General features: G+C 46.1%; 3 protein-coding genes across 10 annotated transcripts; 2 read left to right on the plus strand and 1 right to left on the minus strand.

Annotated features, from left to right (window-relative positions):
* The first annotated feature begins 23,431 nt into the window (after positions 1-23,431).
* Spats2l (spermatogenesis associated serine rich 2 like) lies at positions 23,432-190,552 on the plus strand. 5 transcript variants are annotated; one of them, XM_038315408.1, is made up of 13 exons: positions 23,432-23,544; positions 49,132-49,181; positions 102,044-102,104; positions 124,188-124,296; positions 127,847-127,896; positions 131,129-131,375; positions 147,516-147,722; positions 148,969-149,104; positions 169,916-169,974; positions 182,322-182,431; positions 185,216-185,318; positions 187,797-188,017; positions 189,730-190,552. In XM_038315408.1, exons 1-13 carry the CDS (start codon positions 23,455-23,457, stop codon positions 190,120-190,122), a joined length of 1,836 nt encoding a protein of 611 aa, XP_038171336.1. In that variant the 5' UTR covers positions 23,432-23,454; the 3' UTR covers positions 190,123-190,552. The 5 variants fall into 5 exon arrangements, with proteins under 5 accessions (XP_038171336.1, XP_038171340.1, XP_038171337.1 ...); XM_038315409.1 differs by lacking the exon at positions 23,432-23,544 and adding an exon at positions 23,747-23,801; XM_038315410.1 differs by lacking the exon at positions 23,432-23,544 and adding an exon at positions 24,062-24,122.
* Positions 190,553-198,990: 8,438 nt separating this feature from the next.
* Kctd18 (potassium channel tetramerization domain containing 18) lies at positions 198,991-211,212 on the minus strand. Of its 4 annotated transcripts, none has more exons than XM_038315544.1 (7): positions 211,086-211,212; positions 208,232-208,494; positions 207,517-207,728; positions 205,459-205,652; positions 204,383-204,477; positions 200,940-201,042; positions 198,991-200,433 (listed from the first exon to the last, which is right to left on the minus strand). In XM_038315544.1, exons 2-7 carry the CDS (start codon positions 208,386-208,388, stop codon positions 199,941-199,943), a joined length of 1,254 nt encoding a protein of 417 aa, XP_038171472.1. In that variant the 5' UTR covers positions 208,389-208,494; positions 211,086-211,212; the 3' UTR covers positions 198,991-199,940. The 4 variants fall into 4 exon arrangements, with proteins under 4 accessions (XP_038171472.1, XP_038171476.1, XP_038171473.1 ...); XM_038315548.1 differs by having other exon boundaries at positions 208,232-208,439; positions 211,086-211,105; XM_038315545.1 differs by lacking the exon at positions 211,086-211,212 and adding an exon at positions 211,029-211,058.
* An 11,366-nt stretch (positions 211,213-222,578) lies between these two features.
* Positions 222,579-240,959, plus strand: Sgo2 (shugoshin 2). Its single transcript, XM_038315252.1, has 8 exons — positions 222,579-222,710; positions 225,892-226,026; positions 227,876-228,051; positions 228,937-229,014; positions 232,173-232,258; positions 234,859-235,097; positions 236,652-239,213; positions 240,748-240,959. The coding sequence occupies exons 2-8, from the start codon at positions 225,894-225,896 to the stop codon at positions 240,957-240,959; spliced, it is 3,486 nt and encodes a 1,161-aa protein (XP_038171180.1). The 5' UTR covers positions 222,579-222,710; positions 225,892-225,893.
* The last annotated feature ends 10,355 nt before the right edge of the window (positions 240,960-251,314 follow it).

The raw sequence follows: 251,314 nt of genomic DNA on the forward strand, positions 1-251,314 counted from the left end.
TCCTGTCATCATAAGCAGAACCTAATGAGAAGACAATGGTAACATAGGGAAACTGAGGCCTCCATAGGAGTGTGGAGACGCTGTGGAAGGCACAGTGAGGTTTTCCATGCTCTAAGTTCAGGTTGATAACCGGAGTTTATTTGAACTCTCTTAAGACACCTCCCCCGCTGTGTAATTAACAGGGAGCATCCAGCACTCACCTTAAGAGCTCAAAAGGTCTTCAGCGTCTTAACCCTTCCCTTTCCTCTGCTCTGCCACGCTAGGATAACAGTAAAATTACATTTTACTTAGGCTGTCTCTGTTCAGCTGGTTTTCTAGGAAATCTGAGGAGGGATGTCACTGAGGTGTGACGTGTTTTTCACTGTGTGTTGTAGAAATGGATTGCGTCTATATTTAATAGACTTTGCCGGTATAAAGTAAGACATTTTTAGGTTACTTCTAATTGAAGTTTTGAATTGTTAATGAATCTATAGGAAAAAAAAGTAGCAATTTAGAAAAATAATAGTACTTTTTAAAAGACCCATTTATTCCTCTAAAATGTGCTGAATTGTCCACGCATATTAACCACTGGAGAGTCAAAGATCTTTTATCCTGCTTGACGATGAGTGATCAATAAGATAAAAGATATTTCTTCAATCTATGCAAAAAGAAGGGAGGAATGGTAGGGAGAAGGAAGGCGGGCAGGAAGGAGCAGAGGTTCACACATTTTCTCAGATCCATGTGCAGAAATCACCAAATAAAAGACAATAAATACAGCTATTATAAATAAAAAGCCTTGAACGAAAGCATCTTGAGACATTGCACGCGTTGCTTTAGTCTCCTGAAGTGAAATGTTAATGAATGGGACGCTAGCATTTAAAGGAGTTGTATTAATAATTATTATTAACACGTGGGCGTGAAGAAGCGTTGCCTCCGATTCTTGCTTGGCTCACACAATACACACAATAGCCCTGTGAATTCTCCACCCACACCGACCCCTCTTCCAGGTGCTACTCCTGCTGCAGGTGGGCCAGACTAGGTGTGCCCATTTGTGGACGGTTTAGACCCATTAACTGCAGCCATTCACAGTGACTTGCTTTGTTACAGCTCACACACATTCAACTTCTGGTAATCTAACCAAATTTAAGAGGTTGTATAGACACTAGGCTTAGGTTTCCAAAACTTGAACCTCTCTGAAGATTCACACACAGTTGTTTCTAAACCGCAGACCCCCCAAGCTGAACTCCAAAAATCCTGACTCTGTGTCTTGGGTATACCCTAGAATTCACATTTGAACAAAATTTGAGGAAACGTTTATGCTGCCAATCCCTAGCCTGCTCTTTGAGCCAGAGTTGTGGGTTTCTGGTTTTATTTAATGTTGAGCCTAGCCAAATCATTGATGGCTAGGTCCGCCAGGAAATGGCCAGTAAGTCAGTAATAATGACCTCTTGCAGGGCTGCTTGGCGTGGCTTTGCAGAGCAGCTCTGTCGAGAACTGCTCACGTGGACTTTTCCAACTGAATGTGTAAGCTGTGACGTTGTCAACTTCCCCAGGCCCACGAATCTTTTCATAGCTTGTCTAGAAAGGCAGACATGAGGTCAGAAAATTTACGGAAGGAGAAAAACAAAATCAGAGGTTAGCTTTAGAATCCAGAGATTTTGGGGCACTTGCCTTTCAGTTAGTCTAGTTGACTTTTTAGGACTGGAACTCAAGGGGCCAAGGCCATCCTAAAGTTGGGGAAACAATTCCACTTACCTCTGTGCAAAACTCTCATTGACTTTGATGGCACAGCCCTTTGACAGCATCAAAAGATGCTGTCAGTGGGAGCAGGAGCCTCAGAGGCTGTAAGAAAGCCTCTGTCACCGTTAGGGTTTTCCATCACTGTGAAGAGACATCATAACCACGGCAGCTCTTAAAAGAAACGATTGCATTGGGTTGCCTCGTTCACAGTGTCAGAGTTTAGTCCATTATCATCATGGCGAGGAGCATGAAGTTATGCAGGCTGACTTGCTGCCAGAGTAGCTGAGAGGCCTGCATCTTGCAGCCAACAGGAAGTCAACTGAGATACTGGGCCGTATCCTGCGCATAGGAAACCTCAAAATCCCACCTTCACAGTGATGCACTTTTTCCAACAAGGCCACACCTCCTAATAGCACCATTCCAATTGAGATTATGGGGACCAATTACATTCAAATTACCACACCCTCTAAGCCACTGAACAATAGCCTCCCCTGCAGAGGCAGAGTTGGGCCCAATGCACCATGGGACACCAACTATAGAGCCCCGGTCTCATAGACTCCAGTACAATCTGTGAGCAATACAGGTAAAGAACACAAATAAACCTTGTTAAATATTCTTGACAATGTAACCCTTCTCATGGTTACAGGCTGGTGACTCCTGAAGACACCCAAGCGAAAGAAAGAAAAGACACCAGCCAGCATAAGAATACAGATTGCGAGTATTCATTTGTGTGGTGGGAATAGCCTTGTTCTCCTAACAGCCGCACGCTGTAAGAAACATACTTTCTTGATAGATTCCCACTGCTCACAGGCAGCCACTTTCAGTCCCACTTCCTTTGGTCCTCAGGTCACGACACCTGACACCAGCCCAGCGCTCCAGTGTGTGTGGCCGCATTGAATGAGCAGGTTTAGTAAGTTCAGATCCCTGGAGCGGCAGCGAACATTCCCTCCTCCTCCTACCATCCCTTCCGTGGCTGACAGAGTAGGAAAACCCACCCCGATTGAAAGCCGCAGGAAGAGGACATATATCTATCTTCGTCTACGCTGTAGAAGGGGGCGGCACTTTCAGACAGTTGATTTGGGAAAGGGAACTGGACCGTTTTCACTTACCTCTTCTTTGTTGCTGATGAAGTTAGTCCTGGAGTGGAGATTGCCTTGCTTCTCCACCTTCTAGGACTTTGTCTCCCACAGAAGAAAATCCCATCGTCAAAGTTTGGCTAAATGGCTAACTTATCCATAACCACTTGGGGCTATTTCCAGCCATTCTCTCTCTTCAGCTTTCAATGAGAAACAGACAACATTCAAGTGGGACAGTTTAAAGACCTTGTATTTACAAAGGGATTGTTTACAATGATGGGGTCATAATACAGGGAAGGGCAGCACCAGGACAGAGCTGACTGACAAGCCAGGGTAGTAAGAGAATACCAGAGACAGCAAGAATTAATCATGAGGTGAGGTTTCCCGGAGTGGACCTGTATCTCCAGACTGAAGCACAGCCTGAGACAATCACGGGAAGAAAGCTAAGCCGTGACCCCCATGCCATTTTTCTCTGCTGTCCCTGTCCCTTCTCCTACTGTATCTCCCTATTAACTGAATGCATCAGAAGCATGGCAGACTGTGGGGGGACCCTCCCCCCAACACCACCTTAGCACTTTCCCAATGATCTCTTAGCGGAATGGAAGCACCTGAAACTCTGCATTCTAGGTTGCTAAAGTTGGTGGAATCTACACAATTCCCAGGCAGACAGCTGAGAGTACTAAGCAGGAAGATCTGAGAGGTGATAGGAGTTGAAGGATAATTCCCCTGCCCCTTCAGGGATAGTTGCCAGGTGGGTTCTGTGCTGTCTCCCAGAGTTTGTCTGTAGGACTGCACCCCAACTGTCCACAGTGGCGATGCTGGAAGCTGTGCCCTTGATTAAGTCTTCTTCCTGTCCTGTCTCATGTCCCACTGTCCTACCTGTCCACCCAAGGGTCCCCTCCTAAATAAGCTCCCCACTGCCCTACCTGTCCACCTAAGGGTCCCCTCCTAAATAAGCTCCCCACTGCCCTACCTGTCCACCTAAGGGTCCCCTCCTAAATAAGCTAGTTTGCTAATTTCTTTGACTAGAGTTCTGGTCTCAGGATACCCGAATGGTGACAGTAGTAAAATAATCAATAGGTGGTAATAATCAATAACCTGTAACAGTCTTTGCCCGTGATTGAGCAACATGGAAGACAATGACAGAAGCTTTGAAACAAAGGGACTACCTCCAAGGAAGGGATTCGGAATAGAGCTGGAGAAACAGATGGGCAGAGAACAATAGCCATTCATTAAGACTCTGTAAGACTCTTTGATTATTTTCTATGCATGTATTTCTTTAAAGAAAATAAAAAGTGATATTAAAATATGTTTTGACTTGCAGAACAGGAGCAGCAGGGAAGCCGGGGGAAGACGACACAGGACGATTAAGCTGGAGAAAGACATTTTGTTGGGAGAAATGTAATCTTTGAAGTCAAGCTAGAATGATTAGGAGATATTGGAAATCACACTTAATCTACCCAGTAAGAGACGAGGCACTGAGTCTAACTGATTATAAGAATGAGAATATAACACAGAAAAATGGACCGAAAGATGTTAAAGAGACCCAAGATCTTGGGAAACAAACTGAAGTGACACTCCTTGAGATAATTCACAAATAAAAGGTACTGAGTAGCTTCATCTGAAAGCCAAATAGGATGCCCACAAAGCCATGACCTGGGAAGTACACAGACAACAAGATGGCCCCAGTAGACACTGGCAGAAAACTCAGGCAGGCTAAACAAATTTTTTCAAACAATAGATATAAGAAATACATTTCTAGGTAGGTGAATCTCACGGTATTATTGTAGCAGGAATCCAGGTCCCGTGAAAGAATACACTGAGAATTTGTGGCTCCCTCACTGCTGCTCCTAGAGACGGATGAACAAACGCCTGTCAGACCACCGAGAAAAGCGATCAACTCCAGGAGAAAGATAATAACTCAACAACGCGAAGGCATACACAGAGAAGAAACGAGAACGAATCTGAGAAGTCGAGATGGCATGGGGGGAGCGTCTCTCTTTTAAACGCCATTTACTCTTGCTGCAGTTGGCACCGTGCCCAGCAGCTGCTGCACCGACAACAGAAAGCCCACAGTTATTCTTCCCCAACAGACTAGAAGGCACAGCATGGGAAATCCAGATGCCAGAAGACGAGAGGCTGACCCCACAAAGCCCGTGGAGAGCTAGAACTCTGACACCTGACGGTGTCCACCTGCACCCTGAAGTGGAAAGCTGGAGAACTGAGCCAAAATCTGAATTTGAATCAAAACAGTTTGAGGTTTGAATCTAAGCAAGTTAATTGACTGGTCAAAACCAAACAAGGACAAATCAGCAGCCTGTAAAGGAATTACACTCAGTCTTGATAATATAAACTGGTATCTACGATACGCATCAAAATACCTTGCATATTAAAGTCAAAACATGGTTACTAATTATAAAAAGAAACAGCAATGTATAGACCAATCTTAAAAATGATCCAGATATCAGAATTAGCAGGCGTGAATTTTAAAACAGCTATTAAAATCTGGAGAATGGAATGGAGAAAAATATGTTCAAGATGAATGAATAAACAGGCAGTTGGGAGAAGGAATGCATAGAAGTACTAATGGGGTCTTTAGAACTGAAAAGAAAGTGTTTGAAATTAACAAAAAAATAACTGGGTAGAGCATAAAGGAAATGACAGGGAAAATAAAAGTATCTTTAGACAGACCAAAAGACGTTATCCAGCCTAAAGAACAGACTTCTGAAATAAAGAGAAAGAGAGAAATGAAGTACAGAAAGGAGGGGAGCAGCGAGACCATGCCATCAAAACTTCTGACATGAATACTTGGGGTCCCGGAAAAGGAGCGGGGAGAGCGGGAACGCCTGGATGTAGCTCAGCAGGTTGAGCGCCAGTCTAATAGGCCGGAAGTACGGGGTTCCATCTCCAGCATCTTACCAGCCAAGCACGGTGGCACAGTCTTAGCACTCGGGAGATGAAAGCAGCGGGGTCAGGAACTCGGGTCAGCCAGAAGACATTACAAAGACATCCTTAAAGTGCAAAGTATCTACACCTGCATATTACATCGAGAGAAAATATCCTTCAAGCCTGAAGAGGAAATAAAGATATTGGAAATCAGATTGGAAGTAAACAAGCCTAGTTACAAGGATCCGTTATCAGAAGTCATACTGCAAGAAATACAAAGAACATTCTTCATTCTGGAGGGGACTGGATGCTGGATAAAACCTGTGACCCTGGAAAAAGAACAAAAAGGCTGGAGATGGTAGAGAGGAAGCAACTTTAAACTCATGCTTTCTTCAGCCTTTAGAAACGCAGGTTAGACTTACGCAGGGCTTCAGGGAGCTTGACAAGCTTTGGATAAGGAAGGGGACTAAATGAAATTTGATCTCAGCGTTTCTGCATATACATAGCTGGTCAATAATAATCCCCAAAGGGAAAGGGTAGATAATAAGCTTCCTAGAGCAATTTAAAAAATGTTTAATCAGTAGATAGACCAAATGAAAATTTGAGATATATTCATAAAGAAACAAACAGAGAAACATACCAACATTGAAATGCTATAGTTACAGCCAACTGTATCAATTAAGACGTGAAGAATAAGTGGTCGGCCCTAAATAAGACATTTAGAAAACAAGACATTAGAACCACAACTCAGAGAGAAAGACTGCAAACTGTCATCCTCTAGAAACGGTGTGACCATTGCAACCATGAATTCACAGTAGCCATGGTTACTTGTACTCAGCCTACATGAGACTGGCCACATAGGTATTTCTGGGTGAGAGCGGTGCTCCTGGGACCTTACCCTTCACTCAGGAGTGAGGTGTGGGTTGTCGGCTGTTGATGGAGTCTTGGGTGGATGGGGGTGTATTATTGTCATCAGCTATACACCTACGGCTGAGCCCACGGGCTCCAGCGCACAGCTCCAAACCTAGGGGCACATAGACAGCCCGGGTTAAACTCAGAGGGCTGCACAACACACAGGAATGTAGCAAGGAGGGCTGAAGGGAAGAGAGCAGGTTGGCGGGAGTGGGAGGAGGTTAAGAGACAGAGGGTGATGACTGCACTTGGTGTGTGTTAGATACACGTATGAAATTAACAAAGAACAAATTCAATCGCTACAAGAATAAAAGCAATTCAAAAGCGAAACGAGTCTTTTCAAGAGAGGACATTTGAATAGTACGCAGTCATCCAAATCAAGGAGACCTTTGTACCTTTGCTCATACAGTAGATAACAATTAATTTGCCCAAGGCTGACTTAAATATATGGGCTGGAATCATGTTTTTAAAATGGGAACCTAGAAGAATAGCTTCATGGCTATGGATAGACAGCATTTTTGTCTTAGATCTGACATAAAAAGCAATATTTGATTTGGAGACAATAATGAATACAAGAATAAGTCTATTTCTAAGGGTGTGGTAAATCCACAGAGGCACTGAAAGAGATTAAGACCAAAGCTGGTAACTGCAGAGGGTAGGAAGAATCAGAACCCAGAAGGAGAAAATCCAGAGGGTCTGTGGCCAGCAGAATGCAGAGCAATGGCCTTTAGTTAGGGGACACAGCCAACCTAAGGCCACCCTGTAAGAAGGGAGCCAGGACAGCAAATAGACTAACATCTCCTCATTTCTCACTAGGTAGGTAGCCTTCTTGATTGAACCCAACGTGAAGCCAGAGGCAAGATCCAGTTATAATAGCTGGATGAGCCCCTGTAGGGCCCTGTGTCCATCATGTGGCATTTATAGTCCCACTATGTGTTTGTCAAAAATTATCTTTTATTATTTTGTTTGTTTGTTTGTTTTGTTTTGTTTTGTTTTGTTTGAGACAGGGTTTCTCTGTATAGCTTTGGTGCCTGTCCTGGAACTAGCTCTGGTAGACCAGGCTGGCCTCGAACTCACAGAGATCCTTCTGCTTCTGCCTCCCTAGTGCTGGGATTAAAGGCATGCTATCTTTTATTATTTTTATTTCGTAAATGCACAGGAACTTCCGACAGGGCCATTCTACCCTATAAATGCATAGTCAGGTTCTCACCAATGTTTATTAGCCTCCTGGCCCCTTCAGCTTCCTCATCATACTGCCTGTTATGAGCCTAAGGATTCCAGAAACCAGAACCCACCCCGTCTCCACACGCACCCTCCCCTATGCACCAGAAGGCTCCTGAGTAGCTAAGGCCAGCTGCTGAGACCACGTTGGTTTCCAACAATTGATTTTCTCCTGGAGAGAGGGAGGGCGGGCCAGGCAGGGATTTATATGTCGTTGATGCTTGAGAGAGATCGTGAGGAACAAATGCTTGCCTTGGAATTGAAACGAACTGGCTGAACCACACTTCGAACGCGAGAGAACGAGTGGGCGGCAACCGGGTAATGGATCGCCCTCGCAATAGGAAAGGGTTGAATTGACAACACAACACTAACGCGCGGTTAGGTGATAAACATCAGCTGTTTATCCATCTCTTTCTTTCATGCTTTCCTTCCTTTTGTTTTCTTTTAATCTTGCGGAAATGTCCTGATAGAGCCTAATCCGGGGACGCCGGAACAGGACGTGCGCGTTGCGACCTTGAGTGCGTCATCACAGCCTCCCGCTAAGTCAGAAGGACGAAAGGAGGAGTCAGCCCATCGCCTCACTTATGGGATGATCTTGAAGTGGTTAGCTGAAGTTTGACTCAGCCGGTTAACAAGCAACCAAGGACTTGCCTCAGTGTCTACTGCTTTCTCTACCTTCGGTCTCGGGGGCCAGGGACATTGAGGGAGCAAATGGGTTAGTGTTCTGAACCTGAAGGCAGATGTTAGGTGAGCTTTTATTGAACTGTGTAAGTTCCCGAAGATATTGGAGACCATGGAGAACGGCACAGCAGCAAGTGGATGCTCAGAAGTATTCAGGTATCCATATCTGTGTAGTGCATGGATGGATGCTCGGAAGTATGCAGGTATCCATATCCGTGCAGTGCATGGATGTATGCTCGGAAGTATGCAGGTATCCATATCCGTGCAGTGCATGGATGGATGCTCGGAAGTATGCAGGTATCCGTATCTGTGCAGTGCATGGATGGATGCTCGGAAGTATGCAGGTATCCGTATCCGTGCAGTGCATGGATGTATGCTCGGAAGTATGCAGGTATCCGTATCCGTGCAGTGCATGGATGTATGCTCGGAAGTATGCAGGTATCCGTATCCGTGCAGTGCATGGATGTATGCTCGGAAGTATGCAGGTATCCATATCCGTGCAGTGCATGGATGGATGCTCGGAAGTATGCAGGTATCCGTATCTGTGCAGTGCATGGATGGATGCTCGGAAGTATGCAGGTATCCATATCTGTGCAGTGCATGGATGGATGCTCGGAAGTATGCAGGTATCCGTATCCGTGCAGTGCATGGATGGATGCTCGGAAGTATGCAGGTATCCGTATCTCTTCCATCACAACCCTTCAAGCACTGGTTTATACAGTTCTGACACTCCAGTGCTAGAAAGTTCTCTGGTTAAACCTCCATCTTCCGCTGATGACCCTGTTAACAAAATACATACAGTAACGATCACCATTTTTAGAGAAGCTGAGATTTAAGACAGAGAGGAAGCAAAACCGAAAGGCGGAGACTGCAGGCTGGCACAGTGGGCAGAACACTCCTCCAGTTCTGGGTACGTGGGAGGCTAGGGCAGGAGGGTCGTTTAGGAGTGTGAGACCAGTCCAGGCAACATAGTAAGACCCTGTTGCTGAGTAAAGTCATAAAAAAACCACGAAGACAAATAAGATGTCTCTGCATTGATTCCCTTGCCATCTCTAGCCTCACGGTGGCCTGACGGCTTTACAAGTCACTCCAGAAATTGGAGACGTTTTCTGCTACGCTGTGATGGGCCCTGCAAAAGAAGCAAGCCAGGTTTCCCACAGCAGTTCGGTCTTTAAATTGAAACAATGTCTTCGGTCCATCATCCTCTTCCTGTTTCCAGTGTTGCTGTGCTGAGAAAGCTATTCTGACCTAGATGGAGTGAGAATCTACGCAGAAAAGACACTGCACACCGTCTCTGGAAGTTCCTTAAAACGCCAATACAGAGACCGAGCTTAATGAGGTGTCCAAACACATAATCCCTCATCCACACCCACCCTGCTTCTGGTTACTCCTTTCCCACCTGGTAAGGCCCAGGAGGGATGCAGATCAAAGCAAGCTTACAGAATTTCAGAATCTGATAAACCAATCACCCAATGGCTCAAGAGACAAAGCAATGTTCATTTTTCCTCTACTATAAAAACAAGAAAACTAATGAGAGACTTGAAAAATAGGATAAATAAAGGATATATTCTTCAAAAATAGGCAAGTTATTAGATTGGGTTATGGGCATGTTAATCTTAAATGCAAAATTTTGAAGTGAAGACTTCTGCTGATTCATAAGAAGAGGTGTTTCTCATAATTTGCACAAACCAACATGTTTCAGCAAATTAAATTTCCATATGTAAAACAACAACCTTCAACTTAGACCATCCACATGAACTAAGGATAAATTGGAAAAAATGAATCAAAGAGCCTGGTAAAAATTCCCAAAAAAAAAGCTCTCTGGAAGGGGGCATGAGGGTGAAGACAGGTGATCTTCTGTCAGGCGGGGCTCTTAGGTTCGAGCCCTCGAGCCCAATCCATAGAAGAACAAACGGAACTTCAGCAAAGCTCACAACTTCCGCTCGTCAAGCAACATAGACAAAGGGATGAGCAGACAAGCTGCAGACTGGGGAAAACATTTCCCAGTCTTGCATACGATAAAGGAAAGTTAGGTTTTTGTGTTCTACATCCAATGTGTACAGAGAGCTGTCAGTAGTCAGAACTAGAAAACAAACACACTTTAAACCAGGAGGAGAAACGATTATAGGTGGCAGATGAGTGCAGAAAAAAAAATGTTCTGCGTCAGTCATCAGGAAAATGAAATCAAAACCTCAGCAAGGGGTTGGTGATATGGCTCAGCAGGTAAGAGTGCTTGCAGCATAACCATGAAGACCAGAGTTCAAATCCCAGCACCGACATTACAAGCTGGGCCTTCTGTGAACACCTGGACCTCCAGCTTCTTTCCGGCCTCCAGACACACACAAGCATGTGTGCCTGTATACACGTATGTTCCTACTCTCTTACACGCACGCACGCGTACACACACACACACACAGAGAGAGAGAGAGAGAGAGAGAGAGAGAGAGAGAGAGAGAGAGAGAGAGAGCTTCTCAAACCCTCCTAGCTCTATCTGGCTTCCTGCACACCTCGGGGAAAGTGTGAGCCACCCCCACTTTGAAGTCTCTTTTCTCACCTGGAGGCATCCGTGGATCTGAGTCCTGATTGGATGAGAGCATCTGGCCACGGATGGAGAGGGTAGCCTGCGATCTGCACACCAGGCTGGCTGGCAGGCAAGCAAACATGGGTTGGTTTTCCCAGACGGGAAGTGCACTGAGCTGTCTCCAAACTCAGGCAATTAATTTTCAGCACAGTGACCTGCCCGACCCCTTCCCTGACAGGGGGCCCTCTCTATAGCAGGCACTGGCTTACTATCTGCAAGTCATCTGTCACCCTGCCTGGCGCTCACTGGCAAAAAGGGAGACTCCTGAATGGAGAGTCTAGGAGCTGGGTTTAAGCTGTTCTCTCTTCTGAGGAACTCGGCTTCCAGCAGTATTGCAGTATTGCGAGTGTGACCTTCATCTTATGTTCTATATTGTGCCCTTCTTTCCTGTGGCCTCTGCTTCTGTTTGTTGGTGTCTGACCTGCCAGCTGTCGCTGTGTCCTTACCGCAATTTCAACCAGCGGACAAGAAGCAAGTTAGAAAATATCAGTGCCTTAAATAAAGTGTTTCCTCGTGTGTGTGTGTCTGTTTATGTGTGTGTATGTGTGTGCGTGTATGTGTGTGTGTATATGTATGTGTGTGTATGTGTATGTATGTGTGTATGTGTGTGTTTGTGTGTGTATGTGTATGTGTGTGTATGTGTATGTATGTGTGTATGTGTGTGTTTGTGTGTATGTATGTGTATATGTGTGTGTATGTGTGTATATATGTGTGTGTATATGTGTATGTATGTGTGTATGTGTATGTGTGTGTATGTGTATGTATGTGTGTGATGGAGGCGGGTCTTCTATCAATCTGTTGATTTCATTGGTTAATTAATAAAGAAAACTGCTTGGCCTAATAGGTTAGAAAATAGGTGGGTGGAGTAGACAGAACAGGAAGAAGGAAGTGAGGTAGATGGCTCAGACAATTGCCCCACCTCTCCTCTATGAGCCAGATGCCATGAAGCCAGCCACCAGGTCAGACATGCTGAATCTTTCCCGGTAAGACACCGCTCATGGTGTTACACAGATTATTAGATATGGGTTAGTCAAGATGTGAGTAAGAGGTTGAAAATAATGGGCCAGGTAGTGTTTAAAAGAATACAATTTGTGTGTTGTTATTTCTGGGGCTAAGCTAGCCGGTGGCTGGGAGCAGGGCGGCAGGAATGCAGCCCACAGCCCTCACTACAGAATGGGTGACGGGACGCAGCCCACCATTCTGTCTACATGTGTGTATGTGTATATTTGTGTTTGTGTGTATGTATGTGTGTATGTGTGTTTGTGTGTATGTATGTGTGTATGTATGTGTATGTGTATGTATGTGTGTATGTGTGTGTATGTCTGTGTGTATGTATATGTGTGTATGTGTGTATGTGTATGTGTGTATTTATGTATGTGTATGTGTGTGTATGTGTATGTATGTGTATATGTGTGTGTACGGTGTATGTATGTATGTATGTATGGTGTGTGTGTATATGTGTGTATGTGTTTATGTGTGTGTATGTGTGTGTGTGTGGACAGTGTGGACACACAATGACAACTCCACAGTGCTCAGGGACTGTGGTGGTTTGAACAAGAACGGCCTGCGGAGGCCATAGATTTGAGTGCTTGGTCACCAGGGAGTGGCATTATTTGAAGGGATCAGGAGGTATGGCTGTATGGGAGGACCTGTGTCACTGGGGTTGGCTTCAAAGTTTCAGAAGCCCAAGCCAGTCCCAGGGTCTCTCTCTTCCTGGCGTCTGTGGAACCAGATGTAGAACTCTCAGCTGCTTTTCCAGTATCATGTCTACTGTGTGCCACCATGCTCCCTGCCTTTATCAACAATGGATAAAACCTCTGAAATGATAAATAAGCCCCAAGTAAATGTTTTCCTTCGCAGGAATTGCCGTGGTCACGATGTCTCTTCAGAGCAATAGAACACTAAGACAGGGACCGATCCCCAACTGCTTTCTCTTTTCAAATTTGCCTCACGGTCCAAATTGTCTGTTCAAACCCCAACCATCAATGTCATCTTCCAGGAGAAGGCTGGGGAGTAAGAACACGGAGAGATTAAATATGATAAACCATCTTCTTATCATTTTCTCTGGGGAACTATCTAGAAAGCCTCCCTTGTTAAGTTTCTCCATTATTTTGTTGGCTATAAATTTGCCAAATGACAAACCTCACTACACTGGCAAAATGGAAGTAGGGCTCTCAGGAAGGAGACAGAATAATCCAGGGTGGGAAGCAAGCATCCACCAACATCATTGCTCCTAACCCCCTTCCTTTCTGCCCTTGGGTACCACCTTACCCCTTGGCCCTTATATCTGCTAGTGGATTTCTGCTCATCTGTCTTCCTGTTGACTGCCCTCCTAGGTCTCCCCAAACTGTCTACTTCTGGAATATGCAGTTATACTCTCCCTGTGTGTTTAAACTGTTTGCTTACTCCTTATTGGCCTTCCCAGGCCATGAGTACCAGGTTAGAACTACTTGTCTATGACGACCTGGTAAGCAGGACCTTCCAAGGAGCCATGTGTAATCTCCTTGGGGCACATTGCAAGAGAAGCAAATGGAAGAAAGGGGCAGTGACGGGCATCACAGGCAGAAGTACAGCTAGTCTGGGGCAGGCTAGCCTCTACTCTGCTTACCTGACGATGCCGTTACAGCTCCTTCCCTTCTCATCAGCGGTTCCAGGATCCTTCCCTGTGTATACGAGACTTTCTTTCTTATCAGGGCTGCGTCCAGAAACATCTCGTCTTTATGGCCTCCTTGGAGCCCTGTCATTTTCAGCCACGAGTCTTCCGCTTCGATTTAATCTTGGAAATTATCTTTCCTTGACTTCCCCCTAGCTGGCCTGTCACACTTGCGTTCTCATTAACAGCCACCCCTGAGCGGATTCTGAGACTATTGACAGTTTCCAGAGTTGCTGGCGAGGGAGAGGGGGTGGTGGGAGAGAACGGCTAAGAATAAAAAATAATTCAAAAATATAATTTGTCGAGCTGTTGGTGTTTAAAATTGGCTACGGGAGGGTTATTGACAACATGGAAATCAACCAACAAGCTTTACTAATCAGGGCTTTCTGTTTCCCTGAACGGTAGCTCGTCAGCACACCATCTCTTGCTAATTGCCCTCGGAATGGGCACACACAGAGGCCATTCCTCACCCCAGAGTTCAGCTTCTCAGTCCATTTTGCCATCCTCCGCTCCGCCCCTTGACTTAGAATGTTGGCTTCTGTATTCAAGCATCCCCTTGTAACGTTTGACAATGGAGTATGTATTTTGAAAATACATTCTGGGTCCTAAAAGGACCTTTCGAGAATTGCCGACAGCTGCTAATGCAGTCCGTCCGTCTGTCTTTGGAACCCGTAAAATTCAGAAGGAGGTCTCATTTTGTAGGGGAAAACCTGCCCATGTAACAGTGATGCCATAGTAGGGGTGAATCCACCAATCAGACCAGAGATGACTCATTGTAGCATATTAACTTCTGAAATGTTACTATCGGGAGGGAAAGGGCCAATTAACTCTTATAGGTATTTCAGAGAGGCTCGGAGCAAGCTCCGCAATGATAAAACTGCACAAGCCAACGACAACACCGAGTGGCTGTACCCTCGGCAGGAGTTACAGCAAGTCAGATCAGGCTGTTACCTCATATTGATCTGGAGCTGGGTGACCCATGTCTCTGATTAATAACAATAAAAATTAAATTTGTCGCTTATCATCAAAGCATTTAATATACAAAACTATTCAAACATGGAAGGAATCACAGTTTTTAAAAGGATGGGCAATGATAATGTGGGAAAAGCAGACTTTTTAAGGGAGTGATAATTTTTTTTTTAAGTGAATACCACTTTGAGCAGGCATCGAGAGGGGTGGTGTATCAAGGGTGGATGGGCAGCATGTGCCATGGAAGCTGCTGGGCTCATATCAGAGCTTTGCAGACACTAGCTCGTGACTTGGGGCAAGTTGCTTAAGCCCTCTGGTCCTTAATGTTTTTCATCTACAATGATGGAAATAAAACACCTTCTTCACACGATGCCTGGGGCACCCCAATGTGATGCTACACCCTTCAGCTTTAGGACGGGGCCTTATGTATAGTAAAAAGGTCTTCAGACTGGCAAGCATCCATTCATATTCCTCTCTCTCTCTCTCTCTCTCTGTATGTGCATGCCGTGTGTGTGCATGTCTGTATGTGTGTGCATGCATGTGTGCGTGTATATGTATGTGCGTGTTTTTATGTGTTCGTGCTTGTGTGTACTCATGTGTGCATGTGTGTGCATGAATGTATGTGCGTGTATGTGCATGCGTGTGTGTATGTGAGTGTGTGTATGTGTGTCTGTGCATGCATGTGTGTATGTGCGAGTGTGTGTGTGAGTGTGTGTGTAGGTTCACATGCAGAGAACAACCTTAACTGTCATTCCTCAGAGCTATCCACCATGTTCTTGTTGTTGTGGTGGTGGTGGTGGTGGTGGTGGTAGTTTTTTGGATTTTTTGTTTGTTTGTTTGTTTATTTTTTGTTTTTTTAGGCATGGTCTTTGCCTGAATCTGGAGCACACAGGCTGGCCAATGAGCTGCTGGATCCTCTTGTCTCCGCCCTCCGTTGTGTAGTGTTGGGGTTGTGGATGCGTATCACCGTGCCCAGATTTCGTATGAGCCCTAGAGATTGAACTCGGGTCCCCAGGCTCTCACAGCCAGCCCTTCATCACTGAGCTGTCTCTGCAGCCAGCCCCTCACAGCGCTCACTGTACAGTGTTTCTCCAGCACTCACGCCCCGCCAGATGCTTCATGCTGTACCACGTGTTTCCCGCTCATTCTCCCGCAAGGATCTCAGGCAGCCAGCGACAGCAGGCCATTTTGTCAGGAAGGACACAGATCTTCAGTGAGTGGCATCGCTCCTCCATGTTCTTACGAGTAGCGGGAGAAAAGGTTGGCTCAGGTTTCATTTAAATGACAGAAAGACGTAAACTCACAGCTGGCACTAAAATCCACGCCATCCTAACATTTAGTATTCTGCTGGGAGGTCTTCCTTCATGGTCAACTGAACCCTCTCGTGCTGGGGCATAAATTCTTCCTGTTCTGTCTTAGAAGGGACGGCAAAGCTTATCAGCGCCTCCAGGTTTCAAGGAAGACGCAGAGGAAGTTGCGTCTCTGACTTATCTTTCCGAGGTTTTAAAAACCCAGTAAACTTTACCCACAAATCTTTCTATTAACCAAAGAATAATCTCTGTAGAAGCACTTACCCTTCCTCTCCCAATAACTTTTCAATTAGACTTTAAACCTAATGCTCATTATTAGTGGAAGCAGGGCACAGCATCCTTTGGCTGAACGTGCTTCCTTTAAGGAAGAAACAGTACAGGATCCTTTCCCCTTGGTTTGGATTTCCTTACCCCACGTTTTCCTATCTAAAATCTGCTTTCCACATTACAATGCATTTTAAAAAGGGGGTCTTAAAATTTTCAGTTTTGGGCGATGCTTTCTTTTATAAGCCTGAGCTTAGATTCCTTCAGGCTGCATTGAATAAGTAGGGAGACAAATGACGATGTAGCTCCGTAGATGAGGATGTAGCAATGTTAATCATTCATTCATTCAATCAATCAATCCTTCATTCAGTCATTCACTCACACAGTCTGGGTTGGGCATGGTGCCAGGCACCAAGAACAAATGCTTGAGGAAAATACACGCACCTCATAGTGTGTACAGTTACCTAGGAGAGCAGGGTACAGGAATCAACAGGACCGTAGGGGAGGGGCAGTAAAGATACGGAGGCGGTGGGATCTGAGCAGGAGCCCTGAGTAACCAGTCATGAACCTAGAGACACATAGAGATAGTGGGAAGACAATGAGAAGGGACACAAGGAGAAGCTGGTCATCTCCAATGAAGGAGAAAGACCTAGAGCAGATCCTCTACAGTCCTTGACAGGAACCATCTTCTGGCACCTGGATTTAGGACTCCCATCCTCCAGCTCAGAGAGACAGCACATTTCATTTGCTTATTCTATCATATAAGGTCCTGTGTGATGACCCACGGCAAGCTAATGCTCTACCATGGTCTTAGAAACACACATCACATCCCAGAATCCACTCTAGAAAAGGCAAGTCCCACACAAGAAGAAATTTGAGTTCAAGCACTTAGAGCACAACCAGAGACACGCCCACAACTGCCTCAGGCTCCCTTCTTGGGCCAAGACGTTGAGGAATCAGAAGAGTTCTCCTCTCGTAGACTCTTGAGTCTCCAGGGCCACTGGCACCAACCCCCAAGAACAGCATCAAGCAGGACTGTTAATAAGATAAAGACTAGGCAACACCGAAGAGACTGTTAGAGTGTCGTGGACTTAATGACACTTTGTGTTAAAGGACCACAGAGACATCTTGCTTAAGTTGTGAGCAGACATAGTAGGTGTTGTCTCCCTGTTTATCAGGTTTGTGACAAAGGCACAATCGGTGGATGGAAGCTACACACCCATCAGAGAACGAATGTGTGTGTCTTAAGTGGTTGGCAGGCTATTCACATATTATCTTGATACCTCTTGCCCTCAGTCTTCCTACGAACACAGCTAAGGTAGGGTGGACCTAGACGGGTCCTTTCGGAATGTCTAGTGACGTGCCTTTTAAAACAAAGCCCAGCCTTATCACGGGCGTGTGCTCACTACAGGAGCCGCTTCCGAGATCGTTAAACGGGTGTGTCTTGTGTTTGCTGTTGTTTATTTCCGAGCTCATGGGCTTTAGAAGTTTTTTCTTTCTGCCCTAGTCTTCATCTCTTCTGGAGCACTTCTGAGCAGAAGCCGGTTTCCAGGTAGTAGTTTGATCTGCTCTAGCTGAACGTCAGGGGAATGACTCACCAGTGTTTGCTTCTCTGCATGCCTGCCTCTCAGCCCCGACTTGGCCAAGCTTCACTATGGGCTCCTCTTTCAGAGTTGCTTGATGTCCGTCCTTTCATGTCTAAAATAATATTGTGATGTACAAATGATATTTGACGGGGAAAACCAGGAGGGCACAGAGATGAGCGTGAAAGAGTCCTCTACATTTCAGCCTCGCACGGAGGGAGTCACAATGTAGGCGCCTTCAGTTTCTACCGTCCCTTCTTCCTAGAGCTCACATTGTTCTTGAATGCCCTGAGCTCTTGTGACTTAAAAACATACTAGAGTCTTCCATGCCAGCACATACATGTCTCCCTTTCTCAAGAACGGATTGCCATTGATGTATCTGTGCCTGTCTGTATTTGTGAAGGCAGTTGAGTGCTCAGGGTGGCCGGAGGTATCAGACCTTCTGGCATTTGTAAGCTGGACTCTGGGCTCCTACGAGAGCTCCTAACCACAGAGTCCTTTCTCTAACCCCTCCCCCTCCTTTTAAAGGGCTTATTATTCCACCGTGTAGACAGACCCAGCTTCTGTAGCCGTTCTCCTCTATGTGGATGCTGATGTGTGGTCCAAATGCTCCGTCTCTTACGCTGACCCTACAATGGACATTCGTGTAAATGTGTTTTGTGCACAGCATCTCCGTAGAAGAGACAGCTTACACTGACCAAGGGCGGCAGATGCTGTGTGCAGTTTTAGTGTTTGTAAGTACTGTGAATTACTTTATGAGCATGCTCATAGTTCATATTCCAGACAGTCAAATACATGAAAGATCTGATATATGTGTGTGTATACATACATACATATATATAGTGTATGTATATATGTTTGTGTATATGTATACATATATATATACATTTTTTGCTGTAATAAGTAAAAACTACATTGTCAATGTGCTGATTTCCATTCTGACCATCGGTGAGTTTGAATATGTTTGATTGGCATTAGAATATCTTCCTCTTTTTGAGGACTGCTCTGCATATCCCATGTCCGTTTAAAACATTTTGCTGCCTCTCTTTTTTATATGAGTTTCTGTGATCTGTTTGTGAGTGTGATCTTAGCCCTCTTCTGCTGCTGTGAGTAGAAATATTAATTTTCAGCATGCTTGTTCATTTTTTAGCCATATTTCTAACTAATAGTGTAAAGATAACCAATAATGTGAGCAGTTTTTTCTTATTTTCTTTAGGACTTTTAGAGTTTAAAAGAATGTTTTCATTATTAATCTCTCTGAAATTTCTTCTGGAATATGGGGCAAGATAGTTACATTTAACGCATCAGGAGGATATTTTATTCATATATTGATGTGGGATTCCCCTCTGTATGCTTTGAATGCTATTAGTTAATAAAGAATCTGCCTTGGGTCTATTGCAGTGTGGAATGGGGTGAGGTTGCAATTCCAAGCAGATACAGGAGGAGAGAGCAGGTGGAGTCAGGGAGAAGCCATGTAGCTGTGTAAGGTGACAGATGCCAGAACTTTACCCAGTAAGCCACAGCCATGTGGCGATATACAGATTAATAAAAATGATTTAATTTAATAATTAATTAAATTGGTTAATTTAAAATATAAGTGTTACCCAGGAATGTGCCTAAATGATTGGCCAAGCAGTGTTTTAATTAATACAGTTTCTGTGTGGTTATTTCTGGTCTGGGCAACCGGGGACAATCAAGCATTCTCCACCAACAATATATCAATTTATTATGGGCTTATAGCAAGCAGACGTCTTAGTTAGCGTCACTCAGAGACCAATGTTTTAACCTTTAGATAAAGGGGCACACAACAGAGCACATCCCAGCCTGCATTTGTTTGGTTTTCTTGACATACATGTTTCTAACATACAACCATGCCATTTGTTTGCCGTGCCCGTGGCTATTTCGTAGTGCACCAGGCAGAGAAACTGGGTGCTTATGGTACTGACCCTAGAAAGGACAAGGCTGACTACGGTGTTTGCTCCTGCATGTGGTCTTGGGGCCCTCAGTTTCCACAGGGAAAAAAATCATAGAGGAGATTCTTCCTGAGTACAACCTAGAAGTTTAGAGAAGCCTTTCCACATTCAGTCTGGTGTTTAGAGTGCAGTTCATGGCCTCACCCAATAACCAAAAAAACTAAGCAATGTGAGCCAGCCATGAGGAGCAAGCCAGTAAGCAGCACCCCTCCCTCCACGGCCTCTGCGTCAACTCCTGCCTCCAGGTTCCTGCCCTGCTTGAGTTCCTGTCCTGAATTTCTTCACTGATGAAGAACCCCATTCCTCCCCAGCTTGCTTTTGGTCATGGTGTTTTGTCATAGTGATAGAAACCCTAATTAGGGCAGGGTCAAATGGCAGCCCTTAACAGGGCAGGGTTGGCAGTCAATCCTTAACACGCCGATTAAGGAGGTAAGTGGCAATGGCCTGGTGGTCCAGGCATGTAATCCCAGACCTGGGGAGAAGAGGCAGAATCATGAATTCAAGGTCATCCTTGACCACATAGAAATCTCCAGGCCACCCTAGGCTAGAGAGAGAAAGAAAGAGGGAGAGGGAGAGAGAGAGAGAGAGAGAGAGAGAGAGAGGGAGGGAGAGGGGAGGGGGGAGGGAGGGAGGGAGGAGGGAGGGAGGGAGAAATGGGGGGGGGAGAGAGAGAATATTAATCAGAGAAAGGATGTAATGTGCTAAACTGGGAAGAGGGACAGAAGTCGGAAGACACCCTCCGCAGAGTGCCAACTCGGAGTTCAAGTTTCAGTTGAGATCAAGAGGGTCAGAGGCGTTTCTCACTAAGCAGTCCCGATCGAGATGTGGCCTTGCCTATCACTGACCCATCCTTGTCTTGATTCCATTGCCTCCAGAAACGTGGAACAACAAGATGTCAGACTATCCCAAAATCTCTTCCTGCGAGACAAGTTCCCCTTCCGTTTTTTTTTGCACAGGTGCCTCCGACTTTTCTTCCTGAGACTCCACGGGAAATTCCGATTTCTTGGGGACTATTGTTTCAGTAATCTGATCCCCTATGGGAAGAACACTGTGGTTCCCTTTAGAACATCTTCACTACTACCAGGATGGTTGCATTACCTCCATATTTTCTTTTTAAACCAAAGTGCACTAGACTGTCATGCAGAAGCAGACAGCCCCAGCCCCAGTGGCTCAGAACAAGTTTTATCCCTCACTCAGGGACACAGATACGGCTGTGCTCAGTGAAACCCTTGACTCCCCTCTGAAGGGGTTGTCCCCTCTATTCACCTCACTGTTTGTCTCACTGAGGGGAAAAGACGATATGGTCACCATGGTCACCGGTGTACTCGCCTGGAGGTGATCGCCAACATTCTCATCTGCATCCCTGGCTGGAGCAAGTCCCTGGGCCGTGCTCCCGTCCCACAAAGAGGTGAAATCTCACTGTGGTTTTGAAGAGCTGGAACATCTTCCAACAGGCACAGTTTATAATCACCTCCCTGGAGGAGATAACCTGATTCTACCCAGTGATAGCACAAAGCCCAGGGTCTCTCTGAGGTGGCCGCTCACCTCAGGACATCAGGACAAATGCAGCCCTGGAGCCTAGCAGCCACCTCAGTCCCTGTCCACACCACGCACTCAGACATTCAAATGGATACGTGGATTCAAATGGATAAGTGGATTCAAATGGATACGTGGATTCAAATGGATACAGAATTGCCTGAAGCAGGCCTTCCTGAAGGTGTTGCCTTGCTCTGAACGACCCACACCCTGAAGATTCCGGAGTCCAGCCCAACCGAGACTGAAAAGCTGGGGATGTGACATTTTGCCGAAATCAATACTGTGACAGTCAGCTTTACTGACCTGGACATTGGGTAAAGACTGAGGAGACCATGTGGAAGAAAGAAGTGACCGCCAATTAAAATATCTGCACAGGGACGTTAGGAAATAGAAACCAACATACTTTGCCCGCATGAAGACATTTTCTGCTGTGGTCCTAAAGAAGATCTTTATTTTTTTTTGAAATTTAGTTAAAAGCACACATACATTAAAATAAGATTCATGGATTATAATCTTACAAAATAATCCTGAACAGAGTGTCATATTGACATAGCCTTCTGGTTATGATTTTCAAACAAAGCACTTTTTTCAATTTTCCAACATGGACTCAGAAACACGGACTTATCCCTTTCTTTCACTTCCTGTTTCTTTGGGATTTTACATCTCCACGTAGCGGTAGGTGGGGATCTATTTTATATGCTTTTGTAATCTTTTATGTTTGACTCATCAAAATTCAGCCTTGTTAGTTAGCTGACATGGAAGAAGTTTTTATCTACATGTCAGTGAGTGTCTTAAACCTTTGGTTCAGGAAACATACCATCTATTTTTCCAGGGTAAATTAACTCCAGCAACCAACAGTCTAAGTTTGATTTGAAACTATAAAACATTCAGAAGTCTGATTTCTCTTGCTGGGCCAGTCTAACTCCTGAAAGATCCTATTGTTTCTGTAAGGTTATCACATCCTTGTCCTTGCATGGGCTGGGCCTCCACCCCGCTGATGCCCAGTTTGTCTTACTGTAACCTTTGCTGTGTGTGTGTGTGTGTGTTTTTTTTTTTTTTCCAGCAGTTCCACACTTCGACTTCTCTGCGCTTGGCCCACACAGCGGTTTTTATTATAGGTATGACTTACTGGAAAGCCACCCTCAAATATGAAAAGGCCAGGTCTGGCTTCTGAGAACCCCTTTCATCCCTCTGGTCTTGAAAGCGTTTTTCTGTCAGACTTCAGTAAGCAAGTTGGATTTGGAGTTCCCGGGAAGGTTATGAAGCCATAGAAGAAAGCAATGAAGACCAAGTTCAGTGTTATTTCTCAAGCCCTTCCTTAGGGAAGGAATATTACTCCTTTTCAAATTCTAGTCTCGGGGAACCCTCGCTCAAAACTTATACTTTGCAAGATCTGAAAGGTTCGCCACACTCCAAGTTGAATTGTTCCAAGTTACCTATTCTCTTCTAAATTCAATAAGCAATAGAATGGCATTTGTCCTTGACATGCAGAGAAGAAGCTAGCTTTGCCCTACATGCAACAAGGCGGGGCCACACTAGGTACAAATTCTCTGCTGTTTACTAGCAGAAAACTTGGGCGAGTTAATTAACCTTTTTGTCTCCTTTCTTTATTTGCAAAAAGGCGGACAAACCCCACACCCGCCCGATGAGATTATCTGAAGGATGAAATCAGATACCAAAGCACTCACTCGAGTTAATTTTTAGACTCAGCAATCCAGCCTTATGAGGTAGACGAACACTCCCAGTCAGGTAACAAAATGCGTTCCTTCCCTTTAACTCTTCCTTGTAACCAGAGTGGGCATTGTCAGCTGGGATATGATGTATTGTGGGTCTCAATGTTACCTGCAAGTGTAATTCATTTCAAATAACGGCTTCCTTAAATGGAATATACGAGCTCGAGAGATGTAACTGACTAGAGAGATCTTTGTAAAAAAAAAAAAGGCTTCAAGATCCGTGAAGCCTCCGGAGAAACAGTTACAGCTGGGAGAAAACGCAGCTAGGAAGTTACCCTTCAAAAATAAACCTGAGAGCAGCCTGCATTTCCCTTGGCTGCCTCTGGAAGAGGTGTGCAAATCTGAAGTGCATCCATCATGAATAATGATCGCTTTAACTCTCCTGACTACTGCGCTCTCAGGCAGAAACACCACCGGCCGATGCCACGGGCGTCTCAGGGCAACTCGGTGGGTGATCACGCAAGCTTAGAACCCCTCGCGTGAGACCCGCAGCGAAGGCGAGGGGCCAGAACCCTTGGGTTTAGTCGGGTTTCAGAGGTCGGGCTGAGCTACATCTCTGCTAAGGGGCCCGCGGCATTTCCGAATAAGCTATCTTTGTTTACATTTTGAGCTTGGCTCAGCCCCAGAAAGCATTACTACCTTCTACTGGAAGAAGCATCTCGCCTTTGCAGAGGGTGCTGGGGCAGCAAAGTTCATTTTCCTGGGTAGGGAAAAAAAAGAAAGAAAGAAAAAAAAAACGATTCTCTTGCTCCTCGAGCGGGTAGTGACTCCTGTGTCGGATCACAGTGGGCAGTTTCAGGGGAGGTGGAGGTTTGGAGGGAAAGGGGTGGCCGTTGGTGCGGGGCAAGGAAGCTGGATAGGGGATTCTTCTAGAAAGTAGGGTGGGAAAGGAGCTAGGGAGGGCGGGTGGAGGGACGGGATCTGTGTCAGAACGTGCGTGTGAGCGGATACAAAACCCAGGGAGGCGTGATCGGCAGCGTGTGTGCAAGCCCGAGCGAGGGGCGCTGGCGGGGTGTGTGCTCCTGGTGAGTGACACGGAGGGGCGGGCGGGCGGCCGCCAGGCGGGGGCGGCTGCGCGGGCGGGAGTGTCCCTGCGTGGGGGCTGGCGGCGCGGAGTTGAGGCAGTGAAGGAATCCAGCGAGCCGGCCCCGCTGAGCGGCCCTGCCGCGGCTCTCGCTCCGCTCGCCCTCCGCGCCGCAGGGGCCACCAGCGCCGCGCCCCGGCCCGGGACAGAGCATCCGAGGTAAGCCGGGGTCCCCGGGACGCGGGACGCGGCGGGGCCTGCGCGACCGGGGTGGAGGTGGTCGATCGGCCGTGCACTCCGCAGCCCGGGCTCCCGGAGGCCGCCTCCCGGGGCACTGGGTGTGGCCCGCGATCAGCGGACCGGACGCTGAGGTCGCCGTCCTTGCCTTTCCCGGGCGGGCGGGCGGGCGGGCGGGCGGGCGAGTGGCCGGCAGCTGAATGTGGGCTCGGCTGGCCCTGCTCCGCGCGGGCGCCCCCCTGCGCTCCAGCTCCGTGCTGCCGAGCTGCCCGGCCGGAACGGGGCCCGCAGGTCCCCGGCACCCCGCACCCCACGGTGCCGGCGGGATCGGGTCCTCAGCGTCCGCGTGCGCGCGGCGAGGGCGCGCGGGGCAGGCGGGAGCGGGCGCCGGGGCCGCGGGAAGAAGCGGTGTCAACGCCGCGGCTGGGCGGATAAACCCGGGAGCCCGCAGGCAGCCGAGACCGAGGGTCGTTTCCGAGAGGCGGAAACAACTTGACTTTTGCGTGTCTGGAAGATCAGCCGAGCTTCTCGCTTAAGGCGGGGAGGTCCGCGTTTACTGCGGACCCTGGGGCGAAGGACCGAGCCTTTACCTGGACCGGGATGCGACGGAAGCCACCCATCCTTTCCTTTCCTCCCCATCCTGGCGAGTGGAGGCTTCCAGTGCGCAGCGGGGTTGGTGTTTATGAACTTGATGAGGTTTCAGCTCCCAGCAGTCCTGGTTTTAAGCAGGTGCCAAGGTTGTGGAGACCCGACACTTTCATTAAAGACCCTTTCTGTACAGCGTTTTGCTTTGAGCGCACTGCAGTCTCTCAGTAGCTTGAGGCTGGTGAGAACCCTTGAACTTCCAGCACAGAGCCTTGCTTTCCTTTCATAAACCATGATGTGTATTATTTCACTTGCTTATTCAAGACACTCAAGTATGAGCCGCCCTTGCCACCCCGCAGATTTTAAGGGGGTGGGGAGGGAGAAAAAAAAAAAAGAAACACGGAAATCTTAGACTCTGCAGAGAAAGAGTAAGGTCGTGTGGTCTTTATGTCATTCGGTTTTGTTTTAGAGGAACGTTTCATTGCCACTCAGACTCTGTTTTCCAGAGAGTACACAGATGTGCAATATGGCAGGGAAAAGAAAGGGCAGGAAGTCAGAAATAGAAAAGACTATTCAAGTAGTAAAACCAATTATTTTGAAAGAACTTCTTTTTTAAAAAAAAAAGTTGCTTTCTGGGTAAAATATTTTATGAGCCTTCTGAAATTGTGTTACTTAACCAGAAAGCAATGTGCTGTGTAGATGGGGACTATCTTATCAAAGTAACTGGAGTGCTTTAAAAAAATCTAAATCTGGTGTTTGCTGTTTCTTTTTTATTATTATTATTTTAACCAAGAAAAAAATCAACTTTAAGAATGACTTTTTATTTGGACAAGGCAAATACTACTTCAGTCTCTAATTAGAGTTTTGAAATAAACTCAAGCTGGGTTAAACCCTTTTTGTGTGGAGCAACAGAACACAAAACATGTCAGATTCCGTATGGCTTTGCACACACACACACACACACACACACACACACACACACGACTAGCTCCAAAAATAATTTGCATAAAAATACAATTACTTGAATGCAGAGATTATTTAAGAGATTAAGGGAAAAAACACTGAACATCTGAGAAAGGGGAGTGTTAATTGGCAAATTTTGTTCTTTCATCTCTGAAATAGTAAATCATTTCTCAGGAATCGGTTTAGTTAATGGGCTGGTTTAGGCAGGCAAAATGAGCAGGATTTCTTTTGTGTTCATTTTGTTGTGGGGAGCACCCCACAGAAGTCTTCAGTTGCTCACGCATATCCAGGGGCCTTGTGGAAAGAGGATTCTCCTGGGCCCAGAAGGTACCTCACCATGTCAGCAGTGAACAGAGATACAAATACTTAAGCCACATCATGGCGGTCTGTGAAGTAACACTGCCGGGTAGGTGGCCTCCACCTGGAAATGGCAGTTAAGCCTTAGAAATTCCTCAGGTTTAGTCCTTTAAAAGAAAAAGGAAATCAGGCTGAGCGGTGGTGGCTTTAATCCCAGCACTCGGGAGGCAGAGGCAGGTGGATCTCTGAGTTCTGAGGCCAGCCTGGTCTACAGAGCGAGTTCCAGGACAGCCAGAACTGTTCCACAGAGAAATCCTGTCTTGAAACCAGAAGTCAATCAGTTTCTTAGTCTGCAGAGGATGGCGCCATTGTTAACAGTGGGCGTTTGTTCGTGGTTGTTGTTTCAGAAGGGCAAAGGCAGTCCTGAGGACTTTTACACAGCTACAATCAGTATCTTAAGACGTAAGTTAGGATAAGAAGCTTTCACTCCAGCTTTGATAAAAGACAAAATGTAGAGATTGCTTATGGCGCCATTCAGGCTGCTACCGCCCCGTCTTACCATATCGCGAGAGTCCATCTTACGTCTCTGGTGACATCTGTGGTGCCGTCACCATCCTTGACGATGACAATCTAATCTGCGGTGTTTCTAAGGTGTGTGCACAGGAGAGTAGCTCCCATAAGCATGGCGCGGGGTGTAAGAACACATACCGTGCAGACTTAAGCGATTGCTTGTCGATCTCTGGAATGGTTGAACATGATTCACCTCATCCGTTAATTCTACCGCTGCTGTGTGTCCTTCAAGTGGAATCGCTCATTAAAATGGTGTTTTCTTTATACAGTTAAAGAAACGGTAAACTCTGTAGGAGAAAAGCAAACCTTGTTTCCCCGTTTCCTCTTTTGAAGTGGGCTGTTATGAAGGTGTTATTTCCTTGATACATCAAAATGGCTAATTTGCAGTTATAAAGACTGATAGATAAAGAGGCCATATGTGTCGATTTTTCTGCTGAGGTTTGTTTATCCGTTGTGTAGTCGTAATGGTTGGGACTCCCCCAGTACCGCAGCAGAGGGAACACAGTCTGGGAAGGTGTGTGTCTATAGCACCTAGCATTTCCATGATATTGGATTACTGGATATCTTCTATGTTCATTTTCATTTTCTAATAAAGACTTCTACAGTAGCCCCTAGCCTTCTAGCATAACAGATCTTTAGCTGTAGTCGGGATGGATCCTTTCTGGTTTATCTGCTTGCTTAAAAGACGTTTTATGGTGGTTGTCCTATCCTCAGGAATAGAGTACCAGATGACCTTTCCTTACAGCTGCTACTGAACTTGTACCTTAGGTGATAAAAGTTCCTTCCGTGTTTTTTTTTTTTTTTCCTTTTAATACTTTGTGGTTTTTCCAGATCGCCTGAGCTAGGAATCCTTCCGCCTGTTTTTCTAACTAGGGAACTGCATCAGATAGTGTTAACTTTTTCTGGTGACGATTTCTCCCAGAGACTGCCCTAGATGGCCTTAGCTTTCTTCTGTCTCCCTTGGAGCCCTCCATGCCTTCACCTCTTTGCCGTACCCCATCCTGTCTGCCACACCAGCTTCTTGCAAACATGCATCTCCTGAGAGCGCCTCTCCAAGTATTTCCCACAGAAAGCCTGGCACCTGTGAGCTCAGGCTTCCTCGATCAGGAGCCACTGCCAATCTCAATGCAACGTGGTCCCCAGATGAGGAAGGTCTGACTTAAGATTTTGCAGCCTTATGCGGTGAAAATGTGACGTACATTCAGCAGAAACCATACTTTGAATTTTCATCCTTGCCTCAGGGTAGGGATGGACAATGTGATATTCTCTTACCATGCTGAGTCATGGCCATGAGCTACCGTTCGCTATGACGTCAGGAGGAGAAAACAAGGAATGCTCTAACAGGTGTCTAACCTGTGACCAGTAGAACACGTGTGGCACTGTGGAGCCACTATTGGAGGCCAACACAGAATTGTAACTTCCTTAAAACATTATGAGATTTCTTGGTTTGCAATTTTTTTTCTTGTAACTTGCTTGCACGGTTCTGTAGCATGAACACTGTAGGTGGCCGCATTCTCTTGCAAAGTCAAAAGATCGCCGCCTCTTCCTATGTTGCTAGTGGTTTTAGATGTGGGTACCCAATACACTGTGTAAATTAAACACTTGATTATAAAATAGTGCCCCTGTCAGATGCTCTTTGTCCACCAATGAGCTAATAGTAGTGTCCTGTGTGTGTTTAAGGTGAACTAGGGTGGGCTCTGATGCTCAGCAGGTTAGGGGATATAGTTTTAGCTCTCTGTGGATTTACTGGGAACCAAAGTAAGCCAAGGAAGACCTAGAGTTCAGATACTTTCCAGTCTTCCTGCTCTTGGTTGGCATCAGGTCCAACCTCCCATTGTGTTTTTCATGTGTTTTTATACTCTTGCCCAAATTTAACCCATCAGTTTGATTTCCTGCTTCTTCCAAACATGACCTCTTTCTTTCGCTTGGCTCCTTCTGCCATGCATTTTCATTTCCATCCCCTTTCTCCGTGCCCTGCTCTTTCGAACGTGTTGCCCTGCTCTTCTCCGACCCAACCCATCTTCAAAGCCAAACCCTGGTCATGCTGCCTTTGTTGATTGCTTCTTTTGCCCCTCTGTCTGCATCCTCCTTTAGTTTAGATCCTTGCTTAGATTTCTCCTACGCTGTTGCTTCTTGCTTTCCCAGGTGCTTTGTGAGCTTCTTGAAGGCATCAGTACACTTCAGTGTGCAACAGCTGCAAACTGGTAGTCCTATCTATTGTTTGATAAATGCACCTGCAGAAATACTAAGCTAGAAGGGTCTGTTCTTCAATGATGGGCTTTGAGATCATCTCGGCCTTGCTCGCTGGTTTATGTTGAGGGTCTGACTCACAGCCTGGCTTTTAGTCATAACCTCAATAAACGTTCGTTAACACAGAAATTAGTGTTGATGTTGGATGAACGGGACAGACGTTGGACGGAGGCATCTGTCAAAGAGCCTTTCTCAGCGTTCTTGGGTGGCTCTAATCCGTCTCTCCCTTCATCAGCTGTGGGGATTCTGAGGCGGGGGCATTCTCCTGAGTTGAGATAACGACCAAGTCTGGCAGTGGTGACTTGGAATTGAAGAGGCTGCAGTTATTTTAAGATGGGATGATGAGTCTCAGAGTAAGCAAGAATGAAAAGCATCAGGCTCGATGCCAGTATGTTATATGTAAAATAATCAGGCTGAAGTTATCAGTTAGGTAAAGAGTCTGTTAACTGGCATTAAGACTCCAGACTATATGGGAAGGGATGTCCAGCCTTTTCATTTAAAAGCAACTCTGTAAACTGGAAAAAAAAAATCATCTGGGGATTCATCAGAGAGTGAAAGCCGAGGCAGGGAAGAGCTTTTCCCATCTGCTAAAGCAGTGGTTCTCAGCCTCCTGATGCTGTAACCCTTTAAATCCAGTCCCCATGTTGTCGTGACCTCAACAATAAGTTTATTTTTGGTGCAGTTCCATAACTGTGATTTGGGTTTTGTTATGAGTCATAATGTAAATATCTGTGTTTTCCTATGGTTTTAGGCAGCCCTTGTGTAAAGGCCAATTGTGGAGAGGGTTGTGACCCACAGGTCAAAAATGTGTATTGTGTGGGAGGCCAGCTCCTTACACTTGTTTTTAAGACTTATTTCATAGAAGGCATCTTTTCTCTGAAGAGATTGTTCTAGCAGGAGATGGAGTCTAAGGGAGCTCAGAAGGGGAACATTTACGTCTGCTTGGTCGGGGACTTTGTGGAACTACAGTTGTTTGGGCTGATTATTAAAGCAATTTGTTACGATTTCAGTCGCCAGTGTCGGGAGCGTAATGGGGAGGGAAAGTGTTCGCGTGGAATGGAAGCTTGGTTTCCAGGAATTTTTTTTAACATTTATTTATTTATTAAGTATACAGTATTCTGTCTGCTTGCATGCCTGCAGGCACCAGACCTCATTACAAATGGTTGTGAGCCACCGTGTGTTTGCTGGGAATTGAACTCAGGACCTTTGGAAGAGCAGGCAGTGCTCTTAACCTTTGAGCCTTCTCTCCAGCCCCCACCCCTTTTTCTTAAAAGTCTTCTCACACCACTGTGCCGTCAGTTAGGCCAGACACTGGCTAGTCCGGAAGACTGCTGGCTACAGTGAACGCCCTGCGACTGTGGTTCTCAGATGATCAGCAGGTTCTGAAGCCGTGGCTGTGTGGGACACTACTTGCCCACAGTGTCTACGGGTGTGTGAAGGATTCGCAGTGTCTTAAACCCACAGCATCAGTGTGCCACAGAAGAAAACAAAATCCATTGAATTCTTCCTGTCTTCCATCTGTTTTATGTATGATATGCAGAGAAAAGATATATATGTCTTTCTATGTAAATCTGCTATGACCCCTCTCCTCTCCTCAAGCCTCATTACCATGGGGTGTGATGACCCCTCTCCTCTCCTCAAGGCTCAGCATGCCTGGGGTGCGGCCTCTGCTTATGTTTTGCATTTGGTCTGAGGTGGCTCCTGTGTTTTGCTTCTGCCTGCCCTCTGTGTGCCTTGAACCTGTGTGTCCAGCCGGAGGTACCTTTTCTAGTGTTACCTCGGGTGCTGTCAACTAAATGAGCCTGCATCGGGATCCAGCTCTAAACCCGCGTAGGCCTCTGTGCTCTCTGCCTTAATTAGCAAAACCACTTCAGCAAGTGGAGGAACCCTCTCTTCCCCAACTCCTATGTTTTCATGACCACTAAAACCTGGTGGAAGCCAGGTGGTCATCTTTTCAAGCTTGCCCGCCAGAGTCTGCCCTCCCTTGTCTCCACAGTGACCTTCGTGGCTGCATTGGGTCAGGCCCTCAGTCTTTCTCTTAAGGTTTATTCGAGTCTCTCTACCTTCTGTCTGGCTCAATTCCAATCTCTTCCTCACGACATGGCTTCTGTAAGAGGCCCATTGAAATGCAACTCTTCACTTAAAATGAAGTGAAGCACAGCGACTGTAGCCCAGGATCAAGTCTAAACTTCCTTAGCAGAGCACCAAAGGGCCTTGGTGGGTCAGGCCTTCCTTTCAGGTGTGCATCCATTGGCCTGTAATGATCCCGGGCCCTGCTGTCTGCTTCTGTCCACAGCATCCTCCCTGAAGGAAATGTGATGTTATTAGAAAGGTCCGATGGGAGGGATGGGGACAGGAGAGATATTACAGCACCATGGGTCCGGTACCGTCACACCACGACTGCTTGTGGCCAGTGAGCACCTGAAATCTGGTTAGTTCCAAGTCTGATGGGCTGGGAATGTAGCAGAAGATTTTATGGGACAGTAGGATGGTTTTAAGATATCTCATTAACATAAGTGTGTGTGCATGCTCGTACAGGTGTGAAAGTGGAGTCTAGAAATTGACCTTAGATAACTTCCTCAAATATTCTCCCTGGTTTTTGAGGCGGATCTCTCGCTGAACCTGCAGCATGCTGGCCGAGCTGCCCTGGGTGGGTGACCCTTCAGTCTCTGTGTCCCCAGCTCTGGGGTTACTTTTCCGTGCCTTACTTTTCCACATGGATGTGAGGGTTGGTTTCAGTGTCTCATGCTTGTGCAGCAAGCACTTTACTGAATGAGCCATCTCCTGAACCCCTCATTAGCATAATTTTGGTTTGCATATCATCAGCTAAATAAAATAGATTATTAAAACTAGCTCCACATTGTTTTAGCCTAGCTGCTAGAAAATTTGAAATTGCCTGTGTGGGCTGCATTGTAATTTTATCATAAGACAGCCTCACTACGGAACAGCTCTGCCTCCTAGGAAGGGTGCCTGGTACAAGTTAAACACCATGAGCCTTTGGGATGATTTAGTCAGCCTCATAGTACAGAAAAGCAACAGTTGTTCGGTTTCTCAATCCAGAGGTATAAAGTGCTTTCCATGAGATTCAGAATCCGAGATGGATTCTGCACACGGGGCCAGAGTCTCACACACAGCGTGCACAGCATGGAGGTACAGCGTATCTCGCCCCTAGGCCTTCTCACTTACTGCGAGAGGAGCAGCAGCCCTGTGGTGTCTGGTGGTGTGTGGGGCAGGGGGGACAGCTAGAGATGATGCTAAAGGAACTTGAAAGCACACTCCGAGAAGCCCCCGGCTTGAAGTACCAAGAAAGATGCCGAGGGCCAGGTCTGTGCCACCTGTTATCTACAGTTAGTGCTTCTTGATGGGTTAAGTCATAGTTTTCCCGCTCTTTAGCTCTTAGATCCCAAGCTAGTTCCCGAATCAAGGGGTTCCAAGTCAATAGTGTGCATCCAGCCAAACTGTGCGCAACAATACTAAGTGCTTTGGAGACTCCTGCCAGGCACTCTGGGAAGCCTTCTGTGCATCAATTAGCCCCAAAGACTTTGGGAGAAGGTTATGCGGGTTATCAGGAAGGCCCAGCAAACACTGTGCTGTGTTCCAAGAGATGCACCAAGCTTCTTGTCTTCAGAGTGCAAAAGTGATTCGAATCCCTGCCAGGTTGGTGCAAGAGGAAGGAACGTCCTCCAGGAGGACGCGATGGGAGAAACCAAGGTGTTGAAGAGAAAATTTCCCAAGGACTGATTCCTGGGAGAGTCTGAGATAGGCAGTGTGACTAGGGGCCTCCTAGAGAGGGGATTTGCGTGCTGTATTCTGCTGAGCCCTACAGGTCTGAAAAGAACCCCTTCCTGTCTTGTTTTCTCTGTGAGCATCTGTTTTGATCTCCTTTACATGGTGAAAGTCTGTATAAGATCTCGTTAAGAAGACATGTTCCTGTGCTAAGAATAAAACTTTGAACGACACATATCTCCGGAAAAGGAGCAGAGAGGAGTTGCGGGCACCCCAGTGAGGTTATTTCTTGCATGGTTGCAGGCCCTGGGACCAGCGTGGGACTTCCATAGAGGGAATGCACGCTAGCATCCGTACATCCAGTGGATGGTGCGTTTGGTCAGGAAGTCCTGACTCAGCCTTGTTCTTGAGTGGTCAAGTTTACGCTCTGTGCGCCAAGTTCTGCTTTGCCTCCTACGTGTGCAAGTCCTGCTTTGAGTTTTTATGAGAGAATCCCGGGTCGTCTGGACAGAAGGTCCTGTTGTCTGTTGTCTGTCCTCACACCCTGGGACAGCAGATTCTAGAGCTGAGACTCTGCTACTTCCCCAGGTCCTTCTGGTACCGACATCCACATGCCATGGCCAAAACATTTAATGCGTGATTTGTAGAATCAAATATCTTCCTTGCTTGCTGGCTGCATTAGTTTTTTTTTTTTTTTTTTTTTTTTTTTTTTTTTTTTTTTTTTTCTGGAGGCACACTGAAGGTTTATTCAGCTCACAGCTTTGGAAGCTGAAAGTTCAAACAACACAACCCCTGCTTTGGCGGGGATCCAGGAGAAGGTGGCTTAAGTACCTGTGCGTATAAGGAAGGGAATATATCTTGAAACGGGAAGCCAGAGGAGACAAAAGCCCTGTCTACATTCCTAGTGACCTCAGGACCTCCCAAAAGGCCTCAGTTCCCAACATCGCCACACTCTGGACCAAACTCCCAACACACGAACCTTTGGGAGACAAAAATATGTGGACACGGTATCCCACTGACTCTCTCCTCGCTCCAGATGCCCGACAAGAGATGACCTTGCAGGTGGCCCCTCCACAGATGTCTAGGTAGTTTTTACCATATGTGCATCTGGTGTAGGAGGGTCCTTCTTTCTATGTGTTGCTTTCATTGGTTGACTAGAGAAAACTGCCTTGGCCTTTGATAGGGCAGCCCTTCGATGGGCGGAGAATACAGAACTGAATGCTGGGAGAAAGAAAGCAGAGTTAGGCAGACGCCATGGCTCTCCTCTCCAAGACGGACGCTGATTAGACTCATGCCGGTAAGCCACAGTCAAGTGGCGATACAGATTATTAGAAATGGGTTGAATCAATATGTGAGAGTTAGCCAATAAGAGGCTGGAACTAATGAGCCAGGCAGTGTTTAAATAAATACTGTTTCCGTGTAATTATTTCGGGTAAAGCTAGCCAGGGGCGGGGCGGTGGGAACACAGCCCGTTGCACTTTTATTTATTTATTTATTTTTGGGTTTTCGAGACAGGGTTTCCCTGTAGTTTCTAGGGTCTGTCCTGGAGCTAGCTCTTGTAGACCAGGCTGGCCTCGAACTCACAGAGATCCGCCTGCCTCTGCCTCCCGAGTGCTGGGATTAAAGGCGCGCGCCACCACCGCCCGGCAGCCCATTGCACTTTTTACAACATGCGTCTAGGTAGTTTTTTACCGTATGTACGTCCAACCGAAAAGCAAAGGGGGAGGTTGAGGATAGCGTTTGTTTTTCACAGATCACACATTTCTCTGTTTGTCTCCAGACGGACGTCTGGGTGGAGAAGAGAGGTGGCTGCCTTTATTGTGTGACTTCAGAATCCACACTCCTAAAAGGGCATTTCAGATTTCAGTAGTCTCCTTTTGTTAACACATGGAGAATCTACACTACAAAACTCTAGCCTCCTTCCTAAAGCCCAGTGTGTTTTAAAGGCAAAAGAAGCCCCAGGTGGGCATTTGGAAGTCCCGGTTTGTTGCCCGATATGGAGTGGCTGTATGAGTTGGACCAAGGTGTTTAATCTTCCTGAACTTAGGTTCTGTCGTGTGAGAAGCAAAATTAGCCATGTTATGTCATGATGTGATTATGACTAAATAAGACCATATAAAGTTCCCCAAACCCATGCCGTGGTAGTGGTAACTTAAGCTTACTAGACACGCACTCCTTGGCCTGAACAATTTCTCAGCCTTTCTCTGAGGCTGATGGTAAAAGAGAATAAAAATCTAGACCAAGGATCTCAATCTCTGCCCGTTCAGCGGCGAAGAAAGGACCGGAAGGAAGCTGCCTTCGTGTTTTCGTGACGTCCGATCCCGTATAATAGTTTGCGTTTGTGGAAATTCTCCTCTGGAATTGTGGGTGCAGCAGGAAGCCATGGGGAGGGGAGGTCTGTTTACATCCTCTGCCAGGATAGCCTGACAGTAAGTAATCCAAGCAGGCTTCAGAGTCCAGGAATCGTCAGGTGCACTGCCATCAAAATAAACTCGTGCTTTGGTTTTTCTTTTTTTTCTTTGCTGATAAATTACAAACAAAGGAAGTCACAGAAATACCCTGAAAAGGAAACTTCGAGTCCAAATTAGATACCGGAGAGGGTTCTTTAGATTCATTTGGTGGGAGCCACTCTTTGCTTAACTGTGGGTGTTGGGGAAGTTCTTTTGTTGCAGGCTTTGTTGCTCACAGGGAGAGAAACACTTTAGAACACCAAAGGAAACGGGATTTTGATTAGAGACACTGTTGCTCCCTTAAGGGCTGACTTAGGCACATTCTGCTGGTTGCTAGCCCCTGACCAAGGGAGCCCTCTCTCTCACTGACGTTCTGGAAAGAAGAGGAAGGCTGAGCAGATGCCGCGTGTTACAGGCAGCTGTGAGTATGGCCAGCCTTGTACTCATCAAAGGGAAACTGGGGGAGGGGGGTATTACACCGACCACTGTCCTATTCCAAGTGTTTGTCCTTCTATATCTCTGATGAGATCCGTGTGGGGACTTGTTGCAGGGGGCAGCTTGATGGTTCCTGGCCACCTGGCCAGCTTAGCCCTGAAATAATCACACAGAAACTGTATTAATTAAATCACTGTTTGGCCCATTAGCTCTAGCTTCTTATTAGCTAATCTCTTACATATTAATTTAACCCATTTCTATTAATCTGTGTATCGCCACGGGGCTGTGGCTTACCAGCTAAAGTTCCCAGTGTCTATCTCCGGCAGCTCCTTGGCTTCTCCTGACTCCATCTTCTTTCTCCCAGCATTCAGCTTAGCTTTCCCCACCTAGTTCTGTTCTTCCTTGCCATAGACTCAAAGCAGTTCTTTATTCATTAACCAATAAAAGCAACATACAGTCAGAAGGACCTCCCACACCAGGGACTGGATTCCGTAACATGTAACATGTAACATGTCCTCTGCAGTTGTATTTTTTTCTTACTCTCTACCATTTGGGGGGGGGGCTGCCACCCAGTTCCCAAATAAATACATGGGGGGTTATTCTTTCTTATGCATACCCGTTCTTAGCTTGGTTTTTCTAGTCAGGTTTTCTTAACTTAAATTACCCTACCTTTTGCCTCTGAGCTTTTCCATTTTTCTATTTCTGTATATCTTTTCTTTTTTTCTCATTTCATATCTGGCTGGGTTGCTGCCCCCCCCCCCAGCAACCTCCTCTCCTCCTTTCCCCGCTCCTCTTTCTTCTATTTTTTTCCTTCTATTTATTCTCCCTGCTTACCAGCCCTGCCTATCCTTTCTCCTCCCTAGCTATTGGCCGTTTAGATCTTTATTAAGCCAATCAGGTGTTTTAGGCAGGCAAAGTAACACAGCTTCACAGAGTTAAACAAACGCAACATAGAAGAATGTAACACATCTTTGCACCATTAAACAAATATCTTGCAGGCATAAAAGAATGCGATACATCTTTAACTAATATTCCACAATAGGCTTCCACACTCCTGATGCAGTTGGTTGCTTTCCTGTAATAACAGAACATTTTATAGACAAGGGTCTCATTCTGTATCCATGGCTGGCCTGAAACTTGCTAGGAAGACCAGAGTAGCCTCGAACTCACAGAGATCAGCCTGACTCTGCCTCCTTGCTGGGACTAAAGTCATGCATCATCTTGCTTGGCTGCAACCTTTTAAAAAATATTATTTAATGCTCATCTGTGGCATTGAATATCTTGTGAACTGCTTCAGACGTGGTGGGTGACATCAACTCAGCTTTCCACACTAACACTAATTCATCATTTCCAGACGCTGATCGAGTTTCACCTTCTGGACTCTTCTGGATTGCATTTCAAGCTGTTTATTTTGTTGTTTTGTTTTGTTTTTGTTTTCTCATTGATTAAGGCGGGGCATGTTTAGTTAATGCTACGTAAAATGTACTTGTAGCACAGGAAAGTTTCTAAGGAGAAATTGGAAGGAGATGGGTACTGTGGCCCAGTGTGCTCCCCCGCAATGCAGGAATCCCTTCCTCAGTAGCCCCCACCTATTTGAACCCAGCCAGGAAGGGGGACTTCACACACTTGTGATGCCAGGGAGCATTTACAACAGCAGTTTGCACTGTTCCTGGGTCTGAAGCATGTCTAGTGTCGGGCCTTGTGTTACTGCAAGCACACTGATATTCACTAGTGAGCACACACAAGAGAAAGCATCTCTGAAAGCCCCTCTGCCCGGTGAATCGCAGCCTCCCTCCTGCACCTTCCTGTCAGGCTTTGCCATGTCGCCAAAGAGAGTGGCGTTTCTGGAGAGCTCTCAGGTTTGCTGCTTAGACTCTTCTCCTTTCAGGGTGCTGGTTCCAATTGTCACACAGTATTTCTCATCCTGCTAAGTCTCCACCATGCTGTCTGTTTCTTCTAAGAGGAGACCTCTCCAGTTCATCACTCTTGGACCGAGATTCTGAGGAGCAGAAAATACAGAACCACTCCCTCGACCATGGGCGATCTTTATTAATCTGGTCAAGTATCACCATGGCCTCCTTTATAAGCCGAGGCCAGTGTATCCTAGTTCATATTCAAAGGCGAATAAACCTTCCAGATCTTTTTCTTAACATGGCTGGGGTCCCTCCTCTGCTCAAGCAAACAATTCTGCATTCGGAGGATTTATTCAGAGGAGTCCCTATATATCTTAGTTTTTGTTGTTGTTTGGTTTTTGATTTTGTCAAGCTACTTTTCCCCCTCCTTGTCCAGACAGTTTTGAAATCCAGTTTGGAATTTAGGGGTTTTTTTTAGTGATACTTTCATTAACTTAGCGAGCACGTGCTTGAGTTTGTGGTTTAGTTTGCTTTGGGCTTTTTGCAGTTCTGTGGATGGAACCAGGGCTTCTCATAGACCTGTTGAGCACTCTGTCCGTGAGTCAGCCCCCAGCCCACTCTAGACAACTGAGTCTCTTGTCTCTTTATTTCTTTTCTCTTCTCTTCTCTTCTCTTCTCTTCTCTTCTCTTCTCTTCTCTTCTCTTCTCTTCTTTTCCTTTCCTTTCCTTTTTTTTTCTTCCAAGACAAGGTTTCTCTGTAGCTTTTGGAGCCTGTCCTGGAACTAGCTCTTGTAGACCAGGCTGGCCTCGAACTCACAGACATCCACCTGCCTCTGCCTCCTGAGTGCTGGGATTAAAAGTGTGCACAACCACTGCCCAGCTGAGTCTCTTTATTTCTACAGGAGACTTCAGCATGAGAATTTTGTTAAATTTTTAAACTAAAAACTAAGGTGATGGCCTTCAACTTCCCTTTGTTGTTGCAGAGGGTGTGGCGGGGCCAAGTTTCAGACCAATACGCTAACTCTTGGTCTGTTTATTATGCAGCATAGAATCCCTTTTGTGGCTGAAACGAGATTAATTTAGAATGAGCTTTAGGTTCCCTGACTTTTTTTCTTGTGAAAAAGTTACTGAGTTTAGCACCTCATTCAGCTCCTCTGTGTGGAGTCGTGTTCGTAAACCGTGGAAGTGACAGGAAGTCACTTCTCAGATGTCACTCCAGCACGCCATTCCATCCACACCTCCTAGGAGGGAGAGTGTCAGGCGGAGGCATGTCCAGACAGTGAGCAGGCACCTACAGACGCGCAGACACGCTCCCTGACAACAGCACAAGTACAGCTGTGTTGCTGGCGCGGTGTCAATTATGGATGTGTTTTCTCCAAGCAGAATAGTCTGTTTTATTTGCGAAGTTTTGGGGGTGGTTTTTTTTTGTTTTTTGTTGTTTTGTTTTTTGTTTTTTTTTTTTTTGGTTGCTTTTGCAAAGATACTTGGACTTTTTAGATTCATGTCAAATATCTTTCCAGTACCACACAGTGCTTTCGTAACTATTTTGTAGCATTTATGCACAAAATACTTTTTATAAACTTTCTTTTTTTTTTGCTTTAAACTAAATGGAAAAAGTAAAAGGGTCACTTAGTCATAAGAAACTCAAACCCATATAGCTAAAGCATGAATTGCTGCCCCGTTAATAAGAGCAGTGTTTGTGTTATGGTCAATATTTTTTGAAGTATTCTCACACATTTTATCTTTGAAAAAAATGTGGAAATAAACATATTTATTAACTTTAGACTACACGGAAGTGGACGTCACTAAAATTTTACCCCCTGGAGGTTGTCACTACTGATGTTTGATGTGCGCTCCTCCCAGGTACACATTTTGGGGTTCATGGGGTGTGTGTGTTCTAAACAAGCCCCACCATGGACACAGAAAGTTAGTGCTGAAGAACCAGGGTAGAACAGTGGTTAACGGTACTTTGGATCCTTAGGGTGCAACTCGGGGGTCACTGGGCTCAATCCTTAGTAACCCAACCTCTCAAGGGTTTCAGTTCAAACACCAGGAGATCCTAGTTCTTGCTCTGCCGACTGTTATTGTGTAGTGAGCGTGATTCCCAAACTCTCTAAATCTCCACTTACTCTTCTATGAAATGGGCTGGTCATCATGCGTATTTATTGCTAGAATTAGGAAGAGTGGCGTTTGGATCGTAACCTGTGCTGTGCACATTTGAGCTATTATTATTAGGTGAGTTCTTTCCCTCGCTTTATTCTCCTAAATCCTAGGGTCAAAAGTTCCCTGTCAGAAAACATTTGAAAAACACTGAGAGAGACCACGTAAATTTCAATATATCAATTTACTTGGGTGTTATCCTTTCCTTGTAGTTAGCTCGTTTCTAATTCTTTGCCACCCCCCCCAAGAAAATTAAAAAAAACCACCACGGCTAATATCCTATCTATTATTTTATGTGCATAGACAACAGATCCAAAGATTTATTTTTCCATAAAAACTAATTGTGTTTTTATGGAAAGATAAAAGATTTAAGAATTCTTTAATGTGTACTAACGTGCCAGATTATAGGCTACGTGTTCTTTATGATGGAGTTTTCCGTGCACCATGACGCAGCCCCTTTGAGGTTAGGGCTGTCAACTCCCATTTTCAGAGGAGGACATTCTGAGGGCAGATAAGTTGCAGCCCAAGGTCACCGATAGGGGAGGTGGAGGTCAAGGCAGCCGTCTGGCACGCACTCCCGCCTGTCACTCTGAGGCCGCAGAATGAATAGTCACTATTGTGCTTTCTACAAAATGTCACTGGGTGCCACGTAAAAGATAGGACTCTTGGCTGGAACTCTCAGCTGGCTCCGGAGAGTTCCTCTTCTGTACGGATGTTCTTCTGTGTCTTGGAATCGAGCCTCGTTAAAGTAAGGCACTAAGTCCAGGGAAAGCAGCGTCGGTGTGATTGTTTGAGGGAGGCCGAGCACACGAAGAAGACGTCTGTTTAGTCACTACGAGAAGCCCTTCTTTGTTCAGTTGTAGGGACTGGGCCAGCACCACTTATCTCCCCAGGAACCAGAGTGGCTCCGAGAAATCAGCTTAGGAATTTAAGCCGCGCCAACACTCAAAATGATACCGTCAAAAGAAAGCGTACATTTCTCCACTTGCCGGTTTGGTATTGAAAGAAAAAAATCGTTAGCCTTAGCCACAAGATGGTGGCACCCAGAAGGAGAAGCAGTAACCACTGTGGGCAAAGGTCCACATACAGGGCGACCTTGATGGGTATCGAAACACCCTCCCCCCCACCCCAAGACCAAAGACCTGGTTGGTGAGCTGTCAGGTTGTCTTTAAAAAGTCGGCTTTTGGAACATTTATCTTGGCAGCTCTCAGGTATGACTCATGGTATGCAGGGTGGCAGCCAATCTTGTAGGAAAAGTGTATAATTAACATGATGAAGAAGGCAGGGGTGTTGCCAGTCAGTACCTCACCCGGGTCCTCGCAACAAAGGAGCCATTGAAGCCACCTTGTCATGGGTGATCCTGGTTTGTCATTCCGTAGATTCCAATGCCTCATAAAACAAACTATGAAGAAAGAAACCCTGGGCGCAAAGCTTCTGCAGAGGAACGAGGACGATTTGCTGCAGGGCTTATAGCCAGTTACTGTCCAGTCGGGGCAGCTGGCTTTGGGCTTTAGAGTCTCCAGGCCTTGCATCTCTTGAGCTTGCCTGTTTTTTTTTTTTTTTTTTGTCTTCGAAAATTATCCGGCTTCCTCTGGTCACTTTCAGTTCCTGAAGCATTGTCTCCAGAGTCCCACGGGTCAGGAAAGTTTTGGATCTCTGCAGAACTTCTCCACCAGCTGGAGCTACTGATTGTGCTGCCCTGCACGGGCCATGGTGGTGCTGTAGGTGGGAAGGGCCCCACCAGCTACTCTTTAGTTCTTTTCTAAAGACTGGGCCTGTTGCTTAGTCTACTGGACAGGGTTCTGTCCTCACATGTGACCCACCCAGGCCCTTGACTCTCCAGCAGAGACAACGGGGATGAAAGTCATAGATTGTTTGGAAGATCAAATATATGGGACAAACCATCTGGCTAACTCGTGAGTTCTTTTCTGCTTTGTTTCCTTGGTTATTAGCTAATGGTCATAGGTCATCCCCCTAGAGGAGAAGCCAGTTTAAAATATCTTCAGATGAACAGTGGATATTTTCATAAAGATGTGAGCAAAGGTTGCTTTCCTAGGCCTGATCCTGCAGGCCCTTCTGACTCTTTGCTACCTTATTCGTTGATAATGGTGCAGGCCTTTACTTGGCTCCAAAACTCCCGATTGCCTAGCTTAGCATCTCTCAAAACCCAAATGCCCATTCCCGAGGCAAGTTTTTCTGAGGAATAAGGGGGCCCAGTGACCTGAAAGGGTAGTTTTGGGAACACATTAAAGTCCTTCATAAAAGTGGACATTTAAACTGGCGTGTTGACACACACCCAGAATTCCAGGACTCGGGAGGCAGAGGGAATAAGATCACTCATGCATTGGAGGCTGGTCAGGGCTACCTAGGAAGTACCAGGGCATCCAGGACTATATAGGAAGTTCCAGAACAGCCGGGGGTCATAGGAAGTTCCAAGATACCCAGAGGTCATAGGAAGTTCCAGGACAGCCAGGGCTATAATAGTCAAGACCTCCAATTTAAAATGTAGACATTGAGTCTAATAGGCTGTCCTGAAACACAAGAGAAGCTGACATATTTGCTCTCCATTTTAGCTTTGCATAAAAAGACTCAAAGGAAACAACCAAAAAAAGTAGAAAAATATTCTGATAAAATGGCCTTGTAGAAAACTCTAAGAGATTTTGGTTGTTGAGATAATCTTGCTGCTGGAGAACAGGAAAGAGACTGAGAAGGAAGGAACTTTGACACCAGGAAAGACAGGCCTGTGTGGATCTGTCTTGCTCCTTCCCCTCTTCCTACTTCCCCACTTCCCTCTCTTCCTGCCTTCCAGATTGTTGGGACTAGGAGGATGGGATTCGCTCATTGGCCACCCTTAGATAGATTGGGCTCTGTGGGAGGATGTTTACGAAGATGTCTGAGGGTAATTAGCGGTTGAAATGCATCTGAGGCGTCCCTCAGGAGTGAGAGCCACGTACTAGATATCTTAAACGAACCTCTTCGACCCAGGTTAACTGAGCCAAGGCCCACTGGGCCCAGGATAACCTGAACATGCTCGGTGGTGCCCAAACCTGCATGCTGTTCTCATTTGGAATCAGTTTGTGGGTTTCATTTTTCTTTCCATACTGGAAACTCTCATGAAACTCCCTCTTGCTTGGGTGCCAAAGCTTCATCCCATTCATTTCTTTAGCAGCCATTTCCTGGCGAAAGTACCGCGAGAAAGCACACAGAAAGAAGCATGCTTACTCTTGCAGCGGATGGATTGTACCTCCGAGTCGAGAAAGGGGGCGGGTCAATGTTGCGCCTTCTTTTGCCCTGCTGAATTTTTCTACAGTAATGTGGGCTATGCCAGTATTCATTAATGTAGCTAATCCAATTACGACGAAAATCTTTCTTCTTTCTGACCGCGATCCAGGAAGCATCCACAGTTCACAATCCCGATGCAGCAGCAGACTTTGGGAAGCCCTTTGGGGTGCGACAAGATGGGATTTGACCTGTGTATCTGACTCTTCATGGTTTTGAGAGTTTTCATTTCCACATGTCAACAAATACCTGGCTGGATATTAAAGCCAGTTAAATCAGTTCTTGCTGTAATCAACACCAGCATACATCCAAGGGGTGGCATAGCACAACCACCGTATTTTGTTGAGTATATATATTTTCTCATAAACCTGGCTGACTGACCTGTCTTCTCATGGCTAGGATGCTAATAGCCACGTATTGTTAAAAAGAATAGCAATGAACTATATCCTTGTTTCTTAACTCCCATTTAAGCCATCTCCTGATTCATTTGGCTCACGTTCATTGTAAGAAAATACAAGGTGAAGGCTTGGATTACAGTAGCCGTGGTTTCTTTCTCTGCCCTTCCCCAACTCCTATCCCAGTCTGAGGACTTCAGTGTTCTTCTTGGTTTAACTTTTAAAACTGAATTCTTTCACAATTTCATACATCTTTATAATGTACTTCGATTATATTCCCCTCGCCATTACTTTTTCTCCCCTCCCTCTCCAAAGCATTTCTTGCTAATGAACTCCTTCCAACGTCCATGTGTGATTGGGTGTGCCCCACTGAATTTAATTAAGGTTGCTTGTGGGTTTGGGTTTTTTTGTTTTCAGTTAAGTAAGGGTGACTAACCAAAGGTGGTACAACTAAGGAATAGGGCCCCCAGTTTCCAGCAACCATTAACTGCCTATATCTCCTTAAGAAAGAGAAGGGTTTCATGAGCCGCCCCCCCATCCATGATGAATGTTGATGGCCCAGACTTTTGTGAAGGTCTTACACAGGTAGCCAATGCTACCGAGGGTTCATGGCTATGGAGCCATATTGCGTCCGGAAGATGAGGTGTCCAAGCGTTCCTTCCTGTCTTCCAACACGTAACCTTCTTTATGCTTCTGCTTCCACCATGTTCTCCGAGCCTTGGAGGGGGTGCTAAAGTTGTTGGTTATTCTCAGCACTTTGACTGGTTCCAGGTCTCTGCATTCACTGCCACCCAGTGCAAACAGAAGCTTCTCCCAGTAAGAGATCTTTTGCTTTGCTTTTTGAGACAGGGTTTCTCTGTAGCTTTCGAGCCTGTCCTGGAACTAGCTCTTGCAGACCAGGCTGGCCTCGAACTCACAAAGATCCTCCTGCCTCTGCCTCCCGAGTGCTGGGATTAAAGGCGTGCGCCACCACCACCCGGCTCCCAGTAAGAGGTCTTGGAGCTGATTCAGGGAACCACAGAGAAATCTCGTTACTGTAACGGGAAGGAGTAAAGGGAACCGAGGAGGTGAAGCCCTACTTTCTCTTCTTTGGGGTTTTTAACTGTTAGAGGGTTTCTGAAAATCACCTGGTCTAACTCACAGCTGTTCTATAAGCAGCTAGTCCAAGGTATCAGTTTATTAACGCCAAACTATTGATTCCTTGTTTGTTACCAGGAAAGCACTAAGCATCCTCCATGCATCCTCCACCCTGCCAGGGATGAACACCATTCTCATTGCACAGATCTGTGCAAAGTGTGAGCTGCTGATGTCTGTTTACAGGGCATCAAGGTCAGAAGGGTCCAAGCTGGGCTTCGGACCCAAGTGTGTTTGATTCTCAAGCCTTTTCCACTCTTCCGTGCTTGAGCTTGTTTTTAATACTATACAAGACTGAAGTTTTTTTTCCAATTGTTAAAATAATAAGCACTCATTATAGAAAGTCCAGAAAGCAAAATAAAGAAAAAAAAACAATTACCTGCACCCTGGGAATAACCACTACCAAATTTCACCTTTTTTTTCTTTCCAGCCTTAAGGGAGCCATCACTTCTATGTCTCAGTGAGCACTGCAGTGCACGGTTGTCTTTGAGGCTGACACATGAAATCAACCATATTGCTGTTGCATCAGATAAAGTCCGTTTCGGAGTCTGCTAGGAGTTAAAGTCTCTGTGATTCCCAGGCGTGGGGAAAGACACTACAAAGGCAGCATGTCCATTCCTCATCGTCTAGCAAAACACTCCATGACATGTGCAGGCATTCTGTGCCTCCCGAACGTCTGTGCTGTAGCTGTTTACCACCCCATAAGGAATACCAGCTTGTCATGTTGAAGAACCGTAAATATCTTGTGCCAAGTTCAGCTGTAGTAGAGGATTGGATTTACCAAAATTGCTGCTCCTCGTGTCAAATAGTGATGGATATTATTTTGGGGGGGGGGGTTATGTTTAAAGGCCTTTATTAAAAATTAAATCCATAAATGTTTAATATCTTATTTGACAACTCATTTATTACATTGTCAACACAACGCTGTTTGCCTTCGGTGGAACATAAAGAAAATCAGAAAATTGCTTTTGTCAAAACTTTGAAAAGCATATTTTGAGATCAATTCCTATTTAATGGAAGGTATTACACTCGCTAAATTATTCCCCTCTGAGGGACTTTTGTGAGAGCAAATGGGCCTAACTGTGATGAACTGGTCTGTAAATAAAGTTGGTAGCATATCTCTCTCTCTCTCTCTCTCTCTCTCTCTCTCTCTCTCTCTCTCTCTCTCTCTCTCTCTCTCTGTCTGTCTCTCTCTCTTCCTCCCTCCCTCCCTCCCTCCCTCCCTCTCCAGTCCCTCTCCCTCTCCCTCCTCCTCTTTCTACACACATACACACACACACACACACACACACACACACACACCCCTACCAAAATGGCCACTGGTATGAAGTCAGGAGAGCCCGTGAGCTCTATACCATGGCGTTCTCGCCTGACCGACAAACCGAGCATCTCATTAGTTGGCCGATTTCTCTTTTACTTGTTAGTGGTCCTTCTTGTCTACCCATCAGCCTCCTCACCTTATGCACCAACTGCTGAACACACTGGGTTTCAGATTAGTCTATAGAATTCTTCAGGGCCCCTCCCAGGTTTCAGAATGCAAGCCAAGTAGGCTTGCGTGCCTGTCCTCGGGGCTGCATTCCTACCCATGTCTTCTGGTTGCCAATATTTCCCGTGCTGAGAATCGATGCTGCTCACAGAGCTAATTATGAAATGTAGGTTATGTTTTATGTTAATGGCCTTGGCTCTATCCTGACGTTGTTTGTGGCACGGGAGCAGTATATTCTCTCTCAGAAACTGGATGGCTGAGGCAAATGTTGAAGAAAAGAGTTGGCGACTAGGAACTCAGGATGTCCATCCAGGTCAGTCTTCTCGTTTAAATATGACCCCCAAAGATGTTAGTACAGATGGATCAGGACCTAGAGAAGTGGTATCAGAGCCAGGCATGGTATCTTATCTCTTTTTAAAAAAGATGTTTTATTAATAATATATTGTTCTTCGGGAGCTGGAGAGATGGCTTAGCGGTTAAAAGCACTGTCTGCTCTTCCAGAGGATCCATGTTAAATTCCCAGCACCCACCTGGCACCTCAACACTGTCTGTAACTCCAAGACCTGACACCTTCACACAGATATGCAGCAAAGCACCAAAGCACATAAAACAAATTAATGAGCAAATAATTCATTCATTAATCTTTAGATACTGTTTTTCATCCAGTTTATTCTGATTATCTTTTCTTTTCTTTCGACTCCTCCCGGATCCTTCCCACTTCCCAACCCACCCAAACCCACCCCCTTCTTTCTCTTTCTCATTAAAACACAACTAGGGATTTAAAATAATAATAATAATAATAATAACAATAATAGTAATATGATGATGATGATGATGACGATGATGAAAAGAACAAACCAGAATAGGACAAAACAAACAGGAAAAAAAAAAGCCAAAGGAAAAAGCACAAGAAACCTACCAATGCTGAGATCCACATTTACATACACAGAAAATCCATTAAAAACAAATTTGGAAACCATACTATATAAGCAAAAGATCTGTAAAATTTAAAAACAAAGTTGTCACAAGTATTATGAGACAAAAAGCCCCTGGAGATACCGTTGAGTTTGTTCTACGTGGGGCACCTATTGCTGAGCATGAGGCCTGCCCTGAAGTGTTCTTTGTATGCCCACGGGGACTCTGTTGGAGAAAACTCACTTTTCCTTTGTAAGTGGTTGTCAACTGGAGATGGATTCTGAAGGATTCTGGGCTAGAGATGAGGGCATGCGTCTGCTCCCTCTCTCAGCGCTGGGACCCCATCGGGTTTAGAACCGGGTGGCAACTACATGCTGCCTTAGTCTCTGAGTTCACATGTGCGCCTGTCCTCTGGTGTGTAAAGGGTCTCGTTTTTCTCGGTGTCTTCTGCCTCCACCGGCTCGTATGCTCTTTCTGCCTCCTCTTCCACATAGGTCCCTGAGACCTATGGAATCCCGCAGGGAGGGATTCGGTGGCAGTATCACATTTAGGATTGGGTGTTCTGAGGTCTCTTGTTCTCTGCATGTTGTCCAGGTGTGGGTCTCTGTGTTTGTTCCCACCTGCTGAAGGAAGAAGCTTCTCCGACGATGGCTGAGAAAGATACTGAACTATACATCGGGCAGAATGTCATTAGTAATCATTTTAATGCTACACCCCTTTAGCAAAACAGCTGTATTTGCTTTTACCCTAGGTTCATGACCTATCTAGTCTCAGGCTTTTGGCCACCTGAGCAGCATCGGGCGTGGGTTCCATGTCATGGAGTGAACCTTAATTCTAGTCAGATAGTGGGTAGTTACTCCCACAACCATGGTGCTACTATTATACCAGCGTATTTTACAGGCAGGTCACCTTCGCAGATTGCAGGGGTTGTAGCTGGGTTGGTGTTTACTTTTCTCCTTTGGTGGCAGGCAGGGTACCTTCTGGTACCATGAACACCAGTCAGTAGAAGCGAAGCCTCTATGTAAGCACCAACTTGGCTTCTCCGTGTTCAATGAGTCATGTAGGTGTTATCTTCAGCCGTGAGTCCTTACTGTTAGCTTGTGGAAAGCAATCAATAACCTTGGCATTAGCCTGGGTTGTTTTGGGGTTTCATGGGCCTCTCTGGCCAACCGCTCGACCAGATGTAACCCATTCCTGGCACTGGAGGTTTCATTTGGTATTAAGAGATGTCTAGTTGGGGCTTTGTTTCACACATTATTTGATGATTCTATTTAGGTTCCTTTCATGTATGAGTACATTTTAAGAATCTTCTACTGTATCAGGGTTGCCAATGGCTCTTCATTTTAGCTGTCCCTCTCCTATTCCCTGCTTGGCCTCCCCCAACCCCCCTCTTGTTTTATCTTTTCGAGCACCCTTATTTCCTCTTGTTCCCCAATGGTCTCATGAAAGTTGACCTTAGGTCTCTGCACCATCTCTGACCTGAGCTTTGAACCCCCACAGGGTGCTCCACAGATCACTTAAGATGCCGGGATGATTAAGAAGCACAGGGATGTTTGGAGTGGTGTGTGAGTTAGGACTGATTGACTTACAGCTCGGGCGCTCATCTTCTGTGTCTTAATAGTAACTGGCTCAGTGGTGAGTTCTGTAGAGTTATACCTCATAGGTTAGGCCTGGTTAAAAAGATAATATTATACAGCAAAAGCAACAGCGGACATTTATTTTTTAATTAGTTGGGCAAATACCATGCGAACACGATCTGGGCCCTGTTTGTCACCATAGGCTCCCAGCATAGCACATCCTAGTAAAATTTTACTAGTCAGGCCACTTGCTCTTTCTGTGCCTTATTTATTGATCAAATTTCAACGATACTGGTGCCTCCCATAGAATACTGAAAGGGGCTTGTATGTGGGAACAGCGCTCTGGAACAATGCTTGGCACGCTCCGAATTCATAATAAACGCTAGCTATTGTTGTTAAATATCACCGCCGTGGGCTAGGTGTGTTGGATGCGCGGCGTGCTTCGCTTACCATCCAGTCAAACACTTGGTGAGGAAGCTATTTTCATCCCCAGTTTACTGCCGAGTAAACGCACACAACTGAGAGATTACTCTGCCTACCCAAGGTTAAATTAAGTCACGTGTGAGGACCAACTCATTATCTGCCAGACTCAAGATTCTGTGTTTGCAAGGGGAGGGGGTGGTGATGTTCCTAAGGGGTGGTGGCGTTGCTAGTGGGAGACCAGCCAGTCTGACCCTCCAAATTCATTTTCTTTCTAGAATACTCCAAATCCTAAGCTGCTTTCCGGATCATCTCTGTGGATTCCCAGGTAAGAAGAGATGGTCCCTTCTTTCTCCATGGCATCCTTCACTCGCCGCTAAATCCCGGAGACCAGTCACAGCTGTGGGAGTCTTAGCTGCCTCTTAAGGTTTCAGACCAGAGTTGCCATTGAAGTACAAGGACCGAGGCAGTCCAGTGGGGGCCGTGTGGCCGAGCGATCTGAGCCACTTCTGTTCCGCCCACATTTCCGTTCCCATCTATGTCAACCTTCCCACCCACATCCCCCTCCAAGCTACATGGTTTCCATGGTTATTGTTAGAATAGCATCATGTAAAATACTTAGGAGTACCGCAAAAAGAAAAACGAAAACAAGGTCATTTATAGACGTCCCTGTGATTTAGAAGGGAGTTAAGAGTGCTGGACTCCAGACTGCCTGGCTGTTCCACCCTTGCTGTGACAGCCCTTGTCACTGCTTTGGAAGACTGTCCCCAATGAGTCTGGAAACTGGACTCTTGGTTGTCCTTAGTCAGCATGGACTGAGACCTCACAAAAGACCCGGGCCTCCAAGTCAAAACAGCCTGGCGTTGCCACCAGTTTCTGCTGCCTAATCATGGTCTTAATTCTCATTTACCTACCTTTCTGAGCCTCCTCTAATAAATGGAGAGCCTACATTCACGCCACCCTGAACATGCCTGATCTCATCTGAGCTAAGATCATCCTGGTCAGCTTCCGAAGCCTTGGCTCACTCAAGTTCGTTTTTGTAAAGGAAACTGACCTCCAAGAAAATGTGTATTGTTGCCAGGTGTGGTGGGACATGCCCATAATTTCTGTGCCTCAGAGGCAGGGGGATGGATCTCTTTTGAGTTCAAGGCCAGCTAGGGCTAAGGTGTGAGACCCTGCCTCAAACAAACAAACAAACAAACAAACACAAGAAAAACATAACTGTTTCTGTCGTTATCCGCCGTGTGTGAACGGTTAGGTTAGAAGCCCTTGTGGACAGAAAGCGTGTTGTTTCGGGCTCATCTTATGTTGTCCGAAATTCCCCAACAGTCTGATTTCTATGTGAAAAGTTTTCTGGTCTTGAAATTCAAAATAAAACCCACCAATTCCAAACTGACACAGTCCCGATGAACCAAGCCGTGGTGCCGCTTGGGTTTCCCATTAATGCTTAAACTTGATTCTTTTTCCATAAACACGAAACTTCAGTAAGAAGACTCTTAACTCTGAAAAGGGCCGTTGATGCAGGTAGGAGTCAGTCCTAATGCTTGCAGGGATGGGATTTTTGACTTCCTTATGCTTGAGTCCCCTTAGAAGTCTTTTATATTTACTGAAAAAGAATTCTTATAGTACAACCAGGATGAACTATCTCAGCGTCCATACGTGTGCACATTGTGTGTGAACGTGGTATCCATACGTGTGCACGTTGTGTGTGAGCATGGGACCTCCTTCCCTCCCCTTCTCCCTCCTTCCCTCCCCTTCTCCCTCCTTCCCTCCCCTTCTCCCCGCTTTCTGTTTAGTTACCTTTCGCTTAGGCAACCAAAGAGCTATAACGTGAATTCTGTCAGCCTCCTCCCCATCAGACAAGCAAGGACACAGTCAATTCCTGTTTCCTTGGAACGTGCACCCAATAGTCAGAAGCGCTGATTATCCCGCCGGAAGGCAGCGGCCTCGTGGAAAGACGTACCAGATGAAAACAATTCTGATCATATTTCCGTCAGGAGGCTGGGACGCCTCCAGCTGTCTGCCACTAATCACATTAGAGGTGGTTCGGGAAAGTGCTTCAGCCTGAAGAGATGGCTCCCATCTCGTGTTGGAGCACTGTTTCTCCTGACAGTTTGCCCCAGAACGGTACCATGAGACGTCCCTTCTGGAACCAGTCTTGCCAGTTGGTGGCTGTCTAAAACATATGGCACATGAACACACTTAAGGAATTTTCTAATTACAGCTCGAACGCTCTGCTTTTATCTTTTTATGCTTGCACTGCAGACGTCGCTGATTGAAATGATTTCTCCCTTAGCATAATCCTATTGCCAGCAGTTACAAAATGACTGGGACAGTAGTAAATGAGATGCATATTAACTGAAGAGATGTCCGAATTCAATTAGGAAGAGGTCTTTCCCATGTGGACACATAAGCCATCTAAATCCATTTTAATTGTGAGCCGTGGTACTTATCTGACCACGTTTATTTTGGAAACAAACACCAACGCTGGATTTAGACCCATGCTCCAGATCTTTGGGTCCTAATGACTAATTTGGGTACCCGTTGGATCCCTTAATTCATTTCTTAATTAGTTCTCCCAGAATCAGAGGGTTGCCTAGTTACAGTCATTGTCACAGCTTTCTCATAAACCAGAACAAATGTCTGCAGGCTTCCCTCCCGTGGTTCCCATACCATTCCCGGACCTTGAAAACCTGTTGTCATCAAAACAACAATAGCAATGCCATCAACAATGACACTAACATTTTTGTAAGGTAGTCATGCATAGCAGTACTGTCTAAGGTTCAAAGCAGTATGGCTTTTAAAAATATTTATTTATTTATATGTATAGGAGCGCTTTACCTGCATGCATGTATGTGTACCATGTGTGCATTTCCCGGGGAGGGCAGAAGGAGGTGTTGGTTCCCTCAGAGTTATAGACCGTTCTGAGCCGCCATGTGGGTGGGTGCTGGGGACTGAATCTGAGATAGCACCCAGCCTGAGGCATGGCTTTTGAGTCACAGATGTGGGAACTTAAGTTACTTTCTCATTTCTTATAAGATGGGAGGCAATGACAATATCGACTTCAGCAAATCCCAGTGTCATACTAATGTATCAAAGGAAACATATGTGAACAGTATGTGGGAAGTCCCCGGTACAGGAAGGGACGTGGGCTGCTATGTTTGTTACCAAGGAGCCAGTCACAACTGGCAGACACATGTTGGTGCCACACTATTGTCGATTGGGTCCCGTTCCTATACTCGAATTACAGAATATCCTCCACAGTAATGAAAACATCGAAGGCTTGGAAGCTGTATTTAATCCTTTTAAAATTAGTCTTTATTATTTGTACTTGCGTTCTTTAATTCGCCTACGGAATCAAAACCTCTTACTGTACAGCCATGTTCAGTGCTAACATGGAACACTTTGGATGCAGAATTGCTTTAAACTTTGAGGAAACATTTTCTTCTCTCGGTATATGCAACATTGGCTCCATCAAAAAGAAAAATACTCAGGTAAAAAAAAATAGGGAGGGGCGAGAGATTGATTTAGGGGGAAGCAGCTTCAATAAATCTGCTGGAAAAATCACAGATTGAGAGAACAAGTTAAGATGTATCGAATGCCATAGCTTATATTTGGTGAATGTGCAGGAATTAAAGTCTGCAGAAAGATAAATCTAGAAATTCAATGACCTTTCTTCAAAGCCATATAAGAACTAGTTAACACCAACATTGATTGGCAAGAGACACATTGGAATTAATTTCCTTTCAATTCCACTTAAGATCTTTTAAACGACCCGCCCTCACGTGTGTGTTCTGGAGAAGTGTATGTTCAAGTGCATCCAGAGACATGTGTTAACAGTGTGATCCTGTGTTGAAATACTGGGTTGCAATGGAAGAACCAACAATAGCTATAAAATGAGCTACCTACAGACATGATGTCGAAAGAAGATACTAAAGCGTGTTGCTGCGTAGAACATTACTACGTTTATGTGAAATATGAAGACAGATAAGGCCAAACTGTTACCCAAGTATGCATGCGTCAGTGCAAAAACTCTGAGGAGAAACCCAAATCAAAACCACCAGACGTGTGGTACATGCTTGTTAATCTAGCAGAGACTGGCACACCCTGGAGCTGGCTGTTTAGCAAGTCTATCTGGGGAGCTCCAGGTCAATGAGAGACCATCTTTACAAAAATGATGGCATGTGTGTTCTCTAAGGCGTCACTGTTATTGTAATTAAGCACCATGACTTTTGGGCCCTGGGGTGCAAGGTTCCCTAGCTTGAAGCCTCTCAAAAGGGAATTTAATTGATTCAGCTCAGGTTGATTGGCTCCCATTTAACCTGCCAGCCTCCGCTGTGGGACATCATCCCACAGTGTGAATGTGAGATTTGTTTGGAGTTCTCTCCTGGCACATCTTGACCATCTTAGAAAAATCCAGGATGCCTGTGATCTTAGTCCTGCGTCCTACAGCCGGTACTGATGCTACTGGCGTTTCAACGGTTCCTAATGACTCAACTTTCTTTAGAGAAATTTAGTAAATAGTAAAGAAATAAGCACAGATACGATGACGATACGTCAATGTGTCACGTAACTGAGTCTGGGCGTCTCATTTTCCTTTCTAAGTGAGCACTGGGCTTAATGTCGCTCACACAAGTTTCCAGAGGGGCCTTTGGATGTGTCATGGAGCTTCCTGAGCTCAGAATGTGTTTGTAAAGTTTGTTTTTACTTCCACATCAAACTTTTCATTGACCTCTTATGAAAAAGGAGGCATTGACCCAAATTCAACATTCCTAGTGGTGGCATTTCCTTCACCAATAGCCTGATTTACCCTAAAACTTCTGCCAAAGGCAAAGAAGATAAAATAGGTCACAGAGTCTTCTTATGACAGGTGAGTCAGCACACCATGGCCTTGAACTGCTTTCTCTGGTGGACTGCTAAAGTATATTTTAGTAACTCGACCCTCCTCAACAGAGGTCTGTAGCTAATAGCCATTCCAGGACATAGCACCTGCTGTACCAGGACTCAAGCGTTTCCTTGTGCTAACCATAGCAAGAACGGAAGTGCTGAACCTGTGCAGTCTGGAAAATCAGTAATCAGTAAGTTTTCCCAAACAAGTCAAATGTTGTTTTCAAATATTTTCCTTAACAGTGTCTTAAACCAACCTTCGGGGGGGGGGGGGTTGGGAGGGGTTGGGATTCATTATAAGCATTAAAGAGCACAAAAATCATTGTCAAGTTTGTGTACATTTGAAATCGTCGAATTTTGTATTGTTCTTGTATAAACAGAAAATGTCTCTTCTAGGAAACAAATCATTTTAGTCACTTTCCACTTTCCAAAGTGTTGGGGAGCTCTGACCTCATCCGTAGTCCGTACTTGGTAACCAGCTCTCTCAATACATGATCAACCCAGAGCCTCACACTGGTTCCAAGAACGGTTTGCTTGGCGGTTTTAAGCCCTGAGCCTTGAAGGGCAGAACGTCTTATCGGCAGCAGTCCGCCAGAGGCTTGCAGGTGTTCCGACTGAGAGACCGGTGTTGGCAAACAGATTGTAATTTTTCAGGTCTGTGATGAGAGGGTCCTGCACCCTGGGTCCTGTAATCCCTGGCATTTGGAGGTTACTTCCGAGGGAAACAAAGCGTTCTCGGAGGCTGACCCCCGAGCTCTAGGTCAGCTGTGGTCAGTACTGAAGGCATCTTGGGGGCTTTTCTTCTACCACTAAGCTTTCATGGCAGAGGAAATCTGTGAGCAGACAGAGTGCCAAGTAAAGACCTAACTGCATTCCTTGTTGCTAAGAGCAAATAAATAAATAAATAAATAAAAACCTCAAAGTAATGCCTCTTTTCTTTCAAAGAAGTACCTCCAAATGAACGTTTGGGGCCATAACAAAATAGTTTACGAGGCTTGCAAATTTTTCTGAAAAATGAAAGCTCGAAAAAAGCTCTGGGCATTTGTGGCTTACCCAGGACAATCACAGGAGGAGGAGATGCATAGCTCTGCCCTGTAACAGCTTGCTCTGCCGACCAGTGGATGGCATGCCTCCTTCTCTGTGGTCTCACAGCTTGCTCTGACGACTAATGGCTGGTCTCCCTCCTTCTCTGTGATCTCACAGCTTGCTCTGCCGACCAATGGGTGGTCTGCCTCCTTCTCTGTGGTCTCTTCAAAGATAAAGCTCTATGGTAGCCCATGACATATTCAGCTGTCCCCGAGACAGACCAGCGAGTGACATTGCTTTCATTTTATGCTGTTTTCCCAGTGCTCTCGTGCCCACAGACTGGTCCACAAGAATACTCCATTGATATGTTCATCGGTACAAATGAAGGTATTCAGGTTCACCCGTGGCATTCTGTGTGTTGGAGATCGGTTTCTATTAACCCGAGTGGATTGAGATCATCCAACACATGGGGCCAGATGATAAAGAAACAGGCAGCCGAGGGAGTAACACGGTAGTCATAGCTAGAGGGGCTGTGGAAGACCCACAGGGGGTTTGGGCTGATTAGAAAGCTCAAGGGGTACCTATCTGCTTCCCTTCCCTTCCAGAGACAGGCGTCTTCCAAATGTGCACCACTAGCCATGCAGAAAACCAGTGGCCAAATGGGGGTAGATCAGCACGCATTTATCCTAAAAGCCTGAAGACCCTCAAGGGCGTGCCCTGCTGACTGTGGGTAAGAGGGTTATTTTTGTATCTCAAGGACAGAAGGTTTAATAAAGATTCGAGTCTGTGATACACTTCACCCCCTCAGCATGCTGAACCGTGTCAACCAGGGAACTGTCCTGTATGGCTTACAATTTCCTCCTTTTCCTAAATTAAAAAGTGCTGTTGTGAACGGTTGACTCTCCACAAGGCGCGTTATTATCGTATAGAGAGCAAAGAGTAAATAAGACAGTAGCTTAATGAAATAACAGTTCATTTTCACTTAATGGAAGTCATTTTTTTTCTCCCGGTGCTTCGCTATGGAAATAGGCCACCGTCATATTTTTATTTTGCCGTTCCTCATAACCTTGTAGCCTGCTTCCTGTTCCGGCTTTTAAGGGCTGTTTTTTAAAGACCCTTAAGGGACCTTCTTTAGTACTTCCCTTGGTAGCATAATCATTCATCTATATCATACCCCTTAGAATGTTTGCAGGTTTGGAGATTCAGAAACTTCCTAATGAGATATGGTTAATGGTCTGTACAGGATGCCACAGTGTTTACACCTGGCTTAGCTGGCATAAATTATATTTAATTAGTCACCTCACAGAAGTAGATATTTGAGAATAGATTTAGTACCTAAAACACAGTTTGCCTTTTATGTAAAGTAGTCATAAATAAGAGTCTTTGAGAATTTTGTTTATCTTTATGCATGTGGGCATTTTGCCTGCTTGTGTCTGTGCACCGTATAGGTGCGGTGTGCCCTGCAGTGTGTCGGACCCCCCGGGACTGGGATGACAGTTGGTGGCCAGAACCCTTGACCACTAAGCCATAGCTCCAGCCCTGCAAGTAAGTTTCCGAGTTGTATCTGTAGACTTTAAAACCTTGTCTGGGAGCTGGAGAGATAGGTAGTGAGGTAGTACTTGCCTTGTAAACATGAAGACTTAAATTGAATCCCCCAAACCCAAATAGAAGCGACCAGATGTGTGCTATATACTTGTTATCCTGGCAGAGACAGGGAAACACTGGGGCTGACTGGTCAGCAGGCCTAGCCTATTTGGTGAGCTCCGGTCTAATTAGAGACTCTGCCTTTGGAAAACAAGATGGCTGGGGCTCAAGTAATGACACCCAAGGTCGGCCTCTTGTGTGCACACACACAGGCACACGCGCACACGTCTCCTCCACCCCCTCAGATATTCCCCCCATCCGCATACACAAAAGCTTGCTTATACTGACAAAGACCATTCTTGGGGACTTAAGTCATAGGCTGTGGGTGTGATTCTGCAGCACAGAGTTTGCCTGGCATGAGTAAGGCCCCAGCTCTGTCCCCAGCGCCCCCTGCGCACAAGCCAGAAGGAAAGAAGAGATAAATCACAGGAAGAGTGTTGTCCTGTCCAGATGCTCCGTGTGAAATAGCCACGAGGAACAGGAGATGGGAACTCTCCTGTATCAACGGGAAACAATCGCGTTATTGTTCTTTTTTATTTGTGGCTCGTAGGACGTATCGACCAGTGACGGTCTGTAGCGTGTTACTGTGCCCCTGCATAGAGCGAGGTTTCCTTTTTAGCATAGAACCCTGTGGAGAGGTGGCCTGGATGCTCCAATTGGGGACTTTCGTATTGCACTTCCCTTTTGAATCTTCCAGGCCACACTTGTTCTTTAGGAGGAAGTATCGTTTCTAGGAAAGAACCTTGAGGGTATGTCAGCAATTTGTTGATGGCTTCTATGAGCCCTGCTATGGCAAGCTGACCCGTCACACACTGTGATGAAAATATCACATGGGTTCTCTCCTGTTGTGCTCTCTCTTTCTCTCTCTCTCTCTCTCTCTCTCTCTCTCTCTCTCTCTCTCTCTCTCTCTCTCTCTCTCTCTCTCTCTCTGTATCTCAGTCTCTACTGTGGCTCACTCTCTCTAGTGTAGCTCTCTCTCTCTCATCTGTGGCTGGCTTTGTTCTCCCCTGTGGCCTTCTTGGTTTGGTATTATCTTCAGGTTGGTCCTGGTTTTGCAATTACTTCAGATTCCCGCATCTTTTCCTACCCACCTGTGTCTCAGTGGGTCTCTGTTTCTCCCTGTCCCCCAAAATCACACCCTTCTCACGCCACCTGTGGTTACCCCCATTGCTCTGAGAAACCAGAAACAAGAAAGCATGCTCCCTAAGGGGCTGCTGCTGTCCTCCCAGCCCCACTCGTTCCCTGGTGGAGGCGCTCTTTCCCACAGGGAGAGCCGCTCACTGCTCTGTAAACCCCCAGAAACACCACATTGTGCCAATGAGGAAACAGCCGTGGGAAACACACGGTGACAGTCACCAGTATTACTTCCATTTAGCGTGGCCTTTTATTGTGCCTGGAAATGACTCCAAGCACTTAAATGGCGCCCAGGTATTTTTGTGGAAACAGAAACTAAATCGGGTTCTGGCGGGAAGCGACACTTGAACCCTTCGCCCTTGCTCTTCCTTTTTTGGGTCACTATGTCCGACCAGCGGCTCCCTGTTAGCACGTATTTTGCTTTTGTGAAAGTAGATAATCTGTGCCCTGATAAAGTTATGAATCACAGGAGCAGCATCATTATTAAAGATAAGGATTCCTCCTATGGTTGTGAAATATTCAGCTCCGGGGAGGAGCCTCGCTGATACTTCTTAGGTGTTTACGTGCAGACTCTTGTATCGCTGACTGGTTTGATTCTGTACCATGGCAGCAGCCCTGTGGGTGGAGAGGATGCGTGGTAGGGATGAGCAGAGGCATAGTGGGTTTCTGTGACTTCTATAGGGTCTTTCTGTGAGCAGAGGCTGAAGTTACACCCAGGCAAACCAACTTCAGTGTCTTCTTCTGTTGTCGATGTTCCTGTGTGGAAAAAAAAAAGAGTTCTAGGGCCATGTTGACCTCTAACTGGCTGAGGATAGCCTTGAACTCCTAGTCTTCCAACCTGTGCTGCCTTCTATGCGCTGAGGTGTTGAGTACGTACCCACATTCTTAACCGATGCACTGAACTTTCTAAATGATTCTCCGAAGAGAGAAGACAAGAATACCCGCTAAACTGTAAGAACCAGAAAAACAGTTGAAAATAGTTCCGTGAGCCATGAAGGGTTAAGATGCACAGTTTATGTTTGGTCTGACTATCAACATGTTATTTTGTATTGGAGAAGTTCTGTTGTGTTTGACCCTTGCTATTTGAACATTCTGCTAAAGCAGATAAAAGAAAAACAAAGACCTATTTACCCTAGGATTGGCTTTAAATTGCAAAAGACATGTGATTTCATCGTGAGAATGATCCTTTTTCCCAAAACAGTGGCGTTTGGAAGCGTTCAGACAGCAAAACTAACTGTAACATATGTGCCCTGCCCAACAAGTTCAATGCCGTGGCTGCTCGTTAATCCCGTCCCCATTAGTGGAGCAGTAAACCTTTATTCTTGTTCTTAAATCGTGCAGAGTAAGTTTTCTTCTGAGTATCTATTTGCCGTACACCATGGACTTAGCTGCCCTTCAGGGTGTCGTACAGGGTTTGGGACCATGTCCCTGACTGCAGGCATGAAGCACTCAGTGAGCAGAGATACTGGACAGGGTTGGGGCAGCGGAAGAGAGCCGGGTAAGAAATTCATAGATGGGCATCTGCAAAGGCTACCAACCAGCCGTCACCATCATCATCATCACCATCACCATCACCATCACCATCACCACCACCACCATCATCACCATCACCATCACCACCATCACCACCACCACCATCATCACCATCACCACCATCACCATCATCATCATCATCACCATCATCCAAAATGTGGAGCAAGAAACCAGAGCCAGCACCGAAGAAAGGTCTGGTTGGCTTTGGAAGAGCCAGGTAGCCTGGGAGGAGAAAGAGTGAACCAAGGAAGCAGAACCACAGGAGACTGGCTGCTTCCTTGCCCCTGACTTCCCAGAGAGCCAAGGGGATCTGCCTTCCCTGGAGCGGGGGCCTCCTCCCTGCATCTTCTTCACTTGCAGACTGTGGGGCGTCTGAGCTTTTGAGGTGCCTTTGGGGAAGTGAATAGCCCAGAGGCCCAACTTTGTGTGATTTTTTTTTAGTGCTTTCATGCACCTGAGGATCTGTTTTCTTTCTTTTATTTATTCATTTATTTCTATTTATTTATTTTTCAATAGAACTGGTACCTAAAATTGCTGCCTGTTTGGCAGGTTTTCCAAGCAGGGTCTGCGATCATAATGAGTTATCCCCCACCCCCTCTTTTTCTTCTCTGGTTAAGAACAATATCCTTGCCATTCAGTCTCCAAATACAGCAAGCAGTTATGACAGAAGAATGTCCTTACGCTAGGAAAAGAGTTGGCATCTTCGGTGATGTGAAATGTCCACTTTAGAAAACACGCTTAGAAGGGAAAGCTGCTGCAAGTCATCTTTGGAACCAGGTAGAATCAAACGAATAAACACGAAATTGGAAGGGAACGTGTGGTCTGATCAGACATTCTACTCTCTCTAGTTCTACGAGTATTTGCTGATTTTTGCTTCAATTTCAGACGTCGTTTCTATCACTGCGTTAGAATGCCAGGCTGAAAACAAGTTCTGGCCCCTAGTTAGGAGTGCAAACTTGGATGAAAATTTTGGAGCTGATGTGTGTAATCCGAGTCCATCAGTAACAGAGCTAAGGGACTTTCTGCTTAAAATGTCATTTAAAATGGGCCAGGGGAGATGTTTCACTCGGAAAAGGGGTTATCCCACAAGTCTGATGATCTGAGGTCAATCCCCAACACCCATGCAGGAGCTGGGCATGGAGGCACATGCCCCTGGCTCCAGCTCTGGGGAGGCAGAAAGAGGAATCCCTCGGGCTTGCTAGCTACCAGGCCAGATGAGTCAGTACCATGTTCAGGGAGATGTTTTAGCTCAGAAAATAAGGTAGAGAAGTGGTTGAAGTAAATCTGGCCTCTGTGTGCACACACATGTATGTGAGCACACATGCACACACAAATGCGTGCATGCATACACACACAGAGAACATGAATGAATGAGAATATGTACTGGTTAGTGTACAAGGAAAGCACTCAGTCAAGGGGGTGGAAGAAAGCATCAAATCCCAAAGAAAGAGCTCAATACAATGCACTGTTAATTTCCCTTTATCTATGAAAAATATACTTTAATAGATGCTCCAAACCATGGATAATGCCAATCCCTATGGACATTGATTCTTCTCTTTAATAAAATTCAGTTTATAAATTAGGCATTATGAGAGATTATTAACAACAGCTAATAGCAAAAACAATACTTTTAAGTAATTTTGTTTTACTATTTTGTGTGTATGGGTGTTTTATCTGCTTGTATGTCTGTACACCACATGCACACAGTGCTCCCAGATGCCAGCATAGGGCATCAGATCCCCTGGGACTGGAGTTATAAATGGTTATGGGCTGTCATGGGGTCAGGCCCGGGTCCTCTGGAAGAGCAATCAGTGCTCTTAACCTCTGAGCCATCCGTCCAGCCCCGCCTCCAAAAGAGCAGTCCTCATGACACACAGCAATAGGTAGTTCTCCCTCCCAGAATATCTTATTGTTCCGTGTGCGTCGTTCTTAGGATGTGAAGTGGCGTTGTTTCTTTGATGAGGGGAGGAGAAGAGACGCTGTGACCTAGCGTTAGGGTCCTGCGCGAGGGTGACGGGGACACTGGCACCGCAGTATCACCTGGTTAATCTAATAAACGAGATCCACAGCTAGCAAGAGATTGACGGTAGGGTGGCATTTGCAGCACGAAGGAATGCCTAGGACAAAGGAACGGCTGGCATCCTCAGCCACCGGAGCAGGGTGTTGCAAGATACGGTCGCCACACTCAGGGCGGCGTGATGGTCAAACTGTTATAGATTGTCCTGCTGCTGGAAGTTCTGTTTTAAAATTTCTGGAACGTGGCTGACCATGAGTGACCGGAACTAGGGCCAAAGAAGATGATGTCATCCGTGAGTTGTGGATAGAGAGAGAGTAGAATGATATCCTGCTACCCGTTCCACTGCAGTTAGCGTCCCATTCCATCGTAGAGCTGGACACCTCTATGAATTTCAGCCAACCCCAGCCTGCCTCACACACACCTCCCACACACCTCATGTAAGTTAAGGTGTACGACTCGCTTTCTAAAAGGCAGTTCGATAGTATGTTCTTTTCCCTTATTCCCTTAAATTAGGTTTATAGTCACAAGCATTTTATTTCCAGGCATTCAAGTTAATGAAAGAGTTGAGGATTATGCAAAGGTGTTGGCCTCAAAGATTGACTAGAACACTGTTTACAAAATGGTAACTAGCAAACTGTTTAAACAAGATAATAGATTAGTTAAATAGTCATATTTATATATGTGTGCTATTTATATAGTACATATACTATATATGTTATACTATTGTATATACTATACAAATGATATATATATATATATATATATACAATAGTGTAAAACATGTAGTATATATGGTAGTTTGAATGTAATTGGTCCCCATAATCTCATAGGGAGTGGCACTATTAGGAGGTGTGGATTTGTTGGAGTGGGTGTGGCCTTGTTAGAGGAAGTGTGTCACTGTGGGGGTGGGCTTTGAGGTTTCCTATGCTCAGATACCACCCCGTGTCTCAGTTGACTTCCTGTTGACTGCAAAATGTAGGACTCTCAGCTATATCTCCAGCACCATGTCTGCCTGCACGCAGCCTTGTCCCACCATGATGACAATGGACTGAACCTCTGAACTGTAATCAAGCCAGCCCCAGTAAAATGTTTTCACTTATAGGGTTGCCATGGTCACAGTGTCTCTCCACAGCAATAGTGTACGTCGTATGCATACATATCTCATGTTACTGTCATTTGTAGAAATGCTGTTTGGGCACCATAGATATATAGCAGGTAAATAGCAGCAATGAAATGTTTTTAACTTCTTGTTGAAATAAAATGTTAAAAACCAAAGACGTACAGTGTAAACACATTTTCATACACGAATGTACTTGTAGGAAAGGAACACTGAGAGCTTTGTAAGTGATTCACTGGGTGGTAGGATTATCAGAATTTAAAATGTTCTTTTATCTGTGTCTTGATAACTTTTTAATTTGGTATTGTTTTCTTAATAAGTAAAAGGTTATTGACTGAAATGAAAAATAAATTAGCCAAACTTTGTGAAAGGGACCAACTCCAAAATATCTGAGAAAGATTATAGGATGATTTTGAGCTGAGATGGTTGGTAAATTTTGTTTGTCTCTGAGAAAACTATGTCACTCTGATACCCTGGCCAGTGGGCCATGTAAGAAAGAGGGCCCTGCCATTTTAGGTTCAGGGCCTGCAGCCTGGTAAATTCAAGGATTGATTTTGGCCACTTTCAGGCTCTCTCCCAGTTCTGGAACTGAACGGCGGCGGTAGTCAGAGGTTCTTTGTCGTTGCCTCCATTGTTAGGGTGGAAGAAAGACCATCAGATCCCATCTCCCACCTCTTACTGCTGTCCCAGTAAGCCACTGTTTTCTTGTATATTTTCCCTTTTCTTGTGTTACACTATGTAATTTCAGGGCAAATCTCATTTTGACAATCTCCGTATCCTCCGATGTATGATGTATCTTTGAGACTCCTGCGGGGGGAAAAAATCTTAAAGGCAGAGGCTTCCATTAGTCTCCAATTTTAAAAGCTCTCCCCTGGGCGCTAAATGTCAATCCAGAGAACTCCACATTTGTTTTCATTTCTAACCTAACCAGTAGAAATCTAAGCCATAATTTGAAACAGAGTGGTTCCTGCCTGGAGACAGTGGGCTCATAAATAGATGGCTTGATTTATTCCTATAATTTAAGAAGATATCAGGATTTTTTAAACACTTTTGGAACTATTCATTCAGTGTCTAAATTGTGCTCGTAGATCTTGCATTTTTTAATTGTAGATAGGATATTTTTTAATTGAATAATAATTTCAGTTGGAGCTACTGTGAAATAAACCAGGTTGTTGTCTCGTGAAAGGTTTTACAAATCAAATACTTGTGTGTTTAATTAGTCTAATTTATAGACCTGTGACTATGTTACTCTTTCTATCTATATGTGAAATACCGGCCTGTTCTCTGCAATAAGCATAGAAAAATCTAACCCATACAGGCACAGAGGAAGCCACTAACAGCAGCCTGTTCTTTCTCCTTTCCTGGTGTAAAAAAACCTTAGTCTGTGGAGTAAAAGTATCCAGTGGAAGGCCTGCTTGCTTGCCCCTCCCTGGTGGTCAGCAGTGGTCAGTACAGAAACCATCAAGTGACATTTTACAGGAAACATCTTCAGTGAAAGTTGGCGGGGCTGTATCGTTCCTGACTCGACTTCCTTCTTCCTTTCCGAGCCCTGCATTGTTATGAGGTGACTGAGCCAGTTTAAATCCCATCATCCAAGAGAAACAGGCAAGAAAGAGAAAGCTCATTGTCCTCACAATTTAAGCAGTTTTCTATTTTCTTGTTGCTTGATTACCCATTGGGGCTGCATTCACCCATAACCAAAACACATGGAGTGGTGACCTCCCCTAGGTTGGGTTATGAGGGCCCTGATTGCCGGTAACTTCACCGGATCTCCCAAAACGGCGTGGTACTTCTTTGGCTAGTGGAAGTTATATGGATGGATACTTTTACCAAGCCACAAATACCCTCTCACCAAGCTTGCCAGTTTCTTCGATTATTGCAGCCGCTGGAAATCTAGTAAACTGATCACTTGGTTTGCAAAGCTTCACAAACAAGGATCTGGACGTCCGATTCATTTGCAGTAAATTAAGCGGAAAGCTGAAAGCTATACCATTAATTCAGACTAGATATCAAAAGCTCTCTCTTCTGGTTTTCCAAAGTCATGTCTTAAGAACACGCGGCAAAAATTTCCTTTCTCATTACTGCTCTATGCATGCCTCTCCAAAAGGATCAAATCAAAAGTTAGCAAACAAACTCTTTCCAACTCCCAGCCACTGTATTTTCCAAGATAGCTTGCTGATGTAGCAGAGAACATCGCTTCCGAACATAAAGCTGTATAATGTGTTAGAGCTAAATGAAATTTAAAACGACGTGTGATAAACCCCGAAAAAGTAATGCTTCAAAATAGGAATGTCAGCAGGCTGCCTATTACGTAACCATAATAGTAGTGTTGAGCATAGATGGATGAGCTGCGGGGGATGGCACAAATGGTGTCTTCTGTGGGGTATGGAGGAATATGCAAACGTGATTTTGACATGATTGACTGCAGAGGCATGCCGGGACATAGTGATCCATGTTCAGAAGGCCCTCGGTTAGCTTTGGACAAGGCAGCGTCATGCAGATGATTGAATTTTCAGGATGCTCCCCGCTAGCCTTTCAGCCCTGAGTCCCGTCGTGCTGATCCTTTGAAACCATGGGGAGAGTCCTCAGAGAGAGAACCGGGGAAGGAATTTCTTCAGTGGCCAGGGCTCATCTAACTGAGCTGAGGACAACGGAGAAGGGCTGGAGCGAGTCAGTGAAGGAGGAAGGCAGGGCGTGAGTCTACTGTGTGTGCGGCCAAGGCTGGACGCTGCGGCTTCACGTGTGGCCAGATCACCGCGGCTCTTGGAAATGGGCACATGCGAGCCTCTCATGGGAAAAGATATTTATGCAGAGAACTGAGCTGAGTGCTTTAATCTGCCCCAAGTTTTGATACGTGTCCGTCAGTATTGCATCAGAGCTAATCCTGGAAAGAAGAAGGATGTTGACTCTTTCACTTTTTCCCCTTGTTTCATTTTGGGGAAAAGTTAAAAACAGTAAGCGTGAAGAAGTTAAGTTCGGGGTAGCATTAGTCCTGAAAATGCCCAGGCTTCCTTCTCAGCCCTTTATTTAAAGCCCTCCGTCCCTCCTTCCCTCCCTCCCTTCCCCCCCCCCCCTCCCCCCTCCCTCCCTTCCCCCCTCCCTCCCCCCCCCCCTTCCCCCTCCCTCCCTTCCCCCCTCCCTCCCTCCCTCCCTTCCTCCATCCCTCCCTTTCCCCCCCTCCCTCCCCCCTTCCCTCCCTCCCTCCCTCCCTCCCTCCCTCCCTTCCTCCCTCCCTCCCTTTCTCCCCTCCCTTCCCCACTCCCTCCCTCCCTCCCTCCCTCCCTCCCTCCCTCCCTCCCTCCACAGAGCCTCCACATGGCTGAGCTTCAAGCCTGGTGGATTCAGTTTTTCCAGAAAATAAATCATTCATGTCCCACAGGGATGTAAACGTGTGGTTGGCTAGCTGCCCCAAGTAAGGCAGAGCTTCTGCTTTCCTAGTTTTCCTAGGGTTTGGGGCAGGGAGAGCACAGGCTATCCTCTTTGTATCCTTGTCTACAAATCCTTGTGTCTCTGTCTGTGTTCCCAAGCATGTTGGGTCAGGTCTCAGCTATTTGGGGCTTGGGCTCTGGAAGCAAACGGAGACCCATACACCATCTGCATATTACAGTCACGGCCTGGGCTATGGTGTTATATTGTATTCATCTATCTTCTTGTTTGTTTATGAAATGTCAAGAATCTTGGCCTTCAGCCACACAGGGGAAGGGTAAAAGAAATCTCAGCTCTCACGCGCGAGGAGTTAGCAGCCATGAAGCTCGCCCCGTATGCTCAGGCACTGCCAGGAGCCTTTGAGCGGGAAGAAGAAATTGAATCCTCTCAGGCTGTGCGTTACCACCAGGAATTAACCTCACAGCATGGTTCATGATCGCATTTATGGAAGAGTTTTGACAATGAAGCGCGCCACTATGCAAGGGTGGAAATCGGTATTGTTTGTTTTTGTTTGTTTGTTTGTTTGTTTGGAGCCTAGCACTTGGCAGGTGGGAGCAGCAAGCATCCCCGTCAGCCCTCAGCCGTCAGCGTCTGTGTTTTCAGAGGCACCAGCCACAGAAAACTGTCCTCCGAGTGTGTTCACACTGGGGACAAATGTTTGCTAAGTGACAACGTACGGGAGATGCCACGGCCGCCGCCACAGGTTTGCCGTAGGAAGCATCCAAAGCCAAATAACCCCTCAAAATCCTGAGAATTAAAATTGAAGGAATTCGCACACGTTTCATTTTGCCAAGAACTGGATTTTTTTTTCCACGAAAAATACAAATACACTAACTTGTCAGTAACTTTTCCCCAACACCTGATATAGTTTTTGTTCCTACGGCATGACTCCTGGCATTCCGACGCGTGTGATTGTCACCGAAGGGATTCGCCTAATGTTGTATTCGGAACGGATGGCTGATTTATATAGCTAAGGCTATGAAGGATGGGCAGTAAAATTTTTATATTCGCTTCTCCACCCCCCCATAGTGAGGGGTTATTGATTGAGTCTTTGTTTTGATGCAACGTCAATTCCACCTTGAACTGACATAGCTAACAACGACGAGTACAGCATTAATACAGACTTCTTGTCTGTATAGACAGGTGTTCTTGTGTCTGGCTAGTCTAAGGTAGTCTGGCTAGCCTTAGATGGAGTCTGGCTAGCCTTAGATAGAGTCTGGCTAGCCTTAGGTAGTCTGGCTAGCCTTGGGTAGTCTGGCTAGCCTTAGATAGAGTCTGGGTAGCCTTAGGTAGTCTGGCTAGCCTTAGATGGAGTCTGGCTAGCCTTAGATAGAGTCTGGCTAGCCTTAGGCAGTCTGGCTAGCCTTAGATGGAGTCTGGCTAGCCTTGGGTAGTCTGGCTAGCATTAGATAGAGTCCGGCTAGCCTAGGGGTCTGGTTATAAAAGCTCTGCCTCTTGGCATAGTTTTTAAGAGTCTCGAAAAGCCCTTTGCCATTTCTGTTTGATCCTTTCGACCTAGTTCTGTGTTCAACTGATGACCACTTGCCTTTTCATGAATCCTGGTTATGTTATGTATCCTCTGCAGTCTGGTTTTTTTATTTTTACTTTATGTATATACATGCTTTGCTTGTATGTATATCTATGCACCATGTGTATACCTGGTGCCCATAGAGGCCAGAAGAGGGTATCAGATCCCCAGGATCTGGAGTTACAGACAGTTGAGAATTGGCAGTGTGAGGGCTGGGGGCTAAACCTGCCAATTAGCCAGTAAGTCCTCTCTCCAGGCCGCTCTACAGTCTGTTCGATCACCTTTCTGCCTTAAACACTTCCCTGTGTCCGTATATAGCTCAATTTTGTATGTATGTCCTTTAAGAAAGAACTAGAGACTAATGGGTTCTTGAGACTAATGGGCTCTTGGGTCCCACCTCTGGTATGTGTTCCACTCGGGGGCAATGTCTCCTGGCATAGAACTGAAAGGGGCACTTGCTTCATTTGTGATCTGAGTTTGTTCTCTTGTGTGAGCGGACTGACAATCTAAGGGCTGTAGAGAGGCCTGTACAAGAGTCGTCAGGCAGTGGTGGCTCACGTCCTTAAGCCCAGCACTTGGGAGACAGAGGGAGGCAGATCTCTGAGTTGAGGCCAGCGTCGTCTACGGAGTGAGTTTTGGGATAGCCAGAGCTATTACACAGAGAAATCCTGTCTCAAAGAAACAAAGCAAGCAAACAAACAAAAAAAAAACCCCACATTTTGGTTTTGAAGCCACTGTATACCCAGCAAATGTTAAGAGATAAAGGAGAGACCTAAACAAGATCTTTCGCCCTGTTCTAATCATTATCCAAGACAGTTGGCCTAACCAGTCATCCCCCGAACCCCCGACCCCCACCACACACACTGTGTTGATCCTGGCCTTGTACACAAGCATTTCAGGTTGTTCTTGGGAATCTCCTGCTTCTTAAAGAGCCGTTGGCTTTAAATAGCTGGACTTAATGACAGGGACCTGCAGTTTCTGTTCCACAAGGCCTGTTCCCACTACTCCCTGGGTTCCCACTACTCCCTGGGTGAGGAATGCATTGTCAGTTCGCCCCTTCACTGTTGATTATGGGAACAGTCAGCTGCAGGGTACCCTGGTGCTGGCACACTTGAATTCAGGGCTCCTCTGCCCAGCCATTCCCTCTCCTGGTCGGCAGCCTGGTCGGCCAGGACAACAAAGGAGGTTAAACGGGTAATGAGTTCTGCTACCTTCCAAGTGGCTTCACAGCACAAAACCCTGCGTGTTTGAGGGAAAAAAAATGAGAAGAAGGTGGGGTGGGGTGGGGTGAACACAAAGATACACAAGCATCGCCACCACATAGGGAGCTTTCCCAGGTGTTCTCAAAGCCACATTTGCAGGAGAATCTAAGTTCTGTGCATCACTCTCCAGAGCTGGGAGCATTCTTGTGCCAAGGATGTCCTTCCCAGTGCCCTGCAACACTGCTATGCAATTGCAGCTGGCCCCTGTCAGCTCCTTCCCTGATCAAAGTGCAGAAGGTTTTTCCAAATATCTTAATTTCAGACTTTTCAACCTAGGGGAGCTGAGGGATGGGGCTGGAAAATTCTGGTCTGGAAACCACATCTGAGAAGGGTTGTGGAAAGAGGAAACTTGGCCCCACTGAGACCTTGCTAACACAGCACAATCGCTCCGTTGAAATGTGGGGTCTTTATTGCACGGATCAAGAGGAGCTCCCTTGTCTGTGCTCCAACGGATGGATTTGGTGAATCTTAGAGGCGGTAACTTTGCTGCTAATCAAGGGCCAGAACCATCCCACACACATCTGCCTCTCTCTCCTGTTGCTTGTTATGAAAGGAAGGGAGGGAGGGAGGGAGGGAGGGAGGGAGAGAGGGAGGGAAGGAGGGAGGGAGGGAGGGGGAGAGATGGAAGAAGGAAGGAAGGATGGAAGCAAGGAAGAAAGAAAGGGAGGGAGGAAGGGAGGGGGGAGGGAGGGGGAGAGAGGGAGGAAGGAAGGAAGGAAGGAAGAGAGGGAGGGAGAAAGGGAGGGGGAAGGAGGGGGAGGGAGGGGGCGGGAGAAAGGGAGAAAAGGAAGGAAGGAAGGAAGGAAGAGAGGGAGGAAGGAAGGAAGGAAGGAAGGAAGGAAGGAAGGAAGGAAGGAAGGAAGGAAAAAGCCCTCAGCTTTTTAAATGAAGTTACTATCCCTATTGCAGAAAGCAGGACAAATGAATGTGAATCACTAATAGGTTCACCCCCTATAAACCCTTTTCTGTCTTCCACCCACAGTAGATGTGGTGCCCCCCTATTTTTCAGACTTTAAATATAGTCATATTTATCTTGTCATATCAGCTCTTAAAGAAAGAATTCTGTCTTGGTTGAGCTTATTCCTTGAAGTTAAAAAAAAAAAAGTGCGGAGGGCACTGGAGGTGTTTGCCGTTCAGACCCGTCCCCACTGTCCCTGGGAACGAAATACACAATTAACTGTGCTGAAGAGTGGATTTTGTAAGTCCGGAGTAATAGTTCTAAAATAGAAATAGTCACCGCTGTTGAGGGCAACCTGCTTCTGCAGACAGCACATTGCCCAAGGCCTACGGCAAAGATACCCAGTCCATGTTCTCAGGTCTTCTCTATGGGTGCTACGCTTTCTTGATGTCAGTAGAGGCTTCAGTGAAATTAAATATCTGCCGAGGGAGTTTCTTCTGAGAGCAATGGCTTCACAAAGGCTTTTTGGAGCTGACTAAGCTTAACTAATCATGTGTGATTATTTGCCTGTGCCCAGAATGTCCACAGTGTGACTCGTTAGCTCAGACCCTGTCGTCCCTGCCATAGAGGAGCTGATGGAAACCAAGAGTTTCTATGCAAGCTATGTTCTCGGTGGGAAAGTCTTGGTGTCTCCTGCTTTTGTACTGTGGTGTGACTTTGACCTTTGCCTCCATTCCTTGGCGTGAGGCGTAGGCCTTATATATGTCATTATCGCGGGTAAAGAGTTAGAAAATACCCTGTCCGGCTCACTTAGACTTCGTTCTTGTGCCTCACAAGCCCTCACCAGAGCAAAGACTGATTCCTGATTCCTGCCAAGACTTCTTGCTACTTTGCCGTCCTCCCTTTGGGTGACGTTTGTAGAAAACACACAGCTTTTGCTTCTGAGTGCATTTTTAAGGTGCTTTTTGGTATATGCAAGAAAACACTTAAATTCAAGAGGAAACAACCACAGCGTGTTACGACTTAGCTGCAACTGCCCAAGCCAGCTTCTACCAACAAAGGCACACCTTTGACGTCTTGCCGGGCTTGTGTTTCGTAGCTAAACATGACATTTAAGAAATGTCAACTCGGAATGACTTTTTAAAACACTGTAGTAACGTCTGGCTGGCTATTCAGACAATCTCCGACTTACAAGAATCGACAAACAAGTTTCCCGCAGACGCAAGAAAAGGCTGCCTACCTCCTCCCTCTCTGTCTTTCATCTCCTTTTCTACCTTTCCTCTCTCGCTGTGGCACCTTCAGGGCCGGCCCTTAGGCACGGCTGTGGAAACTCTTGTGGGGAAAGTCGGCCCTTCTTAGAAAAGCGTGGATTCTAAGGTAAAGAAGCAGCTAAGGGAAGTAGCAGAGTTAGGGGTGACCCCAGAATTAGGTTCTAGGTAGGACCAGGTACGGACTGCCAGGATTTATTTTTCTAATATGTTATAATTATTTTAAATATACTTCTCTTTGATTCGTTTGGACTTAAAAATAACTTTTTAAAAATAAAGATCAGGTGTTTATGAAAGAGAAAAAGGAAAAAAACATCCCCTTTTCATTGATGTGTTCATTGATGAACTGGGTCATGCTAGTGCCCGTGTCTACACACACAGACGCAAGCGTGTTCACACACGGGTACATATGTTCGGCAGTTTGTGTTGCATTGTCTGTGAAAGATTTCCACACAAGCATTTGGTCTTTGTGTAGTGACTTTACCAAGGATGGAGCCAGGACTCGGAGAGCTTGAAATATTTGAATTTGTGAAAGCAAAGCTGGAGGCTCCAGGTTTAAGTTCTGAACTGTGTTCTGCTTCCATCCTATGCTGCATGGTGCGGCCCCTTGAGCCTTTTAAACGGGGAAGCAAACACACGTGCAGACAACTGGCAAGCAGAACATAACTCAGAGATTCTCAGGCCATCTCCAGTTTTAATATTCGGCTATTTTACAAGATCCCTGTTTGTGGAAGATTGAAAATTCAGTGAGTCTTAGGCAGAGTTCTTCCAGTTCTTCCAGACTGAGAATTACCTATGCAATACACTGACCGTTGTGTGTTAAGATTGGCATCTTAGGGCTAGGGAGACAGCTCGGCATGATTTGCTGAGTTTGAATCCCTGTCACCCACATAAAAGCCCATGCGAGCCCTGTGTGCCTGTGAATCCAGTATAGGAGGTGGACTGGAAAGATGGGGACTGGGATATCGTGGGAGTTCCCTGGCCAGCAAGTGTAGCCAACCAGTGAGCTGCAGCTTAGAGAGACCCCACCTCTCGGGAATAAGGTGGCAAGGGACAGAGGAGTGGACCCAATGTCCCTTCTGGCCTCCGCATGTATATGAATGGGAATACTACCCACACATGTGGACGCAAGCACGCACGCGTGTGCACACACACACACACACACACACACACACACACACACACACACACATGTTCCTATTTTATATTCCTACTTATAGACTGAACCCACGCTAACTGTATTTATGTCATGGTTTGAAATGACTCACCCAGCATACTCTTCTTGGTAAGTGAGCGGGTTTTTTTTTTTTTTTATCTGTAATATTTTATTGGAATTCAGTACCAGAAAGTAAAGCTCATTAAATGTTTGCATGTGGTAACCTTTCTGAAAGTCTAGCTAGCATAGTTCTGAAAGTGATGAATGCATCACAGAGAGCACATTACCTGGGTCTGTCTAAGGAGCCATAATGGCGCGGCATAGATTGTCCCGATGACGGTCAACAATGGGAACATCATAACAGAGGAACGAGTACCATTTTCTGAGACCGAAAAGCCTCACATTCAGCATAAAGCCAGAAGTAAAAATGGTTTCAAGTGGGGAAGGAAAAAAAAGGTGTTAGGAATTGTACGTGTTTAGCTTAGAAGGTGGGGGAGAAAACCAAGTGATCACAATGTTTCCGTTCCTTGATGCTGTGATGTCATGATCTAAATGATACACAGGGAGGGAAATGGAATTATACAAATGAACAGTGGATTTGTTATCAACCGACATAACAGGAAAAACATCTGCTTGATAAAGCATTGACAAATCCTTAATAACCGTGAAATTAATATTCTTCAGGATACAGGAGAATTTAACAAGAGGTGGAGACTATTGCGCCATTGTCCAACTTCACATATACCTGATTTCATGAGTTCCATCTTAATTTGGGGTTGGGCTTTTCCTCCTCCATCTGGAGAGGCCTTTGCCGTCCAAATGGTACGGCGTGAGCGGTAGCCGTAGGATCAAGCTGCGGGTTCTGCTGCAGTCCTTCATATACCTGGCTAAGAGAGCCAATGGGAAATGGAACCAAACCCAGTGGCGTTAAAAGCTGCCCTGCCACCCTAACATTGGCAGAAGTCCCAAGGCCCAGGCTCTCAGCTCCGCCTGAGACATGCAAGAGTTATAAAAACCAATGACGTCTGCCTTTAAAAATTAAAAAAAAAAAAAAACCTGAAGAAAAAGCAATTGTACATCTCAAGTGATTGTTTTGTTATTCAGGTTAAATGCTGTTTTCTTACTCTAAACAAGATTCCAAAAGCCAACCTGAAGGGGCGTGGTCGATCGGTATTTAGAATTAACCAGATCAGCTTAATATATAAACAGAAGAAAGGGAACTTACAAAACCAGGGTTTTAGCGGTACGGGAGCACAGGGAACAAAAGGGCAGAGGGGAGTGCACCTGGCTGTTTTATTTGGGTTTTGTGTGTGTGTGTGTGGTGTGTGTGTGGCCCCAGGGGGACACACCCTAAACGGAATGTGATTGGCTAAAGTTTCCCCGTCACCAGCCTAGACCAGATTCCCTTTTCCATACTTTAATTCTTCCTGGCTAGGTGGTAACGCATAGTTGCAGTTTATCTAGTGAGAACCAAGAAGCTGTTGTCTTTTGGCAATCCACTGGATACAGCCACTAGGTTTAGTTCCGTTTGCGTTCAAGCAGACCATCAGAAAGCTCCCTATGAAGTGTGACACCGGCTTCTGGAGTCTCTGATTATTTTAGAGCATGGCTGGACACCTCCTCGCGTACTGGCAATGTCATCCCGAGAGATGACAAGGTTAATCAGCTTGGCTTAGGAGCCGAAAGCACCCAAACACGTGGTTGCTTGACCGCTGAGACGAAAACAAGCCTGCCCTCAGTCGGAGTAGGTTTTGCCGTTAGTCACCAAGCACCCCATGAGCGGAAAGCCCCCTGAACCAACTGAAGGAATAGATGGTGTGGTCCAAATTAACTAATATGTGCCTCCGACTGAAGCCGTGCAGATAGCCCGAAGACCAGATGGCAGCTATATTTTCTGCAGAACTCTATTTGGGAATAAGCTTTGTGCCATTTTTGGTCATCTCTTACCATCTTCGGAGACCATTTTCAGAAGAAGTCATTGGAGAGTCTAGCACACAGCTTTCCAAAACTGAACTGCTCAGGGAAGGTCCATTGTATGACTGTGCATGCAGTCAGGGTCTCTGGATGGAAAGACCCGGAATTCCTTTTCCTCCAGCACTGTTAAAGACACAATCCTCCTGTCCCACCTCACGTTTACCCAGGCAGCTCATGTCACAGATAAACCTCATCTTGTGAAAATCCAGTCAAGGTCACAGAGGACGGGTCTGAGGGAACAGGTACACATGCTTACTGTTGGTCTGTGTCTGGGGGTTGACTAGAATATCTGCTTACACTCAGAAGCTAAGCGCATGTCCACAACACACACTCAAAGGGGGAGCGCTCTCCCCTTCCAAGGCATAACAGTGTTGAAGTTGCTTCTTCCGGAAAACCTTGACGATTTATCTCATCTCCCACGTGAAAGGCTTGATCTTTGGACAATAGGGCAAACTCCAAGCTTGAAGTAAAACAGAGAAACAGCAGCTCATCCTGGGATCACTTACCGTAGAAAACCAGGCTAGAAGCTTCCCGAAACCACTCGTGATTGTGATTTTCGCAAACAGCAGGTTCCTCTGGGATCTTAGAATGCCTCTTCAGATCTTGCTGGTTGGCCACGGCCTTTGCTCCTTCTGGTGGGTTCTCATTTCACACCTCCTCTTCACCGCTGCTTTCTCTGGTAGACTTCTGAGCTATTCTAGTCAAAACCGAACCTTTCCATCCACAACGCACATTGCTTTCGGTCTGATCTTTAGACAATATCGACAGGATTCTGCTTTTCACTTTAAATGTCCAGTGACCCTCTGCCGTCCTGTAGCAAACCACGTCTCGATTTCTGTGCTTCAGTTTCATAGTACAGGGTGGGAACCGACTTCCACTCCCTCTTCCAGCCACCGGCTTTGTTTCCTGTATGCTACAGCATGTTAGTGCCCAAGGCAGTGCGATGGACACCAAGCCCTACCCCATTTCTGTCATAAGTCCTCTCTTGCACAAGGTGCCTCAACGTGACACCCAGAGGGTGTCAGCTAGGACAACCTCCTCCTATTCCTTCTAGCTCTGTGAGTCCTGCCAATTCAGCTGTTACTGACTCGGGTCCTGCATTCTAGTTCAAAACGTGTCTACCATTAAAACGGAAGTCCCTTGCCAGGGCAGAGTGAGGGGCTGCTCAGGGCATGGCATGGCCCCCAGCCCCTTCAGAGCCTCTCGGGGCCACTCCAGGTCATTTCTCTCTCAGCTTCTGCAGTATTTAGAGTCTGGACCAGTGGCCTCCAGGATGGGGTGCAAGAAAACCCCTGGGCTGCCATAATAACATAGCAGCTTCTACACTGACATTCTTCATATCTGTTCAATTTCCATTTGAATAGTTCTATAAAGTGTAGGACATATTCATGCCGAAATACATATTTGACATTTATAAATACCATGAACATAGTGGGCCCTCTATTCTGTAGGTTTAACCAACTATGGATCAAAAATACCCAGGGGAAAAAAAAGCCTACTGAACTTGTATAGAATTTTTTCCCCTGAGATCATTGTTCTCTAAATAATACAATATAACATTTTTCTATATAGCATTTATATTGAATAGGTGGTATGGCTAATCTAGATGATTTGATGTATACTAAAGATTGTGTATGTTATATTCACATGCCACATCGACTTGAGTTGCCATGGGTTTTGGTGTCCTGGGATGAATGATTCTCTCTCTCTCTCTCTCTCTCTCTCTCTCTCTCTCTCTATCTATCTATCTATCTCTCTCTCTTTACATGTGCAAGCACTATAATTAATGGAGCTAATAATTGAAAACTACAATGCCTCAATGTTAGAACAATTTCGTTGGCATTTCGGGAAGTGAGCAAACGGCCCACTGACATCCATTAACGCTCTCATTCAGAAATTATCTGGTGATGTCCTGCAGTGTGCCACACACTGTTGAAATGGAGAGGGCAGACCAGAGGAGACTAAACTGCCATCTTTGTGTCTGGCAGCTGCTTTACTAGAAGCTTCAGAGCTGGTGTCACTAATCCCTTCCCAATGGGAGACAGGCAATGGAGATCCTTCCTCCAAAGGTCCCAACAGGAAGCCAAGGGGTGACTCCATCAAAGATCTCCCCCGGGGGGACTGATGACTACAGAACAGAGGAGAGAGGTTACTTATGGGGTGTAGGCTCACTCCCCCTAAAAGGCCACACCTAACAAACCTTTTCCCAGCAGGGAAGAGCACTCCCCAGTAGGCGCCTATAGATGGAGTCTCCTTCCCAGTAGTCCTCAGCCTACAAACTGCAGCAGGTCTCCCAGGCCTGTGTAGGTCAGGCAAGTTAAGGTAGAGTCAGTTGCACACACTGGCTTGTAGGGAGGGGCCAGATATTCAGGTCTTGTGACCCCCTCACTCCCCCACGAGGGGACGTGAACAATCATCAAGGCCAGCTGAGATAGGCTAGCAAGGTGATTCAGCTGACTGCCCCAAGACAGTGGTGGTTGCTCCGTTTGGAGTAGGGGCAGGAAGATTTGCAGATACTTAACCTCTGCAGTAGGCAGATGAGTCATGGACCGAGGAAACCATTGCACCCCCTTTCCTACCTTTTTTGTCCCTAACCAGGTTCGGAACCTGTACCCCAAATTACCTTAAGGCCAAGAGCCTAGACTCCTGCACACCACTGCCACTTCCGCCCCCTTGGCCACAGCATGCTGCCTGCCCTGTGCAGTTGTAAGGGGATGGGGGACTACGGTCTTGACCTGAGCTATGGCTTCTACTTGTTGATAAGAAAACCAGATGCAGGGGAGAAAAAGAGCAAGAGGGAGAGGGAGCAGTCAAGGGGCCGAGGAGGGAAGAAGCCAGTGGAGGCACATCGCAAGCCAGGAAGCTCAGGTCTCTGGATAGAAGGCAAGAATAGATATGAAAATCACAGTTTGCTCTGCCTTTAGCTTTGCTGCACTGGACTGAGAAGCAGTTTTTGACCCCGAGTTCAGCGAGAAGACCTGTAAACAGAGAAAAAAAAAAAAAAAAAAACGCCCCAGGATCTTAGGAAGGGAAAAAGTCTTCCTGTGTAGTAAGAAAGGCGTCTTGTTGCATTGTGCATCTCAGGTCTTTACACTTGATAACCTTTTTCCTGGGGGGGGGGTGGAGGAAGAGGGAGGGAGACAGGGAGATGGAGGGAAGGAGGGGGGAGGGAGGAAGGGAGGGACAGGGAGAGAGAGCGCACTGGGGAAATTACTTAGTCTACCTGCAGAGTGTCTGAGAGCAAGAGTAGGGATCGAAGTTCAGTCCCCAGCCCCCATGTGAAACAAGACAGGGCAGCACGCGTCTATAGTCCCAGAGATGGGGAGTTGGAGACCACTGGGATTCCTGGGACAGACCAGCCTAATTAGTTAGCGAGCCCCAGGTCCCAGGGAAAGACCCTGTCTCAAACCTAGAAAGGAAAAGTATCAAAACAAGGGCATCTGCAGAGACATGATACCTAGGTTGACCCCTGGCCCCCACATGTGTGTGTGCACGTACACACACATATACACACACAGAGAGAGAGAGAGAGAGACATGCACATATGTATAATCCCCACGGATAACTATTGCTATGGTACAGTTGAACAAAAGTACATTTTCCAGGTGACATTTTTATTCTAGGTCCTACACAAAACCAAGGTCGCTGGTCGCTGCTTCATGTGGGATTCCAGGCCACGCTGACCTGGCTGCCCCTCGGCCCAGATCCTCCTCTTGAGTCTAGGCTCCACTTCAGTGAGAGGGGATCGTAGAGAGGATAGGAAAGCCCGTAATGGTCACAGTGAGGCTTTCAGCGCCGGTGCGTGAAAAAGTTGTGCTGAAAAAAAAATGTGCTTCTGCTGCAAACATCATATTGCAAATGTGCATCTCTTTAAGAACGTCTGCTCCAGGAAAATAACCCGAAAAAGACACTACTGCCTCTTACGGTGCTATAGAAGCTCCATCTGGGACTCGGTTTGTTTACTTGATTAGCCAAGCGCTTTTCCTTGTTAGCGGTCGTTCACATTCATCCTTTCCAATTATTACCCTGCTTTTCATCTCAGCCTGACAAGACAAACCTGCATTTTGACAGCCCGGCTGATTTTTTTTTTTTTTTATCTATTTAAGCTGCTAGCAGCAAAATCTGATTTTACCCCTTACTTTCATCACTGGGGAAAGCAATAAAACCAGAGTAGAATTAGAACATGGATATCTATGACTTTTAGCGAGGCACAAAAAGTAAATCTGTAGCTCCACCTACATAGTCGGTTAATTTCAGTATCTAAGAGATGTTGAAAGTTACGCAGACAGGTGTGATTCTGAGATGGTCATTTACTTGACCATTGGTGGGGAGTAGCGAAAAAAATCAGCGATTGTGATTAAGGTCAGAGAGAGACGTGATGTGAGATGTGACGGGCTCTGATGGTGGACCGAAGATAGAGGCTCAGGCTAAGCACAGTAGGCAGGTGGCATCTAGAACCCAGGAAAGCCAGGGAGTCCGTCCTTCAGAGCTTTTGGGAAGGAACTGTGCACTGCTGGCCTGTCGAACTCAGAGATGTTTTGCACCAAGTTCCTATTGATCTGTTGCAGCATCCCAAAGAAGTGCGTGTTCTGTTTCCTGTCGTCCTGCTCTGTGCAACTAGAACGGCCCATGTCACCCCTTTCTTGTGAGCTCTGAGTAGCTCACAGGAATACTGGCTGGGGAGACACAGTGTTCTGACCTGCGCTCTCTGAACGTGGGCACACTTAGCCCGTGTTCCCGTTGCTGCTTGCCTAGGTGCTGTAGTCGGCTCCTGTACTGGCCTTGACCCTTTGAAGGGACTCTGCAGATCACCGCTCAGATTCATTGACATCCATTAATGTTCTAATTCAGCTCTCAGAGCACATTTTTCTGGAGAGTTCCTTCGGATGGCTTCCGTGTACTTTTGTAGATACTTTCTCAGAGCAATTCTCTCTCTATTCCCCTCTTCCATTCACAGAAGCGTCTGGTAACTTGTTGGACTGTGTGGGGAGGTGGTGGGGTGTTCCCAACAGAGGTGTGAAGTGTCAGCCTCTAAAATCTCAGGGAAGGGAGGGGAGTTCCCAAAGGAGGCTGCCCTGCCAAAGCAGTGCGTCCTGAGTCAGGACCTGGCTGGCCAGGCCTGCCTGCCTTCCTTCCTTCCTTCCTTCCTTCCTTCCTTCCTTCCTTCCTTCCTTCCTTCTTTCCTCCCTCCCTCCCTCTCTCCTTCCCTCCCTCCCTCCTTTATCCCTTCCTTCCTTCCTTCCTTCCTTCCTTCCTTCCTTCCTTCTTGTCTTTTAACTAATGAGAAATTTTTGTGAGTGTGTGTGATACAGAAAAACTTCTGAAAAAGAGACTTCATGGCTCCACATTGGTTGGCTCACCTCGGGTCAGTGGCATCTTTGGAGCAGGGCCTGGGGCAAATAAACTGAAGGCCACAGTACAGCCTCTCCTTTGCCAGGTCAGATTTATACAACTTTGTGAGTCAGGAAAAGAAGTCAGCCAGCACAATGGGCTTTCGGGCCTTAAGACCCAAGTGTTAATAATTAAAACTATGTGAGTTTACGTGTGATATTCAAATCATTGTAAATCGTTAGATACGGCTGCCCCTATCCACAGCCACAGCCAGCGAACCAGAGCTCATGACAGGTGGTAGCACCACAGGCCTGGCTGGAACAACAGAACGGTGTGGGACTTCCCTGGTGGCCAACTGCCTATGTGCCACCTCTCACTTCAAAGCTGAGTGTGAGACAGTCCTCCATACCCTGGACTCTCTGAGCTCAGAAATGACCAGACTGTTCAGTGAAGAGCTGGAGCAAACAGAAATTTGTTTTCTTCTCACAGGTGGCCTTTCTGGTGTTACCATAACCCACTTACTGGCAAAGTTGAGGCCCGGCTTAGATCTAACACCCAGTGGGAATCTCTTCTTGGTCTCCTAGGCCTGGTTCTCTGAGCACCTCCGCTCAGAGTGCTCTAGGAAAACATTGTGCTTCCCCCATGATAGCTTCCCCCAGTGGGCCCTGTGCCCTGCCTGCTCATCCTCGCCAGGATCCCTTAAGGATTCCACTGCATTCATCCGCCTTCATCTGGTTCTCAGCACAGGGTTACCTACGGGGGAGATGGTTAGTAAACTTTCCCCGAATGAGAAAATCAAAACCAGAGACTCCACTCTGTCACCTTCTTGCTGTTCTTAATGTGTGGCTTTTAACAGGTCTCTTAATGTAACACTAGGGGCGGGAGTCCAAGTTCTGGGAGGACAGAAAGTTTTTTTAAAGAAATACGGACATGCTAAGGTAGCTCTTTACCTGTCCTGTACTCACAAATCAAAGCCCACAGCTTGCAAACCATAAGTTGGGAGCGTTGCTGGGAATTTCATTTTTCCAACATGAATTGATTCTGAAAGAATGAAATTCCACCTCCTCACGAACATTGATAGTCAACAGATTCACACCTATTTATGTTTATAATTCTGTCCTTCACCCAAGACTTTCTTTCCTACAAGATACTCTCTACATTTCTAACAGGACGCCGCTGAGCAATGCAGTGTGTTCCACTATGTCCACTTTTGATATGCACGTTCATCTTTTTCTCCCCCCTATCAACAAGAGCTTTCTCCGTACTAAGAATTTTTTCAGGTGATGATAATTCAATGAAGTAGTATGTAAGAGCGGTGTCAGATAAAAATTACCTGCCAATGTTGGCCATCCGTGAACCTGTGTTGGTAATACACATAATTAACCATGTGAAACAGTTGCTATGGAGACAGAAGGAAGAGCGCTTCCCGTCAGCTTGACAGGAGGGAGCATGTGAGTGTCGGCTGTATGTAAATAATCACAACTGCTCACACGTGGTGTCTGTGTCAGTCTGAAAGACTGGACTTGGGTCTCACAGTTTAGAGAGCGTTTCCTGCAGTATCCTACAAAGTTACCATAGGCGCCAGAATCTTAGCACTTCTCGCTAGTCAATTAAACATGCTTAGCCTTTTATTAACACCGTACATGCTAAAGAGGTAATTGGCTAAGAGTTCTTAAAGGATGTAATTAATTTGTCTTAATTTTGCCCTGTGTTCACCGTCAACTGTGACAAATTCAAGACTCAAAAGTAAGCTGAAATTAATTTTTTTTTAATCTTACTGCAAAGTCTTCCGTCTTTGAAACACGGTGTCACTGCGCTGTGCAGGCTGGCCTTGAACTCCTGGACACAGGTGCTCCTTTTGCCTCAGTCTCCCGGCTAGTTGGAAATGCACTCTGGCATTCGCTGACATACCAAGCTACCTTATTGCAAAATATCAATATTTTTGAAATGATAATATTGGAATATAAAACTTTAGTGCCCTAAATAAGTTCACTACAGATAAAATTTAGCTTATATTTAATTGAATGTTTTGTTGCTCCGTGCAGAATTTTTTTCTTTTATCTTTGGACAAAACTCTGTCGTCACAACCATTATTCTAATAAGAAGTGAGTGGGGGTCCCCTTCCCCATGACTTCATGATAAACCGCTTACTTAGTGGCAGTCAGTAACACTCTCTGACTCGCTGAGTCAGCAAAGCCGCATCTGGGTCAAGTGGTTGTGACCTCGTGCAGACAGTGTGTGCCTTCTGCTAACAGCACACCGAGAAAGCAGGAAAGACAAATGGATTTATTGTTTTTCTGCAAACAAGTTATTCTGCAATCAGATCACAGCCAATAAAGCATGATTTGATGACTCAGGTAGTTGGTAGAGAAACCTTGACAAAAATCTATATTTTCCAGGAAGATGGGAGCATGGTTGCATCTTTCTCTCGAATTGAAAAGAGACTGTGATGCTTTGGGAAGCAGCTTTTGCATTTGGCTCTACATAAATTACTGAAAGTAGTCCAAAGAAATTAAGAAAGTAGTGTTCATTCATATACATGCATCCCCGTTCTCAAAGAGGATTCCTTTCTCTCTTTTCTTTTTCTTTTCTTATTTTATTTATTTATTTTTATCTTGAGACTAGCTCTCCTGTATATAGCTCAGGCTTGCATTGAACTCTGTATGTAATTGAAGATACCCCCAAAATCTTGATGATCTTGTCTCACTCGAGGGCTGGATACCCTGGGTGAGCAATGCTTGCCTGCTACCTAACTCCTGTGTTTATTCTACACATGGAAATGGGAAATTAAAGCTCAAATCTGGAAAGGTAATCATCCCATAGGTGATCCACAGAGTAATACTACAAATTTGGCTACATTCTTTCAAAATGTTACTTATTTTAATTATTCAAGTAAATGCTTTCGAATTGATGGGGGTCATGAGGGATGTGGACTATGAATACTGTTACTAGTACCAGTTACTTAGTTGGATACTTGAAATAATGTAACAACGTCATTGTCATTTTTGAAAACATCGGGAAACCCAGATTTCACTAATTTCCCTTGAAATACAAGGTCAGTTCATGGTAGAGTTTGTAACGGACCCAGGAAGAAGGCACTGGACAAGTACACAGGTTTGTTTCCGAGCACCAGCGACTCGACTCACGACTGCCTTTTAGACGGCCCGAGAGGGGAGGGCCCAGAAGCCAAGAGACACGGACTTTCTGAAGTAAAAGGAAGGAGACATCGCCGTGCCCAGAACAGCTTTTCATACTTAGTAAACACTTCATAATTTTGAGTGAATAAATGAACTTTAGACTGTTCAGCCTGATCAAGCTCGGGATAATTTACTTTTTGATATAGCACACAAAAATGACATGGGGTTAATAAGTCAGAGAGATGATAAACTTAAGCTACCTGGACACCAACTGCAAGTCTTATTCGTGTCTAAATGAAAGCAGGGTCCCAGATACCAATTTGCCTCTCTGACATTTCCATCTCTAGGAGAGTAAAAGAAATGAAGGGAGCGGCGGCTATTTGGATCTAATTTTAACCAAAGAGGAGATTGGTTGGTGAAATAGAAGTAGAGGAAGTTTTTATCCATCTATTTAATAAATAAGCATTGGGTATCTGGCATTCAGCTTAGCTCGTGGCGTTTGTGATAGCCGTGAAGCAGATGATAGATACAGCCCAGGGCACTGCATATTCCAGATATTTCAGACAAGTGGGAAGATGGACTGGTAGAGCCCGAGACTCTAAAAAGAGAAGGACCTGCCCTGAAAGTCCAGAGCTATGCGGCACACAGTCGCCTTTTTGCTCATTCTGTTCGCTGTGAAACTTGAAGCTGCCAACGGCAATGCTGCATCTATCACCGGTTTGTGGCGTCCTTGCCCATACAACAGAACGTGGAACATAAAGCCAGAAGCTCTGTGTGCGTAAAACCCAATCAGTAAGCAGCAATGAACTTCCTAGCCTATAAGCATGAGGTCTGTTTCCAGTGGCCAGAGACTGTGTGCTCTGACATCTGTAAGCCCGCTGTAGATCTCACTTTCTTGAATTCTCGAGGGACCAGAATTCCAGCTGGGATGGTTTTAAATAAACAGGAATAAAGACATGGCTGCAAATGGCCCAACTGTATTAACTTAAAACCTAAATGAGCCTTTCCAGAAGTGTTCAAGGGAAAGCAAATAGGTAAGACAGAGACAGTTGAGTCCCTTAGAATACTGTCCAGAAGCCTAGATTTCTTCAGTGCCCTGAGATAGGTAAGAAATTTGAGAAACAACAAGAGATTTGAAAGTCTGATGAGGTGCATTCCAACAGGAAATGAAGCTGACAGAGTAAGCCAGATATAGAAAATGCAGAGCTTGTGGCATTGAATGTTACCCATGCTTTTGCTAATGGCATCCTCAGAGTTTCTGTTGAGCCTGGCGGGAATGCCGTTTCGGTTGGGTTTTCTCTTTAAAAATCTGTTGGATTTTGTTTTATTGTTGTCGAGAAAAGAATCAAAGAGACAAGACCCCTGATTGAGGAAAAAAAAAAAAAAAAAAAAAAGGCTGGAGCTACTCACCCGCTTAGTCATTCCTGCCTGTTAACTGGCTACTGATTTCCCACAGGCTGTGTAAGAATTGTGTGAGGCCACAGCAGCTAACAGACACCCATCCTTAGCTCCTTATCATGGTGGGGTCTCCCAGGAGGGGCTTTACTTGGGCCTTTACACGCTTCACCCAGGTCTACTGCAGCCAATCTTCTGGGATGCCCCCAGGAGGAGAGCCAAAGCATGGAGTGGGACAAGAAGAGAGAAGACAGAATTTCAGGCGGATGTTAGAAACTCTTGTGATGAGAGCACACGCTCAGTAGACAAAATGATGGTCACTTGACAAGCAGGGAAAGGTGACGGGACCAAGAAAAACCACTGGAATGAGCAACAAAGAAAACGTGGCAGATAGGGTGCGGGTGAATTTACACCAAGGTCGTTTTCCCAACACCAGGAGTTCGAAATGGGGGGTGTATGAACTAAATAGTAGCAGCAGATTGGCCCCCAGCTAGAACTGTGGAACCAAACCTAAAGCGTGGGCGTGGCCGCAGAGGATGGACCTCATTTTGTCAGCCACGCAAATGGTGAATTTAGGAGAAGCAATAGCAGAAGCAGACGTCAGTGAACTCGGTCACTAGCGTCCTCTGTGCTCTCCCCCTTTGTCCTCACACGGGCTCCCTGCAGCTGATGGCGTTTGCCCTCACTTTCTAATGAAACAAATCAGAGCTGCTAGCGTCCTCAGGGTTACACGGCTTCTCAGTGGCACCGTCGATTCAAGCCCGGGCTGCCGACTTCATGGTGTGAGTGATTTAAATGATATCCTTCGGTTTGGGAATGGCCAGAGCGAGGCGGACGGCTCGAGTGGACAGTTACAGATCTGCTCCTCAAACGCACCCTAAAAGACATGGAAAGTACGTCGAATGGATTTGAGCCGAATGTAAACTCACGCACAGGCTACCAAAAATACCAGCTGCGAAAGGAAACTCTCCATGCCAGGAGCAGGTCATGGCGATTTGGGGCTGTGGGCTTGTTAGGGCCAGAGTTACAGAGTGATGTGGTTGTCGACGAAACTGATCTTAAGCTACATTTTACTTTCCGAATAATATATTTTATTTAATTCTTTGGGACCTTTGTACAGCATACCTTGGTCATTTCTTCCCTATCCCTCACCTCTGCTTTGTGTCCTCTTTTTTTTTTTTTAAAAAAAAAGGTTTTTCCTTATTATTTTGTTCTTTTTTAAAAGAAGATGCTCTCTTGAGCAGATTTCCTGGTCCTGTAGTTCTTAGAGTCTTCCTGCCCCATGATCTGCAACATTGTTCCCTGAGCCTTCCGTATAGGGTTGTGTTGTAAATGTATTAATTGGGTCTGGGTATCCTGTTGAATTATCTCGGGTCGAGGAAAAGTCAGGCTAGCTAAAAATGATAGACCAATTGTAATTTTCTTTCTTACAAAGGGCAAACCCACGAAACAGGAATGAGAAATCCAAGTTCAGCTGTGTAGCCTGGGAACCATATATATAGAGAGAGAAAACCTTGGCCTGCCCAGCTGCCCAGCTTTTTTCTCTGGGTACCCAGAAAGTCACACCTTAACCTGATCCCACCCCTTAAAGATCATTGGCTGACAGAGATTCCCCATCAGCATTCCGAGGTCAGTGATCTCTGCATTTTGACCAGCGGGGGCTTTCTGCAATGGGCTGTATCTGCTGCAGAAAGTAACTTCTTTAATAAGGGCTGAGAGAAGTGCTTACCTGTGGCCATAAGGATGAGTATTCGGATGTGGTTAGATATTCATGCTGGTTTAGGGAACTGCAGCCATGGGTCCTTCTCTAGGTTTCATGACGTCACCGGCCACAGGGAGTTGGCTAAGACACGAATTCCCTCCTATTGCTCAGGATCTGAGTTCAATTAGATGGCTGTTGGTTGCCCCCAGCCTGCCAGTATAGCTATAGCACCCTCAGAATTTTTAAGTTGCTTTTTAAAAACCATAGGATGAATGAGCAGGAGTGTGGGGGGGGGGGTAGTCCGTCAACAGACATACCTATAGGTATGAGAAGAAATGTGCTGTATTAAAAATAACTTAAAGGACTGATGTTTTCCTGTTTCTACAGGCTTTATGATGTGAATGATTCTGTATCAGAATAGAGGAAGCAGGCTTAAGATGCATTTGAGTTTGGGAAGCACACTGGGACATAGGGATAGCTGAAGGCAGATCTGCAGCACTGCCTAGGCAATTGCAGAGGGGCACTGAGCTCAGCTGTCACCAAGAGTGCACGTACCCTGTGCTGAAGACGCTTGCTCCAAAGGCCTTAGCAGTCCACTGTGACCGACTGCATTTGGTGATGAAGGGCTGGACGGCCACTTCGTGAGGATGCTGAGGAGGGAATTCACTTATGGGTCAGGAAGAAAGGGGACCGCTTAGTCCTTGCCAACTCCAGGATTCCAAAGAGCGAGCGGTAGCCGTCTCTCTGGGAAACTAGGGAAGAGGAGCACTGAGTTAGGGCTTGAAGCTGCACCAGCTTGTGGGAAAGTGGAGACTGCAAATGAAATCAAACACACACACACACACACTCACACACACACTCACACACACACACATACACACACACACACACACACACACACTCACACACACACATACACACACTCACACACACACACACACTCACACACTCACACACACACACACTCACACACACACACACACTCACACACACATACACACACTCACACACACACTCACACTCACACACTCACACACACACTCACACACTCACACACACACACACACTCACACTCACACACACACATACACACATACACACACACTCACACACACACATACTCACACACACACACACACACACACTCACACACGTCTGCTTGACAGAAAACTTGGTACCCTCTGGTGACAGTTTTCTTTAGATTTGCCCCAAATGATTGAGTCACACCTTGTTTTCTAACAAGGCCATATTTTTTTGAGACATCTGTGGCCCTGCCAGTGGGCATTCTCTTTCCATGGCTGTCTCCTATTTCTAGGCACAAATGACACAAAGAAAGCGATTGACTGCCCCTGTGTGTCCCTGCTGCTTGGGACTCCGTTTCACTTTTCATTGGAAGCTCTCAGTAAACAACCAAGTCAGGAATGAGAATGTTCTCGGTGCCTCATGGGAAGTGGCAGGTAAGGACTGAGAGTCCTTGCAGAAGGGATGGTTGCTGCCCTCCCTGGGATCCTGTGTAGCGCACCAAGCCTGTCTGTGCTCTATGCATATATGCATATATACCATACAGTTAGTGAACCGGGCAAAGGGCTGGAGATTGAAACACACAAAGACACAGGGACAGACAAAGAGACGAGGACATGGGTCATCCTTGAAACAGGAATGCCCCAAGAATGCCCCTCTTATTGTGTCCAGGGGCAGCTTATATAGGGATAGCCATGCCCCAGCCAAACCCACCAGAAACCACTCCCCTGCCATCAGGAACTCCTGAGGGTCTCGTGCTCAGCACAGCTGCAAGCTGTCTCAGAGCAGAGGAAAACAAGTTGTTTACAAAAAATTCAGGATCTGGGGGTTCACCGCTCCCAACAATCCTGGAGTCACACTCCTCCCCCTCCTCTTCATGCACTGCCAGTGAGCACGGGTGGCCAGCCAGCCCCTTACCAGCACATTCCTTGACAGCCCAGGGAAGCTTTTATTGCCCTTGAAGACACTGGGTAGACCAGGAAGGAAAGAGAAACAGCATATGAGATCATGGGTCAAGGAAAGGCTGAGAGAGAATGGGATCAAACTGGTGGCGGGGGAGCGGTTCACAATGACTGTCCTCACTGAGAAGTGGGAAATAAAATTTAATATGTCAAGAAAGCATCATTCTTTTCATGGGAAAACTTTCTTTAGCTCTTTGTCTTATAAAAAAAAAAGAACATTTAATTTGCGGTCATAATGCTTGCAAATACTAAGATACCTTGATTGCAATGAACCTCCGAGAGCCTTGTTGGACAGTTACAGTATCAAAGCGGTAGCATTAGGCCCATGGAACGGTCACCAGCATGGGAATGACTCAGGCTTAACACTAGCTTTGCTGAAGACTGGTTCCGGGACCTGGCCTTAGCATGTTAGCCTTAGTTCCCACCAATGAAATGGAGTTAATAACGCCTGCCCCGTGGAGCGCTCTAAGGATGTAGTAGAATAGAAACGACCACCCACGGTGGTGCTCCAGGAAGGGTTGTTTGATTTGTCTGGTGTTTATCCCCAGCACAAAGGACAGTCTGGATGAAGAGTAGATGCTTGTTGATGTTTAGTGAATAAGCACATGAATGAATGAATGAATGAATGAATGAATGAATTGTCCAGTAATGATCAGTGTTGTGAAGGCTGACAGACCTGTCAGACATGAGAGCAAATGAGTGTTATTGAGAGGTTTGACGGGGTCTGTCAGAGCCAAATTTGTGTTCCCCCCCCCCATGTCACATGACATCCGGATCTTCCAAAAGCCAAGTCTTCATAGTCTTATCTTGGTCCCTACTCTGCTCTCTGTGGTGAGCTTAAAATGGACTCACTCTAACTAAGCGTGTATGTCTAAAAGCTTGAGGTGAGATTGGAACCCAATGACTGGTAGTCACTCACAAATAGAGGACAACCTAGATTGTGTCTCAGGCATTCCCATCTCTGATACATCGTGGTTCATGTGAAAGAAAGATTTAGCAAAACACAAATATCCTTTCGGCAGCTGGTTACCTCTTGGTCAAGCTTGAAGGTGGTAAATTATGTATGCACGGTTGGCCAGCTCCCACTGTGCAAATCGAGATTCAAATAAAACCAGACAACACCTTCAGTATGCCCCTGTTGCTCTCCCTGAGGTATGTGTGCGGCTATAAAACTTTCCTTTTGGGGGTCCATAATATTAGATGAAAGCTCACGACATTCGTAAACCGGGAGGACAAAAACTCAGGGTGCATCAGATTGAAATCGCTAATAAAAGTATCGAGCTTTCAGCTCGGCATTTGAGGATGGCAGCGGAAACAACGAGATCTGGATTCAGAGCGCTGTGACCAAAAGTGAGAGGAATCAGGCCAAACTGAGTGGAAGGAGAGGCGATCTCTATTTGCTGCAAGAGAAAACAGAACAGGGGATTTACTTAGTCACACGCGTGTAGTCTGAGCGTGTAGCTGAAACCCCACCACCTAACACCTTGCATGTGGCCTTCTCGTCTTCTAATGGCTTGCTCCCTGATAATCTTATCTCCCGGCACAAGCCAACCTTGAAGATGGAACTGCGTTACATTTAAGGAAACTCATGCATCTCATAGAGGCATGTAGGAGATCACCAATAAAGATTTATCAGTTGACATCTGGACGCCAAGAAGGTAGGTTTTCTTTCTGGCTTAGCCCAGGACTCATTTGTTACACTTTTCCATCCGCTCTTACCGGAAATGTCCTCTCCACCATTGCTGGTACTCCCTTGGGGGAACTAAAGGGTACCTTCTCCCTGAAGCCCTTCTGGCCAGAGTCAGCTAAATTAAAGTCATCTCTCCCCCATCCCCTAGAAAGTGTCTTTTCAGACCGATTTGTTTCCTACTTGGTTATTTTCCAGTTTATCATAGTTAGGACATCTGGATACCACACAGCACACATCCTCACCCGGAAAGGCGTTGCTGCTTGTGTAGGGGGCACGCCAGCCAACAGCATCCCCACAGGGTCCGACTTGCAGGAGAGACATGTCCGGTGTGTTTCACGCGGCTGAAGAAATTCTTAAAGCTGCCCTTGAGTGCTTGTCCCTGTAAATCTGCCAAGAATGGGTACAAATGGAACCGGGGGTTGAAAGATGGATCTATTTCATCAAACACGTGGCCAAAACCTAATAGATGTACACCTCAGAATTGCTTGAAGGTAGACTGGGTAACTAGCTGAAAGTCTTCCAACGGGAAATAATATATGGTCTTGTATTTGGTTGAGAGACCTGTTAAATATTTGATGTGCTGTACAAAAAACCAGTTTTGATGCATTCAATCTTTAGAAAAATGCTTTGGGGAGGGAGAAACTACGTATGGCTGAGGCTCTTAGCCTGTCACAAACATTCCCAGTGTGAGCTGAGCCACAGGGCAGGCCCAAGCTCCCAACAAAGACGAGGGAATGTGACTGTAGGCTTTCAGACCTCTGGTCCTCTGAAAGAGGAGGGAAATAAGGCAGGCAGAGAGGAAACCTGTTTCTAAGATCCCAGAGGTGGGTGCAGAGGCATCAGGAGCAGCAAACCTTCATAGTTGAGCACCTAATAGCAATGTTAGTGGCTGAATGTGTTTGCGGCGGGTGGGTGGAAGGGACTTTTGCCCCTAACATTCCAAAGAGTGGATACATGGTAATCTTTCTCAGGCAGAAATATACGCTTTGGTAGAGAGGAACCGGAACTTAAACGAGTAGCTTGTTATTTTGACTACAGAGCTCTATGTAGGGGAAGAAAGTATTAGGAGGATATTGAGGGAGCTGCCTGGGGCCACAGTGGGATCCAGTAAGATTTTAATCATGGCCTCTTGAATCTTGAATGTTCAGAAGGGATCAAAATGAGCTTTTATTATCTGTGTAGTAGAATGATAGCTAGAGCCCATGCATAAAGAGCCCATTGATACAATGACTTGAAATCAGAGAAGTTAGTGATTTCCAGGTGACTCCCTCCTTAGCTGGCCGTCTTTGCTCGGACTTTGCTCTGTCTACTTAACTGTTTACTGTTCTCTAAAGATAGAGCCTTAAAGGAGAGCTAGGTCACGAAAGTGATGTTGAACCTGGTAGCCATGAAACCAAAACACACAACAGGTGTGGTGTTTGGCAAGAGGGATTGCCGTAGTGAGCTTGCTCCGGCCCGTGCTGGGCCTTTAAAACGCTGGGGATATAGACATTCACAGCCTACAAGCATGGGACAATCACCCCTTGCCTGGGACTACCAGCTCCTGGGTCCTGAATCAGGCAGCAGCCTGGGTGGGAGGAGGGAAGGGTGAAGCCGCCAAGGGACATCTGCAGCCAGAAGGCTGAGCTTTGAGGGTTAGCGGCCATCCTCGGCTTGGTGCGTGAGCCTCAGGTTCTCATCTGTACAAAGAGGATGGCAGGAAATGGGGCTCGCGGGCCCCAGAATCTATTTATATTCTTTTGTAGTATTTTTATGAGACTTGCTGTGTATCTGGCACTCTCGTCATTGTTTTACAAATACGAAATTCATCCCAGTCGCTTTTACCTCCCAGTGGGGTATCTGCTGTTATTATCATCTCCGTCGTGCTAAGGAGAGGACGGATGCTCAGGGCATCAGCTGACCTGCTGACCTCCCGAATCAGTCAGAGGCAGAGCTGGCTTTGAGCCGTGGTTGGAACATCATTGCACGCTTGTATCGTGGGGTTCTGCCGAGCAGGAAAGAGGCGTGGCTCCTCTCGAGAGTGACCCTCGGGTTGGGAGACTTCCTGGGCCCACCGCTTGTGTGTGGGTAACTGAGTGGGTGTTTAATGCTGGGCTCAACTGAGGCCAATCAAAAAGACAGAGTCCAGGGTTGGGTGACACATTTTAGGTGTCTAAAAAGAAATTAAACTGGCAAATAGTTAACATAAATAGATCAGACCGATGTGTCGGTAGAAATGGGTCTGAGAAGTAACAAGCCCTTCTACACTCTGCCTCCAAATGGTTGCCCCAACCCACACTCCTTCCACTAGCCTTTCGCTAGTGCAAACTGGATAGCTGCCTCCTTTTGGTAGGACTCTGCCCTGACTACACGTTATCGTGGAATGCTAAGTTAACTGACAGATGTTCCCACTTGGGTCTGGAGCCAGATACAGGGTTTAGAAATGATTGCTTCTGGGTCCAGTGCCGGAACTGTTGTCTCATTGTTGACCGTGCCGGCCCTGGAGAAGCCCTTAGCAGACAGTCATACCCAGATCTGCCCTTTGGAACCATGACTACCGCCCTAGCCCGTGAGGCTTCCCAGCCTCTGCATAGTCAGGTAAAGGTTGCGGGTTCATCTGCATGGATCCGCTTCCCTCGGGGTAAGAAGAGGAAAGCTGGGTGTTTGCTAGTGCGGGCATGAAGACAGAGACACTGGGCGTCTCCTTTCCGTCGGGAAGGCCCTCTCAGTCCTGGGTGGCTGCAGCCACCAGCCTACTGTCGATTGATTACTCAGCCACACCCCAGATCCTGCCACTACTCCAGTTCCTGGCTCTGCTTGCGTCATAGTTGCAGACAGTAAACGAAAGTTGATAAAGGTGGCCCGCGGAGGAACAGAATTGGCCATTTGGCGCCTAAGGAAGCCAGTAGCTGGAACGAGGCCCTGACAGCCCAAAGCCAAGCACCAAGACAGCTGGAGAGTGAGTCACAGTCGGATGGTTGGGATGACTTAGGAAGGACAGGGTGGGTGGGAAAAGAAGGGGCAGGCCCAGGGGGCACTGGTTGGTTCTGAGCGTCTAACTCCTCGATTCCTCCACTCGCAGTGACATTCCAAGGGCGTTTGGGATGAACCTCTGCTGCTGCGAGAAACGCATTAGAGATTTAGTAAGGAAATTCTGACTTCGTGAACAAGGACTCTAGTGCCTTGGTTGGCCTAGAGATTGTGAAGGTGGAATGTGCTCTGAATAGCTAGTGGTTCCTGGACTGGGAGTTTGCTCCGTGGTAACTGAGCCATCCTTCCTGAATTAGCTGTGTTCCTGTAGGTCTGTTCACTGGCTTTCGTGAGGGCCCTCTTTACCGGTCCAGAATTCTGTTTCCTTTGGGGGAAGCCATACCATCTTCTGGAAAAGACACTGTGAAAATTAAAATCACCCAGCCCTGCCACCGCCACCACCAACAAACGGCAAGCCTGTGGCAGGACTCTGGAGGAGCTCACCCATTGGTACAGACCAAATCCCACAGCCGGTCCTTGCAGAACCTTAATCGTATGGCTTCCGGCTCCAGTGTCTTCTCCTACTTTCATGTCCGGGCCTTGTGTGGACTCACGTGTTTTTATCGCTGATCTGTGAGCTCTTTGCAGAAGGAGCTCTTTGAAAGTTTTCTCTTTGAAACCAGAGATTGAAGTTCCTATTTTAATTCAGCTGCTTGTTGGCTGTGGGACTTGTGTGTGTGCCTTGTGTGGGTGCCTTGTGCGTGTGTCTTGTGCGTGTGCCTGTGTGTGTGCCTTGTATATGTGCCTTGTGCGTGTGCCTTGTATGTGTGTCTTGTGCGTGTGCCTTGGGCGTGTGCCTTGTGCGTGTGCCTTGGGTGTGTGCCTTGTGCGTGTGCCCTGTGCGTGTGCCCTGTGCGTGTGCCCTGTGTGTGTGTGCCCTGTGCGTGTGCCCTTTGTGTGTGCCCTGCATGTGTGCCTTGCCCCTCTGTACTGTCAGCTCATTTTCTACAAGAGGCGGTTGACAAGAACCGAGGTTCGTCTCACGTAAGGCCGACTGTGAGGCTATATAATGAATGAATGCCTGGAAATGCATGGAAAGTTCTTAGAGAAGCCCTGGGTACACTGTAAAGAGTCACTGAGGGCTGTGGTCAACTATTCCAGGCATTCACCGTGGACCTGGTACAGTTGGCATTAAATGTTCAGGGACGACAACTTGGTCCTTGCAGAGGGGATCACCCCCAGGGAGCTAGAGATGGAGGGGAGGAGAACGTACTGTTTCTCTCTTAGTGTTTGAAGAGAGTTTGTGGTAAGAATTTTGGGCTCTGTGGGGTAAAGAATTACGAAATGCTCTTGTCACAAGCCTTCTGGGATTTGGGATTTGTCCTGTGGGCAATTGGAAGGAAGGAAAAGAGACCTGGCCAATCTACATGGCCACAGCCTCCTAGGGTGTGCCTGAGGGGGAGGGTCTTCTGGGGCCCTTCTTTGCTTCCCACACTGGCCTTTGTAGAGGCAGCCTTGAGGATGAGCACATTTTAAAGACTTGAATCTACATTGTTACATCTTAAAAGAACCAAGTGTAACTGAATTGCTGATACAAGCGGCTACTTGTACAAGGTCCAGGTCACCCTACATCTCTATGGAAACGCGTGTTTGTTTTAAAACCTAGCAATCAAAAGTGGGTTTTTGATCAGGTCGCTTTCAGAGATAAGCATTTTATTTATATTCTCCAGCCATCGAAGACCTATGAAATCAAATGATTTCAAATTAAGTAGAAAAACCATGCCACAGAATGTTAATAGAGCCCGCCACACGTCCCCCCTCCCCTGCCCCCATCCCCAGTCTGTGCCTGCACGGGCCACGGAGATCACCCCATTTATTCCCACTGTCCTCTGCTCTCTTTAGCTCCCAACTTGTGCTCAGCCAGGAAGGGAAATGCGTTGGCACTTTATGGGAAAAAAAAAAAAAAAAGCAGTTAATCTTCACTCCTAACCATCCGGTAGTGCTGTTAGTAAAAGGGAAAATTCAAAGTGGGGCCTGACATGCAGTGCTCACCCTGCCCTGTCTCCCCACTGTGTGTGCGAGGTGCTCAGAGCCACAGGCCCCTGCTCCCTGCCTCAGCACCTGCCTGTGGGTGAAAATGGCCTGGAACTCAGCTTGTCAGCACATCCTGCCCTAGATCCGCTCAAGTGATATTCTAAGTGATTGGAAGCTTTTATCTGCCTAGGAAAGCAAGCCTTTTCAAATAAGTATTGACTGTTAATGACCTGTTTAAATAAAACATTCAATTTCCCTTTCTTACCCCCCCAACAAAGAATTTAGTCGGCAGAGACGTTCCTAAAGGAAAGGCTAGCCCTGCCTTTCAAAAGAGGCTGAGCCAAAGCTTTTAAATGTGAACATTTTTTTCCTGACATTTGCCCTTAAAATGCTATTCAGTGAAGTTGTGCTCACAGTGGGTTGAGCACATTGAAGTGTCTTTGAATAAAAATGCAACCTTGAGATTTTTTTCCTCCAAATTAAAAAAAAAATGCCCCAACTAAGTACTGCCCTACGAAATTCATATTTCTGTCACCACTCTGTCTCATTGTTTATGAATCCTCATTCTTAACAATCAGAGAGACTTTCCTCTAAGGGATAGGTTAGTTACCACACAAGACCTTTTATTAAAGAGAATTTAGAAAAAAGAAGAATCCATGGAATGTAAATCTGAGATTGCAATAATTACAGGCTAGGTAGAGAGGGCCTAGAAAACCTGACAGAAGTCTAGGCAGCAGCCACCGGTCCAGGTAGTAAATTTAGAGAAAGTCTCGTTTATACAGAATAAGCCTTTTACTCCCCAGTTGACATGTGGGCAGTCCACTGTGCACAGAAGACTAGATGGTGGGTCTCTGAACTCCGTTAAAGGTGACCTAGATAGAAAAGGGGCTTACTACATCAAACTCCGCACCCACTCGCTCTGTGTTTTAAGACGAGCGTTTAGCTCCCTGCCACTCTAAAAGTCCCCATCAAGTGCAGTTGCCTTTTCCTTCAAAGGACCTTAAAGGTCACTGAATACGTCCACTGTCCACCTTTTCTCCACCCTTGGAGACCTGAGGCTCGCGTCCCAGAGCTATCTGAGGCCGTCAGGAAGGCAGGCAGGCACCCTTTAGAAACCATACCACAAGCAGCTTTTCCCAGCTCCCCTGTCCCGTGCCTACTGTCCGGTTTCCTGTCCACCACACATGGCTCCGGGATGACCCATGCTGGGAAGAGAATCTGTGACCCTTACACCTCCTTTCAAAAGTAACTGCATGCCCTGAACTAAGTCACAATGCAGTCATCAAGATGTCTCTATCCCGGGAGACCGGTGGTCACAGCGTCATGTCACCAACCTCTTGTACGCAAGATCTGAGGCTGACGTCAGAAAGTGTCTCCATTCATACATGATCACTGACTGTCCTAGGCTGTGCCAAGGTCAGGCGCGTAGACATATTAATTACTGTAGAACAGGGACACAGATGATAAACCCTTGCATGCCATGCAGTCCCTGAGCGGCATCTAGCATCAAACAGATGTCGCCTACACCCATTTGATGTGGCTGTCCATACTTTCAGCCGAGGCAGGACATTGGAGAACCATCGATGGACTTTCTTGCCCGTTGCTTGAGTCTGCAGTTGGTGGACTCTGCCTGTATACATCATATACCTGCCTGGAGGGCCAAAGCTGGACCCTCAGGACTGTATTTTTCTTACAGTTCAACGTCCATGAACACCATGATAATGACTAGAGGCCAAGTCAGCAGGCCTGGGTTTGAGCCTTGGTCATGTGGCTTCTTGCCCACTCTTGACTTACTAGTCTCTTTGTACTCACTGGTCCACATGTAGAAAGTAGAAACTTATAATCTGCATCCCAGAGTCAAGAAGGGGTGAAATGAAAAGCAACCAAGCCAAACTACGTGTGTCCAAGGCTAGGAGAGTGCCTGGCACGCTGCACGCTCTCCATGAGTGTGCTCATTGATATGAATAATGCTAGCAAAAGAACCGCTCTTTAGTGTGTAGAAAGTAACCACCAGTTATCCATGTAGACTTCTGTGGGACCCCAGCTACCGTGTGTTGGGTTGGGACCAAGGAAAACACTCTCTTTATGTCCGAGGATGGATCTAGTCCAAGAGTAGTAAGTGGGCGCTTACCTTGAGTCTGGTTAAAATCCTGATTACCATGTTCCTCTGTGCCCAGCATGGCATACGACAGGCTATTTGAATTTCTAACAAGTCCCCAGTGGGGCTGAGCATGTTCCCCTGGGTACCATTCTCCAAGAACGGCTGCACTGGTCCAGCCCTTTGCAGGAGAAACAGAATGTGTGTCCACAGACACGAGTTTGAATTCTGTGGCAGGCACATTAAAAAAATTAATAATAATAATAATAATAATAATAATAATATAATAGGAATGAATGGAAAAATGGAACAAAATGGATAATATACTTGTTTAACTTAATCTATGAAACACAATGATTTCAGCATCCAATCAGTATAAAAATATGAACGAGAGAGTTTGCATTCTTGTGCTACGTCTGTAAAATCTAGGAACTACTTTATAGTTCCAGCACTCTCTGACCCTGACAGGCTGTGTGCTGTGTAGGAGGGTGACCCAGAGAGCGGCTGTCAGTTATTACTACCCAGGTTTCCCGGGACCTCACACACTTCCCTTTGGCAAACACAGTAGAGGCGCTTCTGCTTATCAGCCAAGAGATCAGAAGGGTCCCTGCCCTGTACCAGGGTGCAGTCAGGACATTTGCCGTCTGCCCCTGCGGCTCACAGAAGATGATGTCACTGCTCTGCTAATGAGCCCAGACCCACCGTCTGGCTATGATGTTTCTACAAATCGTGGGAAGCCGCTCCTGAATGCCTCGGCAGAAATCGCTAAGATCGTCTTTTTCAGTTTCTCTCCCGGACTTCTTCTGGTTTTCCAAGTCCAGTTCGGGCAGTGTGACATCATGCCTGAGAACAGGAAAGTGAATCTCAGAGCCATGGTAGGTTTCGGAGAAACAAAAGTGAAATTGTCACCGCCCTCCCAGAGAGCCGGGGAAATGCTGAGATGTCAGGCAGCCAGGCTCAGGCCACTCTTGGAAGTTTTCCTGTTTCCATGACTGCGGGAGGAACACAAATATTTGAACTTGGACTCGGTAATTGATCACGTTGACAGACACATTAAACTTCATTGTATTATGTCAATTGGAAATGCTGAGGCAGATATATTTGCCAGAATTCCTGCTATTCAGGCTTATTTCTCATAAAAATGTTTACTTTTGTTTGGAAGCTAGTAGGTTTTCAGAAGGGCATTAATGCATACTATTTAAGGCCACTGCTCGGCAAGGCCTTCAGCTTGATAGAACTCTGGGGCTGAAGTGCTTGGCATTAACCGTATTTATGTTTTATTAATTTCACTCTGGAGGAGCATAGAGATAATATATTAAAATGGTGAATTCTTTTCTTTGTGATTGATGTCTTTGCCTGATAAGTTTGTTTACAACTCCTTGGTCTTTATTTTTGCCTAGGGTATATAGTAAAACGCGGTACCTAGACATATTGCTAATGCTGTTACTGACATCTAAGTTATTGTTTTAAGGAAAAAAATCTTAAGCCATTAACTGAGCTTTGGAAATGCTGCGTGAAAGCCAGCATTTATGTCTCTGGACATCTTAGCTGCGCTGGCTGACAGGTTGACAGCGAACATGTCTCCATAGACTAGAGTATGCATGTCCTGGATACATACGGCGTGCATGTCCTGGATACATACAGTGTGTATGTCCTGGATACATAGTGTGTATGTCCTGGATACATACATACAGTGTGTATGTCCTGGATACATAGTGTGTATGTCCTGGATACATAGTGTGTATGTCCTAGATACATACAGTGTGTATGTCCTGGATACATAGTGTGTATGTCCTAGATACATAGTGTGTATGTCCTAGATACATACAGTGTGTATGTCCTGGATACATACAGTGTGTATGTCCTAGAACACTGCCATTAAGGAAGCATTATAGACAGCTTTGTTGTTGTGCAAACATCATGGGGTATACGTACACAACTCTAGACTGTGCACCCTCTTTCACACACAATGTGTCATGTGCCAACCTCTGTGTGCTCACTACAGAGCCTGCCTACAGTGAGGCCCCAGTAACTAGTCTATTCCGCGAATATCTTCAAGTGCTAATAAGAATTAGAACCTGGTTTTGTTTTTCTTCTCCCAGAAGTCAGAGCTCTCCCTGCCTTGTAGACTTGACAGTCTTGAACTCAGCAAGGATAAGGAATACGGAGTGTGTCTTATTGAGCCCTAGTGTGCTACCGGGTGTGATAACCAAGCATAGGTTGGAGGATTTGTCTCTCAGCAACAGAGAGTCTGGGGATGCCAGCATCGAGGGCTTCTGTCTACTGCTTGCAGGGCTGTAGTTTCACACAGTTGGATCCTGGGCTTGTGGTATGGAAGGAGGGGAAAATGTGCTCCCTGGAGGACACGTTCCTTTACTACCCAGAGTCAACAAGATTGAGATTAGGCGGGACTGGCTGGCCAGATGCAGTCCGTAGCAGGACACAGAGTCTCAAAAGCTGAGGGCCACAGCACAGTCTCATCCTCATGGGACAGGAAGGAGGCAGAAGTGTATTTCTGAACAGCCAGGCAGGACCAATGCCAGCCAGAGGGGCAAACACTCATGAACACCCAAACTGCATTTCCCCCTCACCCACCCACAGTGCCCCAGCACCTGTTCCTCCCAGTAGAACCCAACTTCATATCGAGCTACTTAACTCATAATTTCTAAAGGCAAATTAATTTTTTGTCTGTTTAGATTAAGGCCCTTCACTTAGTTTCATAATTGGCACTATGGGCAATTTCCCAACCTTCTAATGTATACCAGCCAGCCAAAAAGAACATGGTTTGGAAGGGACACTGGAATCTACCCAGAAAAAAAAAGAGCCAATAGGGGAAGTCTTCCTTATGGGGAAAAAAATAGAGATCAGCTCCTCCAATTCCTCCTATCCTCACATCTGAGAAGCCTACATGGACCCAAACCTGCATTTGTAGCTAGCATTTCCTTTCACAGAAAAATAATGTCATGATTAATCTGTCCTTAAAAAGGGCCCTTATTGAATTGCACTGTGAGGTCAGTGAGCAGAGAAATTGCCAAGAAAATAGGAGTGTGTGTGTGAGGGGGGAGGTAGAGGAGAGAGAGAGGGAGAGAGGAAGAAAGAGAGGAGAGAGAAAAGAGAGGAGAGACAGAAGAGAGAGAAGGGAAAGGAAGAGAGGAGAGAGGGGGAAGAGAGAGAGGAGAGTGGGGGAAGAGAGAGAAGAGAGGAGAGAGAGAGAGGAGAGAAGGAGATGAGAGAGAGAAGAGAGAGGAGAGAAAGAAAGGAGAGAGAGTGGGAAGTCTATGGCGACTCAGTCTGATAGAGAGAGCGAATGCGATTCTATCTCGTAGGAGAAGAGCGAAGATAGAGAGAGAGAGAGAGAGAGAGAAACACTCCGTCTTGTGAACATAGCTTACCATGCGCGTTCCCACTTTCTCAGAACTTAGAAACACCTGTTCACTGGGATTTCTACCCAGAGGCCTCTTTGGGTTCTGACTCTTCAGTTTTAGACAATGCTGTAAATCTAACCTTTAAAGCCCAAATGCAAAAAAAGAAAAAAAGAACAAAGAAAAACCCTCTTCCGCTGTGCTCATGCGTCTGTAATGGGAAAACTGGATGTGTCCGGAAAACTCAGCTGGCAGAGCTCTCACAGGCTTTCTCTATCAAATGGCACCAAAGCAAGAGCACCATTCTCTGCCCATGTAGCTTCATGTGTGTACATCTTAATATCCCTCCCGTATATACACAGTCACACCCCCCAAAAGCCATATAATTGCTTATGTAAGGCCAAAATCAGACCACCAAGCAGAAGTCTTCGAAGTGCCATCTTCATGAATGTGTTTGCAGGCAGAGTGTTGACAAAGGTTTCGCTTTTCATGGCTGTGATCTTGGAAAAGCCTTGCATGCCTTCCCTGTCCATTGTCAGAGACAATCCGAGAATAATCTTTTCCTAGGACCATTCAAGGTCGGGGTAATTCAGAATGAAGCAGAGATATGGCTTGCCAGCTAGTATATTTGCTGCCTCCCTTATGCCAGCTTTGGAGACAGCATTTGCCAACTGAATGAAGGGAGAGGTGTTTGCAGTGGGGTGTGGCTGTCTGTGCAGAGCGTGTTCGCGAGAACCGCCTTCCTGGAAGTGAGTGTGCAGGGCCTCTGGCTAGCACGCCCAAGTGCACATGTCAGTTGGCAGCGCTCTTTGGAGAGTTCTAAAAATAAAATCTGATTGTTTCCAGTATTTAATAATATGTCTAAATGGGTTCCTATTTGAGAATAATTAAAATGAAAACTGAGTCTACATTGGATATTGTCACGCTTTCATCCAAAAACTGGCAAAAGGTATTATATCAGAATTTATAGTTTACTTAAGACCTAGGTTTAAGCCAGGCGGTGGTGGCACACGCCTTTAATCCCAGCACTCGGAAGGCAGAGGCAGGTAGATCTTTGTGAGTTCGAGGCCAACCTGGTCTACAAGAGCTAGCTCCAGGATAGGCTCCAAAGTTACAGAGAAACCCTGTCTTGAAAAACAAAAACAAACAAAGACCTAGGTTTAAAAGAAAGTAGAAGAAATCAAACCATTTTCTTGCAAGCAGCGTCTTCCACATGTCTTCTCTGGAGATGGGGCTACTTTATGTCAAAAGTCAGACAGAACATAAGAAAGCATTTCCATGATTCTTGATTGAGAAAAAGTGGTGAGTGTGTAGATAGGTCCTATGTCTTCAGAGTGGCCAACTGCAAAACAAAACAAAGCAAAACAATTAAAGACTTGAGATACACTTCCAATAATAGCAGTCAGCGATTTCTGACCAGATAAGAGAAATAAAAATGCCAGAGCTTGATGTGAGGAACACAGATCTCAGAGAGGGACTGCTTCAGAGACAGTCGTGCTGGCATCCTGGAGTTAGGGGTAGGAAGATAATGAGCGTGTCCAGGGTCCATCGAGACTGGAGATGATCCACTCATGGTCTCCAAAGATGTGCCAAGAGCACCCATGTGCCCTGGAAGCTGTTAGTGCGTTCTAAGTGTCCTGATGGAGAGCCAGCGAGAGAGGTGGCAGCTGTAGCTGGAGTGGCCAGGAGAGCTGCTTCTTTGGGAAGGAGAAACTTGAGCTAAGATGAAGTTGCTAGAAAAGAAACAGCCATACTGAGGCGAGACCATTCCAGAGAGAAGGAAAAGCAGGAATATTCTTTCTTCTATTTAGTTACAGTCCTTTTCCCTGGCTCCTTCTGTAGTCCTAGCCACCTGTGCTTAAAACACGTAACACGTGTGTGAGATCACCCAGGGCTGTTGACAACCTTGTGACAGCGAAGAGTGCCAGGAAAATGCTTATTTGAAACTGGCACAACTTCCGTTTTTGACCACTTCCCCTTTTCTTTTTTTATGATAAGAAATGCAGTTTGGTTCATTCCCGTGGGTCATTTTCCACGTTAACACAGCATGAATGAAAAGATTTTGTCTTGGCTTCCAGAGCTACCTACTGCACCATGCTTTGAGAACATACCTGAATCAAATGGTGAACTGGGAAGGATTTCTGCCTTCCAAATAGTCCTCATGATCAGGACTGAATGGAATTGTTTGCTATGTCAAAAGGAGCATGTCTTAGTTCCTTTTTCTTGCTGGGCTAAAACAAAATAACCAATTGAAGAGAGAGTTTGTCACTGCTTCAGAGGGTGAGTCCGTGGCCACCATGGTGGGAAGCGTGGCGGCAAGCAGGCAAGTGTGATGCTCCAAGGGTGGCTGAGAGCTCACATCTGACACACAAGCTGGAGGAAAGACAGGAAGAGCAACCTGAGAATGGCCTTGGCTTTTGAAATCTCAAAGCCTACCCCTAGTGACATACCTCTTTCAGCAAGGCCATACCTCCTAATTCTTCCTAAACAGTTCCACCAACTGGGGACCAATCACTCCAATACATGAGCCTGTGGTGGGGGGCATTCTCATTCAAACCACAACAGGACCTTAAAAAGTGACACATTGGGAAGTCATCCATCATTCAAACATTAACCATTTCTTTTATCCCTTGTTTATAGGGCTAATACCCCTAGAAGGAAGATGGCCGAGCTCAACACTCACGTGAATGTCAAGGAGAAGGTAAGGTCTTGCTGTGTGTTGCCTCTCAGGAACTGCAAACTTGATGCCATAACCCTTGCTGGGAAAATTTGATTATAATGGAAGGAGGGGAGAAAGATTTGCAGGGATACATAAAAAGTTTGTTGTGCTGGTATACTATGTATCAGTTGCGCTGGCATACTATGTATCGGTTGTGCTGGTATACTATGTATCGGTTGCTGGTATACTATGTATCAGTTGCATTGGTATACTATGTATCAGTTGAGCTGGTATACTATGTATCAGTTGCATTGGTATACTATGTATCAGTTGCACTGGTATACTATGTATCAGTTGCTGGTATACTATGTATCAGTTGCATTGGTATACTATGTATCAGTTGAGCTGGTATGCTATGTATCAGTTGCATTGGTATACTATGTATCAGTTGAGCTGGTATACTATGTATCAGTTGCTGGTAAACTATGTATCAGTTGAGCTGGTATACTATGTATCAGTTGTGCTGGTATACTATGTATCAGAAAGTTACATCTGTGGACTCTTTGATCAGCACAGTGCATTTATTTGCTCAGTTCTGACCTTGATCTCCATGCTGCACAGCTGAGTCACGTGGCTCAATTCACGTAGCAGGGAGGCAGAGTCTAAGAGCTTACATCTGACACAATCTCTCCAGCCATCCTGCGGTCCTTTTAGATGGTCCTGTTAGGTGTCTTTCAACCCTGAGAGCTCCTGACGCTGACTCTTCCTTCCATCATTATCATTTGTTATGAACTGGTCCCCTTCCCAGAGGGTCATCATTACCTTCATCTTTGTATTAATTAATACATTGTAGGATTGACGCCTATAGCCCAGAATCCTTGACCATTGAGATAAGGCTGCCCCACCTACCTCTTAGCAATAGAGACTAAGAGACTCATGCACAGGAACCTCTGTCAGTCTCCATTCATGTCACAGTCCCCAGAGGTGCCCTAGACTCCTCTGGACTGTCACTTCCTTAAGGGCAGGTATTTGTCCCTCATCACTTTGTATTCATGCCATCCTAAAAATATAGCATGAAGCCTGAGAGGAGTAATATCTGCAAAGTCCTCACGACTCTCTTCTTTACCTGATGCTGGTGACATGGCCCCAGACATACAGATGAGGCACCTGCTCCCATCGAGTGCCGCCGAGAAGCCAAAAGTAAATGCAAGAACATATAACTGACAGCAATTGTTTCAGGCCAACAGCTTTGAGAAACTCACAGTAGGGTGCTTTGGTGGGAAGGCAGGTGGGGAGGGAACTACTTCACAGGAGGAGGTCCCAGGAGCCCTTTGAGAGAAGGTCACATTAGAACTGACAGAACGTTGATGGAGAGGAAGCAACCACGGAAAGTCTGAGGGCAGAGAATCCTATGTAAAAAAGCAAAAGTAAGTGCATAAAACACATGGAGTTGAGTGTGTTCGGAGACCAAAGAGCCAGTAGGGGTCTCAGGTAACAGGCAGAAGGGGTGGGAAGTAAGGCCAGGGGTCACCGCTTCTTCGCCTGGGCTACGACAGAGCAGAGCGGATGGGCAGACCACAGTGGAGGCCTAAACGGATTGATGTGTCCAGATGTGCGCTGTGGGGGTTCAGCAGGAAGGTGCCATGCTTGGCTTCAGTGTATTGCCTGGAAGGGGTTGTGAGTGCCCACGTGAAGACGGTGGGTATTTGGCTACTGCTCCACTGTAAACATCAAAATGTTGGCAGTGTTTTGGGAAAGGCTGAGGTTTAAGTTGTAAATATTGTGACTCTACATGACAATGAAAGCTGAACTCCTCTAACTCAATTAGTGGATTCCTCCCTGCCATGTCAAAAGCTAATAGCATTCTCAACTCAATCAAATAAACCATAAGGAACAAGAGAAATTCTGATCATATGTAGTTTTACTTTGATTTATTTTAGTAGACTTGTTTCCTTTAGTTATTAGCTTTTGTGGCCTTTAATGATGAGTTTGTTTCTCAATCTGTCACACAAAGCAATGACATTTCCGTTCTGAAAATTAAGAATAATAACAACTGTTAGGTTTTAATTTATAAGTCTTCATTGATTAGTAAACAGATCCTCAGTGCTTTAGATACAATATCTAGTCAACCCATTGGGAAGGCGGAGACCAAGAAATTCCTGGAGTGTGCTAGCCGGTCAGCCTCACCAAATCTGTGAAATCTGTGAGCTTCAGGGCCCACTGAAAAGCCTTACTCAGAAATTAAGATGGATGATTCCTGAGACATGACACTCAGGCTGACCCCAGTCCTGCACACACACAGGCATAGACACACACAGGCACACATACACACTTGCACACACACAAGAATAACAAGCAATGAGGAAATACATAATTTTTTCTGTTTCAGAAAAAGGTTTGACCATGAAATGAGTCCTTTGTATATCTCTAGTGGCTCGAAGGGACAGATTGAATACAAGCAATTTTTGACTTCATGCAGCTTTTTTTTTTTTAATTTTAGTTCAGAAAAGAAACTAATAACGTTTAATATCCAGGATAAATAAATGTTGGAGGGAGGCCGCTTGTTGGTTCCTGGCCGCCGGGCCAGCTTAGACCTGAAATAATCACACAGAAACTGTATTAATTAAATCACTGCTTGACCCATTAGCTCTAGCTTCTTACTGGCTAACTCTTACATATGAATTTAACCCATTTCTATTAATCTGTGTATTGCCACATGGCAGTGGCTTACAGGCTAAAGCCACTGGCATCTTTCTCCAGTGGGGCTCCATGGCGTCTCTCAGTCTCCGCCCTTCTTTCTACCAGCATTTCAGTTAGTTTTCCCAGCCTAGCTAAGTTCTGCCCTGCTAGAGGTCCAAAGCAGTTTCTTTATTCATTAACCAGTCAAAGCAACACATAGACAGAAGGACTTCCCACATCAACTTGTAATAGATATTTATAACACTTATTTCAAAGTAACTTTGTATTATTGGGTGATAACTACAAGGATTTAAACTGTATCTATGGCTCAAACAGAAGTCCAGTTTCCTTAATGTGGCATGCATCTTCTTCAGGACCAAATCCATCCTCTTCCTTCCTTTCCTCTACCACTGTCTCTCCACGTGTGCCCTTCAGCCCACCATTGTGACCTTGAACGTGCTTGCCCACAGGACATTGCCAAGGCCGCTTCCTGTGTGCCTGTGTGGTTCATCTCCTTGCCGAGCCTGAGTCTCACTCCCCTTCCATTCCGGAACTCTTTAGATTCTCTGCATCGTTCATCACAGCATACTTAAATGTTGTGTGGGCTTAGGTACCTGTCTCCCTGCATCAAGCCCGGCTGTTTCTTGGGAGCGGGGTGTGGCTCTTACATTCTTGGATTTGACCCATGGTTAGCCACTTGGCTAGAGTTGGATAAATGAATGGGTAGCGGATGAGTGAACACAAGTATTTAAATAGTTAAGGTCTTTGGAGAGTTGATGAAACCTCATTTATGAAATTTTATCAAATCTCAAGGCTTCTTGAAAAATGGAATGTAGGTTAATGGAAATGTCATCTCATTTTCGTACCCATTGCTATTAAAGCAGGTTTTAAATTGCTCCTGGAAACGGGAGCTTAGTTGGGCTGTTTGGGCTGACGACGTGGACTTTAGAAGATGGGGAATAAGCATCAGGATAACTAACGAGCTTGCTAGGTGAGCAGCGGCTCATGAATCAGATCCCCAAAGCACACTTGATGGAAGACAGGCAGCAGAAGATGATATCTAGGCAACCCGGGATCTTATCATTGGGGATAGCTCACAGTTGACGGGTATTTTCTCATCTTTTTTACCTTCTTAAAGACATGCTTTTCTTATTTTTAATTAAATGTAGGTGTATGTGTGTCCACATGCGGGCGAGGTGTGTGCACATGAGTTTACAAATGATTTTTCTTTAAGACAAAGTTCAACACTAGAAACTCCATGGATAAGTTAGTTGAGAGCTACTGTTGAGCTGATTCCTACTTCATATACTTAGTGATCAAGGAATACTGATTTACAGAGCTTTTAAATGAAGGATAATAATAAGTGGTATAGAAAAATAGGATTTTTGTTGGGTATTTTTGATATATTATCAGTTAGCTTCAATTTAGTAAGCAAATTATTGGTGAAAAGTAAGGAGGATCTTTGCTTATAAAACAGAGCAGGCATGTTCCTAGTGTCCAGGTATGGTATAGTAAGCCATTCCCATGATGAATAATTCCTGAGCCACCATAGGGGACTTCGTGCCCTTGGGAGTGACCTCTATAAGTAAGGCCATGGGGAAGCATATGTCTGGAGGAAGGCAGGAGTTTTCATTTCCGCAGTGAGGAGCTGAATGGCCTGTAACAAATCACTGAGCTCCTCCGTGCACGTGTGAGGTTCCAGGGTTCCCCAGAATGAAGTCATCAAACACAACAGTAAGTGTGGAAATGCTTTATGAGCTCTTAGTACCAGGAAGCTAAAGGATACAGGCTCAGGGCAAGATCATCTGTCGATTTTGCAAATAAAAATGAGGACATTGCCTCTCATTAACACGTCTTTCAGTGTTCAGATGCAATTCCTGTAGAACCAAGATTGGGAAGGGGAAAACGGTCCAGATCAGAAGACAGAAAAGTGGTCTTGACTTTCAGACTTGTTGGATAGGCATTGATGAGCTGCCGGGCCAATAATTGAGGCAAGACGGTATGACAGAGTGGAAATGGGGACCAGCTCGGCCTGCAATGTCATTGCTGAGAAGTCATCTATTGGGAATAGCTTTCAGAGCAGGTGGAGCTGCTGGGGTAAATTGGATTGTAAGCAATCACCACGTAGCGTCGTTGAAATGAAAGAGGACAAGACTCTCATGTCCAGGCTGCGTCTGAGGCAGTGGCATCGCCACCGTTTCTGCAGGACACTGCAGAACGCTCGTGTCTGAGCCCAAGCTGCTGTCCAGGGCAGTCTGAGGATTGTCTCTAATAAGCATGCTCCGTTTTATTATTTCTCTCGGCCCATGTTTTGCAAAGTACTGAAAACGTAGCTTGGGTGTTTGTTTGGGAGGGAAGGTGGTCAGAAAAAGCCAAGCGCTTGATTTAAAGAGCTCTTACCAGATCGGAGATGATGATATTCAGTGTCAAACATCTTTAAAATATTAACCCGTCTCAGAGAAACCGTTTTGTAGGAGTTGGGATGAGTTTTAACACACACACACACACACACACACACACACACACACACAAAGAATCTACACTCCAGGGGAAGGCTTAATTTTATAATTTGTCACGAGGGTTGAATTTAGCCCGTTGGCTTCAGATCGCAAGAACACCCGCTCCGTAGCTCTCGGATTCCACGGCGGGGCCCACGCTTGTCATCACTTTTCCCATAGGAGGCGGTCATCAAATTCCCCTTTCAGAGAAAGGAGAAACACTGACAACAGTTATTGCCTAATGCATACGTACAGAACCCCTGTTATTGTTGCTTGGCAACTAGAGGGGGCCTGACAGGGCGTCCAGAGGAACTGAGTGAATCGATGGAAATGTCACCATCCATTTCAGAAGGAATTTACTATCGCAGGATTAGTATCACATTGCTTTGGCCAAGCTGCATGACCGGAATACACAAGGTTTCTTCTGTTCCTTCTGTGTGCCCCCTTTTCTTCTAGCCTTTCATGGTAGACCCTTGTGTACAATGGCTGAGGAATGTGTAGGAGACACATAATTAATGCTAAAGAATATAAGAGTGTGTCAAAAAATGAAATCATTGGGCAGCAGGGGAAAGTAACCTTGGTTGGCAATCCCTTGGAATGTATAGGGGTTTCTCCCACATTCCAATTATTTCCCACAGTGACCCTCCATATGAAATTATCCAGTTTTATAGATAAAAGATTGACACGGATGCAGCAATGATTTCTTCTCTTCTGACCTTGCACATTGAAAAACCCATCGAGAGAAATCCGTAGGTACACAGATCAGCAGATCCAGCACTTAGTAGTAAATTCTTGTATTTTCCTGAAGCCGCCTTTTCTTCGTTATGCCATCAGATAAGACTTTTGAACTTGCTTGTGTGTTTAGTAATGCTGTAGATTTTACTCCGCTCCCAGTGTCTGTTCCTCAAATTTTGGTTTAATAATTTAGTTGAGACTCTATAATGGTAATCGTAGGTAATTATGGGTAGGGACAGTTCGTAGGAAGGCAGGAGGGGAGGTGTGCCTCCTTAGGGTGGAGGTGCAGGATAGTGATTTAGTGGTAAATGTGAGAGAGTAGGCAGATGCAGTTAGGGATAACCTTTATGGTATTTTTGAAAGGAGAGGAAAAAAAAGAGAAATCCAGCAGAAAAAGTCTCCAGTTGATGGGGAGGTTCAGATCAAAGCTGCCAACTGGAAGACTCTATGTCCCTCAGAGAGGGGACTGACAGCATCTAGAGGGGCAATGCACAGGACCAACCCAGCAAGATTGGGCTGTCAATCAAACTGTCCCTCCTACAACGGACTTCTCTACCTTCCACAGAACTCAATTGCATCAAAAAAAAAAAACTGTGAAAAGGAAATTAAGATATATGTAGCACAATTTCTAATTGTTCTTAATAATAAAAACCCAAAGTCAGATATTAGGGGATGAAAGCTGACAGATCAGAGAAGCAGAGCAGCCAGCCACTAGTTCTTACTTCTATGAAATCTCCAGCCCGAATTGGGTGTTCTGTCTCTATACATCCTCAGACTGAATGCTTTGAGCTCCCATCTCCTCCTGCCTTATATTCCTCTCTCTGCCCAGCCATACCCCTTCCTGTCTGGTAATAATCAAGCTGTCCCTTTCTCTCTTCCCGATGCCTAGCTTCACGGCCCCTGGAAACCACCACAGTATCCTCTGCTTTAAGAGTCTGATTATTTAATACTTCCAACGAGTGGAGCTGGGCCACAGGGGTCCCGTGACGGGCTCTTGGTGTTAGCAGGGTGTCCTTAAAGTTTATCCACGCCGTTGTGTTGCTGCGTATCTGAGCGTTTCCTTTTTATTAAGGCTGCATTACGTTTCACCGGAAGTCCTCTGTGTGTGTCTGTCATCCATTAGGGAGAGAGGTTGGTCTTTCCTTTTAATACTTAACAGCCAGATGTAGCTTGACTTATTGGACTGAAGGCCGTTTTATATTTTTTTCTTTACTGTCTTTAGAGGAAACCTAAACAAACAGAAAATTGTAGGAAAAACAGGATCTGGTCAGTTAATTAATCATTTTGACTGATATTTTAAAACAGCGTGCCTCTTAAAACTTGGTCCACCCTTGTAAATGAAAAGGAATTGTATTCCCAGTGTCCATGGAGGTTTATGATCTGCTTCCCTGCACCACATTGAAGAAATATCCAAAGCTAATATACTTTAGAGATTAAGCTAACTCTCTTCAGCTGGTATTGACCAAAGGGCAATTAGCTTTTTTTTATTCTAGTATTGATTAAAGGATTATAAGTGAATTACACCTTTTTTTATAATACTTCTTATCTGGGAAGTTTGGTGAATGAGAAAAAGATAGAAGAACTGCATTAAGGGTGAATGTAAATAGTTACCACTTTTTCCTCAAGTAGAGGAAACCGCAGAGAAAATACGGAAAGAATGTTCTGGATATTCTTTCAGGAACAGGATAAATTAAAAGTGTCTTGCTTGTCTACTCTCGTTCATGTACCCAAACCAAAACAGCTTGTGGATATAGCACTGCTTCTTTTTCTTCAGTAATAAGTCTAAATATGGAATTCATCAGAGATACAGACAGAATATCTACCTAATCCCTAATGCCACCACGTCTGTGTCCAGCTGGATGGAAGCAGACTTTTAGTGGTCCGAGGGGCTCACTAGCTCTAAAATTATCTGCAAGTCTAATTGATAATTCTGGGGAAATTGGAGGGAAAAAAAATCAAACACAGTGACTTTAAAAAAAAAAAAGCAACAGCCAAAAACCAACTCAGGCATACACTGAGTACATGTTATCTAAATGGGTGAAATGAAGGATTTGTTAGCCTGTTGTGTGTCTCAATGTAAATTTGTCGACTGTTGCCATTAGCAACCATCATATACACGGCCCCTTGCTTTTGCTGTCCATCCCCTTTCAGGCAGATTGTGTTTGGCAGCGGTGTCTACAAAAGTATCTCCCGTATCAAGACCTAGAATCTCAAAAGGAGATAGGCTCTTTGCAGCAGTCTGACTTAGTGTAGTAAAAAACAAGTTTCTTCCAAAGTGAGGGGATCCTGCTACTTATGTCATAGTTGGGGGTGCTGGCATGGGGTATTGGCTTGCTCTGTAAACACACGATTGTAAGGTTGCCATGCTGTGAGGAAGACCAGCCAAGCCCATCGAGAGACCCCATGGAGCGATCTTCATGTAAGACAACAAGAACACACTGCCCAGCTAATGATCTCACTTCACTGTCTTTCTGCGTGTGTGGCCCAGGGAAAATTCATTCAACCAAAGTCCTCCCATGTTGGAGGAGGCCACTTGTTCTTCCCGGCCACCCTGCTAGCTTAGACCAGAAATAATCACACAGAAACTCTATTAATTAAAACACTGCTTGACCCATTAGCTCTGGCTTCTTATTAGCTAACTCTTACATATTAGTTTAACCCAGTTCTATTAATCTGTATATCGTCACGTGGCTGTGGCTTACTGGGTAAAATTCCCAGCTTCTGTCTCCCGTGGCGGCGCCATGGCGTCTTCTCTGACCCAGCCCTTCTTTCTCCCAGCATTCAACTTAGTGTTCCCCACCTAGCTAAGTTCTGCCCTGCTATAGGTCCAAAGCAGTTTCTTTATTCATTAATGGTAACCACAGTACACAGAGGGGACTCCCACATCACTCCCAAGCGCATCTCCACAGAGACAGTGAAAGTACCAGATAGTTGTGCTCAGTCACTCAACAGTAGGTAACTATGATACCTTCTTTAAGAGAGGGCTCACATGAGCTGGACGTATAGCTTGGTTAGCAGATAGAGCCTGGGGTCCGACCCCCAGAACCACATAAACTGGGCATGGCTATACACTACTGTAATCTGAACCCTTGGGAGGTGGGGAAGGTGAGGGGGGATCATAAATTCAGAGGCACTTTCCACTACATAGTGAGTGAGGCCAGGCTCAGCTCCTCGAGACTAGGAGAGAAGAAAAAAGAGAGCGTAGGTCTGCCTGCAACAGTTTTACTTTACAAAAGCTTTATCGTTGAAGTGATAGTGTTGCGTAAAGAATGAGAGCTGTAGAGGAATTGTAGCATCCTCAAAGTTACTTGAGAGGTGAGCAGTTATACCTACAAAGAGCCCTGTCCTGTGCCACCGTTCTGTTTTTCCTAGTCCCTCCCCTTAGTAAGGAGAGTGAAGATGTTTTGCTGTCCGAGAACCAGAGAAACACTGAGGACTGAGATTGGTTTAAGAAGAGAGTGAAGGGGGAGAGATGGGGTGTTCTAAGTAGAAAAACACAGGACACGTGCTTAGAAGATCCATGCTCCTTGGAGGCCAAGTATTAAAAGGGCTGGAATTTCAGAGACAAAGGCATGGGGCCAAACCTGACCTGTAACTCCCATTATATCTCAGATTCATGGTTCTCAATCCTGGGTGCTCATCAGAGCCTGGCGAAAACTTACTGCTAAGCTGGTCCTCACCCAAATTGCTTTCTTCTTCCTGTTCCTTGTATCTAAACAAAAACCAGTTGTTTCTTCACAAGTAACCTGTGAGCCCTTCTCCACACTGCTCAGATTGGTCCAAATTCTTGCCCAGGATTCTGTGTGAAAATCCTAACGGGCATTCATTTGATCTCTTTGAGCTCATACACAAAGAAAACAGAATGACCTTAAATGCGCAAATATCATACTCTTCCCCTGAGTAAATCTTCAGAGGCTTTGCCTTAGATCAGGCTCTAGGTTGGCAGATACGGGGCCTGGATCACTTTGATCCCATGCCTTTGTTTCCGAAATTCCATCCTAACTTTTACTACTTGATGCTCCAAGGATCAGGCCTGCTTTGCTTTGAGGATACTTCCTGTGTCCTGTGTTGTTCCTCCTGGGCACCCCATCATCTTCTTCCCCTGCATTGTCCTGTGTTGTTCCTCCTGGGCACCCCATCTCTTCCCCTGCATCCCCTTGTGTTGTTCCTCCTGGACACCCAACATCATCTCCTCCCCTGCATCCTCCTGTGTTGTTTCTCCTGGACACCGCATCTTTTCCTCTGAATCCTCATCTCCTTCCCCTGCACCCCCCTGTGTTGTTCCTCCTAGGAACCCCACAATCTCCTTCCCCTGCATCCTCCTATGTTGTTCCTCCTGGGTACCCCATCATCTCTTCCCCTGCATCCTCCTGTGTTGTTTCTCCTGGACACCCCATCATCTGCTTCCCCTGCATCCCCTGTGTTGTTCCTCCTGGACACCCCATCATCTGCTTCCCCTGCATCCCCTGTGTTCTTCCTCCTGGGTACCCCATCATCTGCTTCCCCTGCATCCCCCTGTGTTGTTCCTCCTGGGTACCCCATCATTTGCTTCCCCTGCATCCCCCTGTGTTGTTCCTCCTGGACACCCCATCTCTTCCCCTGCATCCCCCTGTGTTGTTCCTCCTAGGTACCCCATCATCTGCTTCCCCTGCATCCCCCTTAAGCCAGTTTCAGTCCTCTGCATTTCTCTGGTTCTTGGACAACAAAACATCTTCATGTCTTTTAACTAAATTCATCAAACATCTGTCTTTGGGGACCGTAACTTTTCTTGGCAGGTCAGGGAGTGTGTCTGTTGCTGCCTGTGGTCCAGTTTCAGAGTCTGTTCACTGTGACTGAGTTAGTGAATAAATAGAAAAGGAACATGAAAAGATTACTCGGAGCTCTGAGGACATTCTTGTGGTCATACTCTTGCTCCCGTCCTTGACTCAACTCAGGCTCGTAAGAATTCAAATCAACAATTTGGCTCCAGCCTACACAAAACTTAAATCAATAAATCTTCTCTAAGAGAAGCCAGCAACTGGCTTTTTAAGGGCTACCAAATTGGAAGGCGGCGAGATCGCAAGGCTCCAAAAGGTAACAGCTGGCTGGAGGGCCGAGTCCAAACTTACACATTGACATTTAACAAAGATGGATGCCAATCCTGTGCCCGTATGCTAGCGTCTCATCACAGGCCTAGGGCCACAGCCCCTGTCCCGAGAATAATGGGTGAAATGGCCGCGGATAAGCTCCATGGAGGCCAGCGATTAGTGTGTTCCCTCGAGCATCGGTGTTGTTTCTGACAGCTGGAATGGGTAGGTGGGGACCCCACCGAGACAGTGGCATGTGCCACACCTCTCTTCCTGGGTCCTTCCACCCCCAAAGTCGAGCAGTGTGCTTACTTACAGAGGCACTTTCAATAGGAAACACTCGCGAGAGCTTGACCGGACGGCGGCGAGAGCTAGGGGATTGAAGCTCACGGAAGACGCAGGGCAGGGCAGCGTGTTTGCTCTATCATGGTGGCGTTCTGCGGAGTGTTTCCGTTCCTTGAAACAGGTGCTGGGCTGGCCTGCAGAAAAGGGGTTGCCTTCTTAGATGCCAGAAGGCTGCACCGGGAGCAAGGGTTAAAAAGAGCAAGCAGTCCCTCCGGCTATGTGCTTCTTATTTCCAACGTCTCTTGCTCTTTTCATTTTTTCCTTCATCTTGGCAGGATGTCTGGTCCCATCATTCCTCTCTGGGGTCCTAATCCATCCTCCGTAGGCTTTAGATGACTTCATCGGGTACTTTAACAATATGGTGGAATGCCCAAGCCTCCGGACCTCCCGCTCTACTTTTTACAGTTTGTAAACACGGATCATCCCTCTCCTCTGCTTGTAGCTTGCTAAGAATCTCTGGGAAAAGCCATGCCAGCGGACTCTGACAGATCCGTGCCGTCCGGACCTTCAGGTCTATCCGGCACTCTTTATGCATCACGGCCACTTTCTCTCAAGTGCCCACGAAGGCGGCTTCTTCGCGGTTCTCTACTGTCAAAGCTTCAATGCTCACACGAATGGTTCCCATAAACGTTTCCCCCACACTCCCGAGTTTTTATTTTTTTTTCCACTCTGCCTCTCTCCCCTTTCCTTCCGTCTCAGAATTCTCAGTGTGTGCACGCACCCATGCGCAGGCCAACTTTGGGTGCTGTTCCTCAGAAGCCATCCACCGCCTTATCTTTTGAGGCAGGGTCTCTCCGGGTCCCGCTTCAGCTAGATTGGCTTGCTGGCCACTGGACCCTGGAGATCTTCGTCCCCAGGACTGCGGTGACAGGCGTGCACCACCATGCTTGCCTTCTTAGGTGCGTGCTGGCTATGAAACTTGCCTCAGATTTGCCCCGGGGAAGTGCTTGCTTAACCTGAGATGTCCCCAGCCCCTCCAGAGCACAACGCCATTTTCTCATTTCCTTGGGGAATATGCTTTCATAATTTATCTCCTTTCTTTCCTGTCCAAATTTTTTTCTCACTGTTGCTCCTTTCTCCATGAATGAACACGCCCAAGCACTTCAGGCAGTAAATTATACACCGATTGTTTTAAGATGGATTTGAGAGGGGGAACACCAAGCCAGAAATCCAATTAGGAGGCCTTTCCAGAGTCTCCCCGAGAGACAAAAGGGGCCTGTCTATGTTAGAGAGAGAGAGGAGGGAGCAAACAGGTGAGAGGCAGAGGGATTTGGGTACCAGGCCAGCTCCGAGTAGCTGGTATTTATTAATTTGCTTTGTCTTCTCCACTGTTTTGCCGACCCCTCTAACTTTCCCCTTGTGAGATAAAGCTACAGTACATGAATAACTGGGACTGCTGAGGACGTGTGGTAAGGGAGGGGGTTTGCTTCCGGGGTAGAGGAGGAATCGTATCTCCCGATTAGGAGCAAGCATGCAGTGGACTTTGGTCCTCAAATGGGGGTTCATTGCACCCACCATCACTAAAGGCTTCGGGGCTTAAGGCAGTACAAATGAAGTCTTTAGAGCTCTGGAGGTCAGGGGACTGACCGGGACTTAGGGGGCTCAGCAAAACATGTCCACAGGACCACATTTCTTTCAGGAGCGAGTGATGGGAAGAGTTGGTTTTCTGGTCTTTTCCAGTTTGGAAGCTGTCTTGTCTCCTGACCTCTTCATCCCCTTGGCCTTCAAGCCCTGAAGTGGCTCTTTAAGTCTTACTTTGCATTGCCATCACCCACTCCCTCCCTCCCTCCTCATCTGTAGGTTCCTGTCCTAGCACTGGGCCGCACTGAGATGATACGGGATGATCTCTGTCCTTCAGAGGAGGCTCCTTGACAACCGCCATTCCAGCTGCAGAGGGAGCATGCCCTGAATCTCAACATCTTCGCAGGTTCTGGGGAGCGAGAGCATGAGCAAAGCCGCTCTGGCCTGCCACGTTCTGGGACCAAGCAGTACCTTGAAAATAATTCAACTACATGCCCTGAGTGTCCACCCGGCTCTGGGTAGGTCCCAGATAACTGAGATAGATTCAGGAGTTACATGGAGAGCGTCACCAAGACCCTCCCTTCCGGTTTCCTATGATTCTGTCAACATGGCATTCCCTCCCTCCATCTTCAAAGCTTCATTTTTCTTTCTAATCCTGTTCTGCTCACCCCCAAAAGTTAATTTTGATTTGTGCCAGTGGTGTTAATTCCCAAAAAGTCAGCCGAGCAGACCATAACAACACTTCATACATTTTTTTTTTTTTTTTTTTTTTTTTTTTTTTTTTTTTTTTTTTGCTGGCAGGAGGTAAATGTTTGAAAAAGCAATTAAATTATGGAATTATTCTCGATGCAAAGGTATCAGCCTTCAAAGGGTAGTTTATTCCCCCCAAGAAGACTCACGTGGAAACTGCATTCGTTAATGTGTAGATAATGCTCCTGTATAATACTCCTGGTATTATCATGGTCCGGCAAGCCAAGCGAAACACAGCTAGGGGAGGAACTGCTTTTAAGGAATCTCTGAACGGCTCCGCGTGTGAGAACTGTGACCCGAACCGACGATAAACTCCTTTCAGTGTGGCAGGAATGGTGAACCCATAGATAACTGGTTCTAACTGGTGCAAAGAGGAGGTTGCTGGCCGTCTTGACGGCTGCCCTGGTTGTGCAGGGTAGGTTAGTGCTCATCCCTGAGTGTGTCAGTTCTTGGAGGCTGGAGGTCGCCATCTGCGCCTGGGACCTAGGAGGCCTCGCACACAGCTGTGGCTTGAATCTATTAAGCTTTTTAATACTGCCTGGTATTTCTGCTGAACTGTGGGCATGCGCTGACAAAGGTGTATTATTACAGCGTGCACTGTTTCAGTGACCATCCTACCAGATCCCTCGCTCCCTCTTTTCATTCAGCCGCTCGGCAGATACCATGCCTCCGCCACGTACTGTTTCCCCAGCATTTAAGATGCTGTGGGTATAGATTCGCCCCAGTAACTCACACTGCATCAGATAGAGTCGGGCTCCAATTCTGGAGCATGCATGAGAGCCAGAGGGGGTGTATAGGTAAGACTTGTGGCTCCTCATCTCCTGGCCTCTCGCTTTACCCTCGGACTGCATTTAGCCTTGAAAATCTTCCGGCGTTCTCTTCCTTCGCCAATTAGGTGGGCTGTTTGTGTTGTTTTCATTTCCAGCTCCATTTGCTAATACAGCCTCTAGGCACCTGCTACGTGCTCTAGAAAATGAAACCTTCTCAAACGAGTACAAATAAAAAGAGGTTATTACACAGGTCTGTCCGGGTGTCAGATGACTTAGGGGAGCTAAGGAAACAGAGTGTGGGGGTTGGGGAGGTGGGCGGGGGTGGCAGCTTTCTTCAAGACCGGCCCCAGCATCTCCACTCTGTCTCCCATCCCGGATAATCGTTAAAGAGTCTGACTGGTGCATTTTGGCTTTTCATGCCAGCGGCTTCCTGACCATTGTCACTGTGAATACGCTCTGATTGCTTCCTGGGCCAACTGTCTTACCATGAGAGGCAATTACAGACCATCGGTCCCGACTGACCATGATTCGACTTACAAATTTTCAGCCTCGCACTTGTGCAAACGCGACACCCTTGCAGCCATTCCTGGCTGTGCTTTGGGCACAGTATTAATAAATTAAGATATTCGGCACCTTACTGCAAAACTTGCTTTGTGTTGAGTGACGCTGCCCAAATGGAGGCTACTGAGATTGCTCTGAACACATGTAAGCAGACTGGCCTTAGCCGTGGCACGTGAGCAGACTAGCCTAAGCCGTGGCACGTGAGCAGACTAGCCTAAGCCGTGGCACATGAGCAGACTAGCCTAAGCCGTGGCACGTGAGCAGACTAGCCTAAACCATGGCATATAAACAGACTAGCCTAAATCGTGGCACATGAGCAGACTAGCCTAAGCCGTGGCACATAAGCAGACTAGCCTAAGCCGTGGCACTCTGTTAAGGAAAAGTACACCAGATGTATTTGCACGTTTTAAATTTGTACGTGCTTAAGTTCATGTGTGTGAGCATGTGTTTGCGAGCTGCAGGCACGGTAGAGGTCAATGCCCGATGTCTTCTTCAATCACCCCTCCACGTTAGTTTGGAGACTGTCTCTGACTGAAACCGGAACTCACTGGTTGGCTATGCTAGCTGGCCAGCCAGCTCCAGAGATCCTCCTGTCCCCCACCTTCTTATGGCCGGGTTCTCAGGCATGTAGGTGCTTATGACCCAAACTTGGGGCCTCATCCTTGCACAACCAGTACTTTTACCAACCAAGCCCTTGTTTCCCTGCCCCCACCCACCAATGCATTTTTGGCTGACACTGTTTTTGACTTAGGATAAGCTCACGGGTGCCTTGCTGTTGTTGTGAGCCACAGGGCATCTGTGTGTGTTCATCTCGTCAATGTCTGTACGTCTCTTTCCCGGCTCTGCCACTGGCCGAACTGTTCCTGCTCGGTCCAGATGCCAGTGCAGGACTGGACTTTTAGCAAGGAGTTAACTGAGGGTAAGAGGGACATGCGCACTGGCCACATTTAAAATGGATGGAGTAAAGATGGGGGACTTGGGGGACAGCGTCAGGCCCACTGTCCCTGAGTCTGAGGGAAAAGGACTTCTCCAAGCAGTTGGTACGGACGGTAATCTTTCCCAAATACATCTCGGCCAGCATTTCCGTGCATTGTGTTCTTGCATTTCCGTGGCTTGTTGTGAATCTGTTTCGGGTCAGCCTCTCTAGCAGACATTTTGCAGGCATCACCTCTCTCCGTCTCTACAGACTGCAGAGATAATCACCTGTTTTATACCTACGGAACCAAGTTTCAAACCTCTGAGTAGCTCACACCTGTGTCACAGAGCTGGTGCTTAGAGCCAAGATTAGAACATAGCTCTGTTAGCCCCGTGCTCCATCCGCGACATCGTTCCGCCCAGGAAGCATCCTTCTATCCGGGGGCAGGTGTCTTTGCTCTTCTCTGAGCATCACCGCACCCTGTTCATAAAGCGCTCGGTCCTTACCACGCTCTCATGATAGAGTTGCTGGCTGCGCTGCTCCACTGTGCCCCCTTGGGGCAGAACTGTAGCTGGCTCTCTCTTACGTCCTTAGCATCTATCACTCAAAGAGGACTCAGCCTATGTCTGTCTGTCTGTCTCCTAAGCTGACTCTGGAAAGATAGATGGGCAGGTTTCGCACTTTTTTCAGATTCCTCAAACTCTGAAAGCACCCTTGTTCCTGATTATACAGCAGCAAAACTTTTCAGACTGCACAAGCTTTCTTCCAGTCTCGGATGACATGTAAAGAACATACGTCCGTTCTCTTTGCCTGGATCATGCTTGGGCATGGTCAGTTCGGACCCGCTGTGTTACTGTGGCTGGTAGATGCCAAGGTAGAGGCAGAGTGGTGGCGTGGTGCCAGCGTGCTGGTGGAATGTTCATTTGGCTCTAAGTAGCAGCTAGATATGGCTACAGGATGATTCTCCCTCAACAAGCAGTTGTTAAACACCTACTGCATACACAGTATCCGTCACTCTGGAGCAGACATGGCACCATACAGAAATGGCAGAGGAGGAGTCCACCCTCATAATGCTTGTCCTCTAGTCAACACAGTGTGCACACGAATACTTAGGATATAAGAGGTATTCAGATGTTCACAGACATCCACTCGGGAAGGGCTGTGCGGTTGAGTCAGGAAGGATCCTGGTAAGAAGGGGGAAGAAGGTCTTCATGCGTGCCTGGCATTTCAATGGGAATGCAAGGATGGGGCAAGGTGCATCCTTGGTAAAAGCAAGAGCCTAGATGAAGGTGAGAGATGAGGAGTCAAAACCGGGTTTGAGGGGCTTCTCTGTGCTGGGCCGAGGAAAGGAGTCACCAGGAAAAGCCAGCTGGGGCCCTGTTGCTGGTGGCCTTGAGCACCAGGGTGTACAGATGGCGCTTCTTTCTTGGTTCTTCAGTAAGGGAGTAGGGCGGGATTCTGCAGCCATCCCTGCGTGTCCACGTCTTCTGCACCCATGAGTCCATGTCCACGTCTTCTGCACCCATGGGTCCATGTCCATGTCTTCTGCACCCATGAGTCCACGTCCACGTCTTCTGCACCCATGAGTCCACGTCCACGTCTTCTGAATCCATGGGCCCACATGTTCTGCACCCATGAGTTTAGTTCACCACATATCAGAAACATTTGGGGAAGAAACCAAACATACAAAGAATTTTATCTTATCATTAGTCCCTAAACAATGCAGTATAACTGTTTTCATTCTTTGGGAGTATTTGAAAATAAATATTGAAAGTGCATAGAGGATCTGCATAGGTTACATGTAAATACCCATTTTTAAAATCAGGTCTTTGAACTCCCATGGCTTTGGTATTGAAGGGTCCTGGAACACATGTCTCTCTGTGCCATGGGACAGCCATATTTTTGGAAGGGCAGCAGCCTCAGAGTGAATTTTCAAGGAGAAGTTAGAAGTAGAGAGACCAGCTATTTTGTGTCCACTGATAATGTTGGGTCTTGGCTAATCCCACGGCAGTTTAAGTAGATTGGAAATTCTTGTCTGAATTACTTTGGAAACTCCAGCATGGTTTAAGACGCATTGGCAAGCCCAGAAGAACATCTAAGGAGCCATCACAGACAGGCTCGATAGTATGCAGCGTGAACAAGGATATCTGTTACCAGCTCTTCAACCCAACAACACCCTGAACATCCTGCTGCTTAGTTAGTGCAGGAGCCAACCAGGTCGGCCAGGTATAGAACATGCCAGAGCCTGTGGGGCTGGATAGGAAAGTTCCCAGAGAAAGGAGAGAATCCAGATTTAAAAAAAAAAAAAGATGCAGAAGGTAACAACACAGCAAAGCCCTTTCCAAATAGCAAATTGAATTCGCCAGACCAGACATACATTAGTAGAAACAAAACAGATGAGCGTGGCATGGGAAGGCTAAGGCTGTTGCTAAATGAAGCGCTAACTAGGAGTTTTGATTGTCACCCAACAGCCTGAATGGCTGCCCTGTGGGCACCGATGGGCCTGCTCTGTTAGCTTGGCAGGGGACCCCGGTAGGACCGCTGTCAAGGGCAGCAGCGTCCAGCTTTGTTGTGGAGCTGTGGAAGTGCCTGAGGCTGTGGCAGGGAAGGAGCGGTTGTGTGAGAAGCAGCGCCATGCGCCATCCCTGCAACACAGCCTGCATACATTTCATGAATTTTCCGTACGCAAAGTACCATTAGTTATGCGTGGATGGGGCCGTTCCTCCAGCATTCGGGAGCTGCATTTCCACGGAGAAGCAGCCTCTGAGCACCCCAGTGGCCATCTTTGCCCTGTGTTTGCCGCCACTTGAACCTGAGTCATTCCTGGACTTCAGTTCTGCCCAATGGCAAATAGCAGCCAGTTGGTTGATGTACACACAGGAGCACATTCGGTTTCTCCATCCTCCTTGAAGCAATAGCACGGGGGATTTATTAATTGTGTTGCTCTCTTCGTATTAACAAAGCCCACCGACCAGAGCAGAAGTTAGCCCAGAATTCAGCATCACTGAGGAGTAGCCGAGAACAGGCAAGATCTGTACCATTTATCTGCTCGTTTCTACAAAGCTTGGAGCACCCCTCCTACTTAAGAATCATCCTCCAGGAGTTGGCTCTAGATCTCACAGACTTGATATCGCAACTGTGAGTGATGATTTCCCAGAGAAGCGTGCAGAGCTAAGCTACGTAAGATGAGAAGGAAGGCTGCGGAGATAGTTCCATAGGTAAAGTGCTTGCAGCACACGCGTGAGGACTTGAGTTTGACCTCCAGCACCCACATTAAAATGAGCACAATGACGCACGTCTGTAATCCCAGGGCAGAGGAGGTAGAGTCAAGCAGATTCCTGGAACTCAACTGGATGGAGCTCCAGGACCCGTAAGAGAGTAGGTCTCACAATCTAAGGCAGAGGGACCATGCATAAGACACCAGATGTTGACCTCTGGCCTTCACATGCATGTATGTGCACTCACATATGTTGCATATGTACATACGCTCACCCCCCAACACACATGCCAGTGAAAACACAGAATATTGTCTGTCTGCACATAGCCGAACATGAGTTCTGTTTCTGTTTTTTAGAAGGGTTGGAGAAGTAACACAAATAAATGCCTGAAGAGAAACTGTCCATGCAAGCAATCGCTTACATTGCTCTTGCCTAAGCACTATAAAGCATTATGTTTTGCAGAGGAGAGTAATCGAGAAGCAATTATTTTTATGTTTGCTTTATAATTCTGGTCTTTGCTATTCATGCAACTGTGTGTAGGTGGCTTGAAAACTTTGGTCTAACGCTGCAATGATGTACTTAATGTAATTAATAGCTAAGCATTTTATTCAGATAGGCATGCTTGAAGTAGCAAACGGTGACGGTCATTATTAAGACGTTTTGCATATAGACAAACTGTGGTGGCTTGAACTGCTAAAACTGTATTTACCTAAAAATATATTAGAAGTCTAAAAGGTAAATCCAATGCACTAGTAGGGGACAAAGCACACATTACCTATTATTGCTGTTGACATTCCTGGCTGTGTGCTTTTGTGTCTTTGCATCTTGGTTTGAATATACGACCTTGTACATACCAGGCAACTGAGCTCCAACTTCAGCTCCATCTTGGCTTCCCTTAAGAGCATTTTCATGTTCAGTGAGAAAGAACACCTATCTTTTTAAACATGATAAATACGCACGAGAAGAGCCCCTCATAAACAACTGAGAGGTGATTTCCAAAGCCTGGGAGACCCCGCCTGGTGTGGTCCCTGTCAAGTCTGACCTGCACTGGGCTCCAAAGCCCCGCCCTTTCTCCTCCATCCTTACTGTGGAGTAGTCTCCAGCCATGCACTTCCTTCTTCCCAGAATGCTCTCCTTTCCCCTCCTCCCACCCACCTGCTCTCACTCCTCCTCCACCTCTGAGAGCTTCTGCCATGTCAGATGTCCCTGCCAATGATGTCATAGCATGTATACGCAATGTGTAAGTCCGGTCTACTCTCTGTGGCCATTTGATTGTTGTCTACATCCCAGTGGCCGTTAGGTGTCAGGAAGTTTGGTGCCTCCTCACGCAGTAAGTCAGTGGTTCTCAGCCCTCCTCACTCTGTCATCCTTTGATACAGTGCCTCGTGGTGTGGGGACTCCCAACATAAAATTATTTGGTTGCTACTTCATAACTGTGATTTCACTATTGTTATGAATCATAATGTAAGTATCTGATATACAGGATATTCTGACACGCAGCCCCCAAAACGGCCGTGACCCACAGGTTTAGAACTGCTACAATAAGTATTTTAAAAAGAATATTCATTTTGTCAGCTTGGTGACCCATCTGCCACTGGGAAGGCCAAGACAGGAGACTTTGAGGCCATATAATGAGTCCCTACCTAAAATAAATAAATAGTATTTACTGAACTGTTTTTTTTAAAGGGGGTAGCAGAACAGTGAGGAACTTGGAATTTTAAAGAGTTGTTTTTTCTAATGAAGTCTGGAGAAAACAAGAGCCATACAATGTGAGAATAATAAAAAACCTGACGGGGTACAGATTGACATATGCAAGCGCATATTCTATTAGAAACTCAGCAAAGCCCAAATAGTTAGTATTTTTAAATGTCAGAATTTGAAAGCAATCATCTGATCAGTAATAATGTCAACATTTCTACAAGTCCTGTGCCCGTAGCCTAGGTATTTTCACATTATAACCTAAACACTATTACGCACAGACCTGTGTGGAATGGGCTGTCTGTTTTCTAACATAATCAAGAAATTGTCTGCGCGGCTCAGTTAAATGTCTGGTCAATAGTGTCATATCACCCGGCCCATGTTTCTGTAATCCATACCCCATGAATCCAATTATAACCAAATCCATTTAACTCTGAAACTCACTGGCCGTGATCTAACTCCACGTGGATCATGTCTGGATTGTTCAGTTCTTTAATGAGCGCTTCCCGCTGCCCCGCGCAGGACTCTAGCGTTTGTTAGCACGGAAATTCTCCTCATGAAGAAAAGAGGGGAGATGGGTTCTGCTACAGGACATAGAACAGTCTGTAATAACCACAGGATCTTCGGGATAAAGATCAATTCATTCTAGCATGCAACCAAAAAGAGACCATGCTAAATCTGATGGAGGAAGGCGTCGGCTTCATTGAGGGTTGAACGCCTGCCTGAGAGCATCGGACTCCTTGGTGCATAACGTGTTTGTTTTTACTTTGTTCAGTGTTTTCTTTTCCCCTTCAGAAGGGTGTTTGAGAGCATTTTCTGTAAGATAGCTAGAATTACCATTTCACAAGCACGGAGCTCCGTATTTTCCTCTTTATAAACACTGATGGAGTTTCACAGCACACTTCTGTGACCCTCTGATGACTGCCTCCACTGTGCCCAGCGAGAAGCTGGAGCAGGAAGCTACTTCTGTATATTTTCTAAAGATACCCCCCCCCCCCAGCCAGTGGAAAGGAAGCTGGAGACAGAAACAGATTTCTGTGTCCTCGGCGAGACACACATCTTGTATGCCTTCCAGTCTCCGAGAGGGTTGGCTGCCAAACCAGGGTTGGCGTCGCACACGTGTTCCTATGGGTTCACAAGGAGACCTCTGTAGAGGTGTGTGCACAAATAAAGCAGCCATCAAGGTGATCACCCCCAGATGAATGCTTGCTTCTCTGCAAGGCCTGGCGTAAGCTTGTTGGCAAGAAAACCAATGGTTGGCTTTCCAGGGCCTTTCTAAGTTATAACTCTGCTCCGTCTAGCGGGAGAGCTGAGGAGGAACAAAACTCGGGTGTTTACCATTCTGCTTTCCTTCCCCTTTCTTTTTAGATCTATGCAGTTAGATCAGTCGTTCCGAACAAAAGCAATAATGAGATCGTCCTGGTGCTACAACAGTTTGATTTTAACGTGGACAAAGCCGTGCAAGCCTTTGTCGATGGTAGGTATGCATGCCCTCCTGAAACCGAACATGTCAGGGCTAGTTAATCCAGAGACCCTGTATTTTTTTGCCCCTTAAATGAACTAAACACGAACATTACTTAGTTTCTAATACTTCTCATAAAAAAATAAAAATAAAAACACAATACACCTTTAATTCCCACCGTCTGGAGACAGAGGCATACAGATCTCTGTGAGTTCAAGGACAGCCTGGTCAACAAGATGAGTTTCAGACCAGGTAGGGATACATAATGAGACCCTGAGCTCTAGGCCAGTTAGGGCTTCAGAGTGAAACCTTGTCTCGGAGAACAAAGCAAATAAAGAAACTAAAAAGCACACTAGGCATCAACCGAACACAGATATTGTGAGAGCAGAATACACAAAGGTCTTTTCTTATCATTTAAAATAAGACTGTAAAGACCTAGAGGACACTAATTATAAAGCTGTTGGTTTCTTTGCCGATTATTTCAGTTTGCTCAGAATTCCCTTTGTTTGATGGTGTCCTTGTGAGCAGAGGACTTTGATGACCTGGAAGGCATCACCTCTTCAACCAGCCGAAGTCTCCTGAGGGTTGTGGCTGTGATTCCAAAGTCCCATGTCTAGTGGGACCAGTCTGAGTGGACTGAATGCCCCGTTGCAATGTTTTCTGTTCGTGACTGTCATATAAATCGGTTCATCTACCTCTTCAGTGATTTTGGTTTCCTAGGAAAAAGTCCTTCTATTATTTTAGTACTGGTGAACCTCAGATCTGGAAAAATGTTTCTCCTACACATTTGCAAGTTTGGGTATCTTTTCTGTAAACTGTAGAGAGATTTTCTTTCTTATGTTTTGTTGTGAGTAAAGATCTCTTTCTCGTCACGGTTCTTATATGCCTTGTTTCCTGGAATCATTTTCTGTCCTGTAAGTAATGGGCTAACTAAATGCGACCTGACAGACAAGGTTGGGGAAGACAGGGCAGCACTTCTCAGCCGTACCTTTTTCTCGAGGTGTCAAGGACAGCACGGGTCCCTTAATTTGCGAGGCGTGGAATAACCATCTTGAGTTTTCTGCAAGGGTAATAGCATTTCAGGGCCAGAGCCAAGCGCTGTGCCCACGCTCTGTCTCAGCACCTGAGGCTTCAGGTCCTAAGGACATAAACAGATGATGATCATTCTTACAAACCCATGAGCAAAGCCACTATGTGCAACTTTTGCAACGTTTGCCCTGCTTTGATGACTATGCACACTGTGAAGATATCAATGTAAAATCTTTAATCATTAGGACCAGATGGTAGCTGTGATTTGCCCCCCACCACACACACACTTGTGCGCACATACATGCACACATGCACACACATGCCTACATGCATGCACACACGTGCACATGCCTACATATATGCACACACATACATGCACGCGGTCATGCACACACATGCACCTACATGCATGTGCACATGCACATGCGCATACCTACATGCATGCATGCACACACACGTGCCTACCCGCATGAACACATGCGCACACATACACACCCTATTTAGATTTTATGATTAGGTATGTCCTAATTGAGAAATTCAAAATTCTCCTGTCATATTTTCCTTGCTGCATCACCCGCATGGGAAAAGGTTGAGAAAAAAACGTTCCGGGCTTCTTGCAGCATCCGTTTCCACCCCCATCTCCCTGAAATCCCTAAGGGTTTCTGTTGCAGCAGCTGCGGAAATTTGAACGCAAGGCCTTGCTGCCGCTGCGGCTCTCAGTTTCTCCACATCAAGGCCTCCTTAAAGCTCTCCAAGTGCTGAGGCTCCTCGCCTGTTTAGTTGTAAACCAATGGGAAAAGGTGCTTAAAACCCAGTCAGAGTCGAAAAATACTTGTTGAGTGTCTTTGGTGGGCCACACTGAAATCAGGAATCCCAAGGCCTGACAGGACACACCTCCAGCCATCTTTGACACAGTTACGATTGAATAATGATGCCTTCAGAATCCTTTGTAAATAAGAGGATTTCTTGACAATTACTGTGTAAGCTCATTGTCCAAGTTGCAAATAAGACCAGCATCAAAATACTAAAATGAACCGAATGATCATGGAACCAAAAACGCAGCAGCCCGCCTCCCGACAAGAATGGCTTTGACTGTTTTCTCAAGTTTAACTTTACTTAGAAGATAGAAGCTTAGCTGTAAGAGTAACTCTGATGCGTAACCAATGAGTAATGCTCCAAACCAGGACACCGTCCACAAATATTAACTCCTCAGGCGAATTAGAGAAACGCTGACCCAGTTAATAAAAGATATAAATTCATGGCAGGGCGGTGGTCGCACATGCCTTTAATCCCAGCACTCGGGAGGCAGAGGCAGGCGGATCTCTGTGAGTTCAAGGCCAGCCTGGTCTACAAGAGCTAGTTCTAGGACAATCAGAGCTACACAGAGAAATCCTATCTCAAAATACCCCCAACAAAAAGAAAAAAGAAAAAGGAAAAAGGAAGGAAGGGAGGGAGGGAGGGAGGGTAAATTCTAGTTTCCTTTTGTGTGCAGCCTTGTTATTTCAAGGGCATGGTGAGCAAACTCAAACAAGACAAGGAGGGCCCTGAATTGGAAACTCTGGGTCAATAGGAGTGACCAGTCTGTCCAAACACCATAACCATCGACTGTCGGTGCCATCAGTCACAGGGGCCTGCTAGTTGGAAATTCATCATTAAGACATATTCCAAGGTCATCTCTGGTTAGCCAGTACCTTGTAGGTAGCTTTCAGTGTCATGGGATCTGAGTACGCTTAACGTTGTTGGACCACTTGGGACCCTTGAAGAAGTATCTGCTGATACGGGATCCCCTGACTCTTCCTTATCGGGAAGTCGCTGAAATTGCTCCCAGGAGGTTGGAATACATTGGTTCAAGTGCATGGAAACTGAGTGTAATTGGCAGTGGTGGCGTGGGTCCTCATCAGGACATGGATGTGACTGGACCAGGCAGAGCTTGGGGCTCGATTACTCATTTATTAGCCATTTAACAGAACGTGGTTGGTTGTGGAATAGAAGCCATATAAAGAACACATTCTCCCCTTTCATGGTGGACAGAGAGAAGCCAGAACAGTGCTGTCTTCCTCAGCCCCTGCAAGTCTCGAAGACAATGAGCAAGAGTAAAAACGGAGAAAGGATGGCCGCACAGAAAGGCCCAACTGCCGCGGCTAATAACACAGAAAACCCATGTTTGGCTCGGAGTATAACGCTTCATTCGCACATCAAAGAGAGAACGATTTTAATTCCACCTATGGCAATGAAGCGACCAGAAAATTCTCAAGATATAGTTCATATTCCCTAAGACAATATCACGATAAAAAAAAGAGTAAGCCTCACGAAGTAGGGCTTAATATTTTTATAAAACCAAGATTGTGCAGCGAATTAAATGAAAATCTTGGAAATGAGAAGCGAAACTGGCACTTTTATTAAGGTCGGCTGTATCAAAATAAATGAAGGAGTCTGCCCCGCCCCCCCTCCCCCATTGCTACCACGGCTCAGATGAATTCTCTGCCGCCTTCTTGATGGTGTGGATATTTGTTGAACGCTCTTTCTCTTTATCCAGGCAGTGCAACTCAAGTTCTCAAAGAATGGAACATGACAGGAAAGAAGAAGGTAAGTCAGATTAAGGGTGACAGTGAATTAGTAGCATCTTCCATCAAGACTCCCGAGCTGTTATCCTCTCGACAAAGCTGCCAGAGTTATGTTCGTTAATATGCACACCCAGAAAGCTCCCGAATCCAGGCCTCTCTTCCCTTACCAGCCACTCTTGATGGCCTTGTTCTCTGTGCCCGTGACTTTACCCACCAGGGGCGCTTAAGGAGGACCCGAGTTGTGCCTCTTCATGAGTAAGTATTGAGGGGAGGCCAGCAACAGAATCCAAAGCCGTGAGGAGGCTAACTTGCCCGAACATATCCCATAGCACAAAGGAAAAACTTAAGGAATGCTTCCAAGATACTTAAAAAGCTCTAAATGTACTTTCACTTTTTTTTTTTCCAACTGAAAAAAAAAATCTATCCAAGGCTGCTTTAAGGTACCTTTTGCCCTGAGGTCAGTCTTTAATTAAAAAAAAAAAAAAAAAAGTAAATGTCTTAAAGCCATAGAGAGCGTAGTCCTTCTGGAACACTCCTGAGCCTCTCCTAGACAGCAATGGCCAGGGGGGCTTTCCTCTGTCCCATCCACATGATAAGGCTGTACCATCTGGTCACAGGTTTCTGTGGTTCCTGGGCACAGCACCGTGTTTTTGCATGCATATATGCATGCACGCACGCGCACACACACCACACACACACACACACACACACACACACACACGTCTGCTGGCACCACCCAGCCCAGTGTTTTGCTACTCATAGACCTAAGACACCAACCCACCCTGCCCCTGAAAGGGAAGATCCCAGGCCTGTGCAACAGGTTTTGAACAGATGAAAAAGCAGAGCTGCTTTCATGGAGCTGTGAGATCGCAGGAAGTGCTGGCCTGTCCTGGGGGTTTCACGTGGAAGAGGAGGAGTCAGGAGAGGCTCCCCTGCTGGCTGGCCACCCCTTTGTGACACTGTCTGCTTGTGTTTAATCATAGCCTCCCAGGCTTCCCTGGGAGACAGAGACAGAGGACTTGCAAGTGACTGAAAGGCGACATTTATCTTTACATGGGAAAGTTTCAGATGTGTGGTTTGAATTTCTCTGATTTGGGGCTGGCGGGCGTGTGCAAACAGCAGCTGCAGACAGAGCTCCTTACTGAGTTCCGTCCTAAGGGTTCAGTAGGGAGATGGTCTCCAGACCCAACCCAGTGGACACTAGACAGAAACTCCAGAAGTCAGTGGTGTGTGTGAGGGTGTGGGGGTGTTAGTCTCCTCCCTCGCTTTTTACCTGTGCTCAACAATACAGATCTCTCACTCAGAAGAACCAGGACACGGCTATGACTTTAAAGGAAGAGTCGGGAGGTAGGGAAGCTAAAGAGGGAAAAGCAGGTTCCTTGGGTCTCTGAGTGCCCTGCGGGCATGCGCAGACTCCACAGGTGAGACATACTTTCTAATTTGGGCCAGGCGTCTGCAATACTGATTGTTAAGTACATGGAATACCACGTAAAGAAAATACCAATGTCGGGGGCTGGAGAGATGGCTCAGAGGTTAAGAGCATTGCCTGCTCTTCCTAAAGGTCCTGAGTTCAATTCCCAGCAACCACATGGTGGCTCACAGCCATCTGTAATGGAGTCTGATGCTTTCTTCTGGCCTGCAGGCATACACACAGACAGAATATTGTATGCATAATAAATAAATCAATATTTAAAAAAGAAAGAAAAGAAAATACCAGTGTCAAGGGCTCCTGGGTGGCTTAGCAGGTAAAGGTGGCGCTTGCTGCCAGCCCGACCTCCTGAGTTTGTGGTGGGAGAAGAGAACCTGCTCTGACATCCACACATGCTTTGCAGCAGGATAGAAACAGAGAGAACATGCACAAATATAAGAAAACTAGATGTGTAAATTAAGAACACGTTCTTCATCTCCCGGATGCTGTTACACACTCATTGACCAAGCAAGCGTATGAGGAAAATTACAGCAGAGTTCTGTGAAGATCTAAAACACTTTGTTTAAAAATGTAACGCAGAGGTATTTCAAAGCGTTTGTAACGAACCTTGCTCTGTTCTGCTAGCCACTGAGAAGTCCTGGGTCCGGGTGGAGTGGACAAATCTGGTATTACCTTGTAGTAGCCCTTGCCCTGACTTAAATAATCACCACAGGATGATTCTGAAGCCTCTGACTGCCTTGGTTTTGCTGGACACTGGCAGCAACTCCTCTACTTTCCTGATTGGTCAGCGACTTTGCAGAGATCCAAGTCAGCCTTGCTTGTGCTGCTTTGGTTGTGTGACGGACTTCCCCTGGGGGGACACAACACACGTCTGTTCACCCCAGACAGGATCTCAGGACAGAACAAAGTCTAATTTGGTAAAACACATAAGTGTTATTGGGGCTCATTACAGGAATATGAGTGAGGGGTTACTTAGAGGAACAGAAATGACTCAAAAAGACAAAACCCACTCCAGCGTGGGTGACAACTCACGAAAGAGGGAACCTGGAGCACTTGGCGCAGCCTGCAGGCAGCTCAGCAGGTCGGACGCTGCCTTTTCCAGTTGCCTCAGTTGATCTAGACCCCTTCCTGACCGCTCAGCTGGTTTCTGCTTCTCCCAGCCAGCTTGGTTTGTCCCAAAGTCTTCTTTGGGTTGGTCTGGTTCGGGAGGGACTCCCAACAGTATTGTTTACTCTTAGGAGCTTAGGATGGAGGGACCCAGTGGATCTGATCAGTTTCAGGAACTTGCGAAGAAGCTGCTTACCTTCCTTCTTAAGGAGCTTCCAGAAGGGTACAATGTCTCAGGAAACTACTACACAAGGCTGGTTTTGCTCTGGCGGGTTATTCCTGTCACTCAGGCTCCCTTCAGATCACAGTACCTGAGTGTTCAGCTGCCCTCCTGGTCCTGAACTGCTCCAAGAAGCAGGAGCTATTATTTCCTTATCTAACCAATTCTCCCAGAGCTGTTAAAATTTTTTGTTTTGCCACCTATGCTCTAAGAGTATTTCTTAAGTTGCTTAAATTACCTTCCTGCTACTTAATTATTACTCCTGTATTTTTTCCTTTAAAATTAAGGGAACTTTTCGCTTAGTACAATCGCAACGTAAAATAAATTAAATAACCGACTTTAGAAGCACAATATTTAGATTAATTTGGGTGTTTAATAGAAATGTGTTCTCACCCATGCTCTTAAACACCGGGTGTCAGAAGGATTGTCTTCTTTTACTTTATGCTCAGGAGCCTTTGCTGAACACAGCTCTGTTTTCTCGTCTGTTCCCCGATGCAGAATAATAAAAGGAAAAGAAGCAAATCCAAGCAGCATCAAAGCAACAAAGATACCAAGGACAAGGCGGAGAGGCCGGAGGTGGGGCCCCTGCAGCCACAGGTACCACTGATGCACAATGGTCACATGAATGGTTGTGACAAGGACAGCTCGTCCCCTGACTCTGCCCGAGAAAAACTGGCCCTCCCGCCACGTGAGAGAAAGATCTCAATACTGGAGGAACCACCGAGGGCTCTGCGTGGGACCACAGGTCAGTTGTTCCTAAGTGTGTTTGCTGAGGGTGATGGGCACAGAGCACAACATGCATGCACGCAGAGGTTACTGCCTTGCAGCTCTGGCTGCTGCTGCGGCTGCTGCTGCACCGCATGAGAAACTCTGAACTGCTAGTGTGTAGATGTCAATGAGTCCTGAAGCCACACAGTACGTGGGCTCCAAGAGATGCTCCATCTGTCCCTGTGGACTCAAAGGATCCCCACCTCCACCCCACCCCCACTGAAAAGCCCCACAGTTCTGTTCCTGTCTAGGCTCCTTGTTCTGTTTGGTTATTTTCTATGTCGGTTAAAGGATTAAAAGGCAGGAAATATCTTGAGCGTTAACATGGAACAGCTGGGGAATCTTCAAACGCCGCAGAGTGGATCAGCCAGAACCAGCCAATAAAGAAAGGTTTTTGTTAGGGGTGAAGAAACACACATAACAGCAAGCACATGGAGTGAGACCTTCCCCAAAGCAGAGGGGGATTGGGAGACTGAGGCTCAGCTTCTCTTGAGGGCTACGGGGGTTTTTTGTTTTCGTTTTTGTGTTTTGTTTGTTTGTTTTTAAGTCTTCGAAGGGTCTTCCTCCTCTAATTTAGGGTTGTTCAGTTTGAGGAAGGCAGAATGACTGATTGGCTCACAGCGGTTGTGAAACACAACCTGATTAAGCCTTGAACTTGCGGAGCAGGGACCCCATGGGCAGGAAGAAAAAACCCTCGAGGTTGTTGTTTTAGCTGCCAGGCTTTGGTCTCAGGTCTGGGGGTGAGGAAGGAGCCCCTCACCATCCTGTTTACCTAACTGCCACCCCTCTCCCTATCCTGCCTGTCAGGGTCTGTCTGAGTCCCAATCCCTCAGATTAGTTCATGGTAGGATCTTGGGGGGGGGGGGGGGCGGGGGACTAGGTATTGCTAACTTGAAGAGATGCTTCCCCTGGAATAAGGGAAAGACAATATGACAAGAGAAAATGTTATTAAACTCTTTCTTTAGACCAGATAATTTTATCTCCTTTTATACGGTGGACTGGAAGAAAATTGAGAGTATTAGAATGTGGATTCATTATATACACTCCAGCTCTCAAGTAACTTCAGAAGTCTACGTGTGTGGGTGTATGTGTGTGTGTGCGGTATTCTATGTACACGTGTGTGCAGGCGTGTATGCCAGTGTGAAGGCCAGAGGAGTCTGTAAGGGGTCTCTTGCTCTAGAACTCCCCACCCATTCCTTTGAGGTAGAGCCTCTTGCTGTACCACAAGGCAGGCTGACAGCCAGCAAGCCCCAGAGACCCTCCTGTCTGCCTACTATGCACAGCGGTTATGCACAGCCGTGTTTAGCTGCTTCCGTGGGACTTGGGGATTTAAATTCTGATCTTCGTGTCTGCACAGAAAGTATGCCTATCCACCAGGCTCTCTCACCAGCCCTAGAAGGGTACTTTTATGTATGTATGTATGTATGTATGTATGTATGTATTTTGGTGCTTTTATTTTTAATTTCCTTTTTGTTTGTTCTTTGCGTCTTTCACATCTGGATCCCATTCGTTTCTCGTTCCTTTGTATCTGCCCTCTGCCCTCGCACCTCTCCCCCAGATAAAATTTAAGAGGAAAAAAAAAAAGGGGAAAAAAAATCTTGCCGTGGAAGCTGCAGTGTGACATGAGTCACGCCATAAACTCTTTTGTCCGTGTATCTTAACTTGCAAGAGTTCATTGCGATGAGTCGTCATCAGTCTGGTTCAAGGCCCCTGGTTTCTTGGCTGGACGCTCAGTGGAACGTCCTCTTGGCCTGAGCAGCACGACAGAACCAGTCTTGTTGGTGGAGGAGTGGATGAGGTAGCCCCAAAGTTACGAATATGGAAAAGCTGTCCCCATTGCTCATCTGTAATGTGGCAGCATGGGGGGGGATGCTCCCCATGCACCCCTCCCCCCACCACCACCATCAACGCCTGATGCAGGTGAAGAGCTGGACCTGAGATCAGAAGGGACTGAGAACTGCCCCCTGCCTGCCACCAGCTGCAACACCCAGGAGAGCAGGCCCTGCCCCTTGCGTGGGCAGCACAATTTAGCCAACCCCATTGGCAGAGGCATGGGCGAGCCAGCCCCGATATTGTGAGCGTGGAAGAAGGCAATTTCTTAATACATTGTCAATCTTTGGGTACATCGTTTCTTCCCTACTGGCCTGTCACTTTTCTGTAATATAAGAAAACCGTTTTGGGTGTGTTTCTGACCGCCGCGCTACAGAACGCTATAGACAGGAAATTGTAAGCACCAGAAGCTTGTTTGGCTCGTGGTCCTAGAGACTGGGAAGTCAAACACTGGCAAAGAAGACATGAGAGAGTTGAAGGGTCTAGACTACGAATCCCCCGCTGAAACCACTGCAGTCTCGTCCCAAGTATGGCGTCCTCGGTCCCAATCACACCATTAAAGGCTTTCCTCCCACCATTCAGTATGAGGAATTCACTTTCTAGTACTTCTGGGGACCACTTCAAGCCATAACTTTCAATAATTAAAACTACCCACTACCCCATGGTTATAACAAATCCTAAAAATAAATGTATGTGTGATGGAACCTGCCTAGACACAGAATTTCAATCAAGACCTAAGACCTTTTGGGCTAGGTGAACTATGAGATCTTGATGTTCACATATACAATGAGCCACTTTGTGCTTAAGATGGAAAAGGCAATATTCAGCTGGATATTGTAGACAGTGTTTCTTTCTGTCTAATATATGAAGAAAGAGTCAATACATAAATAGATGCATCTGTAAAATCTCTGAGAACGCAACTGCTACAAATTCAGTCTGATGGGTGCTGGGTGCCCAAGCCTACACCAGGAGGACTGGGATGGGCACTCCTGGGAGACTCTTAGTTGAGTACCAGATGCCAGGTGAAGTCTGAGAAGGATACCCGTGGGGTAGGCTCTGCGGGACTCGCTCTCTGATATTCTTGTAGCGAAGACTGTGGAATACAGTGAATTTCAGGCTTGGAGAGCAGAGATGCCACCTCCACCTGAGCGATTGAGATGTCATAGATTGGTGGGCATGGAGAGATCTAGGGGCAAGGTGATGGAGAAGACAGGGAAGGTCGAGGACAAGGTGACAGAGAAGACTGGGAAGGTTGGGGACAAGGTGACAAAGAAGACAGGGAAGGTCGGGGACAAGGTGACAGAGAAGACAGGGAAGGTCAGGGACAAGGTGACAGAGAAGACTGGGAAGGTCAGGGACAAGGTGACAGAGAAGACAGGGAAGGGTATAATGGGTACGGAGAATTTTGCTCAGCCCCCTTGTCTGTTGGGGTTATCCTGTGACAAGCCAAAGGTGACTGAGATTATCCCTGTAATGAGTCTTTCTCTACTGCACCTGCCAGTTCCCAAATAACTACATGAAGACTGATTAATTACGGAAGCTTGGCCAATAGCTTCAGCTCGTTTCTAACTGCCTTTTATAACTTAAATTAACGCATATCTTTTCATCTACATTCCTTTGCGTGGGTCAGTTTCCTTTACTTTCAATGCTGCCTGCTCTGTTTCCTGGTCTCTCCACCCTTCTTCTTCCCAGACTCCCCTGATCCCGAAAATACTGCCTTGCTCTTGGCTGTTCTTTTTATTGAACCAACCAGAGTGATACATACTCATAGTGTACAAAAAGACTGTTATACAACATTTTCCTGCCTAGGATTTCAAAATACAAACAAAATCCGATGGCGGCATGCACCAACTGAGGAACATAGCAAGGGGAGGCCAGGTCATGACACTCGGTATCACACCGGAAGTCTTTAAGTTTCTCCTCCAGCCTTCATTTTCTCCCCCTTTCCTACCAACTCCGCCCATAGTGCTGTGGTCACTCATCAACTACACAATGTCTTAAAACCAAGCAGCGACTGCAATGAGAACCACCTCTTTCATTTTGAATCCAAATTCTCTAGGAATTTCTAATTCAGTTTTTTTTGTTGTTGTTTTGTTTTTTTTTTTTTTTTTTTTTTTTTTGGTTTTTCGAGACAGGGTTTCTCTGTGGCTTTGGAGCCTGTCCTGGAACTAGCTCTTGTAGACCAGGCTGGTCTCGAACTCACAGAGATCCGCCTGCCTCTGCCTCCCGAGTGCTGGGATTAAAGGCGTGCGCCACCACCGCCCGGCTCTAATTCAGTTTTTAAAATCTCTTTTGATTTATAGTCAGGACAGGAGAAAGAAATTAAATAACCAAACGGCAGATTCCCAGCTTCACTTGTTATTGCCTTCACACGAATTACTTCCAAAGTCTGATTACTCAAGTTGCTGTTTCGATATCAATCATAAACTAAAAGCCTAGCTGTATATGTGCTCATTGACTCATAATTTATGCCTCTGTCCTAACACAGTTTCAGTAAATCTGTCAAGTAAATGGACTGAGTGCAAGGCAGAAGCCCTTCACCTCCCCGCGGGTAGCCCCTTGACAACTAAGCACCAACTAAAGCTATCCTCTCTGCAAGGGGACTTGAACCTCGCCGGCATGAGGCTTTCTGGGAAGAATCTGTACGATCAGTACAAAATGCCGCTCAGTATCCTTTTGGTTCTTTTGAGTGTCACCTGAACATATTGTTGCTGTCATTGACTCCTCATAAATATTTATGATTTCTGTGAGCGTTTTTTTTTTTTTTTTTTTTTTTGCAGAAAATGCATGATGGGAGTAGAAGGTCATTAGGTGGATTTGTAAAAGAAAGAGAGCCCCTCTGGGTTGACCGTTGGCTCCATCAGCATCCCACGTGCTGTAGTCATAGATTTTAAAAGAAGTTTGTGATTGGTTAGGTTTTATTCCTCCCAAAGATAGTAAAGGCCCATCATGAAGTTTGTGCCAAAACTGTTCAAGCACTCTAAAACACTTGTTTAATCTATCAGAAGTCCTGAGCCCACAAACAGACAAATCACAGGTGAATGTCAGAACTTGTATACGTGGTGCCCCATTCCGAGCAGAAGGATGGATGAGGTGCAGCCTTAAGCCCTGTTTCTTTGGGGAACCCAGGCTCCTGCATGGAGAGGCCAAGGAAGTACTCTTCCCCCTTCTGAATTTTGGCAAAACTTGACTCTGTTAGGTCTATCTAAATTGCAATGGAGAATTAATGCTAAAGCCACGAGCTCTCTTAACTCCTAAAAAAACCAAATTTTAAAATACGTGTAATTGAAAAATTAGGAAAAAGTAATAGTAATAAAGCCATATAATGATATTCTGTGCTTGAGTGGATTCGCAGACTGAGCCGGAAGGAAATCTCTGGGCTACTAGTGGCGGTACATTTATCAGCCTCTCCAGTAATGAAACCGGCTCGACAAAGCCTGCCGTGAACATCCCTCCCGGCAGCAGGCTGTGGACGTGTGCAAGGCGTGTTTTATCTTTTTATAACACCTTGACATTCAGGATCTCTCTCTCTCTTTTTTTTTTTTTTTTTGAAAGTCTTAAACAGAGTCATTATTCTGGTAGGTGAAAAGTTAGCTTTAAGATATATGCGGGTGGCTCCGGGGTGTTAGCATGACTTCCTCCGTGAAAAATAACCGCCCAGAGCACCATCATTCTAGGCTGTAAATATAGCGCTGTCAGCTGGGACAGTGCTACATGTCGGCACGGAGCGTGGAGGTTGAGAAGTAGGCTTTAGGCCTGAGAGTCGTTCTTTCTGTATTTCAGGACAACCCAGATGAGATCTTTTATATATATAAAATCCAGTCCAAACCATCCTGTTTCCAAATACTAAGTTCAAGCAAAGACTAGACGGAGGTTTATTTTTATCAAAAGCAGTGCTAAAGATAGTCATTTTTACCCCCCTTAAGGCCTCCAAACTAAACATCTAAAGCACCTTAGGGTCCAGTTTCCCCAAATCTCCCTCCTGCTGTGTTTCTGGAGCCTCGGATTCTTAAGCCTAATCTGTGTTTGGGTCAGAACAGGAAATCACGTTCCTCCTGGTCTCCCTCCAGCTGGACCTATGCCCACGGAGGAGGGAAAGCAGGACTGGGGCCACCAGCAGTTCCCCTTTAGAGTTTCTCATCCCTAAAGCATCTTCTTTTCCTGTTTGTCACAAGCGGAGGATTCCCTGCCGTGTGTGCTGGCCTCCACAACCCGGACTGCAGATTGTCCCTGTCCCTGTCCCTGTCCCTGTGCCTGCCGTCCCTTTACAATACAGACCTGAGGGGCTTACAAGCACAGAACTGCCACCTCACCTTGTTCTCAACATGGAATCAACCACAGGAGAAAGAAAGGGGCTTGTTGTGTTCTAATGTGGGTGTTACCCAGAACACATCCGTGTTTTGAGGCGCCTACACGGTTTCCACACAGACTTTTTGTCTTGTTACTATTGGCAGGAGCTCGAACAGGATCCCTCCTGCTCCTCTAAGCCCAGCACTGGGACAGAGGATTAGAGAAGACCCACAGGAACGCTGCTAGCCTGGAACTTTCACAACGAAGCGAAATCTGTGTAGTCTAGGGTTTCAAAGGTGCCTGCTCTCCAACGACGTAACAGATCATGAGCAAGAAATGGGGTGCCCAGCCATGGAAATGTCTGGGCTCAAGCCTCCATCTTGTGTAATTACGGGCTGTGTGCCCATGGGAAAGTTAACCGTTCTGTGTTTCATTTTTACTCCTTGCAAAGCAAAACAAACAAACAAAAAAATCTAACTGTCCAAGGTTTGGGTGAGTGAGCAGTGAATGAATATAGCTCGGAGCCCGCAGCACAGAATCTGGCAGAGAGGAAATCACTGTGCCCCTGGTTTACTTGATGAGCAAATCTATCTGAGCATCTAAAGGCACACCCGATGTGAAGATGAACCAGACGACCGTGCATTTGCTCCAAAGGAGTTTACGTACTTTGTCCAGTAGGGAAAATAGATAGATAAAAAGCCAACATAAAATGAAGCTCCTAAGATGGTTAAGCCTCTTCTCTGAAGATATGGTGGGTGTGTGGTGGCTTCGGATGAGGTCACACTGATATAAGCATCCGAAGAGGAGATGTTTAAGCTGAGCTACGGGTACTTCAGTATCCCATGCCAAGCCGTGGTGGTCTCCACGGCCAGGTTTGTTAGCTTGTTTGTTTGGACTTGGCGAGCACCTCGGAGAAGCCCCCGCAATTATCAGCGTAGGTTTCTGCTGTCTTTGAAAAATTAGAGATATCTTACATTTTATAGAGAGCTGAGATTGTGTGCCCTCTTACAAACACACGTTTTATTGTTGTTTCAAAGCACGTAATTATCTTTTGTGTTCCTCTTTAATTACTGTTTTCGGACCCAAGGTCTTGGCTCACTTCCGTGTAGAGGTGTGCACTGCTTGGCTTTTCGCCTTTTCTTCAAGCATCCCTGGGGCTGAAATGGGCAGGTAATTGTAGGAGAGGCCTTCAGTTCTACCCTCCGTGACTCCGAGCTCTGCTTTCTTTCTCTGAGTAGTCAAGAGCAGAAATGGATACAGACAGGCACTGGCTATAGTGACCCAGGGCCACCGGACAGCCAATGCCCTCAGCTACTTCTCTGTTTCCTAGGCAGGTGAAGCCCAGAGGCCTCTCTCCCCTTCATCATTGTATCTTGTCCAGCAACAACACCTCTATTGATCCTCATCTCTAAATATCCTACCTTCGGAACCTCGACATGGTGGCTTCAGTTCCAAAAGGACTTGAATAGAATGCACACACGGAGAAGAAGGGGTTTCCAAAAAGGTTTTAAGATTTTTTTTCTTTAAGCAAAGCTTTGAACGAAGCTCTGTCAGATGCAAAGAGGGTTGAACTTGCCTCGCGAGGAACGAAGACAGTGGCGTACGTTTGACTTTACACGTCTGTCTTCTACCTCTGACAGCTTGATCCGCTGCTGTTACCTGTTATCTTTTAATACAATGTCTCCAGTCAGGGCATCACCCGCTTTCATGGCCTCCAAGCTGCTCGGGTTCCCTGGGATTCAGGTGGAATAATAACGACTAAGGAAATTTTTGAAAGGGCAGAACTGACATTATGTCTGGCTAACCTCCATGTTCTGGTCTCGACTGCAAAGTCAGTGTGGCTGAGAGCCGCCCTGCCCTGCAGAGGTGGGAGAAAAGATGGCAGGGAAGTGGATGTAACAGGAAGAACTTCCCTGAGGTTTCATCACTGGGCCATTATTCTGTAATCTCTCAAAGGAGTTATCTTTACCCCGGTCTCCACGTCAGCACCCCCACCTCACCCATCAGACCGTTTGCGATGACTTCCATCCCATCTCTGCACAGACACTGCGCCCACGGTCCGCAGCGACCTCCCCGCAACTGCATCTAGCAGACGTTTCGTCTCTTTCCTTCAAGCAGACGTCCCGCTGTTTACACCTCTGTCTTTACCCGCCGTGTCTTTTTCAACTTGGCTTCCACGGCACGGCCCCCTTTGTTGCCTTTCCTCGGGTTTCTTTGAGAACCGTTTTTTGCCTGTTTGTTGGACTGTGAAGTCTCCTCAAGGCTTGGCTGGCCCCAAGTCCTTCATCATGCAGGTATGCTCTCTCCTTGGATCATTTGGACCATGACCTGACTTTAATTATGTCAGGTGGCTCACCCCAATCTTCCTAGTCTGTATTCTTCTCTGAAATTTGGGACTGTAGTTGATGTTTTCATTTAGACATTTCGAATCACTTCTATGGCACGCTCCAAACCATCTCTTGATCTCCATTTTAAGCTTGGTTCTCTTTCGTCGAGTTCATAATCCATGCAAGGCAGAGGTCTAGCAAGCATTCAGGACAGCTCCCTCTCTCCCCGCCCGCTGCCCCTGTTATCGGTCTACCAGCAGGAACTGGTATGGATCCAGGTATGCACGGATCCATTTCTCACCGTCTCTACCTCTTTCTTCCCACCCAAACCACCGTCCCATCTCTCTCTCAGTACTACAGAAGTGCGCTCAGGAAACCCCCACATCGCCTCTTGCCCCCTAGATCCTTCTGCAAACTGTGCTTTTTTTTTTCAAAAACCCAAGTTTGACTTCTTTGAATAAAGAGTAACTCTTGTTCCTGGATCTAAAGGTTCAGTGCACAGGGACCCTGTGTCCTGCTGGAGTCTTATTTTAAGTTCTTATCTTTTGCTTTTTAGAGATAACTATAGAGCTTGTGTTTCTGTGTTTAAAATGACTTCGTCCTAATTGAGGAAATTTGGGAAATTCCATTAGATAAATATTGCCTCCCCAAAACAACCGTTGTTAAATTTCATTTCAAAATTACTTTAAGGCACAGACACACGGACTATTCACAAAAATAATTACATAGCATGTGTATTTTTGCATTCTGCTTTACTTAGCGTGGAAGTATGAGCATCATATCATTAAATATCTGTTAAGGTTATTCTTCCCATGGTATCTCATCTTTTATTTATGATTACAACAGAGAGGAGGTTCTGCTATAGTACAACCCTATTTCAACGTTTGGCTTCTCACTTCTCTTTTTTAATTTTTTATTTATTCTTTAGTCATTTCATACATGAGTTCAATGTATTTAAAGACTTAAAATAATTAGGTGCATGTACAGGTGTCTGGATGTATGTACATGTGTGCAGGTGCCCTCCAAGGCCGGCAGAGGGTGCTAGATCCCCTGGTGCTGGAATTACAGGAGGCTGTGAGCCACCCATCTTGGGTGCCAGGAACTGAATTCTGGTCCAGTCTAAGAGCTGGGAGTACTCTTAGAGGCCAAGCCGTCTCTCCAGCTCCAAAAATAATGTGCTCAGAGTGTGCTCACATCCAGACTAGTCCTTCATGAACGTAGGCGACCGCTGGATCACAGGCTAAGGGCCATCATAAACTCATGCCCCTTCTCTCAGGGGCCATCAGTTGCCAAAGTGCCTCATTTGGGGTGGGGTCTGAACCCTCACTTCCCTGAGTCCCAGAGTACAGTTTCCTAAGCAATCTTCTCTGAACTCTGGCTCTTGAGATTTTCCTACCTCTTCTTCCATAGCCTCTCCTGAGCCTTGCTGGAAGGGCGGCGATAGAGCTGTCCTTTTAGGGAGGCGCTCCCTCCATAGTTTCTGAGTCTCTCTCTTGGAGAAGTTGTGAGACTCAGTACTGACAGCCATCCACCCCATAGGGAAGCTTCTCTGAGGAGAGGGGAGGTCATATTTATTAGTGTATATTAGCTATATAAAGCGTTGTGTTTATTAACGGATGTATTATTTTTATGAATTTGTCACATCTTTTAACTGTTTCTAAATTGTCCATATGGATTCTTTCAGTTTATCTCTGATTTTAGGAACCACGCGGTAGTGCAAGGCTTCTGTGATTATTCCTGGGCCCTTGTGTGTGTGCACATGTGTGCATGTGTGTGCGCGTGCATGTGTGTGTGTGTGTGCTTGCACATATATGTGAGCTTAAGTTCTTAATATACTTCTGCCTAGAAAGGTTGCACTATTATTGTTTTTTTAAAAAAGATTATTTCCTAAGGTAATTTTCATTTGTATTTCTCTTATTATAAATATTGAAAAACAGTAATATCGGGTACCCAAGAGCTATCAATTATATTACCGGTCATCATAAAATGTAATTGTATTTACTTCAGTAATTTTAAGAGAGCACTGACCTGCTTAAAGTGACACAGACTTTAGGAATCTTAAACATAATTCTTAGCAACAAAGTTGTGCATTGTGTATCGATTTTTCCAGATAAAACTACCTTACAACCCTTAAGCATGATCAGGCTTTATTGGAATATCATCTTTGGGGAAGTCTCTTAAAGCATTTTAATAGGTTAAAATAATGACTTTACAGCTGCTGTATTTACTATACCCCTTGAGGTTAGAGCTAAATTGCCTGTCTACTTTCTACAGTCTTCTTGGAAAGCATCGGATTTACACAAAAGCAACTAAAATCTAGAGAAAAGAGGTTTTTGAAATTTTAAAATTTACATCCGTACATAGTTGTTCATACATGGTTAAAAATGCAAGCCCGTGTGTCTGTATTGACAGAAGTAGTTAAGTAATATGCTCTTACATGGTTCTTAACTTCATGTTCATGAAGAACATGTTTATTGAAAGGACATTGTGATAAACAGATAATACAATCTTGTAATCTTTACAATGATCTCTAGTTGTTTTTAATTTTTTAGACTAATATAAACTCAACATGGTAGATATAATCTATAGTACCAATAATTACATTAAACGTAAGCGGCTAAAACTTCAATTAGAAAGCAGATAGTGACAGAGAAGATGTGATATTATAAATGTAAAGCTAAAAGTAGGGCATAGGAAAACCACAGTGTGCAAAAAGGATATACAGAGGATGGGTGTGGCAGCATTAGCACTGAGGAAGAGATTCCAATTCAAGAAACGCTGGCAGAGCTATTTCATAGTAACACGCAAGTCAGTATATCAACTAGCGTTCACGATTCTAAACCTAATTATAGCGTTTCAAAATCTATGCAGCAGCACTGATAGAATTAAAAAAAGACCAATCCATAGTAGTTGTAGATTATAATACTATGTTCTTTCTAATTGATGAGACAACTCCATTAAAGATCAGTACTCAGTACTGTCAACTAACCTGACTGATAGGGCCATAGAGCCAACATTTCAGGAACATCTGGCATTTTCATCAAAATAGACCAATTAATAGGTCATAAAATAAGTCTCTGGATATAAGTTTAATATTGTGTGGTATCTGTTAGGAGGTATCAACCAGAGAAGACTACTTGGATGTGTGTTCAAACCAATAGAAAGTCTTTATTAGCCTTCCAGAGACTACCCTAGGTGTTCAGGACCTGAGTGCAGTCCCAAGTTTTTCTCAGGATGGGCATTGAAGCACAAAAAATAAATCCTGGGTTGATATATCTCAATTAGCAAGAACAGTTAGCCAAAAACCACAACTACAGAAGCCAGGACGCAAGGTTCGTGTATCTAGGGACTGTCTCAGAACTACTGACTTTGGTGGATTAGGTTGTTGTGCCCATTTTGGCCAGTGTTAACTCCCTGTATACGTGCTGAGTTCCAAGGCCTGAATGGCATTTCCATCACGGTATCAGTTGTGCTAAGATCTGGGGCCTGTTTATGCACACACACACACACACACACACACAATCACACTCACACACACACACCTTAGAGTTTCCTTTTTCTATAATTGTAACCAACATTTGGCAATTTAAAAGAATTTAAATCTTACATACCAAAACAAAAGAAGTCTAAAATACCTAGGAATAAATTTGATTATTGATATTTAAGACCCCAAAACTAAAACAATTTAGTTAAGATAATTTTTAAGGCTCAAATAAACGATGAGATACATGTTTTAGAATCAAAGGATTCAATATTGACAATAGGCCAGCTTTTTCTTTTTCAAATTGGCTTGTAGCTTGAGCACAAATTCAACTAAAATTCTGCCAGATTTTCTATTGAAATTCTTTATTGAAAAAATCTAATTCTTAGATGTATATTAGAATGCAAAGGACCTATGGTAGACAAAATAATCTCTAGAGTAAAAATAAATAAATCTGGAGAGCATACATTGTCTGATACTGGGGCTTCTTACATAGATATAATGGGGACAGATAACTACATCAATGGATACAATAGAGTCCAGACACCAACTCACGCAAACCGCCATTTGTTTTTCCAACCGTGTTGCCGGGGCAACTGAGACAAAGAAGGTCACATGGGGCTCGCTATCAGCTTCTTACACTGTATGTATTGGTGTCAAGGGCAGGGAGATGTGGCTCACTGTGCTCTATAGGAAAGCCAGAGCTAGCACATCAGCGAGTCCATGCGAAGTGTCCCTAGAGTCTCCTTGAATCAGAAAGCTAAAATGCTCCTCTGCGAGTCACTGGCTAGCTGTGTGAAGAACTGCTAATTATTTTCCGTTTGGAAAGGGTTCTCGTAATTGTGACATTCACAACCACAGAAGTTTCTGGGCGCCATTGTTAAGATAAACACCTGGGACAGAAAGTAAAATGTGTAGTTTTTGCTGAAATCTGAGAAAATTCGCTCTTTCCAAGAGGTCACAAATTTGGCTCAAGTCCTGGATGAATATTAAAGCCACAGAGGCTCCTATCTGATGAGGTGCCCTACCGTTGGAATGACCCTAGATATGCAAAGTCATTGCTACATATTTTTCATTCATTCATTCATTCATTCACTCATTCATTGTTTATCCTGTAGCAGTCAATATCAAGCCTAGGATGATAAGCAAGACCTGTATCTCTGCCTCAGCTTTTCACACACAGAAAATGCAGACTAAAATAAATGTCTTCTCATCGTAGAATATAGATTAGTAGTGACTGAGCACTGCAAACTCTCCATTTCTTACAGTCTATGCTAGTGTTAGCCAGTAGAAATACAATGCAAGCCCAAATATAATTCTATATTTTTAATAACCACATTAAAAGGTATAAGGTGGTTTCTGTTGGGTAATATGTTATCTAAATTGATATGTCTAAAATATGATCATTTCAACGTGTGATTAATATTTATTTGTTGGCCTCTTTGCAATGCTAAAGATCCAACCTAGGGCCTTGCATATTCTGGGCAAATACTACACCACTGAGCTATACCCTTCAGTCTCCATATTTTTAGAATTTATTAAAGAATCTTTGTAAGGTTTCGTGTCAAGCTTTTTAAAAGAACAGTCTATGCTTCCTATAGGACTTCTCATGTCAGTTTGGATAAGTCACATTTTAGCTATTCCATAGCCACACATGGGGAATGGCTACCTCATTGATTGTGTACCTGTGTGGATCAACTCCGGTAAGCTACAGGCTGTTCAATTTTAAAGCTGGACTCCAGGGGGAGACCTGATGGTGCTTCTGATGCTAAAGGGAAATCACTGCATCCAGGAAAGAACTTCCATTCTTGTATGACTGCAAGTCCAGGACTTGTGGCCCAATGGCCATCCTTCTGTTGTAGTTGTGTAACTCTCAGAGAGAACCCCGGGGTTTCGCCATATTTATAGACTAATCTACCTAGCCAGTGTGCAGATAGATCCAAGTGGTCTTTGGGCATTGTAAATAATCCCCAGTGTTCAATGATTCCCCCAATAATGATTTTTCAGAAGGCAAAAATATTGCTATTAAAATTTCTCCATAAACATTTGTGAGATGAATGGTGAATGGAATCAATAGCCTACATATTTTTTCCTCTGACGCACAAACAAAATATTTTTAGCTCCGGGTTAATGAGTTCATATTTATTTACATGCTTGTCTCCTGTTTAAAATTCATTTGCATCTTTAACAGAATAATTTCTGTTCTTCTCCCAAGGTCATCATTTCCATTAGGGCCACCCACCCCCATATTTCCAAGACCGCTACTAATTTGCTGTGCCGTGCTGAATTTAAGATTCTGAATGTAGAGCCGCACACCAAGACTGAGCTTCAGCTGTGATGTAGGAAGGGCGTGAGTTGGAACCACTTTGGATTTAGACATTGTATCAACACAACTGTTTATACATCCATCCTCAGGTGGGCTCTCCAGAGACCATCCTTAGGGACTTGCTGTGTGAACAGTACCGAGGGAGAGTCATTTCACACCGAAGCTTGACAGCCACTGTCGTTCACAGAGTGACGTTCTACGTTAGTGCAACTCAGGATTAAATTACAACCTTACCATTTCAATTGGTCCCGTGACCGCAAGAAATACGATTTAAGTGTTTGCTCGCTGTTCACTGCCCTTTCTGGACATTCCATTGTGTGCTATAATTTCCCTTTCAGTAATGTTTCCATCGTATCAGGGAAACTCTTTGATAGGCAGGTTATGAATGATGGGTCGTACCAGAGTCAAGTCGTATTTATCATAAATGAGCTAATGTCTAAAATCAAATTGTCTGGGACCCGGACCGCCTTCTCTCACACTTTCCCCCCGGTCTTCGTAATGTTTGTGACAGTGTCGGGAAAGGTGTACCTCGCCTCTTTCTTTTTCTTCCCTATGAAATCATTCTAAGTGTACTTTAACTCAATCACAGTTCTGCAGAAATCTATTGAACCAGACACAAGTCCCGGAGCTTAGAAAGGGAATCTGGCTCAGTGTCTGCCCTCGCGGAGGTCATAGCCTCTCGCAAGGCAGTGCTGAGAGACAGGCGTAGGAGCCGTACACTAAATGTAATACATAAAGCCAACGAGAAGCAGGAAGAAGCAAGAGTGGGTAAGTGCCTCAGAGAGGAACAGGGAGGCTGGGCTTCAGAGAGAGGGTGGCACTCTGCATAGGTATGAGCCACAGCCAGCTAGAGAGGTAAAGGCATTCCTGCTGGGCTGTCTGGGATGCAAGGAAGATCAGAATTGGAGTCTCTAAGCCAGAATGTACTCTTTCTGCTAACCACATGTCTGTCCATGAACCTGACCTTCAGAGGCACACTGGCCACCATTTTGTTCTTTGTTTGTTTCTCTCTCTCTCTCTCTCTCTCTCTCTCTCTCTCTCTCTCTCTCTCTCTCTCTCTTTCTTTCTTTCTTTCTTTCTTTTTTTCAAACCAGAGATCTCTGTGGTGAAATCTGAAAAGTGATACAGTTCCTTTTCGGGGCCCTTAGGTGCCATTTAATTCACACCAGCAATCACTACATCGGACCCTACCTTTAAAGGATGCCAAAAACAACGTGCTGCTAATTTATTGCCTCATCTATCAAAGCTCTAGAGAGAACCCAGCTCTTGGAATTTAAAGATAGTTGAGACGTTACCGTGATGCTTACCGATTTAATCCCGCCATAAATTAGATGAAATGATGATGTTGCCCGTGGTCACTCCATGCTTGCCCCATCGCCAATCCCTCTCCTGCCTTCCTTAACTCAGAACGAAGTACCCCAAAGCGTTAATGGACATGGGGGGGGGGGTTGCGTATTTTGGTTTCAGTGCGAGCTCACCCTGAAGGATGCATAAGCTTTTATTGGAATAGGGGGAAGGGAGAGATGGAGACTCATATTCATCTCTTGCAAGCCTGTTAATACCTTGCTAAGCAGTTACAAGTGAGGAAAGTGGGGCTCAGATATTAAACAGCTTGTCCACCTCTCTCTGCGAGCAGTTCCCAGAGCCCACACAGACTCACGTCTTCTGACTCTAAACCCAAGGCCCTTTCTGGTGTTACCTCAAACCCCCTGGGAATCCTGGAAGAAGGTCCCCTCGGTATTTTGCAGGGCAAGGCATTATTGCCAGCCTGGGAATGGAACCGGACACCCTGCCCTCCCCCATCACTCGGCCGCCCGTGTATTTGCGTTACCCCTTCAGTCATTATTTGGTGTTCTCTTACAGAAGGCAACAGACTACTGCAACAGAACATCTCCTTAGATGGGAGCCCCAAAGCTATTCATGGACCATCAGAGAGGCCAGATGGTCTACAGTGGTCATCTGGGCAGCCTTGTAACCCAAGCAAGCCTAAGGCAAAAACATCTCCTGTTAAGTCCAATGCCCCCGCAGCTCATCTCGAAATAAAGGCAGATGAGCTGGCCAAGAAAAGAGGTAAAGTGGTTTCTTTTGCACACATGACTCGACATGTTCCGTGCGCACCTAAAAGTGCCAGTATGGTTAGAACTTTCCAGAAAAAAAAAATACCGCTTAGCAAAGAGGATCCTACTTACAGTGGAATTCCTTCTTTATTTTTTTCCCCTATGATCCACTCGGATGGAAAATGGGAAGGCAGATGAGCTCCTTACCATGTCTGTCAAAGGTCTAAGAGAATCAAGGTGGAATTGCATCCCCTTCTCTGCCCCACCGTGGATGGATGCCTGTTTATTTAGCTCGTTCACTTAGGAAGCAGCGTTAGCGCAGGACAGATGAGTGCCCCCCAGACATATGAAGTCCAGGCCTGTGTGGATGAAGATGGATGTAGATCCTGACAGATCTTCCCTGAGAGAGGGTCTTCCCTGTGTGAACTCGGTTCTGTGATAGAACTTTCTGACAATCTAACACTGAAAGGCTTTTTGCTATTTGACACGCAGAATTTCCATTTTCCAAACCTTGGTGTCTTTGACTTGTGACTAGACGTACGAATGAAATGACTAAATCACTTCCTTCCTGATTCCAAGACTCAATAACTCAGTGACTTCTGATTCGGCCTCAGTTGTATTTGATTTCCATGACTTTGGCTTGACACACTAGCTCCGTCTTCTCTAGGGAGATTGCTTTCTTTGACGAAACATACTCTTGATGAGATAAGAGCAGTCTGTTGGCCGTGCATGCTTTCCACCCTGCTGTGGATTGCAGGAAACCCGGGGAGATGGACACATATAGAGATGCTTGCACGCTGTTCCTGTCACTCCAGGCCTGGCTCAGGATGCTGGTTAGGAGCCAGCATACCTGCCACTCTTGCCCCATTCTCTCTAACCCATTTGTACCTCCCCCGTTTGTACCTCCCCCATCTCTCTGTCATTGTCCTGCCCCAAAATCCCTGTTGACTTTGAGCCAACACGGTGGTGCTTACAGAGGGAGCCAGCTGCACAATGGCCTCTATATTGGAAGACAATGAAGTTTATGACACTTCAGGCAGAAGGACAGACAGACAGACCCTACGTGGCACAGCCAGTGTTCCTCTGAGAAGACATTCTCGAGGGCCAGACAAACCATTCCCTTTAGCAATGTTTTTCCTCTAGAAAACAAAAGCCAGCTCTCTGTGGGGTGGGTGGCTTGCCTCGTTTTTTTCTTTTAGCTCATAAATAAAAGATAAAGGGGTCCCTGCTGATCATCTTTTTCTTGGCGTCAATTTTAGGCCCAAATATTGAGAAATCTGTGAAGGATTTGCAGCGTTGCACAGTTTCCCTGACTCGGTACCGCGTCATGATCAAGGAGGAAGTGGACAGTTCCGTGAAGAAGATCAAAGCCGCTTTCGCTGAGTTACATAACTGGTGAGTAAAAAGCCGACCCACATCCATAAATTCCCAGCATCCGGGCTGTTCCTGTGGCCTCTAAAAAGCATCAGATGGAAAAGGTGGTTTATTTAATGCATAAACATCACAGGACAGCTCTCTGGCTGACTCTTTTTAAAGTTCTGCAGGCAGGAAAATAGATCTTGGAAATGAGAAAGAAAAGGTATTTAAATAAGAACTCTGATAGCCATCACAATTCACTGGAGTTTGAAGCTGACCTAATAGAGTATCAGGGCTAGGAACTAAAGCTTATGGGATGTGCTTACGTGGCGTTGACATCCGTGAAAAGCTAATCACATGAGGGATGTTTGAAAAAGCAAAAATATTCCCATCGTTATCGGCAAATTCCCCTAGTAAAAAGAAACATCTTCTCGAGTAAACTTAGTGATAGAGCTCCCCTCTTGACGTGGGCTGTGGTGGCTGCATCCCTGTAACAAAAGCAACCCAAGGAAGGAAAGATGTATTTTGACACACAGTCTGAGGGCGCCATAGCAGGAGTTCATGACTACAGCACGGGATCTAGAAGCAGCTGGCCGCCTTGTGTTTGGGAAGCAGTCGGTGGGTGTTGCTCCCCAACTTGCTTCATCTTTTTCTTTATATTCAGCCCAGGACTCCAGCACACCGACCACAGATAAAGCGGGCCCACAGATAAATCGGGCCTTCCCACCTCGGTTAATCTTGGAAATCTCTCACAGGTGTGCCTGGAAGCTTGCCTCCTCAGCCACTCTGAATCCTGTCAGGTTGACCAATCACAGTGCTACTCTCAGGACTGCCCAGCTCACTGTTCTGTACCAAACAAACATGCTTGCTTTCTTTAAAAAAAAAAAAAAAAAAAAAAAAAAAGTTCCCTGGTGTGGTTTAGGTGTTGCCCTTCCCTCCCTTCAGCTGGTTTTACTGAAAAAAAAAAAATGTCTCTCTGAGCCCTGGACGTTTAGTTATGGACAGAATTGGAGTGAGGTATTTATCATTACATAGAATGCTTTTACCATGGGAGAAAAATCTTCTCAGTGTGCCACTTAAGACTCTTTCCATTTCAAATGAGAAAAGACACACTAAACACAAAAGAGAATCTTGTGCTGATGCATCCAGAAATATTCCAGAAACTTCATTCAGGTAAATCTACTTCTAAGTCAAATTGTATTATCCCACTATCTGGAGCCGGCCATTCTCCTCCTTCCTCACTTCCTCCCTCCATCTCTCTCGTGCAGGATCTCCCACCGTTTCCCTCTTCTGCTTATTTCTTACTTCATTCTTAGACAGACACCTCTATGGCAGCCGTTTCTTGGCTTCCCCCTAAGCCTTAACCCCTAAGGCTAAGTAGTTCCAGCAAAAAAAAAAAAACAAAAAAAAACAAAAAACAAAAAACAAAAAAAAAAAAAAACAAAAACAAAAAAAACGGCAGTGGCTTTTTGGTCAAAAGCATTGGCTGCTTTGGTCCTGTGTAAGTCTCTATATAACACCCAACTACAGCAAGAGAAACGGTCTTCCCACTATCTATTCCAAGTCAAATGCTTCTCGTAGAGTTGACAGCGGGGTCAGTCCCAGCTCAACCTCATAAGCTGAAAGTTAAAGAGCTACAGTTATTCAGATCAAACTGTAGGCACTCGCACCAAAAGAAACCACCCAACCACGGCAGCCAGGTTCATGGAAGTCATCCCCATCTCTCCTTGACCTCTCCTGGTGCTACAGTTGGTTGCATTTTCTGCATAATTTTCTGCGCCATGTCCTTGCTTTGACACTGCTGTGCTTTTTAGCAGAAGCTGTGGCGTTGTAAAAACTAAGGATTAAGCTCCACACTAGCTCGATCTAAAATTCATGAGTTTTAAGCCATCCGCTACCTACACGATCCCGAGGGTGCGGGAGACGCGAGGAACTTGATGTGAAGTCTTCTTGGGTCACCGCTCAGTCCCTTACAGGTCTTCTGAGATGAGCAGCCCTTTTTACCTTCACGTGGAACTTTCCTCTTGACCAGACTGTAGCTAAGTTGTCCAAAGCAACTCCCAGGACGCATGTGAGCACTTAAATACGGCAAAGGTGCTGTCCTATTGAAGATCAGACTTCTCAGTGATTTCTAGTTAGGACTTTTCCAATCTCTCCTTAAGTCAGTTGCCCCATTGCTTGTAAGTCCAAGTGTCTAGAGCCAGAGGCAGCAGGGCTATCTGGAAAAGGACAACGAGTAAATTTATTAAGCTTTCCAGACATATGGTCACTCAGCTCTGCTCTTGTGAAAGCAACCTTGGACAATGCAGAAAGACATTGGGTCAACGTTGGCTCCTGGGGTCTGCAGCTTGGCAGCCTCGGTCTTGGGGGATTGGTCCTAGGCCTGGAGGGAAGTTCTGCACCCTATCCATGTGGGTGCCACTGTAGAGTAAGTACTTCCTCCAAGGGCCCCTCATGATACCTTGCATCTGAGTGACTCGGGCTCTGGCTTACCCAGTGTAGCGGTGACCACTAACCCCCCCCCCACCCCCCCGCCTCCAGATGCTATGACTGCTTTCTCTTTACTTAATTTTGTGTGTTCGTAGAAGGAAGAGCACAGGGATCACGAGACATCTGGAGGTTTACAGCAGGCTTGAGTTTCTTTCACTCCTCAAATGGTGAAAGTGTGGGCCAGGAAAGCCAGTGCCCATGGAAGCAATGTGCGGTTTCTCTGCTCTCCATTCCCCCTTTGCTCTTTAACCTGGTGGGGAGACGGGGCCTGAATGAGCCTTGCCACGCTAAAAAGTCACCCACGGGACAAAAGGACGCTTCCTTCCAGACCCAAGAAGGAAGTGTGTAGTTCAGCCATTCGCTATTCGTGGTGGCTACTGAGTAAGCACCAACACTCCTTTTCTGACCTCACCCTTAATAAAAATGATCCCACAGCAATTGTGAGCTAACTTAACAATCAAATCAAATTACTGCGTAAGCATAACCGTTTGCGTGCGTCTCTGCCAAGAGAAAACCTTTGCTTCTGTTCCAGATAAGACCTGGGCCCAGCCAGCACAGTGACATACTAAGACAGAGCCTCCTTTGTCTCCCGAGTGGGGAGGGGGAGGATGAATTTTGGGAATTGTGGTACTCAGAAATACCAGGCTACAGAAGACTCGGGAAAAAAGTTTCCCTCCTGATGGCTAAATCATGTACCACAGGCAACAGAGGGAGCTGTGTGCCTGGCTCTACCAGTTTAAATGCAGGCAAAGCTTGGGCTCTATCCAATGAGGTTTATAGATACGGAACACATGGGTCGCATCCTTTGGTTTTCTGAAAAAAATTATTCGTTCTGAAACAGTACTTAAGTCACGTGATCCTCGGTGGCGTGAGTCAGTGAGCGCCATTCTTAGGTCCTCCCTCCGGTCCTTATTTGGATCACCCAGTCCTCCTAACTCCCAAGTACTCAATAGGAGGCATTGTGTGTCCTTCAGAAATAAATGAATAAAAGCATACACTTAATGTAAAACATTAAAAAAAAATTTCACTTTGCCACCAATTGCCAACTTGAGGACACAAATTCTGCTTGAGGACAGTCTCCCAACGATCGTGATGGAGTTCGTGGGAACAGCGATTTCAAGAAGTTAGAAGAAAGTATGTGGCTGGTCATCCACCAGCCTTACCGAGGACACACCAGGGCTAAGCAAGCTGGGCATTGATCCTTCCCAAGCAGGCCGTGAAGAACGCTTGCTCAATACAGTTAACTGAAGAAAACCACATTGGCATTTCACCGGAACCCTGCCCCATGTGACTAACTGGCCATACGTGGGACTTTCCCATCTTCTCAGAACGAACCAGGGATCTGAGCAAGTAACCAAGATATGACATGATCCTCTCCCGCCGCGCCTGAACAGAAGATAAACTTGGCAACAGGAGCATAAAAATAATATCAGGAACTAACGCGAAACAGCTGGCTTCGTCTCTGCCCGACTGGCCCTCCTGCCACAGCTGGGAAATATTCATCCTTTGGAATCGTTGCTGCCAGATTTAATTGTTCTGTGAGCAGCCTGGCCTAGCTTCTCATCACAGAGCCGGCGTGTGTGTGTGTCCAAGTTGATTGCGAAGGCTTAAAATGAGCAATAAAACATGAAATTGAAAAAACATCCAGGAAGTATAATAATACTCGATATTTCTGCCATATGCTGAGAGAGAAAGCATCCCCAAAATAGAGCTATAAAAAAATCCTGTTAGGTGTTATTGTCAATTTAACATCTAATTAAGAGCACTCCTAAAGAAGATGGAAGCTGGTGGGGAGCCAGCAAAGTCGTGGCAGGGTTGGTGGGGGTGGTGATGACCTTGTGGAGATGATGGAGGGGGCAATAGTTTTAAGCGATTTTATTTTAAATAAAAATGGGCAGTTAGAGCACTCATTCTGTAACACAGGACCACACTGGCCCTGTGTCCTGTGTCTTGTTTTCCTGAAATAGGGCTGTATTCATTACCTTTCTCCTAGCTGTGGCCAGATAACACAAGAAGCACTTTAGGGAATGAATGATTTGTTTAGTTCACAGTAAAGAAGAAACACATCCCTCCTAGAGGGAAAGGCCCAGGGGCAAGACCATGAAGAGGCTGGTCACCTGTGCAATCAGGAAGTGAAGAGCTGACCAGAAGTAGGCTAAGCTGTAAAACCTCAAGGCCCACCCCTAGTGACCTGCTTCCCCCCACGAGGCTCTGCCTCCGAAAGTTTCACAACCTCCCAAAATGGTGCCCACCAGGGGAGAAACCGAGTATTCCAAACCTATGATCCTATGACGAGCTTTCATGTTTAAACTACAGCAGAAGCGATTTCTCATCCAGGCCAAGCCCGGAGGTGAGATGTGAGTCTCAGCCCTTGCCCACGGCCCCTTCCTCTACCACCTTTCAGGTCATCTCCTCCTCTTTCATACCTATTCCGGGGCTCCCTCCTGTCGCCCCCTCCAGGTCAGAGCTCCTGTGTCTCCATACCCCTCTTTTTCTTTTGATTCATTGACCCTTGCTGGTCTTCCATAGTTCATGACCCCATCCTCGTGAAAATGTGCTCCACACCCAAAGCAACACAATCGCATGCAATAGTCCTCTCTAGATACCCTGTCCCTTAACCAAAGGATGGGTTCTAGTGTGAGAACCCCAAGCTGAAGAACTACCTGTTTTACCAGTCTGCCTGGATCCCCTTACCTGCTCCTGAAGCCTTGGCGGTAGCTAGGCAACGCCTTTCTGCACACATTTTCACCCGAACTGGTAGGATGGCCCTACATACCAGCCAGATATCATCTCTTTGACATTTTAAATCCTGTGTTGTTTTCGGGATGTGAGCTTGAGGAGGCCGCTCCAACGGGGAGTTACCGGTGAGACTTGCACCTCAGAAACACCTGGTCACGGGTGATACCCTATTCCCCATGTTGCTCCTCGGATGCTCAAAGGGTGTAAAATTATTGATATGTACATGCTCTGAGCCACCTAAGTCTGAGGCCAAGTAAGACCGTCCTCCTCCTTCACTTCACGAGTTCTCTTGTTAGTGACCAACGCTCCCTGGCACCAGCTCCAAACACTCACCCTTTCTTTTGTGTGTGTGGTGCCAGGATTTGCTCACAATGCCGAGAATCTGGTTTGTCCGTGCTCCGTAGGTCTTTTGTGGCTCTTCTTGTGCACAGATTAGTAGTTACTGAGAGACAGCGCCTATGAGCTAGTATTTACTTCCCCGTCACACCCTCATGTGTGGAGACTATAGTTTGAAGACTCCTTTACAAAGGTATCACCCCAAAACTTACTTCTGTGGTCCCAGAATTCAGTGTTGTCTTCTCTCTTTTGGGTGGTCTTTTCATTACAACTTGAGTCTGAAGGACTTAAAATCCATCACACGCTGGAATTAGCAGATCCTGCATCTCAGTGAACCTCTATATATTCACAATGGGTACCCTGAAGATGCTAGACTTCACACTTGCAGTGTGGATTGTATTTTTATAGATTTCTCCACCACCATAAAATCCCTACAGAGTTAGAACTAGAAAAATAATTAGCTGTGTCTCCTCTCTCATGACCCGAGTATCCACTTCCTTCATGGCCTTCCTCACCCCCTGATTTGTACCCTTGTGTATTTTCCTATATGTTACACTGTACCCACATGCGCACTAATACATACATGTTCTGGTCAGTGTCTGTGTGTAAGCGGGGACATGCAGCATTTTCCTTCCTGAGCTTGTGTCCTTGCTTGATATTATATATTCTTAATCTAATGCATCCGGCGTGGCTCCGGGGATGAACCTGATTGGGGCAGCAAGGACGTGAAGGAAAACCCAGAGTCAGAGACACAGACAGAAGGCTGGGATCGGGTGGGCGAGAGTCTGACGGAGAAACCCGCAGCGCCCTGGCAGCTGTGTGTTTATTATATAGAACTGAACGGGAGGTGGGGCTATCGCGTACAGAGAGACGAGGAGGCAGGGTTTATGGTTTACACCTAACCCGCAGCGCCCTGGCAGCTCTGTGTGTTTATTAGAACTGAACGGGAGGTGGGGCTATAGCGTACAGAGAGATGAGGAGGCGGGGTTTATGGTTGACACCTGGATCTCAGAGACGGTTTAGCCAATCTAGGTAGGAGCGCTCTCTGTAGGCAAACGGTCTTCGTGCCCTACACATCAGGTGGGAGAGAGCTATGGTGGACATATTCTGCACACACTGTCAGCATCGACACGTGGACCAGAGAGAAAGGCTGTGCCATGTCCCTCTGGGTCTCCCCTCCCGGGAAGAAGGCTTTGCCGTTACTGCATGGGTCTTAGGGGTCTTGGACATGACCGTTTAGTTCATGTCAACATTATCTACATTCGCTCCGATCCTCACTCACTCAGGGCTTCTTCTCCTCCCCCTCCCCGTGCAAGTCCATCCATTTTCCTGCAGATTTTGTGATTTCACTTTTCTTTAGAACTAATAGTATCCACATATATATATGTGACTACTACATATATATAGTAAATATGTGTAATTTTCATTGTTGTTATTGTAGCAAATTCCCCATGCATATTGCTGCTTTATTCACTATAACAAGAAATTGGGACCAGCCTAGTAGGTGTCCATTAATAGATAAGTGGAATCCACGATAGCAAGAAATTTGGACCAAGCTAGTGCCCCTCACCGGATAACAAGGTAATGAAAACTTGTTTGTATGGGTTTAAATCCAGCTGGTTCCCTTTTGGGTCTTGTGACAGTTGGAAGTCACTGGAGAGAGTGAGTCCGAAGCAGGTGTTGTCAATGTCTCTCACGGGTCTCAGTGTCTCCTCTCCGGCAGACGGTCGGCCTCGCAATATCATTGACTGTCAGAGTGACAGGGAGGGCATGTGACCAGTCTCTGGTAGCACAAGTGAGACCAGGGGCGCTGCTAACCAGCCAAGGATGCGTGGGATGGTCTCTCTGCCCGTCTTCCTTTTTTCCCATGCTCCTACAGCAAGGGCATCTTCAGTCTAAGATGTCGGTAGTACCGAGAATTCCCTATGGGAAGAGAATGCAGCACGTTGAGGGAAAGACAGACTCTATAACACTGTATATAACTTGGGGGCACCCCATCCTCCAAGGACAGTAACAGGGATACGAGAAGGGGGATTTTCTTCGCCGTTGCTTTCAAACCACAAAGCCTTCCCTTTTCAATCAGTGGTAGAAAAAAAGATTTTTTTTTCCATACTGCCTGAAACATAACCCTTCCAGCTACGCGTTTTAAAGGTCAAATTACATTTTTACCTCCTTGAGATCAGAAAAAACAATTACACTGTAGTATAGGAAATTGAAGGTTTTGCTTTGGGGGGGGGGGTCTGTTTTTCATTATAGAATTCAGCTCAGTCCTTAGAAGGAAATGGAAAAATTAAGAGCTGGAGGTTGTAGCTAATGACAGGCAGGCCCTTTCATTAGCGATTCTGTCTCTACCGGAGTCCTTTTCTCATTTTACAATAAAGCCAAATATCACAGCGGGGACCAGGATTAGGATGGAGATCCGAGGCATGTTAAGATAAGTACGATAGGGAATTGTTTCATTAAGCGCCTCTTTGGGGGTATTCTTCCTTGGCTTCGGGCAGGCAGCAATGTTACTCGGTATTCCCAGGTATACATGGCTCATGTCCAGTCTCTCTGATGCAGGGGTGCACTCAGGTAAGCAAGCCCTTGTTCTGTTCACACCGGAGGGAAACAGAAGGTGTTTTTGGATAGCTAATGATGCTGCGGTCGTTGAACAAATCCTTGGTCCTTTACTTACCGTCTCTTAATTAAGAGAATCGTTAGCATTAAAGGGTTCCATATATACTTTGGTAGACATGACACATTGTTGGTCTTTTTAAAGAGACAACCCTAGAATTTGATCTGTGGTCCCAGAGCAGATGGCAGCAGAAGTAGATGTGGCTTTGAGTTCAGTCACTCGAAGGATCTTGACATGAACGTGGGGAATGGGTAGGAATCCCATTTGTAAAGCCAGCAAGGCCAAAAGAGTGAGCCTTGACAGGGTGCGCATCAGAGTCTCGGCTCCTGGTGTAGAGTAATCCTACAGTCACAGAATGATGCTTTTCCACGTCCCTTCCAATAAGATATATTTATCGCGGGGTTGCTAGCACGGGGATGACCCGAGGAGGGTTTTCAGCCCTTCCGCACCACTACATAATGATCGCGCAAGGCTTTCAATTCCCTGTTTAATTATAAGAAGCGTGTGAAACTCCAGCTAGATTTGCCAGCTTTTTGCCTAAACACAGAACGAAGAGCAGGAGCGGGATGTCAGGATATGTGATTTTCAGTTTTCGCTTTTGCTTTTTTTTAAAAAAAAAAATCAAAATCAGAAGTTTGACTTATGCTTTTATTTTTAAAATGTAATAGAAGGCTTCTGTGGCCTTTCTGCTCTGGAAGGGAATGCAATCTTCTGAACGATCAAAACCTGCCGAACCAGGCTTCCTCGGGAATCCCTTTCTTTCGCATCAGATGGTTTCTCTCGGTGCCCACCTGTTTGTGCTGCGCACAAGACACTGTACAAAGGAAATTAAATAAACCTGTTCCTTCCCACACACACAACAGTCCATATTATCTGAGAATATTAAAAGAACACCGCATGAGAGTTAGCCCATACTTGCAAAGGACACAAGGAGATAATAAGAAAAGAGGCTAATAAATATATTTATGCCTCAAGAGAGCCATATGGATGGGTTCTGTTGCCGTCTAGCTGACAAATGGCCCAAAATGACTCCTTCTCCTCACTCTGCACGAGTGTAATCAACAGGAGTGGGCTCCGGGATTCATCCGGAAACCGTGAAAAAGGCAAATGCCACACAATGCGGAGAAACTCAAGGTGCCTGCCACTTTGCAACCATGGCATGTCCCTGTGGTCCCGTGCTCCTCCAGACCCCGCCTCGTTTGTAAATATATGTCACTCTCAATAGGTGCAGCTCGCTCTGTGGAGGTGGAGATCTCTCATTTTCCATTTTCTTTCCTTCCTCGGGTTTTTCCTCTACATTAGATGTTTCCCCAGGGCCACTACTGGGACTGAATGAGTCAGTTGAAGGAAGAGCAGGCTGATAAATACAAAAAGTACCAAACTGGCCTTTTGGGTTCAGGTATGGTCACAGAAAATTATCATAAACAGAATCTCATATTAATAGCCTCCTTGGGCCCTGTGTGTGGATTACCGCTATACATTACGTCAGCTATGTGCACGCACGAGGGGTCCTAAAATTGGCTTCATGTCCACTGCAGGCTTCTTTGCAGAGCAGATACCCCATGAGAGCCGGGAACTCGGCATTGCTCCTGAGTTTGCTGTGACATCCAAAAATATATCTGCATCTGTTCAGCAGATGAAGGCTGCCCATCAGCCTGCTGGTCATGTGGCACTTCTGAAAAGAAGCTCATGTTTTACGTCTTAGAATGAAAACAGAAGGGGAAATTAAGCAAAGTGTTCTGTCTACATACCCCTGTTGGGTCTGATATTTCTAAGAATTTATAATACACCCAGACGGTGATGGCACACGTCTTTAATTCCAGCACTCGGAGGCTGAGACAGGCAAGTCTCTGTGAATTTGAGGCCAGCCCAGTCTACAGAGCTAGTTCTAGGACAGCCAAGACTACACAAAGAAACCCCTGTCAAAATAAAAAGAAATAAAAGAAATGAAAAACAAAAATAAGAAAGAAAATGATTTATAATACAGTGCATTTCTGTAGGAAAACTAAGATGCATTTCTTAAGTGTTATCATGGATAGCAAATGGATTATAATACTTAAAGAGAACTATTCTATGTTATAATTTGAGAATGGGTCATGGAGTTTGTTGTTGCTGCTTTGGGGGGCTGTTGTTTATTTTTAACCTGTGAGGCTGGCAGGGCACAGGAGTCAGGAGTTACTCTGGACGTGAGCAGGAGTAATAGAATTCCTTCCATGCATACAGCTTTATTTCAGTGGCTGTAAACTCTTGACTCTTACCAGGCCATATTCTAATAAAAGTCCCACTTCCCAAGGTTTATTAAGCACTTATTAGGAAGCCCGTGGTGTGGAGTTAGACAGAACGGGGTTTGGATTTCATTTCCTGTATTCTAGCTCAGAAGCCGATTGAGTTTCTTGCATCTGCTCAGCTATGAAACCAAGATACAGTTAACTGCTTGCTGTGGGTTGTGTGAATATTCTCATGTAAGTCTGTAAGCGTGTCAGATCATTCTAGAAAAGTACTAGCCTGCTCCATGGCGGGTGTTCACTTAAGTCTTTCTTTTTTTTCTAGCATAGCATTTCGGAACATTCTTTTCTTCTACCAAGAGATATTAGCAGGAAGTTATTTCTCAGCTCTTCTTAATTAAAAAGGTTGTCTCATAAGATATGCTATAATCATATTATTCCCCCAAGATCCTCTCTACCTCCCTACCCACCTCATTTCATGTTCTGTTTTCCCTTTCTTGTTCCCTGACTCTCTCACAAAAAAAAGAAAGAAAATCAAAACAAACAAGAAACTAACAAGACAAAAAGTGGACCAAATATTTTTTTTAAAAAGTGGCGTTCATTTTGTGTTGGCCGTTTACTCCTGAGCATGCGCCCTGCCCTGAAGTCTGGTTGATCTACCCAGTGACTTCGCTTCCCCATCAGGTATCACTTGTAAATAGCTTCTTGGTTGGGGTGGGACTTTGTGTCCACTCCCCCTTCTCATTGCTGGGATTTTTTTTCTGGTTTGAACCTATGAGGACCTTGTGTGTGTTGTCACAGTCTCTGCGAGTTCATGTGTGTGTTAGTCTTGCTGGGTCTGGAAGATTCCGTTGCCTTCTTACCCTCCAGCTTTGTGGGTGTTTAGAAAGTGCTGGATCTCGGGGATGAGCTGTGAGCAGCTCGCCACAACTTTACTGTTCTGTGGGTAGAGAGAGGGAGTGGAATGAAGGAACTCCCGATTCTGAGTGGCTGCATCTGCCACCGAGACAGTTTGGACAGTTTACTCTCACTTCATGTCTTGCTATGTCCCTCTCTATCTCTCTCTATCTCTCTATCTCTCTCTCCCTCCCCCTCCTCTCCCCCCTCTCCCTCTCCCTCTCCCTCTTCCTCTCCCCCTCTCCCCCTCTCCATCTCCCTCTCCCTCTCTCTCTCCCCTTCTCTCCCCCTCTCCCCCTCTCCCTCTCCCTCCCCCTCCCCTCCCCTTCCCCCTCTCCCTCTCCCTGTCTCTCTCCCCCTCTTCCTCTCCCCCTCTCCCCCTCTTTCTCTCCCTTCCCCCTCTCCCTCTCCCCCTCCCCCTCTCCCTCTCTCTCTCCCCCTCCCTCTCTCCCTCCCCCTCCCCCTCTCTCCCTCTCCCCCTCCCTCCCTCTCTCTCTCTCTCTCTTTCTCTCCCTCTCCCTCTCCCTCTCTCTCTTTCTCTCCCTCTCCCTCTCCCCCTCTCCCCCTCTTCCTCTCCCGCTCTCCCTCTCCCTCTCCCTCCCCCTCCCTCTCCCTCTCTTCCTCTCCCCCTCTCCCTGTCTCTCTCCCCGTCTTCCTCTCCCCCTCTCCCTCTCTTCCTCTCCCTCTCCCCCCCCCTCTCCCCCCTCTCTTTCCCTCTCTCCCTCCCTCTCTCCCTCTCTCCCTCTCTCCCCCTCCCTCTCCCTCTCCCCCTCTCCCCCTCTCCCTCTCTCCCTCTCCCTCTCCTCTCTCCCTCTCTCCCTCTCTCCCTCTCTCCCTCCCCCTCTCCCTCTCCCTCCCCCTCCCTCTCCCTCTCCGCCGCTCCCCCTCTCCCCCCCCCGCCCCCCCCCCCCCCCCTCTCCCTGTCTCTCTCCCCCTCTTCCTCTCCCCCTCTTCCTCTCCCCCTCTCCCTCTCCCTCTCTTCCTCTCCCTCTCTTCCTCTCCCCCTCTCCCTCTCCCCCTCTCCCTCCCTCCCCTCCTCTCCCTCCCTCTCCCTCTCTCTCTCCCCCTCTCTCTCCCCCTCTCTCAATCTCTCCCTTTCCTCATCTATTCATCCCATCTCAGTGGCGCTTCTCAGACTTGTTTGTGCCTCAGGAGCATCCAAGCCCTTCCCCCAGAGAGTCTGATTCCACCCACATAGGGCCCCAGAATCTGCATTCTGTGAGTTACCCTGAGCCCCCAAGTCTGCTCACCACAGCTGGAGAATACTGAGACAAATACTGAAGGATAGGACAGTTTCTCTCCCTAAAAGGCCATGTCTGGGGGCTGTAGACAGATACACTGAATCCTCTACAGCACGGGATGCAGTGGAGGGGGTGTGTGGATGTGGGGTGGGGTGTGGAGAAGCAAGAGGAAATAAGTCCTGATTGGCTGTTTAGGAAAGGGCTCATCAGGAAGGTGGCCCTTGAATCTTGAAGGAATACTAGAGATTTTCCAGATAAACAAGGGAACAGAAGGAAGCAGAAGTGTGAAAGACCACAGTATATCTGGGAGGACTAAATACTAAATTCTCCCGGCCTCACTCCACAATTCATTGATGAATTGCGAACACATGCTCTCAAATCAGAAAATCGGTCACCATTCATCTGTATGCAAGAGATCTACTTTTGAGAGTTTGGTATTTCTTTTCCTTCCCAGTGTGGAGCTACATAGAGCGGGGCGTTCCTGAGATAATGGTGGCATGTTTGACTGGAGGGTCCCAGTACGCATTTTCTATCCCTCCCCTCTCCATCAAGAGCCAACAGAGCTGTAAGGCCTGCCAGATAGCCAGGGGCAGTAAAGGCCGGGCTGGCTGCCTAGTTAGGTGTGACAGTTCTTCCGAACCACAGCTGTCTCTCACGCTCTCCAGCCCCAGTCACTCATGCTGAACACCCATGATGGCGTCCACAGAGATAAGAGATAATCCCCCCGCCGTGGTTGGCTTCCCAAGAATGTTTGTGGAAGAAGATAGGGCAGGGAGCCTGAGAATCGTTGGCTCTGTTTTGTGCACGAGGCGAAGAACAATTTCTGTCTTATGTTTTATTTCGAAATAGTTGGCTTTACCCTGCTTTTTCTTTTTCATTGTTTTTTAAATGGGCATGTCCTGTGTGGGTTTAAAATCTTTAGAAAGAACCATGTGTCACCTTTGTTCTGTTCAAGGGAAAATATCCATTCTTTCCAGTTATGAACAGAATCCAAGTCGTTGTGAAGTGCAAATAAAATATAGAGTAGAGGACGACAGCCCAGGAATCCCAGCAACGCAACTAAGATCTAAACACATGGAACCCATTAATCTTAATGAGGTCAGGGTTAACCCACTACAGTGGAAGCGGGTAGGAGAGATATTTCTCTACTGGGGTAGACTTCTGGGGACAGAATGGTGTGGGAAGGGAAGAGTGAGCGATAACTTCTACAACCAGCACAAGGTGGAGCAGAGGGGACGGGGTGGCAGGATTCTTAAAGTGAAGAACGGAATTGGGGGTTGGCATCTTGGAAGATGGGGGTGCCACTTGTAGCTAGAGCTGCTACCCCACACCCCCAACCTAGGGATACAGAACCACACATGGTCTTGCTGCTTTTGTAATCCTCGAGCCCAGGAAGTGGCCTCATTGACATCTGCAGTCATTAAGAAGTGGCCGAGCTGAAGTCTCTGACTTATTTTGCTCTGGTTTCAAGAACGATTGGAATATTTGAGTTGGAATGGAAATGTGGCCCATGGGACAAGGGCATGAGGCCTCACATGTAGAGGAAGTTCTGCTCTTCCCTGGTGGGCACAAACCCCTCCTCCGAGGGACGAAGACCCCCTAAGAGGTTGGGCAGCACAGACTCCTCCCTTCAGTACTCAGACTGGTGCAGAACAAAGCAAACTCCCCAGCTCCCCGGGCCATTGGGGAGGCCGCAGGGTCCTGCTGGCCAACCCGGAAACCCCATACTTCCGTCCCCAACAGTAATAAGGAGCAGAGCCCAGAGTTTGGGGGTGGGGTGTGTTCTTAAACTGCTTTCCTTCTCTAATTTAACATCCAAACACGAGAGAGAGAGAGAGAGAGAGAGAGAGAGAGAGAGAGAGAGAGAGAGAGAGAGAGAGAGAGAGAGAGAGATTAAGGCTTATCACTCATTTGCACGCTTGTGCTGTGTGGGACTCAGGGAAGAACTGACCTCTCCCTGAGTGCTCCTTACCAGTCCTCCTCCCCAGCACCACACCTTTCTGCGTCAGCAGGCCAGGATACAGGATCCTTCCACCGCCTGCTCATCCTGCCTGTCCCCTCCCGTGCTCCCAGTCTGTGTCTGCATTGTAGTCAGTGAGTCCTCACTTTATCCATACAACCTTGTCTGGGTTCAGAAGGTGCCCATCAGTCTCTCCTCCCCACAGGCTCCCTAAGGCAAAGTGTCAGAGGCGGTGCCGGCCTGTTTTAACTCTTTGACATCCAGTTCTAGCCGCTGCCCACGTTGGTCGAAGTAGTTCTGTGTGTGATTCTGCTTTTATTCCTCAGTGTTGACCAGCAGGCTCACCACCGCGGTCGTCCCGCAGGTACTTGCCTTCTGTAGCATCTTTACTTCTTAAGAACACAGGCCTGTGTGTCTCATCCAGGCTCCCGGAAGAAGCTGTTTTTCTCATTAATTAAAGGGGAGTCTTCCACAGAGCAGAAAAAGCACAAATAGCCCTCTGCTTCCTTTTACCATGGGTATTAGTTCCCTATAGGAAGAATCCAGACAGTGGGAACGTCTTTACGAATTGACACTTTATCTTTGTGATTAACTGCATAATAAACTATAAAGTTTTCGCCATGGTAATCTCCTCCTTAGACCTTATTGCCTTGGTCATAAAGGCTTTTTTATGGCCACGGGATAAAATTTTATTATCCAAGTGGTTTAGATAAAAGGGGAAGATGAGTTTGGAAGGGTGGAAAGGGACGTCTGAAATGTGTGAGTTTGGCGTGGGGTTTATGGTCATTCTGCTGATGGAGAACGCGCCGGATGCATCTTACGTCTAAGGCAATTAAAGAGTTACGTGTTTCTGTCAAGTACCGGGTATCACTCCCGGAAAGCAAGACCACTCTGCCCTTAGGCTCTTGGATAAATGGAAAAGTGGGCATTTCAGCCGATAGTGCCGCCAACTCCGTGTGTTGGTTCTGTGTCAGTGCCTCAGCCTTTGGTGAATATCATTACAGTTTTATTCCTCGGCTTATATCTTAAGTGACGGGAGACAGTCCACGTCCAAAAGCATATGTATTCTTACCGAGACGCGATTTATATGCAAGCACTATAGTAGACCCACTAAGGAGGCTACATCATTGCTATGCCACAGAAATCTGGGTTTGCTGTTTTCCTTTATAGTTCAGCCATTAGTGAACAATCCATAACACAGTAAGAACATAAAGGTAAGGTTTTAACACCTCAACGAGGGGTTTTTTGAGGCACTGACAGTTAAGCAAAGATTTGAAGAGAGTTCATTAGATGAAGAGAGGAGTTTGGAGAGGAAGCGGGACATCGTCTTTGACGCAGAGTGCCAACACATACCAAGGCTCTGTGGTGGAGACCGAGCAGGGTTCCTGCCACTTGGGGCGTTGGGAGGCTTCAGGAAGATTGTCCCAGATGTCACTGGCCCTGTAACTGATGGGCCTGGCAGAGGCAATACGCACTCAGTACTGGCTAGACCGCCTTGAGGTGGCTACAAGCTGATGTCTACCTGCAGAGGAGAACCTCCAAAGCACAGGTGACCCCTGCTTCCCCAGCACGCCTGTGGTGTGTGCCGATGCCAGTCCTCTCCAAGGGGGCCTCCCATCATTCCCCTCTGATGACTCCGTGTCAGAGTTCCGCCAAGAGCCTGCTGCCTGACCTTGTCCTTCTGAGATTCTGAGTCATGCAAATGGTCCTGATTGAATCACTCTCGAGGCCAACTGGGACACCCAGGCTTTGAAAGGTTTTAGACGTGGCCATTTCTTCTTGACCTACTCTTCGTCTGGGGCTCAGGATGATGTGTTGCGGGCTCCTTGCTGTCTGACAGCTTTCAAGGGACAGCCCAGCCTCTACTAATTCATCTGCCACATCCGTTTTCCTTTCCCAACCCTAATGCCTTGGAAGCAAAGGCCAGGGACTGCAGGTCTAGTGTGCCGAGATCCTTGGGGGTTGGTCAAACGGACCCTCCTTACACAGCGTCCTGAGCTTGGTGTCTGATGGGAGCTAAAATCTTGGGTTTCCTTTGTGCATGAGTTTTGCAAACAGTCTAACAGAGAACAGTCCTGAAACACAAGAGGACAAAACACCCACGGGAATAGATGCATGGTTTGATGCCAACTTCACGGACTTTTCCACATCCCCGAGTGCGCACGTTAAACAGATTAAGAGTTTATTGTGTAAACCTCCATCCCTCCTGTTGCCAGCCCAGAAGGTCAGAACCAACCACTGTGCGACTATCTGGCTTTGTTTAATACGTGTTCCTCCTGGGGCCATGTATTATACCACCGATGCTCATCTTGTCAACTCTCTGAGCACAATATTACATTAGCAGATCCTACCAACAAAAACTCAGTATGATCATGGAGCTGGCAACAACCCTAGCAAAGCTTCTTCCCCACGACATGCTCCCTGCCCAACACACCTCCCGGGGTCTGAACACATGCAGACTGCAGGCTTCATGGCTTCTGAACCCCATTCTTTGCAGAGGGACTGGGGTAGTGCGGGCAGTTAGCTTTGTGAAGACTGCCGGCCTCCTAAGATAGTCTGAGCCTCTCCCAACTCTCAGCCCCCTGAGGCCAGGCCAACCTTGTTGGATGGATGTATTTCCCTTCATGTGTGCTATGTCTGCTTCAAAACCCTGAGCTCTCTTTAGACGTCTGCTAGGTCTCCTTCTAACCGTCATCACGTTCTTCTCTCTGGCTTACCCTCTTGGTGAGTCCTGCAGAAAGAACGTAGATTCCATGATGATAAAAGAAATCTTTGCTCTCCCCGACTTCCTTCTCCACCCCCCTTTGTTTCCGTGGCTGTACCCTTGGTTGCCATGTGGCAACTCCTTAGCAAATATTGACAGGATGATTTCATGTTCTCTCTCTCTCTCTCTCTCTCTCTCTCTCTCTCTCTCTCTCTCTCTCTCTCTCTCTCTCTCTCTCTCTCCTCTCTGCACCGTATCTCTAAATGACATCTAGACCCTACGTACCTCTGCACTGCTCTACTTGAGTCACAGGCTGGTCTTATGCAACTCTGTCATTCTCTCAACCCAGAGGTCTACTGAGGTTGCCCAGCCCTTGGACCCTTGAGCTTTTTCTAGCCTACCTTTCTATGTTCTGCAGAAATCCAAAGCCTATTTCAAGATAAGTGTGAGTTTTGGGGATGCAAGTGGGTTCATGTTCTCTCCTTTGCTGTGCCTTTAGACTCTGCCTCCTTCCGTCTGTTTGTCCCTAAATCAATCCAGGTGTGAAGCCCAGGCACGTCCACAGTGTGCATGCGTGCGTGCGTGCGTGCGTGCGTGTGTGTGTGTGTGTGTGTGTGTGTGTGTATACCCACGCACACTTCAGCTATCCACACCATGACTAAGGTGATACAGGCATCCCCGTTGCTGCTGTGCAAGGCCACAGCAACCACTTAAGATGGCACCCGAAATGGCCTGGCTCTAGGAGGCTCTTTTTTACCCCAGCCGTGAGGTTACAACTGGCTCTCCACCTTCTCGCTGAATCTTCTCTCCTCCCTTTCTGTAGAGAATCAAAGCTCAAAACATATTCCCAGGCAGAGTAGTTTATTTGTTATTTGAGCTCCTGACTCCAGTTTTACCTGATCTCCGTAACAGCTCATCTGTTAACCTTGGTTTCCCTAAACTAAAATGGAAGTACTCACTGTAAGAGAGTTGTAAAAATGTTAACTAAAACAAGCACCACAAACCAAAACCACACTTGTCTCTCTTATGGCGGTGTTTGTAGACTCAAGAGAAGTTACGTCTACTTGGTAATCACTGGAAGCCAAGGTGTGTTGACACAGTCTGACACATTGTTCAGTATATGCTGATTTGTACTGAGATGGATCTTGAAAGGAAGAGGAGACTCTTGGAACGATGAAGACTTTTAGAGAGAGGAGCTGAGTCAACTGGGGCAGGGATGGGGTAGAGGCTTCCTCCTCCCCATTTAACCTGTCAGTGTTGCGGATTTCCCATATTTAAGAGGCTATCATCATATCTATGTATCGTCAATAAAGACGACAAAGAAGGCTGGTTACATGAAAGTGTTCGAACCCAGTGACCTTAAGCCGTGTGAGTCATGGGGACTCCTGATGCTGTGTGGTTGAGGGACGAGTCTCAGAGGCCAGTCTTGGAGAATGTGCCTGTCACCGCACATGTCCCTTTCCCCTGTGACTTCCTGGTTGTGAAGAGCTGAGCAGACACGCATCATTCGCCACGTCTGGATTATAACATCTCGTTCAGAGTTCCAAATGGTTAGAAATGTTCACAGACCACTCCTTGCCTTGCCCAGTTTTGCAAACAACCAAGAAGGAAGTTGTCAGCGCTGTAAATGTTGAAAGAACAGGTGATTGAACAATCTAAATTAGTGATAACTGCAATGCATTGGAACACATACTATATGAATTCACAATTAAAGTATATAAACAAGAATAAAAACTCACTCACCCCTTTGGAGGATGCTAAAAAAACTAACTAGCTTGAAAACCAATTTACAAAAAGAAAATCAAGCAACTTACCTTACCTATACAAATGATATTTAATGGTAACCAAACAACTGATCACCTCAATTTCCCTCTCTCTACCCACCTCTGTGTGTGTGTCTGTATCTGTGTCTCTGTCTCTTCGGTAGACAGAGTAACAGACACCATGGGGATTAAACCCAGAGCTCATGCTAGCGAAGCACTCTAACACTGAGCTGAGCCCAAACCTGTGAAGTTTATCTTTATAGAAAGAGTTCAGGAAATAAATGAAAGATTCACACAAATCAGAATTCCCTGCAAACTGTGTTGATCTTGACAGTGATGCTGATGGCTGCTAATAACAAAGAGAAGAACGTCTTGTATTCAGTGAAATGTCTTTATTAGGTGATGAGAATCAGGTTGGAACTGTCTTCCGGAGGAATATTTTAAGTGTATAATTCTATCTGCACATACACAAAGATAACAACACATTTATAAAGTCTTCTACGTCTGAAAAAGTCAATCCTGAATCTTAACAAATTTCTACATCTAATAATTTTATAGGAAGTATAAAAAGAGTGGGTTTAATAAAGCCATTGAGAAATAATTGGCAAAATGCAAAATGGGTATCTCTTGAGGACAATTTGGTTCCTTCGAATAAATCGCAGACAAAATGAGAAGCAGATGGGAGGGAACTGGTCAGTGAAAGCATACTGAAGAGAGTCATCCGGTTACGAGAACAAGTCTGCTTTAGATCTTGGTTTAAACAAACTACTGAAGAATTCGGGAACAGCTGTAGAAGCCTGAAGGGTAGATAGATACCTGAGGCATTAAACTATTATTAATGTTTAAGGTGATAAAGTAATGTGGTTATGATTTCAGCAAGTCCTTAAACTTCAGATATGTGTATGTGTGCAGATGGGTAGATGACAGATGATAGATAGGTAGGTAGAGAGATAGATAGATAGATAGATAGATAGATAGATAGATAGATAGATAGATGATAGATCGATAGATAGATAGATAGGTAGGTAGAGATATAGATAGATAGATAGATAGATAGATAGATAGATAGATAGATAGATAGATAGATAGATGATAGATAGATGATAGATAGATAGATAGATAGATAGATAGATAGATAGATAGATAGATAGATGATAGATAGATGGATGGATAGATAATAGATAATTTGTGATTACATGAAAATTAAAAGCACAGGTCATGTCTATGATTTAAAGACAAATCTGAGAAGAGATATAGAAGGCATTTACGATGTGTCACTGCTTTTGGGAAATTAGGAGCTGGGATGAGAGAAATAAACTTGAATAATTGCTTTAATTAATGAACTATATTAGAATGAGTTCACCAGAACCTCAACATGCTAGGAAGGTGGGAGAGTATGCGCTTGTATTGTAGAGCTGGCAGGAACAGCACCTGGAACAGGCTTGTCCGAGTCCTAGAACCATCAGAGCTGGGTCTACCTCCCTCCCCCGGAAGCTAGGATCTCAGAAACAAGAACTCAGAATCACTTGGAAACTGTCCTTGATGGCCTAAGTGCCAGCTTTTCAATGCTTATTGTTTGGAAACTTCAGAGTGTGTAAGGGGAAAATATACCCAGAATTAAATGCAAAGTCATGCAGTTCTGCAAGTCGGAAAGGCCTTTTCTTTTCAGATGTGTTGACAGTGATTTAATCAGCAGATGTCACTGTGTTATCCTTGGGGACATCTCTTCCATGTGCTTGTTTTAGAGACGGTGTCCTCCTGGCAATGTCACACAAAATATTTGGGGTAATTTTGCTTAATGACAATCCTCCTTTGTGTGTTCCCACTGCCTGGTAAAGTTCTTAAGTTTCTGTCCCTTTTGTTTCTGTTTCTCCCCAGCATCATTGACAAAGAAGTCTCACTGATGGCGGAAATGGATAAAGTCAAAGAGGAAGCCAGTAAGTAGGCATGTGGCTGTGTGACAAGATGCCACCCCCAACCCAAAGCAATCCATCACTCAGGTTGACAGCAGTAATTCTGGATTGGGGGCAAGACCCTACAATTCATACTGAAATTCTGGTGGGTGAGTTCTGGAACGCCAGGCAGGTCACTCATCTCTGTGTCTCTGTATTTCTGCTACACCGTCTGGCAAAAGGATAGAGCTGCCATTCATTCCTCTGAGCTGTCAGTGCAGGGTGCTCCCTGAGGAAATAAGAGGTGTCTACTGGGTTTTTTTTTTTTAACTCAAGAGGACTTTCGTGTACACACAGAAACTAAACTTAAATTTAGAAAGACAATGAATCTAATATCACATCTATGTAGATGTGTGCGGCGTGTGTTTGGGTGGCATGTGAACGCGTGCGTGTGACTTCAGGGAGAGTGTGCACACACCCGGGTGTGAAGGCCAGACATCAACTTGAGTTTTTTGTACCACATGTCACCATATCTTTTGAGAAAGAGGGTGTTACAAACCTGAAGTTCATCGGTTTGGCTAGACAAAGGCTCCAGAGATCCACCTGCCTCTGCTACCCCCCACCCCTACTCCAAGACTGAAATTGCAGAAGAGTGTTCCTGCCCCTGCCTTCTTCATGTGGGTTCTGGAGAGGTGAACTCAGGTCCTCAAGACTGCACAATGAACACTCTACTGTCTGGGTCATCTCCTCAGCCCTGGCATTGATCTGGGAGCAGCAGGCATTAAATCTAAAGACAGTCGTTTTGAAGTCTATACAACTTACAATCTCGCTATGTCATTCAGAGTAGTTTTGACTTATTGGGGTAGTTTAAAAGAAAATAGCCCCCAAAGGGAGTGGCACTATTTGGAGGTGTAGCCTTGTTGGAGGAAGTGTGTCACTGTGGGGGTGGGCTTTGAGGTTTCTTTTGCTCAAGCTTCCCTCAGTGTGACAGTCAGTCATCTTCCTGTTGCCTGCAAGATGTAGGACTCTCAGCTCCAGCACCACGTCTGCCTGTACGCAGCCATGTTATGATGATAATAGACTAAACTTCTAAAAGTGTAAGTGAGCTGCCCCAATTAAATGTTCTCCTTATCAGACTTGCCTTTGTCAAGGTGTCTCATCACAGCAATAGAAAACCCTGAGACACTCATTCTCTTTTAAGTTCAAATAACTCAGGTTATTGATTTTTCCCTTAAATTGCTCCTGTTTAACCTAAGGATGTAGCTCAATTTGAGAGAGCACTTGTCCAGCATGCTGAAAACCCTGAGTTTGATTCCCCACATGACCTAAAACAGACTTGGTGATGCATGCCCATTATCTCAGCCGTCAGGAAGTGGAAGCCAGAAGATCGACATAGTGAGTTTGGAGGAACCTAGAGTCAATGAGGAACTTTCATAAAATGAAAAACAAAACAACAACAAAACTTGTGCCACTTAGGGCTGCCTAAATATTTGTGAAGGGGCGTATGCGTGTGTTTATATTATGCCTCTCTTCAAGCATTTTCAGAACCTTCCATTGCACTGATAAACCAAACAAGCAAAAGATCCCCAAGCTTTGAAGCAACTTGTATAGGAGAAATAATTCAAATATAGAGATGCACTAAATGATTTTTAAAAAAAAATACTCCAGTTGTTTACAAACTCCATCAAAAATGCCAACACCTGCCAACTTCAAACTGTAAGAGAAAATCAATCCATTTTTCAACTTAAAATTATAAAGATAGATTGCCTGATAAAGCAAATTCTTTACTCGAATAATGAACACGAGTTCAGTGTTGCAATGCACACCTTTAATCCCAGCACTTGGGAGGCAGATACAGGTGGATTTCTGTGAGTCTAAGGAGGCCAGCCTGAATTTTTTTTTCAGTAAAGAAATAACACATTCATATAGTCACGATGGCTGTAAAACTTTTCCTACACTGTACACAAAAACATAAGCCGGGCGGTGGTAGCGCACACCTTTAACCCCATCACTTGGGTGGGAGAGGCAGGCGGATCTCTGTGAGTTTGAGGCCATCCTGGTCTACAGAGTGAGTTCCAGGACAGCCAGGGCTACACAGAGAAACCTTGTCTTGAAAAATCAAAAAAAAAAAAAACAAAAAAAACAAAAAAAAAACACCCTGGGTTTTATTTTATGCATGCTTATGTCTAAATTTCTCCACTGTGATAAGTGACTCAATAGTTGCGCAGATGGTAATCTGCGCCTGCGCGTGGCGGCGCACTGCCCGTGGCAGCTGCACCGTGCATGGCGGCGTACTGGTACTGCGTGTGGTGATGCACAGCGTAAAGTAGCAGTCTGTGCAAACGGTAATCTGTGTAGTGTGATAATCTGTAAAGTCACTGTCTGCTCAGTGGCAGTCTGTGCACCATGGTAATCAGTGTAAGACAGCAATCTGTGCACAATGGCAGTCTTACACAGGATGGGGTTCTTGGGTTGGAAATTTCAGCAGAGACGAGATTCCTCAGATAGAACACGGTGGATGGCTGACCCTTCCTCACTATTGAATTCATTCTGGTATGTTCTGGGGACCCGAGGACCACGCTTCTCCCCTGGGATTTACTTTGCAATGCTTTTCCTGGGCATTCCAGAATCATCAGCCTCACCCAGGTTTGATTTTATGAATCAGTTAAATGGCAATCTGAACCCAACAACCTCTCAACTCAATCGCTTGTCATTTGATTACCAATGTGGGCTGGAGAGATGGCTCGGTGGTTAAGAGCACTGCCTGTTCTTACAAAGGTCCTGAGTTCAATTCCCAGCAACTACATGGTGGCTCACAACCATCTATAATGAGATCTAGTACCATTTTGAGAAAGAGATCTACCTGGTCAGTTGTCCTCATCAACTTAGACCATGAAACCCAACATGAACAAGTTCAACAGAACCGCCATATAAGGGCTGCTCATGCATGCTTCCGCATGGTCAGGGCATACATGTCATTCATTCATTCATTCATATTTATTTGCACAAGAATGAAAAATTAAAACCAAATTCTTTTTTTCTCCTCTGTACTTTGACCATAATTCAGTTTTCTCCTTTGAAAAATAGCTAACAATATTTTTAGTTAAAAAATTTTCAGGGGTGAGTGGAGTGGGGCGAGCTGGCTCCGCAGGTCATGGCACTTTGGGGTGAGCTGGCTCCGCAGGTAATGGCACTTGTTGCCAAGCCTATGGACCTTAGTTTGAGCCCCAGGACCCCACACAGGAGACGGAGAGAACCATCTGCAAGTTACCCTCTGGCCTCCACACACATGCCGTGTTACACACATGCTTACACGTGATACGTGCACACAGCCACACAACAGATTACTAAATCAATGGAGTGGAAGTGTTAAAATCACTTAGAAACAAGGAAAACTTTCTGGGGTCTGAGAGGTTGGCTCAGTGTGACAAGCACAAGTCTGAGGACTGAGTTTGAACTCCCGGGTTAAATACCTTGTCTGGGGTGCACAGCTGTGACCCCAGCACTGAGAACGTGTAGCCCCAGGCAGACATGATGTGCCCCCCCCACACACACACCACAGCTCACTGGCCAGCCAGTTCATCTGGACCAGTGAGCTCCGGGTTCAGCAGGGGACACTGTCTCCGAAAATATAGGGGTGGGAAGAAATAGAGGACGAGGTTGGACTTGGATGGATGAGACCTTTGTCTCCATTTTGGCAGGTGGTACTGTCTGTGTGCTTAGGTTTATGGCTTGAATGGTACTCCATCATGGAGTTGGTTGTGCTAAGGTCTGGGGGACCTACTGAAGTCTGCTGCCCTGGTCTTAGTCAGTGAGTCAAATCGTGGACTCATCCTGCTCTAAAGAGGTGTGGTCGATCCTAAGGATCATTAATTTTACTAAATTGAAACATAATTGGCCATATAGTTTAAAATGTAGGACTCCACCATTAATCCAGTCAGAATGAGAATTAAAGACCCAGGAAGTGCTGGTAGCAGAGGAGTTAGCTAGCGGGACCAAGAGAACAGAGACTGATATCGATGATCTAATTTATGGCCTTCTCTGTTTGAGATTTGAGTTTCTTTAATTACTCCAGAAAGGTTAGCATAGAAGCAGCAAGTTCCTCCCAAAGCCAGACATGGTTTCCTTTAACTCATGAGAAGTCTAAGCCTCTCCAATTTTGTAGAACCGTGTCTGCAAGGAAATCTGTTGTTTCCATTCATAAGCAGAAACATTTGCTACCTCTAGGTCTTGATCAACCTGTCTGCTTAGTTTGGAAAGCATCAGAAGAAGCACATTTAGTTAAGCCCACCAGGTAGGCTTAGAGGCCCGGTAATATTGCTATTATCCAGATAAGTTAACACCTACAGCTGCCTATCAGGCATCAGAATAAGGGGAAGTGCCTAGGTTAAAGGTTTTGAATGTTGGATAAGTTTTAGCCCCTTTAAAGTCCTCTAGCCTTAATTTGTGCTGCCCCCATCAAAACCAATTTCGTCAGTGATCTGCTGGTCTGGTTAGCTCCTATCCTTATGTAGAACAGCGGCTAGGTGTCTAAACATAACCATCAGTCATGGCTGATTTCATGGCTGGGAATGATTAGCTCCATCCCAGAGCCCCTTCCTGTGGCTTAGACTCTGATTCCCTGGGTTTTCCATTTCCTGAAGGCCAGAGTCTCTCTAATGGAATCTCCAGACTTTTTATTTTATGGCCATTGGATTCCATTTCCCAGTTGGGCATTTCTTGGGCAGGGGCTTTTTTTTCTTTCTAAATATTCATCTGTGTGTTTTCAGGAAGCCTCTGTTTTTGCAGTGGAAACTCCATTCGGGAATGACAAGTAGGAGTCCCAGCTTCAAGGCTTGCATAGAACTGTAACTCTGTATTCCTATCTCCAAAGACAAACTCTCCTATCTTCCCTTTCTCCAGTACAGCCAGACACTTAAGTGGGCATCAGTGAGGATGTGGGCTGCTGGTCTGCGGCCGCATTAGTTATCCCTGTATCCCGGTATGTGTCTTCCTCAGCTCCCAGGTCCAGGTCGGAGAGTCGTGGGGATGAGACCATGACCCTACTGTATTAATACCAAACGTAAGACTCAGGAGGAGGTAGAGGGGCAGGGAACAGAAGGGCCTGGGGCCCAGCAAAATGTTCATTTCAGTGGCTCCATAGTCCAGAGACAGTCCATTTGGCATCAGTGCCTGTGGCTTCTGCTTTCTTCACCTGGGTGTGGTGGATCCATGGCATAATGCCGGCTACCTTCACAGCCATAGGAGTGAGTGGAGGGAATTGCCGAGTCGGATCAGAAACCACGTTGGTTTCTGAGTCCCTTTGGCTCCCTGCCTGACCAGACAGTACTACTGGACTCAGACAAGGAGAAACTGGTGGTGGATTCTGAGGTCAACTGGGTTTCTCGGATAGTTCAATGAATAGCCTTTCTGGAGGGCTGGAGGGTTTGCAGAGACTTGAGAAAGAATGGTCAGAGAGTTCTCTGAGCCTGGCAAGCAGTGGGGGAGCTCTTCCAAACATAATCTCACAGGAGCTAAACCCTTCCCTGTATGGGGTGCAGCAGATCCAAAGCAAAGCAAAAGAAGGAGGTTCATCCATTCTTTGCTGGACGCTAATGAGAGTTTTGTTAGAGGTAGGGTGGGGTTTTCTTTGTTTGTATTTGTTTGTTTGTTTACATATTGTTTTTTCCTACATACCCCAACTCAAGGTCTGCATGAGCAATGAACTTTTCAATCTATATCTAAAGCTTTTAGCTCTTAACTGAGAGGTTTGGGCTATGAAAGCCAGGCCATTGCTAGGGGGAGGCCAGATCAGGGAAGCAGTTCCTCAGGGGGGGCTTTTTAGACTCCTGTTTGAACTGTTTTAATCTAGGCGAGGCACACCTCTACCCACCGGAAAAGATATTTATAAAAACTAGCAAGTACTCGTATCCTCCCCTGGGTGGCCAGATCTCAGTTGTCGGTTTTCCCAGAGTTGGCCAGGATGCTGGCCTCTCATTTGCACCACTTCCTGGAAAGGGCTCTTGGTTTTGGATTGACTTGAGCACACCCCTCGCATAGGGCTAAGACATCCCTCACTAGAGCACTAGACTGTCAGGTCTAGGCATAACATACCTTGGTCTGAGCTACTGGGCAAGTTTTGGGGACCCCTGGTGGAGGTCAGTTACCAGAGTCCAGCCAGTTGTTCCTGGGAGAGTGACCTTTGCTTAAGTCATTCCGTCACCCTGTGGGTTTGAACTGTCCCTCTCTGCATTACCATGGAGTCTCAGGCAGCATGGGGGCGTGGCGTGGTCTGTCTTCAGGAGATCAGTAGTCTCTAGGGCTCTTAGGGCTGTTCGCTGGGCAGCCAGGTCAGCAGCCTAGCAGTGGAGGACAAAAGTCTGTCCGGGAAGCCTCTAGGAGGGCTATGATTTTGTTTTGTTTTTCCTAGCAATTGAGAAGCCCTCTTTCTCTACAGATCATACCATGGGCATGCCTGGTAGTAAAAGCATAACAACTGTCCCTGTATGTGGTGGTGGATTTTCCTTTTCCCCATCTGAAAGCTTAGGTCCCATGGATCAGTTCTGTTCTCTGTGCTCGGATAGCCGGCTTGGGCCCAAACCGTTTTGTTTCAAGTAAATACTGCAGCTCCCACGTGCCTGGTTTCATCTCTCATTTAGTGACCACTGTGGGTGAGCGTCTGTGGATTATCGCTGGGCAAGAGGGTGGCAGGATTAATAGTGAGGGGCTTTCTCAAACTGGACTGGAGGGTCATCCAGGAGTAGGGGCTGGTCTGGGTTACCCAGGAATTAAATAACCAGTGTCCTGGTGTTCCCAGGAGGAGGGCCACCGTGGCATGGAGTGCTGGGAGGTATCTTAGCCCAGAGTTAACATGTGTGTGTGTGTGTGTGTGTGTGTGTGTGTGTGTGTGTGTGTGTGTGTGTGTGTGTGTGTTCATTTGTTTAATTAGACTACTAATAGTTGCCACAGTCTTAGACAGGTGGGCCATCCTGTGACTACAGGGTCCAGTCATTTGGACATGTATGTCAAAGGGCTTTTCCATGGCCCCAAAGTTTGGGTTAAACCCACTTTTATAATGTCTTTGTTTTGGGAACAAACAGTTGAAAAGGTTTGGAGATGTGTGGAAGTGCTGGGACTGGACCCGAAGTCAGAGTTGTTTTTAAAACCTCGGGTGCCTTTGTGTAGTCTCAGTCCAGATTAGGGGCTCCACACCCCCACTCTGTGCTTGTGTGTGGCACGCCTGCTATTTCTGCAAACTCTAGCTTAGAATTCAGTACTTGTTCAGTCCCGAGGCTGACAGTGTTAGCTAGCCTTCCGTGGTGAAGAAGTAGATTCTAATTCCCGTGAAGGAATACTTCAGCAGCAGAATAGATGAATTTGCCAGCAAAAGTGAAGGCAAGCAGGGCAAAAAAAGCAAACATTTGCTTCTTCCGTGTGTGTGTGTGTGTGTGTGTGTGTATTGCCATCAGAAGGCATGGCCCATACTTAGGGTGGGTTTTCCCAGCTCAGGTAACCCAATCAAGACGTCCCTTCACAGGTGTGCCCAGCTGATTAGTTAGGTTCTAGTTGATTCCAAATGTATTCAAGTTGACGACCAAGACTAACTAACCATCACCGTTACAATCAGCGTCGTGTCTACAGATGGCGGCGTCCATACTAGCAAACACTAATGTAATTATTCTCAGAGTATATTTTAGGTGGATGTATCTCACTTTGTTACTACGTTAGCACGGAGTGTGTGTGTGTGTGTGTGTGTGTGTGTGTGTGTGTGTGTGTTTCAGCGTATTGCAAATGTTGCTGCTTACTTACACAGTGACCCTGGGAGTGCAGGATTGTTACATTTTACAGATGAACAAGTCAGCGTGCATACCAGGCCTTCAGACTTTGTCTGCTTCCCCCGGGGAACTGAAGGTCACACAGACATATTCTTGACAGGTTTTCTGGTGATTTGTGAAGAAAACATGACTTTGTAAAACAAGAGCTCATTATGAAGCAAAACAGCAAATTTCTCAAGAACTGTTACGGAATACGAAGGAGTTCAAAGAGTCTCTACGCTTGAAGAAGCGCTAGCAGTCCACACCTGGCCCCACGATTCTGAGCACAAAGCCTTGCACTGTTGAGTGTTATTGGAGAAGCCTTAGGCTGTCCATGGTTCAAGCAATATGAGCCATGCTTCCAGTGTGGTCTAAGAATCTGAAGGGATTTACAAATCCTATTGAGAAAATGGATTTCAGCATGCCAGATTCCGTTTACAAAGTTGCATACGTAATATCATCTTGCATGTAGAGGGGACCCAAGCTGCACGGAACTGTCTCCCTGTACAGACCTCTGAAAGCGTGGTGCTTTCAAAACATACGTGTTACTCGATTTTAAATTACAGGTCCCCGTTCTTAAGGTCTGATCTGGTTTTGACGTTGCTTTCTGTTTTTTGTCGCGGGCATTGCCGATGGTGAAAATGTGGGCCCCTGGAGAACATGGGCGTTGGATCTTAACTTTTCAGACTTTTTCATAAAGAAAGGCTTTGAGATGTTATTGCGACTGTATGTAAAAATGCACCCCGGAGTTTGCTGACACGCAGTCTTCATCTTCACGATTTGCGTGAGTTTAAACTCGGAACTTATTGGCGGTCTTGCACCTGCGCCCCCAGTTTAGGGCACGTTGGTATCTATTTTTACGGAGGCTCCCGTCTCGAGTGAATGCCCAACTTCTACACAATCAAAAAGAACAATGGCCTCTAATTGTCGCCAGCCTCCCAAACGATCCATTGAGAAAAGTGAGATCGGCTTCGCTGTGCCGTCACCGTGGTCTGCCCATCCCTTTTACTCACTGCCTTTCAAATCTCAGCCTTCGGAATTTATTTATTTTTTTAATCGCACTTTGCAAGAAGGGAGCGTAGCATTTCCTGTTCCTACTCAGTAATCATTCCTCATGCTGCAGACTTTAGTCTGCCATTTGTATGTTGAATTATAATGACAAGTAAGCAACTAATCAAAGCCATGGATCTTAAAAACTTTCTTTATGCTAGTATGGGCGGGAGATACTGGTTCATATATGTGGCATGCGTGTGAGTGTCCATATGTGTTTGTGTGCATGCATGTGGAGGTTAGAGGTGAACATTGAATGTCTTCCTCTGCATTCTCTACCATGTATGTATATATATATATATATATATGTGTGTGTGTGTGTGTGTGTGTATACATCCAATATATAATGTGTGTATATACATACACATATATGTATATATACATATATAAGATATAGCCTATGAATGTATATGTTCATATATCCTATATATATATGTATGTATGTATGTATGTATGTATATTGGATGCGGTTTCTCTTCTCTGAAACTGGGAGCTCACTGGCTCTCTGACTAGCTAGACTGACTGTCCAGGGAGCCCCAGGGATCTTCCTGTCCCTAGCTAGCCCTGACGGTTACTGTCAAGCACGGCCTTACCCCACTCTTTACATGGGGACTGGGGATCTGAATTCAGATACTCAACGCTTGAACTGCATACACTTTACCCAGGGTCTTAGTCAGGGTTTCCGTTGCTGTGAAGAGATAGCATGGCCACAGCAGCTCTTACAAAGGAAAACATTTCGTTGGTGCTGGCTTACAGTTCAGAGGTTTAGTCCGTCATCGTCGTGGCGGGAAACATGGTGGCGTGCAGGCAGACATGGTGCTGGAGAAGGAGCTGAGAGCTCTATCTCTTGACCTGCAGGCAGCAGAAGCGACTGTGGGCATGTAAGACCTCAAAGCGCACCTCCTCAGGGACACACTTCCTCCAACAAGGCCACACCTACTCCACAAGGCCACGCCTCCTAATAGTGCCACTCCCTATGGTCCAAACACTCAAATGCATGAGTCTATGGGGCCATACCTATTCAATCTACCATACCCACTGAGGAAGTTTTCAGCCCCAAACCTAGGCAATCTTCAGTGGAACAGCAACCTCAGTCCTTGCAGACCTTATTCTGATATCCTTACAATTAATGGGCCCATCCCCCACCCCCTCACTGAATCCTTCATTTGGCACCTACTGTGTTCCTGTGTACTACATGCAGGTTCTGTGGACACAACAAATTCAATAATTCGAGATGGGCGGTGGTGGCGCACGCCTTTAATCCCAGCACTCGGGAGGCAGAGGCAGGCGGATCTCTGTGAGTTCGAGACCAGCCTGGTCTACAAGAGCTAGTTCCAGGACAGGCTCCAAAGCCACAGAGAAACCGTGTCTTGAAAAACCAAAAAGAAAAAATTCAATAATTCAGTCTTAATCTAATCCCATTGGTGACTGGACATGTATCCAGGCAGGTAATGTTAATGCTACCAGAGGGTCCTTGGGGACGGTGCACACTAGGTACCACTTTTTCGTCAGTTGTACCTTGGGATGCTGAGCAAGGGTGGCTAGAAATCACAGTTTTTAAAACAGGGCTTCACATATCCCAGGCTGATCTCATCTCACGGTGTAGCTAAGGATGACCGTGAGCTTCTGATGCTTCTGCCTCTCCCGCTCAGGTGGTGGGATTGCAGACTCCTAGCACCGCGCCTCATTATGGGGTGAGTCCGCCAAGTGAGCCGTGCCCCTAGCCCACATTCCATTATTCTAAGGACCTCTAGAAGTCCCTTTCAAATAGTATTTCCTACTTTCTAAATGTGGACACTCAGTTTGTTGCAAAGCTAATGTATAGATCAACCAAACGTGTTCTCTGGCTAAAAGTAATAGCAGGTTGCTGTTCTGTGGTCTCTGGCTCAACTAGATACCCTAAAACATCTTTCAGTATGAGACTGTCGGCATTCAGGTGCATATTGGTCACTAAAGTTATCCAGACATGGTTTTTCAGAGGATTTTCTGAATTCCAAGACCAGTAATTATAGGTCAGTCTGCCCAGCTCTCTTCTAGGTGGAGGCAGCCAGGTAAATATCCAAAGAATGGTTAGTGTAATTGGCAGATGATTGAGCCTTACGCTAAAGGTTATTTTATTGGCATCTCAACGTGGATATTGACATAAACATATCATCTGTCTGAAGAATGGCTTCACTGTGCAGGAATCTTAACCTTTGACTGTGTGCAGCTATCTTTATTTTTGTTTGTTTGCTTGCTTGCTTTGATTTTTTTAAGTGACTTGTTTGATGTTATATCTATTAAGGCCTCTTAGAATCAGAAATCACATTGCTTGGATGTGTATGGTAGACAGGCTTGATATCCCAGCCATAGAGGCTGAAGCGGGAGGAATGCACAACTGAAGCTGACCTACACAATGAGGTCATACGTCAAAACTATCAAAATCAAGAAGATCCATTGTTGGCTCTTTGTCCTGTGGATGCAATCTGATAGGGCAGTTTGCCCTTGCACAGCAAGGATGGAGAACAGTTCAACATGCGTGTAATCTCGCATGGGTTGTTGTTTCTTAGGGCTCAATGTGACTGGCCAAGAGAAACACGGGAAATGCATGTATGATGAACTAAGAACCAGAAGTTTGTGTACGGAGAGTTCAAACATCTTATTTATTGCTTTGGTGTGCCGCAGTCTCTCGGGAAACACACACAAGTTAACCTGGGTTTCTGCATCTCTCTGAAACTTGAGTTCACGTGACAGAGAAGAGGGAGTAAGGGACCAGGGAATTCTTGACTGTCATCTCTACAGGTGTAGATGCTGAGGAACACACACACTTCCACTTCACGGTGGCTTGCCTCACCTCGAAAGTTTTTCTAGCAGAGGCACTTCAAACAGAGACCCGACATACTCTAGCCTGGAACTTCTCCATTTGCAAAACAGAAGTGTGTGCCAGAGCATCCGAGGCAGAGGCATTTTTTTTTCAGCTCATAAAAAGCTAATAGAGTAAATCTTGGATGTCATATTCCAGTCTCGCAGCTCGTTACCCCAAGTGACTTTGTGTTGAAATATCCCAGACTAGGGATCAAATCCAGGGCCTTTTGTGCACTGTTTAAGGTCTCTGCCACTGACCTCCACCTGAGTCTGGACGTGGTACGATTTTGAGAGTCTTATAGCACCTACAGGAAAATGGGTGTGCGGAGTGGCCTTCTGTCTTCGTAATCTCATTCCGCAGGATTTGAACGTCTTTTTTTTTTTTTTTCAGAGCTGGTTCTGAACAATGCATGAAGCCTCTGAATTAAGAAAGTGAGTTCAGAGACCAGGGCAGAGAATGAAAGAAAGTGGTGTGAGAGACAGTAGTGACTCAGGGGACTGGGTTTTCTTAGGGGATTGGCAGATGAGGACACCAGGAAATGTGTTGTTGGTGATGAACATGAAGAGCCAAGCCCCCTTGATGACCAACTCGGTCATGGCCCTGCATGGCGACCTGCCTGTTGGGAGAGAACCAACTCCAAGAAACCCTGCCGTTTAATATGTTTAAATCCCTGTCCTGACATGCCGTTCCTTCTCCCTTGGCAGTGGAGATCCTGACTGCCCGTCAGAAGAAAGCAGAAGAGCTGAAGAGACTGACCGATCTAGCCAGTCAGATGGCAGAGATGCAGCTGGCCGAACTCAGAGCGGAGATTAAGGTCAGTTCTGTGGAACTCCAGCAGAATGCGGAGCTGGCACTCTGATCCCGTTGTGTGGGGTTTCTATCAGTAGTTGGCTGCTCAGACCATATATACACCGCGCCCTCCCACGGGATCGGCACCATATATACCCCGCGCCCTCCCACGGGATCGGCACCATATATACCCCGCGCCCTCCCACGGGATCGGCACCATATATACCCCGCACCCTCCCACGGGATCGGCACCATATATACCCGGTGCCCTCCCAAGGGATTGGCACCATATATAGCCCGCGCCCTCCCACGGGACCGGAACACAGACTACAGAAGGGTGAAGAAACGATCTTCAAACGATGGTCTGAAGGGATATATTATCGCAAGGGAGGGGGATAAGTTAGTCAAGACGAACCCATTAGCGTATTTAAACATAAGTTATCTGGGATATGATTTTCACTCTGTGTAATTTATGCCTGTGAATATAAGCATACACTCATGTGAGTACACCCTAACAGTGAAGGTTATGAAGCGTCTTAGTCTTTTTTCTAGTTTAATTCGCTCCTCTTTTTTGTTAAGATTAATACCCACAAATGTATACTTATTAGATTTCTTCCACTGCAAGGAATATGAACTAATCCCGGCTAATTGGGAGCAGAACTTGAAACAATACTGAGTGCAAATCACCAAAGCCGGGTGTGTCCGAAGACCCGGGTCTGCAATGAGGACCAAGTGTGGTTTGTGGATAATGCATGGAAAAAATAATAATTCCCTAATTCTCTATTCAGAGCGCTAGGGCACTGAATGCTCTCCGAGAGGTCCAAAAGAGCCCAGAATAAACGATAACAAGTATTTATTTATTTATTTATTTATTTATTTATTTATTTATTGGGAAAAACTCACAACAAGGGTGGAGAGCCTGTCCTCTGTGGGCGCCAGAAGCTGCTAATGGAGCTCTGACCACCAGCCAAGAGAGCATCTGCTCTTATGGTACCCCAGACCACGCCCTAATGGGCAGGTACCTAAAAGGCTATTGGCTGAATGAATTCCCACAACACATTAGCTCCTGGGCCACACTGTGAGTAAAGTCCCTAAGAGGAGAGCTGTGGCTGCTCTCTCTACTTGGACCACACCTTGGTTTGTTTGGTTTTTTTTTTTAATTTTTTTGGCCAAGAGAGGGATATGTGACATTTCACGTTTATAGACCCACTGAGATGGTTTTTCTAAACAGCACGGGGTAAAGAGGCCAGAGGGGACGTGGTCACCAGGAAGGCAAGAAATGCTTATAACAAAGTAGGAAGGTGATGTACACCAGTTATTAAACACACAGTGTGTCTGCACACATGTGCACCCAGCTTCTGCCTGGCGTCTAGAAACCCTGGGTCCTTTCTGCATGTAGCTGCTGCTGGCTTTAGAACAGTCTGTCCATCGCAGGAGGAAGCTGTGTGGCGAGAGCAGAAAGGGCCAGGTGACATTTGATCCATCCCCTCCATCCTGGTTAAGTATGGAAGGGAGCGGAATGCTCAGGGAGAAAGGGATTGGGCATCAAGAGCCCTGGAAGTATTTCCCTTATCACCTTCCCCCAAGCCCTTGTTTCCTCCTACACAGCCAATTGCAAGGGCCTCCTAACTGTCTCCTTCCAGCCTCTCTGCTCCAGGTCCAGAGTTAAATTCCCAAACAGAACTAGCCTCCCTTAGTACAAGCCATCCCCCCGCCTCAGAATCCAGTACAGTACAGGACTCAGTAAATACTGTAGCGCCTGTGTCCTCTGAAAATTCCAGCTTGTTAGAACATCAAGCGAGGAGTGTGGGATCGCAGCTTCCTAGTCAATTGAAATCAATTTTCTCCCAGGTTTCATTTCTGCCTATCAGAATCCCACTTTTCATTACATGGTTGATAGCACAGGCTTCGGCGTGAAACAGGATAGTTCCCAAATTTTCTACTTCTGTGGCTTGGGTAAATTACATATTGTCTTAGGTTCTTAGAGTCCGGCCCCCTCATCTGTAACACAGAGGTAATAAGAATACTGACTTCATGATAACGTGATCAGGCGAAAATGAGGTTATTTCTTAAGAAGTCGTTCCGTCAACGTCCAGTTTAATTTTTTAAAGTAATCCAGCTCCCGTGTTCTCTCTTCTAAGACCCTCTTCGCGTGCCACTCAGCGAGAGATAATTTCTTCCGCTCCTACGTCTCCAAAGTGCCAGCCACTTCACCCTTGAATTTAATGGCATATCTTTCCTCTCTAGTAAACTCCCTGATACTCAAGGAGGGTGTGAGCCGCAGTTGTTTCTGTGTTCCTCACTGCTCTGTCTACACCTCGATCTTAATTTCAAGTGGAATTTAAATGAATTGAAAGCTAATCTTTCCCACTTCCCCCATTGCGGCACTTGAGATTCCGTCGGGAAGATTATGTTTTCTAGACGCAGAAGACTTGGTTTCTTATTAAGATAGAGACGAGGTGTCCAGGGGAGGACAGCGTATTTTCTTTTGACGGTTAATACCTTGGCCAAGGTAGGCGGTCCAGGTTGGGATGCATCTCAGAAAACCGCACTAGTGAGGGACGCTAAAGGGTTGAGTAGGCTCCAAGCCTGGACATGGAGCTTGTTCATCGTCATGTCTAAGCTGCAGTGGGGAACGTCGTGTCTCCTAACTTAGAACCAAGGCTCACTTAGAAGCGCCTCAGGCCGACTGGACTCGATTGAGACCCCTCAGGTCCGCCATCGGTGGGCACAGGAAGAACACAGTGAGGGGGTGCACGGGTGGCCTGGCCGCGGTTTGGAACTCCTCCTCCACTTGTCTTCCCTCCAGCACTTTGTCAGCGAGCGCAAGTATGACGAAGAGCTGGGCAAGGCGGCCCGCTTCTCCTGCGACATCGAACAGCTGAAAGCCCAGATCATGATCTGCGGAGAAAGTGAGTTGTGCATTGCGCATGCGAACTAAATAATCCCGCGTGAGTAAGCCTAGCGCCGTTTGGGGTTGACGGCAGAAGCCGGCAGGTGGACGGTGCCCCCTCCCCGCGACACACCTCCCCGGTATGGCTAAACAGAGGTCTGACGAGCTTTAATGGTATACAGCCATGGCATAAGTCACTGGAAATGGCAGGATTTGAACTTAGACTCTTCAGATGCCACTGCCCGTCAGCAGATCCCCAGGATTTAAGCTGAATAGAGCAGGTCAGATGGTTGCTACCTTTCACAGGCTTCCCCTGAGCTTGTCCAGGTACGCTGCTGCCCCGCTTCCAGCCTCCCCTGAGCACCAAGCCCCACTCCCTCGGCCTCGGCCCCGCCCCTACTCCCTCGGCCCCGCCCCCACTCCCTCGGCCCCGCCCCCACTCCCTCGGCCCCGCCCCCACTCCCTCGGTCCCGCTCCCCGTTTAGCCTGGGTTCTCTGCTGAGTGAAGCCGGAGATAATGAGAGACTTCGCGTCAGCCATTAGTTTAGTCTTGTTCCCTATTAAGCCTTAATTGGAGAGGCTAATGTGCAGCTAAATTGGCTGCTGCGTTTTCCTGTTCTCGGGCCCACACACGAGGGGAGGCGGGGATGAGTGACAAGCGCTAATGTGGCTTTGAGGACAGTCACCTAGGAGGACCGACTGGCAGCCGTCCACAACCCCATAGTCAGCAGGAACTTTTTCTACATTGAAATTTCTTTTTTTTTCTCCTCGAAATAAAAAAGTCTATCAGAGCAATCTAAACATTACCAAGTTGCGTTGACTAGCGTGTGACATTGCTTTCAGGTCACCTGTCTACTGACTACCACATACATGCGTCGTAATACAAGCTACTTTCGTCACAGTAGATGCTAGACCTTCTTCCGTGTCCTGTATGTTCAGCTGATCACTGATGTAACTGACGTGACCACTCCTGGGGTTGTAGCCTTTAAATAACCTCCCGTTGAGCACCAGAAAACAATGCCTAGGGCTTCCTGTTGGCCATCTTTGTCAGCCACCTGATTTTCTTGCTGTGCTTTTTAGTTTTTTTTCTTCAGGCTGATGGCAGGACCTCCCTCTTGGCCCTTCTCCAAACAAGCAGTTTGGTTGACCTTGGGAAAGGAACCTGCCCGCCCCAGGTTCTCCTTGAATCAGACCGTAAGCGAGGCTCCAATCCTGGGTGAATCTATGCCACCTGGCTCTGATGGGGGAGGGGGAGGGGCACTCCACTGGCTTTCCTCCAGGCGCCAGCTAGTGAGAGAAGCCGCCCCTTATCAAATTTACGAGTGTCCACATAAAAACAGCCAGCCTCAAGTGTTTGTGACGGTAATCCTCACAAAAATCCTTCCTGGAGGGTGCGCATCACTGCGGCTACTGACCCAGAAGTGGAAACGGGAAATAATGACCCCAGGCGCCTGAACCTGGCGAGTCTGAGAGCTGCTGAAATCCCCTGGCTGTGTTTGGACAGCCCAGAATCATTTATCACACCTTACCTACAATATGAAGGAACCGGAGCTTACATCCCTCGTCCTTTCCACTTCTAACATTCTGCGAGCCCTGCTAGCCACTCCTAATCCTCCTGCCAAACCCCGGGATTAAGTCCTGATCCGACAAAGGGAACAGAGAAAATTGCTTTGAAAAATTGGTGGCAATTTTAAAATTCACAAGAAGGTCTTTCCCCGTCCAGCCTGGCAGTTGAATCCCAGCAAGCTGTGAGAGAAGTCACGGCTTTATCCTAGAATTGATTCCCTATGGCCTCCATTTGGTATAATCACACAGAAATCATCCTGCCCGAAACCACCACTTTCAGAAACAACAGGACTGGCAATAATAAGCATTGAACAGACCTGTCTGACCCAAATATGCGCCGGACGGCGAGCTGCCTGACCGGTCTGCCGTGCACGTCGCCCTGGGGATGATGCAGGTCTTAAAGACTGGTCTGGGTAGCCCTGGTGGAGTATAGGAGATGTCCGGGACTGGCTGGCCTGCCCTATGGTCAGGGATACTCAGGACCCAGGGCCACGGAATTTCTAAGGCATAATATCCATCCATGCCCACGCTCTCAGAACACAGGACTCTGTCAGCCTCTCCATCCTCACGTGTCTGCAGTACGGGCTAACACAGAACCTGATAAATGGAAGAACTAAGAGGCAGAATTCACTTACGCATGAGCCAGAGAGAGAACACACAATGTCATTATCTCCCTGTCCCTGTTGGTCCTTGACCTAAAGAATAATCTTTAAGTTACAGAGGTGTGTCTTTGTTCCTGCAAATGCCTCTCGTCATGGAGTCTCGCAGGAGAAATGTGTCCTTTCGAACTACATCTTAAAGAATGACCCTTAATGTCTGTATGGAGTTCCTGCCAGTTTCTCCCCCCATACCCCGTAGCAGTCTCTAATGGTTCCGCGGACAGTGGCGCTCTTGGCACAGCCCCTAACACCAAACCCGTTCTCCGTTGCAGTCACACATCCAAAGAACAACTATTCCTCAAGAACCCCCTGCAGCTCCCTGCTGCCTCTGTTGAACACTCCCGCCGTGGCTTCCGGGAAACAAGGGAACTTTGCCCGGAAATCTTCCAGTCACAACAAGCCCTCCGAGGGGAAAGTGGCAAACCCCAAGATGGTGAGCGGTCTTCCCAGCACTGCCGATGCCTGTCACCAGACCATGCCCACGAACAAGCAGGTAAGCCCCTCCGGGAGGGCCTCATGGCACTGCCTGCGGGTGCTGGTACAGGATGCCGCCCATTTCCAGAGGAAGAAAGTAACAGCTCTGAGCCACTGAGCTAGTGGCCCTGCCCAGGCTCCCTGGAGCTCTGAGAGCATTGGCTGCCGGGCCTCAGCTCCTGCCTTATGAGCTTCACCAGGTTACCTCAGTCACCTAATGGAGACAGGTCCTCTCATGCCCTTCTTGCCAGCATCTCCAGGCCCTGGATGCCCACTGAAACCATTAGAGAGAGGGAAAGTGGCCATTGCTGTTATCTATGATTTAAAAAGTTCCTGCTTAGGTTTGGAGTAACAGGTCAAAGTCAGGCAAACTTGTCTCGCCGTGGAATCTCAGCGAGGGACACACATTTCAAAATGACTTTCTTGGTTCACGCCAATCTTCCATGGCCTCTAAAAATACAGCTTTTCACTGGCGGTGGTGGCGCACGCCTTTAATCCCGGCACGCGGAAGGCAGAGGCGGGCGGATCTCTGTGAGTTCGAGGCCAGTCTATTCTATAAAGCGAGTTCCAAGACAGCTAGGATTGTTGTTACACAGAGAAATGCTGTCTCGAAAAACCAAAACAAACAAACAAACAAAAAAAAAAAACCCTGAACTTTTCAAAGAACAGTCTTCCACCTCTCCTCCTGTTTCTGAGAGGGAATTAGTAGCCCGTGTTTAGAAAGTGGAAAAGAAACGGGATTCAGATTCGGTGACATGGGTGTTGAGCGTACTGCAGAGATAGCTTTCACGATCTCTGCAGCTTTTTCTGTGTTTCAAACCACTGGCTTGCTAGCAAATGCCCTGGTGAGTCTCCTTCTCTTGGCCTTTAGGAGTTCCCGCTGCTGGTGCTGCCGGGCATTTTTCTGGTCCCGAATGACTTCATGAGCCTGAAAGTAGTGGCTGGTTAAGGGAGCAGGGTACAAACGCATGGGCTAAGTGCGTCTCTGTCTCCACAATATCTGCCAAACCTGTTGCTGTCCTGTAGATTCCTCTTCAGCTCGGTGAAGTTAGCATGTAGGTGATGGCTAATTTAAGTGGTAATTCCCTTGTATATCTAAGCACAACAGAGAAGAGCAGGCAGGAAGGGCCCTGTGTTCCAGAATAACTGTTATGAGTCCCACATCACTGTCCCTTCTGCAGAGTTAGGGGTCAGTGAGGCCAAGGAGATATATACCCAGAATCAGCACACTCTTCTCCTTCCTTCTTTCCTCCCTTTCCCTCTCCTCCTTCCCCCTCTCTCCTCCCTCCCCCTCTCCTCCTTCCCCCTCTCTCCTCCCTCCCTCTCCTCCCTTCTTCTCTCCTCCCTCCCTCTCCTCCCTCCTTCTCTCCTCCCTCCCCCTTCTCCCTCCTCTTCTTCTCCCTCCTCCTCTTCTCCCTTTTCCTCTTCTCCCTCCTCCTCTTCTCCCTTTTCCTCTTCTTCCTCCTCCTCTTCTCCCTCCTCTTCTCCCTCCTCTTCTCCCTCCTCTTCTCCCTCCTCCTCTTCTCTTTGAAGATGATTAAGTTTCTTCCAGTTCCATTTACAAGACTGTAGTGCTAGAACTGAGAATTATGTCAACCTGACCTGTTTGCCTGTCTTTCACTACTGTGGTTTGAAAAAGTTTGTCTGTGATTTAGGGGGTAGGTTTTTCCGATACCAGTGTCTTCGTGGTTTGCTGGCTTCAGACCCTTACTTCATGTCTCTTTTTACCAGAATGGACCTTCTAGCCAAAGACGAAGATTTAACCCGCAGTATCACAATAGGCTAAATGGTCCCGCCAAGTCCCAGGGCGGTGGCAACGAAGCCGACCCCGCGCTGAAGAGCAACAGCCGGCATGAACACAGGAGACAGCCGCACAATGGCTTCCGACCCAAAAACAAAGGTGGTGCCAAAAACCAAGAGGCCTCTTCGGGGACAAAGGCCCCAGAGGTCCCAACGCATTCTGAAAAGCCCCGTCGACGGCAGCATGCTGCAGACAACTCAGAGGCCAGGCCTTTCCGGGGTAATGTGGGTAGGGTTTCACAGTGCAATCTTTGTCCCACGAGAATAGAGGTTTCCACGGAGGCCACGGTTCTCTCGGTCCCAGCTGTGACGTTGGTGGCCTGAGCTGGGAAAGGAAAGAGCAGGCTTTGCCTGGTTTTGGTTCGCTGCCCGAGGTGCTGACCCAATTCGCTGCCAAAAGAGAGTCAATGAGAATATACAAACTCTGTGTGTTTGTGTCCTCTCTCGGTCATTTTTACTCATCCTGATGCCCTGCTCTAGCTCGCTCCATCACGCCCATGCTTTGCTTGCTCCGTCGTTGCTTCTCCTCATGTTAGCCAGGCCGTATTTACTCGTTATTAGGAAAACCAAGATGAGGCTGGGGATCAGAGGCTCCGTTGGCCGACCTATGTGGTCGTCCCCGTGGCGTCCGTCCATTGGTTGTCATTAGAGAGTTCAATGTTGGAACCTGAAATTCCCGCTCAGACAAGCGTGATCTGCTGAAGACACATGTGCTTTTGTAGAATTTAACATCTGGTGTTTTTCTGAAATATAGATAAATATATATATAAACATATATTGCTTTATTTGAAACAAATTAAAATATGCTGCATTTGACGCCCGGCTTGTTTCTTTCATTGATGGCTGCCTTGGTGTGGAATGTTCTTTGTCATACTTTTGAGACAGAGGTAAAGACCAGAGGTTTAGTGCCAAGCTCTGTTCCCTTTGAAACAAGAACTCTTAGGAAGCAATGATATTCTCTCGGTTACTATTCGGAGAGGTGGTACACGCCCAGACATCATGGGTGCCTCATGGTAACTAGAAACCATGTATGTAACAAAGTTTACCTCAGTCTAGCTTTGACAATAGAGATGATTGGTTCATTAGAGATGATTTGTTCATGAACCAAAGTCCAGAATTAAAGCATGCCTTGGGTCCAATTTGATCATGATTCTCACTCCTTTCTCTTAATTCTGAATTCTGTCCTCTATATGCTGACACTGTATTCAGAATAATGATAATGACCAACTTGCTGAGCTCTCTCCACAGCTTCTGTATGGGGCAAGTGTCTTGTTAGAAGTCACAGCAAAGCCCTGGCATACCATGACTTACAGACCGAATTGCTGTTGGTCACCCATGGGGAGAATGAGTTAACAGAACAAGCTCATTAGCCTATTAGTTAGCGTGAACCAATCTGAGCCCTTGACACTGACATTGGGCTTCTCCAGAAGCACTGACTGTGTAAAGCTACTGTGGCCTCAGAAAAGGGGAATGAACATAGAATACCTCCAAAACCGAAAAGCCCCAGTTCCCCTCTTTGGACCGTAGGGTGTCCTTCGCTGACTACAACCAAGTGCAAATGCTTCAACTCTGTGTTGAGATTTTTTTTTCTTGGCAGCCCAGGTTCATTGGTTCCGGGTTCATTGGTTCTGGGTTCATTGGTTCCGGGTTCATTGGTTCCAGGTTCATTGGTTCTCTTCTGGACAGCCCAGCCTTCAAGCCACACAGACACCCATTTCTTCTTTTGCCAAGTACAGGAGGATGTTTGCTCTCACCAGAGCTTTCTGAAGTTTCTGAGTGTACCCAGAGATTTAATAGGAATTCAAAATGTCAAGTCGCATTCCAGGAAGGAAGGAGGGAAGAGGAACTGGTTCAAATAAGAAAGATGAATGCTTGGAACCACACTCTCTGTTGACCCCAGCTGAGTCCCTGAATTCATGGCGTATGAAGCAGGAGGATTTTACCCAAGTTTCATGTAGCAAGATCCTGCCGAGCCCCTGAAAAATGTCAGTCGCTGTCTGACAGCCGTAAAGATGGGGCAGATTATTCTTACAGGGGGAAGGAAAATGGACATGCCAGTGAGGAATGTGCCCTCTCCAGAGTTCAAGCCAGTCGCTCTTCTCCTGGCCCCGCTCCCTCAAGTTGCCCTGGAGTTAAGAAAGCTCAGACACGTTCCTGAGTGCAGAGCAAACACTCCCAGGTCACTGGGAAGGACGAAAGCTGAAAAGTGCTCAGACCTGATGACAGTTCTCCCCCCTCGATTTTTTGCCTTGGACTCTGTCATGGAGGCATTTCCCAATCTGCACTTTAAAGTGGTAGATATTTTAGGCCAATGTCAGCTCCTTGAGACAAATACTCTCACATTTGTTGACAGAGGTTTCTGTCCTGCCTGGTCAGTTGTTCAGCCCCAAAGAAACACACAGAGGCCTACAGCTATCTATCAGCTCAGGCTTCTTATTAACTAATTCTTACATCTTACATTAACCCATTACTCTTGTCTGTGTTAGCCACGTGGCTTGGTAACTTTGTCAGCGAGGGATTCTCATCTGGCTTCCTCTGCAGCTGGATCACCACTGCAGACTGCCTCTTCCCAGAATTCTCCTGTTCTTGTCACCCCCTCTACTTCCTGTCTGGTTGCCCCACCTACACTTCCTGCCTGGCTACTGACCAATCAGCATTTTATTAAAATACAAGTGACAGGGTACAGGCCATTGTCCCACAGCACATTTCTTCCCCTCTGGTGGAACCATTTGTTTAATCCGATGGATCTGGTTCATAGTCTTCCATTTTCACTTTTTAAGTCTGTGTGAGTATGTGCATGTGTGTGTGCGTGTGTGTGTGTGTGTGTGTGTGTGTGTGTGTGTGTGCACTCTGGTATTGTTCACCATTCGGATGTCTACCTTGGTTTGGTTTGGTTTTCTTCTTTGAGATAGGGTCTCTCACTGGCCTGAGGCTCCCTAATTAGGCTCTGTCTGTGCTCGGGAGTGAGTCCCAAGGATCCACCCGGGGCTGCCTCCCCAGCACTAGGGCTGCAGGTGCCTGCCCAGCTTTTTATGTGGGTAATTAGCATCGCAGACAACTCTTTGTGCTGGAATGGCAAACCCTTCCCCGACTGAGCCATCCTCCAGCCCAATTCTGCCATTCTCAATAAAGAGTGCTAAATGCCTTTTCAAAAGCCAAGAGCTATATGAACACTGATTTCTCTACTTAACATAGGGAAGTCGGAATAGAGCCCTCTCTTTAACACGTCTCTGATAGAGGTCAGAACTGTTTAATGGTAATAATGTGTGCATAATTTCAAATCTCCCCTACAGTTCACCACATAGATCTTCCATCCAGACTCTGAAATCCAAACTCCCTGATGGGTGCCCAATTACATTCCAAATTCACACTTCACTGGGGAGTCTGCAGGTCCCACTCTGTGGCCATGAGAATGTCGCTTGCCTGCATGCAGTGCATTTAACCACGGAGAAATTCGCTCTCAGTAAAGACTGAGTTTAGGGGGAGAAACCAGTAACAGGAGTCTTGACCGAAAGCTTGGGTTACAGACAGGGCTTCTGTTCACCTCAGAAACGGCAATTTTAATTAAACATTCTCAGAGGAGCGTCATCATATAAGGCTGATGGGAAAAGTGACCAGCTAAGAGTTTTTGTTAAAGTAACAAACTTGAGAATTCTGATTTTTCTAAGCCTAGGTTTCAATGCTGATTTAATCATGAGAAGCAGAGACCAGAGTTTCCTAGACCCATTTGCAGCGAGGACCAAGAGGCTGGGCTTTTCCCCAGCTGTACAGAAGATGTCTGGATTCCTCACTGCCCCTGACACAGGATTCTCTCTCCCACTCTTTATGCAGGGCCAGCATTGCTAACTGGTTTGTAGTGCCCTCATGTGTCTAGCAAGAGTAAACACTCTGCTTCTCCGGCAGACAGTCTAGTGACAGCTTAGGAAATAATGTCATGTGGGTTTTTTTCTCCCCCATTCAGAAAAAATCCCTAAAATTCAGGCACAGGGGGGCCATGACCCAAATTGCCCCAGAAAGCAAAGGTACTGATAAAAAAATTTTTTTAAAGGCTTCCTTTAAAATAACAAAAGAACCCAGAACTCCTGAGGCAGACGCAGGATCTCTGTGAGTTCAAGGCCAGCCTGGTCTACAAGAGCTAGTTCCAGGACAGGCTCCAAAGCTACAGAGAAACCCTGTCTTGGGGAAAAACAACAACAAAACAAAAACAACAACAAAAAAACCAGAAAAACAACAACAAAGTAACAAAAGAATCAATGATAGTCCCCTAACTGACTAATATAGTTGAGTTTTCCTGAAACTACTGAACATCTTAGTCGTTGTATTGTTTGAGAAAAACAAGTATGAAGAATTGAGAAGTCCCTGGGATCATTTAGATGAAAATGTGAACTCAATTTTAATACTATACTTACAAAACATAGGGTTATTTTTTTTCACCCTCTTGCTTTTAACATAAACAAGCCTTTATAAGTCTGAGAAAGACTGCTGTCTATTCATAGTTTCCGAGATTCAGTTCCCATCCATGAAGGCCGATCAACCAACACTAGTGTTTAATCCTACGGCTGCAGTCCCATGGGCAGGGGCATGGGTTCAGAACCTAGCTGTTCTGCAGATGCGCACCATGGTTCTCAGCGGCTTTGTCACACAGGCTTCTCACGTTCTTCAGGCTTCGTTTCCAGAGGCCCCATTATCTGAGGACTGTCCTTTCCCAAAGCCCCACGTTCTTCAGGCTTCGTTTCCAGAGGCCCCGTTATCTGAGGACTGTCCCTTCCCAAAGCCCAGAAGAGCTCTGGGCGCTTCCTCAGATAAAGGTTCACGTTTCACAGAAGCCGCCACACGCTTCCATAAAACGCAGTTCAAAAGGAAATTTACTTACGTGTGTGTGGGGGAAGCGGGTAGCAAATTTTGACACACACAAAACCCAGAACCGTGACTCTGACAAGACCCAAAGAGCTACTGAAAACTGTTAAACATACGTCTAGTCAAAGAATAAAATAAACCATCCTATTTTTAACCTGAGAACTCAACTTTGAGCTAGACTCAGGACAATGCTTGAACTCCTTAGCCTGCCGCTCTGAACACTTCTGTTTCTCCTGTGCTCAGGCCCCAAAGGCCTGTGAATCAGAACCAGGTGTACCACAGCAACTGCCCCGCGCCTTGGTCCCAATATTCTGTGTTAGTTGCTTCTCTGTTACCTACGACTGGCGACTTCAGAGGGGAAGGGTTTATTCCAGCTCATGATTTGAGGGTGCAGACCGTGGTGACGAGGGCACCATGGCAGCAGGAGCGTGAGGCTACTGATTTCCCGGCAACTACGATTAGGAAACAGCAGTGACTGCTGGGCCCTATAGCTCAGTCTTTATTCGGTAAATGCTTGGTCAGATAATAAACAAAATGTTTCTAACAGGGAGCGTGGCATGACAGTACATAACTGCAATCATCCTCCCACTTGGAAGGTAGAGGCAAGAGGACCTGGAATTCAAAGTCACCCCCAGCTGCCTACCAAGTTCGAGACCAGCCAGGGTTACGTGAGACCCTGTCTCAAAGAATATGCACTTCTAACACTGCGCTAAAACCAGAAATGTAATTGGGAACTCAAAGGAGATAATTCTTCATTGGTTGGCATTCTTCGTCATTTTATGCTGGCATCCTCCCTCTTAGTCCCCCCCTGCCTGCCCCTGCCAGCCCCAATGTTTTCTCACTCGCCTGTACCCCCTAATAAGAAGGCATCGTTTGCTCAGGTTGAGTCACCCAGCAAGAGCAATGATTCTCAACTGGGCGAAGTGGCCCCCGCCACTTGCAGAAGACATCTGGGCATTTCTGATCTCTGACCGGGTGCCACCAGACACCCTCCAGTGCAGAGTACAATCCCGATGATCAAGAGCTATCTAGTCCAGCATGTCACCAATGCCACTAGATCACTCTGCGAGATCCAGAGGGCTCCATGCTGTGTGTGACCTCCAAATCATGCATGAATCCCAAATGCAACCGTACTGAGAGGCAAGGCCTAAGGGGAAGCATTTAGTTGACAAACGTTCCACACACTCATGAGTGTGAGCTAATGTCAATACAAAAGGCCTAGAGGCTTTCCACTCAGTCTTGTGTTTGCATTCCCTTCTGCCCTTCTGCTTACAACACGTGATGGAGCAGGAAAGGCCTGTGGGCTCCTTAATCTTCAACTTCCTAGCTTCCAGAACTATAAGAAGTCTTCATTAGAAACACTGAGTCTCTCTGGTCCCCTGTCCCAGCAAAAGAAAGAGGATAGATACTAGGGATCGGAGAAAGAGGTGACCCCACAGACAGAGACCACAGGGTACCTCAATGCCAGGTGGTTGCATCCTCTACTGGCTCCAACTAACTTCTCTACTGACCAACATCCCTGGTCTGAATGTGTGGCTTCTGATGTCCTTAAACTGTCCATATTGTCAACACTGAAGCTGAGTTCCCAAGTTTTCTAAATAAAGAAATTAGGTGGTGAATTCTTGAAAGATCTGTAATTGAGCTAGAAATGTCTGAATTTTTAAGAAACCTTGACAGAAAGAAGTGACTTTTGCCTTTTTCCAACTTGAGCAAGTATGCCCTCTGCTTTCGAAACCAGTTTCTCTTTTCTAAGCTCCAGCACTCCCCAAATTCATACCTGGAGCTCAGCAGAATTTTACTAAAATAATGAGGGCTTTGGGGTGGAAGAAGCCAGCATAAAACCTTATAGAATGAAAATCTGTTAAATAAACAAGTAGGGCAGAAATCCAGAGTGGCGGTTACTGTAAAATTCTATTTGTCTTAGCCACAGCCAGCGGCAGAAGCCATGTAGCTAGCGAATATGAAAGTGTATGGACTGTCTACGGCGAGGCACATGCGAAAAAAGAAAAATTAGCTTCTCTGTAACGATGTAAACCATGCGTATATCATGAGGCTGACAGGAGCAACGTGAAATGGCTCCTTCGAGGCCGCACCACCAGCCAGCTTCTGTGAATACGTAACTCTGGGAACAGCTGGAAACCAATGTTTTCTTCCCCGTTAGCTATGCATGATGTTTCTTTCCCTGGCTGTACTATAGTCTACACCAAGTGTCACCCGTTCACCGTTCACTGGCTGGGGAGATGGCAACCCGTCGATGGTTTGCGAGGGAGAGGAGGGACAGTGTTCACCATGGCTGGAAGGGTCCTAGTGAGTTCACAACACACTTTTGCTGGAGTAGAAGCCCCGTCCGCCATCACGTTCAGTATTTAGCCGACATCAGTACCAGTGTGGAGTAAGCCTATTCAAAGGAGCCCAAGGTGTAATACAGTCTTCTATAAGACAACCGTCCGGTCACGGCGTTAGCTTTTAGGGAGTAATTTCCCACCATAGGACTTCGTATGTATTCAAAATGCTACATCAAAAGATTGCTCAGGCCAAGTTAAATATTCTTGTGAGTCAATCCCTTCTTTAGAAATCAAAACAGTTGCACCACATTTAACCAGACACAGGTTGAGTGGATAAGCTCGCTAAGGAGATAGTTGGGGAAGACAGGCCAAGGTTAGGAAGCCCTGGCCCCACCTACTCCAGCCCTGGGAGATGTGTGTCTCTGAACTACTGTGAATGACTTCACCAGAACTATCACTCGGACCATGGTTGCTAATGGCAACTGATCATTAGCACATCCTTCCTTCTCCAGATAGCAGAAACCTTGCAGGGTCCCTCAGAAATCCGCTTCTGCATCCCTGGCCAGGGGCTGCCTCCAACCGTGCTGAAATGTGCTGGCAGCCCCCTGGGTACCGGACATCACAACTACAGAAGAGACCCTCGAGATCTCGCACGAGACGGACGATCCTACATCAGTACAGTCCTACAGAAAGTCTTGCCCGCTGCTGAGCAAATTCCCAAGCTTTACACCGTGTCTTCCCTCTGGCAAGTAGACGCCGGGGCTGGGATGATGGAGTGTGCTCATTCCTGTACAGTATTAACTTTTCTTAACCTCGTTTTCCGGATCTTTAAGAGCTAGAAAAGACTTCCTTAATGATGATGCTGTTCTGAAACTAAAAGAAAGTAAACAAAACAGGAAAATACCGTTATCTAGAGTGCCTGTCAACCAAAATGAATCCATTGTTAGGTCTGCCTCCAGCTTTTCATTTCACAAGAAGCCGGATTTGACCAGGACCAACCAGTTTCCAACAAGGAGTCCCGGATGGGCACATTTTTCTTCGGATGAATAATGCCCACACATCTTCTCGACTAAAGTCACTGCCTCCTGACCGAGACACAGGAAACGACTTCTCAAACTACACACTTTTCCTTTTCACTTTTTTCTTCTTCCAATCCAGTAAAGCACTGACTTTCCCTGGATCTACCCACGACCCCACCCCTGCCACTCAGGGCCAGCCCCAAATGCATTCTTACCTTTAATTCCTTTTCAAATAGTGGAGGGGACGACACCCACTCCTGCGTGAAGGTCAAAAAGAGCAACTTGTGGAAGTTGGTTCTCTCCTACCACGTGGGTTGAGGGAGGTTATCGGCCTTGGTGGTGGCGGTGACTTTACTGCGGAGCCGTCTCTCCTGTCTAGTGCATCCTTCACCCACGGCCCTTATGTGTTCTGACAAAGGCTAGGTGTGCTGTGTGAGCCATGTCCTCAGATCACCTGCTGTGAGGCAGGGAGGCTACTGATGGGTTCGCCCATGGTCAGTCTTCAGAAGTTCCCTTTCCTGGTTATGTGAGTCAGTAAGTGAGTTAGCCATTCAGAATATCCTAGGTCAGGTAACAAGTGTAATGTCCAAATTGGTAGTCCCAAGAATGCATTCATCTTTAATTTTCAAGTTGCTTGAGTTCTCTAAAATAGCACAGTTTTTAAAGGTGATTAAACAGTTTAAATATTTCAGAATGCCATTATGGATCTTCAATTAAAAGCCTTTCTACTCGGCTAAACCACCTTCTTAGAAAGGGACCAGTAGATATTTATTCAAAGTTGGCTTTATTATTTTCATGGATTAGCAAGACAAGAAAGTAATTTTGGAAACACAAAGAGAAAATCTATATAAATTAGTAAGATCTTAAACTATTGCAGGGAGCCGAGTTTAAATAAGTCGTCATGGAAAATGTCACAGTTTTGTGGAAACGTTTTATTTATTTAAAAGAACCATTACACATATACCTGCCTCACTCCGCCAGAGGAATGCAAGTGCACACCCAGGACCCAAGCCAGGAGCACAGTGCTCTAGAACCATCTGTAACCACTGAAGCACAGAGCCCGTGAAAAGTAGAAACGGACGATCCCGTTACCAAACAATACGTAAGAGTAAACACACACAATTCAATGCTCATGAAAAAATAGAGGATTAATCAAAATATTTTGTTCAAAACTATGAAATTCAAGTTATATGGAAACTGTATGCATAAAACACACTGTATAAACCAAAGGACTCTTCAATGGTCACTTCTAAGAACAGATTAACTTGAGTTAAAAAGTTCAACTTGCTCAACTCTTTTTCAAAGCACATCGAAACGTGACTATTGAAACAAAAATCTGACCCATCCCAGAACCCATTCTGCAGCTCCTACCACACGCACGGGATGTGTCTGAAGACGTCTGCTTACAGACCTAGGGGAGGCAGTCCAGGAAAGAGAACGGCCCGATCAAGTGAGAGCCCAAGTCTGGTCTTTAACTGTATTATTTTCCTCTCCCCTTCACTGCTCTCAGGCTGTCTTTGGAGAATAAGCAGCTTGTGGCTGCACACTCCCGCGGAGACGCGCCCAGCCACCATACAGTGTGGCCAGCACTGGTCCCCTCCATCTGACAGGAACCTATGCCTGGCCTCACTCCTACCCTTGGGCTACAGGAGTAACATTACAAGAGTGGCCAACCTGTAGCATTACTGCAAAAGGGGGAGATATTTCCAGAGAACGCTGCTTGGTGACCTTGACATCAATTAACCCATCTAAATAAAGCTTACATTAAAAGCTAGAAACCAAACTGCACACAGACAACCTTAGGAAAACAAAGGAAGTGATCCGCAACCGCCAAGTCTCCTCCTCTACCCCACATCATGGAACTCATTCCCTGTAAACACCCTAAACATCCACTTGGGTTTCCCTTCTGCTGCCAAGAACAGAGCGCACTAGCTGGAACCGGTGTGCGGGAAGCCGCGGGACAGACAGTTTTCAGTCCACTTTACCCATCGGGCTGGTCTTCCCTGGTCTCAGTCCGCACACCCGAAGTAATGGACACCTCTGGAGAAGGCTGCTGGGGGGAGCTGCCCTGGCTCCCTGCTGAGGAGGTGGGCAGGGAAGGCCCCAGACACAGTGGAGTCCTCCTCAGCTTGATCACTCGGTGGGGCGGAGACTTCTTGTCAGAGAGGAGCACCTTGGCAGGCGGTGGCTGTGTGGCTGGGTTCTCAGCACTCTGGGCGTGAGGGGAAGCAGGAGCATGCCCGGATGCCCCGGTGGCCACAGGGCACTGGGCTGCCTTTCCATAGCTGCCTCTTCGAGACCGGTTTGCTGTGGCCTGAGAGGAGATCTGGGCAGCACGGACAGGGGACACCCTCACAGAGGCAGAGTTCTTGACTTTAATTTGGGTGCTTGTGGAAGGGCCCAGAAATCTGACGGGTGTAGGACCAGCCTTACAGTTCATGCCTTCGTCCTCTTCAGCAAGGGTTAGCAGCCGCCTGGAACACAGAAGCATCCTGTTTCAGCACTTCTGCTTTGGGGAGCTCTAAAGAGCAAGTCTCCAGAGTTCACAACTGAAAGGGAACACGTTTACTAGAGACTGCTTCCGTGGCTTTACAAACTGTGGCTTACAGTCGCACGGATTTGCACCAGGGAAAGTCTGGGGTGCTGGGCAGGAACCAGACCACACACCACCCTGTTCCCAAGGGCTCTTCACTACTGCCAATGAAGCCCAATTTCATGTCTGTGGGGAGACGTCAGCCCCAGGGTCAGCACAGCCCTTACGGCCACCTTCTCCAACAAGAGCATACGGCACATCCACAACTAGAGGAGAGTCCCCTACTTTTCCACAGTTGTGGTAACTTTACTGACTGAGATCATTACTTCACTGATATGTACAACACTCGCGTGGGTGATTAATAAGCTTAGTGAAGTCAAGAGTTATTTCCGACGTGACCAATCATAGCAGCTACAGCTTTAAAAACACAACAGAATCACAGATAACCTTTTTCGGATTGGGGCCATATGACGCAGGCTTCCATGCAACGGCTGCTCCTCCAGAGTCCAGCACTCTATCAGCTCGTGAGGCACACGCCAGTAGCTTACACCTTCAAGATAAAAAGAATTAAGAGCCACGGGTGAACACTGGCCGTCCGGACTGCGCAGCAGCTGTCTGTAGCTTGTTCCTGTCAGGTGATGGATGGAGGTGCTCACAGCAGGAACTGGAGCTCGCTAGTGGCCCCAGGACTGCAGAGTGAGAGAGCTCATGTGCTGGTTGCAAACCAGGGCTCTGCGCTGCCTCCTAGTGTATGCTGGCTCTAAGGGTAGCGGCTCTGACCCTGTGTCTAAATCCCACTGTCACTTACGAATGTGACCTTGGGAAAGTTACTTGTTTCCTCGGTGAAATGCTAGTTATCACAGCATGGCTGCTGTGGTCTTAAGTTAATAGCTATGACGTCCTTAGAACAGGTTAAGAACTCTGAGAACATTCGGGGCTTTACAATCGTCGCGGTGTTGGTTAAAGGTGTAAGGGTGTTGCAATAGTGGTTACACCGCCATTTTGTCTGTCACGCTGCGCTGCTGCGACCATCACACTGCATCCGTGTGTGAACGACCCTGCAAGCCACCGCCACCGGACACGGCTCAGTGCGTGAGAACACTTGCTGCTCTTGGAGGGGACCGTAGCGAGTTCACAGCACCCACGCCAAGCAGCTCACAAACGCCTGCAACTCTAGCTCCGGGGAATATGACAACCCTTTCTGCCTTTGCAGATACCGGCACACATGTGCGAACACACACAAATAAAAATTAAAACAAGAATAATCTGAGCTGATAAATGAAGCCAAGATTTTAGCTGAATTCATTCTATTTTTTAAATTCGATATGCTCTGATTCAAAGTTTAAAAATGTGTCCTTACAAGCCTCAAAGTTCAGATGTCAAAGGTCACATACTTTACAATATCATTATATTATATCATTTTATGATCACATATTATATGACACAACCAGAACAGGTAAGTGCACTTTGACAGAAAGAGGGCGAGGGTTGGGAGGGGCTGCAGGAGAACGTGGAAAGAAAAACATGAGGTGGGGGGTCTTGTGAGACAATGAAAATGCTTTAGAACTGGACAGCCGGTGGCTGCTCAACAGGCTAGAGGCAGCAAATGCCACTGATACATACACATGTTAAACCAGATCATTCTACGTGATGTGACCTCCCTTCAATCAAAACCGCATAAAAGTTATATACACAAAATTCTTAAAGAGTGATCTTCATGAAAACTGTTTTGTAACTCTCGAGGTCCCAGAACAAGGTCGGTGTCTTTTTGTTCATCACTAAAGTTCCAGCAAACATGGTTACTTTAGTAAACTAGGCATATAAAATTGTATATATAACAGATCTATCTAATACTCAAGAACTAAATGACCCTCATTCAGGCCAACATTGGAACTATTTGGCTACTATTCCCAAACCTATATATTCTGCTACAAAAGTATTCCTAAACCTGGTCCATTAAGTTTGCCTGACTTTTCAAGTCAAATTTATGATAAAATTTGCATTAATAAAATTTACTTTTTTAAGGGACACAATTCAATGAATTCAATTGTCATTCAACTGTCACGCCTAAATGGCTCCTCATACCACTTCCTGGTGTAGGATGTGTTGCTTTCATTGGTTGAATAAAGAGACTGCCTTGGCCTTTTGATAGGGCAGAACTTAGGTGGGCGGGAAAGACAGCACTGGATGCGGGGAGGAAGAGCAGAGTCAGGCAGATGCCATGGTTCTCCTGCCAACACGAGGATGGTTAGGATCTTTCCCGGTAAGCCACAGTCACGTAGTGAACACAGATTTAATAGAAAGAGGTTAATCAAGATGTGAGAGTTAGCCAATAAGAGGCTAGATATAATTGGCCAGGCAGTAATTTAATTAATACAATTTCTGTGTGATTATTTTGCGGGCTAAGCTAGCTGGGTGGTGGGACGCAGCCCACTCCTCTTACTACAACTTCCAAGTCAGTGCATCCCTGTCTTCTCCAGAATGTCATCCAAACAAGCCACAGAATATTCACACCGCGTCTGGCTTCTTTTAATGTGCTATCTCAAGATTCACCCATACTGATACAGAGATACACACAGAGTGTGTGTGTGTGGATGACTGCTGAGTAGTGTCTCCTCGTACACACGGAGTGCCCGTGTGCATGACCACTGAGTGGTATCCCCTCGTGTACACGGAGTGTGTGTGTGCATGACTGCTGAGTACTGTCCCCTAGTGTGGATGTGTCACGCGGGCGAGTTGAAGTGACTTAACTGGTGCTCTGCGGAAGTTGACGGCTACACGGTCCAGCAGGCCGGCCTTGAGCTGGCAAGTCCCCTGCCTTCGCCTCCCAGTGCTGGGATTACAGGCTGGCATGGCAATGCTCAACCATAACCTTTCCTTTCCTACCTACAAATGATTCACATTCACTGTACATAGCCTGGAAAATCTAGAGAACTAGATACATGAAAATCAAGGGCTGGGGCACGGCTCGGCTGGTGAGTGCCTGCCTTGTGAGCACGGAGCACTTGGGTTTGACCCCCAGAACCAACCACCACCACAGGACATCAAAATCACTCCCCATCCAAAACCCGGGAATGGTAATTCAGAATGCACCTGTGCATCTTCACCCCAATACTGTCGTCTGTTTGTTTTCAAACAGAGACTAGCTGTCTAAACCAGGTTGCTCTAAAACTCACTGCATAGCCCAGGCTAGCCTTGAACACAGTGAGCCTCCTGCCTCAGCCTCCTCAGTGCTCAGCGTCCAGTCAATTCCACTCTTTGTCCACTTGTTCTCCTTTTGTTCATGTCTTTTATTCTGTGAGACACAGACATGGACAGGGCAGTGCCCACCGGGGTCAGGGACAGGGTCCAGGAGTCCGTTCTTTCCTTCCCCTCGTGGCTTCACCGTTGCCTGCTAAGCCAGACTCCTTGGCTTACACCTTATGCTCAGGTCAGGAGCACTTCTTAGAGCACTGCCAGCTATACCGCAGGTCTATGTAAACTCTGATCAAGTAGGGGCAACTAAGAGAGCCATCCTTGAAGTCACTGAGCTATACGTAGGTGATAAGATCTAGCACCTCATGTGCGGGTGTAGAGACTGGAAAGCAGACTCCTTGACATCTGTCCCCTTATGACAGCTGACACCCTGGAAGAGAGGGGCCAGAGGGAGGGAAGGGGAGGGCAGGCCACGGGCTGGAGGGAAAGACAGAGATGCCCACTTACTCTCACTTTCTGTTTGGGGATGGAGTGCACGGTGATGCAAGCCCAGCACTTGAGAGGCAGAGCAGGAGAGCCCGAGTCCCAGGCCAGCCTGAGCTACAGTGTAAGACCTTGTCTCAAAACAGAAAGTGAGAGAGAAAGAGAGAGAGAGAGAACACCCGAGTCCATGAAGCGGAAGAACGGCACTGTACCTTTTCCTTCCCAGGCGTCAAAGGCATCCATCATTTTCTTCAGCTCAGCTACTGAGTAATAGCTCCAAATGTACTGAACATTATTTCCCGCCTCTCTAGGAACATTCAAAATGTAATGAAAATCTACTATTTATGTATGGATGTGTTGTCTATTTATATCCAGCTAACATATGTTCAACAAATACTTGATAAGCAAGTTACAAAACATCTAAGCACCATGTTGTTCCTCTGTGACCCTAAGCTTCAAGTGTGCACTCATAGCTCTCATCTCAATATATTTTTAAAATACACACACACACACACACACACACACACACACACACACACACACGGTAGCTCATGTCTTTAATCCCAGCACTTAGGAGGCAGAGGCAGGCGTTCCAGGCCACCCAAGGCTATATAGTGAGAACTTGTCTCAAAAACAAACAAAAGCCAAAAAACAAAACCCACTAGCTCTAATTAGGAAAGATCCAACTGTGATGCCATTTTCCTTCCATCAGGCCAGGTGTTTGGGAGTCTGACGCAGAAACATTAGTGCCTGGAAAGGATTCAGAAACGAAAGTACTTCCTGTCATCTGAAAGCAAGCTCACATGGCTATGAGTTAGTGACGAGCATGTGACCAGCTTCACTCTCCCACAGAACATGAAGAAGACAGGAAATACGCTAAGTGACTCTCCTGGTGCAGTAGCACTACAGGGGCACAGTAAGACGACAACCTGTCAGAATTTAGCACCTCCAAGCCATAGCAGCTCAGCCCTCAAAGGGACAGACCAAGGCACAGCCTAACCTGGGTCCCCCAGTGGGCATGGACTCCAGGCTAGCGCTCTGCCCACATTGTGGCTCGGGGAGAAGTCAGTGTGTGGCTCTTCTTTTGTTCACTCTAAAGACCCAGCATGGGGGCTGAGCGACTGAGAACCACTGTCCTTGACCCTCTGAGCAGAGGCTCCGGAGGCGGCCGTTCGACCACTCAGGGCTCCGTGCCGAGTCAGGCACGGTATTTCACAGTAACGATTCCTAGATGGCCAAAATATGTCAGACTTCACCTTGTTCTTTTTCACGTTGGATCTGAACGTACCTTTTGAAGATGCTTTTGCTGTGAATCCTTCCACCCAGCTGCTTATCGATGGCATCTGTCCCATCGGCTTTTGTGGCATAGACACCGATAATCCTGCTCTCACAGCTGGCACCAGATGTGTTAAGGTAGTGGAGAACCCAGACTGTCGGTTTACTGCAGACTAGGCCGTACGAGTCACAGAAGTCTGTTAAAGCCTAAAGCAAATATGTATATAAACTGAGATTTAATTATGGAACACGAGATAAATGTGCTATATTACTTACATGTAAAGCTAAAATTTGACCTGGTCATAAAGAGAAATAAAAAGATCATCAATTCTGACTTAGTCTATAAACATAAAGGTAATGAATTAATTGGAGGTTTTTTTTCTTGGTAACAACAACAAAAACCTCCACAACTCTTCATTTAGAGAGAATACTTTTCCAAAGAGAATTTCTCTTTTATCTCTTCTTTTAACTTGCCAGCCTCACTTTTAATTTTAGTCTTCATATAGTAACTAAGTCAGCTTCCACTTTCCTCATCAGACTCCTCCTCAAACTTCTCCCTTAGCCTACGCTTTCCTTTCTATTCGCTGGCCCCACAACTGGTCCTTATTCCTACTCCAACTTCCAACTTCGGATAAACCAGATTAACTTGTCCTTCTACACGTAAGGCTGCTGTGGTGCGGCCCGGCAGGGTCTGAACTCATCCGGCATCACACACCGACGCCACTCACTCGTTTGCACAGTAAGGACCCCTGTCTGCTGAGTCCACAGACGGATCCTTCATGTCTGGGAGAGCAGGCAGCATGAGGATGACACCGGCCGCTACCTACTCAGTAATGGAGCCAGGGTCCTCAGTGGCTGGTGCTTTCATTTAATACAGCTAAATACTGATCTTTAACATTATGTGTGCACCTATGTGAACCCCAGACTACACTGTAAACTGCTCTAGGGCGAGAACTGAACTCTATTTCTTGGTGCTCCACACAGCCCCTGCACAACGCCATGCACGCCACAACATCTGAAATAAATGGGCTTGATGCTGGAATAAACACAGGCACTTTATCCTTTTTAATACGAATCAGGAGCCGAGGACTACAGAGCTGGGATTCAGAAGATGACCGCTAACCCGCTCTAATCTTCCTGCAGGGCTTTTCTTTACCCCATTCTGTAGTTTGGTAAGTAACATTATCAAGACTATCACTTGGCAATTGAAACATCAGTAGCAGAATCCATAGGCCCATGCAAATTCCTAGGGGATTCTGTGCTGCACTCCCGATAACCAACCATAGTCAGTTTGCCCTGCGCTGACACCAGACTGAAGCTCAAATCAGTGCACAGAAGCTCTCAGGGCACAACTGACCGCAGAAACAATTTTCTTATGTGCTAAAAAGCCACAAATACAATGCCTATTGAAAGAACATGATAACAAAACTTTCAAGTCATTTAAGTATCTTTAAAATGTGGTGTAAAGTAAAAACGTCTTTTAAGAAAGATTTGCTGATCTCAAAGTGAATTCAGCAAGTCTTCATTTACAAACTGCTACACTCACTAAGTCAGGTAAGAGCTTATTATCAGCAGAACAATTCTTGTAAAAACAAGTTAGCTTAGTAAATAAAATAATACCATTACACCCTCGTTAATGATAGTATTTCTCTAATTTAAAAAGAACTTCAGAAACCAAGTGTAGTGGTATGTACCTTTAGTCCCAGCACTCAGGAAGCAGAGGCAGGTGGATCTCTGTGAGCTCAAAGCCAGTGTGGTTTACAAAGCCACTTCTAGGCCAGCCAGGGCTACAGAGAGAGACTCTACTTCAAAATTAAAACAATGATTTCAGAAGACTAGTTCTAGCTAAAAGAATGAAAAGTGTTACATCTTCTGTAGGGTACATAATAAAGCTTTTTTCCCTAGAATTAATTTTGGCCTTTCAATATGAGTAGGAATAATTAAGAAGCATGTTCAAAAATGATCACAAACGGCTTCATGCTTGGTATATGTGACATCACAACTATGCAGAATAACATACTTCTTTGTGCATAATAAACATGTATTTTAAAACTTGAGAAAATGCCAAGACCTTTTTAAGTTCTATATTTGACCTTAAAGAATATGTCTCCATTTCATTGGCCAAGTGGTCAGACAGGCTGTACGGATAAGGGATGCCAAAATAATCGGCCTCTTCCTGCAGGGCGGCAAGGGTCTGCGCATCCGAGGGAAGCTGCACTTCTCCATGGAGATAATCCAGAATGTACTTAAACAGCTGTCCGTCACGGTCGATGATGCACGCCCCTGGAAGACAATCCCGAGACAGTTGGGCACCGTCAGCATCTGGACGCACCAAGTCTCAGCCATGCACATCAGCTCACACGCGTGCACAGCTGGACCAAGCAGGGAGCCCAGCATTGACTCTACGGTGGCTGCTCTGTCAACTATAGGACAGCTGCTTCTCCAGGGAAACACGTTGTCTTCCCCGAAGAACACAGAGAGAAGCTAGTGTACGGTCAGCCTCAATACTATCACCCGGAATGCCACAGGAAAGCATCAACTTCCAAAACACAGTCGTCCCCATCATTAGGTCATGGACTCACCTCTTTGTCACCGTGCAGGAGCGGCACAGACTTCAGAAACTGCTCTTTAGTCTCTCTATGAATCTCCATACAGTCCTAGTGAGCTCGGTAATTAGTGGGCTAATATGATACGTTCTAACGCAACTAAGAAAATCAAAAGGACTTTACAACAGAGCCCCACTTGGACGAATATTCACACTCATGCTCCAGACTTTGCACACTTACCGGATTCATCTGTTTTCAGAGGGAAACGCCCGCTGAACATGGATGCCAGCATGGAGTCCTTAAAGCGGCACAGCGAGTCCCGCCGGGCTGTGTAAATGCAGCCGCCCACGTTCAGACGAAGAATATCTAGCAGCTCTTCTGCTTGGGGGCCTGCCATCGCTCCCTTGGACGCCTAAAGTATTGCTGGAAGCTCTCACACACTTCCAAACTATCTCAGTCGTCCAGATGTTGGTAAAAACAAAGGACAAATATCACTGACCTTGCTGAAAATAAATGGATAAGATAAATATAGTTTAACGTAGTTTAAAAAGATTCTATTCCGTGTGATAGGAAAGATATCTGCAGTGCACTAAGCTGGGGAAATTTGCATCTGAGGATTTATAAATATCCAGCGATTATAAATCACAGTTGATAAAATAACTAAAAATTATACAAGGTAAGGCACAGTCAGGCACATGGGAAGCAAAGGCAAGACATGTTTGTGATCTCTGGCACTGGTGTATGTTTTGAACAAGGCTGAAGAAACCATCTAGACTGAAGATATCAGCGTGTAACACAGGGAACTGCAGGGCTTTACCAATTACAACCTCTGGTGCTTGGGTCAATCGACTGTCTTAATTTTCTTGTTTCCTTATATATAAAAGGGAGGCAGCAACGGTCCACAGATCTCCCGAGAAGCAGTTAAGGCCACACACACACACACACACACACACACACACAAAATGTGGTACAAACTCAAAATGCAGCAAATGACAAATTCTATACGGTGACACAAATTTCCCGTGAGGTACACGCTGAGGAACTTGAGACAAACACTGAAGATAAGGAACTGCCGGTAAACGTGATCCTGAAATTGTAGCTAATTATATAACTAGGTAACTTATCCTTTATTAACTGGGATCAGAAGTGTATTTACGCCATGGCTCCTGGTTGAGATCATGTGGCTTTTCTTGCAGAGGACCTAGGTTCAATTCCCAGCACCACATGGCTCAGGACTGTCTGTAACTCCAGTTCCAAGTGATCGGATGGATGCCCTTGTCTGGCCTCTGTGGTCACTGTGTGCACATGGCGCACGGATAGATACAGATGCAGGCAAAATACCCACATACACAAAAATAAACAGAATGTCCACAAATGAATTCTGTTTATACAGGTAGCCAGACTGCTCTAGACCTCATCCGGCTCTTACATTCTAAAACAGCCAACGCTTTGGGGACGTTCTTTTATAAGTTTCTTTATCCATTCCAAACACTGTTAACAAATGACCATGGTTCTCAACGAAATCTGAAATGGGCTGGAGACATGTACTCTCGCCATTAAGAATCTGAAGTATCTAAACGTTCACAGAAAGTCTTAAAGCGGCTGCCAAAGTCAACTATATCCATGCCAATTCCGTTTTACGAACTGATCAACTGAAATCCTTCCCCAGAGACACCAACTTCACCCAATGCCAATGAAATGGGGGGAGACCACTAGAACCCCAGGAAAGCCAACCGACGAAACGCATCACGAATCCAACAAGGTTCAGTCTCCCAAAGACCGGTTGGTTGCTGTGATATTTCATTCGTATTCTAATAAACAAAGCTTGTCTGAAGACCAGAACGCAAAACAGACACACTAGTCAGCCATACAGGCCAGGCAGTGGTGGTGCACGCCTTTAATCCCAGCGCTAGAGGAATATAAGGCGGGATGAGACAGAACTCGCTCTTTCAGTCGGAAGATTTCAAAGACGTAAGAGCTTTCTAGTAGTTGGCTGCTTTGCTTCTCTGATCTTCAGGTTGAACCCAGTATCTGTCTCTAGGTTTTTATTATTCACACTACACTTACTGATGCGACCTCTTGCTGCCTCAAAGTCCCGGAGCAGCACTCCAACCGATCATGAAACATGGAACAGGCACAGCATGGTTGCTGTCTGCAGTTAACGGCTCCCTACAATCCTATTTTCCTGTTCCTAGATAACTCTCATTTATTTCTTGCAAGGTCTTTCTGTGAAGAGTTAGAATCCTTGCACTGATAAATTTTATGGCATGGGTTTAATCTCTTCTTCTCCACTCCCTCCCGTTCCCCCTAAACTCAAGAAAGCAAGGGCAGTGTCGTTCTCCATAATCCCATTGACTGAACGCCTACTGTGTCCAAGACGAAGAGAACTAGACAGACATTACCTAATACACAGAAAAAAAAAAAAAAAAAAAAAAAAAAAAAAAACTTGATCACACAAGAATCCTTGTCCCTACTGACAGATGGGAACACTGGGCAAAGGATTCACTGGTTTGTGCAGCAGCCACACAAACTTGCCTGGGGGGTAAGCCGTGAAGGCAGAGATAACCCAGGGCAGCCGGGTGAACCTGGGGGGTGCACCCACAGTCCACCCCACCTCCAGGGCTCCCGCTTTCGGCCCTGCCCTCACTATCAGCTGCCCAAGGCCGGTCCCTGGGATGGCATTGCTCGGATGCACCCCCTGGGGCCTCCTGTGGTGCGAAGACCCTCCGCACCGAACCGTCGAGGATGCCAGCCGAAAAGGCACACGCCCCGACCACGGCAGGATTTCAGAGAGCCTGAGAGGCGGGGGATCGGCGGACCGGGGACTCCACCAGGAGGAGCACACTTCAAAGGGCTCACGGCCCTGCGCCCAGCCGGACCAAACCGGGCAAGGCGAGCGGGCGAGCTGGGGGCGAGCGGGCATCACCAGGCCCCACCGGGGTCTTCCTCGGTCCGCGCAGGCGCCGTCGCATCGGAGCGGCCGGGCCTCCCTAGGGACGCCCCCAAACGCTTCGGGGGCCCGAGCCCCGCCACCCACCCGGCGCCCGAGGCCTCCAGCCCGGCGGGCGGAGCGGAGCGGCCACCGCCTACTGACCTGCGGCCGCCCGGCCCTCGGCGCAGCCGCCCGAAGCCGCGGGGCCGGACCCGGAAGTGAGCCCTCGTCGCCCGGTCCGTGCGGCGCCCCCGTGCGGTCCAGACGCGCAGTGCGCCGGAAGGGAGGAGGGCGGAGGCCACGCCCATTGATTCGCCACGCCCCCAAATCACATGCTCCGCCCCCGGCTCCTCTGGTGGAAAAGGAAAGTTACCTCCCTCCATTCATGAATCTATAACTTGGGTGTTGTCGTTTGCATAGGGCATGGCTTGCAAAACTTTATTGCTTAATTTAGTCTGTGACAACTGTCAAAGGTGGTAGCTGGTTTCTAGAGATAATTTTTTTTTATTAGATCTTTAGAAGTTTCGTACCTCGGAATAAGATGGGAGTTTTATTCTTGTACAGGAAGGAAAACTGAGAAGGGGAGGAGCAGCCATTCATTCAACAGTCTTGCACACTTCACACTGCCTTAAATCCCTTGCAGAACTATTTAATTTCTTCTTAATAAACTCTGCAAAGGTCCTCTCCCCTTCCCCCTGCCTTGTGCTACAAACAAGGTATCTCGAGATGAATGAGACAGTCCTGTGTGCCAGGCATTCCGCCGCATCCAGGCTGAGACCCTCAAGTCTGCTTCCTTAGATCTTAAGAAAGAAGCCAAGGAGGAGGAAGGCCGCTGTCCCTTCAGCTTCGAGGCGCCTTGGGAGACAGGAAAGGTTCCTTGAAGTCGCTGTGATTTCCCACAGGGTAGGGACCGGACCCTGAGAATGGACCACTGGTCGGGACAGTTCGCAGCTCCTGGCGGAAACAGCTGGGGGTGGTGGGGGTGGAGGGGGGTTGGTTCAGAATTTCCAGACTGTTACTTCATCACAGCAGGGACCATGAGGCAGGGCCGAACAAGTTCACATCTTGGTATGAGAAGACCAAGGTCGCTCTGCTGGCTTTCCCTTTACTCCTTTATTCTACCAAGGGTCCCAACCCATGGAGTGAGACCACCACGTTCCCTACCACTTCCTCCCCCCTTGATGTGTCTGCAGAGACATCACCCATCACATCAGGAAAGGATTTCTGAAAGTATTTTAAGCATGGCTGATGGACTCTGCTGATGTGGTTTGAAAGCAAACGTAGACAACGGAAAACCGAATGAGCATCACAGCAGCCCAGCTTCATACAGAAAGCGAAATTAAAATCTCACACTGCACGGGTCGTGAAATATTCTTCTTCAAGACGCTCAAGTTTTGCTGCAGCACTAAAATATGTAATATCTATTCTTGGGTCATGGGCTGTAGAAAATCAAGATGGCTGCCTCTGTGCCATACTTTGTGGGAGACACGGACACTAACCACAGTCGTTACAGAGAGTGATAGCTACCTCGGAGCAGCAGCGTCGTGGCGATGTTGGAGAGTCCCTTACCGATACGGGGAATTTGTAATCACTACAAATGGAGACAATAAGATATTCCATGAGAAACCAAATTTAAGCGGTATCTATCTACAAATAAATCCATCCCTACAGAAGGTGCTAGAAGGAGAACTCCAACCTAAAGTCAACAAATGACAAATGGACGGAGAAGGAAATCAGGGAAACAACACCCTTCACAATGACCCCACACAATATAAAATATATTGGGGCAACTCTAACTAAGCAAGTGAAAGAATTAAAAACCTTCAAATCATTGAAGAAAATATCAGAACACAGAAAGAGCTTCCATGCTCATAGGTCAGAAGGATTAACACCAAAAAAAGAAAAAATGGCCATCCTACCACAAGCAATCTATAGTTTTGATGCAGTCCCCACCAAAATTCCAACACAATTCTTCATGGATCTTGAGAGGACAGTTTTCAACTTAATATGAAAACACACACACACACACACACACACACAACCCAGGATAGCTATAACAACCCTGAAAAATAAAAGAACTGAAGGTGTCACCATCTTAGATTTCAAGTTGTAACCCAGAGCTACAGCAATAAACACAGCATGGTATTGGCACAAAACAGATCTATTGATCAATGGAATCAAACTGAAGACATAGACACAAATCCACATACCTATGGACACCTGATTTTTTTTTTATAAAGAAGCAGGAAACACACATTGGAAAAACACATCATCTTCAACCAATTGGTGCTGGTTAAACTAGATGGCCATGTAGAAGAATCCATGCCCAAAACTCAGTTCCAAATGGATCAAAGACCTCAACAGAAAACTAGATACACTGAGTCTGACAGAAGAGAAAATGGAACATAATCTTGAACTCACTGGCACAGGAAAAGACTTTCTGAATAGAACATCATTAGTGTAGGCATTGAGATCAACAATTTAATAAACGGTACCTCATGAAACTGAGAAGCTTCTGTAAGGCAAAGGATACCATCAATAGGACTAAGAGCAGTCTAGAGAAGGGGGAAGAGATTTTTACCAACTCCACATCCTATACAGGGCTAATATCCAAAATGTATTTTTAAAAAGTCAAAAAAAAACAGATATCAAGAGAAAAAACTACCAAATAATCCAATTTAAAGATGAAGTACAAATCTAAACAGAGAATTCTCAATAAAGAAAACTCTGGCTGAGAAAACACTAAAGAAATGTTCAACATCCTTAGCCACCAGGGAAATGAAAATCACAACTACTTTGAGATTTCATCTTACACCTGTCAGAATAGCTAAAATCAATAAAGTCAGTGATCACTCATGCTGGTGAGGATGTAGAGTAAAGAGAACAGTCATCCATTGCTGGTAGGAATCCAGACTTCTACGGTCACTATGGAAATCAGTGTGGCAGTTCCTTAGGAATCTGGGAACGGATGTTCCTCAAGGTCCAGCTATACCACTCTTGGGCATACACCCAAAAGATGCTTCATCCTACCATAGAGACACTTGCTCAACCATGTTCATTGATGCTCTATTCATAACAGCCAGAAATCAGAAACAACCTAGATGTTGCTCAACAGAAGAATGGATAAAGAAAATGTGGTACCTTTTCACAATGGAGTATTTCTCAGCTGTTTAAAAAAAAAATGACACCAGGAAGTGTTCAGGCAAATGTATGGAACTATAAAAGATCATCCATACCTGAGTGAGGTATGCCCACCTACATAGACAAATATTGTAACCCCGCCAGTGGGGTCAGCTATTCAGGGTCCTCTGAAGTGGTGCTATCTGAAAAAAACATGGGGGGGGGGGGAGAACGAGACCAAGCTAGGTGCACTTGTCAAGGTCTCAGTTTATTGAAGCAGCAAAGAGGGAGGGGGGAAACTTGGGCAGAGGGACTCAGCAGCTTTGGCAGCTTTACTAGTATATATATATATATATATATATACACATATACATATACATATATACACACACACATATATGAAGGTGATCTAAAGAAGTCACCAAATAAGGGGGAGACAGAATCCCAACTGGCCATCTCTTGTCACCAAATGAAGCTTCCAGTACTGGAATTGGATTATATCTAACTGAGGTGTTAGCCTAAGGGTTCCCATGGGACTCCCCAAACAACCCAGGCCATTGCCCAGACAGTCTTCCAACTGACAGCAGGGCCCCACTGCTGAAGACGACGTCTATACAACTCATCGAACATGAAGAAGTCAAGCTGGCGTCTACATAGACCCTTCATTCCCAAAAGAGAAATGTAAATACCAAGTCAGCCACAGCATCACACACACACACACACACACACACACACACACACACACACATTAAGGAAAAAAAACAAAAACAAAGGAGGACTCCTGATCTGAGACTTGCCATTTAATGTGTTCTCTGCTCAAAAACAATCTTACAGAGAAGCATTTCTCTAGAATCGCCCTGGAGGGTGCATTGGAAGGTTGATGCAGCTGTTATCCAGAAGGGCCAAGCTACATCTGGAGTGGGACAACTTGGCAGCATCACCCACATGGGACTGGTTTTATAAGTAGAGGAGACACAAAGATGAGCGGGTCAAGAAATCTTATGCCAACATCCCAGAAGGCCACTGAGGCCAGGCCTGGCAATGTGTGGCAGGATCAGATTCCCTGCAATGGGGCCCCAAGGATCCACTTCATGAAGCTAGGATACCAAGACCATGGGACACACACCTAAGAAAGTACAGGCACAGAAGAAGCCAGACCAAAGAGAGATAAAGGGGCCGGGGCTGGCCACAATCCTTGGAGCGCAGGAGGCTCCATCCCAATCCGCAGATGTCCAATGTGGAACCACAAGTGTTGGTGTTCGCCAGTCTTGCTTTGACTTTATCCTTCATTGTTATACTCCCTTGTATGTGGAAGTATGAAACATGTTTATCGATGCTGTACAGGCTCACAGATAATAGGTTGCCCATCTCAGAAACCACTCTGCGCTTACCCTTTGGAATAGCAATGAAACCGTTGAAGACGGCGAAGACTTTGACATTGGATGGAATGCACTTTGAACTGTGAGCTGGCCCTGGGTCTACAGGGAGGAGGGGTGGAAAAGCTATGACTCAAAAGGGATACGTTTGAATATCGAATTGACAAGGATTAGTTGCGTGGCAGTTAATATTGTCCATTTGAAATGATGCAAAATCGCCTCTCCTTACCTATGAGAGAGTTCGTAGACCGGGTTTATTGAGGCAGGAAGACCCACCCTCAGTGTGAGTGGCACCATTCATGGGTCAGAGTCCTGGATTGAATAAAAAGAAGAAAATGAAACTGAGCTGAGCCATCTCTGGGCGTCCTGACTGTGGGTGCAATGAGACCACTTGTCTTAAGCTTTGGTCCCTCATGACTTCCACACTGCGGTGGACTGTACCCCCAAACTATGAGCCAAACCCCCTTATTGGGCCTGCTTCTGCAGTATTTACTACAGCAATGGGGAAAAAATAACACAGGGAATCTGACTGTGGCGAGCCTTGCCCCTTCGCCAAGGCACCCTCTCTGTCTTCTCCACGGATACTTTACACCACGCGTTATCTTTCGCTTCTGACAGCCAGCCATCATTTGTAACGGAGCCGTTCTACCTCCCAGACTACTACAAATAAGATCAGGTGGGCTAAATGAAATAACTGCACTGTTTCTGCTTTGTTTTATTGGTTTATTGATCTGCAGTGTCCTTTGCCGGGCTCCTGCTCTCAGAGATCATTTTTCTTCGATGATTTTTATTTCGGTCGTGCTGGTTTGTTAAGGAGGGTTTCTTTAAATGCAGCAAACTCTCTCCCCTTTCATCTCTCCCAGCTTCCTTGGGTGTGTGGGTAGGTGTCTCAAGACAATCGAAATTTAATTGCCTGGAATTCCGCCTGAGGTATAGAAGAGCAGACAATTAATTGCTGAAGGAATCAGGTAAAACTGGGGAAGAGCAAAGGCACTGTCCACCCTCGGGGAGTGTCACAACTAGACCGGGAACTCTGTTAATTTAATTAACAATAATTGAGCCTCTTGTAAAAACATCACGGGCGACAATACTGCCATTCCACAAAGCTACAGGTAATCCATTGATTTTACAGGTGAGGCTTTCAGGACAAGCCACAGACAACTAAAGAATGAGCCACAACTAACCATTTCTCCAGACACTTACCCCAGGACTCCCACATCCCTCTGTCGTCCTAAAGCCCAACAATGGAAACCTAACAGAGAATGGGTTAAATTCCACTCAGTTCTATGATGATCTCAGGTTTCTAGGGGTGTCTGATAAAAATTTAGATTTTCAAAAGCTTTTAAACAGTTTTTAAAGCTCTTATACCCTCCCAATTGCTCTAAAAACAAACAAAAACCTGCAAGCCTTTAAAAGGAAAAGGTATTTGAACCACTGCCCTGTTTTTGACATCTGTGATGCCTCTGACTTCCGTCTCCTTTTCTTATTACTTTAAATTTTAGCGTCGTAGCTACAAAGTGAAGTCTGTTGTGCAATGCCTTAGCTATTTTTCCGGTTGCTGCGGCAAACACCTGAGGAAAGCTCCTTAAGGAAGGAGGTAGCACCATTCCAAACTGAGTTTCAAGCTAAGTTATTGTGTAGCAAAGGAAAACCTGGGAGCGGGAAGGACCTTCTTCTTAGCCTTGTTAACCGCAGGACGTCTAGACCATGACCCGAAGGTCAGAAACCGCTGTGATCTTGAGTCTTGACAGCAATCTTAAAGCAAAAGCTGATCTCAGAGCCACATGGCTCATCTCCCAAAATTGCTCTCCCGTACACTTATTTATTTATTATTATAATTTATTGTTACCCTAAAATATTAACCAGACCCTCATTTTGCTTATGTCAACTTGCTTAACGTCTGTTTGTTAAGGAAAAACAAACACACACACAACCATGATAATACCTCACATGGCAGAAAATCCTATATTTATATATATGTAAAAGAATTAAGACAGTGGTGGCTTGTGCCTTTAAAAAAACTCCAGCCTGTCTTCCCCTTCTGCAGCAGCCCTCAGATTTGCAATGGACGCTGTTGTTGCAACACTGGTATCAATAAAAACTTGGTTTTTTATATTTTTAAATTGAAGTTTTGTCCAGTGGCGTCTTTCCGTGGGTGTCCTCATACTCTGCAACACATTCTTGAGTGGCAAACGTTTCCTGGGAGGAGACAGAACACACATTTTGACTCACCCCTGCTGGGAACCCACAACAGACCAACCTATGGATACCACCTAAGTCCAGCTGGGTGAACCAGCGAGTTTTATTGAGATTATTTACAGAAATATGGGTGAGGGGTCACGTACAGGAGCAGAAATGACCCAAAGGCAGATGCATCACCATAGCACACCCCAGCAAGGGTGACAACCCACAGAGCTGAGAACCTGCAGCTTGCTGCACAGCCTGCAGGCAGCTCAGCAGGCTGGAGAGTGTCCTTTCCAGGTGCCTCATTTGGTATAAGCCTCACCCAGGCGGTTCCCCTGGTTTCTGCTTGTTGCAGGCAGCTGCTCTGGTCTCAGTCTTTGCAGCTCTTCCCCTCACCCTAACAGGGCCAATTTTGCTTTTATTTGTTTCCAGGGGCCAGTTGGCTAAAACCTCTGCCCCATATTACCCTACCATCCTACAATGGCTCATGCCATCATGAGGATCAACCAGACCCTCGGGACGTACATCCAGTCTAATAGCCAATCAGGGTCCTGTCCAGCCATAAGCAGGAACTGTTCTTGCTGTTTTCAGTCAAACAGACCCCTGAAGCAGCAGACAGACCCCTAACATAGCAAACAGACCCCCTGATACCTCAACCACAGTTGCTGACCAGATGTCATGAGCCAATCATAAAATAATTCCTGTGCCAGTAGTTCAAAGTATACTTCACCCCTGCTGGAATCCCCATATTTCCTCCCACAGCAGGAAATCCAGCTTAAAAGGAACCTGCCAGCTTCTCTCAGCGGTGCCATTCTATGACTTCGTCAGATGATTTGACCCCTGCATGCTGGGAATTTTGCTCTCAACAATGAAATGCTCTTGTTGATTGCATACATGTCTGGTAGTCATTTATGGGGCTTCTCGTCAACCCTAACAATGAAGAATGTTACGCCGATCGCTAACTGCATGTTTAAAAGTTTAAGACTTCTGTGTGTTAGAGAACAGTAAAGCAAACTGAACTTTCAAAGAGCTGTTTCTGAAGCAAAAAAAAAAAACCAAAACCAAAAACAACAACAACAAAAACCCCTAATGATTCAGTCATAGTTTGTCAGATCCTATATCTTGTGCTCATTAGTAATTAGAAATTAGAAATAATTTCTGTAGAAGACTCAATTTTTTTATACAGCTAGTGCTCCCAGGGAATCACTGTAACTATTGTTCTTCACATCAGCTTTCACAAGAATTGCTACATTGTCCCAGCTCTAGCCTGCAGTGAGGGGCCCTTAACATGACTTCTTAACTGTGCTTTTGCTACTGTTAGGAATCCTAATGCAAATGTCTGATATGCAGGAGATCAACCCACAAAGGAGTCACAACCCACAGGTTGAGAACCCCTGCCTAGACAGACTGTAACTTTGTGTCCTTTGCCTTTATAAACTCATAACTGAGGCCAGTAGCAGACAGACTGTAACTTTGTGCTCTTTGCCTTTATAAACCCCTGACTGAGGCGGGTGGGCACTGCATTTTGGAATCCCAAGTCCCCAGTGTAGACCTGGCACTTGACTATGATGGATAAAGGCCTCTTCTTTGTTAAAATTTATTCATGCTCAGACTGGTGGATCTTTGAGCGACCCCAGACCTTAGTAATCTTTTGAGCCGAGTAAGCAAGTTTGATCATAAAAGCACAGGTATTATTTAGTCTTATGACCAATTAGCTTGCAAATATTAAGTATGGCAAATATTAGAAGATCAATCAATTTAAGAATAGTCTTCAACATCTGAGGAAAGGGGGAGGTGGGCTAACGGGGTACAGTTCCTACAAACTAGGGGCTTACACATTAGGGGCACATTTTGCTCTTTGATCTCTCGAGCATAGTAAGGTTAAACTTTAAATATAACTTTAACCATCACAGAAGAAAGCAGTACCTGAACAAATGAATCTGTTGATCAGAACCGTCTTCAAAAAAATTTTTTTTGATGTTATAATCAGCCTCCATTTAAAAAAGGAGGAAACAAAACACAGAGAGATTTAAATGGTTTGGTTAAAATTAAGTGACCAGTAAACAAACAGGAGAGATGTGACAACTTCCATTTAAGAAACACGTGACATTGTTTGCTTCCACAGCACTAAAATCTGAACAATAGGAACATTAGCATGGCCCCTGCACAAGTATGAAGGGCAAATCCACAGAACATTCCAGATTTGCTTTTACAGGCATTCTCACGTATGATAGCGCATGTGCATGATCTCAGCACATGGAAAGCTGAGCCAGAAATCTTGCAAATCTGAGATGGGTCCAGGACTATAGAGTGTGTTCTAGGTTAGCCTGGACTACAGAATGAGACATCCCAAAACGGTTAGTTGTGATACCAAAAGCTTTAATATTTAGGAAGTGGTGAACTGTTTTTATTGAAATTAAAGCCTGCTGCTTTGCCAAGTACTTTGAGATCAACAGCTAGGGGGTCCGGAGCCTTCAAACAAGCATGCAGAAACCATGGCTGAGAGGAGATGGACTTGTGTGTGAACAGAGTTTGTTTCCAGTTGGAGAAAACGCCCAGGCTATTTAGTGTGAGGACCGGCACTGAGGTCATGCACAGTTGGCTTTGGAATCCAGATGTGACTCTCAGTAGCTCTGCAATCCTCACTATTTTGCAATTATATGAACTATGGAAAAAAGAAACCTATCACATATATTGCATATTTAATGAATTGGGTAAACTAGATGTGGGTTAGTTAACTATTAAGCCTTCGAGTCTTGAGGGACTATAACCAGAAGTAGTATAGCTGGGTCTTATGGAACTTCTGTTTTTAGTTTGAATCAATTTGCATTCCAATTGCAATGTATAAGAGTTTTTTTATTCTCATAAGTTTTTTTTTTTTTTTTAATGATAGCCATTCTGACTGGGATGAGATGTAATCTTAATGCGGCTTTAATTTGTTTTTCCCTGATGGCTAAGGATGTTGAACTGTTTTGCACGCTTACTGGTCATTTATACTTCATTTCTTTTTTAAAGGGGGGGGGAAGCTTGCAGCAGGCTAGCACATGTATTTGGGGTGCACACACAGGTACCTGCATGAGAAGTCGGTTCTCTCCTTTCCATCATCTGGGGCCCAGGGGATCAAACTCGCGGCCTTAGCCTGGCAGCCAACACCTTTACCCGCTGAGTCATCTCACTGGCTCATCTCTTGAGAACTATGTATCCATTTTGTTAGTTATTGATTGGTCCCTTTGTCTTTTATTGATGTTTAGTTTTTTTAAACTTTTTTTTCTTCTAGATATTAACCATCTGTGAGATATGTAGTTAGCAAAGATTTTCATCCATGCATTTTCCATTTCTTCCTTTGTCGTGCAGAAGCCTTTTAATGTAACACAGTCCCAACTGCCAATGGTTAGTCTTTTCCCTAAAACACCGGAATCCTCTTTTAAAAGTTCTTGCCTAGCAGGGTGTGGTGGCGCACGCCTTTAATCCCAGCACTTGGGAGGCAGAGGCAGGTGGGTCCCTGTGAGGTTGAGGCCAGCCTGGTCTACAAAGAGAGTTCTAGGATATCCAGAGCTGTGACACAGAGAAACCCTGTCTTGAAAAACAAAACAAAAACGTTCTTGCCTATGCCGCTATCTTGAAATATTTCCCCTATGTTTTTCTAAATGGATCCAACTGGAGATCGACATATTGAAGAAATGAGTCAGACACAGAAAGGCAAATGCCACATTTTTCTCATCTGCAGGCACTAGAATTCTTTATAGATCATAAAACCGTTTACACAGATGTACATAACATGAAATCATAAGGAAGACGAGGGGATGGGAGGAAACGAACGGGAGACACAAAGGGAAGAAGGGAAGTTGACGGGACAGGGGTTGAATCCTGTCAAAAACGCCCGCTATACCTAAATTTGTCATTATGAAGCATGGCACTGTGCGCAGGGAACATAAACCAAGTTAAAACATTTAAGTGATATTTGAGTCAAGATTTAAAGTTTCCTTCTTTATATCTAGGCTTTCTTTGCCCACTGTTATCCCCAAATTTGGTCAAATGGTTTTCATCATTTTAGCATTTTTTCCTTTGCATTTTACTTTGTAAATTTATTTTAAAAGATGTTTACATATTTCCCTTCTCCAAATGCATTTATATAGCAAGCTGCCATTCCATACTTTTTAAGATTCAGTTGTAATAATGCTCAAATGTTCTCAAATGATTAAAAAAGATGTCAAAACATGACTACTTTATGGTCAATTAGAAGACAAGCTATTTAAAGGTTTTTTTTTAAAAGATTTATTATTTTATTTTATATGGACAAATATCTGGCCTGCATATATGTATGTGCACCGTATGTGTATCTGCAGAGGCCAGAAGAGGGTATAGATTCCCTGGAACTGGAGTTACAGAGAGTTGTGAGTCACCGTGTTGGTGCAGGGAGCCAAACTGGGTCCTTTGCAAGACCAACAAACGTTCATAAGCTCTGAGCCATCTCTCCAGCTCCCTATTGTATTTTTAATACGATCGACTAAAGCAAAAGTTATTGTATAGTTCCTCTAAATTCTTCATATGCATTATAATCACTTGTGAAAGGAGTCAAACTGTCTTGGAAAATAAAGAGACTCACACATTTTAAAACATAGCTGTGACAGTTTAAAATGCCAGTCTCGCGGTCCTGTTAAAACGGAGCATCACCGCCGCTCTTCCAGGCACACAATGAGAAAGGCTTATAAGAGCAAGAAGTGAGGATCATCACTGGGAGGCAAGGAAGCAGAAACTGGACGCAGGCGAGTGATCCCAAGCCCTGAGATAGATTGGAGTTGCCTGGCAACCTTTCGGGTACCGGATCGATGGGCGGCCACGCCCAGCCACGTCCAGCCACGCCCACTCGGCTCTCCTCAGCGCGTCCCGCCCCTTCCGGCTTCCACTTCCGGGACCAGCGCGCCTTCGCGCCGCCTCCTCGGCCTCCGATTGGCTGTGGCGTCGGCCGCCAACCGCCGCGGAATTTGAACGGGAGGACGGGTCGGCTGGGCGGCGGAGCTCCCGGGGCGCCTGGCGGTCTCCGAGGCTGCAGGGTCGGTGAGTCGGCGTCGGTGAGGCCGCTGCGGCCGCCGCCACCGGCTTGCAGGTCAGTGCCTTCCCCGAGGGACGGGATCTGGGCCCCGGGACCGGCGCGCCGAGCGCTCCCGGCGGGCTCGAGCGTCCGGCCGGCTCGGCTCGGCTCTGGGACGCTGTCTGGATGGAGGTTCTCATCCAGGAGCACGGGCGGCGGGGTCTGGTTTTCGGCGAGGGGTGACCCCGGCTGCACCAGAGTGGCCGGGGGATAACGGAGGAGTCCTGGGTGCGGAGCAGGTTAGCCCGGTCCCCTTGTCGGCACCGCACACGTCCATTCGCCCAGCACCTACGAGGGACTTAGCCTTTATTTCCTTGCACTTTCGAGCTGGGACCCCCCCAAAAGAGTCGTAACCGTTGCCCGGAATGTTTTGGTGTCTATATCGTACCCCAGGGGGCCTGCTTCTGGCTTCCGTTCGTGCGGCTTGGTGAAGTCACTGATGTAGGGAGTGGGCTGGGCGGCTAAGGGAGACTCTAGTAGAAACACAAGCATTTGGATGGGCGACAGCGACATTCGTTAAATTAAGGGGATCAGCTGATGGGGAAGGAAAGTTCCGCTGGAATTTATTATTTATTTATTTTGGACTGGAGTATTTGAAAACAGCTGATTTTTTTTAATATTAGGCTTCTTTTCGAGTGTGTTAGAGGTGACAGTTTATTGGCTATGTGCTTTTTTATAGTCTACTGTTTATGGGATAGTAATCTTTGATTTTGAATTTTCTGGTCTGGGATTATTTATTGCCTATGTTCTTTTGGGTGTAGTTAACCTCTTTAGGTGGGTGTTTTCCTTCTAGTATATAGCGCTAATGGAATATTCATTGGCATGTCTTATTTTCTCCTTCTGTAGTGATGGAAAGTTTTGCAGGTATAGTCGTCTGGGCAGGCATTCATGGTCTCTTAGAGTCTGTGGAACACCTGTCCAGGCCCTTCTGGCTTTTAGAGTCTCCATGGAGAAGTGGGGTGTGATTCTAATAGGTCTGCCTTTATATGTGACTTGGTCTTCTTCCCTTGCAGCTTTGAATATTCCTTCTTTGTTCTGTATGTGATGAGGGGACTTTCTTTTCTGGTCCTGTCTGGTGTTCTGGTTCCTTCCACTGTTTGTTTGTGCTTTCATAGATCTCTTAAGGGATTTTTTGTTTCCTCTTTAGAGGTCCTGTTCATGACCTCCATACTATTCATAATGGCTGTTTTAAGGTTTTCTTCTTGTGCTTCGGCTATGTTAGGACCTGCTGTGGCAGGCTTACTGGATTCTAGTGGAGACACATTGTCCTGGCTTTATTTTATTTTTATTTTTATTTATTTATTTTTTTGCTGATATACAGGCCTCTGGGATTGAGAAGACTGTAATCCTAGGTGCTGATGTCTCGTCTTTGTTGGGCAGGTGTTTTGCTTCTTGGTTTCTGTTTCCTCTCTGGTTCTTAGGGCGTGTGGTGGCTGTGTGTTGCCTAGGGTCCTGGTAGGTGTGGCCCCTGGAGGTTCCAGGTAAAATGTGCTTCTGGGTATTGGGATAGCGATGTGCTGGGGTGGCTTAGGGGGCCCACAGGAGGGAGGAGAGCCCGGTGTTTCACAGGATCTGTCTGTTTCCCTGGGAATCGGGGCGAGGTGAGGAGAGGCCACGGCAGAAGGTCTGTTTCAGAGCTGGTGGTGAGACTCGGGGTTGGATTTGGAAGAGAGAAGGAGGGTGAAGATCTGCGGTTAGCCCACCTCCTTCCCTGCTCTTTTCTCTTTCCTTAGACGAATGGACCTTTAATATTGAGACATTCCTGTGGGCGTCTTCCCTGTTGTAAAATCCCCAGGCCATGCTCCCAGTTACTTACTTGACAACTTCCACCATCTGCTCAGATGAGAGAGACCATTTCAACGCTGAGCAGATTTTTGTTTCTACCGGAAAGTTCTTCCATTTGTCCGTATTTGTTTCTGTCACAAATGGCTATCCGAGGAGCTGCTATGTGCCAGGCACGAAATCAGTAAGAGTTCAGCAGCAGGGAGCTGTGCCCTGGTGAGTTTCTGTTTCAGTAGAGACGGACGATGGGTTATTGTGAACATGGAAGGCTCATTAAGAAAGTGACATTTGAACGAAGGCTTGTGACAGCATGGCGCTAATCTCTGCTCTTCCCTGTAAAAATGCTTGGGATGGTATTAGGTATGGTGTTACCTCGACGAATGAGAATCTCATCCTGGATCCTTAAATCTGCAGACTCGACATAGACAGAATCACAGGGGCCTGGCTGTCGTCTTCCGGTCTGTGTAGGACCGGGTACAGGACGTGCAGAGTTGGAGGAGAATTAGAGGGAGGACGATGAGGATGGCGGGAATCTAGGGATTCTTGTGATGGATGTGAAAGGCGTGCTGAGAGTCCTGTGGACTCAAAGCAGGTAGTAGTGGAGCAGCTGAGTCTGGAGCAGGTGACAGGGTTTCTATAGGTACAAGCAGGTGGACACAGGAAGGCTCGTGGAGGGAGTGTAGGTTTTTGAGGTCTCACCCATTTAAACACAAAGGTCAGCATCCCTGCACCTCATTGAAGGGCTCTCTGGTCTGTTTTCTCTGCCCAGGCAACATTGACTCCTTCTCTGTTATCTTGTGTGATTGTCAGTATTCTTGTCAGGTTGCATAATTATGTATTCTCCTGTTCCTATTATGCTGTAAACCTAGTAGACCATAAATCTAGTAGACATAGCTAAGCTTATAGTTTCCTGTCTGTTCTCCAGCCCTTTTCTACTCCTGAGTTAGTTATTTCTTTTGTGCTCCCGTTCAGCCCCACTTACCTAAGGTTCCATGTTTGCCCAGTAGCAGAACAGTGCCTGTCTCTGGCTAGATATTCCTTCCGTGGTAGCAGGGACCCTATCCTGCCACCTGCCTCTACTCATGAGTGCCTGCCAGGCGTACGATACAGGTTTGACTGGGAAAACAAAGTATTTACCTTTTTGGAATTCATTAGTTCTCCTGATCATATAAGTTCCTGTTTTCAGGGTTTTTTTTTTTTTTTTTGGTTTTTGAGACAGGGTTTCACTGTAGTTTTAGAGCCTGTCCTGGAACTAGCTCTTGTTTTCAGGTTTTATGCAAAGGGTTTTGTAATTACTTATGTACAGTTTAAGTTATGGTGGTTGCTCTTTAGAATGTATCAGTTTGCTTTATTTTACTCTTAGTAACCAGTAGTTAACTAACAGTCTCCCCCATCCTCTCTTCGTTCCGTTTAGTGATGGAGTACCCAGTGGTGGAAGTGACGGGAGCCACTGCTGTCACGTCAGGAGTCAAGAGACGAGTGAAAGACAGAGCCGCAAAGACAAAGTTAAATGTTTCTCTTGCTTCAAAAATCAAAACAAAAATACTAAGTAAGCGCCATTCATCTTTGACTTTACTTACCTTTTGGCTCTCTGAAGACTTCGTTCATTAGAAAACTAATAAAATGTCAGCTGGTATCTTTTCCATTCGCTGTTTTCATGGCCTCCAGCTCCTCTGCTGAGCGGGACAGCGAGTTTACCCTTGGCAGCAGCTGAATTGTAAGCTGTGTGGCTGGGGGGTCCCTCCCTTGGCAGCCACCTCTCAGCCTGCGAAGACAGCGCCGGCATGGCTTCTCTGGAGAAGAGCTAAAGAGAGGAAAGATTGGCCTGGCGTGTGCTGGGCAGGCATGAGTAACCTAGAGCTTCTTGGCCACGGGGAGTGTGGTAGTAATGGTTCCCTATGGACTAAGGCTAAGACAGCACTCAGCGCTTTGGAAATGAGATTTTATCAGTGCCAGCAGTAAGGTGTCAGGAAGGCAAACAAACAACCCCCTTCAAAAAAAATCCCACGGAGGTGGGAAACTCCCCAAATTAAACTCTTATTGCTGCCACAGATTCTCTCAGCCATTTATACCCATGTTAGCTACGCTGAACACTGCCTTCCATAGTGACAGAGCCTGCTGACGTCACCTCAGACTCCTGTCACCTCTCAGGGTCTGTAGGCAGATCCTGGCAGTTACCTTCCTCCCACAGGGACGTGTCTTCCTTCATTTCTCAAGACTGTTTGGAAAACAGCAATAAGCTGTTATTCTTTCTGAGCCTCTGAAAATCCTTCAGCTGCAGTCTGTTTCTCTGGGCTATGCCAAGGAGTGCCGAGTGAGACACTCTGTGCCAAAGATGGTCCTGCTGTGGAGTCTTTTTCTGAAGATTTCCAAACTTTCTCTGAATATCTAAAAAGGGTATATTTAACAAAAGAGGATCACAATTTTAAGGCTAGCCTTTGACTACATAGCAAGGCCCTTTCTCAAACTCTGTGTGTATGTGTGTGGAGTAGGTAGGTTATTGGCATGTAGTAGAATCTAAATTCTAATTATATTTAACTATACTAAAGGAAGATAATACTTTTTTTCTTTTTTCTTTCTTTGTGTTTTTTTTTTTTTTTTTTTTTTTTCCGGTTTCTCTGTAGTTTTGGAGCCTGTCCTGGAACTAGCTCTTGTAGACCAGGCTGGCCTTGAACTCACAGAGCTCTGACTGCCTCTGCTGGGATTAAAGGCGTGCACCACCGCCTGGTGGGAGGTAAACTTTTAAGGTGACTGTAGCCATTAAATCCTCTCTGAATCTCTGTTCCCACTTCAGTACTGATTTCACTTAGTCTGACATATTTCTGTTCAGTAAAAGAGGTCAAGTCTAGATTGCAATCGATTACTAGAAAAGGATAATCTTCTGGGGAGAGGTGACGATCTCACAGGTCCTGGACAAATGATCTCACAGGTCCTGGACAAATCAATCCTTTCATTTGAGGGTTAAGAGAAGGGATTTGGGAGCATAGACGATTTTATTGAGTGTGGAGCACAGAAAGATGTGTAAACATTCAGGTTGGTTGCCGTAGCTCCTGTGAGGTCAGCCTCCGAGCCTGCTTCTTGTCCAGATGGAAGCAGGCAGTCGCAGTCCCTGTGACCCCCGTGACCGCTCTGTCTGCAGAGCCACCGCTCCCTTGCCCCAGCTGCATGCCTCTCTGCTTTTCAGCTTCTCTCTAGCTTTTGTTTCTTCAGCTTCAAACTTGGGGAGTATTTTCTTTCTCTGAAACTATACATGTATTGCCGTTCTTTTCCAACCATCATTTGATATTTTTAAGTAAATTGCATTTTTTTCTGAAATTATTTTACTAAGGAATGTGCAGTTTTATTAAGGAAATATAAATTACAAGTTCGGTATTAACTTTTAAAAAATATTCTTGCAGACAATTCTTCTATTTTCAAGATCTCTCTAAAGCACAACAACAGAGCCTTAGCCCAGGCTCTGAGTCGAGAGAAGGAGAACTCCCGAAGAGTCACTACTGAGAAGATGCTGTTACAGAAGGAAGTAGAGAAACTGAATTTTGAAAATACCTTTCTTCGCCTTAAGCTAAGTAATTTGGTATGGAAATTGTATTGCTTTGATCTCTGCATTACAATAGAACCTCATAGCTACATTGCTGCAGAGACTCTAACGATGTTTTTAGATTCCAGTTGTAAAGAACTGTTGAAAGTCAGCATGCCATGGAAATCCATCCTTAAGGACAGACACCTCTTGGTAGTAGAATAGACATCTTAAGTCTTATTCTAAATGCATGCTGTGTGCTCTGCAGACCAGCATAACACCATAATCAGCAACCCTTGGCCGTCCGTGCCTTTTAAGTGGTGAGCATGCTCCTGTAGTGAACTGAAGGGCCCCACGGGGTCTCTGCCTGCTTCCGGCCTTGTACTTCCCTGGCTGCACGCCCACCTGAACCACAGGCAGACAGGGGAGAGAGCCGGTACCCAGGTCTAAATGAGAAGACGTTAGCTTAAAATGGAAAGCATGGCCTGTGATAAAGTGGTGATCAAGTTCCTATTCCTGACCAGCTGTGTTATTTTCCGTGAGATATATAAGAGTGAGAAAACGGGAAAGCAAATGATCGTTTATTACTGGTGTTGTAAATGTTCACAGTGTGTCTGTGTGTGTACACAGCTGTTTTGACTGTTGACTGCAGTAGCCTTGGAGCTCAGTGTGTGCTCAGCTGAGAACAGTCGCCAGGCCTGACTGCATGGTGTAACCCCAGTAGTCTGGACACCGAAGCAGGAGGCTTGCTATGAATTCAAAACCACTCTCTGCTATGTAGACCAGTTTGGGTTACAGTGTGAGACCTTGTCTCAAAAAATAAGAATAAAGACAACCATTTTTAAAACTGACTCTTCTTACACTGATGCTCTCCATAAATGTGGTATCATTATGACCAACTCCGAATTTTAACTCAAAGGCGTCTTTATTTTGCATGTACAGAATAAGAAGCTTATAGAAATAGAATCCCTTGTGAACAATAATCTGATCACGGCAATCGAAATGAGCAGCCTGTCTGAGGTAAGTGAGCCCCTGTGGGCGGGGCCGTGTGGTAGCTGACGGGAGCCCGGATGAGCTAAACCGTGGGGTATCAGGGCTAGAGCCTCAGGTGTGCAGTGCGAAGAAAGAACAGGAATCATGCACAGTTTGAAAAAAAATTGAAGTTTATGCCCTGGCAATGCTGGAGCATGCATGGGCCACCCATATATGGTGGTTCTATTGAACTTGTCCATACTGGGCTTCATCGTCTAAGTTGATGAGGACGACCAACCAAGTCTCTTCCTTAAGAGGACGCCAGATCTCATTACAGATGGCTGTGAGCCACCATGTGGTTGCTGGGAATTGAACTCAGAACCTTTGAAAGAGCAGGCAGTGCTCTTAACTGCTGAGCCATCTCTCCAATTATTTATTAAAAATGATAAAATAATTTATCATTTTTATAATTGGTTATTGAGATTATTTCATTAAAATCAAATTTTGATTTAAAATAATAGATTGAATAGCTCTTTGGAGCATAATGACCCACCAGACATATTTAGAAACCAAGTCTCAGTAGAAAGATAGCCTTTCAAGTTAGAAAAGAATTTATTTTAAAATAAAAAGACAAATTGAGCCGGGCAATGGTGGTGCACGCCTTTAATCCCAGCACTCGGGAGGCAGAGGCAGGTGGATCTCTGTGAGTTCGAGACCAGCCTGGTCTACAGAGTGAGTTCCAGGACAGGCTCCAAAGCCACAGAGAAACCCTGTCTCGAAAAACCAAAAAAAAAAAAAAAAAAAAAGACAAATTGAAAATGTACTGGGGTGAAAGCCAGAGGCTGAACCTATTGTGTATCAGTCTCTAAGATAAATTCTAGATGGTCGCATGATTACATAAAACAAACGACAAATGGATATACAGACTCAGTATAGGAACCGACCTGGGGAAGTGAAAGCAGGGGCTTGGTGAGCTGTGGAGGCCGTGTCCTGATCGTCATGTTTGCTGGTGAGCTGTGGAGGCCGTGTCCTGATTGCGTGTTTGCTGGTGGCTGTGGAGTGGCGTGTCCTGATTGTCCTGATTGCGTGTTTGCTGGTGAGCTGTGGAGGGGCGTGTCCTGATTGCATGTTTGCTGGTGGCTGTGGAGGGCGTGTCCTGATTGTCATGTTTGCTGGTGGCTGTGGAGGGCGTGTCCTGATTGCGTGTTTGCTGGTGGCTGTGGAGGGCGTGTCCTGATTGCGTGTTTGCTGGTGGCTGTGGATGTCGTCCCAGGAGCACTGCGTAGCTCCTTGTTGTGAATTCTATGACAACTTTGCCATTGGTCTGTTAAAATGCTTTGTGAAATCTCTGTACCTAGAGAGCAGAACTCAAAGGCAGCTGGGGTTATAGGCGCCTGAGAGTCGGGAGTGGGTGTGAGCAGAAGCCAGAGGAGGTCGTGAGCCGGGATTGTGCTGTCCAGGCTCTTGGAACTGTTGTCCAGCAGACAAGCCCTGTCTCCCCTTGCCCAGACCCTTCTCCCTGCAGTTATCACTGTCAGGAGGCAAAGGCCCAGACCCTTCTAACTCGGGAGCAATATCACGAGCGTACGATGAGTACGACGAGGTCTCCGCCTACTTCTGTCTGTTGCCCTCATTTTTAGTTTTCTTTGTTACTTTTTGGTAAGGGTGTGGTGGGTAGGGGTGTGGAGGTCAGAGGACAGCTCTCAGGAGTTGGTTCTTCCACCAGCTTGTGAGATCTGGTATTGAACTCAGGTCATCAGATCTGTGCCTGCTGATCAGTCTTGCAAACCCAAAATAAATACTTCTTTTTCTTTCCAAGTCTTGTTGTGCATATGGAGATGAGAAGAAACTGTGGTTGATTCTCTCCTTCTACCTTAACATGATTCCAGGGGTTGAATTTAGGTTATCGGGCTTCCTTGGCAATCCCTTTATGCTGTGATGGCTTAGGCATTGACCTAACTAGAATGCCTGGGAATGAAGAAACAATAGCCTCACCAAGTGAAAAGCTGGAATCACGTGACCCATGCATGCTGATGGAGGTGTATGACCAGCAGCCCAGACACAGCCCAAAGAGGAGGCAGATTAGCTAATCTAGGTAGCAGGTCTTTGTAGGGGAGTGGTCTCAGATTGCGGGCATCCCAGACACTTGATTCTTTCTGTGATGCTGGTTTTAGCTAACAGGAAATAGTGTCAACGTTTATATTTGAGTCAGGGGAAAGCTTTGCCATTGTTCTGAGCCTCTGGAGACCTGTCAGGACTTCCTCCAGCCCCCACCCCTTTACCCACAGCATCTCCTGTTAGACACGTGGTTGCCTCTTCCTGGTGCCTGGTGTAGAGTACTTTCCTCCCCTGTATCATCACATTTTTCTCTTTTCTGGATTGTTTTGCATCCTTATACAAAAACTTATTATAACTAATCTTGAAAGCAGCAACAAAAACTACGTCCCCTTCTCAGCTACTGTCTGGTTGTTCCCACACTCCTTCCTCTGGAGTCACAGTCTGGGCTCCTCTGTCGCTGCAGCGCTTCAGAAGTGAGCAGTGGTTCTAGTGTTTCCAGGTCCCAGGGCAGCTGTTCTGTAGGCCAATCTTAGGGCTCTCCGGAGGCTACACCCCCAAGCCTTTTCTCCACCTTCTGCTGTTCTTTCAGCCTGTGTTGCTTTCCTTCCCCAGTTGCTAATTTTCAGCGTCCCAGATGCAAGTTTCTCTGTTCTGTGTATTATTACTCATTCCCACTGAGTAATTCTTCCAGTCTTTAATTACTGACATGTACTGGTAACTCCCAACTGTGTGTTTCCACGCTGTATAACACATATGTAGCAGACATTTTGCATATAGCTACAACTATTTGTGTGTGTGTGTGTGTGTGTGAGAGAGAGAGAGAGAGAGAGAGAGAGAGAGAGAGAGAGAGAGAGAGAATGTATACACATATATGGGTGTATGCATTTGTATTTCTATTTAAAGAATGCTTAGAAAATTGCCTAAAAAACATCAGGAATGATTATCACTGAAAAGTAAATTTTATCTTTATACTGTACTAATTCAACTATTAAAGGCTAAAGTGCAGAGTCAGTCTGCAGCCACACACATGCACATGTGGGAGCTGTTTTGCTATTGTCTCTGTTGGTTCCCTGGTCTAGCTGCTATTTTAATGACAAGGCTGAGATGGTCAACTCTTTCACCACTTTCTCTGTTTTATTCACAAACAGTTCCATCAAAGTCCTTTTTTCCTGTCAACTGGGAAGAGGAAAAGGATCAGTAAGCAAAGCAAGTCCGTGCATCTTCCATTTGCAAGGTAATTGTTTAAAATTTGGTTAGATACCGATTAAATGTTTCTCCCTTAGAAGGTGCTAGGTTGGGCTTCGAGTGTTTTGTTTACTCACATTCTAAACCAGAAAAACAGCTGTAGATAGTTTGTTACGTTGCTTTGTTGAGTTAGACATGTTCATGTGTTACTGGGCTCGAATGCCCCTGGCTTAGGTCACAGACGTCATGAAACCCTGTTCTCTGGTCAGCCTGTGGCCATGCTACTGAGGTGGAAATGGGAGCTGTGTGTGGTGTCTCCTTAGACTCGGTCTTCGGGGCTCTGGGGAAACTGTCCCCACAGGCAGATACCTAAGTTCATCGATAGTAGTTTTACTTTTCTTCTGGTCTCTTTTTCTTCTTTCTTTCCCCCTCTCTTAGCAAATAACTCTTTCCACTTTTAACATCATGTCTTAACCTGTGATATTTCGGATATTCTCTTCTCTAAAGTCTTTTCCTGCTTTTGATTATTGGGTACAAGTCATCAAAGTACCCAGTTTCAACCCTGACATATTGCACAGTAAACGCCGAGGCTGCGTGAGGTGAACTGAGCAAGAGTGGACAGCAGAGGCTGGGACCTTTGTCTGCTTCACCAGTCTGGTGCTTTTATCTGTGCATTGCATAGTGCATACATAGCCTTAGTATGTGTGGGTATGTGCATATATACTATTCCTGTACATAGCAGGAAATTAGAAGGTGATGTCAAGAATCAGTAGAATTATAGTTGTTCTTTGGGTAGTTTGATTAAGGGGGAAACTTCACATTGTAATAAAAACATTAAACAGGAAGACGTGTTTAGATATGAAATATCCTATGAGAAAAAAGAAGCCTCCTGTCAGATCACTTATCTCACTTCCTATTTATTTATTCTGTCGATTTATCGATTATCTGTATTGATACCACTTTCTACCAGTATATTTTGTTATTGTATTTTTAAAATAGTAAATTGTATTGTCTTATACCTTTATTTTTTTCAAGCATACACTGGCTGTTAGGCATTTGTTTCGAATATATTCATATTTAGCCAGCTGTGTTGGTACCTGCCTGTAATCACAGCCTCTGAGACAGTACAGTCAGATTACAGTCAGTACAGTCAGATTAACAAAGGTCCAGACTGAGGGAAATGTCACAAGTTCAAGGCAAGCTAAATACTAGACAGAGGTAGCCCACAGCTGTTTGGTTTTTTGTTTTTTTCCATGCATTTATTATTACAGTATGGTGTATGTATGTATGTATGTATGGTGTGTGTGTGTCTGTGTGTGTGTGTGGCTGGTGTGTGCACAGAGCTTGTACAGACGTCATAGGACAACATTAAATGGTCATGTCCTTCCTTCACTGTGTTCTAGGGATTGAGCTCAGGTCCTCAGACTCACATGGCAGCCACTTTACCTCACTGGGCCTACACCTGCACTGCAGTGGTTGGCTTTTTGTTTGTTTGTTTGTTTGTCAAAAAGGTTTTGATAATATCCCATTTCTCTTACTAACAAGGACATTCAGATTTCCTATTTGTCAGGTTTTTAACTTCTCTTTAAAGGATTCTTCCATTTCTTACTTCTCCATCATCTAAAGAGTCAAATTATAACTAATAAAGTGCAGTCAGTCTGCACAGTCAGCTGTCTCAGAAAACAAAACAGGTAAAATTCCTTTGTTACTAGTTAGTGAGAGTTTCCTCATGAGCTGTGGAGCTAAGTTCCTGTCTCTGTTAGAAGACGACTTCTCTCTGTTAGCGCAGTGAGTTCTTACATTTCCTATTCGTGTAACGGAATACAGTGATGGGTTCATTATTGTTAGTATGTGTGTTTGTGCACATGATATGTGCTTGGTGTACAAATGCATGGCGTGTCTGCAGATGTCAGGACAGCTTTGTGGAGTCTCTCTGTAATGGGTTCTAGGAATTGAACTCAGGTTTTCAGGCTTTGCACAGCAAATACGTTGATGTGCTGGGCTGTGTCTCTCAGTGATCGATTTTTAAATATTAAACCTCCATTGCATTGCTTTTCTGAATCACAGACACATAGTTGTTGTTTAAAGGTGTTTGCATGTGTGTTACAATGAAAATTATTCATAATTTTTTATTGCAGTTATTTTTCAGGGTTAGGTATTTTGGTAGCGCTGATTGATACGAATTCTGTTTTCTGGAAGTATATCATAAAGGATTATTTTTCTTTAAGACCTTGAGGAAAGTTATCTAAATTTTCCTGCAGAGAAATTGAGAATGTATCTCATTTCTTTTTGCATATTTTATTATCTTTAATTATATGAGTGCAGATACTCATGCAGACTGGAGGCAGATCCTTCTGGAGCTGAGGCAGGAGTAGCCCAGCCTGGGTGGAGGGAACCACACTCGGGTCTGCGGGCGGGATGAGCAGTACCTCCTTTTCTTAGCTGCTCGGCCACCACTCCAGCTGCTATCCCAGTTCTTTAATAATCCCTATATTTTGCTTATCACTATTTTCTTTTTCTTCACATAATTTTTGCTTTTCTTCTAACAAGCAGGTCAGATTATTGGCAGATGTACAGCGGTATCTTTTTCTCTTCCATACGATTTTTGTAAAACACAGAATTTCCTGTCTGATTTTCACTGGCCCTTAGGGTCCCATTAACTTCAGAAAATGACGATGACGATGGTGATGACGGTGGGAAATGGAGAACACAGTGTCACAGCAGAATCGCGTCAGAGGCCTCACCTGACGTCACCTCCTCGCTCTCAGGACAGTCTTTGTCCCTACCCCAGTGCGACTTGGAAGTATTGCTTCCCAAGGAGGATAACCAGAATACATGTGTCTCCAGTTATTCGGAACAGACTTCTAGTGTTGGTGTTCATCCTAAAGGTAGGATTGTTTTAGGAACTTGATGTAGTTGTTCATCAGACTTTCTTGAAGACAACAGTGTCTAAAAAGCTCATGGGTTGGTGTCTTAGTTCCGGTTTTGATAGCTGTGAAGACACACCCTGACTAAGGCAACTCTAATAAAGGAAGACATTTCACTGAGGTGGTAGCTTCGGGTTCCAGAGGGTTAGTCCATCATCATCGTGGCAGAGAGCATGGCAGCTGGAGACGCAGCTGAGGGTTCTACATCTTGTAGACAACACGAAGTGAACTGTGTCACTGGGCCGTATCTTGAGCATAGGAGACCTCAGAGCCCACCCCCACAGTGATAAGCTTCTTCCAACAAGGCCACACCTCGTAGGTCCACACCCTGAGACTATGGGCCAATCATGTTCAGACTGCCACGGTCAGCCAGGTCTCTTGCATTACTAACTTGTACTTTCCAACTTCTACCATTTAAAACTGCTAGTGAAAATTTCAACTAGAAGAAAGAAGCCCCACAAATGTCACATCCTCTGAGACCTAAGACTGTTAGTCTGGAAGCAGTTGTGAAAAATGAGCAGGACTAAGACTTCCACTTTGTTTATCGTGATTTGAAAAATGCTATTACATTGATTCAGTCTTATCTAATCCTTCTCATGGATCTGAAAAGTGGGGGTGTAGATGGACATAGTGACTTTTACCACAACCAGGCACTGATTATGGTGATCAGTTTAGTTGATCAGTTCAGTTACCAACCTGACATGACCTAGAGGCCCTGGAGAGGTCATCTCAGTGAGGGACTGCCTAAGGTCAGGGTTGCCCATGGGCAGGTCTGTGGAGGATTGTTTTGGTTGTATTGAGCTGGGAAGATTCGTCCCCGATAGGTGGCGCCATTCCCCAGGTAGGCGATGCTTGACGGTTCAAGTGGAGAAGGCAAGCTGAGTACAGGTGTGCGTCCTTCATTGACTCTCCTGGGGCACGTTGTCACTTCCGTTTCAGGTTCCGGCCGCTTTGACTTCCTGGCAAGGGTGAACTGTAACAAGAACTGTGAGCCAATAAACTCCCCTAAGTGCTAGTGTCTGTTTAGTCAGAGCGCCAGAAACGAGACTGATCGTGCTGACGAGCTTGATCATGACTCACTGAGAAGACACTTCATTTACACGTCTTCCTAATTGATGGTCCTGGGCTGTAGTCTGCGGTGATCACAGATTGGTTGGAGATTTTCAGACTGGAACATGGAACCCTAACTGTTGAGCTCAGAGCCTGCTGTTTCCCTTCCACAGCTGTGCTGAGAAACATTAACTAGGATAATGGGAGCACTTACACGTCACACTTTACCTCGCATCCATGAAAATGTCACAGCCGCACCTTCGCTCAGAATTAGGATGGGGTGTGCCCAACAGTGGCACCAGCACAGCTTCTAGGAACTCCGCTACAGGGGCTAACTGTGATCAGCGTGAGTTCTGGATAATACAAGGATCTGAGAAGAATGGCTTATCAGAAGTCCTCTCGGCAATAGCCAAGTATGTTTTGTTTACTGTAGCATACTTACTTTTATATTTCTTTATTTTGCAGAAAGCCGTGATGACTCAGAACAAAGCCCTAAGAGTTCTCTGACTGAGATGAAAACTGCACCATCCTCCTGCCTCAGCAGGGAAAAGCTGTCACTTAACAACGTGACTGAGAGGAGAAAGCGCGGGTCTTCTGCAGAGAACCCGCATGGCACAGACTCAGGTTACCCACAGATGTCCAGTCCAGGGTTCACCTGGGACGTTGAGATAAATGGTTGTGCTAGTGAAACCAGTAGTAAAATGCAAAGAGATACACGGTGTTCTCCTCGCTTCCCTTCTGAGGCTGCCGGCGACCCTCAGACACAGCCCACGGCCACAGTGCGGAACACCCATGGGTTTCAGTTGCAAGAATCTGTGTACGAAAATGCGGACATGGATTTAACTGCCAGCGAAGTGAACACAATCATTGCAATTTCAAAAAACAATAAAAGTCAAAGGAAGAAAAAGACAGATTGTGGAAAGGAAGCGTTCAGAAAAGTGAAAGATCTAAGCTCTGACAAAAGGAGAGAAAGACCAAAGAGAAAATGTAAAGGTAGTTCAGAAATGGGTGCTGAGGGGAAGGTGGAAAACAGACCAGAACGAGGCTCTGTTGTTTTAGGTGGCGGAGGGGACTCGGAAGATCCAAATTGTATTCCCGGTACTGAGCCACCTCAGGCAAACATGCTGAAAGAAATAACCCTCCCGAGCAGCTTGGATCAAGAGACCATCCAAAATAAAAAGAGGAAGCAAAGATGTACGACAGGCGAGCAAGAGGAAACATGCCCTTTCTCTCCATGTTCAGTCAGACTCCTTCAAGACAGTGAGTTTGATCAGTGTCAGAACGCCCCACATTGTAATAGAAGTAAGCCTTCTCGACAGACATTTGTGATTCGTAACTCAGAAAAGGATCATTTATATCCAAGCCAGAAGGAGGAAGAAACCAGTTCTGAAAAGCTAGATGTTGCGAAAGAATTCCATATAGCTGATCTTTCCACCAAAGATAGCAAAACTGTATGTGACTTTGAGACCCAGATTATTTTGGACTTGAAAAAGTTGGTCAGTGCGCAGCAAATTCAATCCAAGCTAAATAATCCTAAACCGAAAATAAATCGGAGGACAAAAATAATTTCTAGTATGAACCAAATATATGAGGATACTGACAAAGACATCCCCCTCCAAACCCAAGCGACTAAAGAGTCCACCTGTGGAGCCGTAGACGCTGTAGAAGAGTTAGAAGCATCTCCACTTGTCGCAAGAAACAATGGAAGCTTACATGACTGTTGGGCGCAGAATGTTCTGGATTTGTCCAAGCAAATCACCAGTATGCACCCTGCTCGGATAGAGTCCCATGTTAGCAGGATCCCTAGGCACAAGGTAAATCGCAGGACAGAAGTAATCTCCAGGGTTCATTTTAGTAATGACGGAGGTGGTCATTGTTCAGAAATGGACGAGTCTTTCTTACCTCAAAAGGATAAAGACATCCCCAGAACCTTAAAAGATTTTAGTAAGTTTGAAGTGCCTGCCATTTGTAACAAAGATAGTGCAAAGTTATGTGTGTATAAGACTCACACACTCCTGGAGATGGGAATGCACGACCATGGTACGCTACCTGCTAGTCACAGGGACTCAAAAGAAGAAAAGAAGCCTAGACAAAAGGCACTTCGAAAGACAGAAATAATTTCTAAAACCAACCAAATGCATGAAAAGGACGAAGGAAGTGTGCATGACCCATTAAATAAGAAGGTCTGTCAGAAGGTCAGTAAATCAGAAATCGTTTCTCAAATGAGCCAGAATCATGAGAATACTAACGCAGACATGAATGGCTTTAACAGCTGTATCAAAGACCAAGTTGTGAGTTCCTACTCTGGAGAAATCAATAGTAATAAAGAGGGAAATGGTGATCCAATTCCAGGTCCGTGTGTACTAGTTAAAAACCGGCAGAGAGACTTTGCAGGCAGAGCGGAGAACATCTCGACAGGAGGGAAGAGTGAACGTGCTTTGCAGCTTCCAGGCTCCTCACAGCAGTCTGTCGCCTTGGAGTCTGGATCACACCAGGACGGGCACGGAACAGATGCTGGCCCCGGAGAGCCCACTAGCCTGCCAAAGAGCCGGGAAGAGAGCACTGTGCTTGCCCTGGGAGACGCTGGCTCTGTGGGCATGGCCAAAAGAGGAAATAAAGTGACATCCAAATCAAAGAAAAGAAAGATGCCCCTAGCTCTTTCTTCAGATACCCATGGAGCGGTGGAAATGACAGCCAGCACTGACCACACAAAGTCAGGCGACTCCCAGCAGGCCGATAAGGAAAACTACTTGGAGGATGAGAAAATTGCCAAGAATAAACCAGACTTCTGCCCAAAGGCGTTGAAACCTTTATCACAGATGCGCTCGTCTAACATAAAGAATTCTTCCTTCGACGATATGTGGGAAAGCTCCCTACCTTTGACAACAATTTCTTGTAAAAATCTGCTGATGGAAGGAAGTTCTTTCCTGGAGAATGCATGCATCTTTCCAGCAGGTGGTCCTGCTCCTGAAAAGACAAAGGAGAGGACTCAGAAAAGCTGCCGCAGAACCCAGAAGTCCGGGATAGGTAGGCCAAGGTTTAGAGTTATGTTCTTTTCACTTGACCGCTGGTGTATTTTCTGTTGAAATGGGCAGTTTTGCAAAAATTTTAAAGCAGTATATGACTGCACATATAGAAACAGAAGAAATGAAAGGTTTGTACGTTGAGAAGGGTAACAGATTCTCTTGCACGTTTGCATCTAAAACCTGATTCAGGCTTTACTACGGCATTATCTAATGATGGTGTTGGACGGATCACACCCCTCTTCGTGTGTCGGAAGGGGATTAAATGTCGTAAATGCTTGTGGTTAATTGCACTGAATTTATTCTAGGGAGGGAAACTTTGAGTTTGGGAAGGTGGGGCTCGGTCCAGCTGCCTTCAGTTCGTGTGGTCAGAGCAGCAGTAAGACCGCTCCTTCCCGCAGGGTGGGCGCACAGAGATGTAAGGGTCACTGCGCAGTGTGCGGTAAGTCGTTTATAAAGCACGCCCGAAGCCAAGAGCAGACAGTGAGGAATCGTGACTAGAGGGAGCTGCAGAGATGATCATGTAGGTCACACCGTAGGCTGATGGGTAGTCAAGACTTTCAGCATTAGTGTTTACTTTTGTTTAACCCTGCTTATAAAAATAATAGTTATTACCAATAACCAAATACAACGATGGGAAAAAAATTCGCTGAAACTGGCTGTCAGCATTTACCATTATGGATCTTTAAACATATACTATAATCATGCTTTATATAAAACTACTTACCCCACTTCTTCCTGAAAGCCCAGTCATAAAGATTTTCTTTGTCATCAGAGAGTTTGTAAGATTTTGTAGCATTAGACATTGTATATAAAAGTTTTTCTACTTGGGACCAACATTTCAGTGTGTCTGTACAACACTGGAATTTACAGGCTAAGGCTAGTCTAGATAAAAGAGTCACAAGAGTCCGGGTGGTAAGATATGTTAGAAGAGTAACTCTTCTTTGTCTGCCCAAGGTGACACTCACACACTGAGTGGCCAGAGCTGTGTGTGCATGAGTGTGCAGAGATCGCTGTAGGTTTAGGAAGGGTTGAAGATGAAGAGCTTTTGTGTTTTAGAGCTGCAGCATTGTAGCCCTTGTTAGTGGTGTGCTGGCTAGTTTTATGTCAGCGTGACACAGCTAGAGTCAGTTGTGCAAGGGACTCCCAGCTGAGGAAAGGCAAATCTGTAATGCAGTTTCTTGATTAGTGGTTGGTGGTGAGGGCCCAGTCCGTTGGTGGTAGTGGCCTCCTTGGGCTGGTGGTCCTGCGTCCTATAAGAAAGCAGGCCGAGCAAAGAGGAGCAACCCAGTAATCAGCGCCCTCCATGACCTCTGCATGTGCTCCCGCCTCCGTGTTCCTGCCCTGCCCAAGGTGTTTGTGGTCGGGGTCTCTGTCACAGTAGTGAGAACCCTAAGTAAGCCCGTTTTCCTCTCAAAATTGAATTTTATGTCTCAAACTTGTTCTCTTTGCTAGGCCAACTGTATTTATTTACTTCATACTTATTTCCATATCTTTATATATGCTTTTACAAATATTTGTGAAAATATTCCTTTCAGGTAGAGGAATATTCCCGGACTTGGTGGACACCAGTCCTGTGCCAAGCAACCCCGCTAACCCCGAGAATGGATCAGAAGGGCAGGCCGCAGAGCTGACGAGAAGGAAAAGGCAGTGCGCCCCTCTCAACCTGAGAGAGCCGAACCTCGTAAGGCAAGTGTGGCAGGGCTTGTCACTGTGCTTCGAGAAACGCTTGGCCTGGATTAGTGTCTGAACAGTCCTTAATGTCAGTCACTGAAACATGTTCATGTGTACGCAGGATGAGCTGGGAGAGATGCCATCAAAATGAAACTTCTCCTTTCTCCTTCAACTCTGGTTTTAAATTAAATTAGTTTCAGTTAATTTCCATCTTACTACTGTCATTTTAGAAACTTTAATTGGTAGCTATAATTTTTTATATTTGTTGAATACAATTTACCAACCACTGTTTTCAGAGCTGTTACCCTTATTTATTTCCTGCGTTGCTCCCTAGAAGTCAGTGTGGTTTATATTTCCTCTAGTCCCGAAGAGAAACATTTTTTTTCTTAATTTTTTAACTACAAATATACACTGGCAAAGAAAGACTTGTAGCCACTTTCCCCAGTTTGCCCAGCTTTAGTAGCTATCAGCAATGTGCTGGGTTTGACCAGGTGTGCTTCTAAAGCAGGTCTCTGATACTGAGTGATTTCGTTCATAAAATACTTTTGTATTTGTCTTTAAAGAATAAGATTTTTCTGGGGTCGGAGAGATGACTTCATCAGTAAAGAGCTAGAAGACACACAAGGACCTGAGTTCAGAGCCCCAGAAATCATGTACAAGTCAGGCAGGGCAGCGTCTACCTGTCCTCCCAGCCCTGGAGAGAGAGGGACAGACAGCAGGGTCCCTGTGCTTGCTGGCCAGCCAGTCTAGTGAATCTAAGTTCAGTGGGAGACCCTAGCTCAAAGAGAGTCAGCTGAGGAAGGCACCTTGACACTGACGTCCACCTGGCCTCTACACATGCACAAGCACACACACATGCGCATGTGCACACTCATGAATTTCTTAACGAAGTTTCCACATTAGGATGCGGCAGGACTGGGTTACAGCTCAGGGTAGAACTTGCCCTGCTTGCATGAGGCTCTAGTTCACAAAACTCTCTATAAATTCTTACTGCCTTCTCATAACCACTCTTTGCACACTTCCTTCATTGCCATAAAAATACCCCAATGACTGTTGGCATTGTTTTGTTCAGAAATCTCAGGTTTTTAAAACTAAGTCAAGTAGCCTATCTCATAAAATCAGTTTTTTTTTTCTCAAAATTCTCAAAAAAAAAATCCTATTGTGTACAAATACTTTCCGTAAGCCGAAGAAAATGATCACAAAATGTCCTTTCCCTCATTTTAGTGTCTGCTCCTCCTGTCAAACCCTGGTGGTTCTGTCAGGCGTTTCCACTCCACGGCGGGAGAAATGGGGAGGACGGGCCCAGGGGTTTTACAACTTAGCTTTTTTGAGATGTGCACTATGTCTTTGGGGACATACTATATGTTGCCCCCATTGTGAAGTGCCCAGAGTCATAGGTTTTTAGATGTACACAGATAAGGGATGCAGGGCATACTTGAATGTGTGAGCCCTTGCCGTGGATTCAGATCTGAACACCACCAAGAAAACCCTCTCACAAGTATATACAGCCACTACCCCAATCGATTTTTGAGCATTTCTTTATCCGAGAAAGGAATCCTGTCCTCTGTGCACCCTCTAGCTGGAGTTAACTGTTCGACTTCCTAGTTGTAGCCACCTCTGCTCTGGACGTGTATGAGCACAGCTGTATCTAGTCGCTGATACTGGCTTACCCTGCTAGCACAGTGTTTTCCGGGCTCCTCCACGTGGTGGATGAGCAAGTGTTCGTCCTGTGCTCTGTGAACGGTGTTTTGATGTGTGACCGGACCACAGTTGTGCTCCCCGTTACCGGGATTGGACCAGACCTTTGTTCATTTCTCTTCCCTCTCGTTTCCACTGCCAGGAACGATGGCGGTCTGAAACGTTTGTGTAAATGCTAGCATGGCCATGTTTTAATTTCTGTTTGCTCTTATACCCAGGCTGGGACTTGTGTACGGAGCCAGGCTGCTGTACATCCTCACATCACCCCCTGTGTCAGGACCGCTCCTTCCTCTCTCATTGCGCACGCTCATGGCCTTCCTCTGCATTGGGCTCTCCTGAGCCCTGTGCTACGTTCAGCTTCTGTTTCTCCTTAGCCTGCCCCACCTGCCGTTCCCTAGTCCTTTTGTTCTCCTGACACTTGAAGAGCGCAGGTCAGTTATTTTGTTAGAATATCCACAAATTGAGGCTTGGGGATTGTTCCTGTTTCTCGTCATGACCACACACGCTATGCATTTCTGAATGTGTTCCCCGTGAAGGACGCATCCTCGCGGCAGCGTGTCAGGACTTCAGGCTGTTCCACTAGCAGGGAAGGCTGATCTTGATTTGACCTTGATCTCTCGGCAACTGCTGGGTTTCTACAGTGTGAAAATTTTATTTTTTTCTTAAGGATCGGGGGAGATGCTTTGAGTCCATACATCCTATTCCTCAAAATTTTGCTTAGTGATTTTAATATTTTTTAGTAGGTTTTGCTTGAAATCATACCAGTGTGATGCGTGAGAGCATCACTGAGTTTCTGTTCCGCTGCTTCTCTGAGGAAATAGTGTCCTTTTTTCTTAATATTGACACAGTGAAGTAAACCAGTAGCCACGTGTTATAGTCTAGTTGGAATCCAACGTGGTTCATCTTTACTTGGTTACTCACGTGGTCCCAGCTCTGGCATCGGGAGCCCTTCAGAACAGCTTCTGATTTCCGTCAACAAGACAGGTGTTCAGTCATCATAACGTTCTTCCTGCCTTGGCCTGGAATCAGATGATGTCCTTGATTGTCAAATTATGTTTAGCGACCAGACTCTGGGCCCTCTGTGTGCTCATGGCTGACACTGTGTGATACTATCTTCCTGTCTGTTGCTGCACAGCATCACCATAAATCTAGCAGCTGAGAAGACAGCACCTACTTATCCTTTCTCAGACTCTGGGCATGGCTTCATTGGGGTTCAGCTTAGGGCTTTATAGTACCACAATCAGGGTGTCAGAGAGACTGGATCTTCTCTGAGGATCTCCTAACAGACGTTGTCGGGAGCTTTCCTCATCTTGATCTTGGCCCTGGACTGTTCTCACTTCCCTCTCCCACAAGGCTGCCTGCTCACAGCTATAGAGAGTCCACAGCAGAACCTTCCAGCGAGACCGTCCTTTCTGTGAAATGTGCTCTCGGAGGTGAGACGACCTCTCTCACCCCTGTCACCCCATAGCTGGACACAAATCACTGTTCCTCCCGTCACCAGCTGGAAGGGCGTACACAAAGGCATGAGTGCCAGTAGAGGGAATGGTGGGTGGTGTCCTGGCTCAAGTCTGTCTAACCGGGGATTGTGACTGGGCCCTCTGACAGACAGCACTAGGAAGCATATGTATCTCTGTTAATCCACTGTGGGGTGACACAGCTTTCCCGGGGGATGCACCCACACATCTACTCACATCCGATAGGAAACCCACAACAGACAGGTACCATCAACGTCCAACTTGATGGACCAATCAGTTAAGTGGGGCCACTTATAGAAGTGTACTTCTACGGGTAAGGGGTCATTTATAGGAGTGTACTTATACGGGTAAGGGGTCACTTACAGGAGTGTACTTATACGGGTAAGGGGTCATTTATAGGAGTGTACTTATACGGGTAAGGGGTCACTTACAGGAGTGTACTTATACGGGTAAGGGGTCACTTACAGGAGTGTACTTATACAGGCAAGGGGTCACTTATAGGAGTGTACTTATACGGGCAAGGGGTTACTACAGGAGTGTACTTATACGGGTAAGGGGTTACTACAGGAGGAGAAACGACCCAGACACAGCTGCATCACCAAGCTCACCCAGTTCAACAGGCCGGAGAGAGTCCTTTAGGTGCCTCAGCTGGTTTAAACCTTCCAGACAGCTCAGCTGGTTTCTGCTTCTTCCAGGTGGCTGTGGTCTCAGAGTCTTAGCAGCTTGTCTGATCTGCGAGTCCTTTTCGAGGCTTAGCTTCCTTCCATCTGAGCAAGACTCCGTTTTTATTGCTTACTCTAGTGTCATGGTCGTCAACCTTCTGAATGCTACGACCCTTGAATAGAGTTGTGGCCCCCACACCATAAAATTATTGTCATTGCTACTTCATAACTGTAATTTTGCTACTGTTATAAATCATAACGTGAACATCTGTGTTCTTCACTGGTCTTAGGTGACCGTGTGAAAGGCCATTTGATCTCCCCCCCCCCCCCCAAGGGTCGTGGTCCACAGGTGAGAACCACTGCTCTAGTGGATCTGGTCAGTTTCAGGAACCCGCAGGATGGAATGTTCTAATCTCAGAGGAAACTCTGATACACCATCCACATAGACATATGTTTTTATATTTCTGTATGTTGTGTATGTAATGGAACCATGATATATTAGAGTTGATCTAATCCCTCTAGTTTGAATTCAGTACCACAGGGTTCATTTTAGCATTCCCCTTTGCTTAATTTGTAATTTCCCAATCAGTGAGAAGCCTAGTTCTCATTATCTGAAAGTATTTACTTGTTTGTTCAATTCTAGCACATAACTTCATAATTGTTATCCCGTATCCCCATTAGAAGCATTTCACCACCTGGGGTGATGTATAATTCTTTGCCTGAGATTAGATGGTTTCATAAACCAGTGAGGTTCAGCCACACTGCTTCTCTTTATCGCCCCAATGTGCGTTCCCACCAGTCCTGCGGGAGAGCACCCGCGCCGCACCGTAACAGACGTCCTGTCGTATTTACAGTTCGTGCCAGCAGTAGGTGAGAAATTGTCACCCTGGACCTGCCCCATACATTCTGGGGTCCTGGCCCAGGTGTACTCTGTCCTCAGCTCTTACGTCTTCTCTGACCGATCTTCTTTATATTAAAAGTGCTGCAGAGAAATCTGTGTGTTGTGTGTCTCCATCTGTCTCCTCTATCTGGTCTTTGTTCCAGAAAGACAATTGTTCTGATTTAATACGAAATCATGATTATGTACTCATTGTGATTTGTGGATTTTACTGTAACATGACTTCCTTTCATCTTCAATGCTTTGCAACTTAAAAAATTTTTAAAATATGTTTGTTCCATCTGCTCCTGCAATCCAGCCCTTGAGTGCGGAGGTGTCTGCTTGGGATGGCCACATCTGCGGTGTTCTGTTTCTACAGCTGGGTTATTATCATTCAGTATTTTTCCTGAAAGTATATTGTGATTTTTGTTTACAATTTTTATCAAGTCCAGTTACTCAAAGTGGTAGCATCATTGTCTCTGGAGATGAGTTACAGAACAGAAGGGACCTGCTCTCCTGCTGGCCTTTTCTGCCTTTTCATGTTGATAATATACATACATTTCATCAAAAGCACACACACAATGTAGACAGGAGATACAACCCCACGCACAGCACTGTGGAGCAGGGTCGGCCCTCTTTCTGAGAACACAGGAACGTTAGGTGAAATACTGAACTGGACGTTTTAGCGAGCACTAATGTAGAAAATGTCAGATCAGAGAGAGGTGAGAAGGAACCCAGAGAGGTAGATGGACCAGGAGCTGGTTTTTACCAGAAACTGCCTGTCTAACTAGGGGAGCCTGACCTAGATTCCCAGCCTTATGGTCCTGGGGCACAGTGAACAGCCTAGGGCTGGACTGAATGAAGTCTAATGCAGATTCTCTCGGTGAAGTTGGACTGTCTCAACAGAGCAGAAAAGTAAAGTAAGTTCCCAGTGGATAACGCCAGTCCTGAACGTAGAGCAAACATTCTGAGAAGTTATAATGAATACTAAGTCCTTATTCCGGTTCCATCTGGAATCTTGTGTCTGGTAAGTGCAGACGTGGAGTTGAGGATGGAGGGTGGGCCATGGCCTGTTGGTCCCTTTTGTCGTAAGAAGAAACATCTTTTCTGGAGGGGGACGCCTGCATCTCAGGCCACATGCATTTTCCACAGCTGCTGTTCTGTGGGAAGTGCACAGCCGGCTCACAGCAGACAAACAGAAGAAGCAACCGCAAACCTCGGTGCACACGGGAGAGCTCATGGTTCCGCAGCCTTACAGAGTAGGACTGGGGGCCGTGGCTCCAGCCAGGGGACACACGAAGGTGACCAGGATGTTGAATGAGAACAGCGAGTCCCAGAAAAACCGCAGTGTGGTTCACTGAGCTAAAGAGACCTGATGTAGAAACCAAGTGCTCTTTGTAGGAGAACAATCGCAGGTGCCGAAAACTCCAGAGCAAAGCTCGGCCTCTCAGTGCCCCCCTCACCCTCAGGACAAAGCCGTGATGTAAGGAAACTGCTTACTGGAAATGGTTTCCCTCTCAGCTCTTCCAGAAAAAAGATAATTAGCGTGGAATCATTATTGCTAATCTTGCCTTTTCCTTTCTTTTGCAGCAAGATGAGAAGATGAAGGAGATATGAATCCTAGCTTTTCTGAGTTCTCAAAGCACAAGTCAGCACAGAAGTATCACAGAGATCAAGACAGGAAACATGAAGGAGTATTCCATTTGGTTTTTACGTGAAGTGTTCTGTTGTTTTCTTTTTTATTTTGGGGGGCTTTCATGGATTATTGTTTGTCTATACTTACATTGTGCATCCAATAGCTATATTTCAAATAGGAAACATTTTTTTAAAAAAAATTGGTCATCATATAACTTGTTAATTTAAATTTTTACTGAACGTCATTTAGCAGTTCAACTCATTTCCTTTTAACCAAATAAACACATTTGCATTGGTTATCTTGTACAGCAGGATACCTTGCTTTTTGTTTTGAGCCGTTGAGTAGACATGAAGATGAGGGTTTGGACGTTATTGCCTGTTGCCATTTCCTCCGCCATGCTGCTGTCAGGAATACTCGTGAGCACTCAGCTGCCTTATCACTTCCCCTATCTGTAATCTTAGCGCCCAGGCCGCGGTAGCTGTGAGGGCCACTATTACCTCTGCAGGGTCTAGGATCCTGCAGCAGACAAACCCTGGGTGTCTTGAGTGGCTTTCCCCACTAGTGAAGGTGGGAAGAGCAGTCCCGTCCCACAGACTGGGGTCACATGCGCGCTGGGCACCAACGTGGACCTGGTTTCCTGACTGTGGCTGAGATGGGACCCCGACCTCACACCTCGCCTGCCTGCTCCGTGCCTTCTCCACCACGGTGGATTTGGTCCCTTCCAGCTGCAGCCTGAAGAAACCCTCACTCCCTTAAGTCCTGTGTGTCGGGGATTTGTGCTGTAACCAGGAAAGGAGCTAACGCCCTACTTCCCCAGACCTTATTCAGACTTTATGTTTTTAATGTGTGTGTTCTTGTCTGTGTGAATGAACGCCCTGAGGACGGAGGGGGCGCTGCCTGAGTAGCTGAGAGAGCCACTGAATCGAGTTACAAGCCGTGTCAGCTGCCCGCAGCGAGTGGCAGGAACCGGACTCAAGTCCTGTGGACGAAGAGCAGTGAACGCTCTTAGCCACCGAGCCATCGGGAACTGGGCTTGCCCAATGTCTTCCTTCTCTCTTTTTGAAATTTAGATTTATTTTAAATGCTGTGCCTAAGTGCACACGTGAATGCAAGGGCCTGAGGAATCCAGAGTGGGCACCGGATCCTCTGGGCTGGAGTTATAAAAGGTTGTGAGCCCTCTGACATGGGTTCTGGGAACTGAACTTGATTCTCTGAAAGAGCATGAACTGAACCATATCCCTGTCCCAACTTTAAGGAATAATCCTGCTGGTACCACCAACTGTGGGAAACCAAATATCGATGCCATGGGCCTTCAGGGACCATTCCTATTCAGGTGATTTAAGGTAAACAGTTCATTGCGAGATAACCATTCTTTCACTTGTATTGGCAGGTCTCGCTAGTGCTTGGCCCTCACTGACTTATCTGAAGATCTCATCACATGGATTGTGTAATCTTGAGAAAAGTTACTAATTAGTGAACTGGAGACCTTTTCCTCGGGATAGCGAGCTACTAACAATAGCATCTTTTGCTGGAGTGCAGGGAGAACTCGCAGACTTCGTTTTAAACCCTAGGCAGCGCCGTCTGCAGCTAAGCTAGTGTTTCTCAAGCTGTATGAGCTCCAAAATTAATGACTTTTAAAGTCAAAGCAAATGAGGCTGAAGGGTTTATCTTCCTTGATTATGAATCCCCAGCCATTCACAGCGTTTCTTCTCTGAATAGCGTGTCTGTCTCCTTGCAGTGTTTGCTAGTGGTGGAAATAGCATCTCCATCCTGTGAGACTGCCTGTCCTGAAGAAGGTGGGGCAAGAGAACCCATATTGTGATCACATCGCAGCATAAACTTATGATTTGAGTGGATTTTGAAATCTCAGTTGGTACTGACTTGGTCAAATTCTGCTTGGCGCTGATACCAGACAAGAGATAAATGTGTAATTACTTTTGCTGTGGTCTAAAGAACTAAGAAGGCAAGCGGGGAGGTCCTGCAGTCCCACAGACGTGTCCCCAGGAAGTGCCCACACACCTCTGCTGTGGGACATAGAAACGGTGGAAGTAAATTCCAAGGCAGGCTGGGGAGATGGCTCAGAGGTTAAGAGCAGTGCCTGCTCTTCCAGAGGGCCTGAGTTCAATTCCCAGCAACCACTTGACAGCTCGCAGCCATCCATAATGAGACCTGGTGCCCTCTTCTGGCCTGCAGGTGTATGTGCAGACAGAACACTGTATACATAATAAATTAAAAACACTGCAAGGTTTAGAGCATGAGTCCCAGGTCTGTTGCCGGTTTCCCACGGGGCCACCAGTTGCTACAGGACCAGGGAAGGATGGGCTGGAGTCTGAGTGACATTAGCAGCTCAACGGTCTAGGACTGTTGGTCAGTGCACTGATGTGATGAAAACACCCAGAGATTTGATAATGCTGAAGCCTTGTGTTGTTTTGCTGGCTTCAGACACAGGCTGCCCACCTCCCCAGCTTTCGTGAGCCACTTGTAAACCAAGCTCCACTTTTTAATACACACCAGCCATCACCTCAAATCTAACTTTACACTTTCCTATAGGCTGACCTCGTGTGAACTCCTGTCAACAGGGGCCACAGAGGAGAGAAGTACCAAGTGCACAGGGCTTCACTGGCTCCTTCCTAAGTGCTGGCATTTGTAAGCCCCACCCTAGTAATGTTCAACAGCACCAGTCGGTTCTCAGCTTGCTCCAGCAATCCCAGGTTCAGCCTGATGCTCAGTCTGGAGCCACGCACCTCCCTCAGAGGCTACAGTCTGCCTTCCCACACGTCCCCTCCTCCCTTGCAGTCCACCTCTCAAATCTCAGGTCCAGCCCCTGAAATGCCCCCTCCTGAGGCATTGACAAAGACTGGGCAGAGGTTCCCAGATATCTCGGCTTTACGAATCCAACCCCTTCCCTCTGGTACCACAGTTGCTTCTTGCACATTGCTAGAAGCGTGCAACGTGATCGAAGCTCATAGAAAAGATTTTGACAATATCCAGAAAATGTACATACACATCTACTGTTTGTTTCTGCAGCCCCACGTTTGGGAAACCATCAAAAATTCCCTTAGACGAATGTCAGGGCGCCACGGTTTGTAATAGCAAACAAGAGCAGCAAAAGCGTCGCATGCATTGCATCCCCCTAGAACAAAAATCTGAGCAGCTGCCAGTGGGTGGCAGCCATTTGAAAACCCTGTGAGATGAGAGCATCTTTTCCTAAGTCGGTGACCGCAGAAGGGGTGACTGGCATGGGAAAAGATTGTCAATTTGCATCTCCAGCAGAACGTGCTCCACGGATAAAAAGACTTAAACGCCCACCAGTTTTATTGGTGCAGCAATATGAATGTTCTTGTTTTTAGATCTATGGACAAAATAAAGCTAATAGCTTGGGCTTTTAGATTTACTTTGTGTGTATGAATGGTGTGTTTGTATATGTGTATGTATGAGTGTTGTATATGTGTGTGTGTGCATGTGTGTGTTATGTGCACACCTGGAGTCCTGGGACATCAGAAGAAGGAAATGGGATTCCCTGGAACTGGAGTACTGGATGACTGTGGTCATTGGGAACTGAACCCGGTCCTCTATTGGGGTAACAAGTGCTCCTAACCACTGAGCTGTCTCCCCCACCTCTAGTTTACGATCTCTAGAATCAAGATCATTGGTGTCAGGGAAATGGTACAATGCATTCTAGCTCCTTCTCTGCTCACTGTCCCTGTGGCAGAGTGCACGTCACGGGATAGTTTACACAGAAAACAAATTTGTTCTAGTCCAGGCTTCTGGAAGCTCCTAACCTCTGAGCCATCTCCCCAACCCCTGTCGACCAAAGTGTTTTTCAAAGAAGAATGCATGCCAGGTCTGGGGAGCACACCTTTAAACCCAGCACTCAGGAGGCATAAGCTGATGTCTGTCAGGACAAGGCCAGTAAACTTCAAACTAGACATAGGGAAGGAAAAGATGGAAGGAGGGAGGGAGGGGAGGAAAGGGGAGAGGGGAGGGAAGGGAAGAAGAGAGAGAGAGGGAGGGAGGAAGGAAGGAAGCAAAATGTGTGTGTGTGCGTGTATGCATGTGTGTGTGTGTGTGTGTACGTACTTT

The sequence above is a fragment of the Arvicola amphibius genome, chromosome 18 (assembly GCF_903992535.2).
Source record: "Arvicola amphibius chromosome 18, mArvAmp1.2, whole genome shotgun sequence".
Taxonomy (NCBI): Eukaryota; Metazoa; Chordata; class Mammalia; order Rodentia; family Cricetidae; genus Arvicola; species Arvicola amphibius.

Excerpts from the sequence above, each read along its gene's own strand:
- Kctd18 (XM_038315544.1), bottom strand. The coding sequence starts at position 208,388 with ATGGCAGGCCCCCAAGCAGAAGAGCTGCTAGATATTCTTCGTCTGAAC. Across the intron at positions 204,478-205,458 it reads AGCAAAAGCATCTTCAAAAG|AGAGGCGGGAAATAATGTTC; the intron begins GTACGTTCAGAT and ends GAATGTTCCTAG. Across the intron at positions 200,434-200,939 it reads ATGGCCCCAATCCGAAAAAG|GCGGCTGCTAACCCTTGCTG; the intron begins GTTATCTGTGAT and ends TCTGTGTTCCAG.
- Sgo2 (XM_038315252.1), top strand. The coding sequence starts at position 225,894 with ATGGAGTACCCAGTGGTGGAAGTGACGGGAGCCACTGCTGTCACGTCA. Across the intron at positions 226,027-227,875 it reads AATCAAAACAAAAATACTAA|ACAATTCTTCTATTTTCAAG; the intron begins GTAAGCGCCATT and ends ATATTCTTGCAG. Across the intron at positions 232,259-234,858 it reads GTGCATCTTCCATTTGCAAG|GGTCCCATTAACTTCAGAAA; the intron begins GTAATTGTTTAA and ends ACTGGCCCTTAG.
- Spats2l (XM_038315408.1), top strand. The coding sequence starts at position 23,455 with ATGAATAATGATCGCTTTAACTCTCCTGACTACTGCGCTCTCAGGCAG. Across the intron at positions 23,545-49,131 it reads GGGCGTCTCAGGGCAACTCG|AATACTCCAAATCCTAAGCT; the intron begins GTGGGTGATCAC and ends TTTTCTTTCTAG. Across the intron at positions 182,432-185,215 it reads AACTCAGAGCGGAGATTAAG|CACTTTGTCAGCGAGCGCAA; the intron begins GTCAGTTCTGTG and ends TCTTCCCTCCAG.